Source organism: Telopea speciosissima, chromosome 3 (genome assembly GCF_018873765.1).
Source record: "Telopea speciosissima isolate NSW1024214 ecotype Mountain lineage chromosome 3, Tspe_v1, whole genome shotgun sequence".
Lineage (NCBI taxonomy): Eukaryota > Viridiplantae > Streptophyta > Magnoliopsida > Proteales > Proteaceae > Telopea > Telopea speciosissima.
In genome coordinates this window covers 60,607,950-60,892,446 of record NC_057918.1, presented here as the reverse complement: position 1 = coordinate 60,892,446, position 284,497 = coordinate 60,607,950, and the positions used below count along the sequence as shown (strand labels likewise).

At 40.6% G+C, this 284,497-nt stretch overlaps 3 protein-coding genes, 1 long non-coding RNA gene and 1 other non-coding gene across 7 annotated transcripts; 4 read left to right on the top strand and 1 right to left on the bottom strand.

Annotated features, from left to right (window-relative positions):
• Nucleotides 1–4,436: 4,436 nt before the first annotated feature.
• On the bottom strand, nt 4,437–4,543 carry LOC122657180. Its single transcript, XR_006332250.1, has one exon. It is a non-coding gene; the product is annotated as a small nucleolar RNA R71 (small nucleolar RNA).
• Nucleotides 4,544–74,194: 69,651 nt separating this feature from the next.
• On the top strand, nt 74,195–84,911 carry LOC122656822 (formin-like protein 7). Its single transcript, XM_043851482.1, has 5 exons — nt 74,195–74,371; nt 74,485–74,641; nt 78,497–78,636; nt 78,730–78,765; nt 83,680–84,911. The coding sequence occupies exons 1-5, from the start codon at nt 74,276–74,278 to the stop codon at nt 84,511–84,513; spliced, it is 1,263 nt and encodes a 420-aa protein (XP_043707417.1). The 5' UTR covers nt 74,195–74,275; the 3' UTR covers nt 84,514–84,911.
• A 19,093-nt stretch (nt 84,912–104,004) lies between these two features.
• Nucleotides 104,005–112,376, top strand: LOC122655368 (beta-glucosidase 18-like). Its single transcript, XM_043849568.1, has 10 exons — nt 104,005–104,063; nt 104,616–104,691; nt 104,786–104,860; nt 107,240–107,327; nt 107,442–107,694; nt 107,797–107,912; nt 109,340–109,589; nt 110,272–110,374; nt 111,638–111,746; nt 112,157–112,376. Exons 1-10 carry the CDS (start codon nt 104,061–104,063, stop codon nt 112,374–112,376), a joined length of 1,293 nt encoding a protein of 430 aa, XP_043705503.1. The 5' UTR covers nt 104,005–104,060.
• On the top strand, nt 109,782–276,468 carry LOC122656581 (bifunctional aspartokinase/homoserine dehydrogenase 1). 3 transcript variants are annotated; one of them, XM_043851170.1, is made up of 13 exons: nt 109,782–109,811; nt 130,470–130,573; nt 144,702–144,852; nt 145,092–145,169; nt 152,539–152,654; nt 152,985–153,038; nt 182,334–182,421; nt 182,497–182,589; nt 215,771–215,811; nt 226,486–226,539; nt 226,685–226,848; nt 240,871–240,940; nt 276,256–276,449. In XM_043851170.1, the coding sequence occupies exons 2-13, from the start codon at nt 130,478–130,480 to the stop codon at nt 276,385–276,387; spliced, it is 1,137 nt and encodes a 378-aa protein (XP_043707105.1). In that variant the 5' UTR covers nt 109,782–109,811; nt 130,470–130,477; the 3' UTR covers nt 276,388–276,449. The 3 variants fall into 3 exon arrangements, with proteins under 3 accessions (XP_043707105.1, XP_043707104.1, XP_043707103.1); XM_043851168.1 differs by lacking the exon at nt 109,782–109,811 and having other exon boundaries at nt 276,256–276,379; nt 276,444–276,468; XM_043851169.1 differs by lacking the exon at nt 109,782–109,811 and having other exon boundaries at nt 130,423–130,573.
• Nucleotides 163,619–177,020, top strand: LOC122656582. Its single transcript, XR_006332128.1, has 3 exons — nt 163,619–163,653; nt 164,841–164,842; nt 176,865–177,020. It is a non-coding gene; the product is annotated as an uncharacterized LOC122656582 (long non-coding RNA).
• Nucleotides 276,469–284,497: the final 8,029 nt, after the last annotated feature.

Here is a 284,497-nt window from a genome sequence, read left to right as displayed (position 1 = left end):
TCCCGATGAGTATCCGATGGCGGTGTCTAGTGAACCTTGGTTTCTTGATATTGTTAATTATCCAGTTACGGTGTGACACTGCACATTGGTCCACCCAAGATAAGAATCGCTTTCTTTTCACAAGTTAAGTATTTCTTTTGGGATGATCCTTATCTTTTTAAGACCTGCCCGGATCAAGTAATCCGGAGATGTGTCCCCGATCATGAGCAACAATCTGTCTTATCTTTTTGCCATGATCGGCTTGTGGAGGCCATTTTGGGCCTAATAAGACCGCCAAAGTTTTACAAAGGTGGATTTTATTGGCCTAGTCCGTTTAAAGACGCTTTTACTTATTGCAGGGCATGTTCTTCATGCCAATCCTTAGGGCATCTTACTAAGAGAAATATGATGCCCCTCAACCCAATTCTAGTGGTTGAGGTGTTTGATGTATGGGGTATTGATTTCATGGGGCCTTTCCTAACTCCTTTGGTAACTGTACATATTACTTGTTGTGGACTATGTGTCCAAATGGATTGAGGCAGTTGCTTGTAAGACCAATGACCACAAGGTGGTTGTGAAATTTCCAAGGAGAACATCTTCTCCCGTTTTGGTACTCCCGGCTCTCATTAGTGATCGGGGCAAGCATTTTGTAATCGGCCTTTTGAGGCCCTCATGAAAAAAGTATGGTGTCGTCCATAAGTTGGCCACACCCTACCATCCCTGACGGGCCAGGTTGAGGTTTCAAATAGGCGATCAAGCAAATTCTTGAGAAAACCATCAACCCGAACCGCAAGGATTGGTCTAACCGATTGGTAGATGCATTGTGGGCCCATAGGACAGCCTTCAAGACCGATCTTGGTCAATCTCCGACTGCCCGGGTGTATGGAAAGGCATGTCACTTACTCGTGAGAGATTGAGCACAAGGCCTTTTGGGCTATCAAGAAGCTTAACTTTGACCTACGCACCGCAGTGCCCATAGGAAACTCCAACTATCCGAGTTGGAAGAGCTTAGGAATGAGGCATATGAGAATGCCCGAATTTACAAGGAAAAAACCAAGGCTTTCCATGATAGGCACATTTTGAGAAAATCTTTTGAGGTAGGCCGTAATGTTTTGTTGTACAATTCTCGTTTGCATATCTTTCCGGGTAAGTCGTTCTAGATGGGATGGGCCCTATATTGTTCAAAAAGTTTATCCTCATGGGGCTGTTGAAGTCCTCAATCCAAGTACAGGAGCTACTTTCAAGGTCAATGGCCAAAGATTGAAGCCGTACATAGAGATGCCTACTCCGAGTTGACGAAGAGGTCATGAATCTCCATGAGCCTCTTTACCTTGACCCGATATCCTGGTATGTATCCCCTCCCTTGTCCTTATTCTTTCTTTTCTCGCATGCATTGAGGAACACTGCATGAATTAAGTGTGGGGGGTGTGTTGGACTTTAATTGTGAATTTTGTGAATTTTGAATTTTGTGAATTTTGATTGTGGCGATAGTTTTTGGGTATGTGCATAAGTCTCTTCAAATTGCAAAGCAAGAGTGAGAGGGAATTAGGTGCCCTCCTAGCATGCGAAATAATAAAAAATCCCTTTTCAAGGATGGTAGTTGGTTTGTATCCGGTGATGGGGATTGAGTTTGAAAATATGAGTGCTACTTCATGTGATGGTTAGATTCCTCTATGTGTTTATGGACCCCTTTGATCTTTTGGCTAGTAGTTGAGACCAATTTGTTTGTGGCAAGGCAAGGCATGAAAGTGGAAGTGAATGAAAAAAAAAAAGAAAAAGAAAAAAACAAGGAACGAGAAAAGAAAGTGGAATTCCTTAGGACTAGACAGGCACTGTGCCTCATGAAGCGGGGTGACTTGATCGAAATTCCTTGGAAGGAAACTCAAAAAAAAAAAAAAAAAAAAAAAAAAAACTTTTGCATCAATGTCTCAATGTCTTATGGATATATGCAAAAAGCGAAGCTACCAAGTATTTGGGTGTCTAGTGTATGCTCCACCATGTCATTCGAGAACAAGTGGAGTAGAAATAGAGTTTGTGGTTGAGAAAGAAAAAAATTTTTGCCTTAATGCTCGAAAAAAAAAAAGTATGGTCAACAATACTCAATGCCTAAGTCTTTGGTTCCATCGATGCTATGGGGGTTTACTTGAAGATGAGTAGTGTTCAGAAAATATGAGGAGATCCCTTGAACTTGATGCATGCTTGTTACATGAATTGATGTGGGGTGATAAAATTCAAGTGTGGGGAACCTTTGGCTCCTTGATCATTAGTTGAACACTTTTTGGGATTATGTGCACCGTCCTACTTATGCCATGATTAAAATTTGCAGCATTTATTTACAATTGAATTTTGGGTGTATATTCACTCAAAACACCCACGAGACACAACTCGTCCACTAGGGGTAACCTAGGGGTTTAAAGGCTTGTTGCACATGCTAAGTGCAACCGTGATTCCTACGAAAGTGAGTTAGGATTTTCTGCATTCTAGATTAGTTTTGTTTTTGCTTTACTTGAGGACAAGTAACGTTCAAGTGTGGGGAATCTGATGAGCACATTTATGTGTGAAATTTTAGGGCATAAATTATACATTTTACCACATTGGACAGAGTTACTCGGTGCTTTCTTGTGCTTTTCGGGGTTTAGGTGAATTCTTGTGAAAATGAAGGAGATGATGCTAAGGAGATGTTTTTAAGCTTTTAGAAGTGTAAATGGATGCATAGCCCATCAAGTCAGCTTCGCAATGGTTCAAACGGCACTTAATTCCGAGTTGAAACGAAGAAGTTATGGCCGTTTCCGTAACGACGCGCGTGAAAATGGTCTGCAGGGGTTTATTTATAATTATTGACAGTCGGATGGGGACAAAGTGAAACGGAAGTTCGGATTTTAGAGGCCTTAATGAAATTATCAGAAGTTACATTACTGTACCCGAAAGATTCTATTTGGAAGGCTCGGACAGTCAACTTCAACTTGAGATATCTTGGGCTCCCAACTCCGAATTGGATGAAATTTGGGTCTATTTTGTGTGATTTTTCGCAGGAACACAATGGTGAGACCTATATAAGCACCCCATGCTCCACGTTTTTGAAGGACAGAATGGGTATTTTATTTATTCTTGAAGGAATCCTAGTCATCACCCTTACTCTCTCTCCCTCCAACTTCTCAAGGGCACTTCAAATTCTACTTGGGATAGATTTATATTTTCTCATCTATGGAAGGTTGAAAAATCAAAGATGCTTTGATTTTATTGCTTGAGAAGATATCTCACAAAGAAAAGGAAGACTTGTTAAAATTGGAAGTTTATTTTTCTGAAATGAAGGTCATGTAAACAATCTTCTTTCTTCTTCTTTCTATTTTTTTCTTTTTCTTAGGATTCAAGGCATTGTAAAGAGGAAAGAGAAGAGAATATTCTCTTTTCTTAGGAATATTTCTCCTACACTTCCATCTTCTCTCTTCTCCTCTCTTCCACCTATAAATACCCCCTACCTCTCTTGTAAAAATTTGCTCATTCACTTAGTGAAATTTCTTCTCTTCTTCTCCTTCTAATTTGTGATTTTTGGCTTTTCTAAGTTCTAGTTTGCTTTTATAATTTTTAGTTAATGCTTATAATAGGTTTAGTTTATACTTTAATTTCAATTTAAGTCTTCAATTGGGTTGTAATTTCTTAATTCTAGTTTAGGTTTTAAGCCTTCTAGTCTAAGTTCTTAAGTTGATGACAAGACTTGAAGATTTAGAAGAGGAGGCCATGGTAAGTTTATGCAAGTATTCAAGCTCTTCATTTACATTCATGCAAGCACATTCAGGTTTTACTATCTAAACTCTCAATCTCATTCTCCATCTCCTCTATCTCTCTCTATCTTCTTCTTCTTCCCCCTCTATTTCTTTTATTTTAATTTTATATGGTTGTGGTTTATGGATGCATTTTTATTCTCTTATTTCTTTTTATGTGGTTAGTATGTGTGGCTGCATTTTTATTTCTTTCAATTCGCTTTAGTTTGATAGGTTAGATGCTCATGTGTTAGGACGCCGATTTAATCCCTTAATTTTGTTAGATGCTTATGAGTTAGGATGCATTGATTTTCGTTAGTTTAATTAGTTTAATTTAACACTTTAATTTGGTTCATTTTGCATTACTTTTAAGTTAGTTAAATAGAGTGGCGTATATCTCCTCGTGTTTGACCCGTAGCTACGATTGACCCGTACGCTTGCGGTTTTATTTTAACTCAAACATATAGGATGGCCAATGAAGATGCATATCTCTTCCTTAGGGAATTTGAGGAGGTCTGTGTTCTAATTAAGGTCCAGAATTTGACTGCTGATGCAGTTAGGCTGAAGTTTATATCCTTTGCCCTGAAAGACCAGGCCAAGAAATGGCTCTATGGACTGCCAACAAATTCCATTAATACATGGGATGAGTTCACCATTACCTTCTTGAGAAAATTTTTCCCTCTTTACAAGACCAATAAACTCAAGAGTGACATACTCCAGTTTAGGCAGAAACCACAAGAGTCATTTTCTAAATTCATTGAAAGATTCAAGGATCTCCTTTTAGAATGCCCTCATCATGGTTTTGACTTGTGGCAGCTATGCCAAATTATTTATGAGGGCATTGACTTTCAGACCAAGCAACTTTTAGAGTCCATGTGTCCTGCAAGCTTTACCTCTTTTTCTAATGATAATGATGCCTGGACATTCTTGACCAATTTGGCTGAAAAGACTAGGGAGTGGGAATCTTCCCAAGAGGCTGAAAGAACCACAAAGGGGTATCTCATTGAAGGTGTGCCAGCCAAAGAAGCCAAACTTGACAGCCTTATCAAAAGGTTGGAGTCCATAATCCCTAAAGAGCTTATGCCAATTCACCAGGTCAACCATGTGTCAATATGCAGTTGGTGCCATGCACCAGGACATCTTTTGGAGGAATGCCCCAACACCTTTATGGGTAATTCTAACACTGAGAATGTAAGTGCTCTCTACCAAAATAACCCATATATCAATACTTACAACCCAGGATGGAGAAATCACCCTAATTTCTCCTGGAACCAAGGGAACCAAGCAGACCCATCCAACTTTCACAATCAAGGTCAGCTTGGTGTCCAAAGGCCCAACTTTGCATCATAAAACTAAGGCATGTTTCCTAACCCCTTCCCCCCTCATCCTCATTCAGGACCCACTATGAATTCTACTAGGCCTCCTCTCCTTGCCCCTTATCAGTAACCCCCAGGGTTTACCAACACAGGAGAGGCAACAAGAATAAGTGAGCTGGAGAAAAACATGGCCCTTCTCATGACAAGCCATAGTAACATGGAAAAGCAATTCACCTAGCTTGTCATAATCTTGCATGAGAGGAAAATAGGGAAGTTACCTAGCCAACCTGAGCCAAATGCTAGGCATCAGGTTTATATTCAGCAAGGTACCCAAGCTCCTCCACTCAATGTTGTATAAGGCCAATAGGTTCAAGGGCCCTCCAGCCAGGTTAATGTTGTATATGTTTTAAGGAGTAGCCGTAAGTATCAACAGGCTAGTACACCTCAATCTTTACCATCTCATACTCCTATTGACTCTCCCCCTTCTGAAGAGGCCGTTGTAGTGCTTACGGTTCCAGGTTCGTTTGATGAACCTGAAGAAATTCTAGATGATTTGGTTGAAGAAACCAAAGATGATTCTGTTGAGGAAGTTAAAAAGACCAACCCTGAAAGAATTATTACCCCACCTACCTGTTTTCCAAATAGGTTGGTTAGCAAGAAGTCTCTTTCTGTGGAGAAGATATTGGATGTGTTCAAAGAGGTTCAGGTGAATATCCCTTTATTGGATGCCATTGCCCAGATCCCCGCTTATGCTAAAGTCCTCAAAGACTTATGCACCCAAAAGGGGACCACCAATGTGCCCAAAAAGATATTCTTGGCTGCTAACATTAGTTCTCTCATCTCACAGCCAGTAGTAGCCAAGCATAAGGATCCTGAAAGTCCCACCATCTCTTGCACTAGAGGCAATACCACTATTGATCATGCCTTATTGGACCTTAGTGCAAGTGTGAACCTCTTACCCTTTCATGTCTATCAACAACTGGGATTGGGAGAACTGAAACCCACCAAAATCACTCTTCAGCTTGCAGATCTGTCAGTTAAAGTTCTTAAGGGAATGATTGAGGATGTTCTATTGAAGGTTGGGGGATTTATTTTTCCTGTGGAATCTACTGCCAACTTCAAGGACCAAATCCCTATCATCTTGGGTAGGTCATTCCTAGCTACCAGTAATGCTTTAATCAATTGCAGGAATGGTCTCATGAAATTATCTTTTGGGAATACTTCTGTTGTATTCAATGTGTTTAGGTTGGACAAGCAGCCTGATATGGATGAAGAGATGCATATGCTTCAAGGATTTTCTGACGATATTGATATTTTCTTTGAGATTGATTTTGATTCGGGATTTCAAGAATGTATGCAAGAATTGGAGGATGTTGATGATACCCCCTTATCTGAGGTCTGGAGCATCCAACCACCTTTAGAGCCCCTTAGACCCCTATCCACCTCCATTCCCAAACCCTCCATTATTGAGCCCCCCACATTAGAGTTGAAGGCATTGCCCTCCAACCTCAAGCATGCCTTCCTAGGGCAAGATCATACTCTCCCTATTATTATTGCTTCTGATTTGATTTCTATTCAGGAAGAAGAGTTGATTAAGCTTCTAAAGGACATAAGGAAGCCATAGGTTGGACCATGTCTGACATCAAAGGTATTAGCCCCTCCATTGTTCAACATCGTATTCATCTGATGGAGAGTTCCAATCCTTCTAGGGAACCTTAAAGAAGGGCTAATCCTGTGATGAAAGAGGCAATCAAGAAAGAGATCCTAAAGTGCTTAGATTATGACATTATTTATCCTATTTCTGATAGCCAATGGGTGAGTCCTGTGCAGGTTGCACCTAAGAAAGGAGGAGTTACTGTAGTTGAGAATGCCAATAATGAATTGATTCCAACCCATATCCAAATGGGATGGAGAGTGTGAATTGACTATAGGAAATTGAATGCGGCAACATGGAAGGACCACTTCCCCTTGTCTTTTATTGATCAGATGTTAGAGAGACTAGCTGACCATGAATATTATTATTTTCTTGATGGATATGCAGGCTATAACCAAATCCATATTGCTCTAGAGGACCAACATAAGACCACTTTCACATGCCCTTATGAAACTTTTGCTTACCGGCGTATACCTTTTGGGCTTTGCAATGCCCCTACCACATTCCAAAGGTGCATGATAAGTATCTTTTCTAATATGGTAGAGCACTTCTTAGAGGTGTTTATGGATGGTTTTTCTATTCACAACTCTACCTTTTAATTACTTGCATCACCTTTCTTTGGTTCTCAAAAGATGCATAGAAAAGAACTTGGTCTTGAATTGGGAGAAGTACCATTTCATGGTGAAGCAAGGGATAGTTCTTGGTCACATTATGTCCAAAGAGGGGATTAAGGTTGATAGATCTAAGGTGAACCTTATTGTCAATTTACCACCACCCAAGAATGTGAAAGATATTAGATCTTTTTTGGGCCATGCAGATTTTTATAGAAGATTCATCAAGGACTTTAGTCAGATAGTTAGACCTCTCACTTCCCTCTTGGCAAAGGACTGTCCATTTGATTTCTCTCCTGAGTATCATAAAAACTTTGAGCAATTAAAAAGAGCATTGACCTCAGCCCCCATTATGCAAGCTCCAAAATGGACAGTGCTATTTGAGCTTATGTGTGATGCCTCTGATTTTGCTATAGGGACTGTTCTTGGGTAAACAATCAACAAATTGTCCTATATGATTTATTATGCAAGTAAGACTCTTGATGATGCACAGCTCAATTATACTACCACTGAGAAACAATTTTTGGATGTTGTATTTGCTCTAGAGAAGTTCAGGCCCTACTTGATTGGCTCACATTTTATTATTTACACTGACCATGCAGCTATCAAATATCTTGCACAGAAGAAAGATGCTAAGGCTCGCCTCATTAGGTGGGTCCTTTTGTTGCAGGAATTTGATCTGAAAATTAGGGATAAGAAAGGGTGTGAAAATTTGGTTGCAGACCATCTATCCTGCCTGCCTAATTCTTTTACTGTTGATTCTCCAGTCAATGAGAACTTTCCTGATGAGTATCTGATGGCAATGTCTAGTTAACCTTGGCTTGCTGACATTGTCAACTATCTAGTTACAGGTGTGATGCCTGCACATTGGTCCACCCAAGATAAGAATCGTTTTTTTTCACAGGTAAAATATTTCTTTTGGGACGATCCTTATCTTTTTAAGACTTGTCCGGATCAAGTAATCCGGAGGTGTGTTCCTGATCATGAGAACCAATCTGTCTTATCTTTTTGCCATGATCAGGCTTGTGGAGACCACTTTGGACCTAATAAGACTGCGGCCAAGGTTTTACAGTGTGAATTTTATTGGCCTAGTCTGTTTAAAGACGCTTTTACTTATTGCAAGGCATGTCCTTCATGCCAATCTTTAGGGCGTCTCACCAGGAGAAATGTGATACCCCTAAACCCAATTCTGGTGGTTGAGGTATTTGATGTATGGGGTATTGATTTCATGGGGGCCTTTCCCTAACTCCTTTGGTAACCTGTACATATTACTTGCTGTGGACTATGTGTCCAAATGGATTGAGAAAGTTGCTTGTAAGACCAATGACCACAAGGTGGTTGTGAAATTTCTGAAGAAGAACATCTTCTCCCGTTTTAGTACTCCCCGTGGTATCATTAGTGATCGGGGTAAGCATTTTTGTAACTGGCCCTTTGAAGCCCTCATGAGGAAATATGGTGTCATTCATAAGTTGGCCACACCCTACCATCCCCAAACCAGTGGCCAGGTTGAGGTTTCAAATCGACAGGTAAAGCAAATTCTTGAGAAAATCATCTACCCGAATCGTAAAGATTGGTCTAATTGATTGGTAGATGCTTTGTGGGCCCATAGGACAGCCTTCAAGATCGATCTTGGTCAATCTCCATACCGTCTAGTGTATGGAAAGGCATGTCATTTACCTGTAGAGATTGAGCATAAGGCCTTTTGGGCTATCAAGAAGCTTAACTTTGACCTACCCACTGCAGGTGCCCATAGGAAACTCCAACTATCTGAGTTGGAAGAGCTTAGGAATGAGGCATATGAGAATGCCCGAATTTACAAGGCAAAAATCAAGGCTTTCCATGATAAGAATATTTTGAGAAAAACTTTTGAGGTAGGCCAGAAAGTTTTGTTGTACAATTCTTGTTTGCACATCTTTCCAGGTAAGTTGCGCTCTAGATGGGATGGCCCCTATATAGTTCTGTCTGTCTATCCTCATGGGGCTATTGAAGTCCTCAATCAAAGTACAGGAGCTACTTTTAAGGTAAATGGCCAATGTTTGAAGCCATACATTGAGATGCCTACTCCAGTTGAGGAAGAGGTCATGGATCTCCATGAGCATCTTTACCTTGACCACTGATATCCTGGTATGTATCCCTTCCCTTGTCCTTATTCTTTCTTTTTTGCATGCATTGAGGACATTGCATGAATTAAGTGTGGGGTGTATTGGTCTTTATTTGTGAATTTTATGAATTTTGATTGTAGCGATGGTTTGGTTATGAGCATAAGTCTCTTTGATTGCAAAGCGAGAGAAAGCGGGAATTAGGTTCCCTAGCATGCAAAATAATAAAAAATTCCTTTTCAAGAATAGTAGTTGGTTTGTATCCAGTGAGAGAGATTGAGTTGAAAAATATGAGCGTTATTTCATTTTATGGCTAGATTTCTCTATGTATTTTATGGACCCCTTGATCTTTTGGCTAGTAGTTGAGACCAATTTGTTTGTGGCAAGGCAAGACATGAAAGTGAAAGTGAAAGAAAAAAAGAAGAAGAAAGAAACAGAAAGGAAAGTCGAATTCCTTGGGACTAGACAGGGCACTGTGCCTCATGAAGCAGGGTGACTTGATCAAAATTCCTTGGAAGGAAACTCAAAAAACTCTTGCATCAATGTCTCAATGTCTTATAGATATATGCCAAAAGCGAAGCTACCAAGTATTTGGGTGTCTGGTGTATGCTCCACCATGTCATTCAGAGAACAGTAGTGGAGTAGAAATAGAGTTTGTGGTTGAGAAAGAAAAAAAAAGAAGCTTTTGCCTTAATGCCTAAAAAAAGAAAGTATGGTCAACAATACTCAATGCCTAAGTCTTTAGTTCCATCGATGTTATGAGTGATTTACTTGAAGGTGGGTAGTGTTCAGAAAATATGAGGAGATCCCTTGACCTTGATGCATGCTTGTTACTTGAATTGATGTGGGGTGATAAAATTCAAGTGTGGGGGAATCTCTGGCTCCTTGATCTTTAGTTAAGTATTTCTTTGAGATTCTGTGCACTATCTTACTTATGCCATGAGAAAAATTTACATCATTTTTGTTGATTTATTGAATTTTGGGTGTATATTCATTGCAAACACCCACGAGACACAACTCGTTCACTAGGGGTAACCTAGGGGTTTAAAGGCTTGTTACATATGCTAAGTGCAACCGTGATTCCTACGAAAGTGAGTTAGGATTTTCTGCATTTTAGGTTAGTTTTCCTTTTGTTTCACTTGAGGACAAGTAACGATCAAGTGTGGGGGTATCTGATGAGCACATTTATGTGTGAAATTTTAGGACATAAAGCATACATTTTACCACATTGGACATAGTTACTTTGGTGTTTTCTTGTGCTTTTCAGGTTTTGGGCTATTTTGGGCTATTCTGGACTATCGAGAGCTGCATGTCCTAAGTTACACGTAAAGTTATCATTTTTCTTTCCATGGCTGTAAAGAGGACTAAATTTGGAGCAAGTTGGACATGACGGAATGCAAGTACGCATTCGTCTAGCCCACCATACAGTTGATTATTCTTTTCAGCCCAAGAAAGGATAATGGGTCAGAAAGGAGCTGTAGTGCAAGCTCATAGTCATTCTACCACTGCCCAAGGATATTTTTGACATTATAGAAGATATTTCTAAGCAATGGTGGAGATCTACTGCAAGTATAGGGTCGTTTCGGCAATTTTACATTCTTGAAGAGAGAGAAGGACTACTACCTACATGGAGGGACCCACACTGCCATTAGATTCCATAGTTTTGAAGGCCCACAAGGTGTCCACGATTTTTTTTGGGCTGCATTTAATGCCCACGATTTTTAGAGGACAGATTGGGGATTTTGTTATTTGGTTGAGTGGAATCCTAGTCATCTCCAACTTTTTTAAGGGCACTTTTGGAATTCTACTTGGGATAGATTTATTTTGAAAGATATTTTCTCACCTATGGAAAGTTGAAAAGTCAAACATGCTTTGATCTCATTGCTTGGAGAAGATATCTACAAAGAAAGGGGAGCTTTTGTTAGAATTGGAAGTTTACTTTTCTAGAAATAGAAGGTTTATGTAGCTAGGATTTTTTGTATTTTCTTCTTTCTATTTTTTTTCTTTTTCTTAGGAGCCAAGGCATTGTAAAGGAGGAAGGAGAAGAGAATCTTCTCCTATTTTTGGATTCCCTTCTCACACTCTCTCTCCTCTCCACGATTTTTAGAGGGAGAGCAGCCCAAAATCGTGGAGCTCCTCCCCCTCTTTCCTTTTCTCTCTTCTTCTCCCCTTTCCCCTATAAATACCCCCTACCTCTCTTGTAAAATTTGCTCATTAATTAGTGAAATTTCTTCTCTTCTTTTCCTTCTAAATTGTGATTTTTGGCTTTCTAGTTTTTAATTTTGATTTCATAAGATTAGTTCTTTTAAGTTCTTAGTTTTGATTTCATAAGTCTAGTATGGTTGTAATAGCTTTAGTTTAAAGTTAGTCTAAGTTCATATGTTGATGACAAGATTTGGACATTTAGAAGAGGAAGCCATGGTAAGTTTATTCAAGTATTCATGCAAGCAAGTTCAATCCGGTTCAAGCACATCAAGGTATCTCATTTTCTAAACCCTTAATCTCATTCTCCCTCTCCTCTATCTCTTTCTATCTTCTTCTTCTTCTCCCTCTATTTCTTTTAATTTTTTTATATGGTTGTGGTTTGTGGATGCACTTTTATTCCCTTATTCCTTTTTATGTGGTTATTATGTGTGGCTGCATTTTTATTCCTTTCAATTTGTGTTAGTTTGATAGGTTAGATGCTCATGTGTTAGGACATCAATTTAATCCCTTAATTTTGTTAGATGCTTATGAGTTAGGATGCATTAATTTTTATTAGTTTAATTAGTTTAATTTAACACTTTAATTTGGTTCACTTTGCATTATTTTTAAGTTAGTTAAATAAAGTGGCGTATATCTCCTCGTGTTCGACCTGTAACTACGATTGACCCATACGCTTGCGGTATTATTTTAACTCAAACACTCGTATTATACGTAGATGATATTTTATTAATTGGGAACGATGTTGTGTTTCTTTCATCTGTAAAGGTGTGGTTGCCCACCACTTTTTTGATGAAGGACTTGGGTGAAGTTAGATATATCCTTAGGATCTAGCTTATTAGAGATCACCAAAAAAGGATGCTAGATTTGTCACAATCCACATACACAGAACAGATACTTGAAAGGTTTTACATGGAAAATTCCAAGAAAGGAAATGTTCCTTTCCGCCATGGAATTCCACTTTCCAAATCTCAATGCCCCAAGACTCTATAGGACATTGAAAAGATAAAGAGAGTTCCCTATGCCACTGCAGTGGGAAGTCTGATGTACGCTATGTTGTGTACAAGGTCAGATATCTGCTGTGCTATAGGGATAGTGAGTCGGTTTCAATCCAATCCAAGAAAAGAGCATTGGACTGGGATCAAGAATATTCTCAAGTATTTGAGAAAGACCAAAGATTATTTTCTAGTGTATGGACGTGATGAGTTGTCAATAGTTGGATATACGGATTCAGATTTTCAAACTGACAAGGATGATAGAAAGTCTACATTCGGTATGGTTTACCTTATGGGTGGTGGAGCGATTGTGTGGAGAAGCTCCAAACAGAAATCTACAGCCGATTTTACTACCGAGGCAGAGTACCTGGCAGCTGGTGATGCAACCAAGGAAGGTGTCTAGCTCAAAAAATTTCTTACCGACTTGGAGGTTGTCCCCGAGTTAGTCAAGAACCCCATACCTTGTGTGATAACACGGGGGCGATTGCACAATCCAAGGAGCCTAGGGCTCATCAGAGGAACAAACATGTGCAGCGGAAGTATCACCTGATTAGAGAGATAATCCAGCAAGGTAATGTAACTATTTCCAAAGTTGGCACTGCTGACAATGTGTCAGATGCGATGGCAAAAGGATTAGCTCCTATAGTGTTTGAAAAACATATTGAGAGCATGGGTGTAACTTTTGTTGGCAATTGGCTTTGATGTACAAGTGGGAGATTGTTGGAATTGTGTGTCCATCAAACCCGAATTATTAAATTATTGAATTTAATTTTTACACTTTATTATTTTATTTGGGCTTATAAGAATGTTCCATAGGTCTTTACCTAAAACTTGTCTGAATTGGGAATGAGATTGGACATCCTGTTAATATGGTTTCCATATCGCATGTCACGAGAAATGGAGATTTCGGTGCATGGATGTGGGTACACGTCGAGAACATGTATAGATGAGAATTTGGTACGTATATCTTATGTATTGCTACTGGTTGTGTGTGTGATATATTTACCCGCCACTCGATGGCCCTTTGACTTGAGAGATTCCATTTGTTGCAGTGTGGCATTGTGGATTTTGGTAAGCCAATGGTTGATGTCCAATCGGACTACAAAGCGGTACACTAGATTCGTGATCCCGTACTGTAAACAAAGAGGATTCTCAACATGGAATCCACTGCCCGTTTATGGGGAATATTTAGGAGAGAGAAAGTCGGTGATTGGTCGGATAGAAATCTGGATCCAGTGTTTATTAAAAATGTTTTATAAATTTATTTTCAAGAAAAATTATTATATATAATATATTGGGAATTGATTTCGAAGTTTTTTTTGGCAGTCCGATCGCAATCACATATTCTCTCGATCAACGTACATGATGAATTGGAGATAAGTAGCATTAAAGTACATACCCTATAATTTATTATGAGATATTAGGAAAGTGAAAGGGCTTATGTGCAATAAAAGAGTTTATAGAACACATGGCAATATATGGGAGAATAAAACATTTATGGTTGAATATCTGTTTATATTCTGGCAAGAGATATTATGAGAATATCTCATAAACCATAATTTAGAAAGATTGTATCCCTTTTGAGATTCTATATCTTCAATTTAGTAGCAAATTGGAGTTGTAAAAATTAGAAGATTCACAAAACACCAAAATGGAAGATTAAACCAAGGCCAAGATGGAAGGAGATTACTTGAGACCCAAGGATCTCCAAAACTATAAAAGAGGGAGAGGGAGGAGCCTCCCACGATTTTGGCAGTGCTCTCTCCCCCTCCCACGATTTCTCTCTCTCCCCTCTCTTGTAGTGGTGTGTGTGAGACTTGAATTAGAGAACTCAAGAGGCTTTGGTGATTTTTGTGTTCTTCTAAAAGATTGCAAGGATTAATCAAGCTTCAAAGTGTTGAACGATTTTTCAATCTCCAAGTTTGCACAAGTTGGAAGACCTTCTATCTATAGGAGGAGTTTCACTTGCAATTTTAAGGTAACCATGAATGTCATTTTGAAATTGTTTCTTCCCTATTCTTGATCATGAACTACAAGTATTGACCCGATCCAAATTCCGCTGCGCATCGGGTTTATTCCCAACAGCTCCACACTAAAAATAAGAACTCAAAATTCAGCTTTGAAATTCATCTTGACTCCCAAAAAACTTCTAATAAAGAAGACCACTCTAGCCAAGTCGTCATGATACAAAACTCCAGCACATGCTCTACTCAAATTGCCTAGCGAACAGCCGTCTACATTAAATTTAAACCAGCTCAGAAATGGGGCTAGACCAGATAAACTCCAATAACTCTTGGGACCTGCGGGGATGGAAACAAAAACCCATTATTCTAGCCTGCGTCCGGTTGTTTATAAACATAATCGGTTGCAGAAAGAGAGAAGAAATACCACAAAGGTCTCTTCTAATTAATTCCCAGACCTGATAAGACGATTTTTTCTTGCCTTCAAACTGTCTTATATTGCGTTCCCTCCATATAAAATTTGGAATTATAACCATACCCGCAAACCAAACTTCTTTAAAGGATATGAAGTTGGCTTTCCTCTTCCGCCATGTGCTCAGCTCTTGGAGAGAGGCCTGGTTTTGCCTATTAATGCCAAAGTAGGTACAAAATGAACTCCAAATAAAGATTGAAAATCTGCATTCCAAGAAAATATCACGAACATTCTCTGCTTCACTAAAACAAAGATCACAGCGAGAGGTTATAGGCACATCTCTTGAAGCAACTTCATCATCTGTAGGGATTTTCCCATGGAAAATTCTCCATGCAAAAATGGATTGACTAAGCTGCAGAAACTTTTACTAAATCAAAGACCATTAAGGGACTGTAGTACTTTTCGCTTGCAAGTCTTCCCAGACTAAGTGAACCAAGAAAGCACTCAAGGAAGTAAGGGTCCAAGAACAAACATCTTTTAAAAGAAAAGCGTGAAGATTTACCCTCAGATTTCACCAAAATTCTCCACGAAAAGCTGAGACCGAACTTGAGGGAGCCACCAAAAATACCTTCCACTATGTAATTAGAGACATATGATTTAAACCATTTAAACAACAAAGGATTCATATTTGTTCTCTCCACAATTGACGAGTCACCAGCCACCTATCAGACCAAAATTTAATATTCATCTTATTCCCACTAATCACCTTTCTTTACTTTCAACAAAATCCCACATCCTCTTCATCCTTGGCCAAATAGAAAACGATTTGTAAGTCCTTTTGATTGAACTGGCCTGAAAAAAAGTGTTCAAATCCAAACATGATGCTTGATTTGCTAAACTAGTTTGCCAATGAGAGCCTTATTCACCTCCCTTAGTCAACGAATTCCAAGACCTTCTCGTTTGGGTTTACATACATCTATCCATTTTACAGACACCTTCGTGGAGGTTTTGCATCACCTAACTGGATAAAGTCCCTAATCCATCTTACAACAATATTTATAATAGATTCAGACCACCATTAGACTAAGAAATTATGCACAAGAATGCTAGACTTAACATACTTCACTAGCTCTACCCTACCGGCCATGGACAACAGCTTTCCTTTCCAACCTAACAACCGACCCTTGATTTTATCAAGCAAAGGGAGAAGGGGGTCTCTCTTAACACACCCTTTGAACATTTCAACGCCCTGGGAACAGGTGGGAAGAGAGCACATAGGAATACCCAACATTTACGAAATTCTCTACTTTCTTCTTGGGGGAATAAGTCCAAAGAAAAGTTTACTTTTTTCTAAAATCACCTGCTGCCCCGGAAAAATCTTGGTACATTTCCATGAATGAATTTAAATTAGATACGTACCTACTCGATGCATTCATGCAAAATAAAATTCCATCCGCAAAACCAAAGATGGCTTTAAACATATTCTGATGCTAGAGTTTTTTCAAACCTCTACACAGAACTTCTGCAAGAATGAAGAGCAAAGGAGATATTGGATCACCTTGACGAAGACCCCTCTCAACACCGAAAAATCGGCCAGCCCACAGTTGACGAGAATTTAGATCTTTGTAGAGAAGATTTGATGAAGCTAGCTATTCCATTTGTCTGAAAACCCAAAGCTGTGAAGGACAACAAAGAGAAACTCCCAAGATAATCTATCAAAGGCGACTCATTTATTTATCATGTTTGTTATTATGATCTCGAACCCTTCTTCGCCAAGGGACCCAAAGTTTGGATTGCCGCTTGCAAGGCGGATGAAAATCTCGCTCCAAGGTCGGGGTACCCACACTATCCAAAATAGTATTCCTCCCTCAATTGATGATTTTTTTTTGACTTTTTACCTCCACCTCCCCTTCTCTGATCATGGTTCTTCCGATGAGACATGAGATCCCCGCTCCCCCCTTCTTCCTGCCACCCCACCTTCCCTACCCCTTCTTCTTCTTCTTCATCATCATCATCAGAAGATGTGTGGCAGGAAATTGTGTGTGGTGATGCGTGGTATAGAATGGATCGATATGGTAAGGATCGTGATATGAAATAGGGGTGGGCAGTGGGTTAATAGGATTGAGATGGGCTAGATAGTCTAGGTTGTGAGCAAGGGTGTGGGTGGGATGAGGCTACTTGGGAGGGGTGTTGGGATGGTGGCATAATAAGGGATAGATTATGGATCGGCGGGTGAAATGGTCAGTGAGTTGTGGGTAGGGAGTATATTACAGACCCATGAATGAAAGTAAAAATACCTAAAATGAAACAAAATAGAGGGAAGGGATGGGCTTGCCGGAATTGGAGTGGTGTTTCTCAAGCGGCCACGAGCTACACCAAATCACCCCAACTACTGCGATGGAACCAATATATCCAGAACAGAACCTTAGAAAAGTTGTGATGAACCTTATTGGCGTCGCCCTGAAATGAACTCATTCGTATGACCCGTAGAAGTGAAAGCAATGCGGAGTCTTTAGATTAGCAGTGGAAATACAATTTTTATAATCCCAATTCCATCTCTTCAACTCGACCGATATTCAATCAAACTTCTAAAATCCAAATGAACTACCATTGGTTCCTCATTAAAAGGCACAGATCAGGGTATAGAGGGAGAGTTGAGGCGAGCTGAGGTTTGGGATTTCTGACTTAGACAAATCAAGGGTATATTCTGGTTTACTTCTAATAGCAGGGAGGATGGGAACGAATCAGGGAAGAGAGTGGTGAGAAGGAAATGGGGTTTGTAGAGAGTGGATTGCAGGTGTTAAATGAGCTCATAGGGAAGGAAAGGGGTGAGAGTCATGGGCTAATCTAGGGGAGGAAGAGGAAAGGGACAAAAATGTCAAAAAATACATGTGGGGTGAGGGTGGGGAACTGTTTTGGGTTTTTTTTGTAATACCCAAACTCGTTCTGACTAGTTCCGTTACCATGAATGGTGGTTAATTTTGTAAACCAAAACCCAATGTTAGCTAATCTGGTAATTTTCTCATTTTTTTTTAGGGGAAAAGATTGCTACACTATCCTTGTACATTTTTTTTATACTCTCCTCACACAACAATAGTGGGACTCACACAGTCACACTGACATTTCTCTCTCCTATTCTAATTATGCGGGCCTCATATGGATGATACCATTTACCAACCTCTCATTGGTTATAGTGTGCAAATTCCTTCTTACACTGCTCATGTAAGAAATCTTCTCTCTCTTTTAATTTATCTTTGGTTTTGAACTTCTAGTGTGATTTTAATATTAAGGGCAAGAGATCATTTGCTTGGTCATATAGCCCCTACACCAGCATGGGGTCCAATGAGAGACGCGTAAGGGTATCAACACGGATGGAATTTTTTATTTCAAGAGGGTTGAGCGGTAATTTTGCGTGCTCCTATGCCCTGGTACAGGAGCCACGACACTAAAGCACGCGACTAAGCATCGTTCTTTTTCCCTATTAATATTTACCTTTTTGGAAAAGGTTGGGCATGTTACTAGGGTGCCCCACATGTGTCACCCTCTATCCTCCCCCTTTGGAAAAGACCCCTTGCCCTCTTGTGTCCAAACCCTATGATTTGCGTATGCCACTAGCTTATTGAAAGATGGCAGCATGCCCAACTCTCTCCCTTACCTTTTGGTTTATTCTTACAAAAACATGAAGGAGTTTTGAAGAGCTGAACAAAGTGAACTAGTTCTACAAACAGAGAACTTGATTTCAAGGAGAGGCGAAATAAAAAACAAACAATTCCAAACCCTCCTTGACCTCTAAGAAAATCTTCAACGACCGTCGCTGACTCACTGGAGATATCCCCAATCCAAATTGGAATTAGGGACTCTTACCTACTCCAACTCGTCTGGCCAGATTCCAATTGTTAGGTAATTTAAGGAGGGAGCTACAAGAGGGGGGAGGGGGAGGGGGAGGAGAGAGAGACCAAGGGTAATCTAAGGGTTTTGAATTATAAGGGGAGAAAAGGAAGGTGGAAATTTGTAAGAAGTTTGGGATAGAAGATATCTAATAATTATAAGGTAAATAAAAAGGAATAATAGTAATTAGGTCTTTTTAAGAGTGTAAATTTAGAAGTAGAATCGAAAATCAAAATCGGCCATTTAAAATTGAACTGAATCAAATCGAAAAAATTTGGTTAGGTTTTGGTTTTGAAAAGTGTCATTTTCATTTGATTATGTCAATTGCAACTTTAAACTAAAAACTGACCATTTGAACCAGATTGAATAAAATGTTACCCATATAAATTGAAAAGAATTGAACTGAGACTCCCTTTGGCATAGTTTATATTTATATTTATGATTTATTTATGAATAATCAATTATGATAATAGGTTAGGAACAAGCCATACTAAACCCTACAATCATTTGTATTTGTTCAGTTGTGTGAAATTTCCTCCTATGGGTTTTTTTGTTGATTTATATAAAAAGGATAAAAGATATTATATTTGACATTGTAAGACTATATCTTCGTGAGGTTGTAATCTCCTTATCAATTTTATTTGTTTTAGAAGGTTATTTTCACTTAAAAAATTGAATTTGAATCAAATTATCGAGACCATGTACGAACAAAATGAAACTAAATAGAAATCGAATTGAATCGGTTCAATTACGATTTTAAAGTTATAAAAATTATTTTTTATTCCAATTTGTATATCAAACTGAAACCGAAACAATAGACAGCCTTTTTTCGTATAATTTTTTTTTTTTTTAATCAAAGGAGGGCAGCAAAGCTACCCAAATGAGATTTTATTCAAAACTAGAACAAGAATGTCAACGAGAGAATGCAGTACAAGAAATACAAGCCAGTGGAGAGAGCCACCACACTTTAGACAAACCAAATCTAGAAGCACCCGTAGCCAACAGACATGGTTCAAGATCTCGAAAAAAACTCGGTTTCACAAGGTTGAGACGAGACCCTAAGCGATAAAAAAAAAATGCAAAAACTTGACTAAGATCTCAATATCTCGTCGAGATCTTGTGAATTATCTCAGTCTCTCTTCGACTCGATCGAAGCAGATCACTTGGTTACTGAATTGTCTGGGCGCGGCTACAACCCTTTTTCGTATAATTCAAACCCTTTATTTACATTTTACCCCAAAAAAAAAAAGAACACATCCTTATTTACACGACTTTCTACGACTTAAGTCGACTCCTTTACTCCCCGGGGTTCCATGCCGAGACAAAAATCCGAGTTGCATGTTATGCGTATAACCACAATTACAGGCCTGTTTTGGTAATTTAATAAATCGCAATGGCTTTTGTGATATTTTCAAGTGAAGTCCGAAGACACCAGTCGCTTCCACGCTTCCTCAAATGCCGGTTTTTAACTTTTAATCCATAGAATACGTGAGAATCGTTTCAGTTATTGTCCAGTGGATCCCTCTCTCTCCCCACCACCCTCAAACTTTTAACACAAAACCCAACTTCCGCTGATATCTAGGGTTCCAGAGTTTCCTCCATTGAACCTCGGTTTATTCAATCTATCTCTCGCTCCCCTAACAATATTCCTATCAGAGTTTACGCCTGTCAAGTTTCTGATTTTCTTGGGATTCTGGCTCGGATATTGTTCTGTTTCAGGGAGTTTCTGCCTGGATTGGTGAAGGAAGTAAACTGGAAATGGGAGATGTTTTTCTGTGACTTCTTAACCTCAAAGGTTCGAATGGTGTTTCAGTTAGAAATCAGGTTAGTTAATCGAGTACTCTTGTTCGTCAATTGCGCTTTTTGGCACAATTAATATTTTGAAAATTTTTTGGGCCACAATTCTGTCTATGCGGATTATAAAATTATGCTGCTGGAAGGTAATGTGGTTCTGTAGTCTTCTCAGAGTCTAATTGGTCTCATGTCTCAGAGGTTCGACTACTCCCTTTTCCTACATATGGTTTACCAAGTAATATAAACTCTAAATCCGATTAGTCCTTTATTCGTGTCAAACTTTGTTGGAATTGCAGATTTGTTATAGGCCGTTCCAATTCGTCTGAGTTAGTTATTTCTCTTCACACTGCTTTGAACTTAAGAGACCTAAAGTATATTCTTATCAACAAGTAGTATGTTCTGTGAAAGAAACTCATGTCGCAATATGAGAAGTCAAGAAAAGGGACTCATGCTGACATTACTGCATTGAATATTGAAGAATATAAGAACAAAAGAGTAAATGCTGTAAGAAATAGTATGCAGGCAATAGGCATAAGACTATGTCTGGAACAAATGATAAAATGATAGTAAAATGAAAACAGAACTTACCCATATGAAGCACACCAAACAGTTCTCTTGTATTACAGCACAGCTACAAACTAAGTTGGAGTTGAGTCGTCTAAAATACTCTCCTTAAGGTTTCTGAACGCCCCAAGTATGTGCAGTCCGGGTTGACCATACGTTCACACCTCCAACATAAAACAACTCCCAATCACATACGGTGCACTCCGAAATGTGATGACACAGGGATGTCCGAAGGTAATACTCAGAACTTGTATAGCGAAAGAAAGGAAATAAAACCAGAAACAGAAACAGAAATATCATATGCAGAGCAGGAACACTTGGCCTTGAATTCGTTTCTGTAACAAGTGAAGTAATATATGCAGACCTCTGTATTTATAGGCATAGAAGCACCTGTACATGTACAAGTATATCCATACAAGTACAATGGTGTCTCTATGTATACATGTATGGTTATACATGTATAATCCAAATAGGTGTGTACAGGTACGTACAGGTATACATACATGTATGAATGCATGTATCCCTTCCAAAGGACGAAATTGTGTAAGGGAGTGTTTGTGTAATTTTAAATTTGAAATTGAAACTTCAAATTTAAATTTTAAAATATGGAGCCAAAACTAACACCATACAACAACAACCATAACCTTGTCCCAACTAAATGGGGTCGGCTACATGGATCCGATAGATGCTATGCCAGTAAAATAAATAAGAGAAGTAAAAAGAAGTAAAACGAAGAAGAATAAAAAATAAATAAAGGGAAAAGTCAAAGCAGTAGTCAAAGCAGCATCCCAGGAACATTCCCTTACAAGAGGCTTGCTACACGTGTCCTTGTCCTCTAAACAACTCTATTTGCGGTCATACTAGGATTGAGCCTTACTACATGCATATCCTTTCTTACCACTTCTCCAATAATCATCTTAGGCCTGCCCCTACCTCTTTTAGCTCCGTCAAATTGAATTTGGTCACTCTTCCTTACCGGTGCATCCAAAGGTCTCCGTTGGATATGACTATACCACCTCAAGCGGCTTTCATGAAGCTTGTCCTGGATTGGTGCAACTCTTAATCCGGTTCTAATACAATCATTCCTTACTCTATCTCTCCTGGTCTTGCCACCCATCCTCCTCAACATCCTCATCTCCGTTACACTCATCTTATCTATATTACTCTTCTTAACTGCCCGACATTCCGCTCCATAAGTCATGGCTGGTTTTATTACTATCCTATTGGATTTCCCCTTAAGCTTAACAGGCATGTGTTTATCACATAGTACTCTTGATGGACCTATCCACTTCATCCATCCTACTTTAATTCTGTGGGAGACATCATCCTCTATATTACCCTCTTTGTTAATGGTTGACCCTAGGTATCTAAAGCAATCACTTTGTGGTAGCTCTCGCTCTTCAAGTTTCACCACTTCATCACCTCTCCTGGTTTGACTGAAGTTACACATCATATACTTTGCTTTTGTTCTGCTTAACTTAAAACCTCGTGATTCCAAGCTTGATCTCCATAACTCCAGCTTTGCATTGATCCCTTCTACTTTCTCATCTATCAACACAATATCATCAGCGAAAAGCATACACCAAGGGACCTCATCTTGGATGTGCCTGGCTAACTCATCCATGATGAGTGCAAACAAATAAGGGCTTAGAGCTGAACCTTGGTGTAACCCAATTGTAATGGGGAATTCACTACTTTGGCTCTCTGCAGTTCTAACACTTGTCACCACGCCATCATACATGTTCTTGATTATATCCACATAATTACTTGAGCTCCTTCTCTTCCCTAGGACATGTCTAATGAGCTCTTAAGGGACTCTATCATAAACCTTTTCTAGGTCGATAAAGATCATATGGAGATTCCTTTTGTGAGCTCTAAATATTTCCATAAGCCTCCTTAAAAGGTAAATAGCTTCTGTCGTGGACATGCCAAAACTAACACCATATAAAAAGAATACACCCACACCCACACCCACACCCACACCCACACCCACACCCACACCCTCACCCGTACCCGTATCCCTACCTCAACCTCCGTCATGGCCACAGCTACGGCTCGGCTCGGCTCGGCTCGGCTCGACGCGTGCACGTGTGTGTGAAAAGCACCCCAGACTCCAACCGCACACATGAGAGAAGCGAGACTTCCCTTAGAACCTTATGTCCCTTGTAAGACACAAGCATTCTTATAAGCTTGTCATTCCACTTGTTGGAAACCAATGGGGGACTATTCTTACAAGGGTTTTTTTTACTTTTACAAGTGTTCTTTAGCTCACCAACTCTACAAGTACCTAGACAATGCATTATGAAAAAGGAGGGAAACGGGTTTAAGTAAAACAATACTTGCTTCAACAAATGATCAAAACAAATGATAAAGGAGAACTGTGCAGTCAGTAGCATAAGTATACAGAACTATTGCATATCCTATAAATATGCAATCAAAAGTCTTAGGACCTAACTTTCTTTTCTTCGGTTCAGGTATTGCTACCTTTGCCAAACAGGGCCCCCCCCCCCCATACTCTCATGTGTCTTATATTTGGTATTCTTCCATACCACAACTCGAAAGGTAATATATCAGTCTTCTTATGGGGTATTCTATTGATCATGTAATAAGCCGATAAAATGGCTTCCCCCCACATGTCAAGAGGTAACTTATAAGTAATGAATTCATCATTTTTTTTTTGAGTTTAATTTTTCCTTTCAGCTATACGATTAGATTCGGGTTGATAGGGAGCTGTAGTTTCATGTATAATGCCATTATTCTCAAGATATTTAGAGAGATTAAAGTACTTTGAACCTCGATCGGTTCTGAGTCTTTTAATCTTCTTCCCTAACTGATTCTCAACTTCTGTTTTACATAAGATAAAAGCATGACTTGCTTCATCCTTTGAATTAAGTAAATAAATCATGATAAATATGGAATAATCATCAATAAATGTCACAATATATTTTCTGCCATCTTTGGATTCATACGACTTAAAATCACATAAATCACTATAAGGTGAAGGAGACCACTTTGTCAAGTCACTGATTTATGTGGCTTTTTAGTGAATTTAGCCTCTACACATGTAGGACATTTGTCCAAAGGTGGTTTGATGTTACCATCAATTAACCCTAATTTACAAATCTTTGTAATATAAGGTGCACAACTATGTCCTAACCTACCATGCCATAATTCAAAGGAGTCGACAAAATACACAGAAGCTAACTTTTTATTAATAGTATCAGAACATTCAAAACAAACAGATCTTCACTTAAAGAGCCTTTCCCCATAAACACATCGTTCTTTAACAAAATAACCTTGTCAGATTCAAATGCCAACTTTAATCCCGCCCTTGTTAAGAAGAGGCCCGAAAATCAAATTTCTCCATATGTCCAGAACATGAAGTGCACTCTCCAAAACCAATGTCTTCCTTGAAGGAAGCTTTTAAGTTAATTGCCCTTTGCCTATAACCGTTGAAGTATGGGAGTTACCCACGAAGACCTTTTCACCAGTATTTATGACAAAATATTTTGAAAATGCATTCCAGTCTCCACTAATGTGCCTTGTGGCACCGGGTATAAATCACCCAATCAGTGGGTTTGTCAACCATATTTGCTTCAATTATCATGGCAGTGAAGATGTAACTTTTAAGGAGATTGACTTTCTCACTCATCTTCTTCTTACTCTGACAATCTTTCTTAAAATGCCATGGTTTACCACAAAGGAAGTAATTTCCTTTCTTTTTCTTGAAAGTTTTGTCCTTAACTTGACGACCCTTAAAATTTCCTTGCTTCCCTGTTTTAACTTGGTTTGCCTTGAGTTTAGGAAGATCACTTGACTTGTCTTTTGCACTGTTCCTTTCTTCAATTTTCATCCGGACCATGACTTGATCAAAACTCCACCTCTTTCTCCTGTGTTTCATGTTTAATTTAAATTGGTTCCAAGAGTTGGGAAGTTTTTCAATTAATGACGCAATCACAAAAGCATCTGGCAGAATGATATTTTCCTTTACCAATCTCCTAAAAAGGACTTGATACTTGTCAATCTGAAAATATATACTTTCACCATCACTCATTACAAAGTTGAGGAAATTCGCCACAACATACTTGCTGCTCCTTGCATCCTTAAGTGTGTACTTCTTTGTCAGTGCTTCCCAAATCATGTATGTATACTCAAGAGAATTATATACATTATATCAATCTATTGAGAGTGCATTTAATATTCTATTCCTGCACAAAAATCAGCTTCTATCCAAGCAAGTCTTTTGACTTCAAGAGCAGGATCTTCACTTTGTGGTGGCTTTGGTTCAGTGAGTGCGAAGGCCACCCCAATCTGAGATAGCGCAAATAATAGTATTTGTTTCCACCTCTTAAAGTTTTGACCATTAAACTGGTCAATGTTATCAAACTCAGAGACAATCCGCATCTTCACCATGGCAGGTTGAAGAGAGGCAGCAACAGGCACAGCATTGGTGGGAATAGGTGCAGCATCATAGGCAGTAGCATTAAGTGTATTCGAAACATCAGCCATAGTCTTATTCCTATTTTAGAAACCTTAAGAATAGTATTTTATACGAGAGTAAGACTATGACTGATGTTTTGGATACACTTAATGCTACTGCCAATGATGCTGTACCTATTCCCACCAATGTTGTGCCTACTGCTGCCTCTCTTCAACCTGCCATGGTGAAGATGCGGATTGTCTCTGAGTTTGATAACATTGACCAGTTTAATGGTCAAAACTTTAAGAGGTGGAAACAGATGCTATTATTTGCTCTGTCTCAGATTGGGGTGGCCTTTGCACTCACTGAACCAAAGCCACCACAAAGTGAAGATCCTGCTCTTGAAGTCAAAAGACTTGCTTGGATAGAGGCTGATTTTCAGTGCAAGAATAGAATATTAAATGCACTCTCAATAGATTGATATAATTCTCTTGGGTATACACACATGATTTGGGAAGCACTGACAAAGAAGTACACACTTGAGGATGCAAGGAGCAGCAAGTATGTTGTGGCGAATTTCCTCAACTTTGTAATGAGTGATGGTGAAAGTATTTATTTTCAGATTGACAAGAATCAAGTCCTTTTTAGGAGATTGGTAAAGGAAAATATCATTCTGCCAGATGCTTTTGTGATTGCGTCATTGATTGAAAAGCTTCCTAACTCTTGGGACCAGTTTAAATTAAACATGAAACACAAGAGGAAGGAGTGGTGTTTTGATCAAGTTGTGGTCCGGATGAAAATTGAAGAAAGGAACCGTGCAAAATACAAGTCAAGTGATCTTCCTAAAATCAAGGCAAACCTAGTTGAAACAGGGAAGCAAGGAAATTTTAAGAAGGGCCGTCTAGTTCAAAAGGACAAAATTTTAAAGAAAAAAAAAAGGTAATTGCTTCCTTTGTGGTAAACCATGACATTTTAAGAAAGATTGTCAGAGTAAGAAGAAGATGAGTGAGAAAGTCAATCTCCTTGAAACGTACATCTTCACTGCCATGATAACTGAAGCAAATATGGTTGACAAACCCACTGATAGGTTGATTTATACTAGTGCCACAAAGCACATTAGTAGAGACCGGAGTGCATTTTCAAAATATTTTGTTATAAATACTGGTGAAAAGGTCTTTGTGGGTAACTCTCATACTTCAACGGTTATGGGCAAAGGGCAATTTACTTAAAAGCTTACCTTAGGGAAGACATATGGCGAAATTTGATTTCTGGGCCTCTTCTTAACAAGGCAGGATTAAAGTTGGCATTTGAATCTGACAAGGTTATTTTGTTAAAGAATGATGTGTTTATGGGGAAAGGCTCTTTAAGTGAAGGTCTGTTTGTTTTGAGTGTATCTGATATTATTAATGAAAAGTTAGCTTCTGTTTATTTTGTCAACTCCTTTGAATCTTGGCATGGTAGGTTAGGACATAATAGTGCACCTTATATTACAAAGATTTGTAAAGTAGGGTTAATTGATGGTAACATCAAACTACATGTGGACAAATGTCCTACATGTATAGAGGCTAAGTTCACTAAAAGCCACATAAATCAGTGAATCGACAAAGTGATCTCCTTGACCTTATATATAGTGATTTATGTGACTTTAAGTCATATGAATCCAGATGTTGTGAAAAATATATTGTGACATTTATTGATGATTATTCCAGATTTACCATGATTTATTTACTTAATTCAAAGGATGAAGCAAGTAATGCTTTTATCTTATGTGAAACAGAAGTTGAGAATCAGTTAGGGAAGAAGATTAAAAGACTTAGAACCGATCGAGGTTCAAAGTGCTTTAATCTTTCTAAATATCTTGAGAATAATGGCATTATATAAAGTAGTCCTAGGTGGCAAGGAGACCAGCTAGGAGCCAAGCAATAGGATCTACTATGAACAAGTAGTCCGATTGGACAAAAATTGGGATTTTAGTCCAAATTAGGGTTAGGGTTAGGGTAATGGGGGGGGGTGAATCTTATATGGTAAAGTTGGGCAGGTTTGGAGGAGTCTAAAAAACTAGGTTTAGTGAAGTTTGAATAAGAACTTCAAAATCAGAAAATTCGGTTTTTGGGTTTTTGAAAAGATGAGAGTGAGGGGATTTAGGGTTTAGAGATGGATTTAGTGCAGGGGGTTAAGGTCGAGTTCTCCAGGGGTTGGGAGAGTCACTCGGCCAAGGTTTGAGGGCTTAGTGATGGCTGGATATTGTAGGATGGGATTTTAGGGTTTTGGGTCACTAATAGGGATTAGGGGAATTAGTTTGAAAGGGGGAATGGAGCTGAAGGTAAGGTCAAGTGGGTAGGGAGGCTATGGAGGTACTGTGGTTAAAATTCGGAGTGATGTTGATGGTGGAATAGGTCTGTGAGTGAATGTGAGTGAATTAAGGGTTAAGGAAATTGAAGGAAATAAAAAAAGGGGAAGGTTAGGGATGAGCTGATGAGGATTTAGAAGTAGAGAGGATTGGGGATGGGGGGCTTCAAACTTACTTGAAGATGCGGGGGGAATGATGGCAGCAGCTGAAACTTGAAGAAGAACACTTGAAGAAGCTTGTTCGAACCACCCAGGCTTCACACCGCAAGGTGTCGGTTGGATCAAACACCAATCCCACCTTTCCCTGATCAAACACAAAGCAATCTCACAAGGAGAAGAGAAGCAGCAGCTTCCAAAGCCATTTAATTTCAGAAAAGTGGAGAATGAGGTGCTCCACGATTTGTATTAATATTAATAGAGCTGAAAGCCTTACAATCATACTCAGCCTAGGAGTTTAAGTACCCTGGCCAATTAAACTAATCCACACTCCACTCTAATCGTGGGAGTATGGTGTGGACCCAAATAACAGAAAATAAAACATAAATTAAAAGGTGACTCAAGTCACTTAAACTGGACCAAAGGTTGACCAATTTGGACTGGTTCAACTTAAAACATAAAGAAACACTTAAAAATTAAACAAAGTATGGATCCACCTAACACTACTGAATATATCACTTGGACAGCAGCTTATTCTTATTTTTCCTCTTGCGGATATAGGGCTGTAGCTTTGCATCATTATACATGAAATTACAGCTCCCTATCAATTTGAATCTAATGGTATAGATGAAAGGAAAAATCGAACTTTAAAAGAAATGATGAATTCATTACTTACAAGTTCGGGTTTACCTCTTGACATGTGGGGGGAAGCCATTTTATCGGCTTGTTACATACTCAATAGAGTACCCCATAAGAAGACTGGTATGTTACCTTTCGAGTTGTGGTATGGAAGAATACCAAATATGAGACACATGAGAGTAGGGGGGGCTGTTTGGCAAAGGTAGCAATACCTGAACCGAAGAAAAGAAAGTTAGGTCCTAAGACTTTTGATTGCATATTTATAGGATATGCAACTCATAGTTCTGCATACCGGTTTATGGTACTTAAAACCATAGACAATGTGTGAAGAAAATGATATAATTTAGTTTAGGGATGTTGTCTTTTTGAAAGTATTTTCCCTTATAAGTCAGATATGTTAGAAAATAAGGATGATAGTAGTGATTTGAACTTGGGGGATGGAACGTCAAAAGAAATTGATAATGATTCTATACCAAGTGATGATGATGATACAAGTCAATTACGAAGAAGTAAAAGACAAAAGAAAACAAAGTATTCTGGACATGATTGGATAGTTTATCTACTAAATGAGGAACCTCACTTGCATGTTTATCTTATAGATAAAGATCCTCCTACTTATAAGGAGGCTGTCACTTCTCAATATGTTGTATTTTGGAAAGTAGCCATAAAAAGTGAGTTAGATTCAATCATATCTAATCATACTTGGGAACTTGTTGACTTGCCACAAGGTTCTAAGATATTAGACACTAAGTCGATATTCCGTAAGAAATTGAAAGCGGATGGATCACATGATAAGTTTAAAGCCAGATTAGTAGTCAAGGGTTTTAGACAAAAGAAAAATATTGTCTATTTTGATACTTTTGCTCTTGTAGCTAGAATTACCATTATAGGAATTATGTTAGTTGCAACATCTATATACAATTTGGTGATACACCAAATGGATGTAAAAACAACATTTTTAAATGGAGACTTAGAGGAAGAAATATACATTAAATACCTAGGAGGTTGTATTGTACTTGGACAAGAACACAAGGTATGCAAGTTAGTGAAGTCTTTATATGGACTAAAACAAGCACCAAAACAATGGCATGAGAAACTTGATAGTGTACTTTTATCAAATGGATTTCTTGTACTCAATGCCAAAAGGTGCTTATATATTAAGTTCCATCACGGAAAAGGCATGTTAATACTTCTTTATGTCCATGACATGTTGATTATGTGAACAAGTTTGGACATAGTGAAACCAACCAGGAGTCTATTAAAGTCTAATTTCGACACAAAAGACATGGGTGAAGCTGATGTGATTCTTGGAATCAAAATCATCAGAAAGGAAAAAGAGATCACGTTGTCTCAGGCTCACTATGTTGAAAACATGCTTAAAAAGTATGGTTATTATGATTCAAATGTTGTTAAGGCACCTTTTGAAATGGGATGCCATTTACAAAGAAATTTAGGTGAGCTAGTTAATCAAAAGAAATATTCTCAGATTATGGGTTTTGTTTTATACCTAATGAATTGTATTAGGCTTGATATTGCTTTAGCTGTTAGGAAGTTGTGTCAACACCATAGTTATCTCGGCGTCTTGGCGACCCAAGGCGTTGGAGTGGGTCCAAATTCAAGTCGACATCAATTAGGCGACCTAGGCGTCCAAGGCGCCCGCCTAGGCGACAAAGCCGATCAAGGCGCTTGGACGCCTTGACAACTATGGGCAACACAACCACTACCCAAGTCAAAAGTATTGGAAAGTTATAAGCAGACTATTAAGTTATTTAAACGGTACAATGAACTATGGTCTTAATTATAGTGAGATCCAGCTGTACTAGAAAGATATTGTGGTACTAATTGGATTTCAGATACAAATGAATCATTAGCAACTAGTGGATGCATATTCACACTAGGTGGTGGAGCAATATCTTGGAAATCTGTAAAATAGTCGTGTGGTGCAAGATCCACTTTGGAGTCAGAATTTATAGCTTTAGAAAAAGGCAGGAATTGAAGCCTAGTGGCTCAGGAATGTAATGGTGGATATCCAATTGTGGCCCAAACCAGTGCCTTCTATATCACTTTATTGTGATAGTCAGACAACGATAGCCAAAACTAAAAGTAGAGTATATACAATGGGAAAAGAAGGCATATTCGTCTAAGACATAATCTTGTAAGGCAATATATAAATGAAGGGACAATAGCCTTTGATTTTGTGAAATCAGAAAGTAACCTAGCAGATATGTTCACAAAGCCCATGCCTACAATGATGCTTGATGAATCATCTAAAGGAATGAGCTTAAGGACTATGTCATAGGGCATGTGATGGACATCCAACCTATGTGAAGAGGAACTATCCTAAATTAGGTTCTAAGGGTAAAAATGAAGTCACTAGGAGACCTGTTTAGTACTACTAAATTTTTTCTCATCTAGTTAGATGGTGTTAGAAGTCTCGATGTAGAGAGAGGAGGGAAATCGTGATTAGCGCTAATACTAATAAAGATTTCCCTATGGGAGTCTGTCCTTTATTATTTTTGTGTTTTGGGGTTTTTCCCTATTATATAATGAAATCGATGGGGGAGTTGATCGTGTCGTTAAGAGATAAAAAATAAACCCTAATTAGAACTAATAGAACTGTGGTAAGTAGGGATCGAATCCATGGGGAACTGGAAGACTAAAATGCTAAGGATGAAATATAGTCGTTTCAGGTTTTGATTAAACTAAACAAAAAGCAATAATTTAATTAACTATAAGGGATACTAAAAATCAATTTGAGAGATGAAAGAGAGAGACTGTCTTCAGGTTTCGAATCCACATTGATTCATTAGTTAATTTATGGCATACACTTACGGTTCATTACAGCTATAAGCCTAATGACATCATAGAATAATAAATTGCAATTCGACCTAGTTATAACGTATCTTGCCGATCACTTTTGTCTTTCACTTTTGGCTTAGCACGCTTAGTTCGGTCAGTTATAGACTATCATTGGTTTCAATTACAATCACAGGAATACCATTGCTTGAATAGAAAAGATGAATCACAGAAACAAATTCCCTAAACTAGATTTAGCAATCAAATCCATTCAATGAAATAAAATTATGAGTCTTAACATCAAGCAATCAAATGTATCATCTATAAATTTAATTAATAAAATTTAATGTTTCATCTACACCTAAAGACAGAAGATACTTAGCCACTCATGGAGCGAATCGACAGGGGGCAGCAATGGTGATTTTCCATGGTGATGAAGTGCAGGTGGAGAACTGGAGTGCTATAACGATGGATGAAGATGCTGGTTCGTGATGGGGCTGCAATGCTGTGAAGATGATGCTACTGAAACGGTGATGGCAAGGCTGCTCTCCACTTGAGCTCCCAAGATAAAACGGAAGAAGAAGAAAGGGATTGAGAAGAGGAGAATCACGGTGGAAGATGGAAGGGCTTTGCTATATCGTGGATGGTTAGAGAGAGATAATAAAAAAAAAAAAATAAAAGAATATATCTAAAGAGATTTTAGAGGAGTTAGGATTTGAGGAAGATGGGAAACCGTGGAGAGATTAGAGGAATTTTGGGGGAAAAGAGAAGAAAACGTGGAAGGGTTTTAGGAAAGAGATAAAGAGAGTTTTAGAGGGCCAATGGGATTTTAGGGAGAAGGATTTAGGAGATAGGAGAGAGAGAATCGTGGGAGAGGGGGATTGGGGAGAGAAGTGGGAGGTATTTTAGGAGAGATAGGATTGAAAAGGATTGGGGAGAGAGAAGATGTGAGAGAGGTAGGAGAGAGAGAACCATGTGAGAGAATGATAGGGAAGAGAGAGAGATAGAATTAGAGAAGGAGAGAGAATTTAACCTATTTTTTTAAATCTAAAAATCAACCTACTAAATTTGGTCAAAATCCTCTTCTTGAAAATATCTCTCCATCCTGGCCCCGGATGGGCCCAATCCGAGAATTAAAGTTGCTCCAATTAATGTTTCGGACGATATGAGCCCAATATCGGATATCTTCTGAAATTTTTTAATTTTTTGAAAGTTCGGTTATGCCCTTGTGTTTGATTTTCCTTTGTTACCCAATTTCTTGGTCATACTTCTAATTTGAGGTGAAATCTCTTCAATGCCCTTGGGTCTTCAGTGAAACTTCTTCCCATCTCGCCCTTGATCACATGTGAGTCGATCCATGGGTAGACCGGTGCCTAGATTGCATCAAATCCTTCCATTCAACATCTTTTATGCGCATGACCCTGTAACACCCTGCAATCACAATTACATAGCAAAATGGAATTAATTAAACCAATGATATTAAATTGGAACCAACAATTTAATAGAAATGCAATGCATAATTACAGCCCAATCAGGAGTCCAAACCTCATGTTGTGACTCCCAAGAGTTGCAACAGATCTTCTTCTTCCTCCTCCCTCTATTCCTTCTTTTTCTTCTTTTATTGGTTTACATGGTATCAGAGCACGATCCTTAGGCTGCTACATATTCCCTAGCATCTTGTTCTCCTCTTTCTCAAGGTTCAACCAATATTAGTTGACTCATCTCTGGTTGGTGGTTTGCGACTTCTTTCAGTTTTCGTTTAAAGGGATGCAGCACCCTATGCTGTATTTTGGAGGTTTTTACAGACTAATTCATGCTTCGGAATTGAGAACTAGGTCTCTCTTTTTCTGGTGATTGATTTATGGAGTAGAAGGTTGCAGCTTCTAGCTCAAGACAGGTATGTGTTGTTGATTGTTTTGGGGCAGTTATATCGATCAATTTTTTGGATTGATTTTCTGGGCAGATTCTGCGTCAATTTTTTCTGGACAATCTGCATCAATTTTTCTGGGCAGACTCTGCATCGTTTTCTGGGCAGATCCTAGACATATCTTGCGTCTTATTTGGACTGATTATCTGGATCAATGGGTGATAATAACTCTGTTGTTACTGAATTTTCTTCCAACAAGTTGGTAGAAAAGAAGTTGGAAGGTGCCAACAATTTTCAACAATGGAAGAAAATTGTTGGGCTGGTTTTAACTGGTCGTGGTTAGGAGAAGCACTTGACACAGACGAAGGATGATATTGATGCTTCATGGACAGTGGTGGATGCTTGAATTTTAGGACAGATGTTAAATTGTTTGGATCACCATACTGTTGACCTGGTGACCCATGTCGATACTGTAAAGGAATTGTGGGATTATCTGAATGTTCTGTATTCTAGACAGAACAATCTTGCTCGGATTTATGAGCTTTCTCAGGATTTTTATCGGGTTGACCGGAAGGGTCGTTCTTTGATCCAGTATTTTGGAGACTTTAAGAGGATGTATGAGGAACTGAATTCCTTACTTCCTATTACTTTTGACGTGCAACAGATGCAAAATCAGTGAGAGCAACTTGCAATCATTGGATTTTAGGTGGTTTGGGTAAAGAATTTGATGCTGTCCGTTCGCAGATTCTTGGTGGCGATAAAGTGGCCACTCTTTTTGAGACTTTTTCTTGTGTTCTTCTCAAGTGAGAATACACATGATACCAAACCTGTGGAAACTTCTGCATTGGCGTCTTTCACTCCTAACCGTGGGGGCAGTGTTGGGATTGGTGGTGCTGGTCGTGGTCGTGGGGCTGGTAAGGGCCCAGTGTCTGGTACTCAGACTACTTCAGAGGCTTAAGGGGTAGTAAGAACTTGCCATCATTGCGGCAAGCCTGGTCACATCCAACGTTTTTGCTGGAAACTTCATGGTAAACCAGCTCAGTTTGCCAATTCAGCTTGTAGTGATCCTGTTGTTGCTTCATCTCCACAGTCTGAGGGAAAGACAGTGAAGATGTCTGATGAAGAGTATGAGGACTTTACTCAATTTTAGAATTCCCAGTAATCTCAGAATTCCCAGTCATCTCAGTTCTCCACTGCTACACTTGTTCAGGCAGGTAATACTACTGCGTGTCTTTCGTTCACTTATGGTCCCTAGATCATTGATTCAGGTGCTTTGGATTATATGACTGGGGTTTCAAGTATTTTTTCTTCATTTCGTGAGTCCTCTTCAAATATTGTGTTAGCTGATGGGTCTTTAGCAAAGGTTCGGGGTACAGGCACTGTGCATGTTAACCCTTCTTTGTCATTATCTTCTGTCTCTTTTTTGCCTAAATTTCCTTTTAATCTATTGTTTGTTTAGAAGTTCACCAAAACTTATAATTGTTTTGTTACCTTTTTCCCTGGTTATTGTGTGTTTCAGGATCTAAAGTCGAAGAAGACGATTGGTAGAGGCCGTGAATCTGGGGGGTTATATCTACTTGAAGACACGTCGGCTGTGGCATGTTCGAGAGTGGTGCTTCCTCACCAAATTCATTGTCGTTTGGGTCATCCTTCATTGGAGAGTTTAAAAATTTTGGATAGTCAATTTGGGAAACTTCACTGTGTGAGTCTTGTCAATTTTCAGTCGTTTTCAATCATTTTCCAGTTTACAGTGTGAGTCTTGTCAATTTTGGAAACTTCACCGTGTGAGTTATCCCCCTAGAGTTAATAAATGGTTTGACCAACCCTTTTCTTTAGTTCATTCAGATGTGTGGGGTCCTTGTCCAGTAATTTCTAAGTTGGGTTTTCGTTATTTTGTCACTTTAGTAGATGATTACTCCAGAGTTACCTGGATTTATTTAATGAAAAGCCGTTCTGAGTTGTTCTTAGTTTTTTGTGCCTTTGTTCTCGAAATTCAGAATCAATTTAGTACTTCTTTGAAAATCCTTTGTAGTGATAATGCTAAAGAATATTTTTCAGCTCCCTTCAGTGCTTTTATGGTGCAACATGGGATTGTTCATCAATCCTCTTGTGCGGACAAACCTCATCAAAATGGTGGTGTTGAGAGGAAAAATAGACATTTAATGGAGGTCACTCGATCTCTTCTGTTTGAGATGAAACTTGCCAAACCTTTTTGGGCTGATGTTGGTTTGACTTTTGACTGCATGCTATGTGATTAACCGAATGCCTTCTTCTGTTTTGGGCATAGTTGTCATGGCGTTGCCATGGCGTCCTGGCGCTAGAGAAGGTTGCATGGTGACCTACGCCATGGCGTCCCTCTTTGATTTCTTCTTCCTGTCTCTCTTTCCCTCTTCGATTTCTTCTTCCTGTCTTCGATTTCTTCTTTCCCTCTTCGATTTCTTTCGATTTCTTCTTCGATTTCTTCTTCGATTTCTTCTTCCTATCTTCTTTCCCTCTTCGATTTCTGCTTTCTCTCTTCGATTTCTGAATTTTCTTCTTAAAACTTGAGAAACAATAGAGAAAAAATAAAACATGGCTCGAGTATACATCTATTAAAACATTAAAAATAGAGAAAATAAAAAATAAAACATGGTTAACATGCTCGCCATGGCAACGCCATGGCGGGCGACATGTCGATATATCGACGTGACACCCCTCCACCGACTTGGATCGTCGTGACGCCGTGACAACTATGGTTTTGGGTGGTGGTATTTCATATTCTTTGTTGTTTCCTTCTGCACCATTGTTCGTGTTACTATCATGTGATTTTGGGAGTGTTTGTTTTATTCGGGATCATCGTCTTGGTCGTTATAAGTTGGATCATAGAGCTCTTAAATGTCTTTTTGTTGGGTATTCTAGAATTCAAAAGGGTTATCACTGTTATTCATTTGATTTAAGTAAATATTTTGTGATAACTGCTGTTACCTTCTTTGAGTCTACTCCTTATGTTGAGTCTTCGTTGGTTTCTTTTGATTTGGATGATGATCTGCCCATATATGTTGTCGAATTCTCCTGGTTTGCAGGTTCCTTTGCATCTGCTCCGCCTCTTAGTTCTACAAAACCTCTTGTTGTGTTTCATCGTCGCCCTTCGAACGAGGTTCCATCCCGTATTACATCTTTGGAGAGATATACCACTCAGTTGAATGCTTCTACCTCGCCTTCTTTGCCGGTAGATCCTATACCGGGTACTTCTTCTTCTCCTACCTTTCCTTATATTTCTGATTTTGATGTTTCGATTGCTCTTCGTAAGAGTGTTCAAAGTTGTACCGAACATCCCATTTCTAACTTTGTGTCATACTCTGATTTGCCCTCTAGTTTTGTTGCTTGTTTGTCTATTGTTGACCATCATCCTATCCCTAAGTTTGTTGCAGAAGCCTTGTCTAGTCCTGGGTGGAGCTGCTATAATTGAGGAATTATCTGCACTGGAGGAGAATCAGACATGGGCCTTGTTTCGTTACCTTCTGGTAAGTCTGCTATTGGTTGTCGATGGATATTTGTGGTGAAGGTCAATCCTGATGGTTCCTTGGCTCGTTTGAAAGCCAGACTTGTTGCTAAGGGTTATAGCCGGGTATATGTTGTTGATTATCTGGATACTTTTTCTCCTGTTGCGAAGCTTACTTCTGTTCGCATATTGATTTCTTTGGTTGCTACACATCATTGGCCTTTATTTCTGTTGGATGTGAAAAATACCTTCTTACATGGTGATTTCCATGAGTAGGTATATATGGAGCAACCTCCTGGATTTGTTGCTCAAGGGGAGTCTGGTAAGGTGTTTAAGCTGAAGAAATTGTTGTGTGGGTTGAAACAGTCGCCTCGGGCGTGGTTTAGCTGATTTACTGATGTTATGTTGGAGTTTGGGCTGACATGATCTGAAAGTGATCACTCGGTGTTTTTCCGTCTATCTGATGTAGGAAGGATATTTTTGATTGTTTATGTGGATGATATTGTCAATATAAGAGATGATTCTTCTGGTATTGATAACTTGAAGGTACATTTGGGACAACAGTTTCAGACTAATGATCTAGGAAGACTAAAATATTTTTTGGGTATTGAGGTTGCTCTATCACGGAAAGGAATTTCGCTCTCACAGGGAAAGTATATTCTTGACCTTCTTTCAGAGACAGGGTTACTGGGCACTAAACCTCTGGATACTCCTATGGATCCGAATTTGAAGCTTATGGTAGATGATGGTGATGTTCTTGATGATCCTGAGAAGTATCAGAGACTTGTAGGAAAACTCAATTATTTGACTGTGACTAGGCCTGACATCTCCTTTCCTGTCAGTGTATTAAGTCAATTTTTGTCCGCTCCTCGGTCATCTCATTGGGATTACGATATATCAAGAAGGCTCCTGGACGTGGTCTCTTATATTCTGATCATGGTCATGGGAGGATTGAGGGTTTTTCAGATGCTATCTGGGCAGGATCTCCAGTTGATCAGAGGTCTACTTTAGGTTATTGTATTTTTGTTGGAGGGAACCTGGTGTCATGGAAAAGCAAGAAATAGACCGCTGTAGCTCGATCTAGTGCAAAGTCAGAGTATCGTGTTATGCCTCATGGTACTTGTGAACTGATGTGGATGAAACAATTGATGACTAAACTTGGGTTTGTTGATAATTCTCCTATGACTTTGTGGTGTGATAGTCAGGCTGCTATCCATATTCTACTAATCCTGTGTTTCATGAAAGGACGAAACACATTGAGATAGACTATCATTTTGTCCGTGAGAAGTTGCAACAAGGGATCATTTCTCCTCGTCATGTTCGAACGGGGAGCAACTTGCTGATTTGTTTACCAAGTCTTTGGGAAGTGTAAGGGTTGATTATATTTGTAACAAGCTGGGCATAATTATCGTCTATGCTCCAGCTTGAGGGGGAGTATTAGAAGTCTCGATGTAGAGAGGGGAGGGAAATCATGATTAGCGCTAACACTAATCACGATTTCCCTATGGGGGTATTTCTGTCCTTTTATTATTTTTATGTTTTGGGGTTTTTCCCTATTATATAATGAAATCGATGGGGAGTCCAAACCTCATGGTTGTGACTCCCAAGAGTTATAGCAGATCTTCTTCTTCCTCCCTCCATTCCTTCTTATTTTTCTTCTTTTATTGGTTTACGGATGGAAAGTAGGATGAGTTATATACTCTTAATCTCACAAAATCTCACAAAATGTGGGGGGTGTGTTAACTGTGGTGCATACTATGGGCTGACCTAAGTGGATGTAGGAGGTGAGGCCGCCTACCGATGAGAGTTTTAAAGACGAATTCTTTAAACATCCATGAGACAAGATAGGGGACAAGGCCGTTAGAAAATGTCCATTGTCATGAACGGGAGGTCACGAACGTCGACTGGTAGGATATGCATGGTGAGCTAGTCGGCTACGCAGATGAAGAAAGGTTCAAGAAGTCTGACTTCACCTTTGCTCTATGGTGTAGTTCATCAAACCTAGTGTAGGCTCAAGTCCTGATTACACCTGCAACAATGTGTCCTATTATGTTTAATATACTTTGTACTTCAATCCTGTTTGGTCCAGATTCGAAACTTGTGGGAGAATTGTTGGATTTTATTTATTTTAAAATCCTATTTAAGTTTCAAAATCTTAAAACAGGATTTTAAAATAAACAAAACCTAACAAATGCTAATACATAATCCTAGTTTGATCACGGTATATAGGATATGGGTCATGGTGCACGTCCATCCTCACATGCATGCTACATGAGAGGGCCTTGTTGCCGGTTCCGACTAGATGAGCAGCTTGATTGCATGGACATCGATAGCTTCTCTAGCACTGTTGGAGGAATGAGTATAGGGGACAGTAGAGGAAGTGTCCTTTGCCGAACTCAAAGAGAGCAACTTGTCATAGTTCAGTACATATGATGGCAGCTATGGTGGTTTCACTGGCGTGGGGCAGCATACATCTTCATCTGTTCCATAGTTGTCATGGCGTCGCCATGGCGTCTCAAGGCCGGAGAGGGCTGCATGGCGACCTATGCCATGGCGACCCTCTTTGATTTCTTCTTCCTCCTCTTTCCCTCTTCGATTTCTTCTTCCTGTCTTCGATTTCTTCTTCCCTCTTCGATTTCTTCTTTCCCTCTTCAATTTCTTTCGATTTCTTCTTCGATTTCTTCTTCCTGTCTTCTTTCCCTCTTCGATTTCTTTCGATTTCTTCTTTCCCTCTTCGATTTCTTCTTCGATTTCTGAATTTTCTTCTTAAAACTTGAGAAACAATAGAGAAAAAAATAAAACATGGCTTGAGTATACATCTATTAACACATTAAAAATAGAGAAAATAAAAAATAAAACATGGTCGACATGCTCGCCATGGCAATGCCATGGCGGGCGACATGTCGATATATCGACGTGACACCCCTCCACCGACTTGGATCGCCGTGACGCCGTGACAACTATGATCTGTTCCTAGTGCTTTCGAGTATGATGCCCATTCACAGTTACAGATTGGATTGTTCTTTAAGGACGACCTCTTCTCCTATCCAACCCACTACCCGTATATGATGGCTACAGTGCTACACTATCTAGTCACAGTGGCTGCTTCTTCACAGTATGGTGACCTATACGCCCTAGGATAGGTTACCTCCAGTATGTAGATGATGACATCTACATGGCAATTGTGGAGGACTTCAAGCGTTTCTTCTAGCACATTGATGTGGCCTGCATTTGTTATGCAATCGGAGAAAAAAGCACTTCAGCACCATCGGTTCATGAGTGTGCTCGATCCTCTGCATCATAGTTATAGATATTAGCCATTAGGATGGCCTGAGGGGGTTCCACTTTGTACTCATGTATCACCACACTTACCATGTATTGTTGGGAGTTGGGACTTGGGTCTTATCATGTATCACCACAGCTATCATGTACTTTGATTATTTCATAATTAATGAATATTATGTTTCTTATTCATAGTGCATAATATACTTGTTTTACTTGCCTTTTCTGCCTTCTAGTATTAAAACAATGTGTAGAATCGGCAATGTTAAAATATGCACCATATGTACTGTAGGGGTACATTATTTCTTCATTCATGGTGCATAATTTACTTGTCTTTTTTTTCATCTTTATTTTAAGACCTCATTCTTCCCCTACTCTGTTTTGTTTGGATACATGCAATGTTTAAAGTATCGGTATCAGGTATCGTATATCATATCTGAGATACGTATTGTATGCTATATGAATACGCATGGAAATGGTCAATATACACATGGAAATACACTTTAGAGCAAAAAACAATATAAATAAGCAATATATAACATGTATCATGCATAAACACTAAAATGGAGAACAACGTATAACGAGACAAGAAGCTTCCATTGATTTGTGTACAAATCCTTGCAAACGATCAAGTTTGATGCATCAACTAACTTAGTTTACCTAAATCTATCAATTTATTGTACAAAATAGGATTATAAACCATGATACATTTTAAACACAAAGATCATGTTTTTTTGAAACCTTCAGTCTCTGATCTCAAAAACAAACTCGTAGTCTGATAGTCACATGGGCCTTTAATGGCCATATCAATATGTATCAGTATGTATCGGCTGATACATACCGATACATATCAATACTCTCACAGAATCCTTTAACATACATATCGGCACATATTGGCTGATACCATATGATACCAACTGAGACAACCGTTTTCTATAAAGAAGATATGTATCGTATCAATACCGATCGATATCGATACTTATCGATCTGTATCATATCGGCCGATACTTTGATCCATGGATCCATGGGCCGACCTCATTAAGTTGGGATAAGGTTTTGTTTGTTGTTGTTGTTGTTGTTGTTGTGTACATAACCATGATAGGGGGAGTCTCCCTATTGTGGTCTTAGTTATTTGTGTTGCTTTTACTTTATTCCTGGTTGTTTATATGTAATTAGGAGTTTGACATAGACAGGTGTACTGTTAGAGTTCTACTAGGAGTATACTGTTTTGGTTTTAGCATTATTAATATATTCCAGGCAGCTCACGATAGAGTATTCTGTTCTATTGTGTTCTGCAATTCTTCTTCAATCTTCTCTCATCATCTGATGCAGATCCAAGCATCCACGAGCTGAAGAAGCCACCCTAATCATAGGGTCTTAGCTCGGAGCCTTAGTTATTTCTATACTTAGTTTTTTTTGTATACTTAAATTGAACCATTGGTCTGACCGGTTCAATTTAAGTGACTCTTTCCTATTGGTTAGAATTTATTTTATTTCTATTGGTCCTTAGATGATCTTTTAAGTTATTTGTTTTTTAAGCTAATTAGCCCCCCTCCACGATTTTTAGAGGGAGAGCTTTTAGATTTGTAGAAAGACTGGGCCTTAGGCCATATTATTTATTAATGAAAACGTGGAAGGCTCCCCCACAATTTAGACTTTGAAAAATATCGTTTTATGCTTGCTGCCTTTGCTGCTGTGGGAGTGCTGCTGCCTTGTGGATCTCAAGTTGAGGGATTGTTGGATCTCCAATCGACTCCTTGCATCTGTTAAGATCAGGAGGTTCTTCTTCTTCACTCCTTGCATCTGTTCAGATCGGGAGGCTCTTCTACAAGCTGATTCAAGTTGCTGTTTTGAGATCCTGCAGAACCAGTAAGTTATTTAAATTTTCCTGCAACTACCTTTCTTTTCCTCATCCTCCAACCTAAGCGTACATCCCCATAATCGATTTCCATAAACCCTAACTTCCATAATTCTGTCCAGACCAATTTCCCCATTAGTTTACCTTCAAAATTCAACTACAGTTCCTACTCATCAACCCTTCCACTCGACCTGAACCCTAGGCCCATCCTCCCTTCAAAAACCCTAATTTTCCTCAACCTTATTAAAACCCAAAATCCTAAAATACTGCCTAGCCACCCTAACTCATCCAAACAACAACCGAACTACTCTCTCGCTGTCCTGAATACTCGACCAGAAGTCCTGCCCCAAAAGCCCATCCTAAACCCTAATTTCATCCTTTCTCTACTTCCCAAAACCCGAAACCCTAACCCTAATTTTTCTAAAATTCATTTTTTTCAATTAAACATCATTCAATCTACATTGCTAGCTTCCCCTAGACCTGCCTAGCATTATCATATAAAATTTACCCCCATTCACCTAAACCTAACCCTAGTTTTGACCTAAACAGCCCCAAAACTGCCAATCGGCTAGTAGGTTGCAAGGGTCTGATTTTACCTGCCTCCTAGTAGATTCTATCATATATCTAGGACTACATTATCATCTCTCTCTCATTCTTCTTCTTCTCATTCTGGTTCTATGACATTGGTTTGATTGGTTATTAATTTGTTCCTGGTTACAGGCAATATAACACAAGGTATACAATAGGGGTTGGCGTATACTATCAACCAAGGGTGCAAATCCAAACCACCACATTGTGTGACTTTTCTTGCAATATGAAGGTTTACATATGTTTTTATATAGGATAAAATATGGTTTCCTTGAAGTATCGGAGCTTAATATGGCCGTTGGCCCACCAAAACGGCCAACTGAAACAATCTGACAATAAATGCACTATTTCGGCAAATTTATTCCAATTTCGGTGCAACTAATAGGGACTACTGAAACGAGTTTTCGAGCTATGCTTCAAAGTCTATTCTAGGTCCATGGCTATGTTTTGTATGGGTTATTTATTTATTTTGATCAGTGTCGTATATAAAGGATGAGCTCACCTTCGTCCTCTCTTTATTTTAAAAAGATAGCTAGGGTATGTTTGCTTGGTGAATGTCATTATTTCCTATGTACTTCAAAAGCTAACTTGTTTTGTACTAAAAATTGCCAGGGATTTTTTTATATGAAGATTTGTTAAAGACGGCAGGATGAATAACGTGTTTAATGCACAGATATTGGGTGAGAAGCTATCTAAGCTGAACAATTCCCAACAGAGCATTGAAAGTATCCTTTATTTTTTGAGAATAATTTTTCCTATCAATGTCATAAATGTACTGAAAACTGTTTGTCTTGTTGATCTGTTCATTGATCAGTTCTTTGCAATTAGGCATCATGGGCCACTTAAGTAATTGCATAAGGTTGTTAAATTCCAACAGAGTGAAGAAGTATATCTGTCCTCCTATTAGCTGGAGCGATATCCAAAAACTACTCCTATAATGGCAAACATTGGCAAATGTGCGGCATCCGTTTCTCTTGCTACTTGTACTTCATTTTTATTAATTTTCAAGTTCTTATCTGTGGTTGTTGCACAAAACCCCCTATGTATATTGTCTCTATGAAGTAGTTTATCTAGATCTCTTATTCTTGCTATTCTTTCGTAAGTTTAGAATCTGCATGCAGAAGAATTATGTGTGTTTTTATGTCAAGGTCTCATCCATGTGTTCACTGTTTGGTGTTTCTTTTATGTTGTTGTCTCATTGCGCTTAGTGCATGTCTATTTGAATGTTCTTGGATACTCTTAAGTCTACACTGATTCAATGAGGCAAGATGAAATATCAAGTCATTGAATAAAACCATTCTCCATCTGCTGCTTCGGTATCATTTTTGTTGCCATTTCATGTCATAAATGCATATACACAGCCCACCCCACTACCAACACATGCCCACGTGTAACGGGCTTAGAAGAAAAACTTTGTGGATTATGGAGGGGAGTTTTACTAGCTTCTTATGGTGCTTATGGGAGGAAAGGAATGCAAGAGTGAAATCACACATCATCATATGGGTAAATATGTATGATGGGTACTAGGTTATTAGACATCATCACACATCATCATATGTATTTCTCTCCCTTTTGACATCCCCAAAAACAGATTTGGATTTGTCCAATAGGTTTGATTTTAGGCTGAGATTCAAATCCTTGATCTTACATATAGACCTTCATATATTTTTCATTTCAATCCATAAGCCTATATTGCCACAATTGGACTTACATATGGACTTATAAGGCCATAATTGGACTTACGTAGATTCTAGAGTCTTTTCCAAAACTCAAGAGCTATAGATTGAAGAGTTTTTTCAGGACTCAAGGACTATAGATTGAAGAGTTTTTTCAAAATTCATGAGTTTATAAGGCTATAATTAACCAAGAGTCCTTTTCAAGACTCGAAAGCCATAAGGCCATGATAATGCAAATACTCATGCCATGACTTAGTCTATATGATGCTTATGATACTAATAACTAAGACTAGAATGATGTTTATGACTTGGTCTAAAATGATGCATATGCAATGAATAATATCTATAACCAAATTTATATAATTAATGTAAAAGAATACTGACTAACCATTATACTTTCAATATCCAGAATTAAATGACTATTTACCACATCTAAAACATCCTAAGATACATTCATATTCCAGATTATAAACTATAGGAGAGATACTTGAATTGTTAAGAGCTATAAGAATATAAGAAAGCTTATAGATATTTAAGTAAGCATCTAGGTGTATTATATCACATTTTGAACTATAACATCTTACTAGCTTATCAAGTAAGCTATCGAATATTCTACCAAAAAAAGAAAAGAAAAGTAGGCTATCGAATAAATACTAGAATATCTGAGACTTAAACTGGTTAAAGCTGGTGAGTACTCGTAAGTGATGTTATATCTCATTCTAGTAATTTAACTGATAGATTAAAGATGCTATTTATTTAAGTCACATATTAACAAAAACTAAAAATTTAAGAGCAAATTACATGTACCACCCCTGTGGTTTGGTCCAATTACAAGTACCCCCCGTTGTTTGAACAATTACATCCGTACCAATGAAGGTTGACAGTATTAGTGGGGTGTTAGTTTTGAGATGTAAAAGACAGTTTTACCCTTATTATTATCTTCAACTAAAATGATAATTTTCTAAATATCATTTTTACCCTTATTACATCCTCAAGCCTAAAATCCCCAAATCGTTTCTTCTTCTTCCTCCTGCAACCGCACCTGCCCCCACACCCTCTACAATCCCGCCTCATCTTCTTCTTCTTCCAGCCCCATCAGAGACTGGTTCGAACATTTACCTCCGACCGGTCGATCGATCTGTATCGATGCTGGTTGTCTTCTCAGACCTAAAATCTCAGGAACAGAAGACACAAAATACAGAAAAAACAGAAACTTTTTTGGGTGTAATCGGTAAAACTGGGTGAGATCGACTCTTAGATCAGCGAAAAAATGCACGAAAACTGAAATTTACCCCACATGAAATCAATGCAAATCTAAAGCATCCTTGAAGTTCCCGCCTTTTTTTTTTTTCCGATGGACAACAAACCCTATCTTTGGACTCCTGAAAGAATCCGTATTTCTCCTCTAATGATGAAACCAGGACTTCAGTTTTTACTGGACAACCGTTGAAAGGGAAATCTCAGCCTCGATTTGTTTAATCCAAGCAGGACTTCTGATTTTGGAGCAGTTATTCTTTCTGGGTCTTCTGTAAAATGTTCAAATCGGTGGTTTATCAGGGCAATTCTCTACTAGGGGAAGCAGAGATTTACCCTCATAGCCAAAAAATCAAAATGACGAACAAGGAAATCAGAATCTCTCACTTCTCACAGCTGAGTGAGAGGTGTCCACCAATTACTGTTCAAAAATCGAAATAGTGCAAATCTCTGTTTGTACTTGAAGAGTTTGGGGCATTTCAGCAATTATTGATAGTGATTGACTGGAGGTTCATCTTCCAACCTCCAGAATCTTCCCACTATAGTATCCCAACTTGTTACTTTTCATGCAATCATATTTTGCAGGAATAGATGTCTCTTATGCTCATCAGATCATGAAATCCAAAATCATTTGATATCACTTTTTCACTTTTTGTTTTTAAGTAAATAAATAGGAGTTTTCACTTTGTGTTCTTTATTCTTATAGTTTTGATTGATCCTACCATTCAAGCCTTCTCACCTGCAAGGAAATAAAGCTTCTGGATTTAGCTTGTCTGAGAAATGCTTTCATTACAGGATAGATTTATGATGTTCATCAATAACCGATGTCTTGTGTTCGTGGCGGCAATTTGGATTCAGTCGTGCGCAGGAATTGGGTACCTGTTTTGGAGTCTTTTGCCGGTGATAAAAAGCTCTCTGGCCTACAACTAGAGGCAGATTGCGACGTTGGGTGTAGCTAAGGATCTTGGGGACAGTGTCGGATTCCTTGCTGGCAGTTTGTAGTGTCGGATTCCTCGCCAGAGATGACAGGAAGATGTGTATGCAAGTCGCCGGAGAAGAAAGAGTTGAGATGGAGGAAGATGAGATTGGAACGATGGAAGGTTGAGGAGATGGGTTTGGTTTTGTAATGTAAGGGTACAGGGTAAAACTACACTAATGAAGGGTAATATGACTATTTATGAATTTTTGCTTCAATTAACGGTTCCAACTTAACGGACTGGGGTTATTTTTAAGCCCCACCATAGTCCAGGGGAGGTATATGTAATTGTTCAAACAAAGGAGGGTTACTTGTAATTGGACCAAACCACAGGGGTGGTGCATGTAATTTGCTCAAAGATTAATTATCTAATTATTCAAGACATTCTTATTTGTTTTCTGAGAGATATTTACTGAATTTCTAAAACTCAGAATATATGAGATGAAATTAGTGAATAATTGAATATAATAATAGATAGTTAATGGATATATTGAAATTTATACATAAAGAGGTAGAACACATTCAAAAAAAAAAAAAGAAGAAGAGAGGTAGAACACATTCTGATCAAATGAAACCTTTCATTAAAAGATCAAATACAAGAGGAAACCAAAGAAGAAAAATGGCTTGAATAGCCATACGAAAGAAAGAGATTAGAAACTATCAATTAGAAGTTCTAATCAGATAGGGTCTTAAGAGGTTGTTAATGTCTACCATGATAGAACTTCTAGCACAACGACATTCCTCCTCCTTTTCCTCTTGATCGATCAATTTCTCCGTTATATTGATCATCATTTCTTTCGCTTGTTCTCGTACTACCATAATTTCTTCCTTCTTTTTCAAGATAAGACAGGAATTCTTTTGAAACTTCCATCTTTTCACCTATTCTCCATCTTGCTTCATGGATTCTATGATTTAGATTCCGAATATGATCAGAGATAAAATTTATCTTAGTGTTTAAACTAAGTTCATCTTGACATACAAGATCAACATCTTTTACAAGGTCTTTGTACTTCTGCAACATCTTCTTAGTGTCTTTCTCAAGATTGTACAACTGAGTGTTTGTGAAAATTGAGCATACTTAAGAGTTTTCTTGGTAATGGAGGAGCAACACCGCTGATTTTGCTCGATGATCATTCTCCTTCCATTCTGAACACTAGATAGCCAAAGAACTAATAATTTAGAGAGTTTTTTGGAATGAACATAATGAATCAATGGCTCAGCCATTTATAGATAGAATTCAAATAGTTTTTTAAAGAACAACTACACTTGAAGATAAAAACGGAACCTTACTCTATTACACTCATGGTTTAAAAACTCGTCTCGAACAGCCATCTCGACCAGGTTGAGTTTTCCGAGATCTCGACCGAGACTGTATTTTTTTGTTTTTGGTTTCGGGACTATGTTTCGGTGGGCAAATGGTCATAGTTTGCTCCGAAACTTTATGGGAAGCTTGTTTTAGGCTTAATAAACATAATTAAAGGTTCAAATTGAAAAAAAGATACCCAATTTGGTGTTTTGGATTTGCATCCTTGGTTGGCAGTAAAGGCTGAACCCTTAATGTAATATGCTTATTCTCATGGTACAAAATTTAGTGATATTTCGCCGATGTATCGGTAAATATCGGATATTTCGAGTGGGCCAAGATGAAATGGAGTACCGAAATGAAAAATGTACATATTTTGTCGATATCTCGTGATATATCGACGATATATCGTGGCCTCACGAGATATTATCGAAATCTCAGATTTTAACTTAAAGTGTCACGTGACACTTGCTTATAATATCAAATTTCGTAGGTCTTAGTCGAAATATCGATCGAGACCTGCTGTAAGCTTTAGTTTTCCACCATTTTCTTCTTCTTACACTCTTCCATGCCATAATCCAAGACTCCAAGCATTGTTCAAGCACTTTTTTGACGGATTGTCGTCGGAAACACGTTGGAGGCTCATCTAAGCGCATCCTACAAACATTTTTTCACTATTTAAGGTAAATCATTTTCCTTTAAAACTATTTTTTTGAAAATACTATGTACAAGAGTTGTTGGATGGTGATGAAATTTATATATGTTAGATACCGGAGGTCGATCTATAACCTCATGGTGTCGAAATTTTGTTTACATATGTATTTTATATTTTATATTTTCTGGTTTTAAAAATAGATTTTCCTACAACTAAAATAGGAAAAACTTAGGGGTAATATAACTTAGATGGGGATCAATTAAACATATGTTAGACACCAATGGTCGATCTACGACTTCACAGTGCCAAACTTATTTTTCTGCCCATAAATAATTATTTTTTTTTTGAAAATTAAGAAAAATATTTAAAAAATAAAAAAGGAAATAAATAAGGAAAAATATGAGTTTGTGGTTTGAAAAATCATGAAAAAATATGAAAGTAATTTCTACATGTTTTGAAATGCATTAGATATATATTATGTTTAATAATTTTCGATTTTGTTGTGTTAGGTCAATATTGATATTAAAATTATATATAAAAAATTATTTTTAATTGTGAAAAAATTATAAGGGTTAGGGGAAAAATATTAAATAGCTATACAATTGTTTTAGTATTCTAAAAGTCTCAATTGAAGTGCTTCTACATTAAGTTTTTAATTATTTGTTTTACTTACATTGTAGTAAACAAGTATTATTATGGCGGATCGTGAAAGACAACGTGCAAAGGGCAAGCAAAAGGTAGGGGAAAGTAGTCAACAGAGGGAGCAGAGAGAAGAGAGGCTAGCCAGACAGCATTGGGGTGACATTGCCTGGTTACATGGCACTCCAGTTGATGGGGATAAGAGAAAATCCCAATGTAACTATTGTCACATGCAGTTTTTGGGAGGTGGGTCCAGTAGACTTAAACAACATCTGACTGGAGGATCTAAAGATGTTGTAGGTTGCCATATGGCACCTGTGCAAGTAGCTAGGGAGATTGGTGAGAGTTCGAAGGGAAAGAAGAAGAGGAAGGCTGACAAGCAGAGAATAAGAGAACAACTTGAGGATGCAGTGAGGAGTTCAATAGACAATACCATGATGATGATGACTCCTTTGATGATGATGATGAGGACATTGCAGTACCTGATGATATACAAACAGCGGAGGAGGCTAGGGATTTTCGACGGACTGTTTCAAGGAGTAGAGTCAGTTTTCAAGATGATCAGCAGAGATAGAGAGTAGGGGGTAGTGGAGGAGGTGGCACATCTGGAGGTTCTAGATCTTTCAATCTTTTTAAAAGATCACAAAGTGTGAAGGCAGCCCCAACACCTCTACTAGTAGCAGTACCACCATCAACATCAGATCCTAAACTACATAGAAAGAAAGGAAATAGTCAACCAGGAATCAAAGGAGCATGGAAGGGGATGAAGGGGTTAGTTAAAGAGTCAATAGCTAAGTGGATGCTATGTTATACCATCCCAGCAAACACTGTACAAGGCCCCTATTATGATACCATGATTGATACAATTGCAGAGGCTGGCCCAGGGTTCAAGGGCCCCACCCCATATGAGGCAATGAATTTTTATTTACCTCAACAGAAGTCTGAGATTGATGAGTACATTGGGGAGATGAGGAGTATGTGGGAGACATATGGGGTGACTGTAATGGTTGGACTGGACCTACAAGAAAGTCCATCATCAATTTTATGGTTTATTGTAATGGGAGGACAGTTTTCCTCAAATCTATGGATGCATCCAAAGAGATAAAGGATGCAAAATACATTTATAGATTGTTAAAGGAAGTGGTTGAAAAAGATGTGGGAATTGAAAATGTTGTCCAGATTGTAACGGATAATGGAAGCAACTTCAAGCTGGCCGGTGAGAAGATGATGAACAACAGTAAGTACCGGCTCTTCTGGACTCCTTGTGCAGCCCATTGCATTGATCTAATGCTGAAGGATATGGGGAAGTTAAAGTTGGTGAAGACTGTGGTGGAAAGTGCAAGACAAGTCACCAACTTTGTATACAACCACTCCTTTGCACTTAATCTATTGAGGGAAAAATGTGGGGTTGATTTGGTGAGGCCGGACATCACAAGATTTGCCACCAACTACATTGCCCTAAAAAGCATTGAGACAAAGAAGGCTGGGCTGAGAAGTATGTTTGCTTTTGAGGAGTGGTTTGGATGGAACCAATACTGCAAGTGGGAGGGAAGCACAAGAAACCATGTCATCTGAGGACTTCTGGACAAAACTAAGTGGTGAAAGTTTTAGAGCCAATAGTTAAAGTTCTACATATAGCTGACTCCGCTTTGAAGAGCCTTACCATGCCATTTCTATATGCTGCAATGGACTTTATGAAAGATAGTATCTACAGTGTGGCTCCTCGTAGTAGCAAGCACTTCTTGGATATCATCAATGCTCGCTGGGAGAATCAACTTATGCATCCACTGCATAAGGTTGGTGATTAAATTGTTTATGTAACTAATTCATAGTATTACTATTTACTAATTAGCTATGCATTTGACAATATCTCATTTCTATATGTCAAATTTTAGCATAGTACTTGAACCCCAAGTATCAATATAATAATAGGCTTGGGTTAGAAACTCAACTTATTGATGCTGTGAAACAAGTAGTGAAGAAGTTGGAGCCAGATGGTCAACTACAAGCTATTTGCAACAATGAGGTAAGTCTTAGAATTCCTTTGGAATATAATTAGTTAGTAATTACTAATTAGTAATAAGTAATTACTAATTTTCCACATGGGTGTAGATGAAGATGTTTAGGGATGCATTAGGAAGTTTTGGAACCGATGCTGCAATACAAGGCAGAGCACGCGGTGATGCTGGTACTCAATTCAATATCTAATTCTTTTAAATTACATATGTATTGAAACTTGAAAGTTGAAACTTGAAACAACATTTGACACATGTCTTTTTTTGTTGTAAACTTGTAATGCAGCTGAATGGTAGGTGTTGTATGGGGAATCGACTAAGAATTTAAGGAGAATAGCAATCAAGGTCCTTGCCCAAACATGTTCCGCATCTGGCTGTGAGAGGAACTGGAGTACCTTTGCGCTCATTCACTGCAAGAGGAGCAACAGATTGGGGTCCGAACGTCTATCTGACATGGTGTATGTGCGCTACAACTTGAGGCTGAAACTACAACACATACGCATGGTACATGAGGGACAAAGGGGCACTATTGACCTCGCCGACATCTTTCAAGTTGACTCAGACGATGATGACCCTATTATGGATTGGGTGAGGGATAGAGGTGAGCCGGTATTGGATCAGGAGGGAGGTAGGCCAGACCCCGTGATAGCTTCCGAGATTGGTGTTGATGTGGATGATTAAATGGCTGATGAGGGTCGGATACATGCACGGGAAGCATCACCCATACCATTCCAGCCCATTGGTGGCAATGTTGCTGATGATGATGACTGGTCTAGGTCCTCAGGTGATGATGGTGATGGTGGTGGTGGTGATGAAGAATTTGCTGGAATGCGAGAGCGTTATGTGGTACCCTAGGATACGGTGCCTGTAGAGCCAGTTCGATTCATTGGAGAGACACAATTTGATCATGCAACATAGGATACGGACCACGGTGCACGTGACCCCGCACCCGTACCCTCACAAGCCCCTACACAACCATACAGCAGGAAGCGTAGGGGTCGACAAACACAGTTACAAGCTGATTATATGGACATTGATGATTTATCTAGCTCTATTGGCAGTTTGAATATGGGTGATAGGGAGGGAGGATCGATTGGGCATTGGCGTGCCCCATCTTTTGACGCACATGCCACTCAATTGTCATCTGATTATAGTGCATCACAACCCCATGGTGGATATGGATATGAGCAGTTTAGTGGGGTAGGGGACTATGACTCCAGTCCCAGTCCCAGGGACATACTGGATCATTTTTTGTGGATGACATTTTTGCATAACCTAGCTACCGACCTCACCAGCCATACATGCAGCCAGTGCCAACGGTGCTTCTGTCGACATCATATCATACTGGATCATCTTCTTCTCAGGTTGGACCGATTGGTAACCCTAACCCATATCCTAGGATAGGTTACCTACAGTATGTTGATGACTCCATTTACATGACAGTTGTGGATGACTACACTCGTTTCTTCTTCGAAACTATACCGTGGTCCACATATGTCCTTCAAACAGAGAGCAATGGACGTCGACTCTAGCAGGGCATGAGTGGGGTTGATCCAGGAAGGCACAACAATTATTATTAGCACTTGTGACTTGTGAGTCTTGTACTCTTGTAAGTTGTAAGTTATGATTTGTGAACTTGTGACTTTGTGTATTGCACTATTGCCTATTAAAGTATTGAGCTATTGAGTATTGAGTCATTGACTATTATGGAGTTTATGAGAATATGATTTATGAATTATGTCTTATGAGTTTTAATTAGTTTGTTTAAATTTCTTTTATGTCTTTGATTGCCTAATCAATGTGTATTTAACTATTTATACATTAGGGTCGGCGACCGTATACTGTCAATCAAGGGTGGAAGGCCAAAACACCACTTTGAGTTCATTTTTTTGCATTATGAAGGTTTAAATGTGTTTATTTAGCTTAAATAAGGGTGTCCATGAAGTATCAGGCTTAGATATGGCAAAAAACCCACTGAGATGGACTGTCGAAATATTGTAGAAAAACTGCAATTTTCGGAGAATTTTCGGAATATTTCAGATATTTCGGATATCTCGGTAGGCCCGAGATACCGATATATCGCGAAATTTTAAACCTTGCTTATTCTACACATTGTTTGAAAGTAAAACAAGTAAATTATGCAATAATGGATGAAGACACATAATCTTGAAAAGAAATAGTTAAAGACTTAAAGTTTCTACTACAAACTACATTACTTACTAGTTACTATAGTGAACAGTAAGTCAATAATACATAACATAAGTCCCAACTCCCAACAATAAGTCAATAATACCAACTACCAAGTACAATGAACAATAATACATAAGTCTCCCGAGTCCCAAGTCCCAAGTCCCAAGTCCCAACGAGTCTGCCTACTGATATGAACTATGACGTGGTGGTTCGAGTCCACTTATGGTCCGATGGGGACGACGTGCATTGTCCTCTGTCTACATGACATATGAATGCCATGTCATAGTGTTTGAGAAGAAACGACAGTAGTCCTCCACTGCTGAACTATAAATGTCTCATCTACATATTGCATATAACCTATCGTAGGGTATAGGTCACCGTAATGTGAAGAACTAGTGAGCTACTCTTATAAGATCCATACGGATGCATGTACGACTGGAGGGTTGGGTAGGCGAAGAAACTGTCGACAAAGGCTGATCCAATATGTCCCTATTTTAAATATTTTTCTTAATTTTCGAAATTAAAAATAAGTATTTACTTGCTGAAAAAAATTTCGACACTGTGAGGTCGTAGATCGGCCTCCAGTGTGTAACATTTATATAATTGAGCCCCATCCAATTTATATTAACCCTATTTTTTCTGATTTTTGTTGTAGGAAAATCAATTTTTTTACCAGGAAATTTTTTTTTGACATCGTGAGGTCGTAGATCGGCCTCCGGTGTGTAACATATAAAAAATCCACACCCATGCAACTAGTATTACTCATATTTTTCAAAAAAATAGCTGTTGTGAATAGTAACTTTACCTGAAATGGAAGAATGTAGCCATCTGGAGGAATAGGCAGCTCCCAAGTCTCTTTGTAGTGAATCCCAGTAGCAAATGAGGAGGATTTGGCCAAAAAATGAAGAAAGTAAGCTTTTTTCCCTTCTCCAGCCCAAAACACCACTCTTTCAACTGAGAGAGTTCAAAATTTTGAACCGTAGGTCGAGTTTTGTTCCTTTTATAAAGTGGATTTAATGACTGGTGACTGCCGATATCTCGTGAGACTTTCGAAACTCCCGAGATATCCGTCTAAATCTTGACCAAGATTTTTGAGAAGCTGCGTGCCCGCTTGATAACCTTACGGGTGTTTCTATTCTGGTTATGTGCTGAGAAACAACAAAACAGTTTTTTCATTTTCTGTGCTGAGAAACCGTTTTTGACCCGCTTGGTAAACCTGTTCTTAGAAACTAGCAAAACCCTTTTTTTTTTCTTAAAAAAAAAATTAACAAAAGGATATGTTTGGCACACTTTTCCAATTTTACAAAAGAGCATAGTGAACAAATATAGGAGTTTTTATCGGGCATACTTTTCGAATTTTCAGCCAAGAAACGACAGAACATGTCCAACAATGTTCTGTCAAAAGTCTTCCAGGGAGCATAAATTTTGATTTATGTTTCCAAAAACAGTCACAAAAAACACTTCGTTATCAAGCGATTTTTAGGTGTTTCGTTCACAAGAAACTGTTTCTCGTAAGTTTATCAAGCGGGCTCTGCATTTTCCTATTTCGTATCACATCTCGTCTCAACCATGTCGAGTTTTCCGAGATTTTCGAAATCTCGCCGAGATTTTGGCGAGATTTTGAACTATGGTTACACTTGAGCATGTAGTAGATTCTTTTTACTGACATCTAACACGCCCTTGTGGCATGGTTAGAATGCAAGTTGGATAATTTTGGTGAATAAGATGGATTCCTCATTCCAACCTTTTTCTTTGGTAGACTGAAGCATGTATAGAACTTTACGCTTTATAGCTTTCACCTTTTTCTTTGTTTTTTGAAATTTTGCATTTGCTATTAGAACTTCAATTTGTAATATGATCCTTTCTTTTCAATATTTTTTTAACTTGTCCTTGGACCTATCCTGTAAAATAGAACAATTTTCTCTTTTGGTAACTATTTGATCTTGGGCCCATAAGTGTTAGTTCCACAAGTAAACAAAGACAATAGTCTCTTGCATGTTCCTATACAAGAGTACTTTTCAGTCATCCTTTCATTAGGTTCCTTGATTGGGCTTCAAGTGCTCAAGCTGCCTTTCAGGACAAATAGTTCTATTAGTCATATTTTCAAGAGAAAGCTCTAAATTTTTTACTTCAAGTTCTAATAAGTCATATGACTACTTAAAAGTACGGATATTCCCCATTAACTCTTTCAAAGCATACTTTTGTATTCTATTCTTTTGTGTACATTCTTTCGAAGTATAGATATTCTCCATCAGCATAGACTGGTGATCCTCGATATGTGCCTTAGTGCACTGAAGCGTAGGAAGATGAAACATTTGTACCCTAAGATAAGGTGGTGGAGATTAAAAAGGAGTCCCAAACATGGTTCAAGATTTCACGAAATATCGCCGATATATCGGCATATTTCGGAAATCTCGACACTACCGAGAAATGGCCATACGAAATGAAAAAGTACAAATTTAGGCGAAATTTTGTGATATTTCGGGATTTACATGGCAATTGTGGATGACTACACTCATTTCTTCTCCGAAACTATACCGTGGTCCATGTATATCCTTCAAATAGAGAGCAATGGACGTCAACTCCAGTGGAGCATGAGTGGGGTCGATCCAGGAAGACATATCAATTATTACTAGGATTTGTTTTATGACAGCTGTGAGTCTTGTGAGTTGTGAGTTGGGACTTTGTGTATTGAATATTGAGTATTGAACTAATGACTTTTATGGAGTTTATGAGTTATGAACTTATGTACTCATGATTTTATGAGTTTAAAGTTTAAACTAAAGGCTACATTTGACTTTATTTTTGTTTCATTACTTTGTTTAAATTTGTTATTATGCCTTTTAGTACTTGTACAATGTGTATTTAACATTTATACATAAGGGTCCGACCGTATACTGTCAATCAAGGGTACAAACCCAAAACACCACTTTGAGTTCACTTTTTTGCAATATGAAGGTTTAAATGTGTTTATTTAGCTTAAATAAGGGTGTACATGAAGTATCGGGCTTTAGTATGGCCAAAACCCACCGAGATGGACTGCCGAAATATGGTAGAAAAAATACCATTTTTTGGCGAGACGAGACGAGATCTTGAAACAAGGAAAGTGGGACTTTGAGGGAGACACCAATATGATGTGGAAAGAGATGATGACTTTTATTAAGAGGGCTGCCAAAGATGTGTTAAGGGTAGCGAAGGGTAGTCGTCAGGCCCATAGGGAGACTTGGTGGTGCAATAATGAGGTCCAAGCAGCCATTAAGATCAAGAAAGAGCGTTTTAAGAAATGGCAAAGGACTAAAGAAACAAAGGATAAAAAGAGGTCTAATGATGCAAAAAACGAAGCTAGGAGGATTGTGGGATTGGCTAGGGCGAAGAAATATGAGGATCTCTATTTTAACCTAAACACAAAAGAAGGGGAAAAAGCTATATACAAGATAGCTAAGATGAGAGAAGGGAAGATTAGAGATTTTGATCAAGTGAGGTGTATCAAAGGTAATGATGAAAGAGTGTTGGTAAGGGATGAGGACTTTGTGAAGAGATGTGATGAGTATATTTGTGACCTACTACATGGTGATAGGTCGAGTAGAAATGACCCGGATGAGTACATTATCTTAAATGACAATGTAAGGATTGGTAGTGCTAGCCAAAGCAACTAAAATGTGATACATACTACTATTATGATGAGTCCTAGAAGTACTGTGAGGCATCCTATTATGAGAAGTCCTCATACTATGAGAAGGCAGCCTATTGTGAGAAGTCCTCATACTGTGAGAAGTCAGCCTATGGTGAGGAGTCCTACTACTGTGAGGAGTGTTACTGAGCAAAGTGTTGTTCCTGAGTAGAGCACAGGAACTCTTGCTGGGGTGACATTCTATAATAAGATTAAGGCTACAATGAATGCGAGTGGGAAGTCATTTGGTGATGTAGGCTTGTCTAGTAGAGTAGTGGGTAGTGGAGATTATGATTTTGTTAGTACTTCTACTACAACTGCTACACACATAGGAGAGACAAGTACAACTCCAACTCCAACATCTGTGCATGCAGTTGTTCCAACCAATGAAGAAAATGAAGCTAGTCACTCATCTGATTGTAATGGTGATTATGTAGCTGGAGAATTAGATGAACTCATTGAGAGTTCAAACAGTGATGAAGAGAGTAAAGATGAAGACAATGCAGAGGAAAATGAGGAGGTAAGAAAGGTTAATACAGATGATAAAGATTCAGAATGTAAATCAGAGGGAGAAGGAGATAATGATGAAGGGGTTGTTGACCAAAAGCTCAGTTTATTTGTTGGTCAATCATTTAGAAATGTCAAGCATTTCTGGTAAGTGTTACGAGATTATGAGATTCAAAAGGGGTTTTATACTTTGAAACAGAAAAATGAGTCAAAAAGGGTGACAACAATATGAGAACAAAGAGGGTGTCCATGGAGAATCCGTGCTTCACCAATTTCGGATGGGACCATATTTGTGATCAAGTCACTTGTTCCAAACCACATTTGCAATGTTGGGATGAATAATAAGAACATCACTTCAGTTTGGATAGCCAAAAAATTTGGCCCCAAACTTAGAGTAGATTCAGGTTTGAGTAATGAGGCCATGGATCAGATTCTTGAGGAGTAGTATAGAGTGCAGGCTGACCCAAAATAGTTTTATAGGGCAAGATGGATTACTAAGGAAGAAAATGAAGGAACCCATTCCAAGTCTTTTATTAAAGTTGTGTAAATATAGGGATATATGGTAATAGAAGAAAAAAAACCCTGGGACTTCATTTGGGATTTAATTCGAAAATGGCAATATGCATGGACATATGGAGATGTGATAGTGTAGCCACAGTTCAAGAGATTGTTTACATGCTTTGATGCATGTAAAGAAGGGTTTTAAGGGGATGCAGACCATTCATAGGCCTTGATAGTTGCCATCTGAAAGACCCATATGGAGTGTATTCGCCATTTCAATTGATGGGAACAATGTCATTTTCCCCCTTGCCTATGGTGTTGTTGAATCCAAGGGAAAAGAAAGTTGGTTATTCTTCCTATATGAATTGCGATAGTATATTCAGACAGATTTTGCCGTAACTACAGCCGGAGGATTCCCATTCACCTTTATGATAGACAAACAGAAGGTATTGTAACTGTTAACTTGATTTTATTTACATTAAGTGTTCTAAAAACTGCATATGGGCTGATTTGAATGTCTGTAGTTTTTCTACTCTTATAGGGACTTATTGATGTAATGTGTATAATTTTCCCAGAGGCCAACCATAGGCATTGTGGTCGTCACTTATACAACAATTTTTAGTCAAAATGGGATTGTGGAACTGGGTTAAGGTCTCACTTTTGGGATGCCAGCAAAGCCTACAACAAATTACAGTTTGACATGACAATGAATGAGATGAAATCTGAGAAAAAAGAAGTACATGATTGGTTGATGAAGAATGCACCATCAATGTGGGCGAGGCATGCATTTAATTAAAGGGCTAAGTGTGACCACATAACTAGCAACATATTAGAGTTATTCAACCAGTGGGTTGGACCACTAAGGGCCAAGCCTATTGTGACCTTAATGGACCAAATGAGGTATAAGGTGATGAAAAGATTGTAAAATAGGTATGTGAATGCATGCAAGGAACAAGCTCAAAGTAGACTCACTCCTATAATTAAAAAGAAGTTGGATGCATTACAGAAGAATGTTAGATTTTGTCGAGTCACAGTTGCAGCTGGAAATTAGTTTGAAGTATTGGATGGTAGTGGTGTGAGATATGTAGTGAACCTTACAGATCGTATATGTGATTGTGGTGTAAGGGTAGCTTCTGGATTGCCTTATAGGCATGCTGGAGCATGCATATAGGATATTAGGAGAGAATTAGAGGACTACTGATATCAATAGTTTAGAGACTATTCCATTGCTTGCGCCAAAAATGAAGAGGAAATCTGGGAGACCGAAAAAAGATAGGAGGGAACCTGATGAGCCACCTAAAAAGTCAAGGAAGTCCAAATTCAATATTTGTCCTGCATGCAAAGGGGCTGGCCATAATATAAGGACTTACAAAGGTGGTCCAGTTAAGGACAGCTCATCTTCGCATGGAAAGTCACACATATCCTGTATTCATGCTCCTACATGCCTACAAGGCAACCCAGAAGCTACCCATACACCACAATCACAGGTACGATCTTTAAGGTTCACTACATATCTCACACCACTACCATCCAATACTTCAAACTCATTTCCACCTGCAATTGTGATTTACAAAATCTAACATTCTTCTGTAATGCATCCAACTTCTTCTTAATTCTAGGAGTGAGTCTACTTTGAGCTTGTTCCTTGCATGCATTCACACACCTATTTTGCAATCTTTTCATCACCTTATGCCTGATTTGGTCCATTAAGGTCACAATAGGCTTGGCCCTTAGTGGTCCAACCCACTGGTTGAATAACTTTGATATGTTATTAGTTATATAGTCACAATTAGCCCTATGATCAATTGCGTGCCTCGCCCACATTGATGTTGGATTCTTCATTAACCAATCATATGCTTTTTTTTTCCTCAGATTTCATCTCATTCATTGTCATGCCAAACTGTCATTTGTTGTAGGCTTTGCTAGTAGCCCAAAAGTGAAACCTCAACCCATTTCCACCACCCCATTTTGACTAGAAATTGTTGTATAAATGACGAGCACAATGCCTATAGTTGGCCTCTGGGAAAATTATACCCATTGCATCAATAAGTCCCTATAAGAGTAGAAAAACTACAGACATTCAAATCAGCCCACATTTAGTTTTTAGAACATATAATGTAAATAAAATCAAGGTAACAGTTACAATACCTTCTGTTTGTCTATCATAAAGGTGAATGCGAATCCTCCGACTGTAGCTATGGCTAAATCTGTCTATATACACTATCGCAATTCATATAGGAAGAAGAACCACCTTTCTTTTCCCTCGGATTCAACAACACCATAGGCAAGGGGGAAAATGATATTGTTCCCATCAATTGAAATGGCGAATACACTCCATATGGGCCTTTCAGATGGCAACCATCAAGGCCTATGAATGGCCTGCATCCCCTTAAAAACCCCTCCTTACATGCATCAAAGCATGCAAACAATCTCTTGAACTATGGCTACACTATCACATCTCCATATGTCCATATATATTGTCATTCTCGAATTGAATCCCAAATTAAGTCCCAGGGTTTTTTCTATTACCATATATCCCTATATTTACATAACTTTAATAAAAGACTTAAAATGGGTTCCTTCATTTTCTTCCTTAGCAATCCATCTCGCCCTATAAAGCTATTTTAGGTCAGCCTGCTCTCCATAGTGCTCCTCAAGAATTTGATCCATAGCCTCATTACTCAAACCTGGATCTGCTCTAAGTTTGGGGCCAAGTTTTTTGGCTATCCAAACTGAAGTAATGTTCTTGTTATTCATCCCAACATTGCAAATGTAGTTTGGTACAAGTGACTTGATCACAAATGTGGTCCCATCCGAAATTGGTGAAGCATGGATTCTCCATGGACACCCTCTTTGTTCTCATATTGTTGTCACCCTTTTTGACTCATTTTTCTGTTTCAAAGTATAAAACCCCTTTTGAATCTCGTAACATTTCTCAGAAATGCTTGGCATTTCTAAATGATTGACCAACAAATAAACTGAGCTTTTGGTCAACAACCCCTTCATCATTATCTCCCTCTCCCTCGTATTTACATTTTGAATCTTTATCATCTGTAGTAACCTTTCTTACCTCCTCATCTTCCTCTGCATTTTCTTTATCTTCACTCTCTTCATCACTGTTTGAACTCTCAATGAGTTCATCTTATTCTCTAGCCACATAATCACTATTAGAATCAGATGTGTCACTAGCTTCATTTTCTTCATTGGTTGGAACAGCTGCATGCACAGATGTTAGAGTTGGATTTGTATTTGTTTCCCCCATGTGTGTAGCAGTTGTAGTAGAAGTACTAACAAAACCATAATCTCCACTGCCCACTACTCTACTAGACATGCCCACATCAACAAATGACTTTCCACTGGCATTCATTGTTGCCTTAATCTTATTATAGAATGTCACCCCTGTAGGAGTTCCTGTAGTCTACTCAAGAACAACACTTTGCTCAGAAACACTCCTAATGCAGATTCATCATCAAAATGGGCTTATTTCTTTAGAAATAAGTCTAGGGTTGGGATATGATATATATATATATATATATATACATATATATATATATGTATTAGGCCTTTATTCCCAAGGGTTTTCTATATAATATGCCTCGGTTTTTTTGGTAAATGAATATATTACCGAACCCCAAGAGGGGGAAAGGAAAGGGAACCAATATACAAGAAAAGAAAAGAAAAGAAGAAGAGAGAGGAAAGAGGGGGGGTGGAGGCGGCCAACCAGCCTACGCAGAGGAGGGAGGCCGCAGAAGGGCAATATCAAGGCCCCAAAAAAGTGCCTGTTTCTTAAGTTGTCCTTACAATGACGCTGCCGGATGCAGCTAAGCTTGGAAGAAACATCGGAGGAGATGGCTTTCCAAATCGTATCGAAAGATCTAGATTTGGAAGTCCATCTCCTAATATTTCTCTCCATCCAGATATGGTGAACTGCAGCGCTAAAAACAAGCTTCCCAATAGTGTCACAAATAGAGTTCCCTAGGAAATTCTTGAGCAACCAAAGCCATTCATGGTCAAAACTCCTAGCTCTTCTAGTCCACGGCCAGATAGAAGACAAGGCCTTGTTCCAAATGGTGGAGGTGAAGGGGCAGTCAAAGAAGTGAGTGGTGTCTTCTCGGCCAATCCAGCAAAGGTTACAAGAGGGGGAGGCTGGGATGGTGCGGTGAATGAGGAAGGCTTGGGTAGGCAGGCAGTGTCTGAGGGTTCTCTAGACAGTGAAGCTGTGGTGGTGAATGTGGCCCTTGAACCAAACTAGGTTGTGTCAGGGAACAGGAGGGCTAGGGTCCCTAGATAGGTTCCAAGCAGAAGAATAGGTGAAAGTACCTTTAGAAGAGGGAAGCCAGTTAACCCGGTCCGCATGGTGGGGAGAGTTGGGCTGGATGGGGGGAAGAGTAGCCCAGATCTGAGTGATGAAGGTTGGATTAAGGTTAGTAGAGGGAGACCAGCGACCATCGGAAATGAGGGCGGAAACCTTTGCATCCTTAGGGAGTCCAGAGGAGTAGATCGCTCTAGGACCAAACAGGTTGTAGAGGATCCCAAGAGGGTACCAAGGGTCAAGCCAGAGGGATGTGGAGGTGCCATCCGCAATGGAGCAAGAGATGCCCTAGAGAGCAAGGGGGCGGAGGGAAAGAATCTTCCGCCAGATCCAAAAGGAGTCAGTCGGGGTTTTGACCATCCAAATGGAGTCAGACTTGAGGAGGTAGGATTGGACCCAGGTGACCCAGATAGAGTCATGATGGGATGAGATTTTCTACAGAAGCTTGAGAATGCCTGTCGTGTTAGAGTCACGGATGCGGCGGAGGCCCAAATCACCCTCCGATTTGGGGAGACAAATGGACTTCCAGCTGGTCGGGTGAAGAAATCTGGTGGTATCTTTTCCTTTCCAAAGGAAAGCACAGAATAGGCGTTCAATGGCCCTGATGGTGGAATTAGGGATGATGAAAATACCGGTCCAATAGATGTAAGAGGCTTGGAGGACCGAGCGAATGCATTCGAGTCTTCCAGCATAGGAGAGGAGCTTACCTTTCCAGAGCTGGAGGCGCTTGCGAATGTTATCGAGCATAGGAGTGCAGTGGTGGCTAGAGAGCCTGGCAGTGATCAGGGGAAGGCCTAGGTAGGTGACAGGGAGGGAGCCAATAGTGAAGCCAGTGAACTGACGAAGAGCCTCTTTGAAAGAATCCGGGATACCAGAGAGGAAGATTTTGGACTTGAGAAGGTTGACACGAAGGCCGGAAAGAGATTCAAAGAGATGAAGAGAGTCCATGATGACGGAGATAGAGGAGAGGGAGGCCTTGGAGAAGATCATCAGGTCGTCTGCAAAGGCCAGATGGGTTAGATTGATGCGTTTGCATTTAGGGAGGGGAGAAATGAGATGGAGGTCCGTCTTGGCTTGGAGGCTTCTGGAGAGGACTTCTAAGGCAAGGGAGAAGAGGAAAGAAGAGAGAGGGCAGCCTCGGCGGATGCCAACCTTGGCGCGGAAGAAGCCTGCGGGGGTACCATTAACAAGCATAGAGAAGGAGGGGGGAGATGCAAGCGTGGATCCAATGAACAAAGACAGGGGGGAAACCCATGAGGGAGAGAACATCGCAAATGAAGCCCCAGCAGATCGAGTCAAAGGCTTTGTGGAGATCAATTTTGAGGAGGGCCACGAGGGAGTGAGATTTGCGATCGAAACCACGGACAATCTCAGAGCAGAGAATAATATTGTCCGCAATGCTTCGACCAGAGATGAAGGCCGATTGGTTGGGACTAACAAGGGAGGGGATGACAAGCCTGATTCGGTTAGCGAGAATCTTAGCAATGAACTTGTAGATGAGGTTGCAGAGGGAGATGGGCCGAAAATCGGACAGAGAAGAAGCCCCATCTTTTTTGGGGATGAGGCAAATGAAGGTCTGGTTGATCTGAGGAAGCTGACCCGGCTTGAAGAAGAAACTGCGGATAGCTTTGAATACCTCACCTTTGATAGAGTCCCAGCGGCTGAGAAAAAACCCCATGCTGAAGCCATCTGGGCCAGGGGCTTTGTTGGCCTTGTGGGAGAGGAAGAGATTTCCTCATCGGAGGGAATGACGATGAGGGAATCGGAGAGGGAAGAGGGGATGAATTTATCAATGAACCCCAACGGGATAGGGGTAGGGGAGAGGGAGGGGTTGAAGAGAGAGGAGAAGGAGGAGGCGGCCTCTTTAATAGCAGTGGGGGAAGTGAGAGAGGATCCATCAGCGGTGGTAAGCTGGGAGATGGAGTTAGAGTTCTGCCTGGCTTTAAGAGAGAGATGGAAATAGGCAGAATTTGAATCTCCGAGTTCAAGCCACTTGGAACGGGATTTCTGACGCAGGAAGCTCTCCTCAAGCAGGGAGAGGGAAGAAAGCTCTTCAGAGAGACGCTTTTCATCAGCGGCAAAGCCCGGGTTGAGAGGATCCGACTGGAGATTAAATTGGACTGTTGAGAGATCCGACTGACAAGAAGAAAGCCTGGAAGGGATATTGCCGAAGGTGGAGAGATTCCAACGGCGGAGGGCCGCTTTGGTGTTGCGAAGCTTTCTAACAAGGGCAAGTAGGGGCTGCGAAGGGGCCGAGACCGGGATGCGCCAGGCTTTCACGATAGTGTCGTGAAAGAGGGGGTGAGAAGTCCACATGTCAAAGAATTTGAAAGGCTTGGGACCGAACGAGGAGTAAGGCTGGATGTGGATGAGACAGGGGCAATGGTCAGAGAGACCTTGAAGGAGAAAAGAGGCGTGGGAGAGGGGAAAGGAGGAGAGCCAAACTTCATTGGCAAGGAAACAGTCAAGTTTACAAGCGATACGATCCGGACCGACACGACGGTTGTGCCAAGTGAGAGGGGAGCCAGACCAACAAAGGTCATCCATACCAAGATCCTCAATGCAATCATTGAAAGGATCCACCGCCGAAAGATCAATGGGTCTGCCTCCTAATTTTTCAAGGTGGGAACGGACCACATTGAAATCTCCGCCAATGCCCCAGGGGAGGGAGTCCATACTGGCCTTGAGGAGGGAGAGATCGGTCCAAAGGGGAAGACGGTCAATGGCCTAATTGCAAGCATAGACCATAGAGATAAAGAAAGGGGAGGGAGAATTGTGAAAAGAGAGACGGAGATGGACCAATTGGGAAGAGGAGTGGGAAATGGAGATACTGAGTCTGAATGGATCCAAGAGAATCCAGATTCGGCCAGAAGGAGAGTGGTTATAATTGGACAGAAAGGACCAAGAAGGAGCAATGGAGGCAGCGATGCGGGACGCGTTATCCTGTAGGACACGGGTCTCAAGGAGAGCACAAAAGGAAGAGTTGGAGGATTTGATGAACGAACGAATCTCATGGTGCTTGGCCAAGGAATTAAGGCCACGGACGTTCCAAAGAAAACCAGAAAACATGGAGACTAAAGAGTTGGGGGGGCACCGAAATCCTAGGAGTAGTGCTCCTGAAACGCCTACGGGCAAAGGCAACAACAGGGCTAGCGACAAGGGGCCTGCGAGAGGGGAGGGGCAAAGCCACCCTAGGAAGGAAGGGGTGGAACCAAGCCGAACGGGCTAACTGGGAAGGGGAAGGGGGGTGGGGACAGAGGGGGTTCCACGAAAGGGATGGGTGGCACAGAGGTGGAACGGGAAAGGGTTTGGGGGGGCACAAAGTTGGTCAAAGGGAGAGGAACAGGGGGTGGATGGGGGGTTGGGCTCGGTGGTGGGCTTAGGATTGGGGTAGGAAAGCTGATACAGGTGGATTGGGGGTTGGAATATGGGAAGGTTATAATTAAAAAAGGATTTGGGTTGGGTAATGGGTTTCGGGTGGGCCAGGTTAAAGGATTGAGGGTGAGAGGGGGAAATAGGTGGTGAAATGGGCCGAGAAGATGGGCCAAGCAGGGGGGAAGGGCTTAGGCGCACTGGGATAAAGGGGTTGAAAAGGTGGGTGATGACGTGTTGGGGGCAAGGGGGGGGTGGGTAAAAGGGGGGTAAAGAAGTAAATGGACCAGGGGATGGGGGAATAAAACAAGACAAAGAAGAGGGGGGGTTCAAACCGGGACTGAGTAGGCGAGAGTCTATCGCGCAAATGGCAAGGGACTGAATCCAGATCTCTCTCAGAGACAAAATCAGGCCTACAGGAGACCATTTCCGGTAAGGAGGAGATATTGACGCCAGGCGTATCTTCCAGCCGAGGTTGGTGAGACATCAGCAGCGACAGGTCGAGGACATCTGCAGATTTTTCAGGCATTTCACAGCTAATCCAAGCGGCAGAGCCAGCAGCGATGTTAGGGGTAGAAATCGAGGGCTCCGCAAGAGGTGGAGACTTGTAACGGTGGCGATGCCGGTGGTTGTTCTGGCGACGTCGACGAGAAGAAGATCTTCTGTGGGGCTGCAAATCGTTCGAAGTATAAGACGAAGGTCTAGGCTGGTTCTCCAAACCTGCGGGGACAGCAGGTTCCATCGGAGGTAGTGCTGAGGTCGACGATGGAACCGGGAGAGAAGCCAGTGAGGGCAGGGGGCCAGACATTTCCATCGGAAGAGTTTCTGGAGTCGACGATGGAACCGAAAAGGACGACGGAGACGTGATGAGGCTTGTTGGTTCCATCGGAGTAGTTGCTGGGGTCGACGATGGAACCGAGAGAGAAGACTCAGAAGCAAAAGGAGCCAGCGGAGTTGAAGATTCCGGAACTGAGAAGCCTTCAGGAACTGAGATTGCCGTATTGCCTTCAGGAACTGAGATTGCCGCATTGCCTTCAGGAACCGAGATAGCAGACTTGCCGGAGCAAATGATGGAGGAATGACCAAAGACTCTGCAATGGATGCAGTGGGGGGGGGGAGCCACTCGTACTTGACAGGTTGTTCAAAAGAAAACCCATCTTCTTCCACAATAGTGATGGAGGAGGGGGGAGGGTTATCAGCAGAGAAGTCAATGCACATCCTAGCGAAAGATAGTCTATCCAGGCGACGGGTGCGAGCGTCAGAGTACAGGGGATAGCCCAAGACAGAACCAATTCTGCTGAGGCCTTCAGGACTCCAATATTGAAAAGGAAGACCAGGTAGGGCAATCCACAAGGGAATAGAGTTGAAGTCGGCCTTGTGGAGTTGAATGTAGGGGGTCCATTAGCGAAGGAAGATTGGTTTGGAACCGACAAGCCAGGGAGCACCGTCCAGAGCTCGTGCTTTAGCCTCGTCGGAGAAGAACTTGAAAATGAAGACACCATTTTAAAGGAGGAAGGTGCCCATGATGCCTTGAGCTTTCCACTATTTGGTTAAGGAGGCCTTGACAATGTTGAAGGAAGGTCGAGAGCCCAGGAAATGTCCAACAAGGCAAGACTGCCATTTGGAAATTTCAGGGGACAGAATATTGTTAGGATAGAGGGCAAAAGAGGAGCCATCTGCAGAAGAGGCAGGCTGAACGTAATGCAGAGTAAGACCAGAGCTTGAAGAAGAAGATGGTTTAGAGACAAGAGAGGCCCAGGATTGAGGTCCTGGAGGTAGGGTGGAGTCAGGAGAGGGGGGCGAGATGTCGGAATGAATGGGGGTGGTGGTTGGGGGAATAGAGATGGAGCGGGGGGAGGAAGTGGTGGTACCGGGGGAGCAGAGGATGGTGAAAGCAGTTGGAGAGGGGGAGGCGGTGGAGGTTGGGGGGGTGTAGGCCTGCGGGGGGCGAAGGGGGGGTTGGAGCTCATGGCATCACCGTTTCATCGTGAAGCTGGGAGAATCGTAATACGCCACTTTAATGAGACTAAATTAGAGGTACATAGGTTGCATACGGGATTAGTCCAATACTTAGTTTATTTTTATGTTTTTTAATTGAACCGGTTCAAATTGATTGCATCCAATTGGTTCAATTTAAGTGATCATGTGACTTGGTTAAGTGGTCATGTGATCTAAGTTGGGTTGTATTAGGACTCTATAAGTCCAGCCATATTTTGAGTCTATTTCCTTTAGTATTTTAGTTTCCTAGTCAGTTTAAGTTACCTAATAGGTCAAGGATTGAGTTAGGCCTTTCCTTTTTTCAGTAGGAGTCTATTTTTATGTCTTTTATATAAGGTTGTAAGGGGGGCAAACATTGAACACGAATTTGATTAATGAAAATCTTTTGCTTGCTGCCATTGCTGCTGCCCTGCTCTATTGAGTGTTGCTCCTTGTGGTTCTATCAAGGTGGAAAGGGATTGGTGGAATCCGATTGACTCCTTACGCCGTGACTGCTGGGAGGATCTTCTACAGCTGGAGGGTGGTTCTATCCTTCTATCACAGAGCTACTGCCTCCATTGAAGATCTTCTTCAACTAGTAAGTTATTTAGTTAGTTTCATTCATCCCCTGCTTCTTACCCTCTAACCCAATCCAGCCTTCTAAACCCTAATTCAATCTACATCCTATCCAGCCTACCTTCCTCATCCACCATTACTACCATAGATCCATTAGAACCCTAAAACCTGCAATTATTCTTCTTCCCTTCTAGAAGGTCACATGCAAGGTGATTTTCGCTAGAATTCTGCCCAGCCAAATCTAACCGTTAGAATCATCTAAAGTTTTAACCTAATGTTCTTGAACATAATTCATGAACTAGATTTCAGTTTGGTGCAAATCTGATCCTGCTGTGAATTTCCAATGTTGCCCTTATTGTTATATTGTTCTTCTGAGATCACAACTAATATACCTATTCTGCTGACCGGTTATTGTTGATTCTTATAGGCTAAATTCATATTCGATTACTAAACATAGCCCTAATTTCTGATCTCTGAATTTCCTGGTTAAATTACTGTTTTGCCCTTTTCCTAGTTGTACTAGGATTCCCCCATGTTAGCTGATCTAACCATTGGATTCATTTCAGCTTTTCAGTAATGTTCCAGTCCTTGTTTGGTAAACTCAAGGAATTTGGGATTATTCCAACCATCTGATTATCTATTATCAAGATTTTCCTTAATCTGAACTATCCTTTGATGAAAAGATCCTGGTTTGGTTCCTAGCTTAATTATTTGAATCTAGGACTACATTAAATTGGTATCAAAGCTATGGCGGAGGGAAGCTCCAACCAAGCCTCGAAAGACCCACCTCTCATCGTTTTCAAGACCCGAATTCGTCTACCCAATGGGAGCACAGCCATATTATTTATTGATGAGAGGCGACGTAACAACATTATTTCACAATCCATGGTAGATATGTTGTCCCAGTCAGGAGAGATTTGCATCATGCCTACAGGTCAAGTCTTTGTTGAATTTGAGCGTTTCTCATACTTAGACGGTGCTTGGTGTCAGCCGGTACCATCTCCGAAGAGCCTTATTGCAGTAGGTTGTAATTGGTTGGATGAGCGACAAGGTTGGATTAAACCTAAAAACAACTCGTGTGTCCTACCTGATCGACAGCGTCTATACCATTGTTTTAGTCTAAAAGGGTTACAACCAAAGGTGGCCACGTCGACTGTACAACCACAGGAAATGCCGAACATGTCAACTCAAACGCAAGTGGCATCGACTGTGTTTGAAGTTTCACCAATGGCTGATGCGCCAATAAAAGATTCTACTAAAGTGGTCTATGTCGAAAAAACCAATGTAGAAGAGGCTGCTACAGTAGAAGATGAAGAGGTGGTTGAGAATATTCCACAGGAGATCAATGATATTTAAGATGTTGTTCTTGAAAAGGTGGAGCTTGTGTCTCAAGTATTAGATGAGAAGGTTGCTAACACTGAAGACTCTATGGATAGGGCATTCACAGTTGGTGTTGATTCAAAGTTCGAATACATAGAGTTTGTTTTGTCACCATGGTTCTTCGAAGAGGAAGCTCCACGCCTTGAAGACTTTATCCCTACTGTTCCTGCATCATCAGCATTTTGTTTGGGACTAGTTAAAGCTGTTACTCATATGTTGTTTCCCCCTCATCAATGCAAAATTCGAGGACGAATTTTTTTAAGCTTGGGAGAGTTCAATTTAATGTAGTCCTAGATTCGAATAATCAAACTAGGAACCAAACCAGGATCTTTTCATCAAAGGATGGTTCAGATTAGGGAAAATCTTGATAACAGAAAATCAGATGGTTAGAATGGTCCCAAATTCCATATGAGTTTACCAAATAAGGACTAGAACAATTGCTGAAAAGCTGAAATTGATCCAATGGTTAGATCAGCTAATATGGGGGAATCCTAGTACAACTAGGAAAAGGGCAAAACACTAATTTAACTAGGAAATTCAGAGATCAGAAATTAGGGTTATGTTCAGTAATCAAAAATGAATTTAGCCTATAAGAATTAGCAATAACAGGTCAGCAGAATAGGTTTGTTAATTGTGATCTTAGAAGAACAATATAACAATAAGGGCAGAATAGGAAATTCATAGCAGGATCAGATCTACATATCAAAATTGCACCAAATTGAAATCTAGTTGATGAATTAGGTTCAAGAACATTAGGTCAAAACTTGAGATGATTCTAACGGTTAGATTTGGTTGGGTAGAATTCTAGCGAAAATCACCTTGCATGTGACCTTCTAGAAGGGAAGAAGAATAGTTACGGGTTTTAAGGTTCTAATGGATCTATGGTGGTAATGGTGGATGCAGAAGGCAGGCTGGACAGGATGTAGATTGAACTAGGGTTTAGAAGGCTGGATTGGGGTAGAGGATGAGAAGAACGGGATGAATGAAATTAACTAAATAACTTACTGGTTGAAGAAGGTCTTTAATGGAGACAGCAACTCTGTGATAAAAGGATAAAACCACCTTCCAGCTGTAAAAGATCCTCCCAGCCGTTACCGCATAAAGATTCAATCGAATTCCACCAATCCCTTTCCACCTTGATAGAACCACAAGGATCCACACTCACAAGGAACAACGCTCAACAAAGCAAGGCAGCAACAATGGCAGCAAGCAAAAGCTTTTCATTAATCAAATTCGTGTTCAATGTTTGCCCCCCTTACAACCTTATATAAAAGACTCAAAAATAGACTCCTACTCTAAAAAGGAAAGGCCTAACTCAATCCTTGACCTAGTAGGTAACTTAAACTGACTAGGAAACTAAAATACTAAAGAAAATAGACTCAAAACATGGTTGGACTTGTAGAGTCCTAATCCAACCCAACTTAGATCACATGACCACTTAACCAAGACATATGATCACTTAAATTGAACCACTTGGATGCAACCAATTTGAACCGGTTCATTTAAAAAACATAAAAATAAACTAAGTATTGGGCTAATCCCGTATACAACCTATGTACCCCTAGTTTAGGCTCATTAAAGTGGCCTATTACATAGAAAATCCTTGGGAACAAAGGCCCAACATATATATATCCCAACGCTAGGCTTATTTCTAAAGAGAGAAGCCCATTTTGATGATGAATCTGCATCAACTCCTCACAGTAGGCTGACTTCTCACAGTATGAGGACTTATCACAGTACTTCTAGGATTCATCATAGTAGTAGTAGGTATCACATTTTGGCTGCTTTGGCTGGCACTACCCATCCTTACACTGTCATTTAAGGCTGGCAGTGTTGGTATACTAGTACCACTCCTTTGGACCTCTTCAATTTGAAGTTGAATGGGATGCACTAATGGCTCTAATCTGCTTGGTCTTGTACATGCAGTATCACCACCCAACACTACCAATGAATGACCATTGATGGTAACATTGTTAGTGGATTCACTTACATTCACATTATATATGTGTAAGTGTATGCAATCCGAGTCCTTAAAAACCTTAAGCAATTTCATGACATCGGCATCATTCATCACTTCCTCATCTATATTATGGTCAGGTGTCTTGTATCTGACATTGAATCCCACAGTCCTTCCTTTAGGTATAAAAGTCAACACTATATTGTAGATATCACCTATCATGTCCAGATACCTAAACCTTTCCACATCTATCATTTTATTATAAGTTTCTGCATAGTGGTAACATATTGTGCAAACTTGCATTCTGGAGAAAACTGAATAACAACGGTGCATGGAATCTCAACACAGCATGGAATCAAATTCAAAGCACATATAAAAGTAACAGCAGCAAGAAAGTCATCAATTAAAAGGCTGAAAAGAAAGTTGTTAATTAAAAGGAAATAGCATAACTACTACCAACTTTCTTGGTATTCAAATATTGTAAAAATTTTAACCAAATCAATTCTTCCATATGAAAGCTTGAAAATTGGTTGAGGATACTTGGTCATCTTTGAGTCAACTTTGATTCAACTGTGGAAAGAACAAAATTAAAGGTCTTGAAGGCTTGCTACTGGCAGAGAAGATGGGTTTCAAAGAAATAATAGTAGAAACTGATGCACAGGTGGTGGTCAAGTGGCTGTAGGATAAAGGAAGACATCCTTGGCCTTGGGAATTATTCTCCCTAATGTTGGAAATCAACCAAACCATTAAATTGTTGGTTTTTCATATGTAATTTTTGTTCATAAATCAGCTAACCAAGTTGCACATAGCTTATCTTGGTAAGAAATTTGAACTGGGGGAGATTTTGTAATGGCTGACCATATGGGTGTAAGACTATAGGGCTAACAGATGTAGCCTTAACCAAGTAATGAAATGTCTAATAGTTCTAACCAGGAAAAATATTTTTATTTGTCTCACCATGTTTTATTCTGGTGTAAGCTAATAATGGGGTCCTCATAACATTGGGGGATGTCCTCGGGATTGATGGGCTAGCTAAGGCTCTAGAACCATGAGTGCAGCCCCTTGAGCATCATTGTTCTAAACAGGAAAAATATTTTCCCCATAGAGCCAAATGTACTCCCCCATTAATCCCATGCATGAAAATTTTTCAATTTTCTATTAAACACGTATTGAACATCTCATAAAAAAAAAACATGTAGAGAACATCCCTTGCTTCCATCTCATCACAGTAGAATTTCAGTGAAGGAAGAGATAACTAATTCAAATGACTCCATCTCATTTACTCTCAGATTCTAATTTAGTCTCAGATTATCTCCGACATGTTACTAAAAACCATTACTTGCAAAGTATTTAAAAAGTAATCATTTTTCTCTCTGACTAACATACCTCAGTGTCTAAAGGGGTTGGGAAGGTAGGGGAGGGGAGCAACAAAGTTTACTAAAATACTTCAAACACAATCCAAGAAAAAATATCAATAGATACTTACAGTATTGCCCAAATGAATGCTATGCCACTTTAAACTTGTAGGTTCTTGGCGTCGTCGTCGTCTCTGGCGAGTTCCAGGGTCGTTTATGGGAGTTGAGGTTGGAGAGGATAAATTACCGGCGCCGCTGAGCTCTAAGCGTCCAACGAGTTGAACGATCGGAGAAGATTCAGGGTGAGCCGCTGAGCTCCAAATGTCCAACTAGGGTTGAGGGAGTGTTCGATCGAGAAAGGGAAAGGGCGAAGGTTGTTTTGGGTATTTTCTTTTTTCAACTTTTGTCATTTTCTTTTTAACTTTTAAGGGCATTTTGGTAATTATGCCCTAGCAAGGGTATAACTGTACATTACATTCTTCAATTTCAGATGCGTTAGCATTTAATGCCTAACAGCGTGGACTTAAATGGGATTAATTTGGACAGTAGGGGATGCCCGTGGAATTTTCAAGGGGTGCGTGTGGAATTGTCGGAATCTTAGGGGGGACATGTGGAATATTGGGACGATTTAGGGGGTGCATGTGTATTTAACCCTTTTTTTTTTATACGATTGATAACCACAATTTGTATTACGTAGAATTTAGCATCTAGTGTTCACGCAACACAACGGATGACTTGAGAACTAAGAGGCCCTTTGCTTATAGTTATCCAGTTTCTGTTAAGTTGTATTCCCCCCCACCCCTTTCTCAAACTGGAATTACTTAGACTGGAATTATGTTCTTTTAGTTTATTTTTATGTATATTAGTTAAGATGTGTAGATCTTACTTCTTACGAATATTCATTTTCATTTTAAGTTTGGATAATCAAATTTATTAGGTTAGAAAACAATTGACATCTTGAGAGTTAAGTACTTGATTTTCATATTACACAATTGAAGGCATCTCAGAATTCTATTAGCATGCACTCTAGATGTACTTTCCAAGATTGTTCCTTATAATTAATTATAAGTGTTTAGGCAATTGTTTGTGTGTACTGCTTTCATGTTAGTATGTAGAACTGGAATAACTTAGTTAGGGATTCTTTTAACCTGTAGTCCTGTACACCATCATCAGCCTTAATGGAACATGATATCTATTACTAATTTAAGTTATTGATCTGAATTTTCAGGTAGACATATGGGAGGAAAGGAAAGTCTTTGGATCTCGTGGTAGGAGTCTTAAAGATGAAATGCTTGGTAAAGATCCTCCACCATTATTGGAGAACAATGGAAAATTTTCAAATTCAATCAAGATAGTAAAGAAGGATGCTCACTCAATAAGACTAGTAAGAGTTTTCCTGTTTTATTATTGACTTTCTTGAAATTTCTTGGTATGTATCTTGCTCAGCATTTGTGTCAGATGAAGAAATAAGATGTTTTATGGATGGTTATAATGCAGAAATTGGCTGTTGGAGGTATGCCTGAAAAAATAGTTACTGCCTTTCAAGCTGTACATGATGAACATTTCAATGAAGACACTGCTCTAAACAAATGTAAAGCTACTGTTCGTCATGTGGAAAAGATGGAGAAAGATGTTGACAATGCCTGCATCCAAGGTAGAGTTGCACTTCTGATGCCTTCTTTAGCGTATATCAGGTTATGTTACATTGAATGTTGTATTGCTTTTAAGTTCATAATGGAATTGCAATTATATAATGTGGGCTTGTCATTTGAGGGTTTTTTTTTGCTTGTTAGCCTGCCCTTGCTCTGCAGGGGAATAGTTGTGATATTTCTCTTCACCTGGAAGAGAAGCCTCTTGTCCAAATCCTAGCTCGCCAACTCGGGAGTTGACTTGGTGACTTGGCTGAGTCAACTTGACCAGGAGTCGAGTCAATATGTTGACTCCTGTGTGTCTGACTCAGCTTACTCAATGGAGTGAGTCAAACATGAATCGGGTGATTGGGTGAGTTGAATCCACAGGGTCAAGTACTGAGTCAAACAGGTAGTTTCATTAAAAAAAAAAAACATGATGTTAACATGACTGAACCCAGGTCTTCCAAAAGGATGTTAATGTACCACCACACCACCATGTTAGATGTATTAAAAGTGATGATGGTAGAATCCTAGTAAGGGATGAGGACATCGAGGAGAGATAAAAAGGTTATTTCTAAAGCCTACTTAATGAAACCATTCCGAGTTATAGTGGACCAGATGAAGGCATTACGCATCAAGATAGCTGTTGGATGTGTCTACCCTAAAATTAGGGTTTCTGAAGTAAAAGACGCATTAAGAAAGATGAAAATAGCCAAGGCTCGAAGAGCAGACGGGGTCCCAATAGAAGTGTTGAAGATCTTAGGAATCTGTGGCTTATCTTGGTTAACCAAGTTATTTAATAAGATTATGTGCACTACGAAAATGCCAGATGAATGGAAGAAAAGCATTATGGTCCCAATTTACAAAAATAAAGGTGATATCCAGAGTTGCAATAACTATAAAGGCATAAAACTAAGGAGTCATACCATGAAATTATGGGAGAGGGTTATTAAAACACACCCGAGAAAAGTTACCACTATTTCGGGGAACCAATTTGGTTTTATACTAGGAAGATCCACAACAGAAGCTATCCACCTACTTAAGAGACTCATGGAAAGATTTAGAAAGAGCAAGAATGATCTCCATGTGGTCTTTATTGACCTAGAAAAAACTTATGACAGAATGGCTAGAGATTTAATTGGCATGTGCTAGGGAAGAGTAGTGTTTCAAATAAATATGTGAACATAATTAAAGATATGTATGATGGTGTGGTGACTAGTGTAAGAACCGTGGGGGCTCAAAGTAGTGAATTCCCAACTATAATTGGGTTACATCAAGGATTAGCTTTAAACCCTTATTTGTGTGTACTTATCATGGATGAGTTAACTAGGGTCATCCAAGATGAGGTTCCTTAGTGCATGCTTTTTGCTGATGACATTGTTTTGGCGGGAGACGAAAGCTGGAATTAACTCCAAATTGGAGTTATAGAGATCAATCTTGAAATTGAAAGGTTTTAAAATAAGTAGAATGAAGACCGAGTATATGGTGTGTAACTTTAGTAACTCCGGGACGGATAGTGAAGGGGAGAAAGTTGATGAGATAGAGATCCCGCAAAGTAACCATTTTAGGTATCTAAGATTAATCATAAATAAGGAAAATGATATATAAGATGATGTTTCATGGAGAATTAAAGTAGGATGTATGAAGTGGAGAGGTGCATCCAGAGTGTTGTGTGATCGACGGATTCCTTTAAAACTTAAAGGAAATTTTTATAGGACAGTCATACGACAAACTATGATGTATGGTGCGGAATGTTGTGCAGTTAAGAAGCGTCATATGGATAAGCTAATCGTAACGGAGTTGAAGATGTTGAGATGGATGTGTGGCAAAACTAGGAAGGATAAGATAATGAATGATCATATTAGAGCTGATTTGGGAGTTGCCCCATTTCAAGATAATCTACGAGAAAAATTGTTTGAGGTGGCATGGCCATGCTCAACAGAGGCTTTGGGATGCTATAGTTCTGAGGAGTGACTTGATTCAGATTGAATGTACTAAAAGAGCTAGGGGCAGGCCTAAAATGAACCTAGGAGAAATGGTGAGGAAAGACATTAATGTAGAAGAGGTTCAAGTTGAATTCTTATTTTCTGGTATTTGAGGGAGATGTAACCCCCCATTGAATTTTCAGTTTTGAATAAGATATATTTTTTTTAATTGAAAAAGTAGGTCAAGAGTTCTCTCTCCCCTCTTGATCTTCCCTCTCTTTTCTCCCTCCTAATGCAGATCCAGGGTTCAAAAGACCCAAATTGGATTGCTTACGGGCCCACACAAGCAAGGAAACACTCAAATCCAAGGTTTAGTGGCAGAAGAGTAAATAATTCAATGTCCAACAGGAGGATGGCAATTCTGTAAATAGTGGAAGTTTAACCATAAGAGAAAAGAACAAATGGGAAAGCTAAAGTACAATATGGGGGAGGGGCAGACTTGGAACTAAAAGAAAATAGGGACAAACAGAATAAGAATGGAAGGAAGGGGTATTTATAGAAAGTGGGAAAATTTAATAAAAGCACAAAATAATCGTGGAAGAGGGGGTTTGGAGAGGTCATCACCTACCTCTGGAAACAGAACAGTGGAAAGGGAAAGAAGAGTGATGGTGGGAGAGCTCTCTCAGGAAGGCTTCGATGGACCAGAAACTGAAGGGGATGTTGGTGATGATGATTCCTTCTGAATGCTAACCTTCAACAGTCCAATCGGATAAAAAGGAAGACAACTCAAACTCGGTAAGTAATTCCAGGCGGAAGGGTTTCAGACCAGATCTGATTTCTGGGTTTACTCACAATAGGAAAGCCGAATGGGATGGTGGTTTTACTGTTTCAAAGGGCTCTTTCAACCCTAACAGCACGGAGAAAATAAAGGAGAGAAGAGATACTGAAGGCCCAAAACAGGACCTGCTCTTACCACCAGAAACAAGGGAGAAACCAGAAATGAAGAAGAAAAGAGATAGAGGAAGAGGTCACACGACCATTGCTATGTTACCAATCCAGCACCATAAACAACTCATGAAAAATTTCATTCATCAAATCTCAATCGTTGGGTTACATGCCCTTTTATAAAATAAAATTCCTAATCCTATTGTGAAACTGAAATCATAAATAGACTTAACTCTATCTAATCCAAAACAAAAGACAAAATAAAATTGGACTCTTACCTTCCTACAATTTAGTGCTGGTGTAGGGGAATCCCTACACCTACACTACTGCTGGTGTAGGGAAGAATCCCTACACCTGTGGCTGGTTTTAGACAGCCGGTTTACATCACCTCCCAAGCAGCTCGATCTCTCTTTCCTTCCCTTCAATTGATCTGATTTTCTGATTTCTTCTGAGTTATTACTCCTTGTTACTTTTCATGGGTACTGTTCAGTGTCAAAACAGGAGCTTTCCTTCACACTTCCTCTCTTTCTTGTCTATCATTGAAACCCTAATCCATCCTACCCTTTTCGTACCACCTGTCTATTGTAGTTCAGATCTATATTTGAAACATTAGGCTGTCTTACATCAGTGTCCTTCCTTTTAAATGATGATTCAGTTTGGTTTCTTTGGGAATAAAATCAGAAGAAAACAAAAAGGGTGGGGGTCGATGCTAGAATATAACCAGGAGCCTATTTTTAATTGATGTAAGACTCCAGTCCACCCCTACGAGGACTCTGTGAAAGCAGCACTTGCACCAGGTTACGGTGCTTTACTGTAGGACTGGGTTTACTTTTAGAGTTTTTCTACTAAACAATGACAATAACTTATGGGTTGCAAATATATTAACATAGGCTTTAGCATCCCTAAATAGTTTTCCTGGTGGACATTGTCTTTGCAGCCTTGGGCATACATTCACATTTTGTGACCATCTAGATGGTAACTTTATTTATTTAATTTGGCCTTGAGCAGGAAATCAACAGGGTCCAACATTCGCAAATGAATTACAAGAACGGGAAAATTTCCTGCAGCAATGCATTGATCAACTTGAAAGTGTTGAAGCAACCAGAGTAGCTTTGGTTGCTCAGCTGAAAGAAGCTCTTCAAGACCAGGCAACTCTTTTCTCATTATCTTCTCTTGATTTTGAAATTTTACATTTGCTATTTGTATCCTTTTAAGACTTCTTACCAGCTGTATTTTTTCAGGAAACGAAGCTAGAGCTTATTCGCACACAATTGCAAGTAAGAATCATGATCTTTTTCATCCCTTCAATGAATGAGATAATATCATTCGAGGATTTGATTTCAATCATTCTTCTGACTGATGTGCATGCTTAACTTGTCTTGTTAAAGATTACATGATACTGGATTCAGGGCACACCTGACCTCTTCAAGAGGACAATCAATCTCTCCTGATTGGATGTGGCTCTGAAACCATTGATTTGTCAAAGAACCACTGATGAGGACATCACTCAAGGATTTATCACTTATCAGAGGAGACACATATTATGGCTAGATGACCAATATTATGTGTAGTTCTTTTATTAATTTGTTGTACTTTTCTTTGGGGTAAGACTATTATCTTATTTTGTTGTAGTGTTGTTATTAGTAGTAGTTATATGAGTAGTTATTTTAGAAAATAACTGTTTAGAGACTTAATATGTAGTTATTTGGGTGGTTATTTTAGGAAATTACTGTTTTTTGTTGTGTACTGTTTTTTTTCCTTTCTTGGTGAATAAAGAATTCATTCCCAAAGAGGGAAAGAACAGGGGGCCCAAAGGGGAAGAAGAAAAAAGTACAAATACAACAAAAAAAAAAAAAAAAGCAAAGCCCCAACCTCAAGAGGAGGGGGGCAACAAAAAAGGAGGTAGAAAGACCCCAGGATACAACAATATGTCTGTTCCTTTGGGTGTCCCGGCAAGAAGAAGAGATTGAGGCTAGCTTGCTTTTGATGTCAAAGGTGATGGAGTCCCAAATGAGCTGAAGATATTATTGTTGTGCTCTGAAGAAGATACTCAAGGGTTTCTGAAGAAAGCTCAAGAATACAGAATGAAACTCTACATGTGTTGAGGTGAAGCCCTTGTGAAGAAGAGTGTTGTGGTGAGAAGAGAAGAAACCTAGGGTGTGTAGTGCTTGTGTTGAAGGATCAAGTGAGGTGCACCTCTCATGAGGAGTGCATCAACAATTGGAGACGTCCGATCTGCAGCATCTCCGGAGGTTACCCAATGATACTGGTGACCAGTTTGACAAATCCCCATTTGTCTGTATCTGACTGTAGGCTGTGTTCGGGAAATTGTCCGAGTCAATATTTGTATTGTATTGGGAGGGATTTGCAAGTGTATGAGCTTGTAACTGGGGCAATACATATAAGCCCATTTATTGTTTGCATTCAGTGTGTCCAGTGGGCGCTGAAAAGAGGGTTTGTAACTCCTAATCGTCGGCACAGTCAAAGTCTGTATCGTGCATTATACAGAGGTAATGCCAGTGAGACCATTTGCACAGTGGATGTAAGCACACTGCCAACCACATAAAAATCCTGTTTGTATTGTGCTTTATACAAAGGTCGATGAGGCAAGGCCTGTGAGTTCATTTGCACCATGGATGTAGGCACACTGCCAAACCACGTATTTCTCCTGTGTTGTGGTTTGCATTGTATTGTGGATGTGTGCTATGCAGAATGGTTTATGGAGTATGGGTTATGTGGTGAGTGGCTGGTGATAGCCCCGACTAGTGATAGTCATAGTTGTCCAGGCGGTTTTGTTGGGGCCTAGGTGACAATCGCCTTATTGCAGGGCGCCTTGCACTAGGTTTTATTGGTAGTGGCCCTTATTTATGCCAAATATCATTTAAGTAAATGTTTACTTAAGATATTATTCATAAATAAACAAATACCCCCTATTTGAATCCAATAAAAATAGTTAAAAAATAAAATTCCAAAAGGATAAAAAGTCAACCCCCCAATTCAATACCAAAAATTAGATTTTCGGCGGTAGGTGAAATTTTCAACTTTCAAATGCTGGGGTTTTTCTCAAACCTAAAAATTCTATAAATCTTAATATGGTAAAACATTGCTAAGAACCAAAAGTGCGGTAAAATATTCATTTGTTTTGATATATAAAACAATATTTTCATTCAGAGCAATTTTGACAACATTCGCGCTAAGGAAGAGGAGTTTGCAGAATCTAGTAAGTATAAGCCATTGACCACTTTACCATTACCAATCGTTTTCTCTGTCACCAAGTCCTGTAAAAACACAATGGGATGGAAAAAAGGTTTCTTTGCAATTCAAATCCCCAGTAAGGCTACTAATGGAAAGGAGATTAGTAGCAAAATTGGCACATGTAAAACGGAAGATAAAGAGAGTAAAGGTGAGCATTTAACAGAACCCTTCCCAAAAATGGTGAGGGAAACATCAACAACCCTTCCCTTGCTTGAACTAGGGAAACACTCAAAAAAGGAATGAGATGAACCAGTCATATGGTCGGTGGCCCTGAGTCAATAATCCAAGGATTGGATGCAAGGTAGGCACATTGACCACCGACAGAAATACCTTTATGAGCAAAGTGGGCATCAGAAGAGGCTGGCATGGAAGTGGCAAAAGATGCTGATGGAGAAGAGCTAGGCGGTGCAAGAAGACGATGGAGCTGATTCATTAAATCCTCCAAAGAGAGAGGTGCTCCAATGGGTGTAGCTTTAGTGGTTTCGGTTTGCCCATGACCTTTTCTATTTGCAAGTCTACATTGGAGCTTCCAACAAAAATCTTTTGTCTCGTTCCTGTCCGCAGTACTCACATTTAATAGGACCCTTGTCTAAATTAGGGCGATCACTGGGACGTTGAGTCCCTCCATGGGAAGAGGCTCCAGACCCCGAAAAAAGTGCAGATCAGTCTAGGGCAGCAAGTTGTAACATCGCAGTACAGCAGCTGTCTTCATATTGAACCATAGCATACGCCTGCTCCAGAGTGGGAAAAGGATCACGACTTAGGACATGTGCCCAAATCTGATCAAACTCAATATTAAGACCTACCAAGAACACACACACACACACAAATTGTCCTCCCTTTTGGTGAACTTCAAGGCATCAGTAATGCAAGAAGCAAAGAAATCCTCATAATAGTCTAACTCTTGCCACATACTTCGCTACTCAGAAAAATACTTGGATAATGTCTTCTCTTTTTGTTTCGTCTCATGAATCTTCTTCTGGAGTTCATAGATTTGAGCATCATTACCCACTTGAGAGTATGTATCTTTAGCTGCCTTCCAAATTTTGGCCGCCGAATCTAGTAAGAGATAACTCCTTGGAATATTTGGGTGCATGGAATTAATGAGATAGGACATTACCAGATAGTTGTTCGAATTCCATTTGTTCTGAGTAGGACCAGCTTCTTCAGGTTTCGTAGCATCCCTAATAAGATAGCCAGAAAATCCATGGGACGCTATAGAAAGGAAGCAGGAGCGGGACCACATCAAATAATTGTTCCCATCCAAATTACTGGAACAAAAAGGGAATGTAGGAAAGCCGCGATCACTAGAAGTGTTCGGAGAAGTCACATCGGTGGTCACGCCTGACATAGTTGCTAGTCAAAAATCAAAAAATTTGCATACAAAAGGCCTCTCAAAAGGGCATAGCTAAATCAGGCAAATCAAACAGTTTATGGGAAAAGAAACATATAGCTCAAAAAGGGAAATATAGGAGATCTCTCAAACACTCATGAATTCACCAAAAAAGGAACCCTAGGAGGAAGAAATCACCACCGAGGGGTGGGACAAAGGAGCGCCGAGAAGAGGAGGTGCCAGAAGCTGGTGGAGAAAGGGAGAGAGATTGAGAGGAGAAAGAGAGAGGCGGAACCGAGAGAAGGCGGCGGTGCTGGAAAGGGAAGGTGGTGGCGGTGGTACTCGTGTCAGGTGGCAGCGCTGAGAGAGAGAGAGAGGACTGCTAGGGTTTTTTACATTGGGGTCCGAATCCTCATGATGATCTTCGCTCTGATACCATGAAGAATTAGAGAATAATGGCTTGTGACATTATGTCCACAACCCACTTTATTTATAATAAACTAGAGAATGTTCTAGAATAGGCACAAGTACAAGAATACCCCCAAGGGATAAAATAAGACAAAAGTACCCTTGTACCCCAAATTACAAGTCTCCTATGAGCATTGTTTTTCCTAATTCTTCTTTATTTTCTTACTGCCTCGTGTATTTGGCTGCACTTGTTTTGTTCATATTTTACGACCAGTTATTGATAAATTCTCTCCCCGAACAATTAAATGTGTTTTCTTGGATATTCTTGTACTCAAGAGGATCATCGCTGTTATGATCTTATTACCCTACAACAGTTAGTAAGTGCTGATGTTTAATTTTTTGAACATAGACCATATTTTTCTGCTGAGGGTCGAGAGTTTGCAACTAACATTTTTCAGTCTCCTCCAATACCTTCTTCAGTTTGTCTTTCGGATATTTTGACCTCATCCCGGCCAACTGCACTGCAAGTCTACCAGCGACAAACACAGCCATCAGCACCTGTCCAATGAGATTTCGTGTAGTTCATGTTCCTTTTGCTTTTATGTTAGGGTGTTCCAAGCTGGACATGGGTGATATCTATACTCTAGCTTGAGGGGGAGTGTTATGTTATTATTTATTGTTTGTCTACCGTAGGTGTAAGGGTAGTAGTGTCTTTCTTCCTTTCTTTTCTTATTATTTATGGTTCTTATGTTTTGTTAGTGAAGGGCAGCTATGTAATTTCTCTCTTCTATAGCTTATTATTTAATAAAACTTGTGCTGTCGACAAGGCATTGAATCAAACCCATTGTCACTTTTTCTACTCTCGTGACTTCTTTTCTCTCATTCTTTCTCTTCTTCCTCCTTATTCGATAGGGCATTGAATCAAATCTACTGTTGGTTATTTGCTTGATACTGTTACACATAGCACCTGTCATCATCCAATATCTAGTCAATTATTCTTTATCTGTTGCAAGGTATAAATGCCAGTGGTGATTTTGGATTTTGAATTGAAAAGCTTATGACAATCTATTAAGACTTTCTGCTGTTACTGTTTCTGTTCATTCATCTAATGGATACAGTCAAGTTTGATTTTATAATGCAAATGAGGTGTTTCTCTACTTTTCTGCCAATTATAATGATATATCTATTGCTGCAGGTTGCTCATGCTCAGATAGACCAAGCAACTAATATGAGACAGAGGCTCGCTTCAGCCACAGTTTCTCGTCCCAGCCCAACCTCCATGTCCACTCTACCAGCTGAAACAATGAATATTGTTGAACCTAACCCACTCCAAGTTCAACCAACAAGCAGCACACCTCAACATCCCTTGACCCACCCTGTCACTTTTTTTGCAGCTTCAAAACCTACAGCTGAAGAAGATCCCAAGAAAGCGGCGGCAGCAGCTGTTGCAGCCAAGCTTGCTGCCTCTACGTCTTCTGCACAAATGCTCACCTCTGTGCTATCATCACTGGTTGCAGAAGAAGCAGCTTCTATGAATGGTGGCTCACACTCTGGAGTCTTTGGAAATAGTTTGCCTCTCTCCAGAGAAAAACGTCCCAAGCTTGAGAAACCAATGCTGGTTTCAGAAATGGGCAGTACAACATACTTCGCTAATGTACAACAGAAACAATTAACCAATTCTCCCCTCGCCCCTGGCCAAGCCTCAACCATGAGTATGCAGCCTATGTCCCAAGCCAGTCAAGTACAGTCTCCATTCCCACCACCTTTACCACTACCACCCCCACCCTCCCACGCCCACCAATATGTACAATCCACAGGTATGATGGCTGGAGTGATGCCTTATGGGTATGGTGCTACAAGCCTACCTCCTCCTCCTCCTCCCTTGCCTGCACACATAGCAATGGGTTTAGCACGACCAGGGAATCAGCCACAGCAGCAGCCAGCAACAGGAAGTTATTACCAGCCACCAGGTACTGGATTCTATGGGCAGAACCTTCAGCCGACAACTCCACCAGTTCCTCGGCAGTGATTTCCCATCAAAATAATCTATACAGGCTAGAGGGTTGTCTAAGTATCCCATCTGTCTGATTTTGTAAATTAATATTTTGTGACTTATTTCAATGTAGAAAGCCAGGTCAGGCACAAGCAGAATGAGTTCCCCTACAATAGTGGAAGTTGAGTATGAAATGCTAGGTTTACAGGGGATAACACGAAGCCAGTCTATTTCCCGATTAAAGAAAAAGATGCCAGATTAGCCTCAATTAAGGCCGTAGTAGTTGTTAATCATCCTTGTATTAACTTTCAAAAAGTTGTCTTTCAAGGAGGGACCCTTGTAAGTTTAGATCTGGTTTTTTAAAAACCACCTTAGGGCTGCAGAACCCTACTGATGGTTTACACAATTACTACACTATACCCTTTACCTCTATCCGCATAAAACCCTCGGCTGTGAAAGAAAAAGCCTCTTGGAAAAGGGCCTTAAGAATCCTGTTTGTGCTGCAAAGTCGAACATTAATCAGGTAATCAGGGTGAAAGCGACTACCGAGTGCCGAGTTGCTTCAACTTTTCTTAGCTTGTTGCAATGGACACACGGATAGTCTAGGACAGCCTAGATAGAAGAATTTTCCTTACGCCCTTCTATCCACAGATTCATTAGACATGATGTTTGGCTTGCTCGGACCTTTTTAAGGTTCCATTTGTTTTCAGGTAACTAAAGACCAAGTCAAAGAATCTATATAGGTTAGAATGGAAAGGTTAGACCATAATTGAAATTTTTTCCTTCTGCATGCTTTGTACATGTACAGGACTTAAACAAAAGAATTGTATGGCTTTTTTTTTTTAACATGGAGACGAGTGGAACCATTAGAATATTTTTTTTTCGGTGAATAACACCATAAAATATTATTTTCTACATGGGGTCTCTTTTTTGTTTTTGTAAAAAGAAATTCTATTTAGATAGAACACATGAGATACACAAGGTTTTGATACAAAGTATAAGAAACCAAGGGGCGAAATATGACCTTACTGTCTTACATGTCATTGACAGGGCCTTCCGAGCTAGGGGATGGGCAAAACCAATAATTCCTCGAAATACAGCTAGACAAACAGCCAATTTTATAAACCACTAGTAGAGGCATGGCAAACAAAACGGAATGGTATGTCCACATTGATGTCTGAAATCCTGCCTGGTCCTGATATACCATCGTGGCTACGTGCAACTTGTGCTGCACTAGCAGATGGATTTGACCAAGAATTTCTCCGGTCTTCTCTTCCATTTCCTACTCTGACAATTGTAGCTTCAGAGGTTCGACCAAAGTAAGCACCCTTAGGCCCAAGATGAAAGAAGTGTTGACATTAAAAGAACCAAAATGGCTGCCACGATTCTTCAAGTTTGAGGAGTTTGGATTTCAAAATGCAAAATCTCAAAAATATATATGAGATTTTATTTTTTGGGAAATGCTCTCCAAGAAGCAAGTTGGTGAAAAAAGAAGTGTAGAGAAGTCTTGGCTGCTACGTTTTCCTCTCTGGGTTTTTTCCCTTTGCGACTTGATGGTGTTTTGAAGAAGGAGAAGATACTTTATGGCTACTGTTTCACTCATGTTTATGGAATTCTTCATTTGATAGTGCGGTAATAGGTTGAAGAAACAAGCAAGGAAAAAGGAGACAAGAAATTCTATGGCTGATGTGTTTCTTCTTGGAGTTCTTCTCATATGCTTCAATGGTAATCTGAATAAAGGAAGAAGACACTCACTATTGCTACTATAATCATGTTCATGGAGTTCCCTTTTTAAGACGGTGCAGTAGATTGAAGGAAAAGAAAGAAGCAAGATTAGAGAGTTGATTGTGTTTTTATATGTGGCAAATCTGGAAAGTGGATTTGATATTTTCTAAACTTGATCTCTTGCTAATCAGTTGCTGAATTCATATGTAGCGTCCCCCAAATCTAGGTAAAAGATATGGGTGTTGGCCCTCTCGGGCCACCGTCAAATAATGGTTGATCTTTCACTTCTGTTATTTAACAAATGCGGAAGCTACAAATATATATCGGAGAAATCAGAATATCACAGTGGAAAAACTATAAATATTTCTATAAAACTGGCATCAAACATCACACTGTCAACATTTGTCAATAGATCTTTTTCACAATTGTAATGATTACATCAAAACAACTATCTTTCATTATTTACATCTCAAAATGTATCAAACACCAAAATCTCTTATCTATCTAACTATCTACTCAGAAGGGCCTGAAGTCCTCCCCCTAGGCACTCAACATGTGCATGTTCTGTAAAATAATCATAAACTGTGGGATGAGCTAACTAACTCAGTGAGAAAGAACGTAGTTCATATCCTGTTCATGAATGCAACAAATCATGCTATGTTGTGTAAATTATGCTATGAACATGCTTCTATCATAATCTATCAATTTGGTATGCTATATCTAATCATACATTAGTTGACATACATGATACTCTAAACAATGAAAATATCATTTATCTATTATTCTCTTTCTATGGCTTATTTTATCTAGTCCTCCATGTAAACTACCACTAAACTTTATAAGGGTGAGGATAAAATACTCTGTAACTAGGGATCTGTGAGGATCCAACAATCTCTAGAGGTACGTGATCAACACCCTGGCTAGTCATCAAAGCGCTGGGGAAGACTAGTCTCCACCTTGGCCAGTCACTTCAACGTCGGAGAAGACCATGCCCTAATCTTTGTGTACCTCATCCTATACCTATACCTCTACTGCAAAGGGTTGGAAGTCACATGGTCTTTGCCATGCCTTTCTGTACTTTACTTTTCTTGGGCCACTAGTGCTCTTTTATTCTTTGACTTTCTTTACTAACCTACACTTCCAGTCCATACTGCCAACCCCTGCTTTACTTTCTTTACTAACCTCCACTTCCAGTCCACACTGTCAATCCCAACTCTAAGATGATCTAGATATTGATGGAATCCCTATTGTCCACTCCTAACTAGTAAAGGGGACATTGAGGGACCCCATTACCCATCTCATTCCTTTTGTTGAACTAGACATTGATGAAACCTTCAGTTTCAATTCTTTCCTATTGTTTATTGTGCTTTAATGTTCTTTATTGTTCACTTAGCTCATTATTCCTCATCTTACTTTATACTATTCATAAAATATCATTCCATTTACTAAAAACATAATACATTCTTAGAGGAAATAATAAACATGCTATTACTGAAGACCATGCAAAAATATGAAAGAATTCCCCTCACTTATTTTGTATCTCTAATATCTCCATATATTGTCTCTATCAGTTATTTGTCGCCTTCGGATCAAATTGGTCCCCTACACAACATTTCATAAGTATTAAACCTCTCTTTTATACTCTTGGAATAGTAGGTAAGATGCCCCACCATCCATACTTAACAAAACCTGTCTTCACAATTTTACTTGGGCATCTGAGCATTGGAGGTTGATCCCCCAATCGAACCGATAGGCTGGCACAGGAAATCTCAACTTTAAAATAGAGTTTTTACTACTCTTTCTCCAATAACGTTATAGGATTCCATCCCCTTTCTCTGTAAATCACTTTAATACTCTAACAATGTCGTAAGGGAACTTACTAACGGATTGATGACAAAACACTCAAAGGAATCAATAGAAACCTAGGGTTTACCTCTTTGAACTTGCTTTTAGATCCTCTTCTTTTTTTTCTTTCTTCCTTTTTTTTTTTTTTTTTTTTTTTTGTGGTGCTGCTAAAGGTCAGGAAAAGAACTTTATTAAAATAAAATAAAGAATGAGAGGTTACAATCCGTTGAATTACCATTCCACCTTCGGCATGGCCATCAGCAAAACAACAACACAACCAACGACAAACAAAGAAACACTATGAAAACCTATATCTAGGCCTCATTTGAGCATCCCATAGAACATCAGTAGTTACAAAATTTGGCGCTCCATCCTAGCTTGTTGATTACATAGACTTCGCTGCATATTTGGCCAGATAATATGCAAAATTGTTAACCTCTTGGTAACAATGAGTGACAAACCAAGTAGAATCATCCAAATACTTCTTGGAAGATCTCCATTTCTGTTGAAAAATGCAAGGGATAGAAACATTCCTGTTACAGTATACCACTGACCGTGAGTCGCATTCCACCCAAAGTCTCTCCATATTCATGTCCTTCGCATGTTGTATGCCAACAAACAATGCTGCAAATTCTGCCAGGAAGTTGGTGGACACTCCTTCATAAATCGTAAAGCATCTAGAAGGAGTTCCATTACCATTACAAAAGATTCCACCTGCCCCAAAAAGACCAGGGTTGCCCAGGGAACAACCATCAATATTAACTTTGCAAAAACCTCCCCTTGGTTTATGCCAGAACCCTTCCTTTATTCTTTCCTCTACTGATGGAGAAACATTGATATGGAGACTACGAGAGAGTAACACAGATCAGCCATCAACCTAACATTGGCGGAGGCCACCGTAGAGAACTCCACCAGATCACTCAACACTATCGTACATGACCGAGAAAGATTATCAAATCCCCGACGATTCCTTTTAGAACAAATGTGGAATGGAATAAGAATGACTAAAGGAATCCAAAGCTTACGGAGCGAGATAGCCAAAGCTTTTCTTTACCACCAAGAAAAAAGCTCCTCAGAAGAAGGAAAACCTGGCCAAGATATATTAAAAAATGTAGAATGTTTGACCAAACTTGGCCCCCAAACTCACAAACCAAGAATAAATGATTGAAATATTCTTGTTGCTTGAGACAAAGGTTGCACCTAAAGACCATTGGCACCCTACATTTAATCACATTTGCATCCGTAGGAAGGGCTCTATGCGCAAATATCTACCCAAAAATAGAAAACCGAGGATGTAAACCAAGAGGCCACACCAACTTGAACCATCCAACTTCATTAAACTTTCCCAACCTCCTATACTCCCAAGATCTTATAATGAATCCCAACCTCCTATACTCCCTTTCTTCTTTCTCCTTCTTCTTTTTTTCTTTTTCTTCTCTCTCTTTTATAACTTTTGGAATGACCCAAATGAGTCAAAACCGAATTTAAGTGAACTAATTCGTGTCTTGTCAATCGACCACCACAACCTTCCAATTGACTGGTAGGCCACCAATTCACCTTACTTATTCTCCCGGTCTCTTTCCTGTCGACCAACAGATCAACCGATTAACCCACCAGTATCGACCAACAAGCCACTGAACCTATGAATCAATACAAGTCTGGTCGACCAATTCCCACTAAAAGGCTCGTATCTCCCTTGTCTTGACCCCGTTTGTCCCGATTCTTAAATTATATGGAACTTACTCCATTATCTCGTTTTTCGTGTTTTGGGCTTCCCCAACCTCTAACTAAATGGTCCTCTAAGGTCCATGTATATCCATCACTTCACCTTTAACTATAAAATTGACAGTCATTTCACTTTACTATAGAACAACATTATGGTCCTCATCATTCTTAGGGTCAATCTAACCCACTCAAATATTGTAAGCAATGTAAATTAATATTTACCTGTACTGCCAACACTTCTCTATTGAACCAATCGCCAATTGGATTTCATCAAAATAAACCCTTCAAAAACCTGTCAATATGTAAAATCAATAATTAATAATTTTATGGGGATGGGGTATAACATCATATCTCTGATCCTTTATCTTATTGATAATAAAAGAGAAGACATATTAGTCAAGTTGTTTTGTAAATTTCAACAAGCCATATCGGTGCGCAAATATGAGATTACAATTCGATTTGAGAGAGGTTCAGCAAGAAATTGAGTTCATCATTTATTACTGACAAATAGTGGAATTGAGAGGAGAACATTTGAGGTTCTTCCCATTGGGATCATTCAATAGGGGTAATCTATTTTCTGCAAATCCCTATATTTGACATAGGATGTAAATGTGGAAACACTTATGGTCTTGAGTTGTAAAGGGTTGGGTATTTGAATTTATGTCATTCTATATTTGTAAACCTATCAGGTTGTAGCCTATTAAAATTGGGGTTGAAGCCCTAGCCTTTGTTGCCGCAAGGGTTTAAGTAGGAGTTGGTGCTCCTGGATCATTGTAGCGATCAAAATCTTGAAGAACATTTATTGAGCAATATACGATGTCGGATCATAATATTGCTCCATGACGTAGGCATTGGCCGAACCACGTAAAAATTATGTCTCCCGTGGTGATTGTATGTTTTGCATATTTGGACAGTTTTGTTCTTGCACAATGGGTGTGCTTAATGCTAGTAGACCACGACTACTTTGTGGTAGCAAGTTTGAGTTGCATAATTGGTAAGTATGGTATACTCCGGCCAATTGGGTTTGATGGCGTGATAATCTGCACTAGTGGTTCTAAAAATGTAAGAAATGTTATCTGCTATGGCCTCCAATGAAGACGATGAACAAATGGTAAATAGAACTCATGATGAGTCTGGTAGTGATGGGGGAACAGAAATTGACTGGTAAGAAGGTCAAACGGGAGCCCTTGATAAACTGAGAGCCGTAAGAAGATGGAACAAGAAGCTCTCCAAAGGTCTAAGGATGCAAGGGAACTCATCGAGGAACTGGAAGAACAAGTTGAAGAGTCCTGGAAAGTAACATATGATATTGAGACTAGCTCTCAAACATCCGCAGAATGCCGCACCAGACGAACGCCAGAAAACTTAGCTTTGAAAGCCCAATTGGAGCAGCAATCTCTCATGCTTAGTGAATTTGATGATTTTAAAAAGGAGATAGACTCATTGAAGGCAACAGTGGTAGAGTTTCAACAAGAAGAGGTGAAGAGACAAGAATAAGTTGCTCAGGCTATTGAGACAAGCGCATCTCCTCAAATGCATCCTAGCAACAGTAAGCTTAATGAATTCATCTTGAATATGAAAAGCACAAGTTAAAGATTCCAGGTTTATCATTGATGAATTGTAAGCTCAGGTTATCAGTAGAGATGAGAAACACAACGGATTTAAAAAATAAGTCACTTTCTTGAGAGGATATTTGTCAGAGTTGGAGGACTCAAGCATTCCTCATTTAGTAGTAGAAAGGAGTGACTTAGTAGTTAAAGCATTTGAATCCAGCTCATTAGGCAGAGTGAAATTTGTATCAAGCACGAGGGTGAGATCACAACCTTGAGATTACAAATGTCAGATAGGAGTTAGGAGTTGTGTTTTCTTCTGGAGTTTGAAGATAGCTGCAAAAGGCTTGCAACAAAGATCAATGTCTTATAGGAACAACTGTCAGAGCTAGAAAGAAGTCAGCCTAGCACCCCACTTATGGTAGAGGAGACATGCAGGCAGCTAGCTCAGACTGTGAGTTGTTAGAGACAATCTATCATTTGCTCTGTTTCTATCACAAAGCAAGGTAAGTTATCAAGGAGGGAAATTGGCACAATTGAGAGCAGGCCATAGAGGCAAGTTCAACAGAAGTAGGGTAGCTAGGAAATAAGAAAGAAAAATGGCATCTAGAAAGGCACCATTGAGAGTCCTGTAACAATAGGAGACCAGAGACAACAGGAGAGACAGAGTGGAAAGGCACAAAGACAGAGAGAGAAGAAACCACAAAAATGCTAGACAGGAAGTAGAGGAAATGCATAGCAAGGCAAAGTTTGTGGCAATGAGAGATACGGTAAGCTCTATCATCAGAGACCAATTGAGCATAGTAGGTTCAATAGGTTCACCCACCAGAGGCCAAGAAGGCATATGGCCTCCATTGTATGGCAGAGACCATAACCCAAGCTGAATTCCCAATTTTATGGATATACACATAGGTCACTCTGCGGCCTCGTCAATCTCCTTAGGCCAAGGGGCCTGCCATTTTTGGTTACCCTAGGTTCCTCCTCCAGGCCAAGACGGCAGAGCATCCTGCCCCTCAGTGGCTTGCTTCTCAACAATAGCAAGAGCAGCTTGCGTCTCCGCAGAGGTGTGGGCTTTGGCAAGAGGAAATCTTGAAAATTCAAAATTGGGCACGCCCTCCCAGACATGGTCGCGACACTCCTGGGTACCCAGTATGTATGCATCAAGGTGGTGAACTGTCACATCTTTGTTAAAGGTAGAGGAACCCTTAGAGTCTTCCACCACTCGTGCCAACACTGCCAAGTGTTGCTCCTCAGAATTCTTCAACGCAGCCTCCAGCTCGGCCACCTTCCGGGCCTCCTGCTCAGCCTTGAGCGCATCTTTAAGTTCTGAGGCCTGCGTCTGGCTGGAGGTCAGATCCCACTCGAGTGAAGTAATATACTCCAACAGATTCTTCTCTTGAGTGGACCAGGCAGCCTCCTGAAACTAGAGATGGTCCATGGCATCTTTCACTTGGGCCTCAAGGGCGGTCACACTGTTCCGAGCCTAGATGAGAGAAGTTGTGGCCATGTCCTTGTCAGTAATGGTAACTTGGAGCTCCCCCTCAAGAGTAGTTAGTTGACCATCCACCCTCCGCAGTTCCTCGTCGAGCAAGTCCACCTATTTGTAAGCCTCCGCACTTGCTGTCAAAAAGCAAACAAGCGGATGGATTAGAAGTTCTAAAAATTCTTGTTAAAGAAGTTATTACTGAGCAACTTACCCGAGCGAGGGAGGTCCTCCACCTTGTGGTCAACTCATCGCAGGAGTCTGCTTGCAACATGCGAAAGTCCTTAGGGAGCCGAAGCTAACAGACAAAAGTGCTTAGCACTCGAGAGCCTTGAAAGACTGAACAATCAGTGGTCAGATCCCACAAGGGCTGAAAAGCAGTAAAGAATTGCACCTCTTCTCGTTGATCGTTAGTCTGAAGCAGAGCAACCCCTCCAGCTGTCTAATGTACTTACTCCTCCCTAGAGATGGGGGGAGTTATGCCACGAACCACATTCTTGCCCGAGGAATACACCTCGATCGGGTCTTCGCTCCGACTGATAGGATCCATAACAATTTATTCTGCACTGGAGATCTTTGTCCGAGCATCCATGTCCACCCCCACATTATTGGGAGAGCAATCGACGATCGGCTCCACTTGACAAGCGATGGGAGGAGTTGCAGTTTGCTTCCTCTTTTTCTTTGTCCTCTTTTATTCGGGTTGGCACTCAAAGCCTGACCCCAGATTGTCGGTCTGCTCTCCTCTGAGCCTGTACTAGACCTAGTGAGTAACAAAGGCAACTTGGAGCATACTCATGTCGAGCGGCACTGCAAAGAAACACAAACAGAGTTGGTCAGAACATATCGTAATCGAAGATAAGATCCAAATCAAAAAGAAGATTGCTCACCAGCTAAGCCAGTGCTGAGAGAGAAATCCCTTGTTGCCCAGGTCGATGGTATCTAGGGGAAGGGCATCCACCAACCTCTTCAATGTCTCCCTATCCTAGCCATTCAACCTAGGCCTTGTGTTCATTTATTTGGTATCCAACTCATACCAAACGTCCCGAGCAGGAACCCCCTCTACACCCTTGGCGAAGAAAAACCTATTCTTCCAGACTTTAATGGAGGAGGGGTGCCTGGTGATGCACTTGATCAATGAGTGTTGGTTCAAATAGTAGAAACCTCGAAGAGCGTAAAGGGAACCAAGGTAACAGCAGTAGAGGAATAGGTTAAAAGAGACTCACTGACCAAGCCTTGTCACCAAGGCGATAAACCCTAGCATGTTTCTCCAAGAGTTGGGAATGGGTGGGGGAGATGTGGAAATAGTCAAAGAATTTGGTTATTCGGTTCTGAATGGGGAATCTAAGACCCACTATGAAGAACTCCTCATATAGGAAGAGCTCCTCCCCGAGCAGATTGCGTGAGGAGTCGTTCAGCCCCGGAGCTCCGAGGATCACGGTGTCGGGGATATGGTACTTAACCCTGATCAGATCTAATTCCTCCTCCTCCTCCAATGTGTTGTAACACTTAAGGGCTTCAAATCCTAGCTTTACCTAGCAGTCGGTGAAAGCAGGGCTAATGCCCGGAACGGTTCCAAGCACGGTCAAATCTGGTATGCCAGACGGTTCTAAAGGTTCTAGTGGCCAAACTAGGGGAATCTCTATCCAGGTAGAGGGACCCTCAGATTCAGAACCCAAGAAGAAATTAACCCCCAAAAGAAGACAAGTTTGTTCGCAGGGGTGATAGCCTCTACTTCCGCCGATGCACTTTGGCCAAAATATGCCATGAATGGTGGCGGACAGGAAGAAACAAAGGAGAAAAAAGAACGGGAAGTACAGGACACTAAAAAACAAAAGGGAAAAGAGTGAAAGAGGGCCTTACTGATTGTGGAGCAAGCCCTAAAGAAGGTGAACGATGGGCGATGGGAGACTCACGCTTGAAGATGAGGCAAAAGGCGAACATGCAAGGAACAGAGAACTAGAGGGGGCACTTGCAGAAGCTCAAAATTCGAAAGGTGAAGATGAAGAAGAAAAGGAAGGAGAGAAAGGGGGTTTCTTAAGGGAAACTCCCCAACGCGTCATAAGTGGAGTGCAATAAATACACTACACCCCAAAGGTCATGCCTACAACTAAAGAGGCATGAATTCGAAACGATGAGTGCATCTTTTCCTCCCCCACGCTCTGAGTGGCATACGCGATTATGTGGCAGAGGACTATTTGCCCATCCACCTAAGTGACATCTTGTCAGGTGGCGCTAAAGTAACTAGATCTACTCACGCCTCGCCACCTGGTCTGACAAAACTGTGAAGTACTGACGGTACGGATCTCTCTTGCCAAAGGAACAAAAACGTCAAACAAAGCATCATCCTATAATCGCCACTCAGTCGAGAGTGGAGAAATACCAAGCAAAAGGCCATGATACATCATCAATCGCTCGTTCGAGAGTGTGAGCACCACCATCGTTCGATCGAGAGTCTGAAGTCCACTCACTGCTCGATTGAGAGTGTAAAGTCCACTTACCACTCAGTCGAGAGCATGAAATCCACTCACTACTTGGTCTAGAGCATGAAGTTCACTGTCGCTCATTCAAGAGCACGAAGCCCGTTGTTGCTCGATTGAAAATATGTTACCGCTCGCCTATCACTATTCTACTCCACCGAACCATCATGGCTCTGCAGGAGTGGGGGCTTATGATGTACCTAAATAGGGCTCGCCAATACTAAGCCAACACGTGGCACAGCCACAACTGCATAGAGTGATCCTCAACCCGTCAGGTTATATTCGCACAGCACCCGACCAACCTAGATTGGAAAATTTAGTCACGTGAGGGTACAATCCCCACATAAAAGGCAACACATGTATCCAAATCCCACTATAATGCATATAATGCTGCCAGCCAGTGAGCATAGTCCAATAAGGAAACAAAATCCTCTATCGATCAATAAGGAAACTCCCATATTTGGTGGACTCTCCAACCATCACTCTTCTAATAGGACTATCAAGCTCACCCAGTGAGGCACAATCTTTACTTGGCCTGGCAAATAAATAGGGGGCCTACAAGTCAGGTAATCTATCTAACTCATTACTCTCAAGTTCTCTTGAATTGTCTACTGCTAAAGAGACCTAACTTAGGTATCGGAGACTCTTCCCACCGGAGAAGACCGGCTCTCCTTTGCTCACCTGTTCCTCTTTACAGGTTCTATCTAAGAAGGATCAACTGAAGGTTTCTTGATGCAACAGATTCCATGCGTGAGTCGTGTTCTTCATTGCCACTGCTTCATCCATGGCTATAGTTGCTTCTCTTCCCCACTTCTATGGTCAGTGGGGGAGTGATAGAGAGAGCGAGATCAATCAATTAAAGGCAGAAAGGAGGAGAGGCTATGTCTGTGGATGCAGGGGGTGAGACAACTCATAATTCTGCTGGGGAGGGGGAGGCTTTTAGAGAATCACACATTAGCAATGTGAAATATGGGACGATGGAGTTCACTATTCAAATCATCATCACACAAAGCCAAAGGAATTCAACTGCATTTTGTGAATCGGAAACAACTTACAATTTTAAAAGTAAGAATGAATTCCTTTTCACTTTCAACTTATGTAGTCAATAACTTTGACAATTTTTGTAAAAGACAAACATCTTTTGCTTTATATTTTTTATTGCAATTGACCTTTTTTTTAATTAATTAAAAAGATGAGATCAGATTTAATGCATGACAACAGTTATCAATGTATTAAGCAAGTGAAACTCCTTTTCATAAAAAATTAATAAAAAAAAAAAAAAAAGTGACACTCCTTTCACATAAGCCGTCTTCTCGATCTTCTGCTTACAGAAATGCTCAAACCGCCATGAAACGCCCTTTGAGCAATCGATACATTTTGGAAATCAAAATTAATTTAAATAAAAGGAACCAATTTATATAATTGAAATGCATTTTGTTTGTTTCAGACATTCTCTCTCTGCCACCTTACAAATGCCCCACGTGCAATTTTACTTTTATATATATATATATGTTTAGGGTAAACTACAAAATTAATTTGTTGACTAGTAGCAACATGGCAGGAAATGCATGTGGCACCCATACTTCAGTGGATCCTAACCTTTGTCATTGGTCTTGCCTAAAAGGAAAATGATATCATAAACCACAGTGGCTGCGATCGGCTAGTGACTTACTTTATAATTTTTTTTACTTTTGATTACAATAATAAAATCAAAATGATTAAAAAAACATATGGATTAGCCATTGAGGATTGCACTATTAATAAATTAATTGCAAAATTAAGGTTTTCATATATATATATATATATATATATATATATATATATATATATATATATATATATATATGTTTGGGGTAAACTACCATATTAATTTGTTGACTAGTAGCAACATGGCACGAAATGCATGTGGCACCCATACTTCAATGGATCCTAACCTTTGTCATTGGTCTTGCCTAAAAGGAAAATGGTATCATAAACTATAGTGGCTGCGATCGGCTAGTGACAATTTATATATTTTTTTTTTTTAAAATTGTATACTTTTGATTACAATAATAAAATCAAAACGATCAAAAAATATATGGATTAGCCATTAAGGATTGCACTATTAATAACTTAATTGCAAAATTAAAGTTTTCACATCGATAACTTGAACTGTAGAGAGTATGTCTATGATACCAATCTGAAGGAGGAAATGTTACCAATCGAAATTTTACAATCTGATTGAAAGAATCAATCCTCTCGCAATATAGAGTATACAAAACAAACATCTTAATTCAGGTTTAAGGTTACCTCTTTAAGTCAGCAAGTGGAACACCTCCAATGGTTCACAACACTTGAACATCGAAATGTGCATGAGGGGTATGTATATATCAAAAATAGCATGAGAATTTTTAAATGCACAGAAAATATGAGTGATGATCTTACATGATGATACGTCATGTGTATATACTGAAATGACCGAAATTCATCATGGACATGTCATGAAGATTTTATGATGCAAATTTACCATATTTATAGAAAAACATGAGATACTTAAAATAAATGCATTTAAAATGATAAAATAAAAAATACTCACATGTACAAATGCATGAAAAACAATGAGTTATACTATGTTACATGATTACACCATAGAAAAAATGTGTATTTTTATTTTTTTCCTCATTTTTGGCCTTAAACCTAGAAATGACTTCTACGTCCTAGGGGGATGTGGAGCATGCACAACATGACATAGGAATCCAAAGCAGTATCTATAGAACCTGAAAAATCAAAGATGCTGAAAGGAGTATCCCATATTATTTTGAATAATTTATGCATTTTTCTGCAATGCCATAACAAGGGTAAAAAAGAGAAAATAAAAAACCTAGGTTTGGAGGCCAAATCGGCCCAAACAAAAGCATGGGTATGCTAATAAAAACATGCACTTTAAGCCTAGTACAACGGTTGAACTCAAAACACACCCCACAGATTTAGATTTCACAAACTATATAAATGTTCATAGGGGCAAAGCTATCAAAATTAAAATATTTGGAGCCCGGGAAAATTATTCGACATCAAGATCAATGGGGGGACGTAAAAGTAGCTATTTAAAAAAAGAGATCTACTCACAACTGCCTACTTCCACTAAGAAAAATTAAAATAATACAAAAATAAAATAAAAATTAGTACAAATTACACTTGAAGCGTAGGAGTGTCCTAGTTCATTGTATGGATCTTTGGATAGTTGTTTGAAATTCACCAACAGCCGCTTCAAGTGTGGCTGCTCCGAATGGCAAAATGGGTGAACCAAGGGTATTTGAGGATTTTTATAAACATATTGGGAAGCGGTTTGAGGGCACTGCATGTAATTTGCACTTGAAAGAGAAGATGGAGAGCTTTAGGGAGCCCTTTTTTTCATGAAATTTTGACCTCCTTAAGGCCTTCGAATGGGGGCTATTATAGCCCTCACTTGTTTAATGAAAGTCCCAAATAGGCCCTAAGGGCATGGTGTTAATGGCTTGGTGCATAGGCCACAGGCCAACCGCGTAGAAAGGGAAGCTAGACAGGTCTACGCACACATAAGGCCTTGCCATGGCCTACGCGCATGCAAGGTCACTGGCAAGGCTTGTGGGATCGCAGTTCAGGCCAAGACATGGCCTATGTACAGGTCGGGTTCAGGCTGGGTCATCCCGGGATGACCCGAAATGATTTTTCCCCAAAGGGGTCAAAATTTAAAATGTTAATTACTCCCAATCTGTGCAACCGATTTTGATTCGCTATATATCTCCGCGAAGGTATTGACGCATGCTTTCCATCCGTATGACAACCATGACTAGATTCTTTCGATAAGTGGCCTAGAAATTTAGGAATCCATAAAAATTATGTTTTACACCGATCCAGGTCTGAATGATACTGTAATTTCATGAAACTTTGCATGTAGGCTTAATATGATAAAATAAGGTCATAGAAAGGTTTTGGACCACGTCGGGAGGTTTAGTTATCGAGAAAAGTGTCAAAGGAAAATTGGTCATTTTCATAAAAGGTGTCGGATTTGAGTGAAACTTTATGCTAGGGTTTGACATGGATAAATAAGGCTATCTTGGGTGTCTTAGGGGAATTGGCTCTATTTGGGACAATCTGGCTACAAAAAGTAGGATAGGGGTCTTGGCTCTATTTCTGCCATTCGATCACCACTGGAGTGAGTTGGCCTAGATCATCATTGTTGGGACAATCTCACAAGGTGTTAAAATGCAGTGTCTCTAGTCAGCATTGAAGTAATTAAGAAAGAAACAATAGAAAGAATGGAGAAAGAAGATGACAGTATTAAGAATTCAAACTTTAGCTTGTCATCATGCGTCGGTGGCTGCAGAACTAAAGAAGAAGTCATGAGAAGGATGTAGAATGGAGGGCGGCTGCCAGGATCGACATCTCCATCTACATCTTGTTTAACACCTACAGAGCCGACCATGGTATGCACATTTGAATTCTCTCCCCTCCAATCATCTATAATTAGGGGGAAGGGAGAGGTGTTTGAGTTACTGGAGAGCAACACAAACTGGAGTACTAGAGTGGAATTCTTGCATTTGGGTTTGGGGTCACTTGTAGGAATTCTTTGGATATATTATCTCTCCATGTCTTCTTTGGGGATTTGTGAAAGTTGTACTAGAGAGATTCTATGGTGAGTGGGTCCCACCTATAATGTCGTGGGGTGAGATGTGTAAGTTGTAATTTTCCTTGTAATATTAAATATGTATAATACGGACCTCCATAGAATCCAACAATTTTTCCGTATCTAAAAAAAATTCGTTAAAAATCATTTTTTATAATTCAAATGTTCGCATGCATATGCGAACTTACTAGCTTAACTATTGGGGGATCAGATTAATCAGCATGGGGCACTGCTAAAGTGATGACAAAAAACACAAAGTCTTAATTAAGGACAATGAAAAGAGGAAGGAACATCAATAGTTCATTACATGCATGCATGCGTCACATAGAAAACTTAAGTGGCATGAAGCACGAGGCATTCTTGTATGAAGAAGGAAGTACTTGAATGTTGCATGCTTCTTCATGCCACCAAATGAAATCTCCTGAAATGTAAGGTAAAGAAGTGTCGTTCGTACCACAACTCTCCCTGGGTGCTTGCTTCTATATAAAATTTAGAAGCTCAAAACAGAATAGAACAGATGACCTTCGCTTATGCAGTTTCAAAAAAAAAACTAGCAAGATGATGAAATTATTCTTTGCATCCGTTTGTTTTATTCAACTGTTTTGTTTCACTAGTTGCCTCTTGCATCGCAGCCAGTTTCCTCTAACGTTTCTTTTTGGAACTGCAACGTCTGCTTATCAGGTAATTAAGGAAACACTCCAACCAGCCATATATGGTTTAAGAAGTCATCTTCTCTCTCTTTTGTTTAATTTTTTTTTTTTTTTTTTTAGTTTTGCAAGGTTTTTTGATATTTCCCATATATATCTCATTTCTTTCTTTAATGTTTTTTTGGGGACTTCTCTTGAATCAATTTCTTCTTTGTTTGATCTCCATAGTTTGTTTTCGTTTGTCATTAAATGAAAATAAGGCTATAAACACATCGTCATAATGAGAACATTGAACCCTAAGGGGGAAGCTCAGTTGGTAAGGATCAATACCTCATAATTAAGAGTTAACAAATTCTTACAAAAATGTGCTTTTGTTGGGTGATTACAATAAGATTGTAACCTTATATTTTGGCCTCTTGTCTTATTAGTTAAAGTTATTTTAATCAAAGATAGTTATGAAAAAGTTTTCAAAAAAAGTTGAAAGTGATTTATAATTATGTCATTTTCAAAATTGTCATTGTTCATGTGAAATGACGAGATTACCCTATATTAAATAACTTTTGGTAATAAGATAAAGGGCAAAAAAATAAGGTTACAACTTCTAAGTTCATCTACTTTGTGACAACAAGATGCACCCCTTTTTAACCTTTATATTTCCACTCTCAAAACCATAGTCTCGGTAATTGCAAAAATTCTAATAATACCCATTATTATATATTAGAGAATGGAGAAAGTTTTCCTGCACCGTAGATGTAAGAAAAAGTACATACATCTAGGTCATACAGCATGGTGGACTTTATGTAATTCACTAACCTTAATGCATGTTAATTACTCTTCTATTATTACTTTGCAGGTAGATTACATGTGTAGAAAGAATAATTGAAACTAAGTAGACACCGTATTACCATGGGATTAGTGACAATATACATTAATGTAAAATATTTTTGAGGATTTAGCTTGTTCCAATGGAAAAAGGTTCTCTGTAGCTTAGCCACCTATATGGAAGGCTTCACATACAACACACATCCTCACGTGGAAGTAATAGATAGGCAAGGTCTTGATTCACCACATATCCAATTTTAGAGTCAAATGCAACAGTATAGCTCCATATATTGGGATTATTTTCTCAAATTTTTAGTATTCTATTTATTTTTAAATATTTTTTTAATACTTTTAAAATAAGGAATTTTTTCTCGATTTTGGTTTGGTTTCAATTTCAAGGGTAAAACCATTTGATTAGAATTGAACCGATTTTACTCTAAATTGTATTAGCAGTTTAGAGTTCTGGTACACAAAGGAAAGTCCTATGTGGAACAATTACAGCTTGTTCAGATATGGTGAAGGGAAGAACCAGCAGAATTTTCTAAGATAAAGGCATAAAACATCATTAAGTCACAAGCAAATTGGGACATTTGTTTTATATTCATCCTTACGAATAGTGATTAAATATATATTGTTAACTTTGAACTATAATTTTTTTATTCTTCCTGAAATAAGATACTTGAACCTTCTATTTTCCTTATGGATTGTGCATTGTATTCAAATCAATTTATATTAGTAGTTGGAGGCTCAATTCTATATTATTTATTGGTGTCATGTCTAAGTAATAGGACATAAAGCGAATAAGGAACCAAAAATGAAATCGAATAAAAACCCAAATCAAACCGAATCGGTTCGGTTTTGGTTTTGAAAAGGTGTTTTTATTCTCGATTGGGATCAATTTTGATTCTACATTCTATATCTTGAACCAAACTGAAACAGAACTGAATAACCAAAACAAACTGATTATCACATTTGGTGGTCTACCCATATATGATAGAGAGTTTCATGAATGGACACAAGAACTTTTATAAACTTTTATTTAGTGTCCTCTCGATTTGTTGTCGCACATTAAATTTCATGGATATGTATTATTTGAACTGTATGAGATAAAATTTTGGTAGGGAAAGAGAATGCCACCTGGTTGTGCAGCGTATGCCGCCCCTGCACCCAGACACGGGTGTGCAAAATGATCATCGCACCCCTGGTAGCTTCCAGCTTTCCAAGGGGGTTGCAGCGGTCATTACGCATGCCCCTATTTCTTGGTGCAAGGGTGGTGAGCGTTGTGCAACCAGGTGGCATTCTTTCTCCCATTTTGGTGTTATCAAGCTACTATATCTCTTGCACTCTGACCATCTTCATAAGCATCTTGATTTATTCATTAATACATACATTTCCAGATTGAAGGTGCCTACTTAGAAGGTAACAAAAGCCTCAACAATTGGGATGTATTTACTCATCTGCCTGGTAACTTTTCACTTCCAACCTTACTTTTTTGAGATGCAGGCTACAATCCACTACTTCTGGAGTTCCTTTTTGAAATTAATAAAATCCACTGCTACTTTGAAATCTTTTCATGAGGTGGTAATATATAAATTAAATTTAGGGTATTACTCTTTGCATTAACGATGATATTCCTAAATATAAAGATTAGAGAATCAATAAAGTTTATCTCTATTTGTAGCATTTGTGGGACCCTAATTAACATATGTCTAGTATCAATATTTTTTATTTTTTTTGTGGAAGGATAATTTATTAATGAAAAGAGAGACAAAATCCAATAACCAGAGTCTAGCAAGCGAGAAAGTCCTCAACAAAAGAAAAGAGAACAACCATCAAAACAGATACAACAAAACCTAGGGGGACAAAAACAACCAAACAAATGGGGAACAATAAAACAAGGGCAGGGAGGGGAGAAACAAAAAAAATAGAGGATAAATCAAAACTAGTGGGAGAAACAAGAGGAAGATTCCAAGCCAAGGCAAAATGTCTATTTCTAGTAGTATTTGTGTAGATAGCACATCTGTGAAGAATTTTATTTCTTATCTCAGTAGTAATGGAGTCTCTAATTTGTTCAATAAAACACAAGAAAAAAGTCCTTTTATTTTGTTTCCACCAGATATGATGATTCACTGCACTAAAACCAACTTACCAAGAGTGTCACAGGCGGTTTTGCCATTGAAAGATTACAGAATCTATTCTCTGTTAAAAGAAAGGATAACTCTAGAAATAAACCAACATTTTCTGAGAATGTTACCTCAAACTGACTTGGAGAAGAGATAAGAAAAAAAATAGATGGTCTACACTCTCAAGGAAGTTCCAACAAAGACAACAATTTAGAATGGACATATTCCAAAATAATGAATTTTAATTGGGTCTATAACCTCTTAATTGTGAGGTGTTGGTCATTGCCAACTTAGCTACACACCCTTAGGGTAAAACAACAATTTCCATAGCTCCTCTTAACAATGGCTACGGAGCCTGGATTTATTCATTCGTACCTTGGATAATCAATAGAAAGAGAATACAATGGAGATGACAGTAATGATCACTTATTGATTTAATAATTGCTCCAGTGTTTCAAAATAATTTTCTTTGGTTCATCTTGTAGGAGGTATCAAGGATGGAAGCAATGCAGATGTTTCTACTGATCACTACCACCGTTACATGGTACGTGTTCACATCTCTTTCATTTCTTATTAAGTTCTTCATAATAACAAAGCTTTTTGGGAAACTACTATAACCCTTTTGAAGCAAAATTTTGTTTGGAAAAATCTTGTTATCATCAAGGTTGGTTCCAACAAGATTGTAAACTTACTTTTTAACCCTTATAGTAAAACACTTCTTTTTTCCAAGAGGATAAATCATTTCATTTCACATGGACAATGACAACTATTGAAAATAACATAATAAGTCACTTTCATATCAAATAATCAAGATCAAGTACAACAAATTTTAGACAAAAGGGTGCCAATTTAAGAGGACATAGTTCTTGACCTATTTAAGGACTGAAGGGTGGCCCAAACTCATCTAGTCCCTAAAAGTATTATGAGTGCATTATATGGAAGGGTCAAATCTCAACTTTAGCCAAATTCTGATCTTTAAAAGATTATTATTTCTTTTTAAGTTATTTGTTGTATCAAGACCAAGTTTATTGCATCTTATTACTTGGGTAAAGATCTAGAACTTGTATCTATAATCTCAAAGTTTATTGCTGAACAGGAAGATGTAAAGTTAATGCATTCCCTTGGAGTGAATTCTTATAGATTTTCCATTTCATGGTCCAGAATCCTACCAAGTAAGTTTTACTATGGTCAATCTTATTAACATTAATTGAAAACGATCAGGACCCTACGTTATAAATTTATGCTTAAATTCTATTCTAAATGCAGAAGGTAGATTTGGGAAAGTTAATCCTGCAGGAATTGAATTTTACAACAAGCTAATAAATGCTCTTTTACAAAAAGGTAAAAATCTTCATTTATTTATTTTTTGTTTCATTTTTTAGCCTCTGTTTGTTTGAAAGTAAACTGAGGAGAATGGAATTAAGAACAAAATGGAAATCTTTTTAATCATTACCACCAATGACATAACTATATATATCTCAAAATTCAAAAAAAATGCAATAATTGTATTCTAGTTGATTCTCAACCAGATTCCTTGGATTTGAGTTAAGGGCGCAACTGAGATGGGCTAGGCCAAGAAATGGAAAAAAAAAAAAAGAAAAAGAAAGGAATCTTGCCACTTGAAAATTTTAAGTACCACGTTTTTTCTCTATCCTTCGTATTAAAAGAAGAATAAAAAAGAATATACACCTTGATAGAAAATCAGGGAACCAAAAACTACAACAAGACACAAGGTCAAGATTTCCACCTATGGCATGGCCATCAATAGGAGATAACGACCTACTGGACAATAAAAACTAAAAACAAATCCGAAAATGGGATCTTCCCAAAGCATCAACCTTCATTTCACTGACGATAGGAGAAAAAGGCTGTAAAACAGAAGAATCACCGCTTTTCGTTGTAGATTTTGATAAATAATCAGCAATCGGATTAGCCTCTGTGTAACAATGAGAGATTTTCCACTTGATGGATGCCAAAAAAGGTTGAAGACAGATCCTATCTTGATGCACACACCAAGGGATAGAGTTCGAATAAACTGATGTCACATTCCACCCATAATTTTGAAACTCCCAAATTTTTGACAAAATTCAGACTGCAAAATATGGCTAGGAATTTTGCTTCAAAATTTTTTAGATGGCCAACAAACAAACCAAATGAGTGAATTACTCTAGCGTTTTCATCGCAAAAAATCCCCCCAGCACCTAACCTCCCTGGTTTACCAAGTGAGCAACCATCCACATTTAGTTTCACCCATTTTTTGAGAGGATGACACCAAAAGATCTCCAACTGCGTAGCTGACTTTCTTGGAATTATTGCGATGCCTAGGCTTCTTGCACACACCAAGTTTGTAACAAATGAAGCCAAACCATGGGAATGGGCAGGTCTTGATCTGATCTCATTTAAAATAATTTGGAAAACCTGCTGCTCTCCCCTCCTCCGCCCCTCAAATCTTCTATAATTTCTTTCTAGCCATATAAAGTAGGGAATGAGAATAAAACCTGCACACCATGTACCTCTAAGTGACAACCTACAAGCTTTTCTCGTCTATTATATTGCCATCTCTTGAATCGATGAATGGTTTTGCCAAATAAGACCAAATCGGCTCATGTATCCATCCTACACCACCAAAGAGAATTTACACTCTAAGAAGATATGCTTGAAGGACTCAACAGCCTCATGGCAAAGATCACATCTTGAAGTCATTGGCACCCCTCTTCGACAAGCCATATCATTAGTAGGAAGATGTTCATATAACTTTTTACTGGCAAGGAAGTAGAGAAGTTTCCCAAACCAAAGATGCCCATGGGACCTTTGGATTATTTGCTCAAAACTCATCCCAAGTCGATTTAATAGAGAAGCAGCTTGAAGATGTAGGCCTCCGATCACATATATATTGCGACTGAGTTGATGGAATATGAATAACCAATACCAGTAGGAAAATGTTCTTCAAGAAGACCAATTCAGCCTGCAATAACACCCATTTCTGATTTTCTATAAAGTTCGACACTTGTGTATTTGAGTCAGTGAAAAAACCAGAACTCAGGTTTGACATCTCCTGTATCAAGCCATCTCCTAACTATTTGTCTTTCCATAAGCGAATTTTAGTCCCATCTCCCACTGTCCACCTCTCCTTCGAATAAATAAGGTCTCACATCTTCTTTAAGCCTGGCCAATTCATGGAAGATGCTTTGTATCCTTTTTTAAAAGAACCATCACTGTTCACGAACCCAGCCTTAAAAGAATTGCTCAAGAGCGAATGGTCATGCTTAATATGCCATACCAATTTTCCAATGAGAGCTTTGATAACATCACAGAGCCGACGGATTCCTAGTCCACAATCTTCTTTGGGTTTGCAAACATCATTCTATTTTACAAAGATCTTCTTTGATGCATCGATATGCTCAGTTTATATAAAATTTTGCATCCACAATTCCACTCTCAAAATCATTGAAGGCCACCAGTATATAGAAAAATTGTGCACTGGAATCCCTAAGATCACAGATTTCACCAGTTCGACTTTGCCTGCCATAGATAGTAAGTTGCCTTTCCAGCCCGGCATCCTACTTTGATCTTGTCCATTAGTACCATGCGTAGTAATATTTTAAGTTAATTACATAATCACAAATATAATTTGTTTCTGATTAATTTCATTTCATTTTCCTTTAATTACCTGCAACTAGAGAAATTTTTTCTTATCTTAATTGTTACGGATTCGAACAGGGATACAACCATTTGTTACGTTGCACCACATTGATTTTCCTCAAGAACTTGAAGATCGATATGGCTCATGGTTGAGCCCGAAAATACAGTATGTCTATTTTATTTTCACTATGTTGTTTTTCAATGTTGTAGTTGTATTTTTATCATTTTATTATTTTATGTTGTTATATTTTCTTCAAAATTCCACTACTTACATATGCAGGAAAGATTTTGGATATTTTGCGGAAGTATGTTTCAAAGCTTTTGGTGATAGAGTGAAATATTGGGCAACACTGAATGAGCCAAACCTTGTAGCAAAACTTGGCTATATCATAGGAAATATCCCACCCAACCATTGTATCAAACCCTCGAATGGTTGTCATTATGGGAACCCAGCAAATGAACCATATGTCGCTGCACACAACATGATATTATCACATGCCACTGCTGTAGACATTTATAGGAGAAAATATCAGGTAATATATAAACTCTTATTCTTCTTCTATATGTTCACTGCATGCATATGGTTTATAATTGGAATCTCATGTAAGCATTTTTTTTTTTTTCCTTAAACAAAGGTTAAGCAAGGAGGTATGATTGGGATCGTTGTACATGCAATATGGTATGAACCACTTAGAGATACCCCAGAAAATCACTTAGCAGCTAAACGGGCTGTTGATTTCTTCCATGCATGGTACTCAATTTACAATTTATCATGTGTATGTAAAGATAAATGCCTAGTATTCAATTTTTCTACATTCCTCACCTATGTGTGGATGAAATAAGATGATGATCTTAAATTAGAGCTTTTTTTTTTGTAGAAAATTAGTGCTATTATTACTAATAATGTCTTGTTAGTTTTTTATTTCTCCAAAAGCACTCTTGTTGTGCATCTTGTTAATTTTAACACTTCCTCTTGGTTATAATAGCTTGTTTAGTGAGTTAGAATTTGTATTATACTTTGTTGGATTTATGTATCTATCAAACCCAATATAAACAACTTAAATAGTAGATAAAATTCTTATTAATTATTTGTATATTTGATTATTCTAAGCTTATGCCATAAATTGTTCCCAACTAGGAAAAGAACTCGGCATTTGTTCATGTGGTTGTCGCATTGATGGGAATTGGATCCAAACACAAATGCGAGTGTTCATAATTGTGTATATTGAACTGGAACACTTATGAGTAAATATTATTATTTCTTGAAGGTTTTCAAAATTCTTTTGCATTTAATCTATAATCGAGATTCTCTATATAAGATGTTTTGATGGACTATTTCCTTGCTCATAGGTCTGGTATTATGCGATATTCTTAAATGGAGGGACTAAACTGTAATGAAAATACTTCTTTGGAAACTTCATTGCTATTTCTACTTAATACCATCCTAATGTATAATTATCTTTATTTAAGAAATAAAGATAGAATAGATGAGTAGGATCATTCAATAAGATCTCACCACTTGACAAGTTGTGTGGTAAAGGAATTTAACATCTCAAAATCTATAAATAAAATAGCAGGGAGGAGAGAAACACCTCTGATGCACAAGAAGCAAGCTCGCACTCCCTCTCTTCCCTGTATTTGTGAGCTAGGGTTTTGACCCATGTGAGTGTAAAGTATTTTTTTTTGTTCCGCATCTCGTATAAGTATTGTTCTAGGGATTGCGGATCAATTTGTGCTCACTAGTAATATATTTCTTTGGAGAGTCTACGATTGTGGACCGTTAGGTAACCTAAGTCCCTCTTGTTCTAGTTAGAATCCCCTAATGTTGCACAAGGTAAGACTCATATGGATTAACATTTTTAATTTGAGACCTTAATAACCAACATAATCACCATGCCTTAGATGTGATTACATTACAAAATATAGCAAAATCTAAGCCAAAGTTGTTTTTTTTATTGAATAAGTCTTTTAATAAGAGAGAAACAACCACACTAAGAATATGATTCCACTAGGCAGAAAGCCAGTTAGCCAGATAATGGAGAATCAAAACACAACTATAACCATACCAAAATAAATAAAGAAATAAAAAAATTGAAAACTAGTAAACATCTTCTTAAAGTTATTTATGTTTTCTTCAATTATTTTCTTCTGAAATATGCATATGCTTTATGTTTGCAGGATATTGGACCCCATAATATATGGTGATTATCCTTCTGAAATGCGTAAAATATTGGGTCCACTACTACCAATATTCTCACTAGAAGAAAAAAAAATGTTGAAAAACAAATTAGACTACATTGGCCTTAATCATTATACAACCCTCTATGCACAAGATTGCTTGTTCTCTCGATGTAACTCTATGACTTCACAAATTGATGCGTTTGTGAACCCCACAGCAGAAAGAGATGGTCGTCCTATTGGAGAGCCGGTAAGTGCAACATAAGTTACATTGTGGATATATTTATTTCAAACAAATTAAGTTGTAAAATGGGTGAACTTATTTTGAAAAAAGAACAAGAAAATTGAATAGCAAACCTACAAGACTCAACCACTTATAGTTTAAAAAATTTTATTCAACGTAAGTCCAAAAAATACAAAACCCAAGAAGAAGAGAATGAAGGAGAAAGAGAGAAAAAGAGGGAGAGGGGGAGTCCAGCCTAGCCCGAATGAAAGGCCACCACAACAAAGAAATTGCATGGAAATTACAATAAGAAAATTGGGATTCCCTAAAATGTAGTTAAATGCAACTTCCTAGTAGAATATGGGATACAAGGGATTTTAGGATCACTGATACTTATAATTTCAAAACCTATTGTGTCCCAAATGGGCTTATTCCTTCTAAACTTGATCGACCACTACTTCAATTGAATGGACATGACTTGCTGCTTTTTTTTGGGGGGGGGGGGTCCAATATTCTAGGTTTTGGGAGATGAATCTTTTCAATATTCATAGTAGTCCATAGTATCTCCTAAAGAAAAGGAAAAAGAAAAAAAGCAAAAGTAAGCACCTTTTCTATCATTGTCAATTTCATAAAAATTGTTTATAATTCTTTATTTATCATTCTGATAAATTTATTGTATACCTTTAATGATGTGTTTTCCCCTTTTCAGACAGGGATGCCAGACTTTTATGTGGTTCCTTCTAGTATGGAGAAGATGGTCATGTATTTTAAAGAAAGATATAACAACACTCCAATGATGGTTACTGAAAATGGTATGATATTCTAAAATAGTTGTCCTATGTTTATCTTGTTTATATTAATCATCTTTATAAATGATTTGTTTAATTGGACCATTGCATCAGTATTCCACCTGTATAACAAAACTAAAGTAGCTATGAAAATGAGGAACTTAGAATCTTAGTTCTCCATTAAACTACAATTGTAAGATCTAATCATCACAATTTGATAAAACTTGTGCTTTACTTAAATTGCTTATTGCCTTTTTGCCCCCTTTTCTTTCATGTTTTAGTTTTTAAAATTGTTTTCCATCATTCTTAAAAACACTAGATACTGGGTGGGGGATTGCTACTAAGGGTGTCAATCCTTCGGTTCCGTCCGATTTCCATCGGGCTATATCAGTTTGGGTTTGTTACTAGGTCAACTTGAGATCAAACCATTAAAGAAGTTTTGATTTTGAATTGTTTCAGTCCATTTTTTTATTGATATTTTTGTTATCAGTTTCTAATCGGGCTACTATTGGTTCGGTACAACCTGATTTCTATTTTACTAGTACACATAAGGAAATCAATGGGGAAAAAATTGTTTGTTTTTGGTTTCTTATCGGGTTACTAACGATTTGGTTTCAATTTCATATCAGGTTCAGTCCTCTTTTTGGTTTCGATTTCTATTGGTTTCATAAAATCAACTAGAAACCAAACCAATAAGGACTCAGTTGGTCCAGGCTGAATCGGTCGGTTTTGATAGGTCTGATCGGTTCAACTGAACTTTGACACCCTAAATTGCTACTTTCCTCTAAACAGAGAAATATTAGGTCTACAAAAATTTCCTGGCATGTGGTAGGTCAACCGTAGCAGAAATTTTATGAAAAATTTGACATCAAGGTTCCTTAGTTACATGACAAGTTTCTGCCTAGTTAGCCAAGTGGCAAATTACAGCTTTGCAAATCCAAGACTATGTTGCATGTCAATACTTAAACAATTGAAAAGTACAACCGTTCATGGACATACATGAGTTGTTATATGACTGAATTTAAGTTTAAAATTTGACGTTAATCTAGAATAATTTTTTGCATATCCAATGCTCCATTTATATATTCCCCCATGACCATTTCACATGTCACAAATATGTATTAGACCAAGTCAGGTAGAAACAAGTAAGGCTTTCTAGTTGATAAAAATAGAGTAAAAATCCTTGGATATCATGCTTTTTTTGCACACAGACATAATTCAAATGGTATGCAAGTGTGCATTTACATACACTTGTAACCTAATAATAATGCAATACCTTGTTTGTAGGATATGCTGATGCAAGCTATTCCGATTCTCCTATCGAGGACTTTCTCAACGATACAAAGAGAGTAGACTTTTTAAATAGCTATTTGACTTCGCTGGCCAAGGCAATAAGGTATGTTATCAGTATATCAAACAAGAACATATCTTTTAATTCTTTAGAGGTGGCAATTATGTGTATGGTCATTTAGGGATTAAGATTAATAAGCACCACTATTAATGTTTTCCTACACAGCTTGAATCGAACTACCTACCACCTTTTTTATTTTGTATTTATTATTATTATTATTATTTTTCGTCAGATCGTACTAAAGGCTCATAAGCCACTAGGGTTGATAACCCAAGAGGGCAACCAGGGTGGCATCCCAACTTCAAACCAACGACTTCTCCCTTGGACTTAGGCTAGTGCCCTATTGCATTGGCAGCCACCACCATGCCAAGAGGAACTTCCCCATATTTATTGTTTATTGCGTGAGTTTTTTCCCCTTACTAAACCTTGCCAACTTTTGCTGGTCATATTTGCAGTAATGGAGCTAATGTGAAGGGGTACTTCATATGGTCTCTACTCGACAATTTTGAATGGTCAAATGGATATTCTTTGCGATTTGGGATTCATTATGTGAACTACAATACATTGGAGAGAATACCAAAATTATCTGCAAAATGGTACAAAGAATTTCTAAATGGAGTGCATATGGAGGAACCAATAAGCAATGACATTAAAATTCAACGTCTCTTATCATAATCAAAAGCGACTTCTATAGAAATTACTTGCAGTTAGCTATATACTTGTATTTATGGAAATATACTTGTATTTATGGAAGTGTGTTGGAAAATCCAGGTCATGCAAGCATTTGAGGAATTTTAGAAATTCATCCGGAGCCCATCTAAGTAGTTTCAACTCTTATGTGGGTGTTTCATCGAATTTCTTTGCTGAATTTTTGCGTTCTTTGAAAGTCTGAGATTTACGCAAAAACTTGGATTAAATAAGTTTTGGGTGGAATGTCATTTAATCTCTGTTGTGGAGTGCATCAAGAATCTTTCAATCCTTTGGTGTTTCCTGCAGAAGTGAATTTTTTACAAACCATTCCTTGATGTGTCGACGTAGAGAATCTCCCATTGCTATCGTGAGATGAATTGTGTTGTGGACTCTTTAGCTAAGAAGGCTTCTTAATCTCATGCATCTAACTCTTGGATGTTTTCGTCACCGTTTATCATAGAGGATTTCATATGGGATTTGGAAGAAAGACCTCAATTTAGATTGGGCTGCATTTGAGTAGTTGTTTTCTTGGATTAGATTTCCTCTCTTCTGATGGCAATGCCCAAGATGGAGTGGAAATCTACCTTCAATTTTCTGGGTTTTTTATTTTCTTTTTTGTGATATTTAGTTCCTTCTAGATATCTTTTATGTATATTTTTCTTCCATTCTTTCTTCTATAGTTCTAAAATCTGTTGAACTTTAGCAAGAAAAGATATATACTTGTATTAATTATGTTATGATCCCAATCTCACAAATCAGGTGGGGCCCATGACACCATATCTGACTAGGACAACACAGAAAAATATAACTTAACATTCTTAACATCCCATAACGGGCATAGGTGTCCAAAAGGCTCATTTGTATAATTTAAAAGTATTACACATCTATCAAGGGATTGATGACTTCTAACAAAAACCCAAAACTGTACTTAATATAACATTTTTTTGATAAAAGCTCAACAAGATTTTAATTAGAAAAAAAGAAAAAGAAAATTTGTACAAGAGTTTAACGACCAAGCTACCCCGGACAAAAAACAAAGTTACAAAAGATAGGGAAAAAAAGACCCTCAAAAGGAAGATCTCAATCTAACAAGAAGAAAGATCTCTAAGAAGAAAAACAGAATCTCGGCTGACCCACACACTCTTGTCAAATAGCCTCCCTAACATAGTGGGAAAAACTACAGACCATCTACGATGACTCACTTCTTTTTGTCGACATTTGATTTGGCGGCCAAACAATCAGACCTCTTGCAGTCAGCCTAATTGACTTCTTGATTATTCCTACCCCTACACTGCATGGTCTAGGCATTTGCATCATCCTTCTCAGCTACTAGAGCAGCATCATCTATATCTGAAACATCGGGAGCGTGAAGGATGATAGCACCATTGTGAAAGGAAGTAGGGGGCATGGAGTCTATGATCGCATCTCGGGACCCCCTGTTGTCAAGAACCACTTCCAACCGAACATTAGAACTGGGTTTGACCGTTGTAGAATTCAAAATAGGCGCAACATGATGTTGAGATGGGGACTTGGACTGACCCAAATGGTGTCCGACATGGCCCACCCTCACATTAGAGTTTGCAGTCCCCAATTAGAGATTGAGTTCCCCACCCGACCTAAGTGGCGACCGATTCCGGGTCCGTGAGTGATTGAGTTCATCACATTAAATTTGGATTTGAAATGTGGTTAGAGATTGGCCCCACTTGTGGACTTTATTGCACAATACAATCCCCAGTTGCCAAAATTTTCTCCTCACAATTTGATTGCCCAGCAATCAAGCCAATACTCACCGTCCAAATAGGAGAAGATAGAGCACCAATCAAATCAGGCCCCTCAAAAATAGGAGCATTGTTGTCCTCTCCCCTCCACTAAACCACTGGGAGTTTCCGACACCCTGGTAAGCATGGCTGGAGAAACGCCATCACTATCATTATTGTGTCCTGCCTGATTCTCCAAGTTCTGATGAGAATGAGAGACCTCCCCATGATCAGCAACCTCTCCTTCCTCTAGGTCTTATTATGATTTCTTATCAGAAGCTTTCACTTCTTTTCGATCCTTGCAGTCTGTAATAGAGTGACCTACTCTTCTGCGGTATGCACATTTCACCATTCCATCCTCATATAGGACTTGTTGCGGATATGAGCCGCGCCGGATGAAGTACTTGTGGAACACAAAGAACAAGACACTATACAGGGCCGGAGCAGGATCCGTCAAAGACTATCGGATGCCTAAATCAGCTTTCTGGTAACTGAAGGGAATAGCAAAGCAATATCACAATAGTGTAAGACAGTCGAAATTGTCTCATACCTTTCCCTATGAGGGAAGCTCTATTTCTATTGAATGTCTGGTAGCCTGAGTCATGGGAGAGAGTCCTTCACTGATACGTCGTCTTCCTGGATTTGTAGTTCCCTCTTAGGAGTGGGGATAATTCTTGAAGAATCTGATTGAGAAAAGCTTCAAAATTCTATAGAAATACTAGGATCCTTCCCTTAGTTGGGAGTTGGAAGTGCGAGATTCCTTGATTTCCTATTTGGAGTACACTTCCTATCTTTGGTGTTTGGTTCTTAGAAGGTTCCTATATTGGGAAAGTTGAGCTGGAGATTTACTGGATCATGTTTCCAATTTTGTATATCCACATGCCTTGTTGTGAGTGGTGGAGATATTTTACCCGTAACAGAGCCCCCCCCCCAAATCCCTCAGCTCATATTCATTATGAATTGTGGGAGTAGATTTTATGTAAGGTAAGATCTACACAATCCATGAGCTGCCCTGAGGCCTTCCTTTTGAGTGAGGGCAATGCGGTAATTGCATCTTGGGGAATTTGTAAAGCTTACATTATACTCTATCGTGACAACATTACAAATGTTGGCAATTCTCGAGTTTCACGCTTGTCACTTCTATGCGCTTCCAATTTGCCTTGAGTAGTCGAGGGGACGATTACACATCGGATGGGACCCCGAAAAATCTGGGATAGTTCCAGTTGTGTCATGTGCATGGAGACATCCCAGATGTTCGAGGTGGTTATTTAGTGGAGCTTTTTGGCTGTAGGTTCTACTTCTGCTACTTCGTCTTCTTCAATTGTTTTCCTTGATCTTGTTTCTCTTTGAAAGGTCAGAGGGTCATCCTCTTGCGGTGGCAAAGTCTATTTTGTTTTTGGTGCTCTTCTCATCTTTAGATCAATCTGTAAGTTTTCCTTCTTTTTCCTCTTTAGAATGTCTAGTTCTGTTGATTCCAAATCCAGCGATGGCACGAGCAAGGGCCCTTCTAGTCAGGTCCAGTGTAGGGATGCAGGTTCATAGTTGGGGAAGAAAACCTCATCTTCTAGTTCTGCCCACACAAGGGCCCAATAATCTTCGACCAACCATAGAGAGGAGGGTACTAGTGAAGCACCTGATGGTGGAGCATCAGCGTGGGGTCCCCATTGCTTTGGGGTTACCCAAATTGTCCATTGCTGTTAGATCCTCTGCGGCCTTTGGTGTTCCCAGTTCTATTACTGTTGAATCTCTTCAGGTCTTGAGGGATGTATATTCCATTCCTCTGAGCATCAGTCTTAGGAAACTAGGGTCCTAGGGAAAATGCATGTATGGCCAAGCTTGGAGAAGTTTGTCTGTACAAGCATATGTTTGAAGCAGGGTTCAGGTTCCCTATTCACTATGTGGCGAACGAGGTGCTAAGGCATTATGGGGTACTTCCTGCCCAAATCATACCTAATGCATGGAGGTTCATCGTGATTTCACTGCCCCTTTTGTTAAGTTAGGAAGGCGTGCTACTCCTAGGATCTTTTCACTCCTCTTTGTCATTAAGAAATATAACTTTGGTCAAGGGTGGTTTTATTTCGCTGACTGCCCAGGATTGAAGGTAAAAGTTCTTATACACTTATCATTCTTTAATCATAATTGGAAGGATAAGTTCTTTGCTCAGACCGATCAATTCTATCATGGATTGATATGGTAAGATATTGAGAGTTCGGTTTCCAATGTAAACCCTTCCTCGACGAGGAGGCCTTAGAATCCATTAGGATGGTCTTAGACGGTAAGACGTTCGACTTATGGGACCTTAGTGACGAGCATGTTCTTATGAGTTTGAGTCTGTGCCAAGCTGGGGTAGATCAGGGTGAGCCTTAGTTGCCTCTATCTTCATCTGTTTTTTATTCCAATTTTTATTTCCTGCCCCATATTCTGTTTCTTCCAATGAGGGTGAATCTGAATAGGTTCAAGCCCAAACTGAAGGAGAGGAATGATGTCGCGGCTGCTCCTATGCTCTCTGGGGCTCAGGTCGTCCAAGTGGCATCCGACGAGGGGGGTTCTTTCAAAAATAAAGTATCTTCCAGAGCCTAGCTCTTGGTCGGGCTCCTTCTCTTATAACAAGGGCAAGGTGATTATTTCTTAAGCTAACAAGAAGACTGCTTCCATCACTCCCCCTCTCCCTCCTAAGAAGCCTGGGGGGGGGGGATCAAAATAAAAGGTGTAGACAAAAATAAAGATAAAGGCTCTAAGGGTGAAAGCGGAATACCATGGAAGCCGACTATGCACTGTATGTGAAAAAGTGCCACAAGTGTCAAACATTCGGCAATCTTATACATACACCACCTTTAGAGTTGCACACTTTGAGTTCTCCTAGGCCATTTGCCACTTGGGGCATTGATGTAATAGGCCAAGTGATCCCTAAGTCCTTTAATGGTCATTAGTACATTCTAGTAGCCATTGACTATTTCACCAAAATGGGTAGAAGCACAATCCTACGCTAAGTTGACAATGGCCACAGTGGCTAAGTTTATAAGTAACAACATCATGTGCTGATATGGAGTCCCACGAGCTCATATCAAATCAAATATCACACTTCAGGGGGGAAGTAAAGAAATTATGTGATAAGTTGAACATTTAGAGGCACATGTCTTCACCATACAGACCTCAAATTAATGGTGCAGTAGAAGTTGCCAACAAGAACATCAAGAGGATGACACAGAAAATGGTTGATAAACACAACAATTGGGATCACAAGTTGCCCTACGCACTTTCGGCATACAGAACATCCATTCGTACTTTGAATGGGGCAACACCCTACTCATTGGTTTATGGAATGGAAGAAGTTCTTCCAATTGAATTAGAGATCCCTTCTCTATAGCAACATTCCAGAATTGGAATGGGTCAAGACGAGAAAAGGATGCATGAAATCGACAACATGAAGAAATACCAATAGAGACTAATGCTGACATTCAACAAGAAAGTTATATCACGCCAACTATTCATTGGTGACTTGGTGCTTAAAAAGCAAAGAGCACTCATACATAATTCACAAGAAAAATTTAGGCCCAATTGGAGCGGTCCTTACATCATCAATAGGGCTGTCAAAAAAGCCCGGCCGACCCTAACCCGCCCTGAGCCCGGACTAGACCCGACCCTATTTTTTCAGCCCGAAGGGCAGGTTTGGGTTTAGTAATACCCTGGCCCTGGCAAGGTCGGTTCGGGATGGGGTTTAGGCCCCAGACTCAGCCCGGCCCAGCCCAGCCCGACCCTGTATTAATTATACTTATATATAATATATAGGTTGGATTTTGGGGGATCTATTTTGGACTGTAGGATTGAATTTAAGTTGTTGGTTAGTTGGTTTAGAAACAAGAAACCCTAAAAGTTCCTAACGTTTCCTCTCCCACCAAGCCCTAGCCTCATCTATCGTTCTCGACTTCTCGTTTGGAGGAGAAGGTCACCGGAAGTGGAAGCTCCTGAGCCCTACTCTCACCTGCGTCTATCGTTCTTCCTTCCAAAAGTATGAAGTGTGCTTCAATCCGAGGTTCGTTGAGATCTGTGATTCCTGGATTAAAGTTGCTATGGAGTTGTTGGGATTTCTGCATCGAGAAAGGAGAATTATTTCTCTGATCATCACGTTTCCCCTCGGAAAATTTCCTCAGCTTCTGCTACGCATGAAAGAAGAATCTAGGATAGGGGAGAATTTGTTCCTCTATATCTGTGATTTTTCGTTTTAAATCTAAAGTTGGGAAATTTTCCAAAATGAATTTGTTCTGATTCTTGTGGGCTCCTTTTAATTAAGCTGCTATTGTCTCTGGATTTAAATGGAATTGATGTTACATTGAATTGATTGAAGATCGTATTCATATTAACTATAAAATATTATAATCTCAACTTGTGTTTCAGGGGAGAGAAAGCATTTTGCAATCGTGAATGCTGCTACTATGAGATTTTGTTCGACGAGGGAATTAAAAAGCCTGAGCTGGATGAAGACCTTGAAATCTGTCCTTGATTCTTCCAATCTCTTCTCTCTCATCTCTGGTGCTGTGTCTTGCAACTTGAAGGAGTGGTTAATTTGTAAGTTTTCAAAATCTAAATTGTCAAATCATTCCAAAGAATGGAGAGTATGAAGATCAAGTTGATTTAAAGATTATGAATTAAGCGAAAGACTGCTAGGATATTCTAGATCTCTACCTCAATTAAGGTGTTTCTTTTCTACTGTTCATGTAGATTTTCTTCTTTCCTCAATTGTTCTTGCAGTTTTCTCAACCAAAAAAAAACTAAGAAGCTTGGAATATTGTGGAGATGGATTTTGGTAGTGAATACTAAAGGAGACTGCGATATGGGTTTTATCCATAGTTGATGATTGATGAACCTTGCCGTTATTTTTCTTCTTTATTGGTATTTTATGTAAGAGAACCATCAGTGCCATCGCGGTCATCAGCGAACACAGAGTCCGACAGTCCTAGGGTGTCTAGTTAGTCCACAGAGCTGTGTTGGAACTTGGAATCTTGGATGGGTGGCATGTACTTCTTTCCTTTAAATTTTTTTTTGTTAATTTAAATGAAAGAATCTATCAGGGTCAATCAGGGCCAACCCGGCCCTACCTGACCCAACCAGGGTCAATCAGGGTCGGGTCAGGATAGGCAAAACCCTGGCAGGGTCGGATTGGGTTGAGAGTATATAAGACCTCGCAGGGTTGGGTTGGGTTTGGGTCTAGGTTAAGGACCCTAGGGTTGGGCTAGGGTTTAGGGCAAGCCCGGCCCAACCCGACCCATTGACACCCCTAGTCATCAAGAAAATACTACCCGGAAAAGCAGTTCAAATAGTGGATCTTGATGGGATTGATCTCCCTTATTTGATAAACATGGATCACCTTAAGAAGTACTACATTTAGAAGGTTTCCTAAGAGGAAACTACACTTGACCTGATCCCCTAAAAACCTAAGGGTACGTAGGCAGCTTGGTGAAAAAATATCAAGTTCAGTCACAAGGAAAAATATATATAAATAAAAGTTCAATCACCAGTTCAAGAATTTAATATCTCAAAACAACTTGTTCAGAATCTCCACCATCGTCCTCCTCCACTTCTCTGGAACGCTTAGAGCTTGAAGCTTCCTTCCGCTCCCATGTCAACCTCCTCCGCACCTCCTTTTTACCCTCCTTTGCACCATGGGTTTTCAACTATGATTCATATTCAGCAGACATTCCACCTTCTTCAACAACACCTACATCCTTCAAAATGGTCTTTGATCACCATAGACTCATGACCTTCTTCTTCAACTCCCGGTCCAGTTGCTCAGGTAGGAAAAAGTTCACCAACTCCTAATGTACATCTTGAGTCAGTTCATGTTGTCAACGCAATCGGTGGGTATATAGAAAGAATTTGATTCAGCCCCATCAAGCAAAACTAGTTGCACCCAAAAGAATTCAACACTGGGGCATCTACAAGCTACTAAGAGCACCTCCAACGAACATCCTCAAAAGAAATACGGGAAAGAGCATGCTCCCACGTGTCCCAATGATGATACTCCATCACCACTGAACAGAGATAGTGGTGCTTGATCTTGAAGTTCCCCCTAATAGGTTTCACAAACTGCAACCTTTCACAAAGCCAAACCTGCCATAGAACAGAGCAAGGGTAGCTCTAAACACATGGCTAAGAAAAGAGAGAGGGAAACCAATATACAATAAAATACATAATGGGGAAATAAACCTACAATAAGTAGGGATTGCCAGAGAAGTCTTCACTGCATGGAGAGCGATTCCCATTTAAGATATCAAGACCCCTTATTGTTTCAGCTAGAGCAACGAGAATAATATCACAACCCCGTTGGAGTTGTCTGGCAACCTCCATCACTATAGGAGAAGCTCCACGAACACCAGAGCGAAGAAGGAATTGAGAGATGACACAAAACTAGAAGGCTCTTTTTTGACATTCCATAAAACCATGGTCCCCCCTACGTTGACCAGCATAGAGGCAAATAATCACTAAGACATCAATACGGGGACCATGCATAAAATGGGGCAGAAAGCTTTGTTCCAAAGCAAAGAAGGACATGATGTCCTTTGAGTAGTCATCCTTCAAACTTGGATGAATCATGGGACCATGGCCAGGAGAAAGAAAGCATGCATGAAACTCTTCATAAGTAGGACATACCTTAGCAGAACCTGATGAACATATTTATATGTGAATTTAAGCCTTTATATTCTTGTATTTTCATGCTTGAACAGAGCTACTCGAGGTGTTTTTATGTGTTTTCAGGTTTTACGTCCATTCTTGAAAGAAAAGCCCAAATTATGCTAAGAAGCCTTTGTGGAGCTAAAATGAAAGGAATCAAGTTTTAAAGAAGCCCATGTCCTTAGGCCCAAGAATTAATTTCATTTATGGGCTGGACCATTGGGCCCATGAAGACCCAAGCAAGCAAATTCGAAATTCAATAGGGGCAGCCCATATTCTCATCGAAAACTCCAAGGGGTATTTTTGTCCAAGTGCATTGTTGGTGACATCTAGCATTTTCAGTTGTGGAGTAGAGTCCAAGTCAAAGCAAGCTACTCAAATCTTGGAAGATTGGAAAGATTTTCTTGGTGATTTGATTGAGATCTTCTATTTTGGAGTTGTGGATCCAATCTCCACCTCCCTCTCTATTCTTGGATAAAAATCTCAATCTCTCTCTCTCTTTCTTCTTTTAAAATAAAATTTAGAATTTCTTGGCTGGAAAATATTGACCAAGGGAATCTCTCCCTTGGCTGGCCGAATTTTGCAAGGGGGATTGGGGGTTGTGTTTATAAATAGGGGGTCTTCTCCCCCCCCCCCTTGAAATTCATTCTCTCTTTAGTCTTTTGTTTTAGCATTCTTTCTCTTATTTTTCCCTTTCTAATTTCTTTGTCTAAGCTTAGAGCTTTGATGTAATTTTGTCTTTTTCATTCCTAGATCTAATGTAATTGAGGATTTTTAATCCCCATCCCTTTCTTACATTGGTGTAATTCAAGTTTAAGGCTGGAAAATTTTCTTCAATGGTTCAAGTTCAAGTTCTACACAAGCTAAGTTCTTTAATCTTTTGATTTTATTTTTATAGTTTAGTTTTAATTTTCTCTTCATCAACCCCCTCTCCTTCCATCGATTTTCCCATGGCAAACTAAACCCTCAACTGTTGGGGTAGGATGAAGCCATGAGGGAAGGATGAGTTGATGATTTGCATGCTTATGTATTAATGGACATGTTCATTGTCTGGGTTTACAATTGTTGATTGCCACATTGTGTATGTCATCCTAATGGATTATATGCAATACTGCTGCCGTAGCCATTGTGACACCATTCATGTTTATGATTTTTAAAGTCTAATTGTATATTGAATGTGTACTACTCATAGGATATGTTAGCCCTTTTCGCTGCATATCCTATAGACCTAGACCATGATATATGCAATGCTTTGATGTGTTGAGTACACTTTGCCTAAATTGAGAGTAAAGATTTAAGCAACCCGACCTCCCTGAGTTCGACCGGTAGCTACGACTGATACTGTGTGCTTGCGGTTATTTTTCTTATCAATCAGAACCGAAGCGAAAAACATGTATATCAGGGATCCAGTAGTGAGAAGCACCTCGAATCAAATCCCAAGATGGCACCATGGCTTTCATGCTCACCAGATGTTGAATATGCATTCTTCCCAAGGCTTCATGATCATCCCTCAACATGGAGTTAATCTATGAACTCAAAGCCTTTTCCATAACTTGAATAGGGAACAAAACATGCCAAGAGAAAGAGAAATTGACAAAAGCTCAAGGGAACCCTTCAAGGAGCAAGAGAACTTCACAAAGGAGAGAATACAAAGTTCCCTACACTCCCCAAGGCCTTGATAAACCCATACAAGGACATGCAAGGGTCCAATAATGGAAGGAAAATCTCTAAACACCGCCTTTGAGTTGAAGGAAAAGGAAACAATTCGCATTTGGAAACTCGGAGTTGACAGCAAACCATGGTTATGTCGACATCCACATATTGTCGATGTATGGTTCATTGTCGAACAGAACATCCCTATTATCGAAGTCACAATTAACATTCAAAAAACTATCTATGTCGACAGTACCTCCACTCGATATCAAAAAAACTTTTTTAAATTCTGATTGATAGCAGTTCGATGTCGACTACTGTAATTTCATAACCAAGCGAATTTTGACATTTTTGGGCAGTCCGCACTGCACCAGTGGGTACCTGCCGTCTCGATACCTCAACCTATACCTTAGGGTCATGATGGACCATGCCATACCATATGCACATTCACACATCATGCTTCAATCAATTCATGCATTCAAATGATTAAAACTCCCAAATTGGGATCAAATATCATTGAATTGAAATATTCAAAAAATATTTACAAGGCCTATTGGCTTTAAATTGTTCGCCAAAAAAAAAAACCAAACAAAAAGAGGGAGCTATTCCTCCTCCAAACCATCTCTCTCCTTGTCGTCTCCTTCCCGTTCCTCGTCACTCTCACTCTCCTCCAGCCGTTCATTGGCATCACCACCATCATCTTGACCACCAACAATGTCATCAGTATGGATCATGGGGGAACGTGATCTTGGAACCTCCACAACTGGGGCTGGTTGAGAAGCAGCTACAGCCTCATCCCTCTCCCGTTGTTGCCGGTTGGTCGTCACCTCATACCCAGGACGTCGTCCTCCTGCATTGCATACTAGCATCATCATCATTTTCTATGTACTAACTTTGTAGGGAACAATATAAAGTAAGCCAACTTACCAGTTGAGAAACACGCTCACTCAAAGAGGCCGCAAGCTCCTTCAGGCCAGCTACGATCCCCAATAGGCCATCACCAACTATGATCCCCAATAGGCCATCATACCTGTAACCCATAACCTACATAAACCCATCGATGGTTAGCAATACAGGGAGAAAGAAGTAAACCAATGGACAGGTTGAGAACTTACGAAGTCATAGCCACAAGGGTAGTCGACCACAGTAGATTTGGGCCTAGGGATGGGCACCTCCTTGCCCAAACTACTAAATGACCACCCCAGTATGGGAAATAATGCATCTGGCACCTTGTGTGAACATGAAGGTGCAGTGGGGGATCTCACCATAGCGATATCACCAGCCTGGTGGGGGACAACTGTAGGAGGGGATCCCAATGAGGCCTCATCTCCCCGAGAAGAAGTAGTTGCAGCCTCAAATGGCTCCGTAGCAGTAGGGGCCTGCCAATAGACAAAGGCAAGGCAGTCAAATAAAGAAACAAATTCAAACATAAAAAATTAAAAGAAAAAGATTGAATCATGGACCAGCCAGAGTCAGACAAAGACACACTAGCTCCTTCGTCATGTATTCGAGGTAGCGCCCCCATGAGTTCGGCTCGATGAAGGCCCGAACATCAACGCCCTTTAAGAACCGGTTCATCTCCATCTTCAAGAGCCTATCCGACTCCATTATGAGATCAGGAGGGTGCCTAAGAATGCAAGGCCCATCGACTCTAGGCCATTACCAGTAAACCCGACCACCCAGGTACCAGATGTACCTAAAGGGTCTAGCAAAGACCATCCGCTGAGGCATAAGCCTCCTAGTAGCCTCTAGCTGGACCTGGACTCGTAGCTCAACAGTGGCAAAAGGTGGCCACACCACCTACCAAGTGAACACTGTCAATATCAAGGATCAAAAAAATAAAAATAAAAAGAAAAAGAGATTGAAAAGGAGATTCACCTCCTGAGGACGTGGATCTTCATCCCATTGCTGCTGAATAGTGTGTTCCCCAACAGATACAAGAGGAAACACCTGGTCAGCTGGTCAATCTCCTCTCAACTAGAAGAGTTAGTCACCATCTTCCCGTCCCAAGCCTGATGGAACCACTGCATAGTCGCCATGGACTCCAGAGGACACAAGCCCAATCGCTCCACCAACTTTGAGTCCATGAATGCCCAGTCGTCGAGTCGTCCCATCACTGCATTACCATTAAAAGAGAGGCAGGTATACAGGAAGTAGCAAAGTAGGGTGATCATCATCTCACCCGCTGGAAGATGAAAGGCATGGGTGGTAGGCCACTACATCTCCACCAAAGCTTGGGCCAAGGATGTATTGAAGGTCCTGGTCTACAGAAGAGCCAAGCCCTCAAACCCAATGACAGCCACTCGCTGCCTCACAACACCACACAGTTGTCCATACCAACTGAGAACGGTCTTGCGTGACCCATATTTGTAATAGGTCACAGGATCCTGCACAACAAGATAAGCCGGTTTCAAACACAAAAATCACAAAATCTCCCTAGCGAGTCAAACATCAATTTTAAAAGACAAACATAGGTTCCATTATGGGTAATTCATATACACATAAAAGAAACCCAAAAATGAACCTACACCAAGTGATGACTATCTCCAGTGTAACACCAGACTCAAAATAGGACAATTGCATAATTCAAAATTGTTACAAAGAACTACCATATGTTCCAAATCAACATGTTATCTTGAACTAGGAAGGCATGAAAAATTGCAAAATTTCAAAGCTAAAACAAAAAGAGAAAGCCAACTCACCCTAGGAGGATTCGACGCATTGTTCAGATATGCATGGGTGAATCATGAAGGAGATGGCCGTCGTACCATGGATGCCCAGTCGTCTCCTCATAGTCATTGAGCATGTCCTCATCGGGATCCACATCCGAATAGTGGGAGGAATCATCTCCCTCCCGAATCACAATGCTCTACCTCCGCGGCATCTTAGGAGGAGGATCTCCACTACTGCTCATCGGTCTCTTACCTCTATCTCTTTTTGACATTGTGGAAATAAGGTGAAGAACAAGGAAAACTAGAAGGAAACAAGAAGAGGAGAAAGAGACGATCAAATCAAGCTCAAGAGCATAGAATTTGAGTCACAAATAATCATGCTCGGTCTCAAATAAGGAAAAAACTTACAAGAAAACCCTAAGATCTTGAAATAGAAAGAAGAGAAATGAAGAATGAGAAGTGACTTTTCATATTCATAAAGCTGAAATCGCGTAGAATCGACATTGAATAGAGCCTCTATTGACATCAACAAGCTGTCGGTTTTGAAGAGTCGATGTAGACACAAGCTTTCACTGTCAATGCCCCCATTTTCAATGTCGACTTATACATTTTGGCATCAGATTCACAACTTAAACCAGTGGGTCCACCTACGTGGTAACTTGGCACGTTTGACACGCCAATGCACATCTTCCACGTGGCCCATGACCTAAGATCCCAATCTCCAATCGCATCCGAATAATCAACGATTATCAACTTGGGATATCAATCAACCCCGTCATGCTGGCACTTACTATGCACGCCCATACAATGGCATAATTCCTAGTCTGTATAGTTGTACAATTACTCATGGCAAATTATAAAGCTACCCTCCAACACGCCCTATCAATGGCAAATTTTTGTACAAGAGCACTCGTACTATTGGCGACTTCAGTATCCACTATGCCCAATCAATGACCATATTTCCCAGTACGCCCATACTATGCAGATACTGTTACAACCTCGATGATGGAGCCCACACTATTAGCAAATCTCATTGCCAGTTAGTGCAACCCGTACTATTGGCCGCCCTAACGTCATTACCAGTTCAACTGATGGAGCCGTCTACGCAGGTATGTTTCTATCACCCTCGTACTCTAGTTTCTCTGAGCAAGGCATTGGTGAGTTTTCACTCAATTCGAAGATTTGAAGTGTTCGACAAAATCACTTCTTTGACCTACAACTATTTCACAATCTCAGTCAAAGAGGGGCATTCTGTAGACACCTCATTTTGTCCTTCCCCCTGGAGGCTTCCCTTGATGATGATGAGCATCCTCGACGGCATAGAATTGATGTATCTGTAGATGTAGTGTAAATGTGCACGGCCCAAATCCATTCATCGATCATTTAAAACCCTTATTGGATCCAAAACTAGAGCCTCAGAGCCATCCAAGTTCTCTTAGAAAGGCTAGCCCTAACCTTGACCCCCTTGGAACCAGCCTGGTCTAACATAGAACTGACCCAAATAGCATAATCCCTTTCTGTCGAAACCCAAACCATGGCCAATACTGAAAGGCCCCAAGTCGACATCGACCCATCCTTCTTGATTGTCGAACAAAGCCATCCTATTATCTATCCTCCATCGATACTCAAAATATTCATGCCGACACCCAAAGCACTTCACCAATGTCAAAATCATGTTATAACCCTACCTAGCCAAGTAATAGAAAGATCGGCAAGTCCAAGTGGACTGGGATACCTAATACCTTCCCCGGGACGTAACTACCCAGACCAATGGACTGATCAGTCCCCAAAAGGGCATCCTACAAGAGTCATTACATTTACACCATGGGTCCTAGACCCTCCTAACAGTGGCGACTCCCAACATTCAGTTCACTTCTCTCTTCTCCCCCCCCAAAATGGATGAGGTGGAGGACACGTGGTGATCCCCAGCCTTGATGTCATTGTCCTCACAGTATATGTGAGATAAAAGTACTAGAAAGGGAGTAGGAATAGTAGTGGATAAAGACTTAAAGAATGATGCAACAGATATTCAAATATTTGGAGATAGGATTACTTCTATCAAGCTTGTGTTGGAGAAAGAGGTTGTCAATGTAATTAATGCATATGCATCCCAAGTAGGATTGAATGAAAGTAGTAGGTTATAATTTTGGGAACACATAGTTCAAGGTTTGGCAAAGGAGAAAAGATTATTATAGGGGGTGATCTGAATGGACATGTTGAGAGAGACCATATAGGCTATGAAAGTGTGCATGGAGATTATGGTTTTGGTGAGAGGAATGAAGAGGGGATCTTAGTTTTAGATTTTTCTGTTGCTTATGATTTATCCATTTTAAATATTTTTTTTATTATGAAAAAAAGAGAGAGCATATAGTTACTTATAAAAGTGGGCATCATAGTAGCCAAATAGATTTCTTTCTAACTAGAAGGTCTGATAGATTACTATATAAGGACTATAAGGTGATACAAGGAGAGTGCCTATCTACTCAACATAGATTAGTGGTCATAGATATATGCTTCACTCCGTAAGATCGTAAAGAAGGGGGGGGGGGCTATTTTCCCTAGGATAAGGTGGTGGAGCTTAAAGGGGGTTACCTTGAATTCATTCGCTGAAAAAATAGTCAGACAAGGAAAGTGAGATTTTGAGGGAGACACTAACACGATGTGGATTGAGATGATGACTTGTATTATGAAGGTTGCTAAAGATGTCTTATATGCAATGAAAGGAAAATGTCATCCTACTAGGGAGACTTGGTGGTTAGATGATGAGGTCTAAGCAGCCATTAAGACAAAGAAAGCTAGCGAGCTTTAAGACTTGGCAAAGGATTAAGGATGTAGAGGAAAAAAAATAAGATCATGGGGAAATCAAGAGCAAAGAAATATGAAGATCTCTATAACCATTTGAACACAAAGGAAGGAGAAAAATCTATCTATAAGATAACTACGATAAAGGAAAGGAAGAGTAGAGACTTCGACCATGTTAAATGCATTAAAAGTGATGATGGTAGAGTGCTAGTAAGGGATGAGTACATTATGAAGAGTTGGGAAAGATATTTCTACATCTTACTAAATTGAGACATTTTAAGTAATATTGGCCCAGAAGCTTGCATTACTCATCAAGATACCACTCCTTATACCAAAGGTTACTGTATCTAAAGTTAAAGAAGCCTTAAGAAGGATGAAAGTAGTCAAGGCACCAGAACTAGATGGGGTCCCAATGAAAGTGTGGAAGAGCCTAGATTATGCAGTTTATCTTGGTTAACCAATTTGTTTAACAAGAATTTAAGCTCAAGGGAATTGATAGATGAATGGAGGAGAAGCATGGTGGTTTTGATCTACAAAAATTAAGGTGATGTTTAGAGTAGAAATAACTATAGAGGCCTAAAAGATGAGTCTGTGAAATTATGGGAGAGGGTTATTGAAGCCTACTTGAGAAGAAAAACTAATATCTCAGAGAACTAATTTGGTTTTATGCTAGGTAAATCAACGACAAAAACTATTTACTTACTCAAGAGGCTCATGGAAAGATTTACACTTGCAAGAAGGATCTTCATATGGTCATTATTGACCTAGACAAAGCCTATGACAGAGTCCCTAGAGAGTTAATTTGACATGTTTTAGAGATACGAAGGGTGTCGAGTAAGTATGTGGATATAATTAAAGATATGTATGATGGCGTGGTGACTAGTGTGAGAACCGTGGGAGGTCAAGGTAGTGAATTTTCAATTACAATTGGACTACAAGGATCAACTTTAAACCTTAATTTGTTTGCGCTTATCATGGATGATTTAACCATGAATATTCAAGATGAGGTTCCTTGGTGCATGCTTTTTGCTGATGATAGTGCTTTGGTAGATGAGATAAAAGCAAAGATTAAGGCAAAGTTGGAGTTATGGAGATCAACTTTGGAATCAAGAAGTATTAAAATAAGTAGAATAAAGACAGAGTATATGGTGTGTAACTTTAGTTACACTAAGTTGGATAAAGAAATTGGAAAAATTGAGGAGGTAGAGATACTGCAAAGTCATTGCTTTAGATATTTGGGGTCAATCATAAATAAAGAAGGTGACATAGAGGATGATGTTTTACAGAGAATTAAAATGGGATGGATGAAGTGGAGAGGTGTGTCCGAAGTGTTGTGTGATCTACGCATTCTGTTAAAGTTGAAAATTCTATAGGATAGTCGTACGACCAACTACGATGGATGGGGCAGAATGTCAGGTAGTTAAGAAGCGTCATATAGATAAACTAAGTGTAGTAGAGATGAGGATGTTGAGATGGATGTGCGGCAAAACTAGGAAACATAAAGTAAGGAATGACCATATTAGAGCTGATTTGGGAGTTGCCTTGATACAAGATAAGCTTTGTGAGAGTCATTTGAGGTGGCATGACCATGTTCAATGGAGACCTTGGGATACACCAGTACAAAGGAGTGATTTGATTCAGATTGAAGGTTATAAAAGAGCTAGAGGCAGACCTAAAATGATCCTAGGAGAAGTAATGAGGAAAAACATTCATAGTTTAGGCTTTGTCTCAAGTATGACCTTGAATAGAGCTGATTAGAGGGCAAAGATCCATGTAGCCGACCACATTTAGTGGGATATTGCTGAGTTGTTGTCGATGTTGTTGTGCTACTTTCTTTTTATACTATTTTTAATATTTTTGACTTCGCTAGAATCCATGTAGCCGACAACCCCAGTTGAGATAAGGTTGAGTTGTTGTTAGACTATGCTTGTCAAAAATATTTGAGGCTTTCACTTAGACATTACTTTTTTAAAGGGATAAAGTTCTCTGCCCTAGGAGCACAGGGTGTGTCCACACACATGAGAGGTGGCCGAAATGACTGGCTCGTCCCCTCTTCAATGACATAAACCCCTCCCTATCCCGCCCCATGTGTTTTGGCGCAGCCTACGCTTAGGTGCGCTCCCAGGCAGCGAACATCTCCCATTTTTTTAATCATGGAGATTTAATCCTTTGATTAGCATGGGAAAGTGTATTTTTGATCTCATACAATGGGGGGTTGGGAATTAGGTATACGGGTCTAATCACAACATCACCATTGGTGAAGGAAGTTTCTTTCTCCAAGGGTGAAAGAAAAACTAAATCCTTCTCGGTTTTGGTAGTGGTTGGCAAAACATAAGCCTATATCTTTTGTGCCATTCTAAGCATCACCTTTTCCGTCTTCCAAGCAGTCCGGTTCAAAAAATAATCCGGGTTTTCATGGACCCGATCCATTTCATCCCCTTGATTTTGCAACTCACTATTAATTAGACCACTTGGTGCCGGAGTAACGGAGTAAGAGACGCTCACACGGAGGGAGAGCCGGAGAGAAGAGGAAATGAAGAGCATTCCACTATTTCTGATGGGCTGTGGAGGAGTTGGGCGCCAGCTCCTTCAACACATCGTGAGTTGCAGACATCTTCACGCCAAACAGGTAATGAAATACTGGAAATCCTATTGATAGGTCATGATCATGATCATCATCTTCATCGTATAGGTTCTAATAGTGTATTGCATTAACATTTTGTTTTGCTTTTCGACTAAATTTATTGATTTCAATCAATTAGTGAAGAAGAATGCTTTGAAGAGTGTTAAAAACTTGTGATTGCGTGACCCGAACTATAGAAGTGATTTCTTTCAATTATTTGGTTTGTAAGTTGGTCTTAAGCATGTGGCCTTCCCGCATGCCTGTTGCGAATTAATTGGAGCATATGTGAAGCTTTGAACAATGGCCGTCAAGCACCAGAGAACTTTGTTCTGTTTTTATTTTTTTTTTTAAATTCGTTGATTGGGTTCTGTTTGGGTTCATATCATTTGTCCTGCAGTACAAGTAGAAGATGGAAATAGAAGGTGTGAACATCAACTATAAACAATCAATCACTGTGATTGCATGAGGAAAATTTCTTAAATTATATACGGACGGATGTTTTGAATAATATTGAGAGAACAGGCGGATGGGATTTAGGAGCCCTGAAACTTTAATCCTTGGATGCAGTATACATTTATTCATGTTAGGATTTGTAAAAATGTTAAAAATGCTGGACCTTCATGTAGGATCACCGAGCATTTTCAATCAGAAATAGTGAAAATTTGTTGAAATGGGATCATTTGAAAATATGTCGGGGGTTTCTCTTTTATTGGTTTTGTTTTGTTTTTGTTTTTTTTTTTTTTTTTGTGTGTGTGTGGGGGGAGAGTTTGGGGATGGAAATGTTATAAGAAAAAGAAAAGGAGGTAAGAACCGGAAGGAAGGCTGAGGAATTGTATGTGAAAAGGCATTATGGGAACACAAGAAAGCTATCTAGCCTGAGTTTGTGGTGCTAGATGGAGAAATGATCAATATCTTGGAAGATTACTAGTATGGAGGAGGAAAATGCTGTCATAATTGCCCCAAACTCTGTAAATTGACCCAACTGCTGCTGATGTTTTGTTTCATCAAAAGAATAGTCGATGAATTGTTGGTGTTTCCATTTTTTAGAATCGATCTCAATGTAAGAGAAATGCAATAATATGTAGCTCTGCAAAACATTATAACCTCGTCAGTGTAGTGAAGGTTATGATTCAAGAAGATGGAAGGAAAAGCCCAAAGAAATAATTACAATGAAGTCCTTCTATGAGTTATTAGGTGTTACATTTTACTCCCTTTCACCAATCAACAGAATGTGGTGTAATCTGGTTCCTCTGTGAGTAGAAAAACTTTTGTTTGGGTCCTAGTACAAGATAAAGTTTTGAGATTTGACAACCTGTGGGGAAGATGCTACCTTGATGTGGTGGTTCTTCATTTGCTGTTTTTGGGGTTTTCTTGATGAAGCCGAAAGATCTCTAAGATATATTCACTACATGGTCCTTTATTTCTTTTGTGGAAAGAGTGACATTGGTCTGGAAGATGGGGGCCATTTTCCATATGTTTGGACTTTTGATGGAAAAATCTGAAAGAAAGAGGAGGTGGATCCACCAGCTTGCCAATATATAGGCTCCATGATGATTTACAGATCAACTGTTTGCAAGGATATTAAGGATGTGTATCCATACAGGGACAGAGGGACTTGGGGATTTGTCATCTTTGTCATGCGACTGATACAAATATTTTAAATATCTTTTGCTGCTGATGTGATCTGCATATAATTATTGTGAAACTGTCTGATACAATATGCATCTATAATTTTTCCTGAAGCGTAGAGTGGAAGTTACTTTTTCTGGCTTTTTCAGTCAAATAAAAAGGCTAAGGGTATTCATAGCCAAAATCCTAGCCAATTGTCTCTAAATTGTTGTCGACTCCCTGGTCAGTGCTAATCAGTCCGCCTTCATCACTGGTTGCGGCATCACCGATTACATCATCCTTTGTCAAGAAATTGTTAGAGGCTTTGACCGCAAATCCCATTCTCCTGCTGCCCTCTTGAAAATCGACATCCACAAAGCCTTTGATTCCATCCGTTGGGACTTCATCTCTCATGTCCTCCTTAAAATGGCCTTCCCCCCAATTTTTGTTAATTGGATTCATTCTTGCATCTCCTCTCCTCGCTTCTCTGTCCTGGTCAATGGCAGCCCGGCCGGATATTTTTCCTCCTCCGCTGGTATCTGCCAAGGTTGTCCCCTCTCCCCCTTTCTTTTTTGCCTGTCTCTTGAGGTCCTTTCCCGTAGCCTTCAGTAAAAAACTGACCTTCACCTTATCTCCCCTATACCTAAGTGCAAACACTCCAATCTGACCCACCTTGCCTTCACCGACGATCTTATGATCTTCTCTAAAAGGCTGATTCCCTCTCCATCGAATCCATCATGGCCTCCCTCCTCCGCTTTCAGAATCTATCCGGCCTCCGTATTAACCTCCTTAAGTCCCACATTTTCCTTGCTGGGGTTTCTAACACCAACAAGACCCTCCTCACTAGCTTCACTAGCTTTACCCTCGGCTCCCTCCCAGTTAGATACCTTGGCCTTCCCCTCATCCCCGCTAGACTGACAGCCTACCATTGTTCCCCCATCCTTGATCTCCATCGCAAAAGGTTGCAACTTTGGAAAGCCAGACTCCTCTCATATGTAGGTTGGTTGGAGCTTATCAGATCAGTGCTTCAATCTTGCTACATTTATTGGTGTGGAGTTTTTGGCCTCCCAAAGGTAATCATCAAGACAGTAGAATCTATTATGTGTGCTTTTCTTCGGAAATGGGTGGAATCAGGTAGAATTCTCCACCCCAAGAATTGGTGGTTTTTATGTCTCCCAAAATTAGAATGGGATCTTGGTCTTAGAAGAATCAAAGATGTCAACCTTGCTGGCTCTCTCAAGCTTATATGGAAGATCCTTACCAAAAAAGACAGCATCTGGATATCTTGGGTTTATGCTGGTCCTCTTCGCAGAGACTCCATTTGGTCAGTCAGCCTCTCTTCCGATGCTTCTTGGGTGTGGCACAGGATTTTGCAAATCAGGTCCATAGCCATGGAAGCCATCTTTTGCAAAATTGGCGACAGTCGTTCCACCTCCCTTTGGCTTAACAAATGGTAACCCTCAAGTGTTCTCTCCCTGATTGTGAACCCTCGAGAGATCTATTCCTCCGGGCTAGGTAGAATGTCCATGGTTGCTTCCATCATTTTTAGAGGTGCTTGGTTCCCCCCTTCCTCTCCCCCTTTAGTTGTCCTCTGGAACTCCCTTCCCCCCATGCCCCATCCCCCCATCCCCCCTGGGCATCGTGGCAGAGGAGACTCGACCCTTTGGCTTCCTTCCCCTTCAGGCATCTTCACCTCTCATTCAGCTTGGGATATGGTTAGACTCAGAGGTTCCCCCTCTCTTTGGTTCAATTTGGTCTGGTTCAGAGGCCACATTCCTCGCCACAGCTTCACCTCTTGGCAAGCTCTCTCCAACCGCCTTCTGACTCAGGCATTCCTTATCCACCGCCACATCCAGATCTCCCCCCATTCCTGCCTTTGTTGGAATGGCCTTGAAGACATAGACCACCTATTCTTCTCTTACCCCTTTGCCTCCTCCATCTGGAAAAGAGTCCTAAGTACCTACTGGCCAGTCAGAAGAAGTCCCCTCCCCCTCCATCGAGAATGGCTTTGGATCGACATGACGTTTGGAAGGAAGACTATTTGTGACTCTGTCAGCAAGCTCGCCTTTTGTGCCTCTATCACTCTCATCTTTGGATGGAACACAATCTTAGAAGATGGACTTCCAACTCTCGCTCCTTAGACTCGATTTGGAATGCCATCTTTTTCAAAGTTTCCACCAAACTTGGTTCCCTCCCCCTAGCCCCTGTTAAGGATTCCCTAAGGAACAAGCTCATTTTTGTATCCTGGGGTCTGCCTATTTTCCTTCTGCAGCTTGACCTACATTAGGCTTTTTGCCCTTGGGCTTGTATATTCCTCTCTTTTTTCCTCGTAATTAAATTTTCATTCATTAAAAAAAAAAAAGGCTAAGGGCTAAGATTCTTCTTTCTGCACAACAAAAGATGTCAAATCCAAGGCTGCAAGTATTGGTTTTGGGTGGCATATCACAAAGCTAGTTTTAAGAGATGTCTCAGAGACGTATCAAAAGAGACGTTAAGAGCAAGGTTCAAAAACTCGTCTTGAACAGCCGTCTCGACAAGTCGAGTTTTTTGAAATCTCAAGATCTCGGCGAGATAGTTTTTTTTGTTTCGAAACTATGTTTCAGTGGGAAAATGGACATAGTTGGCTCCCGAAACATTAAGGGAAGCTTGTTTTAGGCTTAATAAACATATTTAAAGCTTCAAATTGAAAAAAAAACCTAATTTGGTGTTTTGGATTTGCACCCTTGGTTGGCAATAAAGACCGAACCCTTAATGTAATATTGCCTATTCTACTGCAATAATGGATGAAGATACATAATCTTGAAAAGAAATAGTTAAAGACTTAAAAGTTTCTACTACAAACTACAATACTTACTGTGAACAATAAGTCAATAATACATGACACATAAGTCATACACTGATACTATCATAGACACCTTACTACCAACTACCAAGTACCAAGAACCAACTACCAACTACCATGTACGAAGTACAATGAACAGTAACACATAAGTCTCCCAAGTCCCAAGTCCCAAGTCCCAAGTCCCAAGTACCAAGTCCCAAATCCCAATAAGTGACTGCCTAGTGATATGAACTATGACGTGGTAGATCCCAATAGCAATGAGTGATGATGTGGCCAAAAAGTAAAGAAACCAAGTTTTCCCCTTTCTCCAGACCAAAACAACATCCTCTGTGTCAAAATTTCAAAATGAAGCTCGAGTTTGTGCATTTTTATAAAAGGCATTGTAGCCATGGTTCGAAAACTCGTTTTGTTTTGGTGTTTCGGGCTGACCGAAAAATTTCGGATATTTCGGTCGAAATTTTGCATTTTTCTGTTACGTTTCAGTAGGTCATTTTGGTGGGTTTTAGGCCAAGTTAAGGCCTGAAACTTCATGGAAACCCTATTTTAGGCTATATAAACACATTTAAATGTTCAAATTGCAAAAATAGCCACCCAAAGTGGTGTTTTGGATTTGCACCATTGATTGGCAATGTACGGTCGAATCCTAATGTATAACTTAGTTAATTACACATACACATTGCTTAAGACTTTAAGTACTAGATGACATAATAAATTAATGATTAATAAGCAATTTAAACAAGTAAATTGACTTGGAAGTTGGAAACATAAAGTGAATGACTCACAAGTCATAACTTCAGTTATAATATTAACTACAATAAGTAAATAACAAGTTAAGAAGATGATAGCAATATGACAATATCCCCAATAGTCTAATACAAGTCAAGTAGTCATCTAGTGACTCAAATGTTTACAAATATTTTAATAATAATTACTCCGGCGTCCAGGATCGACCCCACTCATAGTCCGATGGAGCCGGCGTGCATTGTTCTCCGACTCTAGGACAAATGAATGCCACATCATAGTATGCGAGAAGAAATGAGTGTAGTCATTCACAGTGGCCATGTAAATTGCATCATCAACATGCTGAAGGTAACCTATCCTAGGATCTGGGTCACCAAATTGTAAAGAAGTACTACCCACTGATCCACTATGATATGACGCCTCTAGGAGCATGTACGGGTACGGCTGGTGGGTTGGGTAGGAAAAGATGTCATCTACAAAAGATGATCTACTACGTCCCTGTGAGTGGGAGTCGTACTCAAAACTGGGAATGGATGGAGAAGATATTTAATTGATCACCATACAATGTACATAACCCCTTTTTTTTTTACATTCTTATTGTAAGAAAATCAAAATTTTGAAGTAGAAAAATAAAAAAAATAATATATAAAGAAAAAAAATTTCGACACCGTGAGGTTGTAGATCGGCCTCCGGTGTCTATATATATTAATCTCATCACAAACAAACAAGTATTGATCATGCTTCTTTCAAAAAAACATTTTTGGAGAAATTGGTTTTACCTAAAATAGTGGAAAAGCTTCACAAATGTGCTAATGGTGTGTTCTCCGGCATAGATGTGGCAAAGATTCGAAGGCCGGTGCAAGAATCAACAAGGAGAAGTGAAAGGATGAAGAACAAGGAGAAAGAAACCCAAAAAACCAGAGCTTGTTAAGTTTCGGTCGAAATTTCGACTGAGACTAACGAGTTTTGGTATTTATAAAGCTACTTTTGAAAAAGGAATCTCGATATCTCACGAGATTTTGATTTTGTCTCAAGATATCATGAGATGGTCGAAATGTCGACTGAGTTTTTGCATTTTTTTGATTTGAGCTGCCGTTTTGTTTCGGTCAGGTTGAGATACTCGAAATATTCGAGATCTCGACCGAGATTTCGCGAGATTTAGTACCATGATTGTAGTGGTTTACTGAAATCTCGATCGAGTTTTTTGAAACTTTGCATTTTTCTATTTCGTATGGTATTTCGTCTTGACCAGCTCAAGTTTCTCGAGTTTTTCAAGATCTCGTCGAGATCTGAGCGAGTTTTTGAACTATGGTTAAGAGACACTAGATACGCTTTGATGCGTATGGATATGCTTATGATACATACAAAGTAAGTGTGTTAAGCATTTTCCACCATAAATAAGCAATAAATAATGATATTCAACCAATGTCAACTATCAAGTTATCTTTGTTTTCACGGCATCTATGTGATTTAAATCTTCGTTGGCAAGTGCAATATTAAACCTACTAATGGAATATTTGGGGAATTGAACTTGTGTCAATGAGACACAGGTTCTCTCTATTTATAATAAATTGAATGAAGTACACGTTCCAATAATACCCTTAGGGCAACACAAACTAAACCCTATTGGACCATTATACCCTTGTACCCCATATTACAACACTCCCCCTCAAGTTGGTGCACAAATATCAACCATGCCCAACTTGCTAACAACTGAAACAAAGTTTTTTCTAGGTAAGTCCTTAGTAAATACATCAGCCAACTGGTCACCTGAAGGAACAAATGAAATATAAACAAGTCCATGTTCGAGTTTCTCCTTGACGAAGTGACGATCAATCTCCACATGTGTGGTTCCATGTTGAACCGGATTATGGGCAATACTGATTGCAGATTTGCTATCAGAGTACAGACGCATGGGCAACTCAGATGGAACTCCAAGATCCTGAAGTAAACCCTTCAGCCAGAGTAACTCACAAATGCCATGGGCCATGACACAAAATTCTGCTTCTGCACTAGATCGAGCCACGACAGATTACTTCTTGCTCCTCCAAGTGACAAGATTGCCACCAACATATGTACGGTAGCTAGAAGTAGATCTCCTATCATCAGGGTAGCCTATCCAATCAACATCTGTGTATGACTCAATGCGAAGGTGATTGTGGGGTGAAATAAGAACACCTTTTCCAGGAGCAGCCTTTAAATAACGCAAGATCCGGTATACTGCATTGAATTGGGTTGAATAGGGATCATGCATATATTGACTCACCATGCTCACAGCAAATGCAATATCTGGGCGAGTATGAGACAAAGAAATGAGTGTCCCAACTAGCCGCTGATAATTAGTCTTATCAACAGGTTCTCCTTCCTTGCTTCGAAGATGAGAATTCGGTTCTATAGGGGTGTCAGTAGGCTTGCAGCCCAACATTCTTGTATCAGTCAATAGATCAATGGTGTATTTCTTTTGAGAGAGTGAAATACCCTTAGCCAAATATGCTACTTCAATATCCAGGAAATATCTTAATTTCCCTAAATCTTTGATTTCAAATTCCTGTCCCAAGAACTGCTTTAGTGAGGAGATCTCTTCTATACTACTCCTAGTGATAACAATATCATCTACATAAACTATCAAAATAGTGGAATGTGATCGGCATTGCTTTGCTTGAATCCGATTTTTCACCATTGCCTTATGAAATCTTCCAACCCATGTCTTGGGAGATTACTTCAAACTATACAAGGCACGATTAAGTTTACATACCTTCCCCTGACTCTTCTGAGAATCAAAACCTGGAGGGATGTCCATGTATACTTCTTCTTCATGTTCACCATGCAAGAATGCATTTTTTACATCTAATTGTTCAAGATCCCATCCTTGATTCACAGCATATGATAAAATCACTCTCACAATGTTCATCTTGGCCGTCGGTGCAAACGTCTCTTGGTAGTCAGTCCCATAAGTCTGGGTAAATCCTATAGCAACCAGCCGGGCTTTGTATCTATCCACAGACCCATCAGCTTTGTGTTTCATGACAAGCACCCATTTGCACCCTACAACTTTCTTCCCTGAAGGAAAAGAAACCAGTGTCCATGTATTATTTTTCCCAAGAGCTTGCATTTCTTCATTCATGGTTTCTTTCCATTTAGAGTGTGCTAGTGCTTCCTGCCAAGTGTTAGGAATAGAAATAGATGACAGAGAAGAAACAAAGGCATGAAAGGAAGGAGACAAAGAGTCATATGACACAACATTAAAGATAGGATGTTGGGTACATAACCTTTTTGGTTTTCTAACAGCAATGGGTAAATCAAGGGATGGATCACTAGAAGAAATAGACTCACCAGACACATTTGGAACTCATGGTTGACCTGAATTTGGGAAATTCAATCGATGAGGAGAAATGGTGGTAGTCTTAGTATTCTGCACTTTATTTTTCTTCTTTCAAGAATGAAAAAACACCTTCAATGGAGAAATAATGGTGGGGTGTAGCTTCCCCTGAACCGTGAGCTGTGGCTCCCCCTGAACCGCGGGCTGTGGCTCCCCTTGAACCACTGGCTGGAGAGGAGCAGATTCTTCTTCTACCCTGGGCTGCTGCTCTTGACTAGTAATACCATCAGACACTTCAATATAATCTTCCAACATGGGAAGCTCCATAGGGGCAATCACAAACGGTACCTCTTCACCTGAAGACTCCCCCTAAAGAGGTGCAGGGTAGTACGGAACACTCTCTTGAAAAACTACATCCATGGTAACAAAAAACCGGCGGGATGGACGATTATAGCACTTGGAACCCTTCTGTGTAGCAGAGTAGCCCAAGAATATGCACTTAATTCTCCTTGGATCAAGCTTGCCATGGATATGGCGATTGCGAGCAAAGACAACACACCCAAACACCTTTGGGGGAACAACAAATGAGGAAGAACCCATAAGAAGATCAAGAGGGCAGTGACCATCCAACATATGAGAGGGTAACCAATTCATCAAATAAGCATCCATTAAAACAGCATCAGCCCAAAAACTAGGAGGAACATGCATAACAAACATCAAAGATCGTGCAACTTCCAAGAGATGGCGATTTTTTCTTTCTGCAAGGCCATTCTGGGTTATCCATACAACTGGTTTGGTGTATAATCCCTTCATCAGAAATATAGAATTGAAGATCACCAACCATGTATTCCCGCCCATTATCAGTCTTAGAATTTTAATCTTGACATCAAACTGGGTTTGCACCATTTTATGGAAAGTCTTGAAACAATGGGAGACATCACTCTTTTGATGAAGGACATAAACCCAAGTAGTACGACTAAAGCAATCAATAAAGGTCACAAACCTGTGAAATCCAAAGATGGACACACAACGGGTAGGGCCCCACACATCAGAATGAATAACACCAAAAGGAATTAAGCTTCTATTATCATAAATAGGAAAGGAATGTTATGTATGCTTTGCCAAAGTGCAAGCATCATAAATAAAACTATCTGATTACACTGTTTTAAAAAAGAAGGAAAAAACTTAGATAAAAGTCCTAAGGGTGGATGGCCCAAACGACGATGCCACATATGAAGTTCAGATAATGCACGGGAAGATGCCTCAGGGAGAGAAGCCACAATAGTTAATGCAGGACAGCAGGAGGACTATCAAGCAGATAAAGACCACCAACCATCCTACCATTGCCAATCGTACTTCTTGTGTTCACATTCTGAAAAACACAGTGAGACAGATAGAAAGGCACTTTACAATTTAATCCCTAGTAAGGCTACTAATAGACAAGAGATTAGTAGAAAATTTAGGGACATGGAGAACTGAAGAAAGGGAAATGCTAAGAGAGCATTTAATTGATACTTTTCTTGAAATAGAGGATAAGGACCCATTAGCTACACAGACCCAATTAGTACCTGACAATGGAGAATAATGGAAAAAATGGGAGGGTGATCCGGTCATGTGATCAGTAGCCCCAGAATTGATCATCCAAGAGGTAGGAAAACCATCCGAGGAACATTGGTTACCGAAAGAAATACCTGAGGAGTCATGGGACTGGGGCTCTGGGAGAATAGTAGCAGAGACAACACTAGCACTGGGAGAAGCTCCCGAAGTACTCTCCAACCTGGTCATCAAACGATGGAGGTGAAGAAGCTCATCAGAAGACAGAGGTGCATTACCGGATGGCTCATCAGAAGCCGTATGATGGGCAGCAGCTAAAGCTTGACCACGACCACGAGTGGGAGGAGGTTTACCATGTAACTTCCAACAACGATCACGGGTATGGCGCCTCTTCCCATTGTAGTCACACTTCAAAGGGGCCTTTTCAGAGGATGACCCATCAGTTCCACAAGTGGAAGATCCCTGGGTAGAATTCCCATGGGAAGGAGTACCTGACGTGTAGAGAACAGATTTCTCCATGGGAACGGTGTGAACTATGGCATTATGACGGCTATCTTCAGAAGCAACGATAGCATAAGCCTGCTCAAGAGAAGGGAAGGGATCACGATTGAGCACATGTGCCTGAGTTTGATCAAACTCCTTATTCAGCCCAGCCAAAAAATCATAGACCTGTAGCTTATCTTCCCATTTGTGAAACGCAACAGTATTTGTTGCAGTAAATTTCCCATAAAAATCCAAGGTCTGCCAATTGCCACACATGGTGTTGTAATACTTAGAAAGGGAGAGATCTTTTTGTTGCAGGTTTTGGATTTGTGCTTAATATCATAACATTGAACATCATTTCCCACCTGAGATTAGGTAACCTGGGCAACTTTCCATATAGCAGTAGCAGAATCAAGAAGGAGATAAGCCTGGGCAATATTGGGATCAATAGATTGAAGAAGGTAAGACATTACCAAGCATTCATCGGTTTCCCATTTAGTGAGAGCAGGACCATCAACAATGGGCTTCACAGTGGTTCCAGTAAGATGGTCCTTAAGACCACGAGAACTGACGGCCAAAGAGCAGGACCGTGACCACATCAGATAATTATTGCCATCAAGTTTGACAGTATTGGAATGGAACGAAGGATAGTTGCGTTCACGCTGCTGGACTACTACTCCCTGTTCGGTAGATGCGTTAGCCGGTAGACTCGTCCGACATAATTGCTGACGCGAGAGAGGGGGGCCGGAAGAACGACGACGGCAGTGGTGCTAGGCAAGAAAAAAAAGAGAGAGGGAGAGAAGTGGTGGCGGCGACGGCGATGGCGACAGCGACAGCCATGGCAAAATGTTTAAGATTTCATGAGAGGGGCGCAATTCCCAAGGACGATTCTTCTCCTTGCTTTGATACCATGATGGAATATCTGGGGAATTGAACTTGTGTCAATGAGACACAGGTCTTCTCTATTTATAATATATTGAATGAAGTACAAATTACAATAATACCCTTAGGGCAACACAGACTAAACCCTATTGGACCATTATACCCTTGTACCCCATATTACAACACCTACTAATAAGTAATAAGAAGAAATTAAGCAAGAAGGTTTGAAAAGGAAAAATATAGTTCCGTATTAGGATATTGGCTTAAGCTAACCCCAAAAGGTCCAATCCAAGCAAACAATATGTTAGTATAAACATACTACAAGTATTAAGTAACTTAAATTATGTATATACACATTAATATACATTATGTATTTAATACACATTAACATACACTATGTGTATACACATTAATCATACTGGCTTAATGGTAAAAGTTCGGGCTGCCAGGGCAAATGCCAGGGTTCGAGTTTTGAGGGCAGCCACATTGTGCAGAAAATATCAAAGGTTAGGACTGACTCCAAACTCACCTCTCCCAAGACCTCCTCTAGACAGGACCAGCACTGGGTAATGACATTTTTTTTTAAATAACCATCTACTACTCTACTAGTAGCACATTAAACAAACCTAAAGTAGTAACTATAAATATAAGTACTTAGCAACAAACATAATTATACATTATCTATCACAAATAATTCATGATGATCCAAATCTAGGTCAATTTTCCAATTTAGATGTGATACTGAGCAAAAACAAGCAATAAAAACCAAGATTCAAGCAAAAACAATATTTGTTTAACATACTTCAACCCGTGGCTTTGATGCAAATTTTTTGCTTGTTTAATCACTCCTATGTTGTTTTTGAGTGTAGATGAGATCGACTTAGTTCTTGACCAAAAAATTAGAGTAGGAAGAAGGGTTTTTTTATTCTTCCGGGTTTTTGATGTAGATCAAAGCATGGGGGAAAAAAGAAGTTACTGTTCATGTGAACAGTACCTCGCAGCACTGCTCATGCGAACACTGTTCACGTGAACAGTGATTTGGGGGCTGATATGGACTGCTGGCTTAGGGAGTTGATTTTTGTTGTTATTGTTATTATTAGACACTAATTTAGTTTCCTATTTGAGTTATAATCCTAATTGGGAATCCTAGTTAAAGTCTAGTTTCTATTTTATAGGTTTTATTTATTAGTTTCTTACTTAGATTAGGATTGGATTGCTTTGTAATTGGGTTATTATAAATAAGTATGTGGCTGAACAGAAAAGAGACAGAGATTGAAGAAAAAAGAGCTATTGATGAAGCTGTGAGATGTGGCAACCGTGAAATACCGTGGGTGAGAAGCCCTGGGTGAGAGGATGATGGCTATCTCAACCTTGGGTCTCTCACCCACAGCTATCTCAGCTGTTGAAAGCCAAATTCTTTCTTAGAATTGGAGGCAATCATTGCATGTAAATTTCATTAATCAATTGGTGACTCTTTCTTACAATGGGTGCCAATATTATAGCGTAGGCAAGCTTACAAAATAGAGTAAGAAAATAGAAACTTCCTAAAATAAAATAGAAAGTAGGAAAATAGAAACTACTACGGTTTTATAGGATCCAACCTTCTAAACAAAAACAAGGTAAAAAAATAGAAACTAACTAAAATTAGAAGCTACCTAAATGAAATAAAATAAACTTTCTAAAACTGAAAATAGGAACTAAACTATGGCAGCATTAGGATAGAATCTTTCTCCACTTGATGGGCCAGTGGGCCCACAAGATCTTCTAAAAAGCATCCCCACACAAGGCAAATATGGGCTGTGAACAGTAACGTGAACAGTGTTTTGGTCTTTTTTTCTTCATGTTTCAATCTACATCATAGCTGATCCTACCCCACCTTCTATATCCCTTTCTTCTTCTTTTTCTTATCCTTTTATTTTCGCCTTCATATGTAAACAGAAAATAGCAATAAAGAGTTTAGTTATTTATTTTTTTGTTCTTTTATTGTATTAATCCTGCTGCAATCGATCTCCCGCTGGTTTCCCTGGTTTGAGGTCGACTTTTGCATTAGTTTTGGCAGCTTGTGTATCGATCCATGTCAGTCTGTCTTGGTACCATATCGGCGCGTATCAGTACTGTATTGGTCCGTATCAATTCTGTTCATAAAGTTTCTATGTATCAGTTTTATCATATTGACATGCCCAATCTTGATACGTATTGGCCGTTTCGGTCTGTATCTTATTGATACTTGATACCAAGATTCACACCACCCTTGGCTGTTTCCCCAAAATGAGATAAAAACTAATGGCAAAATCGTCCTGCCAATGTTTGATGGCCCTGCTTATTATGCTCAACATAGAAAAAAATTGAAATTTACCACTCATTGGGTGTTTTCCACTTGAGAGAACTTGCGTCTGAAAAGGAAAAATGATCCTGGTCCGCAGATTTTTTTTCCTTCTTTTGAACTGCCTAAAGAGAAGTTTGTAAATATTGAGGAGAATATATATGGATAGATGCGTGATTATCCAATATGCATGGGAACCCAACAGATGAGACTCATCAAAGTGTGCTTTGTAATCCCACTGCATGGTTATAATGTATGTATCCTAGGACTTAGAAGCATGGATATGTTGCCGTTCGGTCTAAATTATGGTCTTTCAATGTACTGATGTTCTTCTATAATTGAGAATGCTATTGTTTGACTAAGCTATACTTGTTTATAACAGGGAATGCTTCTGCGTGTTGTGGGTGTATGCGATAGCAAATCCTTGCTTGTTGCAACTGATGTGTTCACAAAAGACTTAAATGACTCCTCCTTGATGGAAATTTGCCGGGTTAAATCATCCGGTTCTTCTTTGTCAATGCTGAATGGGTTAGGTAAGCCGTATATGTGTAGTTATAATATGAGTTGGTTACAGATTTATACAAAGTATGTTCTATTTTTCTTTGTGCTGATTCTATTTTGATGGGTTATAATATATGTGGCACTGTTTCTCAATTCTGTCATGTATATTTGTGTGTTGTGATGACAAAATCAATGCTGTCTGGGTTAACTCTTCAAGGAGACATACCAAGTGTTCTCTTTTCAATTCTTTTATTTCTGATTGTGTGATTAGGCGAATCTCAAATATTCACGAACATGGAATCAACAGGAAAAGCTTTAGAAATTGCGGGACATCTGGGAAGAACGACTGGTTGGTAGCATTTGTAATCTCACATGTTTCTTTTTGCTACCATTGATATGCGCAATGTGCTAGTGCCTAGTCATATCTTATATAACTTGGTTGTGTTTTGAACATTGTTTTGTTTTGTTCAAATTTATGGGTATTTTAACCTTGTTCAATGTGAAAGTAGTCGAAATTTACAACCCACAGTTTTCTTCAGTACACTATCTTATGTGGGAACCATATAATTGAAGCTAGATATTGCTGTTTGGTCACCTATTTCAATTGTCAGATCATTGATGTAGATCAAGAGAGGTTCCAGCATAAGTATTCACGCCGAGACAAGCCCAAATCCTAGTTTAATGGGTTAAATAAGTAGCCTAATGGTTTATATGGGTTACGGGCTGGGAATTTTTATGTTTTCTATTTTAATGGGCCTATTTTGATAGCCTAAATATGAGGAACAGGTGGCCCATACGAGTTTAACTAGTTAGGTGTATCTAGTCCTCTAAAGTTGTGAAGTCTTGGGGACGTTGATAAGTTAGTTTCATTGTTGGCTGTGAAAGACCTTAAAAAATGTAAAATTCATTAAATATCTTGAAAACGTCCCAATGTTAGGTCCTTGGAAATATATCAAGTCTAGAAGAAAGTTCCATTGAGGGTCTAGAACCCTCCCAACCTCTCTATTAAAAAGTTTCCTGTAAGCATTTGAATGAAATTGAGTTTATACAAGTCTTCTGTGAGAAACAGAACTACAGTGAGATTCTGTTCCTGGTGAGAGGCTGGGGTGGTTGGTGAGATACTAGCCTAGGCTTGGGGTGAGACTCTTCAAGTCATATCCTTCTTCTATCTTATTTCCTCTATTCTGTCTCTCTGGTTTTTAAGTGAAAATATATTTAATGCAAAAGTTGACCTCAAACCAGGGAAACCAGCGGGAGATCGATTGCAGCAGGATCAATACAATAAAAGAACAAAAAATCAAATAACTAAAACTCTTTTATGACTATTTTTTGTTTACATATGAAGGAGAACATAAAAAGATAAGAAAAAGAAGAAGAAAGGGATATAGAAGGTTGGGGGGGGGGTGCGGTTAGGATCAGCTATCTCAGCCAGGCTATCTCAACCCATCATCCTTTCACCCGGAGCTTCTCACCCACGGTATCTCACCTTTGTCGCATCTCACAGCTTCATCAAATGCTCTTTTTTCTTCAATCTATGTATCTTTTCTGTTTAGCCACATTTATAATAACCCAATTACAAATCAACCCAATCCTAATCTAAGTAAGAAACTAATTAATAAAACCTATAAAATAGAAACTAGACTCTAATTAGGATTCCTGACACAATTAGGATTACAACTAAAAGAGGAAACTAAATAAGTGTCTAATAATAAAAATAACGCCAAAAATCAATTCCCTAAGCCAGCAGTCCATATCAGCCCCCAAATCACTGTTCATGTGAACAGTGTCGTGTGAATAATAACTTCTTTTTTTTACCCCCATGCTTCGATCTACATAAATATTAAGTTTGTTTAAATTTAGTTATTGCTGTTCCCGTGACTTATATGAGGACATCTTATTGCTGATCATTAGGGCATAACAAAACCTGAGTAAGTACTGACTTACTGCAGTTAAAACAGGCCTGTGATACCCCTGTTTTCAATAACTTTAATTTGTTTTGGACTTCCCTAATCAGCAGCATCTAGTCTATTTTGAATTCTGAATTTTTCTCTTAAATCTGATCACTTTTGGGTGCTGTAATCCTGTTAGATTGGATTGTGTTGAGATAAGGCTACGTTACCCACTAGGGGTAACCTAGTCCTAGTTGGCTTTCCTTTCTTATTTTAGTTTGATTAGTTTTTAATTGTTTTTTCCTTGTTTTTCTCCCCTATATGATTTCTATTGGGGATTCCTAGTTATAGTGGGAATTCCTAGTAGGAATAGGATTGGGGGGGATTCCTATCTTTGCTGTAATTTGTTTTTATTATAAATAAGAGGCTGGGATGATCGATCAGATCATCTAAGCATTAATTCCAAGGCTGTTCACATGGTATCAGAGCCTAATCTGATCTAGGAACAGCTACTCTCGATTTCTGATTCTCTCCTCTCTCTTATTTCTCAGTTTTTTCTTTTTTTCTTCCTCTCCACCACTCTCGGCCTCTTTCTCTCCATCAGGGCAGCAACTATGAGGTGATAGAATGCAAATTTAGTTGCTGCCCTCAATGTCACCTCATTGAAGATCAAAGAACAGAGGTGTGACCTATTTCTGCCGGCAGGTTTTTTCCATCCTTGGAGATCGAACTATTTTTCAACTGGAGTTTGATTTCTGCACTTATGGAGTTTGGTTCCTGCTATTATTGGTCTGCACCAGTCCTTGTTTGAAGACTGCAGCATTGGTTTAGATCCAATTCTGCATTTTTTTCTGCATCTTTTTCCTGCAATCAGGGTTTCTGCAATCAGATTTTATTCCTAAATTTGGCAAAAATTTAGGGCTTTTTATTGGCTTATTAGAAAGAGCTAATTTTTGGCAGATATCTTCCCTGCTATTAGAGGGAAACTCGACATTAGTTTCGGCCCATTCTGCAGGCTGAGAATTCTGCAATTTCAAAATCCATTATTCACACTCGAATCAGGTTTTTTGAAGATCTGATTTTTACTACTGCTTGGCTGAATCATGGGTGACTCAGAGATGACTACTGCTACTTCTGGAGGAGATCAAACAAGGTCTGATTTTCTCCCTTATGCTGCTGCCATCAAGCTTGATGGTACAAACTATTTAATTTGGGCCAGATCATTATCCCTAACACTGGCTGGAAGAGGACTCACTGGCCATCTTACTAGCATCACCAAACAACCTACTGAAGAAGGGGCTACTCGTACTAAATGGGCTGCCAATGGTGCAATGGTAATGTCCTTTATTCTAAACTCTATGACCACTGACCTCTCTAGTCAGTATCTTCTCCTTGACACTGCTAGTCTGCTACACAAATATGAACAGCTGTCAAGGGCACTTATGGTTGTTCAGGTAGTGGTACTCGGGTTTATGAAATTAGGAAGACACTCCAAAACACTACTCAGAAGGAGATGTTTGTCACCAAATACTATGCTACCCTTAAGTGTTTATGGCAACAATTGGATCACTATGCTCGGTTTCAGCCTACTATTTGCTCGATATTCTGCTACCACACCTATTTAGACCAATTACGTATCTATGATTTCCTGGCTGGCCTCAATGATGACTATGACCCTATTCGGGTGCAAGTCCTTGGACGGGTTCCTTTCCCTACTCTAGAGGAGACATTTTCTTATGTTCATAGTGAAGAGACACGCAGGGCTGCCATGATGATTACTCCCAAAGTTGAGAGATCAGCCTTCCAGACTGCTGGTTCCACTCCTGTTGCTTCTGCTAACAGTGTTGCTACTTCTCCTACTACTACCAAAGAGCCTGTTAAGTGTGAGTATTGTTACAAACCATATCACACTAAGGCTCAGTGTTGGAAATTACATGGGAAGCCAGCTGATTTTGAGGCTAAACGTGGTCGTGCTAAGTCTAAAAACAAAGTCAATCACACTGAAAGTATAGCTCCAACTCCCACTGCTGACATCGGGTTCTCCCAGGAAGAACTCCAGGCTCTACGTCGTATGCTGAACACATCTCCTGCCTCTACTACGTCTGCTGCCAATTCAGGTTCCTTTTTTGCCCGTACAGGTATTTCCTTTACTGGTCATTGTGCATCAGTAGCATCCACTCCATGGATCATAGACTCTGGTGCTACTGATCACATGACAGGTTCTTCTAGTCTTTTTAATACATATTCTCCTGCTTCTGGTAAGGATAAAGTTAAAATTGCTGATGGGTCCCTCTCCTCCATCTTAGGGAAAGGATCCATTGGTTGTTCTCCTTCTCTTACATTGTCATCTGTGTTGCATATTCCCAAATTTACAACTAACCTTCTTTCCAATAGCAGTATCACTAAATCCCTGAATTGTAAAGTGACTTTTTTTCCCACTCACTGTGTCTTTTAGGAACTGGACTCGGGGAAGACGATTGGATCGGGTAAAGTGCATGGTGGATTGTACCTACTTGATGGCGATCCTAAACATACTCAGACTTTACCTTCGGCATCTTTCTCCTCTGAGTTACATAAATGGCACTCTAGACTAGGCCATCCCCCCTTAGGTACTTTATCCAATTTATTTCCTGCATTAGTTAAAGACTGTAATAAGGAAGACTTTTTTTCTGAGCCTTGTGTCTTGGCTAAACAGACACGTTCAATCTACCCTATTTCTAATAAAAGATCCTCTTCCTTATTCTATATTGTTCATACTGATGTGTGGGGGCCTAGTAGGAAAGCTTCCTTGACTGGCCATCGGTGGTATGTCACTTTTATTGACTGCTATTCTAGGTTCACTTGGGTATACCTTATGTATCCAAAAAGTGAAGTTTTTTTAATGTTTTCAGCACTTTCATCAAATGATTAAGACCCAATTTAATGCCACTCTTCAAATTTTAAGGAGTGACAATGGGAAAGAGTATATGGAAGGTCAGTTCCAAAAATACCTTACTGCACATGGAATCCTCCATCAGACCAGCTGTGTTGATACTCTAGCCCAAAATGGTGTGGCTGAGAGAAAAAACCGCCACCTCTTGGAGGTGGCTAGGGCTCTTATGTTCGCTCGTAATGTCCCTTCCCTTTATTGGGGGGATGCTGTCTTTACTGTAGCCTATTTAATTAATAGGTTACCCAGTTGGGTTCTTCTTTCGTAAGCCCCTATTGAGCTATTGCTTGGCTTTTTTCCTTTATAGTCCCACCTAAAGTTTTTGGCTGCGTTTGTTATGCCAGGGATACAAGGTCCCCTGGTAAACTTAACCCACGTAGCCTCCGCTGCATTTTTTTGTGATACTCTGCTACCCAAAAAGGGTACAAATGTTACTACCCTCTATCCCGCTGGACTTTTGTCAGCATGGATGTTGTCTTTCATGAAAATGTTCCATATTATGTGTCCCCACCTCTTCAGGGGGAGAGTGTTAGTGAAGATGTGCTGACTATTGACTCTCCACCTTCACTTCAGTCTGTTTACCATGAGTCTGAATCAGTTCGGCCTCTGCCCCTGGTACTCCCCCTGAGTCGGGGGAGAGGTTTCTATACGGAGGAGACCATTTCTATTCGGGGGGAGCAAGCTACCCGGTCCAGGACTCTGTCCGGAGGACTATTAGTGAATTTCAGAGGAGGATTGATGCCAGTAATATGAAGACCTATGTAAGGAAACATAAGCAGGTCCAATCAACTGTTGCTTCAGTATCCATCCAATTGCCGAACCCGGATCTAGAACCTGCCTCTCCACCTGGTAATGTTCCTGATTTACCTATTGCTCTTCGCAAAGGTGTCAGATCTTGCACTCAGCATCCGATATCTCATGTTGTTTCTTATGATTCCCTTTCCCCATCCTTTCGTGCCTTTGTTCCTTCTCTTTCTTCTGTTCGTATTCCTAACAATTGGCAGGAAGCTTTATCAGGCGGAAAGTGGAAGGCAGCTATGATGGAAGAAATGGAAGCCCTGAAAAAAAATAACACATGGGAGCTTGTGGTCCTTCCACCTAGGAAGAAAACCGTTGGATGCAAATGGGTGTTTGTGGTGAAACAGAAGGTGGATGGCACTGTGGATAGGTATAAGGCACGACTCGTGGCCAAAGGGTTCACTCAAACATATGGCATTGATTACCAGGAAACTTTTGCACCTGTTGCCAAGTTAAATACTGTTCGTGTGTTATATTATCTTGTGTAGTCAACCTTGGATGGGATTTGCAACAGCTAGATGTAAAAAATGCCTTCCTAAATGGAACACTGGATGAGGAGGTGTATATGGACATTCCACCAGGATTCTCTTGTGACAGAAACCAAGGAAAAGTATGTAAATTGAAGCGTGCACTTTATGGGCTGAAGCAGTCACCTCGAGCATGGTTTGGGCGGTTCCACAAGGCCATGATTTCTATGGGCTATAAGCAGAGTAATGCTGATTACACACTCTTTATAAAGAGGGTTGGTGAAAAACTCACTGTTCTTATAGTCTACGTTGATGATATAGTGGTTACTGGCAATGATGGTGATGAGATCAGATGGTTGTAGACCTTCCTTGGACAAGAATTTGAGATTAATGATCTAGGGAAACTATGATACTTTCTTGGGATTGAAGTAGCCAGATCTTCTAAAGGCATTTTTCTCTCCCAGAGGAAGTATGTCCTAGATTTATTGGTTGAGACCGGGTTGCTTGGCTATCATCCTTCAGATACTCCTATGGACCCTACTGTTCGACTCAAAGAGAAAGAGGGTGAGCCTGTTGATAAAGGCCGGTACCAAAGACTTGTAGGGAGACTGATTTATCTTTCACACACTCGTCCTGACATTGCTGTCGCCGTGAGTACTGTGAGCCAGTTTATGCATGATCCCTACTCTTCACATATGGAGGCTGTTCTTCGTATCTTGCACTATTTGAAGTCAGCTCCTGGAAAAGGAATTCTTTTGTCTACGCATGGTCATCTATGGATTGAAACATACACTGATGCTGATTGGGCTGGTTCTGCAGATCACAAGTCTATTTCTCGGTATTGCTCCTTTGTAAGTGGAAATCTTGTCACGTGGCGTATTAAGAAGCAAAATGTTGTTGCTCGTTCTAGTGCCGAAGCTGAGTTTCGAGCTATGGCACAAGGGATTTGTGAGTTACTTTGGCTTAAAGGGCTGCTACAAGATCTTGGTGTTCCTATTCGTTTTCCTATAATGTTGTACTGTGACAACAAGGCTGCAATCAGCATCGCACACAACCCAGTATAGCATGATCGTACCAAGCATGTTGAGGTGGATAGGCATTTCATCAAAGAGAAGTTAGAAGAAGGGTTGATTTGCATTCCCTTTGTGACGTCTACTGATCAACTTGCAGATATCTTCACTAAGGGATTGTCTGGGAAGCTGTTTCATCCCAATCTAGCCAAGTTGGGCATGATCGACATCTTTGCTCCAACTTGAGGGGGAGTGTTGAGATAAGGCTACGTTACCCACTAGGGGTAACCTAGTCCTAGTTGGCTTTCCTTTCTTATTTTAGTTTGATTAGTTTTTAATTGTTTTTTCCCTGTTTTTCTCCCCTATACGATTTCTATTTGGGATTCCTAGTTATAGTGGAAATTCCTAATAGGAATAGGATTTGGGGGGGGGGGTTCTATCTTTGTTGTAATTTGTTTTTATTATAAATAAGAGGCTGGGATGATCGATCAGATCATCTAAGCATTAATTCCAAGGCTGTTTACAGATTGGTTCTGAACTTATTAGAAGGTTAGACTAGAATCCATTAATCATCCCCTCATATCAGCCAAGACCAGTGATTTCCTTTTGTAATTGTTCTATACAGGTTTGGCAGTTGTTGATTGCTCTGCCAGTTCTGAGACCATTGAGGTGCTAAAGCAGGTTGTTGATTTTGGATGCTGTGTTGTGCTGGCAAATAAGAAACCTCTTACATCTTCCATGGTTAGTAAGCTTTCATAAGAAACCGGATCAACTTTGGCTGTTCTTGCAAAACAAATGAAATTTTGTAGTAGAAGAAATGTCAAACCCTCTCTCTATCTGTCTATCTATCTAATGAGTGCATTTAATCGTTATCTTTTCACTATTCCATATTTCACATGACAATGTTAAATTAGTTAAGAAAAATAGAATATGATATGATTCCCTGATATGATCAGTCTTAAGTGGAAAAAGAGAAATCTGCGTGTCCCTATCTCCTTACTTATCTCTCCTTATCACTTGTTCAATTTTATTTAGTATATAGAAGAAATGCTTTTGTTGCTTCACTTGCAGGAGGTTTTTGATAAATTGGTCTCACATCCACGTCGCATCCGACATGAATCAACTGTAAGTACTCTCATTTCTTAAGTTGCCATATATGTCTTTTACATATGCTTGTTGAATAGAGGAGCAAAGTATATATTATTGATGGCCATAATTATGACCATCGCTTTGACTCATGACAGAAGATTGGTTTTATTTGAATCTCTCTATTATTTGGTCTTGTGATAAAGAAAACAACTGTTGCTATTTTCAGATAATCTTAACATATGTAAGCTGAACTGACGGGCCTTGTGCCAATTCATAGTTCATCTCTCAGTGTATTCCAAAAAGTGCTACTTTTCCAAACCTTTTTTAAAAAAAAATAAAAATCAAGATATTTAGGGGCTATTATCCTTATTTATACATGAGGTAAAGGTTTAAAAAAGTGTCAATGGAGTTGATCTTGACAATCAAAATGTCCTTGTGGCTAACCCTGAGGGTTCTGCATAATTGGATGTTCTGGATCATCCATGTCATCCAATGTGGCAAATGTTTCTCTGTTAAGGCTGTTCTTCACAGCCTGCAGTGTAAAGGGCAGTAACCTGCTGCTTTCTCAGGTTCCCTGGAGGGATGTATTGGGGACTGTCCTAACCATTGGAATTTTATGCAAAGACTTAAACCTGTGTCTTCATGCTGGCAGCCTGGTCTTCCTACAATCCACCCAGCAGTAGCCTCCTTCAAAGCCTACATAACAAGAAAAGACCCTTGGTCTTAGAAACAATTACAAAGTTACATCCTAGAAAGAGGGCATCGGGCTTATCCTGCCCCTATACAGGAGGATCTTTGATAGAACGACTTTTAGGGCCCCAGGATACAGTAAAAGAGGGCATCGGTCTTTGCTGTAGTATCTTTCCTCATATTTGACCGGATTTTGGTTGAAGGTCTGATGTAGTGCTGCCGTCTGTGGAGACGGCTTTGCATCTATTTTGTGTAGTGTATTTTTTTATGTACTTATTTGCATGTATGCATATATGAGATGTGGATGTATAGTTTTAAGTGTACATCGATAAAAAGATTTTCAGTTCCCTATTGAATAGAAAAAAGCACAAAAAAAAAGTGAAAAAATCTGAGTGTGATCTACTCTTTGGAGACTTGAATCCAGTTCTGCTTCAACTAATTGTTATTTTTGGTGTCATATCGTAAGCATGTTTATTAGATTACTCTTCGAACATCTGTAGTTGGATTTTTAGAGTGTGTCCTTGTTATTTGGATCTTGTATTTCTCTTGAGATTTATTGTTTCAACCAACAGCTGATGCATATGCCTCGAGGTGCATCCCTAGGTTAGGCATCGAAAAAATCCTTTGAAGTGCAATGGAAACTGTTAACAAAACAGCTTTGAAAGAATGGCGCTTGTATGATCAATGTGATCACCAAGCATCTTTATTTATAACTTTAAGGAGTGAGCAGAATTACAAATTAACCCCTACATAGCCGACTCTACTAGCTATGGGGAAAAACCAAAAAATACCCAAAATACCCTTCGGGTGTTACATAACTCAACACTCCCCCTCAAGTTGGTGCATAGATATCACACATGCCCTTTAGTGAAGACATCAATTAGCTGATCACCTGACTTCACAAAAGGTATACAAATCTGTCCACTTTCTAACTTCTCCTAGATAAAGTATCTGTCAATCTCCATGTGCTTGGTACGATCATGCTGCACTGGATTGTGGGCAATGCTAATTGCTACTTTGTTGTCACAGTACAACATCATTGGACGATGAACAGAACCACTAAGATCTTGGAGCAAACTTTGAAGCCACAATAACTCACAGATTCCTTGAGCTATGGCACGGAACTTTGCTTTAGCACTGGACCTTGCCACCACATTTTTTTTTTACTACGCCATGTAACAAGATTTCCTCCAACAAACGTGCAATAACCCGAAGTAGATTTCCTATCAGGATTGCCATCCCAATCAACATCTGTGTAGGCCTCAATACGAAAATGATCATGCAGAGACAAGAGAATCCCTTTTCCTGGGGCTGACTTCAAGTAATGGAGAATATGAAGAACAACAGCCATATGAGTGGAGTAGCATGCATGAACTGACTGACCAAACTTACTGCAAATGCAATGTCTGGTCTAGTGTGGGAGAGAGAAATCAATTTTCCCACCAATCGTTGATAATGCCCCTTATCAACAGGATCACCATCTTTCTCTTTCAGACGAGTATTAGCTTCCAGAGGAGTATCACAAGAATGACACCCTAACAATCCAGTCTCTGAGAGTAGGTCCAGAGCATACTTCCTTTGAGAGAGAAAAATGCCTTTGGTAGAATGGGCAACTTCAATCCCAAGGAAATACCTTAGCTGTCCTAGATCCATTATTTCAAATTCTTGTCCCAAAAAAAGCTTTAGGTGAGAAACTTCACCAGCATCATTACTTGTTACAACTATGTTATCGACATAGACTATAAGAAGAGTGATCTTATCTCCACGACGCTTGATGAACAATGTGTGATCAACATTACTCTGTTTGTACTTTGTAACTTGCAGAGATCATGGCTTTATGGAACCTACAAAACCAAGCCCGAGGGAACTGCTTCAGCCCATATAATGCCCGCTTCAGTCTGCAAACCTTGCCATAAGTCTTGTTAGAAGAAAAACCTAGAGGAATCTCCATAGAAACTTCCTCTTCCAGCTCTCTATGAAGGAAGGCATTTTTTTACATCCAATTGCTTCAAATCCCAGCCCAAATTGATAGCATATGATAATAAGATCCGAACAGTATTCAACTTTGCAGCTGGGGCAAAAATCTCTTGGTAGTCAATCCCATAGGTTTGAGTAAAGCCCTTAGCCACAAGTCTGGCCTTGTATCTATCGACTGGCCCATCCACCTTCTGCTTGACAATAAATACCTATTTACAGCCTACTGGTTTCTTACCCGGAGGAAGAACCACTAGCTCCCACGTCTCATTTTTGGATTAGGCTTTCATTTCTTCCATCATGGCTGCTTTCCACTTTGGATCTGCAATTGCCTCTTGCCACTTTTGTGGAATAGAAACAGAGGAAAGAGAAGATACAAATGCACGATAGGAAGAAGACAGAATCATAGGTAACAACATTGGAGATGGGATGTTGGGTACAAGGCCTAATGCCTTTACGAACAACAATAGGTAATTCAAGAGAAGAGTCCTTACCAGATGGTAGAGCAGGCTCTGGATCAAGTTCTGACGATTGGAGAAGAGGTACAATAGTGGTGGTAGTCTCAACTTGCTCCTTGTGCTTCCGGGTATAGACTTTATCAACAGGGATTTGACTTATAGGTCTACACTCCCCCTGAACAGGAACCAAACTAGATGTTGGAGTGGGGGCTGGAGGAGATGGCTCCCCCTGAATAGGGACCGATAATATAGCAGGCACATCTTCAAACATTGGATCATGCTCCCCCGAAGAGGTGGCTGAGAATAATAAGCCAGGGATTCATGGAAGACAATGTCCATAGTAACCAGAGTGTGCCGAGTAGGAGGATGATAGCACTTGTATCCTTTTTAGGTAGGGGAATAGCCCAAAAAAATACATCTAATGCTACGAGGGTCAAACTTGCCATGAGGATGATGGTTGCGAGCATAACAAACATAACCAAATATTTTTGGTGGCACCACAAAGGAAGGACCCTAGATAATGTTAATAGCATAGTACTAAAACTCGCGAAATTTCGGTCGAGATATCGAATATTTCGAGTATCTCGACTTGTCCGAAACGAAACGCAAGTCCGAAATGAAAAAATGCAATATTTCGAATATTTCGGAAATTTCGATGAAATTTCGGAAATTTCGGTCATCTCGTTTCGAAAATTTCGGAAATCTCGGACATTTTTGGCATTTTACACCCACAGAAAAATACCATATTTCGACCGAGATTTCGGTATCTCGGAAATTTCGGTCAGACTGAAACACCAAAACGAAACGAGATTTAGTACCATGGTACTTAATAGGAGCACGACCAGCAAGAACACGGGTAGGCATGCGGTTTATGAGGTAGGCAGCGGTAAGGACAAGATCACTTCAGTATTGAGAAGGGACCTTCCGGGCAAACATAATGACCCGAGCAAACTCCGAAAGATGACGATTCTTTCTTTCAGCTACTCCATTATGGGCAGGAGTGTCAACACAAATGGTTTGAGGAAGTATCCCATTTTCAGCCAAATATGCTTGGAACTGACCCTCCATGTACTCTCTACCATTATAACTTAGCAGAATTTTGAGGGTTGCATTGAATTGGGTTTGAACCATACTATGAAAGAGCCGAAAACAGTGAAAAACCTCACTCTTGTGCTGCATCATGTACATCCAGGTAGTACCAGTATGGCAGTATAACAGTCTATAAATAAGACAAATCATCTATGACCAGAAATAAAAGCTTGACGGGCAGGGTCCTACACATCAGTTTGTCACACCCCGGCCCGGTTTATAAGGGCCAAGTGTGACTGGATGTCTCTGACATCCAACCAACCCACTAGGATCGCAAGTGCAGTACCCTATTCACAATCATATTCACAAATACAGAATTTAAGTGCAGCGGAAGCAATTTAAATATAGAATTAAGGTAGTGATAAAGGAAAACTAGTGATAAACTGTTATATATATAAAAGTGAAGTTGATATACAAAGGCAGTTCTCATACAGTAATTTAGAACCAAAAGACTTATCTACACAAGTCTATATACAAAAGTGGTATAACAAAAAGGAGGAAGCCTGGTCTGGCAGGCAGCTCAAGAGAAAGCGCAGCCATCGCACGAGCACGAAGCATCGTGCTCCACCATGAGAGGAGTATCAACTCCGAAAGCTGAAGGGGTGTCCTGAGTAGAAGGGACTCCCACAAAAACACCAGAGACAACAGCAATATCATCTGAAAAATAAGGTGTACACAGGGGTGAGCTCCACTGAGTCCAGTAAGGAAAATCATGCAAACACATACAAATAGTCCATGATGAATGTCCTTAATCAACATGCTCCTAACATGGATACTAAGTCTCATGAAGTATAAGTACTACTGTAATAGAATGCTAGCCTCATTCCCGAAAACACATAACCAGACGTCGGTCACCCGAGCGAAAACATTCTACTACGGTGGAGACCTGGCAGCTCAGGCATCATACATCTGACGCTAACGGATCCCCAGTGACTAACCCTACTGTTTATTCCCACACCCGAGTGTTCTACGGTAACATGGGACAGTGAATGGCATTCCGGAATCATCCCTTCGGACCTACCACGGGTTATCCAACACCTCTCTCCTGTTGGTAAGGGACGTAGTACTGGGCAATGTAATTCCTAACCATATGCAGTCTAACATGCTGGCATATGAATCAAATAGAGTAATTGTAAGTTAAACAGTGCATCATCATCATTTATACAGTTCCAAAGTAAATATAAATGCAATGCAGCATGCCGATGCATCCTAATTCACATGCAACTAGTGCAAAGAACCAAAAACTATAAAACTACATGAATCTGAGTATTATTCATGATGCATGACATGGCAGACTCAATAAGGATACAATTAAGTCAATAAACACACAAAATTAAGTCAAAATTCCCTTACCTGATCTGATAGACTAGTCTAGGCCAGCAAAACTCCAATAGTCCAGACAAACCACTCAAGAACAGATTTATACAGTCCTAAAATAACACAAAACATCATAAATTAGGCTTAGGAAGAGTCCTAGATCAAAACCCAAACATTGGGGGACAAATTGGGGTAAAAACACTAAACCGGATTCAGAGCCCAGGCCCTACGGTTGACCGGTTGCAGGCCTGCAACTCCATTCGGTCCAAAAGTCAGAATTGGGGCTTTTGTTTGTAACCCTTGGATCTTGATATGCAAGGTCCCAATTTTATGTTTTAAACCTATTCTAAGGTGGGTCAATCCAATCAAATAGATTAATTTAAAAAACCAACATCAATTTGGGGGTTTTTACAAATAAACCCCAAATAGCAATCTAGGGTTTGTTAATTGAGTAATTCAGCTGTGAATTGGGTTCCTAAGCTGAAATTCTCAGGTCATAGTCACATCTGAACCACTATTTGGTTCAAAATAGGGTTTATATACTGAAAGTGGTTTAATAAACCTAAAATTTCTAAGCTTTAATGGCAGAATTTAGTTTAGGAGATATTTAGGGCTGAAGATTGGAGAAGAACAAGATGGGAACAGCAGGAATTTCTGCTTACCTGAGTACAGCAGTGAGAACAGCCTTGAATTATGCAGCCAAGGTCTCCAATTGCAGTCCAAAGCTTCAATTCCAAGTGGAGAACCAAAGCCCTAAGGTATGTCCTCTCCTTTCCCTTCTTCTTCTTCTCTTTTCTCCTTTCTTCTACTTTCTCCTCTAAGGTTCTTAAGGCTGGATCGGTTCTTATCTTTTGAGATTTGTGAATAGTGTAAATGACTTAGATATATATAGTGGTTTCATTAAGGTTTGTTTGTTTAATTAACCAAAAATCTGATTTCTAAATTAATTCCTAAAATTGATTCTACTGAGAATTATCTAATTAATTGGCTTCTTCTAACTATAAAATGATGTCATATGACATCAGGGGAAATCCCAACACGGGTAACTACTGGGAACTGAATTCCCCACTGGGGATGCGGGTCCCACAGAGGTTAATTACTATTCTGTCCCTAATTGATCAACATTATACAATATACAATATAAATAAATAGTACTTACAGTAGGTATAGGAAATAGAAAGGTTCGCATCTTTGTCAAGCCGCAGATCCGACACGTAGCTACAGTGCGGGGGTACCGGCGGGGTCCTCGAGACTCCAGAATAGCAAACTGAGAAGATTCCTTGGAATCCTCCATAGGTGTGTCGAGGAGTTGATGTACGTCCTCAACAGACGCAGCCCACAGCATCGAGGCCACCATGGACACAGAACTGGAACCTGAAATCACACAAGTTCCAAGGTTCAAATTTACAGTGGTTTTCACATTCCCCCCTCCATATTAAAATTTCGTCATCGAAATTGACGTACCTGGGAGGTCGAAGAGGTAAGGGATCTCTCTTTCATCAAGTCTTCTCTTTCCCAAGATGCTTTAGCTAAGGAGTGGTTAGTTCATCTGACTTTAACAAAAGAGATAGTACGGCTCCTCAGGTTGTGTTTCTTCCTATCAATTATTTCCTCAGGTACTTCCTCATAAGTCAAGTCAGCAATAAGTTCAATTGGTTGCTGAGGTAGAAGATGTGTCGAATCATGGATGTATTGTCTCAGCATAGAGACATGAAATACATCATGTACACCGGCAAGTGATGGGGGCAGTGCAAGCTGATAGGCCACTGCACCAACTCTGGCTAGAATCTCAAATGGTCCAATGTATCTGGGATTCAACTTTCCTCTTTTTCTAAACCTCACAACACCCTTGATTGGGGACACTTTCTGAAATGCTTTCTCTCCAACCTTGAACTGTACATGCTGTCTTATTTTATCAGCATAGCTCTTTTGTCTGGACTGGGCAGCCTTGATCTTCTCTTTTATGAGGTCTACCTTCTCACAGGTTTTCTGGATCAGCTCAGGGCCCAATATACGCCGCTCACCAACTTCATCCCAGTACAGTGGAGTGCGACATGTCTTCCCATATAGTGCCTTGAAGGGAGTCATCTCAATAGATGTATGGTAGCTGTTATTATATGCAAATTCTATCAGAGATAGATGTTCATCCCAACTGCCACTCATCTCAAGCACACATGCCCTGAGCATGTCTTCTAAGGTCTGGATTGTCCTTTCTGACTGTCCATCCGTCTCAGGATGATGTGCTGAACTATGGTTCAACTCTGTGCCCTGTAGACTCTTCCAGAATCTAGATGTAAACCTGGGGTCTCTGTCAGACACAATATTTACTGGTACTCCATGCAATCTAATAATATTATCCACATACAACTTCGCCAGTTGACCCATGGAGTAAGTAATCTTCATTGGAATGAAGTTGGCTGTCTTGGTCAATCTGTCTACAACTACCCAGATGGTATCCATGCCCTTCCTAGTGCGAGGAAGGCCTGTGACAAAATCCATAGTTATGTTTTCCCATTTCCATTCTGGTATAGCTAAAGGTTGCAGAAGCCCCTGAGGTCGATGTCTGACAGCCTTAACTTGCTGACAAGTTGAGCACTTAGAAACATAGGCTGCCACATCATTCTTCATACTATGCCACCATAAGAACTGTTTCAAATCTCGGTACATCTTTGTACCACCTGGATGCACAGAGTAGGGAGATTGGTGGGCCTCTTGTAAAACTAGATTCTTCAAGTGACTATCAGCAGGTACGCATAGTCTGTCTCTGAACATAAGAACCCCATCAGCTGTCACTATGAAATCTGTATCCTTTTGTGTCCCAGCACGAATACTACTCACAATGTCTTGGAATTCTTCGTTAGAAGACTGGGCTGTTATGATCTGGGCTTGCAGTGATGGGCGTACCATCAACACTGAAAGTAACTCTTCAGTCTCCCCAAATATAAGTTCCACATTCAAGGCATGTAAGTCCTTCAAAATTTCATCTTCAATCACTATTCTGCCTGTTGCCTAATCAGAAGACTTCCTGCTGAGTGCATCTGCTACTACATTGGCCTTTCCTGGGTGATATAAGATATCAAACTCATAGTCATTGATGAGCTCAAGCCATCTCCTTTCCCTCATGTTCAACTCCTTCTGAGTAAAGAAGTATTTCAAGCTTTTGTGGTCTGTAAAGATCTCAATCTTCTCACCATATAGATAGTGTCTCCACATCTTCAATGCAAAGACTACTGCAGCCAGTTCTAGGTCATGTGTAGGGTAGTTCTTCTCATAGTCCTTCAACTGTCGAGAACTATAAGCAATAACCTTTCCATACTGCATCAACACATACCCTAGCCCTGTCGTAGAGGCATCTGTGTACACTGCCATCCCCTCAGTTCCATAAAGAAGAACAAGAACTGGGGTTGTCACCAATCTCTGCTTTAACTCTTGAAAACTGTTTTCACAGTCTTCATTCCATTCAAACCTGACACCCTTCTTAGTGAGCTGTGTCATGGGCATAGCTATCTTCGAGAAGTTCTCTATGAACCTTCTATAGTATCCAACTAACCCCAGAAAACTTTTTATTTTTGTCACAGTTTTGGGACTCTCCCAATTCACTACAACTTCTACCTTCCCTGGGTCTACTTCAATCCCTCTGGCTGAAATTACATGGCCTAAGAACCCCACCTGAGGCAACCAAAATTCACACTTGCTGAATTTTGCATAAAGTTGCTTCTCTCTCAGTCTTTGTAGGACAAATCTAAAGTGCTGGGCGTGCCCCTCCTCATTCTTGGAGTAAACCAAGATGTCATCAATGAAGACTATAACAAATTTGTCCAAGACATCATGGAACACTCTGTTCATCAAATCCATAAAAGCTGCTGGAGCATTTGTGAGGCCAAAAGACATCACCAGGAACTCATAATGTCCATTATTGAGTCCTGAAAGCTGTCTTACTAACATCAGCTTCCTTGATTCGAAGCTGATGGTACCCTGATCTGAGATCTATCTTCGAAAACACTTGGGCACCCTGGAGTTGATAAAAAAGATCATCAATCCTTGGTAGTGGATATCTATTCTTTATTGTCAACTTATTCAGCTCCCTGTAGTCTATGCACATCCGCATAGAACCATCCTTCTTCTTCACAAACAGTACTGGGGCACCCCAAGGTGAAATACTCGGTCTTATAAACCCCTTCTTCAACAAGTCTTGTAGCTGAGCTTGTAACTCCTTCAATTCACTCGGCGCCATTCTATATGGTGCTTTAGATACAGGCGCCGATCCAGGTAGTAGATCAATCACAAACTCATTCTCCCTTGGTGGAGGTGGACTTGTCAAATCATCAGGGAATACATCAGGAAACTCCCCTACAATTGGGATCTTTGACATAGGCCTAACTTGTGTCCTAGGATCCATAACCGACACAAGGTATCCCAGGCATCCCTTGTTTAACAATTTCTTCATCTTCAAGGCTGTAATCACCATCTTCCTGGGTCTTCTCTTGTCACCCACAAAGATAAATCCCTTCTCGCCTCTGGGCTGGAACACAATCTTTCTCTCAGCACATAACACATTTACCTTATATGCTGCCAACCAGTCCATCCCTAATATGACGTCGAAGTCAGTCATATCAAACTGAATTAGATGGGCATTCATGTCCCTGCCAGCAATCTTCATAGCACACGTCTCATACAATGTGTTCAGGTCTATCCTCGACCCAGTAGGCGTACTAACTGCTAGACCCTCTGTTAGACACTTAGGTGATACACCTGTCCTCTTTGCAAATGACGGAGACACAAAAGAATGCGTCGCTCCCGTATCAAACAAGGTATATGCGGGTGTAGAACAGATGAGAATGGTACCTAAATGCCATGACTTGATGATTACATATGCATGATATCAATTAATGAAAAATATAATAAGGTATAAGTTTAGAATGATACTAGTAACCACAGATTGGTTAACCTCAGCCTCACTAGCGGTTATAGAGTAGACCCGACCCTGAGGCTTATTGCCTGGCTGCCGAATAGGAAGTACAGGTCTCCTCTAGAAGCATGTCCTGGCAGGATGACCCGCTTGACCACAAGTGTAGCATTTAAAATTAGCAGTTCTTGCTGGAGCTGCTGCATCTGTCGCCTTGGTGCTAGGGTTGGCATACACAGGCCTGGACACTGATGACTCAGATTCACTTCTCTGTGACAGGGCTGGAGCTGAACTAGAACCAGAAGGTTTGGTGAACTTGCTGAACCCTCTGTCAATGAAAGGTGCTGCTCTCTTGCCTGATCCCTGGCTAACATGATAAGCATCTCTTTGCTTATCCTCAACCCTCTTGGCTAACTGCACTGTCTTAGAGTATCCCTGATTAGTTCTGGTAGACATAATAGAGGCAATTTGTGGCTTCAAACCATCTTCAAACTTTTGGGCCTTGGCTTCATCATTGTTAAGGTGTGGGGGAGCAAAGAAGAACGACTCCTCAAACTTCTGCTGATATTCCAATACTGATTTTGGCCCTTGAGTCAACTCGGCCAATTCGATTTCCTTCTTTCGCACACTGGTAGGGAAGTAGTTTGCAAAGAAGGCTTGCTTGAAGATCTCCCATGTCAGAACCGGGTGGGTAGCCTCTAAGATCGGCCTAGTTGTCTCCCACCAAGCCTCCGCTTCATACTGAAGCTTGTATCCAGCACATGTAAGCTTCTGCTCTTCAGTACAGCCTAGAAACTTAAAAGCTTTCTCCATCTCTTTAACCCATTTCATGGGCTGCAAGGTATCCCTACTAATTCCAGCAAAAGTAAGAGGCTGAATCTTTAAAAACCTCTCCATTAGGCGACCTTCTGCATCATTATGCTGTGCAGGAGGGGCAGGGACGGCAAAGGCTGCAGGGGTTGCCTGTGGAGTTTGCAATGTTCTGATGACTGCTTGAAACTGATCACCCATGGTTGTCATGAGTTGCTGCATCTGTTGCTGTTGTTTGTCCATGATAGTATCCACCTGACCAGCAACATCATGCATAAGCATATCTGGAGGGTTTTGCTGTGCACCCTCAGCTGGAGGATCATTATGAGCAGGATTGGAGGAAGCGGCTGCATTTGTACGCCCTCTTGCATTATGCCTCCTATAAATGTTAGGATGCTGTCTGTCCATAATGATCAGCTGAGATAAGAAAATAACACATCAAACTATTAGCATACGCATTAGTTGGATATAATGAAGTGCATAATAGTATGAATGCAGCAAGTGATAGTAAGATATGCTCTATCATACTTGATACAATTCAAGGAAGACCTTGAAGCTTATCCGCCCATCTATGAAGGATACTCTCGATGTGAGTGGTGTGAAATTGAAGGTATTCCACCCTTCGATCTATGATATAAAAGTCCCGGTCATCAAGGATTTACCGTTCCACGAATAGACAAGATACCTTGATCATTGATGAGTAGTTCGAACTTCGATTCAACTCATCAATATTCTCAACATTGTAATTGTATTCCTCGATTGGCCTTAACACATAACTCATCTCGAGTTGCAGTTATATGTTAAGCCAAACATTCGAATCCCTAAAAAGAAACACATAAATTATACAACATAATACAATATAATATAATATAATGCATACAGCTGAAGGATCATTATGAGCAGGATTGGAGGAAGAGGCTGCATTTGTACGCCCTCTTGCATTATGCCTCCTATAAGTGTTAGGATGCTGTCTGTCCATAATGATCAGCTGAGATAAGAAAATAACACATCAAACTATTAGCATACGCATTAGTTGGATATAATGAAGTGCATAATAGTATGAATGCAGCAAGTGATAGTAAGATATGCTCTATCATACTTGATACAATTCAAGGAAGACCTTGAAGCTTATCCGCCCATCTATGGAGGATACTCTCGATGTGAGTGGTGTGAAATTGAAGGTATTCCACCCTTCGATCTATGATATAAAAGTCCCTGGTCATCAAGGATTTACCGTTCCACAGAATAGACTGAAGATACCTTCGATCATTGATGAGTAGTTCGAGCTTTCGATTCAACTCATCAATATTCTCAACATTGTAATTGTATTCCTCGATTGGCCTTAACACATAACTCATCTCGAGTTGCAGTTATATGTTAAGCCAAACATTCGAATCCCTAAAAAGAAACACATAAATTATACAACATAATACAATATAATATAATATAATGCATAATTATACTAATAACATATAAACATTCATGCATAAAACAATAGTATTGAATATATAATTACATATTAGTAACAATCAGTATAATATAAAATACACATAATTTATATTTAACTCACATATATATATATATATATATTAATTATATATATTATATACAAGTATTTTACAAGAATTATATTATTTTTATGTAGTTTTTGGCATATTTATTCTATTTTTTTTACAAGTATATATACTTATGTAAGTAATATAGTACTATTATTATTAATATTATTATTATATTTCTTTATTTATTTCTACTATTTTTATATAATTATTAGTACTACTTTAATTGATGTATTATATTATATATATATATATATATATATATGTTTATATAATTATTTATAATTTTTAAAACCCAACCGGATTCAGACCTTAAAACCAATCGGATTCAGACTTGAAGTCGTACGGTCGTCCGTACGGCTTCACAGTAGCTTCCTAAAATTTTTGAGTCAACTGGATTCACAGGAAAAATGAACCAGATTCACTGCCTTGACTGAACCGGTCGATCGGTTGTCGAGGCAGTGGCTAAACACTATAAAACCGTGACTTTTCCTGAGTTTTTATTTTTACCTTTACTCTCTTCTTCTCTAAACTCCTCCCAAGCCTCTAACTCTCAAGGAAGTTCACCTAAGGTATACTATCACTTTGGAAGGCCTTTCAACACAAGATCTTACACTCCTAACCTAATGTAAGTATTCTAACTTCATTTCTTCTAACTCTTTTTGTCTCTTTTTAGATTTAGGTTAGATTTTTCATTACTTTTTCCTAGTTCATGAATAAAACAGCAACTTTTGCCCCTTTTCTTGCATTTTTCTTCCTCCATGTTTATTCCATTACTATGTAATTGTCTATTACTTGTTTTTACCCTAATTCTTTCATTTTTTTTTTTTTTTATATATTCCTTTTGCTGATACTCACTGTGCACAGCAAGTGTTTGCACATTTGCCCCAAAGGCCTTTTTAGACTATTTTCTTGTCCTTTTTGTTGTTTTAAGCAACAATAGTATATAAATAACTATTTTAAGGTATTTTTTTTATAGATATCTTTTTTTTATTAGTATTTGTATTTATGAGTCTTTCTCCTAAAATTATGTTTATATGTGCATGTGAAATGTTTGATTAAATGTTCCTATGGAACTTTTAGCCTAAGCTTACTTATTTTATTAGCCTAGTATAAACTATTGTGTTTATATGTATGTATAACAAATTTTAGCACCCAAACATATATATATCCTACTATCTTATAAAAATTACTATGTGGTTACCAGTTACCACAACATGGTTTTTAGATCTACTCTATGTACTTGCTTTTTATTTTTATTTTTAGACAACAGTGTTCACATATAGGCTGCTGTCCTATATGTAAACACATAGTGTATAACATTCACTTTACTTACTTTATATCTATGTCTTGCTTGCAGCCTTCGAATATCAAATGGCCGCAGCATGAGGGAGAGGAAGAGGTGGGAGAGGAAGGGGAAGAGGGGCTGCCAACTTGGATGATGAGTTTGAACCCCTTTTCTTCAGGAATGCCCAGGAAGAGATATGATATGGGGAGCATTTTAGGGAGAGAAACATTGAGATCGAGCGAGGAGTAATCCTCGATGACCTAAGGGCTTTCAAAGTCCGAGAGAGGTTTGAGAGGATAGGGTGGCTACCTAGGATTCAGCCTGAGCGCCACTGCTATCCTCGGCTCATCCGGCTGTTCTATAGCAATTTGGCCTACAGACATGAGGGAAATGACTTCATTATCACTAGCTACGTGAAGGGTAGGGAGATCTCCTTCAGCACAGGGCAGCTGGCCCAAATACTGGGGATCTCCAACAGAGGGGAGTGGAGATATTGTCCTCCCAGGACAAAGACCACAGAGTTCCTTTCACGAGTTGAGATACGATGGCTGTTCTCTATGCTCACAAATGGGACTTCTTATGATAGAGTGCTATCTGAGTTAGATTTCATCCCTTTTGCTCGAGTGATTTCCAGGATTTGTGGTCACAACGTTGCATCTAAGTCAGGCCATCGCACAGAGCTTTCCTCTATGCAGATCATCACCACCTACAGCTTGTACTGTGGATATGAGATCTGCCTGCCCTACCTTATCATGCGCACTTTGGCATATTTGCATGATCACCCGAGGGCAGGGAACCTGCTATATTCTCGACTGCTTACCAGGGTGTTCAGGAGCTTCAGTGTGCCACTGCTAGAGGAGGAACATTCAACCAAGAAGGTGTTGAATGTTAACAGGGTGACCTTGGTGAAGATGCGCATTCCGATGCCACCCTTCTCTCCTGAGCTAGGCCATCCAAACTGCACAGAGGCGGGTCAGCCTGCAGCTGAAGAGGAGATACCTGTATATGAGGAGGAGCAGGATGATGATGCACCTACAGACATGCCTGTTCATCATCCTACAGTACCTCAGCCTACAGCACCATATGGACATCCGGGTGCCTCTTCTTCATCTGCTGCCCCACAGTACTCCGGTGATGGCACTACATGGGGTCAACTGTTCAGTCGGTTGGACAGCTTAGAGAGGGTAGTGCACCAGGGCATCACACAACTGAGTGGGAGGGTGAGTGCAGTGGAGACCCAGCGTGGAGATCTCACTTTTCTGGACAGGGACCACCTCCTCAGTGATCATTAGATGTTTTTCATGTCCTTTTTAGTCTTGTCTTTTCTTTTTAGTTTCTTTTCTTGTAAGGACTATGTCCTCTTGCTTACAGTCTGCTAACTTGATGTAACCCAAATCAGCATATATGTTGAAATTTTGTACAAATTCAGATATATATATATACCAAGTTCTTATCTTTTCCTTTATATTTTACAATCAAGTTTCTTTTATTTGGTATCTTTTAGTTGAAGTTTTTTATTTAACCCTAACTGGACTCACCTTCAGGTCAATGAGTCCAAGAGCTGCTATACCGTGAACTTGATTGCAAATAGAAGTAGAGCATGAATGCTCTGATACCACTTAAATGTCACACCCCGGCCTGGTTTATAAGGGCCAAGTATGACTGGATGTCTTTGACATCCAACCAACCCACCAGGATCGCAAGTGCAGTACCCTATTCACAATCATATTCACAAATACAGAATTTAAATGCAACGGAAGCAATTTAAATATAGAATTAAGGCAGTGATAAAGGAAAACTAGTGATAAACTGTTATATATATAAAAGTGAAGTTGATATACAAAGGCAGTTCTCATACAGTAATTTAGAACCAAAAGACTTATCTACACAAGTCTATATACAAAAGTGGTATAACAAAAAGGAGGAAGCTTGGTCTGGCAGGCAGCTCAAGTGAAAGCGCAACCATCGCACGAGCACGAAGCATCGTGCTCCACCATGAGAGGAGTATCAACTCCGAAAGCTGAAGGGGTGTCCTGAGTAGAAGGGACTCCTACAAAAACACCAGAGATAACAGCAATATCATCTAAAAAATAAGGTGTACACAGGGGTGAGCTCCACTGAGTCCAGTAAGGAAAATCATGCAGACACATACAAATAGTCCATAATGAATGTCCCTAATCAACATGTGAGCTCCACCGAGTCCAGTAAGGAAAATCATGCAGGCACATACAAATAGTCCATGATGAATGTCCCTAATCAACATGCTCCTAACGTGGATACTAGGTCTCATGAGGTATAAGTACTACTATAATAGAAGGCTAGCCTCTTTCCCGAAAACACATAACCAGACGTCGGTCACCCGAGCGAAAACATACTACTACAGTGGAGACCCGGCAGCTCAGGCATCATACATCTGACGCTAACGGATCCCCAGTGACTAACCCTACTATTTATTCCCACACCTGAGTGTTCTACGGTAACATGGGACAGTGAATGGCATTCCGGAATCATCCCTTCGGACTTACCACGGGTTATCCAACACCTCTCTCCTGTTGGTAAGGGACATAGTACTGGGCAATGTAATTCCTAACCATATGCAGTCTAACATGCTGGCATATGAATCAAATAGAGTAATTGTAACTTAAACAGTGCATCATCATCATTTATACAGTTCCAAAGTAAATATAAATGCAATGCAGCATGCCGATGCATCCTAATTCACATGCAACTAGTGCAAAGAACCAAAAGCTATAAAACTACATGAATCTGAGTATTATTCATGATGCATGACATGGCATACTCAATAAGGATACAATTAAGTCAATAAACACACAAAATTAAGTCAAAATTCCCTTACCTGATCTGATAGACTAGTCTAGACCAGCAAAACTCCAATAGTCCAGACAAACCACTCAAGAACAGATTTATACAGTCCTAAAATAACACAAAACATCCTAAATTAGGCTTAGGAAGAGTCCTAGGTCAAAACCCAAACATTGGGGGACAAATTGGGGTAAAAACATTGAACCGGATTCAGAGCCTAGGCCCTATTGTCGATCGGTTGTAGGCCTGCAACTCCATTCGGTCCAAAAGTCAGAATTGGGGCTTTTGTATGTAACCCTTGGATCTTGATATGCAAGGTCCCAATTTTATGTTTTAAACCTATTCTAAGGTGGGTCAATCCAATCTAATAGATTAATTTCAATAACCAACATCAATTTGGGGGTTTTTACAAATAAACCCCAAATAGCAATCTAGGGTTTGTTAATTGAGTAATTCAGCTGTGAATTGGGTTCCTAAGCTGAAATTCTCAAGTCATAGTCACATCTGAACCACTATTTGGTTCAAAATAGGGTATATATACTGAAATTGGTTTAATAAACCAAAATTTTTTTTTTTGGTAAATAAATATATTACCAAACCCCAGGAGGGGGCAGGGAGGAGAGAACAAAGAATCAATATACAAAGAGGGGAGAGGGGCAAGAACAAAGAAGCCCACTAGGCCGACAACCAGAGGTGACTGTCCGCAGAAGGGGGGGAAGCGGGCAGCCTGCCTATGCAGAGGTGATTGCTCGCAGAAGGGGAGAAACAAGGCCCCAAAAATCCAAAATATGCCTGTTCCTAGTGTTGTCCGTGGAGGGTCTCTGACTGATGCAGTTGAGCTTAGAGGACACATCAAAGGAGATGGCTTTCCAAATCACATCAAAAGATCTCGATTTAGAAGTCCATCTCCTGAGGTTCCTCTCCATCCAGATATGGTGGATAGTAGCGCTGAAGACTAGCTTCCCTTTAGTTTCACATATAGAGTTCCCAGGAAAAGCATTGAGCAACCAAAGCCATTCGCGATCAAAACACCTGATCCTTCTATTGCGCGGCCAGATAGAGGCTAAAGCTTTTTTCCAGATGGTGGAAGAGAAGTGACAGTCAAAAAAGAGGTGAGGGATATCTTCACGGCCAATCCAGCAAAGGTTACAAGCGGGGGCAGCAGGGATGGTTCGGTGAATGAGGAAGGCTTGGGTGGGCAGGCAAAGTCTGAGGGCTCTTCAAACAGTAAGGCTATGGTGAGGGATATGGCCTTTGAACCAAACAAGGTTGTGCCAGGGGACGCAGGGGCAAGGGATCCTGGAAATATTCCAGGCAGAAGAGGAGGAGAAGAGACCAATGGGGGAGGGGACCTAAATAACCTTATCCGCTAGGGTGGTGGGTAAAAGGGGTAAGGGAGGAAGGTTGGCCCAGATCGGAGAGATGATGTCTGGGTTCAGGGAGGGGTGGGGGGTCCAAGAGCCAGAGGAGATGAGGGAGGAGACAGGGGCTACCTTAGGGGGGCCAGAATAAAAAATGGCCCTGGGGCCGAGAAGGTTAAAGAGGATGCTAGCAGGGTACCAAGGATCAAGCCAAAGAGAAGTGGAATTGCCATTGGTAATGGTAGAGGAGATACCACGGAGAGCCAGGGGGCGGAGGGAGAGGATCTTACACCAAATCCAGGAGGAGTCAGCATGGATGGGGATGGTCCAAATGGAGTCAGATTTGAGGATGTGAGAGTGGACCCAAGAAACCTAGATGGAATCCTGGTGGGAAGAGATTCTCTAAAGGAGCTTAAGGAGACCCGCAGTATTTGAATCGCGAATACGGCGGATTCCCAGACCACCTTCAGACTTGGGGAGGCGGATAGACTTCCAGCTGACAGGGTGGAGAAACCTGGGGGTGTCGCTACCCTTCCAAAGGAAGGCACAGAGTATGTACTCAATGGCCTTGATGGTGGAGGAAGGGATGAAGAAGATGCCGGTCCAATTGATGTAGGTGGCTTGGAGGACCGAGCGGATACATTCAAGCCTACCCACGTAGGAGAGAAGCTTACCTTTCCAGAGCTGGAATAAACCTAGAATTTCTATGCTTTAATGGCAGAATTTAGTTTAGGAGACATTTAGGGCTGAAGATTGGAGAAGAACAAGATGGGAACAGTAGGAATTTCTGCTTACCTGAGTACAGCAGTGAAAACAGTGTGTAAACAGCCTTGAATTATGCAGCCAAGGTCTCCAATTGCAATCCAAAGCTTCAATTCCAAGTGGAGAATGAAAGCCCTAAGGTATGTCCTCTCCTTTCCCTTCTTCTTCTTCTCTTTTCTCCTTTCGTCTACTTTCTCCTCTAAGGTTCTTAAGGCTGGATCGATTCTTATCTTTTGAGATTTGTGAATAGCGTAAATGACTTAGATATATATAGTGGTTTAATTAACCAAAAATCTGATTTCTAAATTAATTCTTAAAATTGATTCTACTTAGAATTTTCTAATTAATTAGCTTCTTCTAACTATAAAATGATGTCATATGACATCAGGGGAAATCCCAACACGGGTAACTACTGGGAACTGGATTCCCTACTGGGGATGCGGGTCCCACGGAGGTCAATTACTATTCTGTCCCTATAAACTCTAATTGATCAACATTATACAATATACAATATAAATAAATAGTACTTACAATAGGTTTAGGAAATAGAAAGGTTCTGCATGCTGTCAAGCCAGCAGATCCGACACAGGTAGCTCTGGTGCAGGGTACCAGCAGGGTCCTCAGACTCCAGAATAGCAAACTGAGAAGATTCCTTGGAATCCTCCATAGGTGTGTCGAGGAGTTGATCTACGTCCTCAACAGACGCAGCCCACAGCATTGAGGCAACCATGGACACAGAACTGGAACCTGAAATCACACCAGTTCCAAGGTTCAAATTTACAGTGGTTTTCACAAATATGAACTAAAGCAAAAGGGGAAACACTTCTTCTATTCAAAGGAGAATAATGAATGAGTCTATTTGGCCAAAACACAGGCCTCACATAAAAACTCTTCCGTTTTACAAGCTCTGACTGACTGAGGAAATAAAAAAAGCTAAAGTTCTAAGGGGAGGATGACCAAGCCGACAATACCAAAGATGAAGGTCAGGGGACGCGGCTGAAAGCAACTAATGGCTTAGAGATGAAGCTGGCGGAAGAGAAGTCTGACCCGTGTCGAGGAAGTAAAGACCATCATGTACCTTACCCCCACCAATCGTTGTCCCTTTCACCAGATCCTGTACGACATAGTGAGAAGGAAAAAAAGGTTACTTTGCATTTTTAATTTTTTGTAAGACTACTAATTGAAAGAAGATTAGTAGAAAAGGAAGGAACATGCAAACCAAAATTTAATATAAGAGTAGGAGAGCAGCGAATGGTATTCTTTCCAGATATAGGAGAAAGGGAGCCATTAGCTACTTGAACAGTGTCTTGCTCAGAAGTGGGAGAATAGTGGTGAAAACTATGGGAGGAACCAGTCATGTGGTTAGTAGCACCGGAGTCAATAATTCAGGGACTGGAGACAGCCGATGCACAATGACTACCGACTGGAATTCCTGAAGCAAAGTGAGAACCAGAATGGGCAGCATGTGCAGATGCCATAGGTGCAACAGAAGAGGCCTATAGCATGCGATGAAAAGCTAGAAGTTCATCTGGAGTGAGACCAATGTTTGTAGAAGGGGCAGCAGTAGTAGAAACAGTAGTTTCAGTATGATTAACATTGGATTTGGGCTTCCCACGACCATGTTTAGCCCCAAAGTCAGCAGGCTTCCCATGTAATTTCCAGCATTGAGCCTTAGTGTGATAGGGTTTGTTGCAGACTTGCAGTGTTCACACTTGACAGGCTCTTTGGAGGCTGCATTACCACCATCAGTAATGGTAATAGAAGTAGGGCTGGAACCAGTTTGCAAGGCAGATCTCTCAACAGTAGAAGGATGCAACATAGCAGCCCGACGGGTCTCCTCTATATGAACCAAAGCAAAGGACTGCTCCAGTGTAGGAAATGGAGATCGGATACGCACTTGCACTCGAATAGGGTCATACTCAATGTTCAGACCTGCCAAGAAGTCATACACACGGATTTTGTCGACTTGCTTGCGATAGGAAGCAATATCCGTAGCAGTAGAAGGCTGAAAGTCCGAGTAATGATCCAATTGCTGCCATAAACTCTTGAGGGTAGCATAGTATTTAGAAACAGATAACTCCTTCTGAGTGGTGTCATGAACCTTCTTGCGAATCTCATACACTTGAGCATCATTCCCAACTTGCCCGTAAGTCTCCTTTGCAGCACTCCATATGTGATGGGCTGTATCCAATAATAAATAGTTGCTGGAGAGGTCAGGTTGCATAGAGTGGAGCAAATAGGACATCACCATAGCATCATTGGACACCTATCGGTCTTGTAGAGGGCCAGGTTCAGTTGGCCGTGTAGTACTCCCAACAATATGGCTAGTAAGGTCTCGACCAGCAATGGTCAAATAGGTAGACCGGGACGACATGAGGTAATTGGAGCCATCGAGCTTGATAGGAGCAGCAAGAGGGAGAAATTCATTCCTGGTCTGTCCATCAATTCCAGAAGTGCCAGAAGTAACATCTGAGCCTGACATACTTGTAATTGAACCAATGCAGCCAGCCAGAAAAAAAATCGATGATGGGAGAAATCGATCCAAAGTGAAGAGAACCATAAATTTTCAAAAAACGCAGAAGAACTGTTGGAGAGCAAGGTCGAGTGGTCCCCTAGGAAGGATAGAACTCCCCTGAAAAAATCAGCAACAATTGACAGACGTAACCCAAAAATTGATAGGTGTTAGGGTTTTGTAAAATCCTGAAAGTGGAATCGATTGAGGTTAGGCGGCTTCAAAAACTTGATGTAGAGTGGTGATAGGTGCTGGCCAGGACTGCTAGTATGGATCTCCAACAAGGGAAAATCAACCTTCAAGATAAGAGAGGCTTCATCTTCAAAAAACAGAGAACTCCAAAAATCGCAGAGGATGGAGGCAGCAACTATCGATCTGAATTGGTGGTTAGAACATGTAGGGTAGAGGTGGGATGCAGGGCAGCATCTAGACCTTATGATCACCTCATTAGTGCTGACCTAAGGGAGGAAGGAGAACCAAGGAGAGAAGAGATCGAAGGGAAGATGGAGGGATGAAAAAACGATGGGATGGAGGAGGGTTTTGAAAACCTAGATCAGAGAATTTTTGGCTCTGATACCATGTTAACAAAACAACTTTGAGAGAATGGCTTGTATGATCAATGTAATCACCAAGCATCTTTATTTATAACTTTAAGAAGTGGGCAGAATTACAAATTAACCCCCACATAGCCGGCTCTACCATAGTTGTCACGGCGTCACGGCGATCCAAGTCGGTGGAGGGGTGTCACGTCGATATATCGACATGTCGCCCGCCCTGGCAAACGCCATGGTGAGCATGTCGACCATGTTTTATTTTTTATTTTCTCTATTTTTAATGTCATTTAGTATGATATAATATATATCCTATAACATCAAAATCAACATGAAAGTGTACTACTAATATACTATGGTTTAATTCATGAAAGTGTAATATCCATTAGTGTATATGAAAGTATGAAAACATAGATTAGTGACTGTGCAACCCTGCAACTGCAAGGCAAGAAGAATGAAAAAAAAAAAAAAAAAAAGAGAGAACTACTTGCTGTAAATCTATAATAAATCCCTGTCCCCACCTTCTGTCTCTCGATTCTTTCCTTGTCTCTGTGTGTGTAATTGTATATGTGTGGCTGTGTGTAGGGCAAGAAGAAGGGAAAAAAAATACCTTCTCTGTCTATGTGCAAGCCTGCAACTGCAAGGCAAGAAGAAGAAACAAAAAACCGAGAGGTCCATGATTGTGTGCAAGCCTGCAACTGCAAGGCAAGACGAAGAAAAAATGAAAAAAAAAAAAAAAAAAAAAACAGCGACTGTAAGAAAGCCTCCAAGCTGAAAGAAGAAGAAGCTGAAGAAGAAGAAGTTAAGAAGACGAAGAAGTGAGAAGAAGAAGAAGAAGCGTGAGAGAGAGTCGGAATGAAGAAGACGAAGAAGTGAGAAGAAGAAGCTGAAGAAGAAGAAGAACTAAGACGAAGAAGACGAAGAAGAAGAAGAAGAAGAAGAAGAAGAAGAAGAAGAAGAAGAAGAGTCGCCGGAGGACGGAGGAGATTGGAGAAGAAGAAGAAGAACCAAATAAATAAAAAATAAAAAATTACTTACCTGGAGGTTGCCTAAGGGGTTCGAACTTGCCGAGAGTTGCAGCTTCAGTTCTTCTTCTTCTTCTTCTTACTTCTTTGTCTTCTTGACTCCGTCAGTCTCAGTCTCAGTCTCCGTGTCTCTGTCTCACGAAGTCTCTCCTCTGTCTCGACAAACCACTTTGTGATTTCTAAAATCTCCCAAATTCCAATTCCAATTCCAGTTAGGGATTTAGGGTATAGTAGTAAAGTGTACTATTTAATGTTTAATATTTTTAATTTTGTATGTTAATGTGACCAATACAAATTAAGGAAAAAGCATTTAAGCTTTTAAATGGTTTTAAAAAAAATAATATTAAAATCTAAGTTTTTTACACAAATATCGACCGATATGCCCATATATCATGGTATGGCATCCATGGCGCCGCCATATCGGGCGATATTTATACATAAGCCATGTCGAAGCTCGATATGTCATCTTCTCCAGTGCCAGGATGCCATGACAACTATGGACTCTACTAGCTTTGGGGAAAAACACAAAATACCCAAAATACCCTTTTAGGTGTTACATAACTCAACAGAAAGTTATTTGTGTTCTTGAACCATATGCATCAATGGGGAGGCGTATGCCACATAGTTGTCAAGGCGTCGCCTAGGCGCCACCTTGGCGTCCATGCAGTTAAGTTGGGGTATAGGCGATTGTCGCTTGCCTTGGCGTCCATGCAGTTGGTTTTATTTTGTATCGAACACAGTTTTGGCACTTATTTGTGCCAAATATCATTTAAGTAAATATTTATTTACTTGAGATATTATTCATAAATAAGCAAATATCCCCTATTTGAATCTAATAAGAATAGTTAAAAAATAAAATTCCAAAAAGATAAAAAGTCAAACCCCCAGTTCAAGAACAAAAATTGGATTTTCAGCGGTAGGTAAAATTTTAAACCTTCAAATATTGAGCATGGTTTAAAGTATCAGCACGTATTGTATTGGCTGATACGTATCGGTATCGGTTGGTACCGATACGATACATACCGATATGTCTCTCTTTTTTATTTTTTTAAAAAAAAATGGATTGTCTTGGATTGTATCGAAATGTATCGGTGATGCAGATTCATCACCAAATAGGGCTTGTTTCATTGGGAATAAGTCTAGGGTTGGGTTACATACATGTTGGGCCTTTGATCCCATGGGTTTCTAATGTAATAGGCCACTTTTATGGGCCTTAAATATGGGTAAATAGATTGCATACGGGATTAGCTCCCATACTTAGCTTTTTATTTGGTGTTTTAACTGGTTCAATTTAAGTGATTTATTAGTTTTTCTTTTAGTTGTTTAGTTGGGCTAGATTAGGACTCTATTTTGAGTCTATTTCAGTTTCCTAGTCAATTTAAGCTAGCTAATAGGTTAGGGATAGGATTAGGCCTTTCCTTTTTAGAGTAGAAGTCTATTTTTGAGTCTTTTATATAAGGTTGTAAGGGGGCAAAGCCTTAAACACGAATTTGATTAATAAAAAATATTGTTTTGCTGCCGTCTTTGCTGCTGCTGCTTCTCTCTTCAGAGACTGTCTTGTGTGTCATATCAAGACCCCCCTTGTGAGTACTATCAAGGTTGAAGGACTGGAATCCCTAGTGACTCCTTGCATCTTGTAGATCGGGAGGTCCTCTCTTAGCTTTTCTTCAATCTGCTACTGTTGGAGATCAGTGTTAATTCAATTAAGTAGTTTTATAATTTTGCAATTTCATTCCTCTACTTATTCCTCCACTTAACCCTAATCGATTCCCATAACCCTAGCCTCACTCTAAAATCTGTCTAGCCTTATCCCTCCACTCGATCTCAGTTGCAGCCCAATCTGTCCATCAAAACCCTAAATCCAATTCTACCCTAGATAGCAAAATTTCGTAACTCATCCAAACCCTAACTTCTTTATACCAAAATAACCCCCTAGACCTGCCCATTAATACCCTATAAACCCCTTTCCCAAAATCCACCCCTAAACCCTAGATCCTGAAAACACTCCATTTTTACAAGGCCTCTAACCCGAAACCCTAGATTTCCAACTTCATCCAAATCAATCCAAACCTACACCAATAGACTCATAAAAACCTGCACATCATTACCAATAGCTCGAAACCCTAACCCTAACACTAATTCTACCAGTTGATGCAGATTCATCACCAAATAAGGGTTGTTTGATTGGGAATAAGTCTAGGGTTGGGTTACATACATGTTGGGCCTTTGATCCCATGGGTTTCTAGTGTAATAGGCCACTTTTATGGGCCTAAAATATGGGTAAATAGGTTGCATACGGGATTAGCTCCCATAATTAGCTTTTTATTTGGTGTTTTAAATTGAACCGGTTCAACCAATGGTTCAATTTAAGTGATTTTATTAGTTTTTCTTTTAGTTGTTTAGTTGGGTTGGATTAGGACTCTATTTTGAGTCTATTTTAGTTTCTTAGTCAATTTAAGCTAGCTAATAGGTTAGGGATAGGATTAGGCCTTTCCTTTTTAGAGTAGAAGTCTATTTTTGAGTCTTTTATATAGGGTTGTAAGGGGGCAAAGCCTTAAACACGAATTTGATTAATAAAAAATATTGTTTTGCTACTGTCTTTGCTGCTGCTGCTGCTTCTCTCTTCAGAGAATGTCTTGTGTGTCATATCAAGACCCCCCCTTGTGAGTAATATCAAGGTTGAAGGACTGGAATCCCCAGTGACTCCTTGCATCTTGTAGATCGGGATGTCCTCTCTTAGCTTTTCTTTAATCTGCTACTGTTGGAGATCAGTGTTAATTCAAGTAAGTAGTTTTATAATTCTGCAATTTCATTCCTCTTCTTAATCCTCCACTTAACCCTAATTGATTCCCATAACCCTAGACTCACTCTAAAATCTGTCCAGCCTTATCCCTCCACTCGATCTCAATTGCAGCCCAATCTGTCCATCAAAACCCTAAATCCAATTCTGCCCTAAATTACAAAAATTTGTAACTCATCCAAACCCTAACTTCTTTATACCAAAATAACCCCCTAGACCTGCCCATTAATACCCTATAAACCCCTTTCCCAAAATCCACCCCTAAACCCTAGATCCTGAAAACACTCCATTTTTACAAGGCCTCTAACCCGAAACCCTAGATTTTCAACTTCATCCAAATCAATCCAAACCTACACCAATAGACTCATAAAAACCTGCACATCATTACCAAATAAAACCCTAGCTCGAAACCTTAACCCTAACCCTAATTCTACCCTAATTAGCCTAAGCTGTCCCAATCGGCTAACCTTGTTTGGTGATCCTATTACCCTGGTTCCTAGTGGGATTACACCTACCTAGGACTACATTAATCGGCCGACACGGGTCAATACAATACAAAACGACCGATACATATCGATACCATCGATTCGTCGGGTAAAGGGTTCTGTGGGTGCTTTAATATGTATTGATACATATCGGCCGATACGGCTCGATACATTTCAATACGTATTGATACCATCGATACATTCCATAAAAAAGCTCTTTTCACTCACTGACTCGATACAGCTCCTATTCTAATGGAAAAATGAAGGAAAACTCTTAACCAAGAGTATAAAATCTTGCATTTAATCTTGCTTTTTCACACTTTTGGACTAAAAAACGAAACAAGGAGTGCAACAACATCATCCTTTGCATCATCCAATACTCTTCCTGGTTATAGACTATTAGTCTATTACAACATGTAAGAAACTTCATCTTTTATAATAATTTCAATTTAATGAACTTGTTTGGTTATACATTATTCTTCATTTTACTGTTTATGCATGGTACTTGTTATATATTGCTTATTTATATTGTTTTTTGTTCCAAAAGTGTATTTTCATATGTATCTTGACCATTTCCATGTGTATCTATAGTGTTTGATACGTATCTCTGATACGATATGACACGATACGATACAATACGATGTCTCGATACCCGATACCCGATACCCAATACCGATACTTCAAACCTTGATACTGGAGTTTTTGTCAAATCTAAAAATTTTATAAATCATAATATGGTATAACATTGCTAAAATCCAAAAGAGCGGTAAAATATTCATTTGTTTTGATATCTAAAAACATATTTTCATTCAGAGTGATTTTGACAGCATTCGTGCACACAAAATAAGGTTGGACCGAAACATTACTCCTTCAATATTAATCAGATTTAAGCAATCTTGGATTTGTTGGAAAGCTGGTTTTGTGCTCTACCTAATACAAAAATTGTCTTGTAAAAATAAAATCATTTGACTAGTCAAACTTCTTAGAGAACAAGAATATTTCTCTAAATTGAGAGCAGTTTAATTACTTATAGATTTAAGATCATATTTTCTAAGAATTGCATAAACCAAATTTGAGACTAGGTATACCAAGACAATGACCAATTCCAAGCATAGTTGTCATGGCGACGCCATGACATCATAACGCTGGAGAAGTGGGCATATCGACCACCGATATGAATGACGTAAGAATATCGACCGATATAGCCTCCATGTTGCCGCCAGGGCACTGCCATGGACGCCATACCACGACATATGGCCATATCGGGCGACATGGTTCTTTCAAATTATAAAATTTAATTTTTTAACATTAATTTTTTTTAACCATTTTTTATTTTTATGCTTTTTCCTTAACATAAAAAAATTAAAAAAAATCAAACCGAAAACACTAATACACTATTGACTAATACACAATCACATATTTACATCATCAAATTTTTTTTTTTTTATTTAGATGGGTTGTTTATTAGCTTTATTCACTCAATATAAATTACATTCTTATAATTGTTTTTTTGTTGCTTTTGTAGTCACTTTCATATGAATCATATCTCAACTCATGATTTTTCAACTTTATTATCAGCAAGACTATTGCTATCAATTATTTGATAATCCATGATTTCATATATACTAATGGATATCACACTTTCATGAATTAAACCATGGTAGATTAGTAGTACACTTTCATGTTAATTTTTGATGTTATAGGATATATATTATAGCATACTAAATGACATTAAAAATAGAGAAAATAAAAAATAAAACATGGTTGATATGATCGCCCTGGCAACGCCATGGCGGGCGACATGTCGATATATCGACATGACACCCCTCCACCGACTTGGATCGCCGTGACAACGTGACAACTATGATTCCAAGTACAGTATAAACCAAATGTATGTTTTTATTGTTTCAAACTTCCAATAGCTTGCTTCTTTAGTTTTGCTGTCTTCTAGTTCTATGTTGATTTTTTATGACTTGATGTGGCTTAATATTGATTTTTGATGACTTGATTTGACTTAATGTTGATTTTTGATGACTTGATGTGTTTTAATGTTGATTTTTGATGACTTGATGTGTTTAATGTTGATTTTTGATGACTTGATGTAACTTAATGTTGATTTTTTATGATTTAAGGCATGTGTTGTAGCATACTAAATAATGTTAGATAAGAGGGGAAATAAAAAATCACACTTGGGTGCCTTGGTCGCCTAGGCGCTTTGGCACCCCTCCACCGCCTTGGTATGCCGCATGCCTTTTTAACACTTCAGCCACTGAAGTATACTCCTCAATAAGAATGCATATAAACATATGTGTGTGTGCATCCTTAGTTATACAGTTTGTATTTAAGAGGAGGCATCAGAAAAATGCCCTGAAGTGCAATGGAGAAGCATCAAAGTTATTGAACCATATGCATCAAAAGTGAGGCATACTGTGAAGCATATGCCTTATGCCCTTTCCATGCCTCATCCCCTGAGGTGCACTCCTCAATGGCAGAGACATAGAGACATGCATGTATTCATCCTTAGTTATTTAGTTTGTATTTAAGAGGATATTTACTTATACGTAAGCATATTTTTTAAAATACAAGCTTCATAACTAACATAACCGAAGAGTTTTTACCATATTGAGCTTGCCCTAAGGCTTTGCTCAAATGTTTGGCAAGTAAAATACTAAAATTTCTCACCTCATGCCCTAACATTTCAAAACACTTGTCTAGAAATAATTTTGACTATGTACTTGACTGTTATTAACTAAAATCTGGTTTTTCCATTCTGAAATTTCCTTACGTTGTTTCTTGTTAGTAATATTCATTTCTTCAGATTGATGCAATACTTTTCGTGATATACTCTTAAAGAATTTATTTCTAATGAGAAAATTATTGAATTTGAGCTTACTCTACTGAATGGATGTATTTCTCTTTGGTAGGTTGGTGCTGGCCTTCCCGTCATAACATCTCTAAACCGCATACTTGCATCTGGGGACCCCATCCATCATATTATTGGGAGTTTGAGTGGTACTGATACTTTCTATTATTTCCTTTTGTGGATTAAACATTTGTAGGATTTATCTTTTATGCATGTATTGCTAGGTACACTTGGGTATGTAATGAGTGAACTAGAGGAAGGAAAACCATTCAGCCAAGTGGTGAAGGCTGCGAAATCTCTCGGCTATACTGAACCAGGTCAGTTTATTATAGGATGAATTAGACAATTTTGTTCTTGGCTTGTGAAGTTTGCTTACTGTTAGAATAATGTACACTAGAATACCCCCCGTGGGGGTATTCTGGTCCTTTTGGGGTTCATTTTAAGTTATTAAGTGTTTAGGGCTGTGTGGGTTTAGTCCCACATCGCCTAGCTTATATAAGTTGTAACTTCCCCTCTAGTATAAATAGAGGGGGCCTTTCTCTTATTAAGACTATCAATTCTATTTATTTCTTCCCTCTCTCTAACCCACGGTTCAACCAACATGGTATCAAAGCTGGTCTGATCTAGGTTAGAGAGAAAAACCCTATTTTCTCCCTTCTTTTCCTCCAATCGATCTCACCTCCTCTTCTCCCTTTTCTCGTTTTTTCCTGCTCTTGCTCTTCTCCCGTTCAGCCCAAAAATAGGGGCAGCACTAATGAGGTAGACATAATATCGATGATTTAGTGCTGCCCCCCTTTCTCTTCTATCGTTTTTCATTAAAATCCTGCTGGACCCTAATCTGCGATTTGGAGTTTCCCTTTTGTCTTTGGAGATCAGATTCCTATCACCTAAAGAAGACTGATCCTCCACTTTTGGAGCACCATATGCAGCCTTTTCCAGCACCTTCCTACCCTATTCCATTGACCTCCTTTCCTTTTTTCTATTTCTCCATCTTTCATTAACCTTTCCAGCCCCTACCCTAATCGATCTCAACTTGTCAGGGTTTTTCAAAACCCTGACTCCAATCGATTTTAGGGTTTCCCTTTTCAGATGCAGTTAATTTTTTGGGGGTGATTCCCTACTACTACAAGCCCTACTCGACCTAAGTTTGGACCCTTTCTGATGGCTGGATTTGTTTCTACAGCAAAAATTCCTTAATCTGCTAATTTGGTTACCTGCCAAAAACCCTGACTTTCAGGTTTCAGTTTTTGCTAATTTTTGGAGGGCTGATTACTCCCACTTCAGGGACCAATCGACCTCAATATTACACCTATCCAAGTTTTTTGAAGACCCCTACCCCAATTGATCTCTTCTTTTCAGGGTTTTTCAAAACCCTGATAAAAATCGATTTGGGCTAGGGATGTTTGCTGCTATTTGGAATTTTTTGTGGGTGTTTCTACCATTACGAAGGACATTCTACTTCAACTATTTATGGCTTGAAGAAGGTCTACTGCCCAAGATAGCTGCTGCCCTCATTATCTTCGATTTTTAGGTATTTCTCCCATGTGAAGATCAAGTCTCAATTACCAAGGAGATTGGTCATTCGAACTAGAGATCCATTCTAGCAGTTTTTGGTCAGCAAGTATTACAATAAGCAAACACCTTTGACATGTTAGCCTCACCTTTGTTGAAGACCCCTTCCCTACAATCGATATTCACTTTCAGGGTTTTTTACAAAACCCTGGCTATAATTGATTTAAGGGGTAGGGCAGTCCACAGTTGCTAATTTTTTAGGAGAGTTTTATCAACATCAGAGGAGTATACAGCCCATTATTCAGCATCTTACATCAGGTTTTTAGTAAAAAAATTCCAGTTCATTCTGTTGGCTTGGTTTCTTCAATTATCAAGCTGTTTTTCTTGTTCCTATATGGCTGGCTACTTCAACTACCTATGGATTTGTCTGGTTAGTTATCTTATTTGGCTGGTTATTATGAGCTTCACTACCTACCTGGCTGGTGTTATTGATTGGCTTCTGTAAGCATGACTGGTTGATGTGTTAATACTGCCTTCATGTGGAATACTGCTGCCCTATAATTGTGACTGTGTTTCCTCTTATTGGATATCGAATTTCTCTCGTTATTGAAGACTCGAATCTACTACCTTGGAGATCAGCCTATTTGGGATTACCACAGTGTGTTCCACGATTTTTTGGTTGCACCTACGAACCTATTCAGTTATGTGACGCTTTTCTGGTTAATATCCGGCATACTTTGGAGCTTGCATACTAGCATTATTACAGATTCAGATCTGATCCAGTTTTGTTGAGGCTACTTCCATTCATTGCTGTCCGGATATCTTCTTAGTACTGTCTAGCATGTGGGAGTTTCTACCATGGAAACTTTTGCACAATTGCTCCTCCCTGTTTGAAGATTGATCAAGCCTTGACAATTGGAGCATTTCCTTATTTCGAATCAGATCTGTATATTTTTCAGATCTGAGTATTGGAGTAAGGAGTTTCTCCCCTGCAGGGGTTTCCATTCAAAGTGTTTAGTTGATTGATGGAAGATGGTTGGAGCTTTCTATGTTACCCAAGTTAATCCTACTCCATTATCCCACTGCTGTTTTTCTTTCACCACCTCCCAAAACATACCTTTGGCATTACCCATAACACCCTTGGAAGTTAATGGTATTCTCTTCTTTACCATTTCTTCTTTTTTCCATTACACTTGGCAGCCATTGCATCATTCTGGAATGTTATGTTTGGCCCTATCTCTAACCTAATCTCTCTTATGTCCACGTGCACTACACATGAGGGGGGGATTATATACAGTATACCTGCAGCCATTGCAGAGAGCAGAACATGCAGGGACACTTGGTGCAAAACATAGAAGGTCAGAGGTTTCACCATTGCCAATGGGTATCTACTTTGTTATTGGGTTAAAGTTTGTCATAAGGGGGAGCTTGGCCTTAAAGTTTTGAAGATGTTTGGTTATTGCCTGTCCATATGGGATCCTACAGTTTGGTTGCTTTTTCCGCTGCTTAATCTTCTTTACTGCTGCTTGACTCATTTGCCGGCTACCCTAGTTGCTTATCTTCAAGATTATACTTAAGAGATTCATTATTGGACAAAGATTGGTGAGAGATGCCTTTTTTGCTGATCAAGTCTGTCCAAGTTTGAAGGTCTATTTTTTTTTCAAGTTCTTGAAGGTCTATTTGGGAGCTGCATTCATTCTGAAGCTGGATTCTACTACAACTTATTTTTCCCGTTTTATTCAAGTTGGGCATTAGTACCTTGTATGCACCAACTTGAGGGGGAGTGTTAGCATTGTTATGGAGAGAGTTTTTCTTTAGTAGAGTTTTTTTCTTTAGTCCACGCTGGATCTTCCTTCTTTCATATTTGTATAATCCAGCGTGAGAGGGAGTGTTAGAATAATGTACACTAGAATACCCCCCGTGGGGGTGTTCTGGTCCTTTTGGGGTTAATTTTAAGTTATTAAGTGTTTAGTTGGCTGTGTGGGTTTAGTCCCACATCGCCTAGCTTATATAAGTTGTAACTTCCCCTCTATTATAAATAGAGGGGGCTTTTCTCTCATTAAGACAATCAATTCTATTTCTTTCTTCCCTCTCTCTAACCCACGGTTCAACCAACACTTACACTGTATATGTCACAACCCTAAACCCGGACAGGGTATAAGATACTACCCTAACGGGTACTGATTAGAAATCACCCTTCACATCTCTTATACACACCTCAAACTCCATACATTTCATACACACAGCAGAAGACTTTTAACAACTGGAGTTGGGTTTAAAGTTAAAACCACATATAAATACACTGATGGCAAGCTTCATACATACATCAGAGGTTGCAAAAACATTAATTACATCAAAAAGTGTTTCTCTAAAAAGCAAGACTTAAAAACAGTCTTTATGCCCTATCCCTTAGGTTGGAGCATCAAGTGCACTCACAAACCAAACTATCCGGAGCTGTACACACTTCCCCTTTAGGCTTAATACTTGCTGTCTCATCTTCATCTGTAAAACAATATATACAACAGGGGTGAGCTAACCGCTCAGTGAGGAAAACATTTTATATACAAACATGTGCTCATGTGCAGAAATAGCAGTGTATAGATAGTCACCCAACATTTTACTGGTAATTAGGTCTTAAGTCATTAATGTGATATACCGGAGGTGCACTAAAGATATGGTTGGCCTGGCCTCATGTTAATAAATCAACTCTACACCACAGAGGAATGGTACAAATTCATGTTAATAAATCAACTCTGCACCCCAGAGGAATAACACTACTTGTACTAATAAATCTACTCTACGATTCCAGATGAATAACACGGCTTATACTTTCATACTTGCAACCCTTACAGAATTTTAACAAGTTCTTTGCTCATCCTCATAGCTTCTTGTAATTTGGGTATTCTCACAAGTGTGTTCAGTCCCAAGGGTATACTTGTACTTTTGTTCTTTCCTCTTTTATTATAAATAGAACTTGGCTGTGATCCCATGGGACACAAACAATCATTCTCCCAAATCAGTCTCATCATGGTATCAGAGCGGGAATCAGTCTTAGAAATCCCACCCTAGTACCTATGTCGCTGCCGCCACCATCACTGTGACACAACACAACAGCACCACCTCCACTATCACCGTGATGCCTCTCCTGTTCACCATCAGTGGTCCATCTCCCACTCTTCTGCCTCGCGACTCACCTTCTCACTCTCTCGGCCACTCTCCTTAAGCACCACCACCGCCTCGTGATTCTCCCTTTCACTTCTCTCTTGCCTCTACCACTTCCTCCACCTCTCTTTCTTTCTCGCGACTTCTCTCCATCTTTTTCCCTCCTTCGACTCTCTCTTCTACCGACTTCTTCCACCGCCTTCTTTTTCCCTTTTTTTGTTTCTCTTCTCTAAAGCTGTCTTCGTTTTTCCGAGGGTTTCCCACATGGTTTAGTTAAAATATGTAGGATGCTTGATAATAGTTGAACAGAAAGAGTTTGCAGCTGAACCGAACCAAGAAAGGAAGAAGACAAGAAGAGAGGAGAAGAAGAAGAAGAGAGATGAGAGAATCGTGAGAGTTAGGGAGAAGAATCTCCTAACTCCTATTTACTTCACTAAACATTCTTAGGAATTACATAGGACTCCCTAAGTAATAAAAAATTACAACTCTATTACTTATAATGGAAACATAAACAAATACACCCCTAACACATAAACGTAGACAAATTTACCACTAACACAAACTCTAACACTCCCCCTCAAGCTAGCGAATAAATGTCATACATTCCCAGCTTGCATAGAAGAGTACTGGACTGGTTAGGGCTAAGACCCTTGGTGAAAATGTCTGCCAGTTGATCTCCGGTCTGCACAAATGGAGTAATCCAACTTCTCTTTAATGAAGTGCCTATCAACTTCAATGTGCTTTGTTCAGTCATGTTGCACAGGGTTATGAGCAATACTTATAGCAGCCTTGTTATCACAGTAGAGCCGCATAGGTCCTTCATAATCAAACCCCACTTCTTGAACCAATCGCCTCAGCCATATAAGTTCACACACCCCATGAGCCATGGCTCGAAATTCATCCTTTGCACTGGATCTGGCTACAATTGGTTGTTTCTTACTCTATGTAACAAGGTTATCACGTACAAGGGTACAATAACTGGAAGTAGATCGTCTATCAGAAATAGAACCAGCCCAATCTGCATCAGTGTAGCCCTCTATCCTCAAGTGACTATGTTTAGCATATAGAAGGCCTTTTTCTGCAGAGGATTTTAAGTACCTGATGATGCGATAGACAGCATCAAGGTGTCCACTTTTGGGAGCATGCATGAACTGACTCACCACTCCAACTGCATAACTGATGTCTGGCCGAGTCAAGGAGAGGTAAATCAATTTCCCAACCAACCTCTGGTATCACCCTGAATCTACAAAAGGAGAACCACAGTCTTCTCTAAGTTTGTGATTCTGATCAATTAGGGAGTTGATTGGTTTACATCCCTACATTCCTGTCTCTTTTAATAGGTCCACAACAAACTTTCGTTGGCAAATATTGATGCCCTTCCTTGATCTTGATACTTCAATCCCCAAGAAACACTACAAAAGTCCAAGATCCTTAATTTCAAACTGTTCGGCCAGGTAAGATTTTAACCTCTGTATCTCATCTTCGTCATTCCCAGTCACAACAATATCATCAACATAAACAATAAGAGCAGTGATTATTCCATTACCTCTCTGGATAAACAAAGTGTGGTTAGCCTAACTCCGGGAATATCCATTCCTTAGAATGGCCTGTCGAAACCTCTAAAACCAAGCTTTGGGTGATTGTTTGAGACGATAAAGTGCCTTTTTGAGGAGACACACTCTCCCTTATATTGAAGGAGACTTGAAACCAGGTGGAGGTTTTATATACACCTCCTCTTTTAGATCATCATGAAGAAAAGCATTCTTCACATCTAACTAATATAATGGCCATTCTTTGTTGGCTGCCACTGATAGAAGGACTCTGATTGAGTTGTGCTTAGCCACAGGAGCAAAAGTCTCTTGGTAATCAATACCATAAACTTGACTATACCCCTTGACTACCAACCGAGCCTTGTATCTGTCCACTATACCATCTGATCGGTACTTGATTGTATAGACCCACCTGCATCCAACTGGAACTCTCCCCCTGGGGATGTCACACCCCGACCCGGTTAATAAGGGCATGGTGTGATTGGATGCCAACTGACACCCAATCAACCTCCAGGATCACAAGTACAGTACTCCCATTCACAGTTTATCATAACATAGTAAATCAAACGCAGCGGAAGAGAATAAATATTAATGATAACAACAATAAATAGGAAGATCTGAGTGATAAACTTGATATTTATATAGATTGAAACTTGTATTACTGCTATATAGTTCTTACTATAAGTAATACAAGTCAGAAATGTAACCAGCTACTATAAGCTTTACTATACAAAAATAATGTATAAACACAAAAGAAACATAGCCTGCTCCGTCAGGCCAGATCATAGGGATGCGCACGCATCGCATACGCAGGACACATCGTATACTTCAAACTCCTGCACCACACGACCTTCATCGGTGTGGAAGTTCGAAGCAGCATCAGGTCCAACACCTGTTTTCGTAGAACCAGCCATATCATCTGAAAAAGAGGGATATCAACAGGGGTGAGCTCCACTGAGCCCAGCAAGGGAAAGCATGCAAGCAAATGCAAAAAGTTCATGATGCATGTCTCAAACTAAGCATGCAACTAGCAACAGATCTAGGTCTCATGAGGTTTAAGTGCTACTGTAGTAGGTATGATATTCTTAGTCTTGGAAACGCAAACCAAACATCGGTCACCCGAGAATACCACTCTACTACGGTGAAGACCCGCCAGTTCTGGAATGTACACATCAGACCCAGGCGGACCCTCAATGTTAACCCTACTGTTTGTTCCCATTCTGGTAGTACTCTTCAGACCTGAGACAGTGAATGACATTCCGAAATTACCCTTTAGACCTACCACGGGTTATCCAACACCTCACACCTATTGGCAAGGGTCGTAGCACTGGGTTTATGACAGCCTAACCATATGCATTTCTAACATGGATGACATATAAGGCAGTAAATAGTATAGTAAGCAGTTCTAGCATCATTTGTTAAACACATCAATATAGATCACAATAAAAATTATGTAAATGCAGTATGAATTGATAACCTATAATCATGCATTCATCTAATGCAAAAGAAAGCTACAAAACTACATGTCTAATATTTCTCAATGGCAGCCAGCATAAACAGAAAATTAAGTAAAGGAACACTCTCAAAATAAGTCCAAAAATCCCTTACCTGGAGTTGGATGATTGTACAAGTTCGTAGATGATACAACTCCCAAATAAACCTCATTTAACAGGAAATTACATTCCTAGAAGGTAATAAACAGCATGGATTAAACACTACATAAGTCTGGGATAAAGCCTAAACCATCCAGGATCCAAGCTAAGACAACAGGGGTCAACCGGATTCAGACCAGCCCTGAATCCGGTCGGCTGTCGGGGTCATAGGCCTGAATCCGGTGGGTGATACAGTGCCTGATTTTGAGGTTAATTTTCATGGATCTTGCCATGCATGGAACTTAATCCCCTAAATTACCTTAGGGGAACCTAAGTATACTGTCATGGGGTCATTTTGACCCATTTGCATGTATGATCAAGGTAAGGGTTCCAATCATAGAAAATAACAAAAGAATTCTTGAAGCCTTCTGAACATGGCAGACCACCAGAGAAAGAGGGCAAATAGGTACAAGAGGTTGGAGGTGATCCCCAATTGAGTTGGATTAACCCAATTGAGTTAGGTTTTAGAGCCTTTATAGGTCAATCTATCTAATTTCAAGAGATTTGGGTTAATTGAGTCATAAGCTCAATTGGAAATCAAAAGAGAAAGGAGTTGGGAATTTCAGAATTGGATGGACCACCTACCTTGAGTTTGATGTGGAGAAGGTAGTAGCACACCACCAATGGTCCTCTCCCAAGCTTCCGAACTTCAATTGCCAAGAAATTTCAAGCCCTAGATTGTCCTTCCCTTTCTCCTCTTTCTCTTCTTTTTTTCCTTAGAGCAGAAAACGAATTTGCTTTGAGTTAAAATGAAATTCTAAACTAAGGGCAGCTTATATATGAGAGGGTTACTAAAGGCTGCTTGGTTAGGCCCTAGGAGAATCAGTTTTTAGAATGGCTTTTGTAAACTAATTAAACTAGAATTACTACCTAAAGTCCTATGTTTAAGTTACGGGTTAGATATATCATGACATAATTGAGGACCCAGACATGTTGGCACACAGGCAGCCCCGGACCACAGGGGATGTGGGTCCCACAAGAGGAAAAATTACGTTTCAGCCCCCTATTACACTGTTAAATCATTAGTCCTATATGTAAAAATAAGTTCTTACCTAAAACCCGGCCTATGAGATTGTGAGGTTCTGCATATTCTTAATCCAGCATGTTTGACATATGAAGCTTATGTGCTGGGACCCGGCAGGTTCTTCGGATTCAATGATGGCTAACTGTGTTGGCTGCCCAGAATCCTCTATAGGTTTATCAACGGATTGGTCCGAATCCACAACCGATGCAGCCCACAACATTGAGGCAAGCATGGACACTGAATCGGAACCTGAAATCATACAAGTTCAAAAAGGTTCAAATTAAAGGTGGGTCTCACACTCCCCCAACCTTATAAAAAATTTCGTCCTCGAAATTTGACGTACCTGGTAAGCCTAAAAGATAAGGGTATCTTTCTCGTATCAAGTCTTCCCGCTCCCAAGATGCCTCATTAGAGGAGTGATTACTCCATTTGACTTTAACATACGAGATGGTACGGGTCCGCAGGTTAAGCTCCTTCCTATCAAGGATTTCTTCAGGTACCTCCTCATAAGTCAAATAAGCAACAAGTTCAGTAGGCTGCTGAGGCATGAGGTGTGTCGAATCTGGTATATACTGCCTCAACATAGAGACATGGAAGACATCATGTATGCTAGCAAGTAATGGAGGCAGTGCTAGCTTATAGGCCACCACCCCAACTCTGGCTAGAATCTTGGAAGGACCAATGTACCTTGGATTTAGCTTCCCTCTTTTACCAAAACGTACAACTCCTTTGGTTGGAGATACATTCAGAAAGACCTTCTCTCCAACATTGAACTATATATGCTGTCTTCTCTTATCAGCATAGCTCTTCAGCCGAGACTAGGCAGCCTTGATCTTTTCTTTAATGAGGTCAACCTTCTCACAAGTGGTTTGGATCAGCTCTGGGCCCAAAATGCGTCGCTCACCAACCTCATCCCAATACAATGGGGTGCGACAAGTTCTTCCATAAAGTGCCTTGAAAGGAGTCATGTCAATGGATGCTTGGTAGGTATTGTTGTAGGCAAACTCGACCAGAGAAAGATGTTCATCCCAGCTGCCCCTCATCTCCGACACACATGCCTTAAGCATATCTTCCAAGGTCTGAATTGTTCTTTCCGACTGTCCATCTGTTTCAGGGTGATGTGCCGAGCTATGGTTCAACTTGGTGTCCATCGCACTTTGCAGACTCTTCCAAAATCTTGATGTAAATCTGCCTGTCTGACACAATATTCACTGGTACCCCGTGTAACCGGACAATGTTGTCAACATATAACTTAGCCAGCTTATCCATGGAATAAATAATTTTCATGGGAATGAAGTGGGCTGTTTTTGTCAGCATGTTTACAACCACCCAGATGGTATCCATACCCCTTTTTGTGCGGGGGAGGCTTGTGACAAAGTCCATTGTAATCTGTTTCCACTTTCATTCCGGTATAGATAATGGTTGTAACAATCCACCAGGTCGGTGTCTGATGGCCTTGACTTGTTGGCAGGTTAAAAACTCGGAGACAAAGGCTGCTACATCGTTTTTCATTCCATACCACCACAAGTACTGCTTCAGGTCCTTATACATCTTTGTACTCCCTGGATGTATAGATACTAAAGATTGGTGGGCCTCTTTCAATACCAGATTTTTCAGGTCACCAACTGTAGGCACGCACAATCTATCCTTGAACATGAGAACACCACTTGGAGTTAGAGTAAAGTCCAAGTCCCTCTATCTTCCTTCTTTGATCTCCTCCATTATCCTTTGGAATTCTTCATCGGAAGATTGAACTGAAATGATCCGTGCTCTGAGTGAAGGCTCAACAGATAGCATAGCTAGAGCCCCAGTGGTATTTCCCATCACAAAGGTCATATCAAGATCCTTGAACTCCTTTACTAAATGTTTATTCAAGTGTATTATCTCTGTTGACCAGCCTTGTGACTTCCTACTAAGAGCATCAACTACCACATTGGCTTTGCCTGGATGGTAAAGGATCTCACATTCATAGTCTTTTACAAGTTCCAGCCATCTTCTGTGTCTTATGTTCAATTCCTTCTGAGTGAAGAAATATTTAAGACTTTTATGGTCTATGAATATTTTTATTTTCTCCCCATAGAGGTAATGCCTCCAAATCTTCAAGGCAAAGACCACTGCAACCAATTCCAGATCATGTGTGGGGGTAATTCTTTTCATACTCCTTTAGCTGTCGGGAAGCATATGCGACAACCTTCTCATATTGCATCAGTACACAACCTAGCCTTATTTTGGAAGCATCGGTGTATACAACCATTCCTTCAGTGCCATTAGGAACAATTAGAACAGGGGCTGTCACTAACCTTTGTTTCAGCTTTTGAAAGCTTTTCTCACAGGCCTCAATCCATTCATACTTGGCACCTTTCTTTGTCAGCTGGGTTAGATGCATTGCTATTTTAGAAAAGTTTTCTATGAACCTTCTGTAATACCCAGCTAGCCCCAGGAAGCTTCTTATTTCTGTCACTGACTTGGGTGTTTTCTAGTTCACTATTGCTTCTACCTTGCGTGGATCTACTTCAATTCCTTTGGCTGAAACAATATAGCCTAGAAATCCAACTTGAGGTAACCAAAATTCACATTTGTTGAATTTGGCATACAACTGCTTCTCCCTCAGTCTTTGCATCACGAATCTCAAGTGCTCGGACTGCTCTCTTCATTCTTAGAGTAAACTAAGATGTCATCAATGAACACAATCACAAATTTATCCAAGATATCGTGGAAAACTCTATTCATTAGATCCATAAAGGCTGTCGGTGCATTCGTAAGGCCAAAGGGCATCGCTAGGAACCCGTAATGCCCATATCGAGTCCGAAAGGCTGTCTTATTGATGTCACCTTCTCTAACTCGAAGTTGATGGTATCCGGACTTGAGATCGATCTTCGAGAACACCCTTGCACCTTGTAGTTGGTCGAAGAGGTCAACTCTTGGCAATGGATACTTATTCTTAATTGTCAACTTGTTCAGCTCCTGGTAATCTATGCACATTCGCATGCTTCCATCCTTCTTCTTAACAAATAATATCGGTACACCCCAAGATGCAGAAAGAAAAGAAGAACCTAGGGCTTAAGATTTCTTGACAATTGAAGTTGGGCTTTATCTCAGACTTATGTAGTGTATGTCTAAGGAAAAGAAGAAGAGAAAGAGAAGAAAGGGAAGGAGGACCTAGGGTTTAAGATTTATTGACAATTGAAGTTGGGGAAGCTTGGGAGAGGACCATTGGTGGTGTACTACCACCTTCTCCACATCAAACTCAAGGTAGGGGATCATCTCCAACCTCTTGTGCTGTCCCATTTGCCCTCTTTCTCTGGTGGTCTGCCATGTTCTTAAGGTTTCAAGAATTCTTTTGTTATTCTCTATGATTGGAATTCTTGATTTGATCATATATGCAAATGGGTCAAAATGACCCTATGGCAGTACCCTTAGGTTCCCCTAAGTTAATTTGAGGGATTAAGTTCCATGCATGGCAAGATTCATGAGTTAGACCCTAAAAATCAGACACTGTATCACCCATCGGATTCAGGCCTTTGACCCCTACGACCGACCGGATTCAAGGTTGGTCTGAATCCGATTGACCCCTGCTGTCTTAGCTTGGATCCTAGATAGTTTAGGCTTTATCCTAGACTTATGTAGTGTCTAATTCATGCTGTTTACTACCTGTTAGGACTGTAATTTCCTGTTGGGTGAGGTTTATTTAGGAGTTGTATCATCTACGGACTTGTACAGTCATCCAACTCCAGGTAAGGGATTTTTGACTTATTTTGAGAGTGTTTCCTTAATTTGCTGTTTATGCTGGCTGCCATTATCATGCATCATTATAGAAGTATTAATCATGTAGTTTTGTAGCTTTCTTTTGCATTAGATGAATGCATGATTATAGGTTATCATTTCATATTGCATTTGCATGTTTTTACTGTGATCTATATTGATGTGTTTAACAAATGATGCTAGAACTGCTTACTATACTATCTACTGCCTCATATGTCATCCATGTTAGAAATGCATATGGTTAAGTTATCATAAACCCAGAGCTACGACCCTTGCCAACAGGGGTGAGGTGTTGGATAAACCGTGGTAGGTCTGAAAGGTAATTTCGGAATACCATTTACTGTCCTAGGTCTGAAGAGTACTACCAGAATGGGAACAAACAGTAGGATTAACATTGAGGGTCTGCTGGGGTCTGATGTGTACATTCCGGAACTGGCGGGTCTTCACCGTAGTAGAGTGGTATTCTCGGGTGACCGATGTTTGGTTTGCGTTTCCGGGACTGAGAATATCATACCTACTACAGTTGCACTTAAACCTCATGAGACCTAGATCTATTGCTAGTTGTATGCTTAGTTTTAAGACATGCATCATGGATTATTTGCATCTGCTTGCACGTTTTTCCTTGCTGGGCTTGGTGGAGCTCACCCTTGTGGATATCCCTCTTTTTCAAATGGTATGGCCGGTTTTGAGAAACCAGGTGTTGGACTTGTTGCTGCTTCGGACTTCCACACCGATGAGGGTCGTGTGGCGTAGTAGTTTGAAGTGCACGATCTGTCCTGCGTATGCGATGCATGCGCGTTCCTGTGATTTGGCCTGACGGAGCAGGCTATGTTCTTTTGTGTTTATATGTTGTTTTTGTATAGTAGAGCTTATAGTAGCTGGTTACATTTCTGATTTGTGTTACTTTTGTAAGAACTGTATAGTTGTAATACAAGTTTTAATCTATATAAACATCAAGTTTATCACTCAGATCTCCTTATTTATTGCTATTATCATTATTATTAATTCTCTTCCGCTGCTGCGTTTTGATTACTGTGTTATGATAAACTGTGAATGGGAGTACTGTACTTACGATCCTGGAGATTGGTTGGGTGTCAGTTGGCATCCAGTCACACCATGCCCTTATTAACCGGGCCAGGGTGTGACACAATTCCCAAATAAACCTCACCCAACAGGAAATTACAGCCCTAACAGGTAGTGAACAACATGGATTAGACTACATAAGTCTGGGATAAAGCCTAAACCATCCAGGACCAAGCTGAGACAGCAGGGGTCAACCGGATTCAGACCAGACCTGAATCCGGTTGGTCGTAGGGGTCACAGGCCTGAATCCGATGGTTGATACAGTGTTTGGTTTGGAGATTAATGTCCTTGGATCTTGCCATGCATGGAACCTAATCCCCCAAATTACCTTAGGGGAACCTAAGGGTACTGCCATGGGGTCATTTTGACCCATTTGCATGTATGATCAAGGCAAGGGTTCCAATAATAGAAAATAACAAAAGAGTTCTTGAAGTCTTATGACCATGGCAGACCACCAGAGAAAGAGGGCAAATGGGCACAAGAGGTTGGAGGTGATCCCCAATTGAGTTAGGTTTTAGGGCCTTTATAGGTCAATCTATCTAATTTCAAGAGATTTGGGTTGATTGAGTCATAAGCTCAATTGGAAATCAAAAGAGAAAGGAGGAATTGGGAATTTCAGAATTGGATGGACCAACTACCTTGAGTTTGATGTGGAGAAGGTGGTAGCACACCACCAATGGTCCTCTCCCAAACTCCCCCAACTTCAATTGCCAAGAAATTTCAAGCCTTAAATCCTCCTTGTCTCCTCTTTCTCTTCTTCTTTTCCTTAGAGCAGAAAACAAATTTGCTTTGAGTTAAAATGAAATTCTAAACTAAGGGCTGCTTATATATGAGAGGGTTACTAAAGGTTGTTTGGTTAGGCCCTAGAAGAATTAGTTTTTAGAATGACTTTTGTAAACTAATTAAACTAGAATTAACTACCTAAAGTCCTATGTTTAAGTCACGGGTTAGATATATCGTGACATAATTGAGGCCACGGCCATGTTGGCACATAGGCAGCCCTGGACCACAGGGGATGTGGGTCCCACAAGAGGAAAAATTATGTTTCAGCCCCCTGTTACACTACTAAATCATCAGTCCTATATGTAAAAATAAGTTCTTACTTATAACCCGGCTTATGAGATTGTGAGGTTCTGTATATACTCAATCCAGCATGTTTGACATATGAAGCTTATGTGCTGGGCTGACAGGTTCTTCGGATTCAATGGTGACTAACTATGTTGGCTCCACGGAATCCTTCATAGGTGTGTCAACGAATTGGTCCGAATCCATAACCGATGCAGGCCACAACATTGAGGCAAGCATGGACACTGAACCGGAACCTGAAATCGTATAAGTTCAAAAAGGTTCAAATTAAAGGTGGGTCTCACAGGGGAGATCAACAAGAGTACATGTACCATTCTTCTCAAGAGCACTCATTTCCTCAGACATTGCCTTCTTACATTTTGGGTTCGATATAGCCTTAGTGAGATTCCTGGGATTAGTTGCAGAGGAGAGACCAGTGGTAAAAGCAAGACCTGTTGGGGGAGATAGCATCATAGGAAACAAACTGGGCTATAGGATTAGTGCAAGCTCTTTTTCCCTTTCTAGTAGCAATTGGGAGATCTAAATCAGAAGGAGGATCACCTGACTGAGGAAGATGAAGCTTAGGATCCAGATCCAAAGAGGGCTCTTGGAAGGTCTTCTTTCCTTTACTCTTTAAGCATTCACATTTTTTGTAGTGAATGTGGTAATCCTTCTCATGACCAGAACCACTTGCAACAACAGAAATGGGAGGAAAGGGATTCTAACATCCTCTTCATTCCTTCTATTCTCCCCCTGAAGAGGGTGCTGATAAGGAGTGAAGAAGGGTATAGACTCAAAGAAAGTGACATCTTTGGAGAGGAAGCGCTTTCGGGAAGCGGGATGATAGCACTTATACCCCTTGGTAGAAGAGGAATAACCAAGGAAGAGGCACTTGAGGGCCTTGGGATCAAGCTTAGTCCTAGCCGATTTATTGACATGGACATAACAGACACACCCAAATACCTTGGGAGGAAGAGGAAAGGCAGATGTCTGAGGAAGCGGAGTTCCCAGAGGGAATTTGGAGCCAAGTAGCAGAGTTGGCATCCGATTGATGAGAAAGGCAGCAACAAAGAGAGCATCAGCCCAAAAAGTCTTGGGAACATGCATGCTAAAAAAAGACTTCTAGTGACCTCTAAGGCTCCAACAGATGGCGGTTTTTCCTTTCAGCCACTCCGTTCTGTTGAGGTGTATCCAAGGTACTAAAACTCGGAACTAGACCCCGACTTGACCCTGTGAAAAACCGAGATCTCGGTCGAGTTGGTGCATTTTTCTTTTTGAACTCGAAACCTGGTTCCGGTGGGTTTTAGACCTAGTTTGGGTCTGAAACTTGGTACTCAGCCTATTTTAGGTCATTTAAACACAATGGCACTATCAGATTTTGCAAAAACAAAGTCCAAATAGGAGTTTTAGTTAGTGTGAAACCAGGACAGACACTTATTTATGTCTAATATCGTTTAGGTAAATGCTCTTTACTTGAGATATTATTCGTAAATAAGCAAATACCCCCCTTTTTTAATCCAAGAAAAATAGTTAAAAAATAAAATTCCAAGAGGAAAAAAAGTCAACCCCCCAGTTCAAGAAACAAAAACTGGATTTTCGGCAGTAGATGTAATTTTCAACTTTCTAATGCTGCGGTTTTTCTCAAATCTAAAAATTCCATAAATCTTAATATGGTAAAACATTGCTAAACACGAAAAGTGCAGTAAAATATTCATTTGTTTTGACGTCCAAAAAAATATTTTCATTCAGAGCGATTTTGACAGCATTCGCGCACACCAAATTAAGTTTGACCGGTACATAGCTCCTTCAATATAAATTAGATTTAAGCAATCTTGGACTTGTTGGAAAGTTTTTGAAACAGCGGAAGTAGGATGGTTAATGGTTTTGGTACAATCATAGTTGTCACGGCGCCACGGCGATCCAAGTCGGTGGAGGGGTGTCTGATCGATATATTGACATGTCGCCCATCATGGCGTTGCCATGGCGATCATGTCGACCATGGCAGAATTGTAATTAAATCCAAAGTTGAATGGCAAACTAGTAGATAAATCAAGATTTATAAGAGCAATGGCAGAATTAATCTGAAGTTGTAAAGGAGTGGCAGAACTGTAATTTAATGGAGTTAAAGAGAAAACTGAATGAACTACACAGAATAGCAATAGAGAATATAGGGGGTTTAATTTAAATAATATAAGTTGTCTTACTTGTTTAAAGACTTAATATGTCTTCTTCAACCTTGCAATAACACGATAGAAAGAAAAAACTCAGAAACCAAGGCTAAAATAGGAGATTTAGGGAAATAGGGAGTGGGTCTAAGGTTGGGGAAGAAACAAAAAATTAAAGAAGAGGAAATCGAAGAGGGAAAGAGAGACAGGATGCCATGGCATAGGTCGATATGAACATTTCTCCAATGCCAGGACGCCATGGCGGTGCTGTGGCGACGATATGGCAACGCCATGACAACTATGGGTACAATTGAAGTGTGCAAAAACGAAGTAAAACCAATAAAGCACCTTGCTTGTCATGTGAGCTGCTCATTCCAATGGAAGCCAATTTCGGCAAATGACCTTGCTGATCTATAGCCAAGCAGAGGGTAATCAGACCCAAATGGCATTCCAGGCCTTCATATTAACTGTGAGAGGTTCTTTGGTGTTCTGACTTACTGTTTCTTGCTTCTAGTTTACTGTCTGTTGTTTTGGGTTGTCTTCTGGCATGCCATTTTGTACTTTTACTTAAAGATTTTCTAATAAAATTGTTATTTATCCATGAAAGGAAAATTAATAGACTTCTTACACTTTCTTCCAAGTTCCAACTAGCAACCAAACACCATATTAAAAAATTTCCCTTTTCTTTTTTCCTTGTTTTTTTTTTCTCTTAATTTACTTCAGTTCACTTTCCCAAAGAAAATTTTATCTGACATCACTTCCCTTCAGTTCACATCTAACCAAACGGGATGTTATGTGAGGCATGGGATATCTATAAATAACTAATATTTACCATTCAGTGCTGCAAATCCGCAACACTGAGATGGCAATTGAGATCCCAGTCTAAGCACCAAAATGTGTCCTCTTCTTGATCTTATCCAGGTTGGCCTTGTCATGCTTGCTGTCTGGAAGATTAGTAATTGTGTAGAAAGAAATTTGTTGGATTGCATGGGACAGAATAATGTGGGGGGGGGGGGGTATTCTGGTCTGTTTACCTTTTATTATGCTTTGTATTGACTCTATAATAGAGTCGGTTATCAGGGACAATTCTGTCCATGTAAGTTGTGATTATTCATTATAAATACAAAGCTTGGGATCAGTATTTGATCATCCAATCATTCTACTCTAATTTTGATCATCCAACCAAAATAGTTCGAGGGTTTGATCGGATAAATCACTCCCCCTCCATCCTCTTGAAGATTGATATTCACAAGGCATTTGAATCCCTGAGGTGGGACTTTATTGCTCAGGTGATGACTAAGATGGGGTTCCCTCTGCCTTTTGTAAACTGGATTAGTTCTTGCATTTCATCCCCCAAGTTCTCGGTTCTGGTCAACGGTAGCCCGGCGGGTTATTTTGGTGCTTCTGTGGGGATTCGACAAGGCTGTCCTCTATCCCCTTACTTATTCGGCTTGGCTATGGAAATCTTTTCCAGAGAGATTCAGATTTGCACTGATCAGCAGCTCATTGTGCCTATGGTCAAGTGTAAAGCCCTTAAGCTTTCTCATTTGGCCTTTGTAGACGATCTGATGATATTCTCCAAGGTCTCAGTTGCCTCTCTTGAGTGTATTTTATGTTGTCTTCAGCATTTCCATGAGCGCTCAGGTCTGCGCATCAACCCCTCAAAGTCTCTTATATTCTTGGCTGGGGTCTCTGAGACAGCCAAAGTTGAGCTTCTTGCCAAATCAGGTTTCCTTGAGGGCCAGCTTCCAGTCAAGTACTTGGGGATTCCTTTGATCCCGGCAAGGCTTACTGCTCACCACTGCACCCCTATGTTTGATCTGATCAGGAAAAGGCTTCAACTCTGGAAAAGCAAACTTCTCTCCTATGCAGGCAGGTTGATCCTTATTAAATCAGTCTTGGAGTCATCCTATATCTATTGGTCTGGCATTTATGGGCTCCCTCAGGCCACCATCAAGTCCTTGGAAGCTCTCATGGCTTCCTTCCTCTGGAAGGGCAATGGCGCCACTAGATTTCTCCATCCCTTGAGTTGGGCTGCTGTGTGTCTCCCTAAGAAGGACGATGGCCTGGGCATCCGAAGAATCAAAGAGGTGAACACAGTGGGTATCATCAAGCTTATTTGGAAGATTGCCACCAAGAAGAAAAGCATCTGGGTTGACTGGATTTATTTGGGTCCTCTTCGCCATGACTCTATATGGACGGTTTCCTCTTCTTTGAATGCTTCTTGGGTCTGGCGGAAAATTCTTGCTTGCCGCCACCTTGTTCTTCTGGTCATCCGTTCCTAGGTTGGTGATGGTCGCTCTACGTTCCTTTGGCTGGATAATTGGCACCCTTTAGGGATTCTTCTCCATCGGGTCACTCCGTGTTCCATTTATACCGCGGACATCCATAGGCTCTCATTGGTTGCTGATATTCTTTCTCATGATAACTGGGCTCCTCCCAACTCTGGCACTTCTCTCAGCCTTATTTGGAATGAGCTCCCCTCTATCCCAAGAAGGCCTGCTTCCCGAGGTGATTGTGTTATTTGGTTAGCAAACAGCTCCGGCCTCTTCTCCTCCAAAGCAGCTTGGAACTTCATTCGCATGAAAGGCCAGTTAGCCCCTTGGCGCAATCTTCTTTGGTTCAAGCACCACATCCCCCGCCACTGCTTTACAGCTTGGAGAGTCTTTAACAACTGCCTCCCAACCCAGGCCTTCCTCCGTAGCCATCAGATCCAAGTCTCCTCTGCTTGCTGCCTTTGCTGGAACAATACTGAAGACTTGTTTCATCTCTTCTTTGACTGCCCTACTGCTGCTGCTATTTGGAAAGGCATCCTTCTCAAGTGCTGGCCGGGCCGTAGAAGAATTCTTCCCTTCTCTAGAGAGTGGATTTGGATTGATATGACCTTCGCTGGCTCCTCTATTTGTGATGTGGTAGGGAAGTTGGCCTTCTGTGCCACTCTCAACCATATTTGGATGGAGAGAAATATCAGGAAATGGACCTCCAATCCTCGTTCTTACCAAAATATTTGGAATTCAATATCCTTCGAGATTAAAGCAAAGTTATCTCTTGTCCCCTCCTCTAGTTGTTTGGACTCCCCAAGGAACAGGCTCATTGTTGACTCCTGGGGCCTCTCAAATGTTTCTCTTGTGGCTTCGGCTCCCCCTAGCTAATTCTAGGGCTGGTTGTTTTTCCTTTTTCCCCTCGGGGCCCTCTGTTTTTCTTCTCTCCTTTTGGTAATGAAATTTTTTATTCAGCCAAAAAAAACATGGCATCAGAGCAGGTTTCGAATTAGGGTTTCCCACTCCATTCTCGATCTCACTTTCTCCTCCTTTTATCTCTTTTGTTCTTTATTCTTACATAGGGCAGCACTGATGAGATGATCCATAGATCCAATTGCTGCCCTCCATCACCTCATTCCATGCTACAACAATTCTGATCGATAGGCGCTTGCACTCTGCCTGCGAAATTTGAAGAATTCAAGTTGTTGGATTGATTCAATCTCTATTACAAAGAATCTCTCCACCTTATTCAAGATTAAGGCCTGCAGCAGTTTATTAGCCAAGCCTCCATCTCCAACCATTCTGAAGACCTCCTCCTAGATCGATTTTTTTTCTCGTCTCAGGTTTTCCCAAAACCCTGCAAATATCGATCTTGGAGGTACTGCTTTCTGTTGATACTGAGTTTTGGAAGGGTGATTCAGCAATCGTACAAGCCCACTTCATCCAAATTTCAGCTTGATCCAGTGATTTTTTGACAGCATTCTACCCTACATCGATCTCACCAAAATCAGGGTTTTCTCAAAACCCTGAAAAAATCGATTTAAGGGATTGACCTGTCTGTTGCTGCTGATTTTTGGAGACACATATTATTATCTTTCAAAGAGTCTCCCCTCCTATTTCTGGACATTATCTTGGAGTATTTACTGGGTATCTCATCACATCAGCCTTGCTCTACGATTTGGGTTTGTCTCTGCCACACTTATGGGTGACTCTGATATTTCTACTGGCACTTCGGGTATGGATGGACATGGTAAGACTAAGTATCATACTTTTCCACCTAATCCTATTAAATTTGTTGGCTCCAATTACCTGCTATGGTCTCGATCTGCATCCTTTGCCATCGCTGGCCGTGGCCTTACTAGCCATATTAATGGCACCACTTTTATGCCGACTACTCCTGGCCCTCTTCAAGACAGGTGGCTCTCCAATAATGGTGTACTCATGTCTTATCTGATTGGTTCCATGCAACCAGACCTTGCCGATGGTTTTCTGCTCCTTGATACAGCTTCTCAAATATGGGCTGCCTGTAAGGAAACATATGGACAGCTTGGTAATGATGTTCAGTTTTATGAGCTCCAGAAAAAGGTCCTCTTTACTACTCAATGAGAATTATCTGTCTCTAAATATTATGCTACCTTGCGCAGTCTTTGGCAACACTTGGACCATTTTTTTTATTTCCACCCCACTACAGCTGTCGATATTGTTGCATATAAGAAGCATGAGGACAAGATACGGGTTTATGATTTTTTGACTAGATTCAATGAGGAGTATGACCAGATTCGTGTCCAAGTGTTGAGCCATTCCCCTTTTCCCACACTTGAACGGTCCTATGCTTTGGTCTCCTCTGAAGAGAACCGTAGGGCTGCTATGCTGCACCCTCCTATTATTGACAGATCAGCCCTACAGACTGCTGGCCCAGCTACTCTTGCACCTATTGGAAATCTTTCTCTTGGTGATTCCACTAAAGGCATTGTTACTTGTGAGCGCTGTAAAAGCCCTACTACACCAAAGAGAAACGTTGGAAGCTTCACGGGAAACCAGGTGTGAAGCAAAACGGGCTGCCAAGAAAAAATCAAAGAATAAGGCTCATCATACTAAGACTATTACCACAGCCCCTGCTACTGACATTGGTCTATCCTAGGATGATCTACAGGCATTCCTACATGTGCTTAAGACTTCTGCTGCTGCCGCTTCTACTACATCAGCTACTGCCAATTCCTCTGCTCCTTCATGTTCATATTTTGCTTGGTCAGGTATCCCATTTGGTGGTCACTATGCTTTTGTAGCAACCCATTCTTGGATCATAGATTCTGGTGCTACAGACCACATGGCTGGTTCTTCTAGTATTTTTCATCGTTATTCTCCCACTTCTGGGAAAGACAAAATCAAGGTAGCTGATGGTTCCCTTTCTTCCATCTCTGGAAAAGGATCCATTAACTGCACTTCTTCTCTTACCTTGTCCTCGGTTTTACACATTCCTAATTTTACTACTAACCATAGTTATCAAGGCGTCGCCTAGGCGTCTAGGCACCTTGGACGCCTTGTTCACCTAATTGGTGTCGCTCTGATTTTTGACCCTCTCCACTGCCTAGAGTCGCCTAGCCGCCGTGACAACTATGGTACTAACCTTCTATCCATTAGTTGTCTTACTCATGATCTTAATTGCAAAGTAACCTTTTTTCCTTCTCATTGTGTTTTTCAGGCTCTGGTGACAAGGAAGATGATTAGATGTGGTAAAGTGCAAGGTGGATTGTACCTGCTTGATGATGGTCATCCTTCTCCACCAACCTTACCTTCTCCACTCTACCAAGACTCATTGGTCTCTTCTGAACTTTACCAATGACACTCTAGATTTGGTTACCCCCATTAGGAACTTTATCTCATTTGTTTCCTGCTTTAGTCAAGGGTTGTAATAAAGATGAATTTTTTGTGAGGCTTATGTTCTGGCCAAACAGACACGTTCAACTTATTCTAGTTCAAATAAAAGTTCTTTTTTCCATGTGGTTCATTCTGATGTTTGGGGCCCTAGTCGTAAGACTTCTATTTCTGGACATCGTTGGTTTTTGTCATTTATTGACTGTCACTCTAAAAACACATGGGTAGACCTTATGCATACAAAAAATCAAGTTTTTCATGTTTTCAGCATTTCCATAAGATGATTCAAACTCAATTCCAGGCCACTCTCAAAGTTTCCAACAGAATATAAGGAAGGTCACTTCCAAAAATGTCTTGTAACCATGGTATTATTCACCAGACTAATTGTGTTGATACCCTAGCCCAAAATGGTGTGGCTGAAAGGAAGAACCGTCACTTACTAGAGGTGGCCAGGGCATTGATGTTTGCTCGACATGTTCCCTCCCAATACTGAGGAGATGCTGTGACTCCAGTCTAGAGAATCATTGGTGAATTTCAAAAGAGGATTGACGACTCCAACATTTTAACCTGTCAAAGAGGATGTTCTAGAAAAGGGCAGCTTCAATCCACTGTAGCACCAGTACCCATCCAATTGCCGACTGTGGATCCAGACCCGACTTCTCTTGGAAAGATCTCTCCTTCCGACCTACCTATTGCTCATCGCAAAGGTACTAGGACTTGCACTCAGCATCCCATTTCTCGTTTTGTTTCTTATAGTTTTCTGTCTCCATCCTTTCGTGCATTTGTGTCCTCTCTTTCTTCTGTTTCCATTCCTAAAAATTTGCAGGAAGCTTATATGGATGGAAAGTAGAAGGCAACAATGTTGGAAGAAATGAGAGCATTGAAAAAAAATAATACGAACCATAGAGCTCTCTCTCGGGAAGATTAAGAAAACAGAGAAGAACAAGTTCTCATTTGAAGGGCGCCGCTTTGGAGCTCTCCTTTCTCCTTCTCTCTTCCTTTGTTCGGTTCTACCTTCATAGGCTAAAGTCTCTCGATCTGTATTCTTTGGATGCTCGTTCTGTTAGGTCGCCGCCTAGCAGGTCGCCTCTTCTGCTAGGCCTGCCGTTTCCTTTGGTTGCCAACCCTTCTTTGCTGACATCCCATCGGATCCCAGGCTCGATTTGGCAGCACCCGCTCGGTAGCTGCTTCGTTAGGCAAGCTTCTCCATCATCTGCTTGTTTGGCTTAGCTCCTCCGCCGTTGTCGTCTACATCACCGGTGCTCACAACCTTCCGCTACTTAGTCGCCTGCCTGTTTGGCTTGCTGCCTTGCGTTCGCCAGCCTCGTTTGGCCTCTCTCCTGTCTGTTCCGCTTGGCTCGCTCGGCCTTCAGTCGTTTCACTGCCATCTGCAAGGCCGGAGCCCTTGCCTGCCTTATTTGCTCTGCTGGCAGCCTCTTCGCCTTTGCCCTCCGTCATGGCGGTCTCCCTTGCTAGGCCAGCTGCTCGTTTGGCAGTGGCCCTCCGCAAGGCCAGCGCCCCTCCGCCGTGGTTGCATTCTTGCCGGTGGTTCCTGGTTTCGTCTTGGCGGCTAGGAAGAGGAAAGTGTTGAGAATAATTGGTTAGGGTTTGGGGGACCCTATTGGAATTGACATTGTTGCCCCTCTTCTTTCTTTTAGGCTTCATTGCTCTTTTTTTTTTCGGGTGAATAAAAAATTAATTGCTAAAAGCAGCCCTCAAAAAGGAGGGAAGAAACAAGAGACAAGGACCAGCAGAAAAGGCTCAAACAGCGGAGCCCGCTGGCGTAAGGGTGATAGAAGAAAGGCCCCAGGATACAACAATGAATCTGTTCCTTGGGGTGTCAATACAAGTAGAGGGAGCAGCTAAACTAATTTTAGTTTTGATTTCAAAAGAGATGGAATCCCAAAACTGGTTGGTAGATCTCGATTTGGAGGTCCATTTCCTAAGATTTTTCTCCATCCAAATGTGATTGATAGCTGCCGAGAAAGCCGATCTCCCAATCATATCACAGATAATAGAGCCACCAAAAGTCATATCAACCCAAATCCACTCACGATCAAAAGGAAGAATCCTCCTGTTTGACGGCCAGCATTTGGAAAGGATGCCCTTCCAGTTAGAGCGAGTGAAGGGGCAGCCAAAGAAGAGGTGATTTGTATCTTCAGTCCCATTCCAACAAAGGCCACAGTTGGGGGAGACCATATAATGTGCCGGTATCTGAGGAAAGCTTGCGTTGGGAGGCAGTTGGATAAGACTCTCCAGACCGTGAAGCTGTGTCTTGGAATGTGGTGCTTGTTTTCCAGACAAGTTTCCTCCAAGGGACAAGCGGAAGGCTAGATCTGACAAGGTCCCAAGCTGATTTAGTGCTGAACTTTCCCGAAGTGCTAGGCATCCCAGAGACAATCTTCCCTGTTGAAAGGTCTTCTGGAGATTGTAGGAAGGAGAGCCCAAATAGAAGTAAGAGTAGGGGAAGTAGAGTCGGGGGGTCCCATCCATCTTCATTTAGAATATCAGCCACCAAAGCATTTCTAGGAAGCCCCGAGTCATAAATCATTCTAGGGGTAACCTGGTGAAGCAAAATGCCCATAGGATGCCAGTGGTCCAGCCAGAGCATGGTGGTATTCCCATTACCAATGTGAGAACATATAGATCCAAGAGTCAGAACTCTATTCTCAAGAATCTTGCGCCAGGTCCAAGAAGCATTTGAATGTATTTGGTCCGACCAAATAGAGTCTGAGCGGAGAAGACCTGAATATATCCAATCCACCCAAATACTTTTGGCCCTAGAAACAATCTTCCAAAGAAGCTTGATAATGCCAGCAGAATTCACATCTTTGATCCTTCTAATTCCCAAACCTCCTTCCTCTAAAGGATGACAAATCAAGTTCCAGCTAATAGGCCGGAGGAATCTAGTGGCATCAGTGCCTTTCCAAAGGAAAGAAGCCATGAGGGTCTCCAAAGACTGAATGGTGGACTGAGGCAAGCCATAGATACTCGACCAGTAGATGTAGGTGGCTTGGAGAACAGACTTGATAAGAACCAATCGGCTTGGAGAACAGACTTGACTGAATGGTTGACTGAGGCTTCATTGCTCTTGTTTTGAGCCCATGTGGGCTTTTGTGTTGCATTGGTCATGTCCATGTGAGCTTGTGTTGCTTTGGACATGCCCATGTGGGCTTTTGTATTTCTTACTGGCCTTATGGGCTTGTATTGTTGTCCTTTTTGGACTTTTGTTTCCCTTTTGGGACTAATACATTTTATACTCACCCTAAAAAAAATAATAATAATACTTGGGATCTTGTAGCTCTTCCTCCAGGGAAAAAACTAGTGGGATGTAAATGGGTGTTTGTGGTTAAATAGAAGGTTGATGGGACTGTGGATCGATATAAGGCATGTCTGGTTGTAAAGGGCTTCAGTCAGAAATATGGGGTTGATTGTCAGGAGACCTTTGCACCAATGATGAAACTCAACACTGTTAGAGTGTTATTATCTTGTGCTGTTAATCTTGGATGGGATCTTCAACAGCTAGATGTGAAGAATGCCTTCCTCCATGGAGAGCTAGAGGAAGAGGTATATATGGACATTCCACCAGGATTCTCTGATGACAAGACCAAGGGTAAGGTTTGTAAATTGAAGCGTGCTCTCCATGGGTTGAAGCAGTCATCTAGAGCTTAGTTCGGCAGGTTCCACAAGGCAATGATTTTTGTGGGATACAAGCAAAGCAATGTTGATCATATCTTATTCATCAAACGAGTTGGTGATCGGGTAACCATTCTAATAGTCTATGTGGATGATATTATGGTAACCGGAAATAATGGTGATGAGATCAACAAATTGAAGCACTTTCTTGGTCGAGAATTCGAAACAAAGGATCTGGGAACTCGAAAATATTTTCTGGAGATAGAAGTTGCTCGATCTTCAAAGGGCATCTTCCTTTCTCAAAGGAAATATATCCTAGTTTTGTTGTCCAAGACTGGGTTGTTAGGGTGTCATCCCGCAGATACTCCTATGGAAGCTACTGCAAAGCTCAAAGAGAAAGAAGGTGAACCAGTTGACAGAGGTGGCTATCAGCGATTGGTTGGCAAGCTAATCTACCTCTCTCATACACAGCCAAGCATAGCTATTGTAGTGAGTTTGGTAAGCCAGTTTATGCATGATCCTTATTCCTCTCATATGGAGCATAGTTCAAAATCTTGCTCGAGAATTTCGACCCCCTCGAAACGAAATGACCCCTCGAATAAAAAAAATACTAAATTTCGATCGAAATTCTCGAGATTTCGAGATATTTCGAGATTTTTTCAAAATCTCGCGAGATTTCGAAAATCTCGAGAAAATGCTTTATATAAAATACCATGTTTCGATAGTCTCGGTCGAAATTACGACCGAGACTGAGAAACAAAGCATTATTCCTCTTTTGCTTGGTTTTTGAAGGTTTTTGCTTATTTCTTCTTCAATCTTCCACTTCCCACTTGAATCCTTGCCACATCTACGCCGGAATCACTTGGAGAACAAACTTCTTAGCACATCTGTGAAGCCTTTCCACTATTTCAAGTAAAACCATATTCTCAAAATTGATTTTTTTTAGGGAAATGCTTGATCAATATGTTTGTTTGTAATGAAATAAATATATGTTAGACACCGGAAGCCGATCTACGACTTCACGGTGTCGAATTTTTTTTTTGGTATATATATTATTTATTTATTTTTCTACTTAAAAAATTGGATTTATTTACAACAAAAATCAAAAAATAATAGGGGTTATGTATATTGTATGGTGATGAATTAAATATATGTTAGACACCATTGGTCGATCTATGGCCTCATGGTGTCAAAAATATTTTTCTGTCAATAATTAATTATTTTAGTTTTTGAAAATTATAAAAAATATTTAAAAAATTCAAAAAAATAGCAAAAAATAAGAAATAATATGAGGTTTTTGTTTTAAAATTACTGAAAAATATAAAAGTAAATTGTACATACTTCTTATTTGCTGCCCATTTACATATCTTTTCGATTTTGTTGTGCTAGGCCAATATTTATTTGAAAAATATTTTAAAAAATTGTTTTCAAATATGAGAAAAATATGAGGGTTAGGGGAAAAATACTAAATAGTTATATACTTATATACTTGTGTTAGTGCTCTTAAATCTTAATTCTTAAACATTTAAAATTTTAAACTAAAAGAATTGATGTGCTTGATGATTAATGAATTGTCTTTTATTCATGCAACAAGAAACTAGTCCGATTATGTCGAACCGTGGTAAACAGCGAGCCGAGGCAAGAGGGGCAGAGGCAGCCGGCCCGGACCCAGGAGTAGGGGAGCACACCAGCGCACTAGGGGTGACATTGCATGGTTGCATGGCACTCTAATTGATGGGGTTAAAAGAAAATCCCAATGCAACTATTGTCACATGCAGTTTTTGGGAGGTGGTGCCACTAGACTCAAACAACATCTAGCTGGAAATTCTCCTGAAGTGGTCGCATGTCATATGGTCCCTGTGGAGGTATCTAGGGTGTCATTGATTACATACGAAGGGAGGGAGTAAGAGGAAGGCTCGTGAGGGAGAAGGCAAAAGTAGATCTTGAGGAAGCAAAGGTGTACAATGCGGAGGCCAATCAAGCCATCGTGATGATGATGATGATGACAAATGATGATGTCTATGTTCCTGATGATATAGAGACTGAGCAAGAGGCTAGGGATTGGAGACGAGCACAGATGATGAGCAGAGCTAGTTATCATGAGGATCAGGAGAGAGTCGAGAGACAGAGAGTAGGTGGTAGTGGAGGAGCTAGTACCTCTAGAGCTGGTGCTAGTGGTAGTGGAGGAGCAGGTACAAGTGGAGGAGGTGGGTTGCCTAATCCCTTTAGGAGATCACAGAGTACGAGGGCAGCTCCCCCTCCGCCTCCACCACCACAAGATGACCCAACACTTCACCAAGCACCTGGTGTTTATAGAAAGAAAGGCAACAAACAACCAAAAATCAAGGGAGCATGGAAAAATCTGAAGGGGATGGTGAAGGAATCTATAGCTAAGTGGATGTTATACCATACCATCTCGGAAGAACACAAGACAAGGCCCCTTTTATCGGACTATGATAGATTCCATCATTGAGGCGGCCCAGGTATAAGGGGCCCACCCCATATGAGATTATGAATGTGTATTTGCCCCAATCGAAGAGAGAGCTTGAAGACTACATCAATGAAATGAGGGGGCTGTGGGAGAACTATGGGGTGACCATAATGTGTGATGGTTGGACTGGTCCTACAAGAAAGTCCATCATCAACTTTATGGTGTATTGTGATTGGAGGACAGTCTTTCTGAAGTCTGTTGATGCATCCAAGGAGAAAAAGGATGCAAAGTATATCTACAAATTGCTGAAGAAAGTGGTAGAAGATGTAGGAGTGGGGAACATTGTCTAAATTGTAACGGACAACGGAAGCAACTACAAGAGTGCCGGTGAGAGGTTGATGCAAAACAATAAGTACCGGTTGTTTTGGACTCCATGTGCTGCCCATTGTATAGACCTCATGTTGAAGGACATGGGAAAGATCAAATTGGTACAACATGTCGTGGAAAAGGCAAGGCAAATGACCAACTTTGTCTACAACTATGGGTTTGCACTAAACCTCTTGAGGGAGAAGTGTGGGGGCGACTTAGTGAGGCCAGGCATAACTAGATTCGCCACCAACTACATCGCACTCAAGAGTATAAAACCAAGAAGTCAGGATCGAGATCAATGTTTGCTTCAAGACCGGTTCAATCGAATGGGTCCAATACCCATGGTGGTAGGGAAGCACAAGCTTTCATCGGATGACTTTTGGTCTAAGTTGCATAAAGTGGTGCAACTTCTGGACCCATGGTCAAGGTTTTGCATATAGTTGATTCTCGCTTATCAAGGGACCAACCATGCCACATCTATATGCTGCCATAAACTTGATGAATCAAGGTGTTTACAATGCAAATCCATGAGGTAGCAAACACTTTCTCAAAATTATCAAGGAGCTGGGAAAATCAACTTATGCATCCACCGCATAAGGCCGGTGAGTGTACACTCTTTGTTTTTTATGCAATTACATCTTTTAAAGTTAATTTGAAGGATATATTACTAACTAGTCAATATGTAATGTCAATTTCAGCATATTATTTGAACCCCAAGTACCAATACAGTCATAGGCTTGGGTTGAATAATAGTCTTATTGACGCAGTCAAAGAAGTAGTCGCAAGTCGGAGCCGAATAGTAAATTACAAAGCGATATGCAACAATGAGGTGAGTCTTATAAGTTATAATTCATTTGGAATTACTCAATTCAATACTAAATATAATGAGTCATTACTAATTTTAAATATTTTCCAAATGATTATAGTTAAGACTTTTAGGGACGATTGGGAAGTTTTGGAACCGAAGTCGCACAAAGAAGGCCGGACACGCGGTGATGCCGGTACTCATTAGTCATTACTTCATTAGTCATTACTTAATTCAATATCTTATTCTTTTGAAATGAAGGTGACATGTTTCTTTTGTTGTAATGCAGCTGAATGGTGGGTGTTGTATGGGGTTCGCAAACAATTTAAGAAAAATAGCAATCAAGTGTCTCTCCCTGCATATGTTCAAAGATCCGTCATGAACGGAATTGAGTACATTTTCTCTCATCTACTCCAAGAGGAGAAATAGATTGGGTTCTCGAACGTCTCTCGACTTAGTGATGTGCATTATAATTGAGGTCAAGATGCAACACATACGCACGTGGACAAGAGGGTATCGTGGAAAATATCGATCTCGCCGACATTTTCCAGGTGGAGTCGATGATGAAGATCCTATTGTTGATCAGCGAGGGATAGAGGTGAGCCAGTGTTAGATCGGCCGAGGTAGACTGACCCCATGATAGCCGAACACATGTAAGCCGATGTGGATGACTTCATGGCTGCAGAGGGTGAGGTACATGCACGGACGCGTCACCTATACCGTTCGGTCATCGGTGGTGTTGATGAGGAGGATGATGATTGGTCCATGTCATCTGGTGGAGATGGTGGTGGTGGAGATGGTGATGGTGGAGGTGGTGGTGGTGGTCCTGGTGGAGATGGTGATGGTGGAGGTGATGATGATGGTGATGGTGGTCAAGCATACGAGGGAACTCGAGTCCCGTTTGTGGTACAAGAGCAAAGAAGAGGCAATCCGTGCCCCACCAGCCCCACACCACCCGCCTCGACCTACTCGAGAAGCACGTGGGCAGCCGTCCCAGTGGTCGTGGTAGTGGTACTAGTAGGCAGGCTGAGCTTATGGACATTGATGCCCTATCTGGCTCTGTTGGTGGACTAAGTATTGGCGATAGAGACAGTAGATCGAGTGGGCATTTCCTTGCCCCATCTTTTCATGTAGACAGCAGTCCATCTCCAGCACAATCAGAGCATGGTTCATCTCATTCACATCCATGTGGCGAAGGGCATTCTCGGGCGTACCCTGGGCAAGCGACTTCTATATCTTCTCCATCCATTCCCAGAGTTTGATTATGACTCCCACTCACAAGGATATAGTGGATCATCTTTTGTGCATAACTTCTTTTCCTACACTGGCTACCCAACCCACCAGCCGTAGCCGTACAACCCATACATGCTCCCAGAGCCGTCATATGACTCATATCATAGTGGATCAGTGGGTAGTACTTCTTCACAGTTTGGTGACCTATATCCTAGGATAGGTTACCTTCAGCATGTTGATGATGCAGTTTACATGGCCACTGTGGATGACTACACTCGCTTCTTCTCCCAGACTATGACGTGGCATGCATTTGTCCTACAGTCGGAGAGCAATACACGTCGGCTCCAGCGGACCATGAGTGGGGTTGATCCTGGACGGCGGAGTAGTTATTATTAGCAAATTTGTAAACATTTGAGATGAATGATGACTAGTTGACTACTTGACTTGTAGCCTTGTAGGGGGCAATTGGGGATATTGACATATTGTGATTTGGAATGTTTGATATCATCTTCTTAAATCTTAACTCTTAAGTTGTTATTTGTTAACTTGTTATTGACTTGATGTCTTATGTACTTAATATTATGATTTATGACTTAACTTATGACTTAACTTATGAGTCATTATGTTTCCAACTTAGTTCCAAGTCAATTTACTTGTTTAATGTACAATGTGTATGTGTAAATGTGTAATTAACTAAGTTATACACTTATACATTAGGGTTCGACCGTACATTGCCAATCAATGGTGCACATCCAAAACACCATTTTGGGTGACTATTTTTTCAATTTGAACATTTAAATGTGTTTATATAGCCTAAAATAGGGTTTCCATGAAATTTTAGGCCTTAACTTGGCCTAAAACCCACCGAAATGACCTATCGAAACATACCAGAAAAAATACAATATTTCGACCGAAATATCCGAAATTTCGAATATTTCGGATATTTCAGTCAGCTTGAAATACCGAAACGAAACGAGTTCTCGAACTATGATATGGAGGCAGTTATTCGCATCCTACAATATTTAAAGTCTACTCCAAGAAAAGGAATACTTTTATCTCCCAATGGTTATCTAAAGGTTGAAGCTTGCATTGATGCTGATTGGGCTGGCTCTACTGACAGAAAGTCCATCTCTGGATATTGCTCTTTTGTAGGTGGGAATCTTATCACATGGCGTAACAAGAAGCAGAATGTTGTGGCAAGATTCAGTGCTGAAGCAGAGTTCCGTGCCATGGCACAAGGAATCTGTGAATTGTTATGACTTAGAGGGTTTTTGCAAGACATTGGTGTTGTTGTCTATCTTCCCATGCTGCTATATTGTGATACTAAAGGCTGCCATTAGCATTGGTCATAACCCTGTCCAGTATGATCGTACCAAGCATGTTGAAGGTGATCGACTTTTCATCGAGGAGAAGATTGAAGCTGGCCTCATTTGTGTTCCCTTTGTGTAGTCTTCTGATCAGTTAGCTGATGTTTTAACTAAGGGGTTGAGTGGCAAAGTGTTTCATCCTATTTTAGTCAAGTTGGGCATGTGTGACATATATGCACCAACTTGAGGGGGAGTGTTGGATTGTATGGGACAAAATACCGTGGGGGTATTCTGGTCTTTTTACCTTTTGTTATGCTTTGTATTGACTCTATAATAGAGTTGCTTATGAGGGGCAATTCTGTCCATGTAAGTTCTGATTATTCATTATAAATACAAAGCTTGGGATCAGTATTTGATCATCCAAGCATTCTACTCTAATTCTGATCCTGTTAACAAAATTGTTATTAACTCTATAAAGATTTAAGAGAAAGGGAGTTCTGTAATTCAAAAGAAGAAATGTGTCATGCGTATTTGGATCTGTTCACTTGTATGAGGTGAACTTGCATTAGAGATACCAACTTTTTTTAATTCCTATTTCCTCATCTTGAAATGCTTACTTGTGCGTGTAATCTAGACTGTTTATTTAATTGGATACCTCTTGGCTGATGCATAGCCCATTAATAACTTCCAAGGTTTTTGGCATAATCATCTGGCTGGTCACACATTTTTTGGAGCCTTTTTTTTTTAATATTTTGAATGGGCTATTAAAAATCCAGCATCTAAGCTGTGTTTGTAGATATTGTTATCTGTTGAATCCTGATTCTTTGCCTTACACCCTAACTATCCCCTTATTTCCTCATTCATGTTTCTATCTATTTGATCATTCATCACTGATTTTATACTGTAATGGAAAAATAAAATTATATAAAGTCGTAATTAAGTTTTCAGAGTTTGATACTAATTGGTGTATTTCATATTGTATTTATCCTAATTTGATCAACTTATTTATTCTGCACTATTATTTCATAGTTCCAACATTTTGAATCTTGCTTCTGGCCTTTGTGGAATATAGTTTTTCTTTACTGTTTATCCGTCCTTTTTCATAGATCCACGTGATGACCTTGGTGGAATGGATGTTGCGAGAAAGGTTTGTATGTACCTAACTTCCATTCACTAATCAAAGTAGAATCTACCTATGTTGAGCCAGGTGAAGGCCCTTGTTGATCTTCATGCTTCTACAAACAAGTTTATTGCATTTTACCCTGAATAAATTTGTTGATGTGTATGGGAGTGTCCAACCGTGCAGAGTGGGGAACCTGCTCCAAGTACAAAAAGGATAGTCAATGCACCTTTATGACACTACATATGTAATTTCAATTCCCTAGAGATGAGAAGGATCCTTGCCAAAAGCCTACCAATCAAAGTCTGTAAGTTCCTTTAGGGAGTAAACTAATCCAAATGCAAATAGATGAGGCCATGCAAAGTTTTGACATGGTATGTAAGCAGTCCTTAAAAAACTTCTCATCTCTCTTTCCATATACCCCAAAATGTAGGAAATGCATATCTACCATATGCGCTCCTTCTGACTGAAAAGTATCTGTTGGTATGATAGAAACAGCATCACATTTGGTATCATCCAGGCCACCAAAAAAACTCCACTTCCCTTGCCAAGTCACAAGGGTGAACTGAACTATAAACGCATTGTTCTCCATGTATAAAGATGATACGTGAATACATCATTCGCTATAAGGAATACCGTAAACTATGGATTGTCTGTCACACTCCCACTCCCAAAACACTGGGAAGTGTGACGGATATACACTTACACCCCTACACCAACTAGGATCATAGATCCAGTGGCTAACTCTCACAGTCCATAATCAAATACATTATAAGATCAGTAAAAAGGGAATCTATTGTTATATCATATAAAGTAACTGTTAAAAAATTATTTATCTACCTGTGTCCCCCTTTGGATAGTCGGCCTTGTTAGAGCTCCTGTCTGACATACATATTGTTTCCTCCCTTTCCTACAAGGTCTGCCTTTTAGAGGAAGTGGTTCTAACATGGTATCAGAGCAGGTTTCGAATTAGGGCTCTCATTTCTCTTTCATTCTCAATTTCTCCTTCCTCTCTTTCATTCTCGATTTCTTCTTCCCTCCTCTCTCTCCTTTTGTTCTTCATTCTCCCACAAGGGCAGCACTGATGAGGTGACCTAAAGATGCAGATGCTGCCCTCAACTCAGTGGGTTTTAGACCTAGTTTGGGTTTGAAATTGGTATTCCGCCTATTTTAGGCCATTTAAACACAATGGCACTATCAGATTTTGCAAAAACAAAGTCCAAATAGGAGTTATGTTCCGGTCAAACTTAATTTGGTGTGCACGAATGCCGTCAAAATCACTCTGAATGAAAATATTTTCTTGGACATCAAAACAAATGAATATTTTACCGCACTTTTGGTTTTTAGTAATGTTTTACCATATTAAGATTTATGGAATTTTTAGATTTAAGAAAAACCCCAGCATTAGAAAGTTGAAAATTGCACCTACCGCTGAAAATCCAGTTTTTGTTCTTGAACTGGGGGGCTAACTTTTTTTCCGTTTGGAATTTTATTTTTTAACTATTTTTATTGGATTAAAATAGGGGGTATTTGCTTATTTATGAATAATATCTTAAGTAAATGAAATACAAATACAAAAACATTGAAATACAAATACAAAAACATTTACTTAAATGATATTAGGTATAAATAAGTGTCTGTCTTAGTTCTTGGCTTAAATAAGTGTCTGTATACCAAAGTTTGCATAGATAGGTGTTTGTATACCAAGATTTTCCACCAAGATCTCGAGATCTGGCACTCATATAAAGGAGTTTGGGTCGAGATTCTCGAGAACTCGGCGAGATCTCGAGATCTCGGTCGAGTTGTTGCACTTTTGCAACTCGTATGCCAACTTGTCTCGGTTTCTCAAAAAAACCGAGAAACTCGCCGAGATCTCGAACTATGGCTCCTAGTCCTTTTCTGACCAGATGGATCTCCAATAATGGTATCCTCATGTCTTATTTGATTGGCTCCATGTAATCAGACCTTGCAAGTGGTTTCCTTCTCCTTGGTACAGCCCATCAAATCTGGTCTGCTTGCAAGGAAACAGATAGACAGTTTGGTAATGATGCACAAGTGTATGAACTCCGAAGAAGGCCAATCATACTACTCAAGGGGATTTGTCTGTCTCCAAGTGTTATGCTACCTTGCGCAGTCTCTAGTAGCAATTGGACCATTTTTCTGATTTCCACCCCACTACAGCTGTCGATGTTACTATATATAAGAAGCATCTGGATAAAACCCGAGTTTATGATTTTTTGGCTGGTTTGAATATGGAGTATGACCAGATTCGTGTTCAAGTGTTGGGTCATTCCCCTTTTTCCATACTTCAACAGTCCTATGCTTTAGTCTCCTCTGAAACGAGCTGTCGGGCTGCTATGCTCCACCCTCTTGTTACTGATAGATCAACCCTCCAAATTGCTGCCCAGGCTACTCCTACACCTATTGGACATGTTTCTCTTGGTGATTCTACTACATGGACTATTACTTGTGAACACTATCACAAGCTTTACCACACCAAAGAGAAATGTTGGAAGCTTCATGGGAAACCAGCTGATTTTGAGGCCAAACGGGCTACTAAGAAAAAACAAAGAACAAGGCTCATCATATTGAGACTGTTACCATAGCCCTTACTACTGGCACTGGTCTATCCCAGGATGATCTACAAGCATTCCTACGTGTGCTACGGTCTTTTGCTGCTGCTGATTCTACTATATCAGCTCCTGCCAATTCCTCTGCTCCTTCAAGTTCAAACTTTGCCCGGTTAGGTATTTCATTTGGTGGTCAGTATGCTTCCATAGCTTCCCATCCTTAGATCATAGATTCTGGAGCTACAGATCACATAACTGGTTCCTCTAGCCGTTTCCATCGCTATTCTCCCACATCTGGGAAAGACAAAGTCAAGGTAGCTGATGGTTCCCTTTCCTCCATCTCTGGAAAATGAATCATCAACTGCACTTCCTCTCTTACTTTGTCTTCTATTTTACACATTCCTAATTTTACTACTAACCTCCTTTCCATTAGTAGTAGTACTCCTGATCTTAACTACAAAGTTACATTTTTTTTCCTTCCCATTATGTTTGTCAAGATCTGGTCTTTGGGAAGACGATTGGATTGGGTAAAAGGCACAGTGGATTGTACCTGCTTGATGATATTCATCTTACTCCACCACCATTAGCTTCTCCGCTATACTAGAACTCTTTGGTCTCTTCTGAACTTTACCAATGACACTCTAGATTAGGTCACCCTCCATTAGGAATTTTAGCACGTTTATTTCCTACTTTGGTCAAAGAATGTAATAAGGATGAATTTTTTTGTGAGGCTTATGTTCTGGCTAAACCGACATGTTCAACTTATTCTATTTCAAATAAAAGGAGTTCTTCATTTTTCCATTTGGTGCATTCGGATGTTTGGGGCCCTAGTCGTAAGACTTCTCTTTCTGGTAATCGTTGGTTTGTTTCATTTATTGACTGTCATTCTAGAAACACATGGGTTTATCTTATGCACACAAAAAATCAGGTTTTTTCATGTTTTTAGCATTTTCATAAAATGGTCCAAACTCAGTTCCAGGCTACTCTCAAAATTTTGAAAAGTGATAATGGGACCGAGTATACAGAAAATCAATTTCAAAATTATTCTACTGATCATGGGATTATTCACCAGACTAGTTGTGTAGATACCCCAACCCAAAATGGTGTGGCTGAAAGGAAGAACCGTCACTTATTAGAAGTGGCCAGAGCATTGATGTTTGCTCGTAATGTTCCATCCCAATAGTAGGGGGGATGCTATTCTTACTGCAGCCTATCTCATTAATCGATTGCCTTCTCGAGTTCTTGGCTCCCGTAGTCCGGTTCAGATTTTACTTGGGAATTCCTCCTTCGTGGTTTCTCCCAAGGTGTTTGGCTATGTGTGTTATGCTCGGGATACTAAATCACTTGGCAAACATGAACGCCGTGGGTTACGGTGTAATTTTTTGGGTTATTCTCCAACTCATAAAGGTTATAAGTATTACTATCCTCCTTCCCGTCGTACTCTGGTCAGTATGGATGTCATTTTTCATGAACACCTTCCATATTATTCTTCCCCACGTCTTCAGGGGGGAGAGTTCTAGTGAAGATGTGGTCCCTCCTCTTTTATACCCTTAGATGCTGCCCAGCCCACTTTGGATGCTGCCCAGCCTCCTTTGGCTGCTGCCCCTTTGTTGGAACTGCTTCCTCTAAAAGGTCGACCTTGTAGGAAAGGGATGAAACAATATGTATATTATACAGGAATTCTAACAAGGCGGACTATCCAAAGGGGGACACGGGTGGATAAACAATTTTTTAACACCTGCCCGCTCTCAGGGGGACTCGATACCGTGACCCTTGCCTGCTCTGATACCATGTTAGCAGATCTGAATTAGAGTATGTTGCTTGAATGATCAATGTGATCAAACAAACCTTGTATTTATAATAAAAGAGATTACAACCTAATGTCCAAAATACCCCTAGCTTAGCCGACTTAACTAGAAGGTACATAAACATAATATTACAACTGTAAAAAGACCAAAATACCCCCACGGTATTCTGGTGTACATTATTCAACAATAACTGTTTGTAGTTTATCTCTGGTGTTATCATTCAAATGTACTTCACAACATAAATACAGTAATCCCTCAAAAAGAATGTTTATATCTATACATCAATGGACGAAAGAATAACAAAACATCGATGTATCAAAATAATAGGGCCTAGCCCTCAATCAATCATGCTCCATAAGCACAATCATCGCATACGCATCCAAGACCATGCTCCTCCTCTGCAGGGGCACTCAAGACATCACCACCATCAAGACAAGGGTAAGGGGGATCTGAGCTCTCCAGCTCATGTACATCTGCATCACCATCTAAAAGGGGGAACCACATGGGGTGAGTTTCACTAAGCCTAATTAGCAGTTAGAACACACAAGCACACGCATAAAATCCATTAATGCAATCACATGATGTCTGCGTCCATTTTTATTATTATCCACCTAACAACAAAATGCCTAAGTCTGGGTCAAGTGCTACTGTAAAGACCTAGGTAGCATCCCTGGTCCGAAAACGGCGGAACCCAACGATGGTAACCCGAGTTGCGGTTGGAAGCCTACCATACACGTGTACGTCCTGCACGGCAAACCCCCGATTTAACCCTAACTGTCACTCGGTTCCGGTACCTCTGCCGGTCACGCCAGACACCAAGTTTGAGAATGGTACTGGTTTGAGAATGGTACTGGGGAAGGTGTTAACCTAACCAAATGCATCTAAATGTATGAAGGTGCATGCGTATGCATATACCAGAGGTTGGGGCCATAGTACCAGATTTACCTTCGGTCATACTATCCACCCGTCTCCTCTAGCATACACACCCACATACTAAATAGTACGGCGATACGCTACCAGCTTTCCCTGCGGTCACACCGTATCCCGTTTCCCGTCCTAGTGCAACAATTATACTAGTGCAACAGTAATATCCCAATAAAATACAGTAATTAGTACGGCAGTACGACAATGGAACCCCGACCACTCCGCACCCTGTTTCCAACACCTACTCTATATGCATGACTACAATAAAACGGATGGCAATCCCAAGTTTGGCATCCCCTTCGCCACTCGGATCCCGAAATCACAATCTCATCTCATTCACCTCAATACTCATGAATCAATAAAGACCTAACCATCTAGCAATCATATAACATAATACAACCAAACCTAATAAATATAACTAACCTAGACTATCAATCATTGTGAGGATTATGAAAATTAAATATAACTCAAGTACAACCAACCACACATGATCCAATGTTTATGCAATACATATCCATACGCATCTCAAGACCAAACACTCATAAATTAAATCGAGGATCCAACCCACTCACCTTTGGCACGTAGGTGCTTTGATGCACTCGAAGATATATCACCACTTCGGCCTCAGTGGGACCTTGTTCTTAACCTATTCGATGTGTGGAACATGAGTAAATTAGGGTTTATCAAAGTGGTCAAAGACCAATCAAAGAGTTGGGAGAAAATCAGCAATTTCAAGCCCCAGGTCGATCTTGCGGTTGATGCGGGGTTGATCATCCGCTCAATCGACCTCAGGCATTACAGGAGCTGTTTTAGGGCCTGCGGTCGATCCTGCGGTTGATGGGATCTTACCGACCGCTCGATCGACCACACTGGCATCTGAATTTGTGCTTCCTTGCCTTTGGTCAATCTTGGTCCAACTTGCATGGAGGTTTCAAGAGGGTTAAGATACAGCATGATTACATGCATTAGGTCATATAATCGCCTATGGCACACCCCAATTCATGGGGAATGGTCTCAACTTGAAACCAAACATGGAAACCCTAGTTTTAGGTTTTAAAATTCAAATGGATTTAAAGAGAGGATGGACAACATGTCCACAGCCATGGGGGGTCTTAAATATACTAAGAACAACCTACAAATGCATGGGAGCATGAGGGGATTTCGGGTAGAGCATGTTCATGGAAGTTTGGGGTTAATATCACCAATGGGTTGGTGAATGCCATAGGGTTTGTGTGTGGGGAGGCGCATAGTAGCATGCATATCAAGGGAGATGCATGGGAGAGGTCATAGCATGTACCCTAGGCTTTAAATCCCCAAAATAACTTAGTAAACCCAAAACCCTAGGTCACAATAGCACAGAAGATGGAAGAAAGCATTCAAGGTTGAGGGGGTTTACCTTGTATGATGCTTGGAGCTCAAGAGGAGGTGCCCTAGCTCTCCTTCCCTTCCCTTTTCCTTCTTCTTCTCTTCTTTCTCTTCTTTTCTCTACTTCTCTTCACTCTCCCAAGTTTTTGGTTGGAAAGAAATGAAATGAGCTAAGGGAGCTCATGTGGTTTTATGATTTTAAGTGGTCCTTAGGGCCTGTTTTGCTGGCAGTCCTAAGCTCTACTTTAAATAACATTAATCTCCATGCTTGGGCAAGGGGACCTGTTTGAGTTTAAAATAATACCGCAAGCGTACAGGTCAATCGTAGTTACGGGTCGAACACAGGGAGGTGATTAATCCAATTTCCACTTAGGCAGAGCACATTAATTAATGGCTAAATGATCTAAACTAATTAAAAGGACTAAAACTAATTAAAAGATCAAAAACAGAAAATTAAATAAGAAAAAAAATAAATTAATAAAATTAAATAGAATAGAAGAACTTAGCTGATCCGAATAACTCCAATGAAGGCAAATCCATTCACTTTACTATGGCAGTAGCTTCTGCCAGGACAGAGATTCCAAAATTCAGGTTGAAATCGGAATTAAAAAAAGGGCATACCCAGTGCACAAGGCTCCCACCACTGCAGGGTCTGGGGAGGGTTATAATGTATGCAGCCTTACCCCCGATTCAGGGAGGCTGTTTCCTGAATCATCTGATTAAATAGGAAGAGCATAACCTGAAAATAAGCCTCCCAATCAACCCATATAACTGTCCTAGATCTAATTCGAAGTTCTGAAGCAAATACTGTATCAGAATTGAAAGTCTTCACCTAAAAAATCAATAGATTGTAACCTGAGAATTGAAGAGAGCAGAGAACTCAACAGCAGTGAGTTAGATAGCTGGAAGCAAAGATTAGCTAAAAATATCAGCTGTAGCCTGACAGATAACCAAAAGTTTTTCCCAAAATAAAAAATTAATCCATTCCTGAAAAAAAAAAAAACCAATAATCACATCAGATGATGCTATCTATAAAAACTAGTTTGACTTGCTTTAAGACTCCTAAACCGACTCAACAAGTTTCCCTTCATGTTACCTAAACAGACTCTTAGTAAAACCTAATAAAATCTGTATGTTAACCCCTATTTGACTGAATTAAGTTGTCCTAATTAGAATACAACTCATCCCTGTTTTTCCTTTATGTGCCCATAAAGAAACCTAAAAGAAATAATCAATTAAAGAGATAAAGACTTCTAAAGACCGTAGACATCTGAATAATTAGATAAGGACTCCTTGTCAGTTATTCTGGTGTATATTCAATGACTTAAAACTGACAAAATTGGGCACCAACTCCCAAAAGAGTGGATAATAATTTATTTTACTCATTAGGTTTTATATTCCAGCCTATTTCAAAGTAAAAAAATCCAAGTTAACATATCCCAAGCCTAGAAACTTGTATTGAGAAGCTCCCACATCAAAACCGGGGTTAGAGTTGTTTGGGTACTCTCGATTTACTTGTTTGGCTTTTGAAAGCTTCAAAAGTGTTTTGTGGATGCAAACTAAAGCACTAATAATCTGATCAGTGTTTTTATTCTACAATGCAAATTTAAGGTGATAGAACGGTTCGTTTGACATGTTTTTCAAACCAAACCATGTTCTTTTCAGGGTATAGAACTGTTGATATTTTTTTTTGGGTGAATAGTACTGTTGATATTTTTCAGCAAAAAGAGGAGAAAAAGTAAGGGGGAAAATAAATGATTAGAAATTTCTATTTTCTTCTTTTAAATTAATTTTACTTTAATTGTAACCGTATGGAACTGTGTACTTTTCAGCTCATGCAGATCTAAGTATGAGTTTATCCCAGATGATTGCATATCAGTTAATAATATTTCATGGCTTTCTCACCTTGCTTTTGCGGATGATCTTATGATCTTCTCCAAAACCTCCCCCTCCTCCATCTCGGCCATTATGGCCTCCCTCCATCTTTTTGAGAGTCTCTCCGGGCTTCGTATTAATCTCCTTAAATCCAAACTCTTCCTCGCTAGTGTCCCGGCCTCTGACAGAGATACCCTTCTGCGCCTCACTGGCTTCTCCCTTGGTTCCCTCCGAGTGAAATACCTTGGCCTCCCCCTCATTCCTGCTAGGCTCTCCAGCCACCATTGTGCCCCATGCTGGACAACATCTGCAAGCGTCTCCAGCTTTGGAAAGGCCGTCTCCTCTCCTGTGCAGGCAGGTTGGAATGCATCCACTCATTCTCCAATCCTCCTACATCTACTGGAGTGGTATCTTTGGCCTTCCAAAAGCCACCATCAAAGCTATGGAATCCCTCTTCTGTGCCCTCCTCTGGAAGGGTCAAGAAACCTCTCGCTTCCTCCATCCCATCAGTTGGAAATCCATTTGTCTCCCCAAATCTGAAGGAGGCCTAGGAATCCGTCGTATCCGTGACTCCAACACCGCGGGTATTCTGAAGTTGATCTGGAAAATCTCTTCAAAGCACGATTCCATTTGGGTTAATTGGGTCTACTCCCACCCATAGTTGTCATGGCGACGCCATGGCGTCCTGGCGCTGGAGAGGGTTGCATGGCGACGTACGCCATGGCGTCCCTCTTTGATTTCTTCTTCCTGTCTCTCTTTCCCTCTTCGATTTCTTCTTCCCTCTTTGATTTCTTCTTTCCCTCTTCAATTTCTTTCGATTTCTTCTTCGATTTCTTCTTCTTGTCTTCTTTCCCTCTTCGATTTCTTCTTCGATTTTTGAATTTTCTTCTTAAAACTTGAGAAACAATAGAGAAAAAATAAAACATGGCTTGAGTATACATCTATTAACACATTAAAAATAGAGAAAATAAAAAATAAAACATGGGCGACATGTCGATATATCGACGTGACACCCCTCCACCGACTTGGATCGCCGTGACAACTATGCTCCCACCTCCTTAAAAAGGATTCCATCTGGACTGCACCCACCCTTCTGATTCCTCCTGGGTCTAGCGCAAGATCCTCCTTCTCCGCCCTCTGGCCCTAGTGCCACCTCCTCCACTATCTTTGATGGGTCCTCAATCTCCCTCTGGCTTGACCCATGGCACCTCAACGGGGTCCTTTATAACTTCCTTGGTGCAAGAGCTGTTTATTCCTCCGGTATTCCTAAGTCCACCCCTCTCTGCCATCATTGCCCATGGCACTTGGACCCCCCCCCCCCTTCCCCCCCACCTTCTCCCGTTTCTGGAACTCCCTCCCTCCCCTTCCCCCCCTCCCCCACTCCCCCCCCCAACCCAAGTGGACAAGATCATCTGGCTTCCCTCCCCAAATGGCCTCTTCACTTTCAGGTCAGCCTGGAACCTAGCTAGATCCCAAGCCCCGACTATCATTTGGCAAAAGCTAGTCTGGTTCAAAGGTCACATCCCTAGACATAGCTTCCTAGCCTGGAGAACCCTCAGACTTTGCCTCCCAACCCAAGATTTCCTTCTTCACAGAAGAATCCCAGTTTCCCCCTCTTGTATCCTTTGCTGGACCGGCCATGAAGACATTGACCATCTATTTTTTGATTGCCCCTTCTCTTCTACTATCTGGAAAAAGGCCCTTTCTTTTATTTGGCCTCGCAAAAGGAGACCACTCCCCTTTGCTAGAGAGTGGCTTTGGTTGGACATGAGCTTTCCTGGGCAAACTATATGCGACACTATTGGCAAGTTTGTGTTTGGTGCGGCCCTGTATCATATTTGGATGGAAAGGAACCTTAGGAGATGGACCTCCAATTCTCGTTCGTTCGACTTGATTTGGAAAGCTATCTTATTTGACATCTCCTCCAAGCTTGGTGTTTTGCCTTTGAAGGCCATTCCGGATACCCCAAGGAACAGGCATATTGTTGTATCCTGGGGTTTAGATAGCTCTATTTTGAGAACCCGTTAGCTGGTTCGCTTCCCCTTCCCCCTCTTCTCCCTTTGTATATTCCCCCCCCCCCTTTTTCCTCTTTCTTCTCGTTGGTAATACATTATTTATTCACCAAAAAAATATATATATATTTCTTGGCTTTTGTATAGGGTTTGATCCTTTCTCGACTTCTTGGATGGCGTCTCAACTTGGACGACATTAAGGTTAGTGCTAAATGCACCTTTCCATGTTTTTTTTTTAATTATCAGATGCACCTCTTTTCCTTTATCTGCTGGAAACCTGTGGTGTAAGCAAATTTTATTTGAAGATAAATGGATGTTTCTCTCTCCTTCGATTTAAAATTTTCAGGTTGAAAGCTTGTATCCTGATGAAATGGGGCCTGATAAAATGTCCCTCAAAGATTTTTTGGCTAATGGGCTTCAATTGCTTGATAAAAATATTGAGGAGAGAGTTAAACTGGCTTCTTCAAAAGGAAACACACTCCGTTATGTCTGTTCGATTGAGGGCACGAGGTATTCTTCTGCTTTTGTTGGATTCAGATTGGTAAAATGTGTGGTTATAATAAAAAGGGCGTACCCAGTGCACGAGGCTCCCGCCACTGCGGGGTCTGGGAAGGGTCATAATGTACGCAGCCTTACGCCTGCTTTGCGGATAGGCTGTTCCCGACTCAAACCTGTGACCACTAGGTCACAATGGAGCAACCTTACCGTTGCGCCGAGGTCTGCCCTCTAAAATATGTGATTATACTATACAATATACATTGAATATATATTTTAGTGTAACTACTTTTGTGGACTATTTATCACACTCCCAAGTAAGGTTGAGAAGCTATGTGTTTTTTTTTTCTCTTCCCCTGATTGAAACAGCAGATATTCAGTTTTTGTTAGTTCTTAGAACTTGAACGTTGATTGGGAAGTCATCTGATCCATTTCTATTCAATAATTGATTCCATCTTGAACCAAGTATTGATAAATAAATGCATAACACAAGAACAGTATACCTTTAAAATTTTTGAGATTGTAGGAGGAAAAAACCTAGGAGGGTGGATACATTTGACAAGACTCTAGATAGCTCTCTATTGTATGACCAGTAGTGTTAATATTCTTGAGTGGGACATCTAATTGCTCAAAGATTACTGACCCTGTTGAAATAAACCATAAATCAATTTACTTTTACATGGGCAACAATCCTGAAAGGCGGGTTATTAAATAAGATGTTTCGGCTTGTTCAATGACGCCACACAGAGCTGGCACTCCCACTTCATATTTTATATGTTAATTGCACCAATGAGTTGTTAATTGAATATGTTCAACATTTGATACAGATCAAATGAAATGATTTTTTGAGTCAAATTTATCGCATGATGCCATTACCTGAATATGGTTTGGATTGTCACAAGTAACCACAGTGCAGTGCTTACTTATTTTCTAGTTGTAAGATGTAACCCAAGAGGGGGTGAATTGGAAATCCTAAGGTTGTAGCCTTAATTTAGGGGATACAAGTGAACCTACTGTAACAAGCAATCACACAATAAAAATGCACAACATTTATTGAGGTACGGCATATGCTTACGTTCTCTGCCTTGCGTGAACCAGGATTTTCCAAGGTTGTAAATCTCGGTTTTGACCAGCCAGAAACCGAGAAATGGTCGAAACTGGTTGAAACCTGGGATTTCTTCCCAGCCAACTTAAGTTGGTAGTGCCCAGAAATGCTTTTTTGGGTCTGGTTTTTTCTATACAGCCTATTTTGGACATTCTAAACACTATGCATGAACTGTTTTCATAAAAGAAAAAAAAAACACTCAAAATGGTACTTGTGGTTGTTGACCCAAGTTTTCTAGTGTACGCTGAATGTTAATGTCCGTTGTACATTAGCCATATTATAAATACTAAGTTCACATATACTTAAGTACTAGAAAACTAAATAATTCATCTTATCCAAATAAAACATAAATTACAACACTCACTCAATTCCAAGCGGAGTTTCTTGGTCGGTCTAATCCACGAGCTACGAACCACTGAAGATGTTGGAGCTGTTCCTTTGAATGTACCACATATGTATCCCATAACATGCTTTGGACCCAATTGTTCTGATAGTCCATAATTGCCCATCTATAAGCCCCATCATCAACTTGTCTGAGATATCCCAATCTAGGGAAGGGTTCACCGAGACTGTAAGGAGGTGGAGCCGGCACACATGGCTGGGTTGGATACCCGAAGATACTGTCGAAAAAGGATGACCAAGCACCTGACCCATCCTCATATCCATATGTAACAGAAGATGCATCATGGCTACTCCCATATCCAAATGAACAAGTGCTCTCGAAGGATGGTCCACTAGCATATCCACCATATAGTCCATACCCAGCATATGACGCTGATCCGTCACTCTCGAAGCCACTATCATGATGTTGTGCTAGAGTAGGGGTCTTTACTATGAAGGATGGCGCATGCTATTGCTCAGATCCTCTAGTCTCCCCCATACTCATGGCTTTCATAGTGCTAGACAAGCTCGATATATCCATCCCAGATGCCTCATCAGTAGGTCCAAGTCTATGCTTTCGAAGACGTCGATTGTAACCTCTCAAGCTAGGTGCACCATGATCCTCATCTTGTTTTACATGAGTAAACTGAGTCTCCCTTGTGAATCTCTGTGGATCTGGCTCTAGCTCTGGATCTCCCGCTGGCTCCCGAATGATCTGGTCCTCCTCATCGCATAAGGATGCTAATCTGGCTTTATCATCATAATGCCCACCAGTAATACCACCACTACCACCATCTTCATCATCATGGCCCTGAGCCTGGGTAGATGGTTGAGTGGCATATAAGGAATGGGACCACTCATCATCATCAGCTCCACTACTACTAGGGTGTGGCTCGAATGGACTTGGGGTCTGTGAATGAACTCTGCCCTCTGCTATCATATACTCATCAACATCAGTACCCATCTTTGATGCAATCTAGGTATTGGGCTGACCCCCAGTCTTTTCTAATAAAGTCTCACCTCGATCCCTGACCCACTCATAAAAGGGATTCTCTTCATCTTCATCCACTTGAAATAATTTTGCCAACTCGATTGGGCTTGTATCGTGTTCCATACCAAGTCGTATGTGCTCCTCTCTCAATCTCATATTATAGTGCACATAGACCAAGTCCTCAAGTCTCTTAGCACCCAATCGGTTCCTCCTCTTGGAGTGTATAAGGTTGAACGTACTCCAGTTACACTCGCATTCTGTGGCAGAACATATCTGGGATAACACTTTGCATGCTATCTTGGCTAGGTTGGGTAAATCGCTTCCATATTGCAACCACCATTCAGCTGCAAGAGAGCATTAAAAATTATAAATTAGGTAATAGTAAATAAGCGTACATACTTAAATATAAATGGAAAGACTAAGGTGATTGGACCAACTAGCAACAATGCCATCCCGAGCCGTTGTTGCCAATAATCGACCGAAACTCCCAGTGGCATCCCTAAAAGCTTTCATCTGTATCCATTTTAGTTAGCATCAATACCAACAAGTATATTTGCATAAGTTTATTAAAGACTAAACAATAGTTGATTCTCACTTCGGCATTGATAACCCCTTATCTAGTTGCATTTGGCTCAAACTTAGCAACCACTACGTGAACTGCATCTATCAAATCTTGCCTCATCCCAAGTCTATGCATGTTGTTAGATGTCATTATATGTGAGGGGGAGGGAATCGTGAATTAGCAACTAGCGCTAATTCATGATTTCCCCTTTAAGGGTGTTTTTGTCCTTTCAGCTTGTACACTGTTTACCTTATTGGGTAAACTTATTAATATTAATGGAATTGGGGGAAGTCGACTAATGTGACTGCGACTCCAACTGTTGCAGCAATTTCGTCTCTCTCCTTCCTCTCTTCTCTTCTCTTCTTCCTTCTTTCTCTTTATTAATATTACATGGTATCTTTACTTGCTTCTTTTATTTGGAAAGGAGCTGAATCCACCAGATTCCTCCACCCCACTTCTTGGGCTTCTGTGTGCCTCCCAAAAAAGGAAGGAGGTCTGGGCATAAGAAGAATCAAAGAAGTCAACAAGGCTGGTATCATCAAACTGATCTGGAAGATAGCTTCAAAACAGAAGAGTATTTGGGTTGATTGGATTTATTCGGGTCTTCTTCGGCAAGACTCCATCTGGACTGCTTCTGTCTCTTCTGATGCTTCATGGGTTTGGCGCAAGATCCTGGAGTCCCGCCACATAGTCCTTCCCTCCATCCACTCCCACATTGGAGATGGCCGCTCCACTTCCCTTTGGTTGGATAACTGGCACCCTAAAGGGATTCTTTTGCACCTGGTCACGCCAAGGACGATTTATGCTTCAGGTCTTCATAGGATGGCTCTTATTGCGGACATTCTTCATCACAATGATTGGGCTCCTCCCCCTTCCTCTTCCCAGCCTCTATCTCTGCTTTGGGATGATCTTCAGACCATCCAAAGTAGGCCCCCTTCTAGGGGTGACTGTTTCTCCTGGTCAACAGATGGATCGCTGAAATTCTCTTCCAAGGCAGCTTGGAACCTTATCCAATTCAAAGGCTCGATGGCTGGTTGGAGGAAGCTCCTCTGGTTCAAGCATCACATACCTCGCCACTGCTTCACTGCTTGGAGAGTCTTCAACAACTATCTTCCTACTCAAGCTTTCCTATACAGGCGTCACATCCTTGTCCTAATGCTTGCTGCCTTTGTTGGAACAACATTGAAGACTCAGATCACCTGTTCTTTGAGTGCCCTACCTCCAGAGCCATCTGGAAAGATATTCTGTCTAAGTGCTGGCCTGCACAAAGAAGAATCCTTCCTTTCTCTAGAGAATGGATTTGGGTTGATATGACCTTCGGAGGGACCTCTATTTGCGACACTGTTGGGAAGATGGCTTTTTGTGCTGCCCTAAACCACATATGGATGGAGCGAAATATCAAGAAATGGACCTTCAATTCTCATTCATATCAACAGATTTGGGATTCCATTTCCTTCGAAATCTCCTCCAAACTATTGTCAGCCCCTTCTTCTTTTTGTACTGACACCCCAAGGAACAGACTCATTGTTGTCTCCTGGGGTGTTCCTAATGTTTCCTTCTCTTCTTCAGCTGCCTCTAGCTGAAGTTTGTTAAGCCGTGGGCTGTTGTATTCCCCCTTTGGCGGCCGCTTGTGTTTTCTTTCTTTCCTTGGTAATGAATTCTTTTATTCACCCAAAAAAATATTACATGGTATCAGAGCTGGATTGTTAGGGACTGGTTCACGCTTCCAAGGATCAATTGTTCTCTTGTTTGAAGGTTTACATTGGCTGAGTTCTTCTACAAACAATCACGTTGTAGACTCTCCAACCTTTCATTTGAAGGGGTGCAACACCCCAATGCTGTGGTTAATCTTCGTTTAGAGACCAGTTCATGATTACATGAAGAACTAGGTCTGTTGTTGGTGGTATTGATGAATTATTTTGGGGGAGAAGATTGATGAATTGAGATCAGTTTTTTTTTTTTTTTTTTTAATCAGAAGTCAGCGTTATTAAGAGTGTTTGGTGATTCACGAATTTTTTTTAATCGTGATTGTTTGGTGGAGAATTTCTGGGGCTGCTTCTGATTTTTTAGGATTCTTTGACGGTTGAGCATGGTTGAAACAAAGACTATGGTGGCTGAAATTTCATCATCTTCTCATCGCATTACTGAAAGGAAGCTAGAAGGAATTTCTAACTTTCAGCAATAGAAGTAGTCAGGTTGGCTTTGATTGGTCGTGATCAACAGGATCACTTGACGAAGACGAAACCTGAAGATGATACGACATGGGACATTGTGGATGCAAGGATATTGAGTTAGATGTTGAATTCAATGGATAATCAAATTGCAGACTTGGTGACTCATATTGACATGGTTAAGGACTTACGGGAATATTTGAATGTTTTGTACTCTGGAAAGAACAACTTGTCTCGCATTTATGATCTATCCCAGGTTTTTTATAAAGTGGATCAAAAGACCCTTAATGTTACCCAATATTTTGCAGAGTTCAAGAGGTTGTAAGAGGAGCTGAATTCCATCCTTACTATTACTTCTGATGTACAAGACATGCAAAAACAGCGAGAACAACTTGCTATTATGGTATTTTTGGGTTGACTTAGTAAGGAATTTGAGTCAGTGCGATCTCAGATTCTTGGTGGTGATAAGGTCACCATACTTTCAAAAGCCTTTTCTCGGGTTTTACGAGTTTTTCGTGAGAGCAGTCAAGATTCCACCCCTGTTGAAAATTTGGCTCTTGCATCTTTTACACCAAACCGTGGGCCCAATGGTGGGACAGGTAATAGTGGTGGTCGTGGTCATGGGACTGGTACTAGTAAAGCTCCCACGTCTGGTGCTTCAGAGACTTCTTGACAAGTGAGGACTTGTCACCATTGTGGTAAACCTGGCCACATTCAGCGTTTTTGCTAGAAGCTTCATGGTAAACCACCTCAGTTTGCAAATTCAGCTTGTAGTGATCCGGTGGTTCCTTCTTCTTCTAAGTCTGAGGGTAAAACAGTAACAATGTCTGATGAAGATTATGAGCGCTATACTTAGTTTCAAAATTCCCAATCATCTCAGTTCTCCACTGCTACCCTTGTTCAGCCAGGTAATGCTATTGCGTGTCTTTCATCCGCTTCTCGTCCTTGGATCATTGATTCAGGTGCTTCGGATCATATGACTGGGGTTTCAAGTATTTTTTCTTTGTTTCGTGAGTCTTCTTCGAATGTTGTGTTAGCTGATGGGTCTTTAGCTAAAGTTCGAGGTACAGGCACTATGCATGCTACTTCTTCTTTGTCATTATCTTCTGTTTCCTATTTGCCCAAATTTCCTTTTAATTTATTGCTTGTTCGGAAATTCACCAAAGCTTATAATTGTTCTGTCACTTTTTTCCCCGACCATTGTGTGTTTCAGGATCTCAAGTCGAAGAAGACGATTGGTAGAGGCTGTGAATCTGGGGGGTTTGTATGTGCTTGAAGATGCATCAATTGTGGCATGTTCGAGTGTGGCGCTTCCCCATCAAATTCATTGTCGTTTGGGTCATCCTTCGTTGGAAAGTTTGAAGCTTTTGGATAGTTGATTTAGGTCATTGTCTAGTTTGAATTGTGAGTCTTGTCAGTTTGGGAAACTACACCGTGTAAGTTATCCCCCTCGTGTCAATAAATGGGCTACCCACCCTTTTTCTTTAATTCATTCAGATGTGTTCTTGTCCAGTTATTTCTAAGTTGGGTTTTCATTACTTTGTTACCTTTGTAGATGACTATTCCAGAGTTACCTGGATTTATTTAATGAAAAATCGTTTTGAGTTATTCTCCATTTTTTGTGCCTTTGTCCTTCAAATTCAGAATCAATTTAATAAAATTCTTCGTAGTGATAATGCTACAGAGTATTTTTCTACTCCTTTTAATGACTTTATGGTTCAGCATGGGATAATTCATCAGTCCTCTTATGCGGATACACCTCAACAAAATGGTGTAGCCGAAAGGAAAAACAAACATTTGATGGAAGTCACTCGATCTCTTTTGTTTGAGATGAAAGTGGCTAAAATTTTTTGGGCTGATGCCGTTCTGACTGCGTGTTATCTTATTAATCGTATGCCTTCTTCAGTTTTAAATGGTGGTATTCTGTTTTCTTTGTTGTTTCCTTCTCACCCTTTGTTTGTGTTACCACCACGTGTTTTTGGGAGTGTTTGCTTTATTCGGGATCATCATCCTCATCGCTCTAAGTTGGATCCTAGAGCTCTTAAATGTCTTTTTGTTGGGTATTCTAAAACTTAAATGGAGTATCGTTGTTATTCTTTTGATCTAAATAAATACTTTGTTACGGCTGATGTTTCTTTCTTTGAGTCTACTCCTTTTGTTGAGTCATCGTGCCCGATTCAGCCTTAGACGATGATCTGCCCATATATGTTGTCGAGCATTCTTCTCCTTTGCAGGTTCCGTTGCCATCCGCGCCACCTCCTACAGAGCCACTTGCTGTGTTTCAACGTCTCTTACCACACGAGACGGCGACGCCCCACATTACACCTTTTGAGATATATAGCACCCAGTTACCTGCTTCTACCTCATCTTCTTTGCCTTCGGATCCACCAGTAGGTACTTCCTCTTCTTCCACCATTCCTGTTATTTCTGATTTAGATGTATCTATTGTGCATCGTAAGGGTGTTCGGCTTTGTACTGAGCATCCTGTCTCTAACTTTGTGTCCTATTCTGGTTTGTCCTCTACTTTTGTTGCTTGCTTGTCTACAGTTGAACGCCATCCTATTCTTAAGTCTGTCACAGAGGCTTTGTCTAATCCTTGGTGGAGGGCTGCTATGACTGAGGAATTATCTGCGCTGGAGGAAAATCAGACAGGGGACCTTGTTTCGGTACCCCTTGGTAAGTCTGGTATTAGCTGTCGGTGGATATTTGTGGTGAAAGTGAACCCTGATGGTTCTGTGGCTCGTTTGAAGGCCCGTCTTGTTGCTAAGGGATATGCCCAGGTATACAGGGTTGATTATCTGGATACTTGTTCTCCTGTTGCGAAGCTTACATCTGTTCGCATTTTAATTTCTTTGGCTGCTACACATCATTGGCCTTTGTTTCAGTTAGACGTGAAGAATGCATCTTTGCATGGTGATCTCCATGAAGAGGTGTATATGGAGAAACCTCCTGGATTTGTTGTTCAGGGGGAGTCTGGGAAGGTATGTAGGCTAAAGAAATCGTTATATGGATTGAAACAGTCGCCACAGGCATGGTTTGACGACCATCTTGAGATCATCCTAGAACTTGTCACTGGAAGTGGCAGCCTGGGCTGTCCAACCTCCACTAGAACTAGACCCCTTCTAGGTAAACCATTCCTCAGAAGCAAACATTGACCTAAGTACAGCCTTCTTCAACTCGAAGCTTTAAAGAGCAATCCAATTAGTTGCAAACTGTGTAATCCCTGGCCCAACTAAGTCACCACCACACTTGCTCCTCAACATATGCAGAGTAAATCCATGATTATATATGGAGGTGCTCACTTGTCTTTCCTTCTATACCACGCCTTTGACAAGTTTCAAATTCCGCATGTCCTTCGACATGCGATCAATACAGTGGGCAGCACATGGTGTCCAGAAGAGATGATACTTGGGATTGTTCATCAGTTTTTCCCCTGCCTTCTTGAAGGTGCTACCATTGTCAATGACCACTTGTACCACATTTTCCACTCCCACTTTCTTCACTACTTTCAACAACTTGTAAATATATTTAGCATTCTTCTTTTCCTTGGATGCATCAACAGACTTGAGGAACGTAGTCTTCCCATCACGATTCAACATGAAGTAGATGATAGACTGCCTAGTGGGTCCAGTGCAACCTCATCTGCCATCACAGTCACTCCATAATGCTCCCACATCAGCTTCAACACATCAATATACTCCATCAAGTCTTCCTTATGGTGGGGGCAAGTAAACATTGTACATCTTAGAAATAAAAGATCTAGGAAGCTCGTCAAAGCTTAGGGAGGGAACTTGCCTTGAACTCTCTCCCCTATGTCCGACCACCCTGGGGTGTTGCCGCTACCTCCCAGGGCACCCCCTGATCCTAGGCCTTAGTCCTCCCTTTTCTCAAACCTAAGCCCCTCATCTCGTGATGGCTTTCCCCTTCACTTTGTCCGTCATACCATCATCGGTGGCTCCAAAGCAGCCCACTATGAAGTCGATCTCCTCTATCTTAAAGCTAAGTGTTAACAAATTTAGAATTCGAGTAAGGCTTGGATGAATAATGATCATCCCAAGCTCTTTATTTATATCAATGAGAATAGAGAATAAAAGTACGGATAAGCAATGTGGGACTAAAGCCCACATAATAGAAACATAAAAAACATAAGAAAAGGGTCTAAAATACCCCTACGGTTCTAACACTCCCCCTCAAGTTGGAGCAAATATGTCAATCACGCCCAACTTGATTAGCTTAGGATGGAACAATTTTCCAGACAATCCCTTGGTGAAAATATCAGCAACCTGATCAGTAGACTTCACAAAGGGAACACAAATCAATCTGTCTTCCAACTTTTCCTTGATAAAATGTCTGTCCACTTCAACATGCTTGGTGCGATCATGTTGAACTGGATTGTGAGCAATGCTGATTGTTTGTTGTCACAGTACAACATCATAGGAAGATGAACAGGAACACCTAGGTCTTGTAGCAAGCCTTTCAGCCAAAGTAACTCACAAATGCCCTGTGCCATAACATGAAACTCTGCTTCAGCACTAGACCGAGCCACCACATTCTGCTTCTTGCTACGCCAAGTGACAAGATTGCCTCCTACGAAAGAACAATACTTAGAGATAGATTTTCGATCAGTAGAACCAGCCCAATCAGCATTGGTATATGCCTCTATCCATAGGTGACCATGAGGAGACAAAAGAATGCCTTTTCCAGGAGCTGACTTCAATTAGTAAAGGATCCGAAGGACAGCCTCCATATAAGAAGAATAGGGGTCATGCATAAACTGACTCACAGTACTCACAGCAACAGCAATGTCTGGACGTGTGTGTGAGAGATAAATTAGCTTCCCCACCAGTCTTTAGTACCGGCCTTTATCAACAGATTCACCCTCCTTTTCTTTGAGACGAACAGTAGCCTCCATTGGAGTATCTAAAGGGTGACATCCTAACAAACCAGTTTCAGACAACAAGTTTAGGACATACTTCCTTTAGAAGAGAAAGATGCCTTTAGAAGATCCTGGCAACCTCAATCCCTAGAAAGTACCGTAGCTTCCCTAGATCTTTAATCTCAAACTCCTGCCCAAGAAACTTCTTCAACCGATTGATCTCATCACCATCGTTGCCAGTAACCATAATGTCATCCACATAGACTATAAGTTCACAAACTCAGATCTGATCCAAGTTTTTTGTTGAAGATTCTTACATCCATTGCTGTCCAAATATCTTCGTCAATTCTATTTAGCATGTGGGAGTTAATAGTTTGGAATTTTGCACACTGGTTCTCCCTTCTGTGAAGATCGATCAAGTTTTTGAAGAATAGTGCGTTCTCCTTCTACAAATCAGACCTGTTTTTTATAATACAGATCTGATCATTGGAGATTGGCGTTTTGGATTTAGTTTGATCGATTGAAAGAAGGTTGTAAAATACTGTGTTGCTTTGTCCATGGTTCATTATCCCACTGCTTCTTTTCACTTCACCACCTCCCAAACCATACCTTTGGCATATACCCATGACCACCTTGGAAGTTTATGGTATTCTCTAAATAGCCATTTCTTCTCTTTCCATTACCCTTAGCACCTTTTGGAAAATTCTGGAATATTATGTTTTTGCCCTATCTCTTACATCATCTCTGTTATGTCCATGTGTACTACACGTGAGGGGGGGATAATGTACAGTATACCTGCAGCCATTGCATAAAGCAGAACTTGTAGGAACACTTTGTGCAAAACATAGAAGATCAGAGTTTTCACCATTGCCAATAGGTATCTACTTTGTTATTGGGTTGAGTTTGACGTAAGGGGGAGATTGGTATTAAAGTATTGAAGATGTTTGGTTATTGCCTGCCTATATGAGGTTCTACAGTTGGGTTGATTTTTTCCGCTGCTTGATCTTTTCTGCTGCTTATTTATCTGCTCGCTACCCTAGTTACTTATCTTCAAGATTATCATTCAGAGATTCATCACTGGACAACAATAGAAGATGGGTGAAAGCAGTCTTTTTTGGAAGACATTCCAGTCCCGGTTTGCTGATTAAGTCTGCCCAAGTTTTGAAGATCTATTTTTTTTCAAGTTCTTGAAGGTTTATTTGGGAGCTGGATTCATCTTAAAGCTGGATTCTGCTATAACTTATTTTTTCCCATTTTGTTCAAGTTGGGCATTAGTACCTTGTATGCGCCAACTTGAGGGGGAGTGTTAGCATTATTATGGAGTTCTTTTTTCTTTAGTTCAAGCTGGATTTTCTTTCTTTAATTCTTTGTATAATCCAGCTTAAGGGGGAGTGTTGGAATATGTACTCCAGAATACCGTGGGGGTATTCTGGTCCTTTTGGGGTAGTTTTTATGTTATTAAGTGTAAGTCGGATATGTGGGTTTTAGTCCTACATCGCCTATTTTAGTCTCTTAGAACTTTCCCCTCTATTATAAATAGAGGGGCTTACCTATCAATTAATACAAGCAATTATTCTCTCATTCTCTCTTTTCTAACCCACGATTCTGCCAACAATATGTAATAGAAAAAAAAGGAAGTTTTAGTTATTTAATTTGTTCCTTATCGTGTTGATCCTGACTGCAATCGATCTCCCGCTGGTTTTCTTTGTTCGAGGTCGACTTTTGCATTACTTCTCCCTCCTATCTGCCTTTCCGTCCCTCAAATGTTTTGCATTGCAGTCTTTATCTGACTTGGCACTTGAGGGCAGCCTGTCACATTCTTATCTCCACCAGCAAGATGCCACTTTAAGCTAGTGGCTCCACCTCCCATTTAAATTGGTGTCCATCCATCATATATTAGACATTTTTTTTTCAAAAATATGTTGTAGGAAAATACTTTCTATAAAACAGAAAATTAAAAAAACAATTCACCAACCAAAAAAAAATCCGGCTCCGTAGAGTCGTAGGTCGGGCTATTGTAGCTAACATATATTAAATTGATGCTAATCTACCATGTATTCCTATGTATTGCACAAAAAATTTGATTTTTGGAAAGAGAACACTATTACCTTTGAGCTTGAAGGTTCAAACACTTTTCTAGGATGCTTGATCAAGCTTGTAGATGCAAGATCCATCGAAGTTGCTTGAAGAAATGTGAAGTTTTGGGCCAAAATCACACTCCAAGAGTCGAAACTATCGAAACCCCTTGCTCTTTGTCGAAACTTAGAGAGATATGCAAGTTTCGATCAAAAATTAAGAATAGAAAGACCTGGTTCAACCTGGTCCAACCAAGTTTCAACCGAAATTACTGTTTCGGTCGAAACATGGGATTTTTTTAACTCCCAGCATATTTCGTCTTGGACTCCTGCGAAACCAAGAAACTTTAGACCAAGATTTGTTTCCATGGGATTTTCACTGTGGTATAGGTTTTCCTAGTGCTATCCAAACCATTACAGTCTCCCTTACCTTGGTGAGGAATCATCTGCCGTTTATCCGAGATCAAGACTAACCCCGTGGTTTTACTCAGGACAACCACTTACGACCTAAGTCCGACTCTAAGGTGATGTATCACCCAGTTGTTTTACTCAGGACAACCACCAGAACCCAAGTCTCACTTCGAGGTGGGGAGTCACCCAGTTTTTCTTAGGAAAACACCAAACCTAGTTGTTTCGAGGATAACGACTAATCTTTAACTCACTCAGTAGTTCTTTTGAGTTTTTGCAAACTCATGGTCTTGGGTTATAGACGTCAAGCCTGTGGATATACAAGATAAAGATGAAACTCCCTCAACCTGTTGGCTCTTGCTAGATGCTAAGATTATACAAAGCAATTAATGCTTCCAAAGGGCTTAAGAAAGGAGTACGGAAGTCCCTATTTATAGCTACACTCATTACGGTTAGAAAACTGTTCGTTTATAACTGTTAGACTTCTTACAGTCGACCACCCCTTTTGGCCAGTCGACTATCTTGACTAGCCGTTAGAGCCAATGGCTCTATTTAGCCTTCAACAGTTATTTTGGTCAGTCGACCATTATGGGTATCTGGTTGACCACCTGTAGACCAAAATCCAGACTTTGCTTCGAGGAAGAATTTCTCCTCAGAACAAGGCTTTGTCCAGTTGACCAGTAAGTCAGACAACCGAAGGACATCTGAATGATCGTCCGTCTGGATTGTTGGCTAAGGCTGGTCAAGCCAATCTATTTCTGATTGTCTGGTTCTTTAAGCTGGTTGACCGCCCTCTCTATTAAGTCACAATAATGACTGTCAACTTATCTCCTAAGAGATTGGTTGATTCCCTTTTCTTCTTGGGTGACTTATTTGTACATCTTAAAGGGGACTGGAGTGATACATAGGATTTCAATAAAGATTACAAGTAAAAGCCTAATCTTATGGTCACTTGAAACTTGGTCTTGATCACTTACATTCCATTGATGCATGTTTCTTCTTCCAAGTCATTGGCATTCGTCCATTTCTTTAATAATAACTGTGGCTTGGTGAAGCTTGTATGTTGTGATTGCTAGCTTCTTGATTGCTCTTCAAACAACACTTGTTTGATACGTCCAGTCCGGCATAGGATTTTATGCTTGCTTGCTTCTTTGATTGTTCTTCTTGAGCTTGATGGGAATGTCTGAACCTTTCAACCCTTAACAAATCATTAGTATCCCAGTGCAGTACTGTCATGATCATTAGGTTCACCAAAGTGTCCAGTTTGCCAGACTGTTACCTAGGTGTTCATGTGTTATCATCACCAAAATATATTTCCATATTATGGAGTATTGAGCAAATTCCAATATGCCGAACACCATCAGCCCATAAGCTTCTATTTGTGCACCCACATGGTTGATGGATTCCACTCTTTTAACTTTCATGGTAGCACCTTAAAGCTGTTAATAACATCTCGCTCTTCTGTCAGGTGTCATGTTGGCGTTCAAGAGCTGCCTAAAAACTCTGCTTTGGGGAGATTGAGAGGAAGTGACAATGTGGTAGGTCTCCTTATTTAATTTCCAATTCTTCTCTATCATGTTAGGTATTATTTTAATCCTTGTCATACGTGGGTACATATGCACTCAGTTCAAAAAAATGATCCAACAAAGTCGGAAAATAAAAAATTGTTCTGAAAGATAAATTGAATGAGTTGAACATGATGCTTCTTTTGGGCAATTATAAATTTTGTTAAGAAACCCTAAAGCCAATGTTTTGCTCATGTACTGAATTCTTGAAAATGCATGTTGATGACATATTTCCAGAGATGTAGAAAAAGTTGCATATTTTATAACCTGGCTGTCATTCATGAACTTTTTATGTGTTTTATAGTATTGCTCCATATTTTTGCTGAATCTCTCATAATTCTAATTTCTGTATGCTAAAGTTATTAATTATCCAAGTAAAATGTAAACCTATATTCATATTTTAAGGAGAAAGTTCCCCACAACCATACTATAAATGGATGATTTGGTTATTCAAACCTTGTAGATGGGATTATTGGATTTGCCATGTCAAATTTAGTGGTGCATCTCAACCATGTAGTCCACCCTGTATGGCTCAAAGAGAATTGAATTTTTCAAACAATTTTCAAAACTATGTTCCAACACGTGGCAATGTCAAATTAATCTGAAGAAGAATACATGACTAGATGATGATATAGACAACATGTTTGCAAAGTTTGAGCACCAGTACAAACTGCCATTTTTATCAATAATTTAATAGATAAAAAATACTTCCATGTTGCAGAAATAGCTGATGGTGTGGAATGTCTGCCCCATAGTTTATATATATATGCTAAATTTTTTGACAGATATTTCAATGAGCATGCCGAATTATACCTACATGTATTCCACATTGTATTTATCCTGTTCACGGATTTATTATTTGACTTCGCAATTGTTGTTATGAGAGAAAACTGATGCTTGGAGTGAAAGGGAGAAAACCTTCAGAACCAAATTTTAGTTTTTGATTGGTGCCTTTTGCCTCTTTGTTGTCCTGAGTACCATCGTGATTGACAATTTCATAACTTTCTGACAAGAACAGTTGAATGGTGTGGATGTGAAAAAGGAAGGTCTCTCAATGGACAAGATTTTTCTTTGTTTCCATTCATCTTCTCTCTTTTTTTTATTTGGGGGGTGCGTACTACACAATAAGAAGCAGATTTGTTTCATTTGATAAAAGAGGAAAATGATCTAGACTTCATTGAAGATTTCTCAAACATTCCATTGGAACATATTAGTCTATTACAGTATGTAGTAGGACCTTGAAAACAGGTTTAATGTAGTAGAAGTGTTGTGTGACAAGAGTAGGTGCAAGGATTTGGGTTGTTTCAATGTGGAAGAAACTATCGTTGTTGCAGATTTAAGAAAGTGCTACGGGGTTAGATATCCTGGGACACCGGTAATATCTGACATGTAGACATGTAGCACTTTATGTGGAACTCAAATTTTGTGGATTTGTTCCACCGTAACTGTTTTTCTATTTTTAGAAACGTTCCCGCTTTATTTCAGAAAATTATGTATAAATAATTAAATATTATGTTCTGATCTCTCTCTACTTGTGTCAAATTTTTTTGGACTACATGTCAGAATAAGGTTTACAGTTGGTTGAAAAGTCTTCCTTCATAAAGTTTATTATAAATAACGAGGGCTTGTGTCTTATTGACATAAGTTCAATTCCTCCCTAGACCCCGCAGTAGCGGGAGCCTCGCGCACTGGGTACGCCCTACCCATATTTCAATACTCCCCTTCAGGTTGGTGCATAGATATTAATCATGCCCAACTTTCTAACAATAGAAATAAAATTCTTAGTACTCAATCCCTTAGTAAATACATCAGCTAATTGACCTTGGATGGGACAAATGGAATGCAAATGAGACCCTATTCCAGCATGCATTGTTCAAACGTGTTGAACTGAATTGTGGGCAATATTGATTGTTGATTTTCTGTCAGAATATAGGCGCATAGGTACTTCAACTGAGACTCCAAGCCACTACGGCTTGCTTCTTGCTCCGCCAGCTGACCAAATTACCACCAACAAAGGTGAAGTATCCAGAAGTAGACCTTCGATCATTTGGGCAGCCAGCCCAATCTGCATCTGTGAAAGACTCAATGCGTAATGATTGTGTGATGAGAAGAGAACACCTTTCTCAGGGGGCAGCCTTCCAGTCCCTCAAGATTTGATACACGGCATCTAAGTGTGATGAATGAGGGTTGTGCATGTAATAACTAACCACACTAGCAACAAAGGCTTTATCTGACCTAGTGAGATAAATAGATCAGTCTTCCGACCAACCTTTGGTAGCTGCCCTTGTCAACTAGTCCACCATCTTTACTCTTGAGATGGGAATTAGGCTCAAAAGGTGTATTTGTTGGCTTATGCCTGTCTCAAATAGGAGATCAAGGGTGTACTTCCGTTAAGAGAGGAAAATCTCTTGAGCTGAGTGAGCCACTTCTATACCAAGGAAATATCTCAATTTTCCCAAGTCTTTGACTCAAACTCTGTTCCCAGAAACAGCTTCAGGTGAGATATCTCATCAATGTTGCTCCCAGTAATAACGATGTTGTCCACATATACAATCAAGATTGTAATATGTCTATCTGTCTTCTTTATAAACAAAGTGTGATCTGCATTACTTTGTTTATAACCAATAGACTCCATGGCTCTATTAAATCGACTAAACCATGCCCAGGGAGACTGCATCAACCCATATAGAGCTCGTTTAATCTTACCAACCTTCCCATGGGTTTCCTGGGATGCAAATCCAAGTGGAATGTCCATGTATACCTCCTCTTCAAGTTCACCCATGAAGGAATGCATTCTTGACATCCACATAGTACAAGATCTCGCCGAGATCTCGAAAATATCTTGGTTTCATGAAGTATCGAGACAAAACGGTAGGCGATATAGGATTTATGCAAGATCTCGATGTCTCGCCGAGATCTCGTGGTATATCTCGATCTGAGTTCGACTCGGGACCAAACCAAGCTATAAAAAGGCACCCTCTCGGCAAGATTTCGACCTCAACTCGAAATCTCGCCTCTGTCTTGCCCATCTCACTCTGCTGTGAAGGAAAAAACAGTTGGAGGCAAGGGTTTTGGTGGTGTTTTTTTTTTTTTTTTTTGGGAAATCTCACCTTAACTCAACTGAAGATTAAAGCTTGGAGATTCAAGATTGAAGCTTCATCATCAAAAGAGCGAGTTGCATTGCATCTCAAGAACAGTTTTAGGTAAAAAGAAGAGCAATGCTTGATTCGACAACAATAACAACAGCAGCATGGTCGTTTTGAGGATCTGGCCCAACACTCATTTCAGTACTAACTACTCTCAAATGGTAGGACTTGTTACACACTTACACTTGTATTTGTTTAATGTCTCTTTCCAAGTTTCTAACAATTATTATCAAACCGTCAAACCATCACAATGTATGATTATGAATATGATGCCTAATGCTTAAATGGTTTATGGTTTGATGTTTTTTTAATTCCTAATGCTTAATTAAGTTATTTTACATCTCTACTTTAATTATATGTGTTCTAAATATTGTGTGGAATAGCCTAGGGTAGAGCTCACCTATGCCGTAGACTACCAACCTAGGGTCCAAAATAAAAGTACCATTTTGGGTTTGAGTTTGTAAAAACTAATGTTTCCATTGTGTTTATAAGGCCTAAAATAGGGTGGATGTCAAGTTTTAGGACCTATCTTGGCCATATGGCCACCAAAACCCACCACCGAGTCAAGATGGGAAAAAATACACCAACTCGCCGAGATCTTGGCGAGATCTCGGCAAAACTCGGTTTCAGGCCTAGTGAAACCAGGGGCAAAACCGAGACCTAAAACCTTGGACATCCAATTGCTGAAGGTCCCATCCTAAATTGACTGCGCTGGAGAGAGTAACTCGAACTGTATTCATTTTGGTTACTGGTGCTAAAGTCTCCTGATAATCAATTCCATGTCTATGTGAATCCTTTAGTAACCAACCATGCTTTGTATTTGTCCACAGTTCCGTCAGCCTTTTGTTAACCGCGAACACCCATTTGCAACGTACAGATTTCTTCCCAGGAGGGAGATGTACCAAATCCCACATGTCATTCTTCCCAAGGACCCTCATCTCTTCATTCATTGCCTCTTTCCATCGTGAGTTAGCCAGTGCTTCCTGCCAGGTGTAACGAATGGAAACAAAAAACACGAAGAAACAAAAGCATGGAAGGAGGGAGAAAGAGAATCATTTGCAACAACATTAGAAATGGGATGTTGAGTACAAATTCTACTGGATTTACGAACAAAAATTGTCAAATTTAGACTTGGATCACTAGAAGGGAGAGACTCACCAGACAAAGTGGGAACACATGTAGGACTTGAATCTGGTAACGGTGAGATGGTGGTGGTCTTGGTAGCTTGCTTCTTTCTTCGAGTGTGATCAAAGACTTACAGAGGAGAAGTAATTGGAGGCTGCTCCCCCTGAACCTAAACCGGCTGCTCCCCCGGAACATGAACCAGCTGCTCCCCCTGAACTTGAACCATGGGCTGCGCCCCTAAACCTGAACTGTGGGCTGCTGGTGCTGCCCTACCATTACCTTCTTCGAGCTCTTCATCCTCCATCGGTATATCCATGGGATTAATTAACTGCACTTCTTCCCTAGGATAAGCCTCCCCCCTGAAGAGGTGTAGTAGGAGAATAAAAAGGCTCAGATTCGTGAGAGACCACATCCATGGTTATCTACGTCTTGCGCGAAGGGGACGGTATCACTTGTAACCCTTCTGAGTGGCAGAATAACCAAGAAAAATACATCGGAGTCCCCTGGGATCAAACTTGCCACGAACCTGGTGGTTGAGAGCAAAAACCACACAACCAAACACCTTCGGTGGGACAATAAAAGAGGAGGATCCTAGGAGAACCTCAAGAGGGCAGTGAGATGCCAACATACGAGACGACAGCCTATTAATAACATAGGTAGCCAGGAGAACTGCATCACCATAAAACTGTGGAGGAACTGTCATAGCAAACATGAGGGAACGAGCCACTTCCAAGAGATGGCGATTCTTTCTTTCAGCAACACCATTTTGAGCAGGAGTGTCAACACCGCCGGTTTGGTGGATTATCCCATGGTCAAATAAATAAGATTGGAAAGAACCATCCATATACTCTCTACCATTATCGGTTCGAAGAATCCTGATCTTGGCATCAAATTGAGTGTGGGCTATCTTATGGAAGGATTGAAAACAGGGAAAAACATCACTCTTCTGGTGTAATAAATAAACCCAAGTGGTGTGACTAAAACAATCAATAAATGTAACAAACCATCTATAACCAGAAGTAGAGATACATCAGGCAGGGCCCCACACATCAGAATGTATCACAACAAACGGAATCAAGCTTCTATTATCAAAAACTGGGTAAAAAGCTCTAGTTTGCTTTGCAAAAATGCAAGCATCACAAAAGAAACTATTGGGATTACATTGTTTAACCAAATCAGAAGTGTGAGTACAGAGTTGAACAAGGAGGCAAAATTGCAGGAGAGAGAGAGAGAGAGGAACATCAATGGAGTGTGAAGGTGATGGGAATTCCAGGCTATTTGATCCTCAGGGAGGTCACGGTGTAGGCGATCCTCAAGGTGATGGTCGGCTGGGAGGAGAAGAAGGTGGAGGGGTGGATGTGCCTCCTCAAGTTCCATAAAAAACGTATGCGTCTGCAGTTGGGGTCGGTGCTTTTCCAGATATTTATGCCCTCCCAAACCCATTTCATGCAGGGAATATCACCATGGTCATGATTCCTCAAAATGACTGAAGAAAACTTGCAAAAGTTCCATCACTCGCTGATAGGGAGGGTCAATTTCAGATTGGCAACCTTGGATGATTTGAGATTGGAGGCCAAAGAGAATTGGAACCTAAAGGATCGTGTGATAATGACTCCCTAGGGAAAGGGTTTTGTTATTTTTCATTTCAAATCTGAGTTGGATACGGCGGCAGTTTGGAGAAGAAGCCAAGTTCAGTTTGGGCATAAAGTGATAAATTTTCAGAGATGGAGGCCGGACTTCAACATCCATGTGAATCAAATGACAACAAAGGTTGTATGGATTAGATTTCCCGACCTCCCTTTGGAGTATTGGCATGAGGGGATCCTTCTGTCTGTGGCTAAAACAATGGGTCATCCAGTAGCCTTGGATCGTTGTACACATTAAGGTTTGATGGAGAATTTTGCTCGTGTTTTGGTGGAGGTGGAAATATTTGGTTCGAGATTGAAAGAGATACCAGTGGACGCCGCCAGCCATGTTCTTCAGATTTATACAGTTTTTGTCAAAGTGTCGTATGTGAGGATTCAATGCAACTTTGTACCTTCTGCAAAAAGGTTGGTCATCTAGTTGGTGCCTGCAGGGAGAAAAGAGATGTAGATCTTCGGCATCAGAAGGCAGACCATGAGGGGAGTATCCCAGGTGCAGTCTATGTGGAGGAAAGTGGTGTTGCAGCAGCGACTCAGGCGGTTGCTGGTGATGGGAGTCCTTGGTGACCAGGGACAGGTAGGGAGAGTCGTATGGCAGTAAGGGAGAATCCGGTATTTTTGGAAAACGAGTTGGGATCAAATCCGACTTTGTTAAGTGGTGGAAGGGATCGGGAGTCTGTTTCTTTACTTCCTAGTGCGACTTTGGATCGCGAAATCTTGTACCATGGTTGGAAAAGGGAGTTAGTCTTCTTCAAATAGTGGGGGCTTAAATGTAGGGAATGACGTTTTAAATTTGAATTCAGATATGGTAAGGAGTGCCGTGAGTCGTGACTACTAATGTAGTCATTGAAAGACTGTCTTTAATAGAGCCATGTAACATGGATTGTGCCCCTCATGGGTCGGTCCGTGGAGCAGAATTTGAGAGAAGCAAATGGAGCAGGTTCGGACAAGGTGAGTTGGGTACAGAAACAAATGAGAAGGACGAGGGAACATGGGGTCAGAGTACGAGTGTCATGATGAGTCAGCTGCAGAGGGATCTGTAGGTGAACCTCAAAACAACATGGGGGTAAGGTCTATTACTTGCAAAAACACTCTGATTATGAGGGGTATTGGTGGTCGTGGAGGAAGTAGAATCTACCCTCCAGGGAACCGTGGTGGGAAGAGCTCTGCCCCTCGTGGTGGTCGCGCCAGTGCATAAGTCATAGCTTCACTTCGTCCTCGAAAAAATAAGAACCAAGTGCTGGATGGAGGTAGTACAGTGGTGGATAGTTTACCCTCTTCTCTTCAGGGAGGTTGGTTGGTGGTGGTGCTACCATCAATTGAGGCAATTGACATGGTGGCTTGCAAGAAGGAAGCTGGTGGAAGGAAGAAGAGGGTCAATCGAAAAGGTCGAACAAAGCATCTAACTCCAGTAGGTGATCATGCGGATCCTCTTTTGGAACATAAGAGGCGTGAAGAAGGCTGCTGCTAGAAGAGCCTTGAGAGTCTTGGTGAAGGACCATTCTCCTGACAGTATGTGCCTTGCAAAACTTATGGTGGAGTTATCAAATTTCCCTTCTTTATTTTTTAATAAATTGGGTTATTCTGCTGATTGTATTGCAAACCAGAAAGTTGATAAGATTCGAAATATATGGATGATACAGGAACAAAACTTTCAGCACCCAGTAGTTGTTTCCTCTTCAGACCAGCAATTATCCTTCTTTGTAGATTGGTGTGGTTCCAGGCATGGAACTAAAACTCGGAACTCGACCAGGTTTCGACCTTGGGAAAAACCGAGTTGACTCGAGATCTCGGTCGAGTTGGTGTATTTTTTTTTCAACTCGAAGGCTGGTTTCGGTGGGTTTTAGACCTAGATTGGGTCTGAAACTTGGTACTCAGCCTGCTGTAGGCCATTTAAACACAATGGCACTATTAGATTTTGCAAAAACAAAGTCCAAATAGGAGTTTCACTTAGTGGGAAACCAGGACAGACACAGGATAAACACTTATTTATGCCTAATATCCTAATATCATTTGTATTTCGTTTACTTAAGATATTATTCATAAATAAGCAAATACCCCCCTATTTGAATCCAATAAAATAGTTTAAAAAATAAAATTCCAAAAGGAAAAAGTCAACCCCTCAGTTCAAGAACAAAAACTGGATTTTCAGCGGAAGGTGCAATTTTCAACTTTCTAATGTTCGGGTTTTTCACAAATTAAAAAATACCATAAATATTAATATGGTAAAACATTGCTAAAAGCCGAAAGTGCAGTAAAATATTCATTTGATTTGATGTCCAAAAAAATATTTTCATTCAGAGCGATTTTGACAGGATTCGTGCACACCAAATTAAGTTTGACCGGTACATAACTCCTTCAATTGATCACCAAGCTCCTTTATTTATAATCAAAGAGTTACAATAATCATACTAGAATTAGAAAAGCTACCCTTGCCAATTCATATTAGGAATACCCAAATAAGAATAGGCTAAGGGAGAACAAATATAAAAGAGGATAAAACTACCCCTATCGGGTAGAGCTACTTATTCTAACAAATATAAATCAGATTTAAGCAATCTTGGACTTGTTGGAAAGTTTTCAAAAGATTGTTTTCCAACAAGTCCAAGATTGCTTAAATCTGATTTATATTGAAGGAGTTATGTACCGGTCAAACTTAATTTGGTGTGCACGAATGCTGTCAAAATCGCTTTGAATGAAAATATTTTTTTGGATATCAAAACAAATGAATATTTTACCACACTTCTGGTTTTTAGCAATGTTTTACCATATTAAGATTTATGGAAGGAGTTGCACACTTTTTACTACGTTGGAAATGATGCCTTCCTCCTCTCCTCCACCCCCTCCTCCTCTTGACTCTCCTTCCGGCACTGTCACCCCTCCCTCCCCTCTCTCTCCCGACCAACCCAAATGGAACTCTCTTTCAACTCCTCCCACCATCCTTCCCTCTCTTCCGCTGGCCTCCCCCCTTCACTTTGTTGGTCCTTTCGTTGTTGGGTCTACTAAGGTAGCCGTCTATTCCTCCGGTACACTCGATGTTGAAGCTCAGCTCTGGGAATCCTATCTAGTTGGCCACTTTCTGGGCTCTAGACTTCCTTTTCACATTGTAAAATCTTCCCTCTCCAAACAATGGAGAATCAATGGCACTCTTGATATTCATCTTCTCGACAACGACTTTTTCATCTTCAAGTTCTCAGATGATCTTGACAGGAACCGTGTGCTCGAGGGTGGCCCTTAGCAAGTTGGGAAGAAACCCATTTTTCTCAGACAGTCGCACCGCCACCTGCAACTCTTCATGGTTGATCTCTCGACCATTCCTCTCTGGGTCTCTCTTCCTGGACTGCCTCTCCACTACTGGTGTGCTGATGGCCTCAGTTCTGTGGGCTCTGGGTTGGGAAAGCCTTTGTTCTTAGACGTGCGTATAATGCGGAAACTACGACTGACTTTTGCTCGCATCTGCGTGGAAGTGTCTGCCGATGAACCTCTGCCTTCTTTCATCACTGAGAATGAAGGAGACGACTTCTCCTTTGAACAGGAAGTCCACTATGAGTGGAAGCCCCTCAATGCCTAATATGCAAGAAGTTTGGCCACGATACTGCCCTCTGCTCTCCTCTGGCATCCATTCATCTACCGGAAAATCGCATCCCATCCTTTGAAGATCCATCTCGGTTCCCTTCCCTTTCCAGAGGCAGAGCCAGGTCCAGATTTCACCGCCGGCATCTTAGCCGTGTTCCGGCTGCTCCTCAAGCTAGTATCCTGGGTATCCCTCCCTCCTTTACCCATTGGGAAAAATCCTTTTGCCCCTTTATCTGACGATGGCATCTTGGAGTCTGATCTTGGTGCCTGCATCGAGAAGTGCCTTGACTCAGCTGTTCCTTATCCCAGATCGCGAATGGCATCGCCGTTGGCTAAAGACCAGCCTGACACCTCTGCTGTCCTTGCATCTGTCGCTCAAGCGTTGGCGACGACTCCTCCCTCTTTGTCCCCTACTCTCCCTCTGGAACCTGCGTCTTTCTCGACATCGGCTCTCGCAGCTTCTTCTTCTGTAAAAGCCTCGGCGACAGTTCCTGCGACTGATCTCGTCTCTCCCTCTTTTGTGAAAGACCCTGAGACTCCCTCTCTCTCTGCTTCTCCTGTTTTTAACCCATTGGTTGTCTCTTCTGCGAGGCCCACTACTACTTTGCTTTCTCCCTCTTCTCTATCCGCTGTGACCCAAATACCTAAAAAGCCCTCCACAAAAAAAAACAAAAAACCATAAGAAAAAAAAATCCAAGAAGCTGTCTTCTCCCGTAGTCCCAGTTCTCGACCCTTCAAGTCCCTCCTCTCTTGGGTCGGGTCTTTTGGCTGGCGATAATGGGTTATTAAATAAGTCCCATTCATCCCCTTTATCCGATCCCCCCCCCTTACCCAACATCCCCTGCATCTCCCCTGCTGCTGGTTACAATCGTCGTCACCGGAGCTCCTCCTCTTCTCGCTGCGTTTTGTCCCGAATTCTGGGATGCCAGGTGCAACCTTCCCCATTGCCCAAATGAATCACAGTGTTCTGTGGAACACTCGGGGTCTCAATTCCCTGAGCAAACAAGCTGCTGTTAGAACCCGTATCTGGCTTCACCATTCTATCTTCTGTTGCTTGCTGGAAACCCATGTACAAGAGCCAAATGCTGCAAAAATTTTGAGCTCGATTGCTCCGGGTTGGTCTTTCCTATCCAACTACAGTCACCACACTGATGGCCGCATCTGGTTTTTATGGGATTCTTCAAAAATTCAGGTCTCCTTGATCTCCTCTTCGGCTCAGTATCTCCATTTAAGTTTTTCAGACTGTCTCAACCACTTCTCTTTCTTTTTCACTGCTGTATATGCTTCTAACTGCCCTTCACAGAGGTTATCATTATGGGATGATCTCCGCAGTATTGCTACTCTTATTGGTCCTTTCCCTTGGGGTATTGGTGGAGATTTCAATGTGATCAGATTTGGGAATGAAAAACAGGGAGGTGACTCTTTAGATCTTGACTCTATGGCTGCTTTCAATGACTGGATTGATGACTTGGGCATGGATGATCTTCGTTGGACTGGTCGTACTTTCTCTTGGAGCAATAAAAGGGCTGGGATCCACCGGAGTGATTGCAAGCTTGACAGGGTTACTGTCAATGATTTTTGGCTTACCTCCTTTCCCTCTTCCTCTGCTACCTTTGACACTCCCTATATTTCTGATCATAGTCCTATTTCCCTAGCTATTCAGCCTTATATCTCCTTTGGTCCTAAACCTTTCAAGTACTTTGGCATGTGGTCATCCCACCCCAGTTTTCTTGCAACAGTCAAGGATGCCTGGGAAAAGCCTGTCCAAGCTTTTTCTTCTCCCCTTATTGCTTTTGCTAGGAAGCTCAGGAATGTGAAAGATGCTCTTAAGGATTGGAACACCAACATTTTTGGCTATATTTCCCAACAGGTTCAAGATTGCAAGGATAAGCTCTCCTCCATTCAGATGCAAATTCAATCGGATTCCCTGAATTGTCAACTTGCTGCTGAAGAAAAGGCTGCCTCCCATGACCTTTCTGTTCTTCTATCTCAAGAGGAAAATTTCTTAAGGCAGAAGGCTAGAATTAAATGGCTGGACCTAGGGGACTCCAACACAGCCTACTTCCACAGGTCCTTGAAGTCTAGAACAAACTTCAATGCCATGTTACAGCTGGCTGGTCCCAATGGCTCTCCTATTACCACTGTGAAAGACATCAAAGATATGGCTGCCTCCTACTTTAAGGATCTTTTTAATGGCCCCCGGGGTGCCGCAGATCCTATCCCCAACAATCTTCTCAACAAATTTGTTCCTACCGAGCTATTTCAGTCTCTTGGTGCCATTCCTTTGGAGGAGGAAATCATTACTGCTATCCACTCTTTCAAGCTGAACAGAGCTCCTGGTCCGGATGGTTTCAGCATGGGATTCTTCTTAGCCTCTTGGAATATTATTAAGGATGACCTCATCAAAGCTATTAGAAGCTGTTTCTTCAATCCAAGCCAAATCAAAGGGGTGAACCACACTTTTCTCTGTCTCATTCTAAAAAAGGAGGGAGCTTCAGCTATGTCGGACTTCAGGCCCATTGCCCTTTGCAATTAGATTTACGAGTTCATTGCCAAAATCTTGGCTTTCAGGCTCAAGACTGTGGTGGATCTCCTTGTTAGTGAAAATCAGTCTGTTTTCATCCCTGGCAGGAACATCTCGGATAATATTCTTCTGTGCCATGAGATTGTTAGAGGCTTTGCAAGGAAGAACCACTCCCCAGCTGCTCTTATGAAGATTGACATCCATAAAGCCTTTGATTCTCTGAGATGGGACTTCATTGATAAGATGTTGATCAAGATGGGTTTCCCCTCGGCTTTCATCCACTGGATCCATTACTGCATTTCTTCTCTAAGATTTTCAGTGCTGGTTAATTGCAGCCCGGCTGGTTATTTTGCTTCTACTGTGGGTGTTCGTCAAGGGTGCCCTCTCTCCCCTTATATCTTCACCTTGGCTATGGAAATCTTAACCCGGGAGATCCAATCCTGCACAGACCAGCAGCTCATCACCCCCATTCCTAAATGCAAAGCCCTTAAACTGTCCCATCTAGCTTTTGCGGATGATCTCAGGATTTTCTCAAAGGCCTCCATCACCTCCTTTGAGTCCATTATGCACTGCTTGCAGCATTTCCATGATCTTTCTGGCCTCCAGATCAACCCTACAAAGTCCCTCCTCTTCTTGGTCGGGGTCTCTGAGTTGGATAAAGCCCCTTTGCAAGCCGTCTGTGGCTTTCCTCTTGGCCAGCTTCCAGTCAAATATTTAGGCCTCCCTTTAATTCCAGCCAGGTTATCAGCCCACCATTGCACCCCCATGTTGGATCTTATCAGGAAACGCCTTCAACTATGGAAAGGTAAACTTTTCTCAAAGGTCCTCATCAAGTCTGTGCTTCAAGCTTCCTATATCTACTGGTCTGGAATATATGGGCTGCCTTCCTCCATCATCAAATCCATGGAATCTCTTGTCTTCTTTCCTTTGGAAAGGATCCGACTCCACAAGATTTCTCCGCCCAATCAGCTGGGCCTCAGTTTGTCTTCCTCCTACGGAAGGTGGTTTGGGTATTAGAAGGATTCAGGAGGTGAATTCAGCTGGCATCATCAAGTTGATTTGGAAGATTGCTTCTAGGAAGAAAAGTATTTGGGTGGATTGGATTTCTTCGGGGCTGCTTCGATCGGACTCCATTTGGACTCTCTCCATCCAATCGAACGCTTCTTGGGTTTGGCGCACTATTCTGGCTTCCCGCCACCTTGTCCTTGGATCCATTTACTCTCACATTGGTGATGGAAACTCCACTTCCTTGTGGCTGGACCATTGGCATCCCAGGGGAATTCTCCTCCACCAAGTCACTCCTAGAACTATCTATGGCTCTGGGTTACCAAGAAATGCTTTGGTGGCTGATATCATTGATGCAAATGACTGGGCTCCCCCTCCCTCCTCCAATCCAGAGCTCACCTCTATCTGGAACCATTTGCCTTCCATTCAAAGAAGACCCATTCTTAGGGGTGATTGTGTTATGTGGCTGCCAAGCTCTTCGGGTTCCTTCAGTTCCAAAGCTGCTTGGGATCTCATTCAGTCGCGTCAACCTCTTGTCCCCTGGAGGAAGCTTGTCTGGTTCAAGCATCATATTCCCCGACACGATTTCACGGTTTGGCGAGTCTTCTCCAACTGCCTTCCAACGCAGTCCTTCCTTCGGCATCGGCACATTTCTGCCCCCCCTCTTGTGGCCTTTGCTGGAATAGGGTTGAGGATTCAAATCACCTCTTTTTTGCTTGCCCCTTCTCTCGTTCCATCTAGAAAGGTATTCTTGCTAAATGCTGGCCAAGAAATCGCAGGATCCTTCTGTTCAACAGAGAATGGCTTTGGGTTGATATGACTTTTGGAGGATCTTCTTTTTGTGATGTGGTTGGTAGGATGGCTTTCTGCGCTACAATCGATCATATTTGGATGGAGCGTAATTTAAGGAAATGGACTACCAAATCCCGTACTCTAAGCCAGATTTGGAACTCCATTTCCTTTGAAATTACTTCCAAACTTAGTTCGGTTGCTTCCTCCTCTTGTAAGGACACCCCAAGGAACAGGCTCATTGTTATAACCTGGGGTCTTCCATCCATCTCTCTCCTAGCCGTGGGCTCTTCTTGTTGAGTCTTTTGGCTTTTGCTCCTTGTGTTGTTCTGTTTTCCCTCCTATTTGAGGGTTGCTGTTCTTTTTCATTAGTAATGAATTTTTAATTCACCCAAAAAAAAAAGATTTATGGAATTTTTAGATTTGAGAAAAACCTTAGCATTAGAAAGTTGAAAATTGCACCTACTGCCGAAAATCCAGTTTTTGTTCTTGAACTGGGGTGTTGACTTTTTTTTCCTTTTGGGATTTGATTTTTTAATTATTTTTATTGGATTCAATTAGGGGGTATTTGCTTATTTATGAATAATATTTTAAGTAAATGAAATACATATACATTTACTTAAATGATATTAGGCATAAATAAGTGTCTATTCTGGTTTCTGGCATAATTTTTTTTTTTTTTTTTTTTTAAACCCGAATATTACCTGGGACCCGGGCCAGCCCCTAGAACTTTATTAAAATTAATAATTGGAAAAAGAATACAAGGGGGGGACGTACCGCCTAACCCCAACCCAAGGAGAATAACTCTCTGCAAAATACTTGGCCCAAACCCCTACAACCAATATGAAAGGAAAACAGACTACTTACGGAGAACGGGCAACCCTGCACTGTCTTCCCGAAGAATACACTGAAGCTTCCCCCTTGGCAGGCTGCACCAATTGAAAATGGCAGAAGATGTAGTAGCACAAGCTAAGTTGGCAAGCCAGTCGGCAGCCCTATTACTTTCCCTGTAGGCAAAGGATAAGAGAGGTCGAGTAGAACGCATCAAAATCACCGTATCCTGGAACCAGTACCAACCCCTCCAGAGATTACACCTCTGTTGATTAACCATTCTCACCATGACAGCAGAATCAGAATTGACCACAAAGTCAGTGAAGCCTAAGTCAAAGCACAGCTTCAAGCCATCTCTCAGCGCACGCAACTCAGCAACGGAGTTGGTGCATTCGCCATAAAAGTTGGAAAAGGCCGCCAACACGACATTGTCCTTGTCCCTGATAACCCCTCCACGCTTCAACCTGAGAGGGGATTCCGATAAGCCCAAACATTGAAGAATTAAAGCTTCTCTATGAGAGGTCGCGCCCCTAAACTTGGGAGAATAAGGAAGATTCTTCACCCAGGATTTTATGCTCTCAATAACTGGGCCAACAGCTCTCCTCTTTTCCTCATGCCTACGGTTATTTCTTTCCTTCTAGAGCTCCCAAACAACCAGGGAAGGAATCAGCCCTGTAATGAAGGCACAGAAGTTTCTACTGCCTGCCATCCCCTGCCATAGGAGGATTCGACTCTTGACGTTCTGTGTTGGGATCATAGCAATGTCAAAGAGTTGAGAAAAGTAACTCCAAACCTTCATCGTCGTGCCTCCAGCCAACAAGCAATGATCTGTTGAATCCCTCCTTGGATTCCTGCAACAGTTACACTTCGACGCAAGAGGGATCCCAATAGCCATCAAGGAAACATCAGTGGGTATACTTCCATTAAGGAGCTGCCAAGTAAAGAAGGCTATCTTCGTTGGCATGCAAGGGTTCCAAATCCACCTCGCATAGGGAACTTCAGGTGATCTACTCCGCACTTCATTCCAAACTGATTTAGTAGTAAACTGTTCGTCACAATTGGGAGTCCAAATTAGCACATCTTCTAGATCACTAATGGAAAAATTACCACCAATAATGCTATGCTTGACCACGTTCGAGTCAATCAGCTCAAGAACAGATTGATTCCAAGACTCATCCTCCGTAAGGGCTTCCTTGACTTGCAAATCCGTGTTAACCTGTAGGGCATTGTCCACATAGTCAATCAACAGGCCAACCCCTACCCAATTATCCAACCAGAAATTGATCTAGCCAAAGCCGATCAACCATCTAGCCTTGGCAAGAACGAGATCCTTGTGCGCCAGAGCATTTCTTCAGGATTTCGAGCCTATCCCACTGGGATCAGCCAAAACAATGTGATTGTTTTTAAAGAATTTGGCCCTGAAGAATCCAACCCACAGCGATTTCTCAGCCAGGATCCTCCATAAGCCTTTAAGCCTTAGGGAGAGCCCGAAATCCTCCAATAGCCTTATTCCCAGCCCCCCCCCTTCTTCCAAGGACCTACAAACCTTCTGCCAGTTCACCCAGTGTCTGCATTTCTCCCACTCCGAGTTTCCCCAGAGGAAATCAGCAAAAATACCATATATTCGGCCAATGACTGCCTTAGGAGGATCTAGGGTGGCAAGCAAATGAAGTGGAATGGAAGCCAGCACATGTTTCAGAAGCGTAACACGTCCTCCAGAGGACAAGAGCTTGCCTTTCCAACCCACCACGTTGTTTCTTATTTTACCAACCAAGTCATCAAAGAAACAAATCCTAAGCCTTCCAGCATAGAGCGGGGCCCCCAGATAAGTAATTAGGGGAGACTTTCTAGCGAACCCAGTAACTGTGCCAACCATTCGGGCTCTAGGCTCAAAGACCTTGTCACTCAACAAGAAACAACTTTTTTGCTTATTGATTAATTGCCCCGAGAAGCTTTCATATCTGCCTAGGAAGCCCAAAATCTGCCTCAGGGAGCACTTCAGCCATTCAGTAAAAATGATAGTATCGTCTGCAAAGAGGCAATGGGAGATACTAGGGCACCCTCTGGGGAGTTGAAAGTAAGCTGCATGACCTTCCATAAAAAGGTTTTTAATATCCTTGCTAAGGACTTCTTCCGCCAAAATAAACAGAGCAAGAGATAGGGGATCCCCTTGTCTCAATCCCCTGGTAGATTTGAAGAAGCCCGAGGGGCTACCACCCAAGACAATAGAGAACCAACAATTCTCAGTTGTCTTCCTGATTAGGTTAATCCAAGCATCAGAGAAACCGAATTTGGAGAGGACCAAGTAGAGGAACTTCCATTCCAAGTGATCATACGCCTTAGCCATGTCCAACTTAAGGATCACATTTCCCCCCCTAGTCTTCCTATTTAAATCCTGAGTGACCTCTTGAACGATGGAAATATTGTCGTGGATACACCTGCCCTGGACAAACGCACCCTACTCTTCTGCAATCAAGGAAGGAAGCAGCCCGGACAGCCTAGAAACAAAAATTTTGGCCATAACCTTATAGGAAAAATTACAGTGGCTAATGGGACAAAAATCAGACATTACCTCAAGGTTGTCTTTTTTGGGAACCAGCATCAGGTTTGCAGAGGTAAAACTCCTTGGAAGAAATCCCCCTCCGAAGAAGTCCTTAACACCTGCCCAAACATCACCCTTCACAGTCTCCCAACAAGTCGTGAAAAAGTACCCAGAGAAACCATCAGAGCCTGGCACACTATCACAAGACAAGGAGAAAACTGCCTCTTTTACCTCCTCTATACAAGGGGAAGCCAAGAGCGAAGCATTGATGTCCTCTGACACAACATGAGGAATATGAGCCAGCAAATCCTCCTCAACCAGGTACCCTTGAGAGGTGAAAATGTCCGAGAAGTGTTTTATAGCCACGGCCTGCACCCCTTCCTGATCTGTGATCCACTCCCCCTCCTCAGACTTTATTCTATGTATACCACTCTGCTTACGACGGACCTTCACCATGGCGTTGAAGAATTTTGTGTTCCGATCCCCTTCCTTAAGCCAAGTAACTCTAGATTTTTGTCTCCAGAAAATTTCCTCTTGCAGAAGGACCTCCTGAAGCACTTTCCTTACCTCCACCACAGCCCCCATAACATCCGTGCTGGCCAATTGGTCACAAGCCGCCTCTGTCTTTGAAACAGTGTCCTCTGCGTCTGACTTTCTAATGGATATTGCCAAATACCTCTCTGTTCCACGTTCGGAGCGCACTCTGAAGCCGTTTTAACTTCATAAACAACACAAAGAGGGGCGAACCAACAAGAGGCAACCCCCATTGATTTTTAATAAAGCCCTGAAAGTCTGGGTGCCTTAGCCACATCTGCTGGAAGTTGAAAGCTGAGAAGTGTCTACTGCCAGAGTCTGAAATAGACAGCACAATAGGCGCATGATCCGAGCACGTTCTATTTAAATGTGTCGCCTCAAACCGTGGAAAAGCTGCAACCCAGGCGGGGTTCAACAAGAACCGATCTAGCCTAGCCATGACCTTACCCACACCACTCTGATTATTAGACCAGGTGTAGAGATTTCCCACATAACCCACATCAATCAGGCCAGCATAGTTAATAAAACTTCCAAACTCATCCATGGATAACGATCAAGCCGGTCTACCACCCCCAACCACTCAGGGAAAAGAAGAAGACTCCGAGAAACGAACTAAAGCCTCCCACAGATCCCTCCTCTCCAACACCGAGCAAAGCCCATGGACAAAGGAAATATGAAACTTCACCCCATTGGCTGCCAGGCATTCCAGAGTGATGAACTGGGCATGCTCCTCCACCACGCGAACCTGTACAAAGCCTCTCCAGAAAACCCAAATCCTCTCCATAGTAAAAATCGCATCCAAGCCAACCCTTCTCATCACCACTGCCGCCTTTGAAGGCTGCGCTTTCGGCTCTGCAATCGCCACAATAGCCAACTTCCAACTTAATCATCGCTTTCAGCCGCCTAGAAGTAGGCTTATTTCCAATTCCTCGAGCGTTCCAAAAAAGGCAATTCATTTGGAACCAACGCAGCTAACATCCACAAGTCCCATTGACCTTGTTATCCTCCTCTCAATCGTCCCCTTGGAATGGCGCTTCCGCCTCAATTTCTTCCTCTTGTACACATGGGCAGTAAGGAAGCAGTCCTAGAGGACACCCGTTTAGCCACTGGAGGAGGCACCGGCATAGCTTCTCTACCCTCTCCCTTAACCCTGCAAAAGTTCTTCTAAGCCTCTCCTCAAGAGAGGCGTTAAAGGCTTTGAAACCCTCCAGGAGGGCATCACGATTCAGAATAGCCAGGGCCCTATCTGTCGTCCTAGAATCATCACGGACATAGAGGAGCCCAACCTTGTCACTGAGCAACGGTGAAGCAAGGCTACCCACAGATTGCGACCCTTCTGCCAGCAAGGCACAATCAACCCCCGCAACATTTACCGCGGCGCAAACAACTTCAGCTTCATTAACCACTGCCACTTCTAAAGAATCTGACACCACCAGGGAAGGAAGAGCCGCCTGCTCCACTTGAGATTGCAGGGACCCCAACACCACCTAAGATTGAAAAACAGCCTTCTCCACCTAAACACCCAACGCAAAGCTCTCGCTAGGGATCGCTCCCTCCTCCACTGCAACAAGAGTCCTCCCGGGACCTCCCACATCGTTTCCAACCAAGGGGCTACCCCCACTACCATCCACAACTCCACCACCTGTGGTGCTTGGGCCAACATCTCCACCAGAGCCAACAGTCGAGGGAACCCCAAGAATCGACGCCCTCTGGGCAGCAAGTCGCCAGCGACCCCCTCTGCTCGAAGCCAAAAAACCAGCCTGAGAATTCTCCCGCCTAGGCACCATGGCAACACCACCCCCAAGCTGTGAAACCCGGTCAAATTTCATAATAAATTTGAACTTTTGGAATCTGTGTGATTTCAAGTTCGGTTCAACTTTGCCCATACTAGCCTCTAATTTGTGGGCCGTCTTGATTAAGAAATTCAGACTATCTCAGTAAAGGCATTTCGATCACCAACTACCGTGGCCTTAAATGAGTCGAGGCGTCATAGCGGAAGACAACACATAAGCGTGGCATCTTGGATTGATGGCACTGCAAGCCTCTCTCTGCCTTAAGCCGAATCTCGGTAAGAATCCCATTTTATATGTATATATGTCGTATTTTTAATTAATTAGTGTATTAGGGGCGAATAGTAATTTTTACCTTGTGGGACCCCGCACTGTAGCTACTCGTGTCAGTCCTTCTGGACAGCTCAGGGACCTCCCCTTAATTAAACTCAATGTAAGTATAATTTAAAATATATTTATATAACGTTTGCATTCGACCAAATAGGGTTAGAAGGGTATTTTAGTAAAATTGACCCGTGGGACCCGGTTCCCAGTGGGAATGTGGTTCCTGGCATTACCCGTATCCGGATCATCCCCGATGTCGCATGACGTCGATCTCGTAGCGGAATAAGGTAATAAATACAAAAGAATCAATTTTAGAAATAATTTATAACCAAATGACCATTCCCCCTTAGTGGTTAAGTATCCTATATATATATATAACTTCTCTATACTATTTACAAAACACATTATAAGTTAGTGAGGCTGAAAAATTCGCTCCACTGGAGAAGGAAGAAAGAAAAGGCAAAAGAGAAGAGAAGAAGAGAGAACAAGGGTCATTTCAAGGCTTACCTCCCACAACCGAACCTCGAACTTGAATCTCCATTAGAACCGCCTCAAGACTGTCGCCTCTAATTTTTGGTAAGCCCCGAGAACCTCAGTATCCTTCTCCTTCTCCTCTAAGTTTAGTTTATGTTTAGTCTAAATACACCTAAGATGGTTAACTCCATTAAAGCTTCAAAGTTAAGCTCAATAATTAGATTTTGTTGTGAGATTGGGCTGTTTTAACTAATTCCAGCCCAATCGGACCTGAAATTGAGTGTTAAACTCTAATCAAACCTTCAATGTCAAGCTATTACTTGTATAGTAAACCCTAACCTAGCTAATTTAGGTTTAATTAAGAAATTCCTAAATTAACTAACTATTTATGAAATCAACACCCAAAATAGATTGACCCACCTCAATTAATGTTAAAACTCCTAATTTGGGCCATACATGCAAAGATCCGCCATTGAAGCAAAACCCCCAATTCGGACACGACCGGATCTTGTGCGAGCCAGGGGCGTTGACCGCTCCCGGAAGTCTCGCATCCGGCTCTCCTATTTTTGTGCCCTTATGACCTATACCCTCGGGACTTGACCTTGACCATCCCTGAACCTATTAGGTGTTTGGTATGTTGTTTAAGGATGTTTCTACTGTTTTCTAGTCGGTTTGTTGGATTGTTGGTGGGTAATCGACCAGATTCCTTCTATAACTAATCTATAATATTCTTATCTCATATTTAGGGATCTGCTCTGTGATCTTCTTCGCCGCTTTATTGGAGTTTATTCACCTAGGCTAGCTACAATTACGGTAAGGGGATTCGACCTTAATTTCTGCGTGTTTATCACATTAATTTCAACTTTATCTTGAATGCCACGCTACGCATCATTACCTCTATACCCTGGAGTACGTAGTTTTCTAGCTTTTATTTAATGCATTAGATTGCATGTAAAATAGGTTGCACAAAGACATACCGCATCGCATTGATTATTTATATGATGTGAATTTACGGTGATGGAATTCGGTAATTTATAACTCGGATCATGCTTGCCTCATCATGTTTAGATCGCATTGGCTAGGTTGATATTTATTACCCAAGATCGCGTGCCCTTACCAACAGGGGAAAGGTGTTGACAACCCGTGCAGACCAATGTGTTAGTTCCGGGATGCCATCTTCGTCCCGTGTTAGCGGGTCCCTAATTCCGTGTGGGAATAAACAGTGCGGTTCATTGGTCTCGTCGGGTCCGATGTGTTAGTTCCGGAACAGCGGGTCCTCACCGTGGTAGAATGGTTTCGCTCGGGTGACCAAGGGTTAGTTCCGGACCGAGGTTAGCATCTACCACTAGTAGTAGTACTTATACCCCTGAGACTTAGTATCCGTGTTAGGAACATGTTAGTTTAGACACGATCATGGATTTATTGTGTTTGTATGCTTGTACCCCTTTACTGGGCTCGAGAGAGCTCACCCCGTGGATATCCTTATTTTTCAGGTGATTTAGTTACTTCTAATGTTGGATTTGTGGCGTTGAGTTTGAAGTCGCATGATACTTCGTGCGCACGTGATGATCGGGCAACCTCTCCCGATCTTGGCCTCGATAGTCCAGGCTACCTCCCACTCTTTTATGCTTTATAAATGCTTCATATAGTTATAGAATAGTTTCTTGTATACTTTTACTCGTAGTACCTTTGAGAACTGTATAGTTGTATCACAAGCCTTATCATTTATATAAATGAAATATCATTTAGACTTCTCTTACTAATGATGTTATCTCTATTAATTAAATTGTTTCCGCTGCCTTTGATTCTGTATTCTGAGCAATGATTGTGAATAGGGTACTGCACTTGTGATCCTTGGGGATTGGTTGGATGTCAGAGACATCCCGCCACACTTGGCCCTTAATAACCGGACCGGGGTGTGACACAAGCACCTCGGCAACATCACTCAAAGTCCCCTCCCTCAACGGAATAAAAACTCCATACTTATTCCACCTTGCCCCACCCTCTCCAGCAGCCAAAACAGTGGCAACCTCTGACTCCCGAGCACCATCTTTCTCGCCAAGCACCGGGAGAATCCCTCAACCCTTCTTCACTACCGATTTCCTGCAACCCTCCCTGGAGTGCCCTAGTTTCGAGCAAAAACCATAGTACGAAGGGAGCCTTTCAAAAACAACCTTTTGATAAGAGCCATCAACGCTACACCTAACCCAAACCTTCGAGGGAAGCGAAGAGCGCAGGTCTACCTCAACACACACTCGAGCCGCCATGGTGCGCGTAAAGTTGGATGTAGCACTGTCCACTTTCAAGACCCTGCCAGCCGCGCCGGCAATAGAAACCAAGAAACTTCTCTGGTAGAAATTCACTGGCAAACCTGGGAGGGAGATCCAAACAGGGGCAATAGGCGATTCCCAACCGGAAACGAAGTCAGAAGTCTACTTTATAAACCACAAAAGAAGACCCTGCACATGGAGTCTCTCTTTCAACCAAACCTTGATGAAGTCTGCCTGGACAGCAAACCTGAGGAGGACATACCTCTGATCCAAAGTCGACACCACGACGTCCCCTTGAAGGAATAGAGATTTCAGCAAGCATTCCTTTATCGCGAAAAGTGAAGGCTTCCCGTAGCTGCACGTCGCAATTAACGATGAGGCGAACGATCGTTCCGATAGTTCCACCTCTTCCTTAGAGAAAAAGACCGCGGGTCCCCCAAAGAAAGAAGGCGGCTTTTCAATTCGACCTCAACAACTGGCAGGGCAAGAGGACGAGCAACCACAGCGGCAAAGGAGACAGGCCTGGCCCCAGCCCCAGCAGATCCAAGGCATGGATCAGGAAGGTGATCCTCCCGAGGGGGAGGAATCGCCATCACAAGGTCCCACGAAAACCCTAGCTATCCTGTGCCTCCAGAGCCAAAGGCACTAACGTGCACAAAAAAAAAAAAAAAAACTGAGGATGATATGAAAAAATGATCACCTTTTAGGTTTCTGGCATAAATAAGTGTCTGTATACCTAGGTTTGCATAGATAGGTGTCTATATACCAAGATTTCCCACCAAGATCTCGAGATCTGGCACTCATATAAAGGAGTTCTAGTCAAGATCTTGAGCGAGTTGGGATACTTTTTTGTTTCATATGCCATCTCGTGTTGAACCTAGGAAAAACGAGATCTCGCAAGTTTAAGTTCCATGGTTCCAGGGTGTGTATTTTGGCAGTCCATGTCAGCTGTTTTAAAGTTTTCCATTGACAGTTATGGACAGAATTGGCAGCTATTTCTGTTGGTGTTGATCCCTGGGCTGTTGTGGGTGAATTTAATGCCACCCTCCTTTCGCATGAAAAGAGGGGTCCTGGCTTGGCGGTGGAATTTGGTTCTATGATGGTTTCATCTGATCTTATGAGAGTTCCGTCACAGGGTCACAAGTTCACCTGGTCAAACAATAGAATACGGGTCATGTGGCAGCGGTTCTTGATCGAAGCTTTTGTAGTAGTAGATGGTTATCTTATTTTAAGGATTGTTCTCAAAAGGTTCTGAGCAAGTATCTTCAGACCATGCATCCTTGTTTGTCATTTCTGAAGCGGTGGAAGGCCAAAAATTGCCCTTTTCGCCTTCAGAGATTCTAGATGGACCACGTGGATTTTGTTCAAGTGGTGAAAGGGGTTTGGGAGGAAGAGGTAATTGGTTCTCCAATTTATAGTCTTGCCCAGAAGTTGAAAAGGCTTAAGCCAGTTTTAAAAACATGGTCGAGAGCATCATTCCCAAATTTTGAAGTTGATCTTTAGAATGCTAAAGTGAAGTTGGAGGCCATCCAAGATGTGATTGAAACTTCGGGTTTGGATGATTCCCTCTTTGCACAAGAGGCAGACGCCTAGACAGAGTATATCAAAGCCCTAGAGAATCATGAAAAGCTTTGGGCGGAAAAGTCCAGAATTCGATGGCTTGGTAGTGGAGATAGGAATTCAAAGTTCTTTCACCTTTATACAAAGCTAAAAAGAGCTAATAAGTATGAGTCATTCCTTTATACAAAGCTCAAAGGAGCTAATAAGTATGAGTCATTCCTTGACAATGGATAATGGAACTGTTATAAGTGATCAAAATCATCTGGCGGGTTACATCTCTTCTTTATTGTGAGGAGTTTCACAAAGAGGTGCCTCTTTCTCAACACTCAGAGATCATATCTTGTATTCCTTCTTTGGTGAATGAAGAGGACCGTCTATTCTTGGAGGCGTCTCCTTTAAATGAGGAAATAAAAGGGGCTGTTTGGGATCTTGGCCCTCTCAAGGTTTCAGTGGAGCTTTTTTTAGAAAGTCCTGGGAAGTGGTGGAAGAGGATTTTTGCAAGGCGGTCAGACATGTTTTTTTCTCATCAGGGCTGATGCGAAAGGGGGTTAACAACTGCTTTATTTCTCTTATTCCAAAGGTGGAGGGAGCATCCACTTTGGATAAGTTCTGACCTATCTGCATGGAAAACTTCTTTAGCAAAGTGGTTTAAAAATTATAGCTACACGTATTACTTCTTTACTGCCAAAATTGGTGTCTGAAGAGCAGGCGACACTCCAAAAAGGGAAAGTAATATCTTCAAACACTAGTATGGCTTCAGAGCTGGCGAATCTGATGTTCTCCACAACTCATGTGTTGGAGTGGGCATCAAGTTGGATGTTCAAAAAGCATACAATTCCCTCTCTTGGGATATTCTGTTCGCAGCATTGCGGAGTTTTGGGTGTCGCGCAAGGTTGATTGGTTGGCTGTACAGTAATTTCATCTCAACCAAAATTTCCATTTTGCTAAATGGTGGCCCTGTGGGTTTCTTTGGAGTTCAACGTGGCCTTCGCCAAGGTGATCCGTTGTCCCCAATTTTGTTCATATTGTCAGAAAAATTGTTATGTAGAGGTCTGAGTTTGCTTCTTGAAGATAAAATAATCAAGCCTCTCCTGGGTCCGCATGGTGCCTTGGTCCCTTGCCATCTGCTTTTTGTGGGTGATATCTTTATATTCATCAATGCCTTGATAAGCTATGTCAAGCACTTGAAGTCTTTTCTTTCACTTTATCATGATTATTCAGGCCAACAAATAAGCTTGAATAAAAGTAAGCTATTCTTTGGTAATGTGGCTCTGGCGAGAAGGCATCGATATCTTCTGTTTTTGGGGTTCCATGTGTAATCTTCCAACCAAATATTTATGGGGTGGAAATTTTTAAAGGGAGAGTGAAGATGGAGCACTTATTGCCTTTGATGGATAAGGTAAAAAATAGGTTCCTGGGTTGGAAAGTTAAATTGTCTATGGCAGGCAGGGTGGAGTTAGTATGTTCGGTAATATCTAGAATACGGCTTCATAATTTTTTCGATTTACTGGTGGCCCTCTTATCTTATTAAACAATTAGAAGGGTAGATGTGGAATTTTATTTGGACAGGTGATGTAGACTTTATGAAAAATAATTACTGTCAAATGGGACAATGTCTGCAAGGGCAAGGATGGAGGTTTGGAAATCCGTAGACTTCAGGATGTAAATATAGCCCTTCTAAGTAAGCTGGCGTGGCACATAAAGCACGGCAACTCAAATTTGGCCTCTTTTTTTTTCGGGCTAGATTTCTTTCTAAAGAAGGTGAGTGGAGAAGAAGCTACTGTTCCTCTTCAATATGGCCAGGGTTGAGAAAAGGATGGAGGTTTGTGACAGAAAAGGAGCAATGGATGGTAGGTAATGGGGTTCATATTCATTTCTGGAAGGATAGATGGTTGGAGAAATTTTCAATAGAGGAGGCATCGCTCCTGCATCCAACCCTATTTGATCCAGGCTGCCATGTGAGTGATTTTATTTTAAATTCCAATTGGGTGCTTCCTCAAGTTCAATCTGTTTTTTTTTTTTTTTAATGATATATTTGCTAAGGTATCGGAGAAAAGTTACCCAGTTTTATGATGAAAGATAAATGCTTATGGTGTCCTACCACTTCGGGTCTTTTCTCTGTTAAATCTGCCTGAGAGGAAATAAGGAGGCAAAATCCAAAGATATCTTGGTTTTCCTTGATTTGGAACAAATCTTTGTGTTGAGATGTGTTACCCGATATTATAAGGGTATTTTGGGTTTTTTATTTATGCTTTATTTATGTACTTTTGAACAAGGGTAGGATTGTAATTTGGGCTGTAACACTGTTCACGTGAACAGTGTCGTGAACAGTGTCGTGAATAGTATCATGAACAGTGTTTCCCTTTGTAATCTCTTTTATTATTATTATTATAAATAGAGAGCTTGACTGATCTCATTGATCATTCAAGCCATTCACGAAATTCCTGTTTTGTTAACATGGCATCAGAGCCAAATACACTCTGATCTAGGTTTGCAAAACCCACCTCCCTCCCTTCAATTTTTTTCTCCTTCCCTCCATCGAGCTTCTTCCCTTCTTTTCTCCTTTCTTTTGGTTCTTCTTCTCCCATTAGGGCAGCACTACTGAGGTGATCGTAATGATCTAGCTGCTGCCCCAATATACCTCCTTTTTTATGCCTCTTTTTTGGATCAAGTAGAGCTAAAGCACTGTCTGCGATTTGAAGATTCCTATTTTTTTTGGAGATCAGGCCTCTACATCTGTTTCGGCTGCATCTTCTATTGTGGGATATTTATTTGATATTGTTCTCAGCCCCTATTCACTTCATCAGATTGGTTGAAGACCCCAGCCCCTTATCGATCTCTCTTCTCAGGGTTTTTTTCAAAACCTTGACATTAATCGATCTTGGGGTTGGGCTGCTGGTTCCTGCTGCATCTGATTGGCACCCTTGCTGCCTTCATTCGACATCATTCCCAGCCTACATATCTGAGATTTTTTGCTCCAATACAGCCCTTTTCTATTGGGGGTCGATTCCAGAATTTTTGGGATATTTTTTGGCTGTTTGCTGCTTCATTGAAGATTGGTTACCTGCTGCAATGACTGGTTCAGATTCTTCTTCGGCCTCTTCTGGCATTGATGGCCAGCCCCGGACTGATTTTCTTCCCCTTGCTGCCTTAATCAAACTTGATGGCTCCAACTACCTGAAGTGGTCTCGGTCTACCTATTGTGATGGCTGGCCGTGGCCTCACTGGCCATCTTCTTGGGACAACAACTAAACCAGTGGAAGAGGGTTCTCAGCTCAACAAGTAGTTATCGAATGATGCGATGGTGATGTCCTACTTGACCCATTCTATGCAAGGGGATATCTCAAACAATTTTCTTCTATTGGGCACTGCCCATACTATCTGGAATGTGCCAAAGAGACTTATGGTCGCACGGGGAATGATGCACAGGTCTATGAGATTAGAAAGAAGGCTAATGCCACTACCCAACAGGAGCTCTCTGTCTCCAAATACTATGCTGCCCTCAAGAACATGTGGCAGCAATTGGATCATTACTCCGACTATCAGCCCTCTACTGCTACTGATCTGGCTGCCTATCGCAAACACGTTGACAAAATACGTGTCTATGATTTTTTGGCTGGACTAAATATGGAGTTTGATCCTATTCGGGTGCAAGTACTTGGGCAATCCCCTTTTCCATCTCTAGAACAGGCCTTTGCCTTGGTTCATAATGAGGAATCTCGTCGGGCTGCTATGCTGCATTCCTCTACTGTTGATCGCTCCGCCTTGCAAGTTGCTTCCAGTACTCCTCTTACCACTACTGATGGTGGTACTGCTGTCCCTAAAGGTCCTGTCAAGTGTGAACACTGCAACAGGCTCTATCATACTAAGGCTCAATGCTGGAAGCTCCATGGGAAGCCTGCTGATTTTGAGGAAAAGAAAGCCCGTGGGAAGTTTAAGCCCAAGGCTCATATGGCTGATTCTCCTACTCTGCTCATCGCTGCCCCTTCATCTCGACATTGGGCTTACTCGGGATGAGCTCCTAGCTTTCCGTCGCATGCTACCGGCCTCTTCCGTTGCCTCCACTACGGCATCTACACCTGCTGCCCCTCCTGGTTCTAATTTTGCCTCAGGTACTCCAGTCAGTAGTTTGTGTGCATCGGCTGTATCCAGTCCTTGGATTATAGATTCTGGTGCCACTGACCACATGACTGGCTCCTCCCATGTATTTCATCTTTATTCTCCATCTTCTGGCAAAGAGAGTGTTCGAGTAGCTAATGGTTCCCTTTCTCCTATTAATGGGAAGGGTTCCATACGCTGCTCCCCCTACCCTTTCATTAAAATCTGTTTTGCATGTTCCGTCCTTTTCTACTAACCTTCTTTGTATTAGTAGTCTAACTAGAGATCTGAACTGCAAACTAACTTTTTTCCCTTCTCATTGTGTCATACAGGATCTGGAGACGGGGCGTACGATTGGGGGTGGTAAGATGCGGGGTGGTCTCTACTTACTTGACCCGGTCAGCCTTCTACTTTGCATTCGGCTTCCTCTACACTCATCATTTACATCCACCTCGTCCCCCGACCTTCATCTCTGGCACCGACTTGGTCATCCATCCCTTAGTACTTTGTCTCTTTTGTTTCCGAGCTTGATTAAGCATTGTAATAGGAATGAGTTTTTATGTGAGGCTTGTGTTTTGACCAAACAGACTCGTTCCAGTTATTCTTCATTAAATAACAGAAGTGAGTTTCCTTTTGCTTTGGTTCATTCTGATGTGTGGGGCCCTGCCCGTTGTACTTCCCTTTCTGGTCATCGATGGTTTGTCTCGTTTATTGATTGTTATACTCGTGCCACTTGGGTGTACATGATGAGCCATAAAAGTGAGGTATTCCGCTGTTTTCAGTTATTTCATCGTGTGGTTCAGACCCAATTCAATGCCACCTTGCGCATTTTACGCAGTGATAATGGCAGAGAGTACATGGAGGGTCAGTTCCAACTTTATTTGGCTGCACATGGTATTGTCCATTAGACCAGCTGTGTTGACACACCTGTCCAGAATGGGGTTACTGAAAGGAAAAATAGACATCTCCTTGAGGTAGCCCAGGCCATTATGTTTGCACGGCAGGTTCCTTCTCACTACTGGGGTGATGCCATTCTTACCGCTGCTTATCTCATCAACCGTGTGCCTACCCGTGTCCTTGATGGTCGTTCCCCCGTTGATCTCCTCCAGGGTTCCTCCTCCTTTGTGGTTCCCCCCAAAGTTTTTGGTTGTGTTGGCTATGTCCGCAATCATCATCCTCATGGGAAATTTGCTCCACAGAGCATTCGGTGTATTTTTCTGGGTTATTCTGCGACCCAGAAAGGATACAAGTGTTACCATCCACCTTCTCGTCGTACTTTTGTCTCCATGGATATTGTCTTCCATGAGTCCTTGTCATTTTATTCCCAGACACCTCTTCAGGGGGAGCAGGATCAGGGTTTTGAAGATGTGTCTGCTATTCTTCCGGCTTCTATTCGTGGGGAGCCCTCTCGAACTTCAGCTCCTATAGTGGCTCCTATTCGTGGGGAGCGTAGACTACTACCAAATCCCGTTGATAAGGTATATACCCGGGAGCGCACAGACAAGCCGAGACTACCACCACCACCATACCACCTCCACAATCGCCTGCGCACTTGATCCAGTTCCAGACCCTACTACATCATCTGGTAAGGATCCTTCCCTTGACTTACCTATCGCTGTTCGTAAAGGCGTTAGGTCATGCACCCAACACCCCATCTCCAATGTTGTTTCCTATGATGCTTTATCTCCTTCATATCGTGCATTTGTTTCTTCTCTTTCCTCTGTTTCTATTCCTCAGAAATGGCAGGAGGCGATTGCAGATCCAAAGTGGAAAGCAGCCATGATGGAAGAAATGACGGCCTTACTTAAAAATGAGACATGGGAGCTAGTTGTTCTTCCTTTGGGTAAGAAACCAGTCGGGTGCAAATGGGTATTTGTTGTCAAGCAGAAGCCAAATGGAACAGTGGATAGATATAAAGCCAGGCTTGTGGCCAGAGGCTTCACTCAGACTTATGGGATCGACTACCAGGAGACATTTGCCCCTGTTGCAAAGTTGAACATTGTCCGGGTCTTACTGTCTTGTGCTGTCAACTTTGGCTAGGACCTACAGCAGTTGGATGTAAAAAATGCATTTCTTCATGGGGAGTTGGAAGAGGAGGTTTATATGGATGTTCCTCTGGGTTTTTCCTCTGACAAGACCCATGGGAAAGTTTGTAGGCTCAAAAGGGCACTCTATGGGTTGAAGCAATCTCCACGGGCATGGTTTGGTAGGTTTCATAAAGCCATGGTCTCCTGTGGATACAAACAGAGTCATGCTGATTACACTCTGTTCATCAGGCGAAAGGGAGAAAAGGTCACTCTTCTTATAGTTTATGTGGATGACATAGTTGTGACTGGTAATGATACAGATGAAGTTTCTCACCTGAAGGCTTTCTTGGGACGGGAATTTGACATAAAAGATCTAGGACAGCTAAGATATTTTCTTGGGATTGAAGTTGCCCGTTCTCCAAAAGGCATCTTTCTCTCCCAGAGAAAGTATGTTCTAGATTTACTATCAGAGACTGGTTTGCTTGGTTGTCATCCTTGTGACACTCCCTTGGAAGCTACTACCCGTCTGCAAGAGAAGGATGGTGAACCTGTTGATAAGGGCAGATATCAACGATTGGTGGGCAAGCTAATTTATCTCTCCCATACCAAACCAGATATTGCCATTGCTATGAGTCTTGTGAGCCAGTTCATGCATGATCCTTATTCCACTCACATGGCTGCTGTTCTTCGTATTCTCCATTACTTGAAGTCAGCTCCAGGAAAGGGGATCATTTTGTCTCCTCATGACCATCTTCGCATTGAGGCTTACACAGATGCTGACTGGGGTGGTAACCCTGACAGGAAATCTACTTCCGACTATTGTACTTATGTTGGAGGAAATCTAGTCACATGGCGGAGTAAAAAGCAAAATGTTGCGGCAAGATCTAATGTTGAAGCTGAATTCCGTGCTATGGCCCAGGACATATGTGAGTTACTGTGGCTTCAGAGTTTACTCATTGATATTCGTGGTTCTGTTCATCTTCCAATGATGTTGTACTGTGACAACAAAGCAGCAATTAGCATTGCCCACAATCCAGTACAGCATGACCGTACCAAACATGTGGAGATTGACAGACACTTCATCAAGGAGAAGTTAGAGAGTGGGCAGATTTGTATTCCTTTTGTGAAGTCTGAAGATCAACTGGCTGATGTCTTCACCAAAGGGTTGAGTGGGAAGTTGTTTTATCCTAGTCTAGTCAAGTTGGGCATGTGTGATATCTATGCCCCAACTTGAGGGGGAGTGTTGAGATGTGTCACCCGATATTATAAGGGTATTTTGGGTTTTTAATTTATGCTTTATTTATGTACTTTTGAACAAGGGTAGGATTGTAATTTGGGCTGTGACACTGTTCACGTGAACACTGTCGTGAACAGTGTCGTGACTAGTATCGTGAACAGTGTTTTCCTTTGTAATCTCTTTTATTATTATTATTATAAATAGAGAGCTTGACTGATCTCATTGATCATTCAAGCCATTCATGAAATTCCTGTTTTGTTAACACTTTGTTACCAAGGCAGTCAGTGTTTGGTTGGAAGTTGATGCATGGGAAATTACCTTCTGATGAGAAGATCACTTCGAAGGGGATTGATTTACCCTCGAGGTGTGAGTTATGGTTTGGTGCTTCGGAGTCCTCACATCATATTTTCATGGAGTGTGCATTCACCAGATCAGTCTGGTCTCTTTTTAGCTCTTGTTTTCAGGTGGTGTGGAATCCTCATGTCTCAATGACTGATCTAATATCATGGTGGCAGCGAAAGTCAGAAGTGTTGGCTTTGAAAGATGCATGGTCGATGGGAGCAGTTTTAGTCCCTTATTTCATATGGAATGAAAGAAATATGAGTAGGAGGGAAGAGCAGATTTTCGGATTGATTTTGAGGGCTATGAAAGATCTAATTCCCATGAGCAAGGGCTGTATTGGATCAGTGGATGATATGTTATACTCTAGAAGGCTTGGCATTCCAGGAGCTCCGTAATTTTGGTGTACTCCCCTATATCCCTGGTTTAAATTAAATGTAGATGGGTGCTCACTTGGAAACCCGGGTCATGCAGGTGCAGGTGGAGTAATTTGGAATTCTCAGGCCAAAGTGGTTGCTGTATTCAGCTCTTTCATTGGTCTTTCCACAAATTATGAGGCCGAATTTCAGTCCTTTGTGAAAGGCGTTGCTGTTGCAAAAGACATGGATATTTAGTCTCTCTAGATTGAAAGTGATTCGGCGGCGGTGACAATGGCAGTTTATGGAGGAAATGTTCTTTGGTATATTAAAAAGGAGTGGCTTCTCCTGCAACCTTACTTATCTTCAATTCGTTAGAAGCTCTCTCATTGTTATAGAGAAGATAATTCAGTGGCGGACTTCTTGGCTAAGAAAGCAGCGAAAACAACTGTCTTCCTCTTCGATGGGTGTACTTTCAGCTATTAGTGATGAGCTGCAAATAGATGCAGAATGTGGACCTCAATTTCATATTCGGTGATGGTGGTTTTTGTTTGCCCTTTCCCTTGCTGATGGCCATGCCGAAGGTGCAGGTGGGGTTGTAGTGTTTTCTTTGAGTAACTCATTTTGTATCCGTCTGAGTATGCCCAGACGTTACAATTTTTTGTAATTTTTATCTTTTCTTCAATACAAATTTGCTGACCTTTAGCAGACAAAAAAAAAACAAATCAGAGAAAACCCTAGATAAAGTTCCTAAAGGGGATGACCCAAACGACGATGCCATCCGTGTAACTCCGATAATGCAAAAGTAGACGAACAAGGAAGAGAAGCAACAGTAGTCAAAGCTGATGGAGAGTTCTCAAGCAAGTATAGACCACCATCCAATTTACAAGCCCTGAAAAATGCAGTGAGATGGAAAAAAATGTCACTTTGCAATTTAAATCCCGAGTGAGACTACTAATAGACAATAAATTAGTAGAAAATTAGGGACATGGAGAACAGATGAAAGAAAAAAAATCGGGGAACATTTGATGGATCCTTTTCCGGAAATAGAGGAGAGGGATCCATCAGCAATACGAACTCTACTGTTACCTGACAAAGGGAAATACTGAGAAAAATGAGTATGAGACCCAGTTATATGATCGGTGGCACCTAAGTCGATTATCCAAGGAACGAAAATGATTGAGGCACAATGGCCACCGAAAGAAATACCTGAAGTGGAAGGAGATGAGTCAGAGGACTGTGGCAAGGTAGTAGCAAAAGCAGCACTGGCAGATGGCGCTGATGAAGATGAGGTCTCGAGCCGGGACATCAGACGCCGGGGACATCAGACGACGCAGGGTAAATAGCTCATCCGAGGAGAGAGAGGAATCTATAGAATCATCATCAGCGGCAAAATGATGGGCAGCAACACCAGTGGGACGGCCCCGCCCACGACCACAAGAAAGTGGAGGACACCCATCTAACTTCCAACTTTTGTCTTTGTTATGGCGTTTTCTCCCACAAAAATCACACTTCCCAGGATCTTTCTCAGGGACAAAAGACAGAATTATCATTACCACGGATAACATGTCCATGGGAAGAGTTCCCACGAGATGGAGTGCTCAAGCTAGTGTAAAGAGCTGAATGTTCCATGGGCTCAGGATGGACCATAGTAGTACGATGTTTGTCCTTAGATTGTACCATAGAATAAGCCTGCTCAAGAGTGGGAAAAGGATCCCGATTAAGGACATAAGTGCTAATCTAATCAAATTCCATATTCAGACCAGCAAGAAAGTCATACACACGAAGCTTATCTTCCCACTTTCATAACGCAACAATGTCTGTATCGTAAGTAGCAGAAAACGTCCCATAAAAATCCAATGTCTACCACAGGCCTCGCATAGCAGAGTAATACTGGGATAGAGATAGGTCTTTCTGCTACATGTTATGGATCTTCTTCCGAAGTTCATAGCACTGTGCATCATTACCAACCTGGGAATAGGTTTCCTTTGCAGCCTTTTAGGTTTTTGTAACAATGTCAAGAAGATACCCCTAGGCAATGGTAGGATCCATAGAGTTGAGGAGATACGACATAACAAGACATTTGTCAGGCTCCCATTTGATTTGAGAAGGACCAGCAGCAACAAGCTTCACAGAATCCCCTGTACTGGCCAAACAGACCACGGGAACCCATAACAAGAGAACATGACCGAGACCACATCAGGTAGTTACTCTCATCGAGTTTGACGGAGCTCATAGGGAACAAAAAAAAGTCGTGTTCACGCTGTAGGACTACTCCTTGTCCAGTAGATGCAGTCGCCATGTCCAACATAGCTGCTGATTACAAAGAGATGGATAACAACGAAAGGACTCCTACCACATAAAAATCTCCAAAGAAAACAAAGGGAGATTTAGATCATAAGATTGGAGAGATCCCTTGGTGGGAAAGAGATCACCACCAAGGGAAAAGAAGAAAGAAGGGCAAAACGAAAGTGGTGGTTGGCAGCGGCAGCGGAAGAAATTGGTGGTGGTGGTGGTGACCGGCGGTGCTTGGCGGTGAAACTGAGAGAGAGAGAGAGAGAGAGACACGGCAGTAGGTGGTGGTGGTTAAAACGAGAGACGCAAGAGAGAGAGAGAGAGAGAGCAGCGGTGAGTTTAGGGTTTCATGGATAAGCACATTAGGGTTTGAATCCCAATGCCGAATCTTGCTCTAATACCATGATGGATTTGGGGAATTGTACTTGTATCAATTTATGAAGTACAAGTTACAAGCCCTCTTTATTTATAATAAACTTTATGAAGTACAAGTTACAAATATACCCTTAGGACAACACCAACTAAACCTTAATGGACAAATATACCGTTGTACCCATAGTACAACAGCAGTGAAAGAAACATTTTCCCAATTTATACTTTTCTTCTATTAGAAAAGCATATTACTCTTGTTTGGCCTGAGTTAGAATTAGAAGTTTTATTCATGATCCAGGCTTGAATCTTGTCCTTATGCTTACAATTTTTTTTTAAAAGTGTATTTCTCATCACTTGGCTTGTATGTTTCATGTGCCAAAAGACTGTACTGGACCCAGAGTTAATTGCTTCTTGTTCCTCTGAACTTGCAGTTGGAGATTTATAGCAGGTGTTATAAGGACTATCCATTGGTTATTCAAGGTGCTGGGGCAGGCAATGACACAACTGCAGCTGGAGTTCTTGCTGATATTATTGATCTTCAGGATCTCTTTTCTTCTTCATAAGGAGCTCTCTTCTTTTTGCAAGATCTTTGATGGGTGTGTAGGTCAGTTGGTGGGTAGAGAGAGAGAGAGAGAGAGAGCTTCTTTTTTTTTTTTGGAATTTCTTAATTAAGAAATAGGCATCTGTTGTCCGAGTGGGTCCATTGGCATGTGGCTATTGTATCTTTGAGACAACTGTCCGCTAGCCTGTACACCAAAAAGTGTTTCCTATCTTCTTGCTTCTGATTTCCAAACACATGGGAAAAGCTGGTTGTCACCTAGGTAGATTACTATAGTATTGTAACCTAATTTTTATTTTTTTAAATACCTCAGTGACAACACATGATTGGCCAAAGGGAAAACCAAAAAAAAAGTTAACTAAACAAGCTAGTGGGTGGACCCATTTTCTTACAAAACGCCATACTATACACATCAATGGAATTAGTTGCAATTGAGAGACCCATTAACGACATTTCCCTCATCTTCTCTCTCCCTTTACCTTCTCTTTTTGCCTGCATCAAATGGCAAGGGGAACAGTGGTAGCTCTCTCTCTCTCTCTCTCTCTCTCTCTCTCTCTCCATCAGCAACAAGAGATAATGACAAGCAGTGTCGAATAGTGGCAATTAATTATGGGAAAGATGATGCCACCCGGTCCAGCAGCGCATGCCACCCCTGTGCCCTGACACAGGGGCGCATAAAATGACCGTCACATCCCTTGAAACCCTAGAAATGAGTAGGGGTGTAGTGGTTAGTTTGCACGCCCGTGTCAGAGCATAGGGACAACGTGTCTGGTGTGTTTGGGTTGCACTCTTTCTCCCTTAATTTATATTTCTCCTTTCCTGAACTCATGAGTTTCAATGGACTGAACTGAACATTCTCACCTCTCCAGGGCGATGATCATCCATCACCTCAGTTGTAAGAAAATCGTAAGGTGGAACTTTGTATTTTCAGTTGCAGTGTCAATTAAAAGGCCACCAATAGATGATTGTGCAGATCGCATCTTGGACGGAGTTACAACGCATAAGAGCCAAATTGTCATTCAACTATGGGTATCTCTACTCTGGAAACCCCTTAAAATTCTGTGTTTTGGCTTTCTCGATTTACTTTCATGTATCTATCTCTCTCCTCCTTAAAATAAAGGAGCAGAGGTGTCTATTCATATGGGGAGAAAAGAGATAGACTCATGAAAGTGCTAGGGTAGGAGTCTACATTCTTGGATAGAGTTTTTTTTGTTCCCTTTTTTTTATGAGGAGGAAAAAGCATTACCTAGAAAGAGAATGTACAAATTTATAAACATTATCATCTGCACAACACAAATGTATCTTGAAAGGAGTTTTAAAATAGTCTCACGGTCAAGGAACCTCTTTCGCTTTAGGGATCAGCTTGCATAACTTGCTTCATCTTTGCCTCTTTGTATATGATGAAGGTGGTTCAACCAGCATTGGAAGTCGAATCAAAACTACCAGCACAGACTAGAATAGGAGAATTAGAAGTAGGTATGTCAAAGGTGTCTAATTCAATGGAGTCATTAATCCACTACTCTAATGGGGTTAGACTGAACAGCTTGAAATACTCTAATGGTGCTAAATGAAGTAGCACGTAGTAGCCAACACACTAAGGAGCCATTAACAATCAAGGGAAGAAAGAGAGTCATTGTTGAATAAAGATAGACAGAAGCTAACGATAGAATCACCCACTAAGAATAATTTGATTTTAGAAGCAGAGACAACTAAACATAATATCGTACTATTATAAAAGGCCTAATGATGTAATTTCGGAAGAGAGAGAGCGCACAATGGACAGGTGTCAACCTAAGAGCCAACGATAAGGGGAGAAGGAGGGACATGCGGGCACGGATTTGGCTCGTCTGTGACCTGGGCTTGAGCGGCCATCATGCTGCGCACAAACTCAAGCATGGCACGTCGAATCCTGCAAAATCCAATGGTCCTTTGTGTTAAATATTTTTTTTTTTTTGTAAACCGTTTGATTGAACCAAAATCCTGACCCACCCACAAATCCAACGCCCATCATGGGTCGATTGGGTTTAATCTAATCAGCCAGTCTCTTCTTTTCTTTTTTTTTTTCTTTTTTTTGCTGAGATCCAATCAGCTTAAACCGCAAATGTAGGATGCTTGCAAGGCCATGTGGCACACTCTCCGGGCTTGACGGCACGATGGCCGCTACTTGGCCACAGATTAGCTGAATCTTGCAGGCACAGATAGGGGGCAGGAGATGCAAGCATTCCCTGAAGTGTCGCGGCAGTGCTAGGTGGAGGTGTCGATATTTGGCAACTGTCGCATCCAACCATCCGAGCTTATTGATATTGACTGTTGGATGCGGCAGCTGTCAAGTGTCAACATCTCCACTTAACACTGAGGCACTGCCACACTTCAAGGAATTAGAAACGATAATTTTTCCAAGCATTGTGGGAGAGACAAGGGGACCACTCATTGCTGCCCGCCTCCATATCGCTCCCTCATGTCTCCCTGGTTCGCTATTATACCCTATTTTCAGTTACGAACACAGGGTCTCGTCGTCCCCTGTGTTCCGTTTTGAGCATTCCCAATGCTCCATCTGCACTGGCAGTGAAGAAAGCAGGATGGGGTCTTGCTCGGTGTGCTGCCATTTCTCAAATACGTGCTTACGGTTATAAAACCAAAACTGAAAAGGTAGGACTACGATCTCAGACGTGTTGTTGGTTAATAAACACTTTAATTTCATTTATCCCATAATTCAGCTTCAATTCCTTCGTTCTCTTATTAATAGATCAAATTTAAATCTTCGAATGTGCAGTTTTTGTCTGCTCTCCGAAGTTGAAGCAACCCTGAACTTAAATGCCAAGAACCTCGTAATCTATGGCATTTCTCCTCATATGCCAGAGCCCTCTAGAACACTCTATCTCAAGACATGGGGAGGAACGCCAAAGAATGTGAAGGTAGTCCAGGAGGCTCTCCTCGTCCTTCTAGTAGCAGAGAGCAGGTTACTGAGGGAGTTTGGGGAGGGAGACCAGGGGAGGGAGGCGATGGGTGAATAGCAGAGGGCAGGATCGATGGGTGAGTAGTAGGAAGAGATGGGGGCGGGAGAGGTGCAGCATTACGGGTGTAGTAGTGTGGTAGGAGGAGCTTGTTGGCTGGAATCATCTCAATTTTTTCCTATAAGAATTAGGACAAAGACAAGAAAATAATAACATATCTTTTACCATCCAATGGAAAGAGGAAACTATGTCATATCTGAATTAGGGCAAAGAAAAGAAACGAATAACATTTTTTTTACCATCAAATGGGAAAAGAAAATCATGTCATATCCGAATGTGCAGTGAGAAGAGATCGATTCAAGTCTCTTTCGCATCCCAAGCTACCAAACTAATTAAAACCTTATTATTTGATAATAAACAATAAGATTTGCTAACCTAAAGATCCTCAAGTGTTGCTCCTCCTCCTGATATGGTTCTTCTTTCAATGAGTATAGAAAGAAAAATGTTCTTAAACCTTCTTAATGCAATCAAGATTCTCCAAACCAATGCAACAATCTTCTCCAAAGGATGTAAATCCAAGCCTTCAAAAGAACCTACGGTTTCACCAAACCCTAATTCTCAAAACCTAAAACTTGAGCAAGAGAGTGAGGAGAGAGAGAGACTGATATTCAGCCAGAGGGGAGCCTAGAAAACCACGCCTGGTTCTGGTTCTGATTCCCCCCTTGTGTTTAATAGGTGGGGCTCTAAAGATCCCCTCTTACACTCCTTGTGAGAATCTCTCTCTCTCTCTCTCTCTCTCTCTCTCTCTCTCTCCACCAAATGACATGAATCCCAACATCCATTCCCAGTGTGCTTCTAATTAGAGAAGCAAAATCTAAAAGGGAAAGTAAATAATTATTTATTTTAATTTCAATAGACAATAAAATAGTTGCATCAAATCCATTAAATTAACTAAATTAATTATTTAATTAACAAATTCCAAAAATACCCTGACATAATAACACTTTATTATGTACCAATCCTCAAGTAATCAACATCGTCGTTTTGGAATTTAAGGCATGTATGTAAATACTGCCAAACTTGATTCTATAGTAAATGTTTGTATCAAAGTGTCTGTGTACATGATCGGAATCTGCAAAACACGATCAAATATTTTTTAATCAAAACATAAATATAATCTATCATTTTATGTGAAAATCAGTTTTGCAAACATTTCTAAAATAGCACGGGATCCTGATTTTCATCCGACCATCCACAGACAATCTGTAACGCTCCGATCCCGATGTAAGATATTTTGCCACATAGGGGGTGACTGGGACAATACACATCATCCCAATACCTACCAAGATCACAGATACAGTGTCCCGAGCCACAGTCCACCCTATCATCAATCGTGATGATAGCAAGGAATGCACTCAAATGGAAAAAATCATTCCAATCACAGAGTTAGCGGAAGCAAAATTTAATTAAATCATGTAAAATTACAGAGCATCGGTTCTCTAATGATAACACATAATACAATTTCCATAAGTGTAACCATTCAATCTCTCCCTATAAATAAACATAAAGTTTATACATGATTGTGGAATGAATACAGAAATTAAACAATAAATAATTGCCACAAGGGCACCAATATTCTTGGGTGTACATCTACATCCAAGTTATAACCACTGGCTCCATTTGATTCGCATCCAACGGTGCTCATCAAGAGTAGTACCTCCTACATATCAACTAAAAAAGGGGTTACGCAACGGGGTTAGCTACACTAGCTAGTGAGAAAGCAAAGGGGAATGCACAAGCATACACACAAACAGTTTCAATATCAGAATGATGCATGCTAATGTTAGATTCATTTTTCACCAAGCACACAAATTCTATCGGTCAAGTGTATGCTACTGTGATAACTCGGGAGACACTGAAGGTCACTTGACTTATCGTCCTAGTGAAACCTCAATTATCACATGGGAACCTACACCGGTAGAAACCATCAAGTCACCCAGTGGCAGACTCCGATAGCCATCACTACCCCTGTCCTGGCCTCTCCCACCTCCACAGACCACAGGTGCTCAGACTATCCAACACATAAACCCCTATTGGCAAGGGTCGTAGCATAAGGGAGCAAGCGTCCTAACCACAGATATACTATATGCAAGTCCTATCGTCCCGAGAGGTATTCCGGATGCATCAACGTCTCATTCCATCTAGTGCCCGGGTACCAGCACGGCACGGCACATACGGAGTAGGATGGCATATAACAGTTTTTATAATTAAAATAAATTGGGGTCCGATATTGACACACCCGGCACCGTAGTCCGATACAAGGGTGAGAATAATATCACATTCATAATAGTTCACATTGAGATAAATAATGCAATGCGAACAATGCTTTTATTTATGTAATAGCATGCTTAAGATTGTCAAATATATATATATATATATATATATATATATATATATATATTCAAACCCAACAAAGTCACCCAGAACCCACTCACCAAACATCGGGTGTCATCCGGCGTGGTTGACATGAATCTCATCGGTGCACCAGCCTAAACATACAAAAGAAATCATTAAAGCATGTATAGAAAGGTCCCATGCTAGGCCCCTAAGGTTAAAATCAAGTTTCAACCAAGACAGCACGGGCGGACTCACGGACGGTTGCAGCAGAGGTGAATCCGTCCCTGACTTCGTTCAGGCCAAAAGGTAAAAATAGAGCGAGAGGACCCACGGGCGAAACTTCTTACTTGGATCCGGCCATGCATCTGTTCGACTTCTGAGATACTCTTGAGAGCGAGCGAACTCACGGGCGGATGTATTTCCTTAGTCTGCCCCTGCATCCGGTCGATCCCTAAGACATACCCGAGAGTGAACTGCCCCCATGCGGATGCAACAGACTTGAGTCCGTTCCTTCATCCATCCAGGCCAATTCACAGGGATTACACTGGGCGGACTAACGGGCGGTACCACGATTGGTGGATCCAGTCGTACGTCCGTTGGCAGTCTCTTCCGAGATTTCAAAGGGCTTCTTCTCCAACTTGAAGCTTGGAGTGCACCCAGCTCTTAGAGACATGGGAGGGGTGTCTAAGTTTCCTTAGGGTCACTAGAACTTAGGCTCACCTCTTGGATCCAAGATCCTACAAAGGTTTGGTCTCAATTTGGTCCAAGGGTTAAAAACCAAAGGTTCACCAACCATGGCTGAAATGCAGCACTTATAGGTCTCCAATGGGGTTTGATTAGCATCATTTGAGCTCCAAATTAGGGCCAAGCATCACCTTGAGTCCCAAATGAAACCCTAGGTTAGCCCAAGCTCAAGGAAATCTATAAAATGAAAAGGAAAATGGAGGAGAACCAAGTTTGAGGTCTTACCTTGGTGAGCTCCCTCCCTCCAACCATCCTCTCCATCTCTTCTCCTTCACCTTCTTCTTCTCCCTATGTCCGGTCAGCAAGAGAAGGAGATGTGGGGCAGCCAGCCATCTTGGCATAACTCCCCTCTTCTTCCCTTCCCCCCCTATTCCTCTCCTGCTTCCACTTCTTCTTCTTCCTTCCTCCTTCTCCTCCTTCTCTTGTCTCTTCTCCTCCACGGTTTGCTTGGGAGGGGGAGAGATAAGAGAATAAAGATTCTCTTATCCTTTTAAGGGGTAGAAGGGGCCTTAGGTAGTGTTTGGTTAGGTGTCCTTAGAACACATTTAACCTCTTAGGTCTTAAATGGGTTTTAATTTGGGTCTTAGGGCATGTTTGGCCCAAGTCCTAAACCATTAGGTTCATTTAGTTAATCAGGACATGTTTGGGTTACACGCTAAGTCCATAGGACCTAATTGGCCACTAAGGCTTGTTTGGTTTAAGTTAGGGTATAAAACCCATTAATTCTTTAAGTTAGGCCTCGTGTGCCCACTTTCATGGTCCACTTAGCCAATCAATGGTAAGGGTAGGGGTCTATATGGTCCAAAGGTTCAATTAGGGTATCCGGGGTACGGGGATGTGGGTCCCACAGGAAAGATTACCAAAAGGGCAGGCAACAGCACGGGTGGATCCTTGAGTGGATTCAGTTCGAGTGAGTCCGTTCGTGACTCCGGTGCTATTGTCAGGGCCCAAAATTCAGGAAAAGTTGCGGGGCTTTGACCCACACTTTCAAAACCTCGAGGGGATAGTTATAATAATATTTTAAATTCAAGGTCATTATTGTTGACCATTGCCACCTAGGCATTACCCGGATCTTTATCACCTCCAGTTTGCTGACCGGCCCAGTTCCCCAGTTCCTCTAACAAAGGGGGGCTGAACTGACCTCTCTACCCATGCCCAAACACCCTGCCCGGGTGGGGTCCACCATCCCCCTATTAGAGGAACTGGGGAACTGGGCCGGTCAGCAAACTGGAGGTGATAATTTTCCGGCATTACCCTGTGGGCAAGGTCTAAATTACCCCAGGGCATAAGGGTATATTTCGGGTGCGGGTGTAACATCCCCCCAACCTTATTAAAAATTTCATCCCCGAAATTTAAGGCAACTAGGGTCTCAAGGGTGACGGCTATTAAATAACAACACCTTTGGTCACCCATAACTTAGACTAAGTCAAAGGTCTGGTCAAGATGAGGCAATGCCTATATAGCACAACAGGTAAGGTTCTACAATTCCTTTTTCTTATAGGGTCTCATTACAACAGAAGGTATGGCTAACAATAACCCTAGGGTCCATTGGGTTAAGGGTCAGTGGTTGCAACATTCCAATAGGTGACATAAGGCTTTACACACTAAACTAAGCCACTAGGAACAGAAGTTCCCTAGGTTTTCCAAATCAAGTGATACCACTCTGACCTTCATTATTCTGGTCATTCTTCGGTTACTGGACTTAAACTGTCCAGTTACCATCATAGGGTTCATATTTGAATGCTTTCACTTCAGGTCTTCTCATTACCTAACCCAACTCTAGAACGATTTGGAATATTGATGGAATCTCCTATTGTTCATTCTCGTACGGAGGGAACGCATTTGGTGACCCATTACCCCATTCATATTTATCATTGGAGAAGGTCTTGTTACATCCTTTAGTTTCCAGCTTTCACAACCCTATAACCTACTACATAGTCATCCTACAAGGGAAAGTCTACAATGGTTCTCTTTCGAGAGCCAAACAACCTTCTAATGGTGTTGGTTTAAGTCACTCCC

What these genes read in the sequence shown, in the direction of transcription:
- LOC122656822 (XM_043851482.1), top strand. Translation starts at nt 74,276, where the DNA reads ATGCTTGGTAAAGATCCTCCACCATTATTGGAGAACAATGGAAAATTT. An exon ending in AAGAAGCTCTTCAAGACCAG is followed by an intron (nt 78,637 to 78,729) that starts GCAACTCTTTTC and finishes GTATTTTTTCAG; the next exon opens with GAAACGAAGCTAGAGCTTAT. An exon ending in TTATTCGCACACAATTGCAA is followed by an intron (nt 78,766 to 83,679) that starts GTAAGAATCATG and finishes CTATTGCTGCAG; the next exon opens with GTTGCTCATGCTCAGATAGA.
- LOC122655368 (XM_043849568.1), top strand. An exon ending in TGGTTGAGCCCGAAAATACA is followed by an intron (nt 107,328 to 107,441) that starts GTATGTCTATTT and finishes TTACATATGCAG; the next exon opens with GAAAGATTTTGGATATTTTG. An exon ending in GTTGATTTCTTCCATGCATG is followed by an intron (nt 107,913 to 109,339) that starts GTACTCAATTTA and finishes TTATGTTTGCAG; the next exon opens with GATATTGGACCCCATAATAT.
- LOC122656581 (XM_043851170.1), top strand. Translation starts at nt 130,478, where the DNA reads ATGAAGAGCATTCCACTATTTCTGATGGGCTGTGGAGGAGTTGGGCGC. An exon ending in TCTCGGCTATACTGAACCAG is followed by an intron (nt 182,590 to 215,770) that starts GTCAGTTTATTA and finishes CCTTTTTCATAG; the next exon opens with ATCCACGTGATGACCTTGGT. An exon ending in TGTTCGATTGAGGGCACGAG is followed by an intron (nt 226,849 to 240,870) that starts GTATTCTTCTGC and finishes CTCTTCTGTCAG; the next exon opens with GTGTCATGTTGGCGTTCAAG.